This window comes from Saccopteryx bilineata, chromosome 2, assembly GCF_036850765.1.
Source record: "Saccopteryx bilineata isolate mSacBil1 chromosome 2, mSacBil1_pri_phased_curated, whole genome shotgun sequence".
NCBI classification, from domain to species: Eukaryota; Metazoa; Chordata; class Mammalia; order Chiroptera; family Emballonuridae; genus Saccopteryx; species Saccopteryx bilineata.
Window position 1 is genome coordinate 386,859,363 of NC_089491.1, and position 276,873 is coordinate 387,136,235.

General features: G+C 46.5%; 4 protein-coding genes, 2 non-coding genes and 1 pseudogene across 14 annotated transcripts; 2 read left to right on the forward strand and 5 right to left on the reverse strand.

The window, feature by feature from the left end:
* Positions 1-6,310: 6,310 nt before the first annotated feature.
* On the reverse strand, positions 6,311-11,580 carry RPL26 (ribosomal protein L26). 2 transcript variants are annotated; one of them, XM_066255537.1, is made up of 4 exons: positions 11,500-11,580; positions 10,497-10,669; positions 9,392-9,532; positions 6,311-6,485 (listed from the first exon to the last, which is right to left on the reverse strand). In XM_066255537.1, exons 2-4 carry the CDS (start codon positions 10,662-10,664, stop codon positions 6,357-6,359), a joined length of 438 nt encoding a protein of 145 aa, XP_066111634.1. In that variant the 5' UTR covers positions 10,665-10,669; positions 11,500-11,580; the 3' UTR covers positions 6,311-6,356. The 2 variants fall into 2 exon arrangements, with proteins under 2 accessions (XP_066111634.1, XP_066111633.1); XM_066255536.1 differs by having other exon boundaries at positions 11,383-11,510.
* A 5,091-nt stretch (positions 11,581-16,671) lies between these two features.
* RNF222 (ring finger protein 222) lies at positions 16,672-25,108 on the reverse strand. Of its 2 annotated transcripts, XM_066264227.1 has the most exons (4): positions 24,991-25,101; positions 23,679-23,841; positions 19,859-20,028; positions 16,672-19,208 (listed from the first exon to the last, which is right to left on the reverse strand). In XM_066264227.1, the coding sequence occupies exons 3-4, from the start codon at positions 19,860-19,862 to the stop codon at positions 18,547-18,549; spliced, it is 666 nt and encodes a 221-aa protein (XP_066120324.1). In that variant the 5' UTR covers positions 19,863-20,028; positions 23,679-23,841; positions 24,991-25,101; the 3' UTR covers positions 16,672-18,546. The 2 variants fall into 2 exon arrangements, with proteins under 2 accessions (XP_066120324.1, XP_066120323.1); XM_066264226.1 differs by lacking the exon at positions 23,679-23,841 and having other exon boundaries at positions 24,991-25,108.
* Positions 25,109-51,181: 26,073 nt separating this feature from the next.
* Positions 51,182-80,922, forward strand: NDEL1 (nudE neurodevelopment protein 1 like 1). 3 transcript variants are annotated; one of them, XM_066264229.1, is made up of 10 exons: positions 54,714-55,459; positions 60,182-60,279; positions 61,502-61,655; positions 62,722-62,870; positions 64,527-64,663; positions 67,747-67,920; positions 70,476-70,567; positions 73,424-73,575; positions 76,544-76,578; positions 79,827-80,922. In XM_066264229.1, exons 1-10 carry the CDS (start codon positions 55,421-55,423, stop codon positions 79,832-79,834), a joined length of 1,038 nt encoding a protein of 345 aa, XP_066120326.1. In that variant the 5' UTR covers positions 54,714-55,420; the 3' UTR covers positions 79,835-80,922. The 3 variants fall into 3 exon arrangements, with proteins under 3 accessions (XP_066120328.1, XP_066120326.1, XP_066120325.1); XM_066264231.1 differs by lacking the exons at positions 54,714-55,459; positions 76,544-76,578 and adding an exon at positions 51,182-51,340; XM_066264228.1 differs by lacking the exon at positions 76,544-76,578 and having other exon boundaries at positions 55,282-55,459.
* A 4,860-nt stretch (positions 80,923-85,782) lies between these two features.
* Positions 85,783-205,246, reverse strand: MYH10 (myosin heavy chain 10). Of its 5 annotated transcripts, none has more exons than XM_066264236.1 (42): positions 205,100-205,246; positions 196,162-196,537; positions 180,923-181,079; positions 172,897-172,924; positions 169,071-169,173; positions 168,007-168,036; positions 164,030-164,122; positions 155,009-155,072; positions 152,836-152,934; positions 149,905-150,048; positions 149,576-149,671; positions 146,325-146,443; positions 144,404-144,556; positions 143,061-143,234; positions 135,503-135,676; positions 135,150-135,264; positions 122,700-122,893; positions 122,483-122,604; positions 120,948-121,017; positions 120,701-120,861; positions 120,129-120,237; positions 119,912-120,043; positions 119,148-119,354; positions 116,106-116,243; positions 115,475-115,598; positions 114,421-114,592; positions 112,795-113,007; positions 111,316-111,460; positions 109,970-110,176; positions 106,180-106,284; positions 103,981-104,133; positions 103,018-103,266; positions 102,514-102,726; positions 100,722-100,934; positions 99,534-99,695; positions 95,890-96,018; positions 93,169-93,257; positions 92,134-92,257; positions 91,831-92,039; positions 89,687-89,795; positions 88,217-88,389; positions 85,783-87,384 (listed from the first exon to the last, which is right to left on the reverse strand). In XM_066264236.1, the coding sequence occupies exons 2-42, from the start codon at positions 196,504-196,506 to the stop codon at positions 87,240-87,242; spliced, it is 5,961 nt and encodes a 1,986-aa protein (XP_066120333.1). In that variant the 5' UTR covers positions 196,507-196,537; positions 205,100-205,246; the 3' UTR covers positions 85,783-87,239. The 5 variants fall into 5 exon arrangements, with proteins under 5 accessions (XP_066120333.1, XP_066120329.1, XP_066120331.1 ...); XM_066264232.1 differs by lacking the exon at positions 205,100-205,246 and adding an exon at positions 204,624-205,029; XM_066264234.1 differs by lacking the exon at positions 205,100-205,246 and adding an exon at positions 204,358-204,524.
* Positions 151,170-151,273, reverse strand: LOC136327612 (small nucleolar RNA U13). Its single transcript, XR_010729796.1, has one exon. It is a non-coding gene; the product is annotated as a small nucleolar RNA U13 (small nucleolar RNA).
* Positions 197,997-198,140, forward strand: LOC136327567 (small nucleolar RNA SNORA48). The gene has a single exon (XR_010729757.1). It is a non-coding gene; the product is annotated as a small nucleolar RNA SNORA48 (small nucleolar RNA).
* Positions 202,123-202,220, reverse strand: LOC136327766 (small nucleolar RNA U3; annotated as a pseudogene).
* Positions 205,247-276,873: the final 71,627 nt, after the last annotated feature.

The following is a 276,873-nucleotide window of genomic DNA, read 5'->3' on the forward strand; positions in this document are numbered from 1 at the left end:
TTCTCCATTCCTGTCTCTGTCCCTATCTATCCCTCTCTCTGACTCTCTCTCTCTGTCTCTGAAAAAGAGAGAGAGAGAAACCCAGTTACCTCACGTTTTAGATGCTGCAAATATTTTCTCCCAATGTGTCATTTATCTTCCATTTTTTTAGAGGTATTGTTTTCCAGATACTTTACATTTTAATGTTAACTAAATATATAAATTTGAATTTTATGTATTACTTCGAAGATTGCAAAAATCTATTTTCTTTCCCCAATATTTTTATATTCTTGTTTCTTTTTTTATATTTTATTTTTTTTCTTAAGGTTTTGTTTTATTTTATTTTATTTTATTTTATTTTACAGAGACAGAGAGAGAGTTAGAGAGAGGGATAGATAGGGATAGACAGACAGGAACAAAGAGAAATGAGAAGCATCAATCATTAGTTTTTCATTGTGGCACTTTAGTTGTTCATTGATTGCTTTCTCATATGTGCCTTGACCGTGGGCCTTCAGCAGACCCAGTAACCCCTTGCTCGAGCCAGCGACCTTAGGTCCAAGCCAGATGAGCCCGCACTCAAGCTGACGACCTCAGGGTCTTGAACCTGGGTCCTTCCACATCCCAGTCCGATGTTCTATCCACTGCACCACTGCACCACTGCCTGGTCAGGCATATTCTTGTTTCTTAAGTTTAGGGATCAGACTTCATTTTTTTTCCAGATGGACAGCTAATTGACCCAGCAGCATTAATTTACTATAACCCTCCCACTGATGTGAAATGCTACTTTTATCATAAATCCCCAGACTTTTTAATTTTATTTATTCATTTTAGAGAGAGGAGAGAAAGAGATAGAGAGAGAGAGAAAGGGGGGAGGAGCAGGAAGCATCAACTCCCATATGTGCCTTGACTGGGCAAGCCCAGGTTTCGAACCGGCAACCTCAGCATTCCAGGCCAACACTTTTATCCACTGCACCACCACAGGTCAGGTTAAATCCCCAGACTTTTGGGTCTGTTTCTGGCCTTTATTCACATTCTGACTTCACTTGTCTTTGTTTAGCAATGGGTCACAGAAACACATATGCATATATTTTAAGTGGCCCAGATGGTGGTCGACTAAAGAATGTAAGCGTGGGCTGCCTTCTGGGGGGTTCCAGTTAATTCTAGTCATTTGCAGCCATGCAGAAATGTGGGCCGCGTGTGGCCAGGTCTTTCAAGTCTTTAGAAGCTACTAGACATCCAGGTTTTTATATGAAATCTATGATTTTAGAAGGGCTGGCAATTTTTTAAATATAAAAAATGACAGACAAAATATATTTGCATGCTGAAAGCAGCCTGTGGCACACCACTTGGTGACCTCTGTTCCAGGTGCTGAAATGTGATAATGCAGCGTAAGACCAGACTGGACCTAGGAGTTCACCTCCTACTTTCTTTTACTGTCAACATTAAGAAGAGAGGAAGAGTGATGTAGCAGCTCCGGAAACCAAGGTTATTTGTAGCCATCCCCTGAGAGACAATAGTGTTGTACCTCATTTCACCTCACCCACGTGAGCTGAGGCTGTTGTTCCCGGCTTGCCCGCCACGCCTCCGCCACCGGGAGGTAGTAGGTCAGCCCTGGGGAAGGAATGGCGGCATTAGCTAAGTTTGGCCTCCCAGACGCAGCAAGGCTGAGTGGCAAAGGAGGAATGGAAAGTGAGGTGCTGGCCAAAGATTAAGCAAGATTCTGGCTCTCTAAAACAAGCTGGACAGTGATGTCATCTCCCTTCTAATAATACAGCTTCCCTGGACGCCCAGCTTAACCCTGCTTAACGGCAATGGACAGAAGAATCCAATCCTCACAGGGAAGTCAGGATCTGCTTCAAGCAAGGACAACTCACCCGGCAGAACTCAGCGTTTATGGAGAAAGCCCCTTCACAGACACGATCACACGACAACCCTGAGTTAGGCACAGGGAGGAGGAAGCTGGCACTAAGGGACAATTAGAGTGGCTTTTAGATCACTCTGGGATATGCAGTTAAGATCCATGAAAAGAATGAAGGACTGCAGCCCCCTTCTCCTGTCCTGTGTACATTTCTGTAGAATCATTTATTCATTCAACGAATCTGTCAAGATTCGTACTGACAACCTCCGATGGGCAAGGCATTCTTCTAGGCCTTGGGATTATAGCAGTACACGAATCCTTTGGCTGAGTCAGTTACCCTTACTCTGAACCATGACCCAGACTGGACTTTGCTCTATTCTCTGGATGGAGCAGTGACCTCAGGTCAACTTTTGCATTTTGCTCCAGAGTCCTTAGTGGTTTGCCTGCCTATTGGTCACTTTCTGGAATGCACCGATCCATTCCAGGACGACAACATGCTTTTCTACGTCCAAGGCATAGACAAGTGGGTAGACTCAGACCAACTCCCAGCCATGTCTCAGTTCTGATCTACTTTCAACATGTTTCAGGCTGGTCACACCATTCCTGAGGGCAGAGATGGCATGTCCAGTTTCTCTTGAAGCAGGAAATAGAACTGAGCAACAGAGGTGACCCCTCTCTAGGATGTGGTGTCAACCTCCTTTCTTCTCAAGACTTGTCCACCTACATCTTCTCCTTTGATGCCCCCTTCTGTTGGGGCAGGTGTCTGAGGAGCAGCAATAAGTGAGGGAAGGAATAGAGGTCAGTCAGGTCACCATGCCAAAAAAAGAGAGAGCTCAAATGGAGTCCGCACTCCACGAAAATTGAAGAATTCCTCAGGGAGAGAACTTCATACTCAGGTGTCTAAACCGAGACTCCTTAGAAGAACAACAACCAGATATGGGATGATGATGAGACAGGGGGGACAGTTTGTATGCTGATCACAGGATCCCAACAATCTTAGGAAAACAGATCCCTGGGATCCCAGCCATCCCACGCAGAGCTGAGGGGCAGGGCAGAATCTTGAGAAACAGAGAAAGACAGAAACGTTTCAAAGATGGAAGCAGGAATACTAGTTAAACTGAGCCTGTTTCCAAGGTCCTGAAGGTTCTCCAGTAAAAACCCTTCCAATTCCCTGTTAATCATGGGACGTTCCTGATCCTGACATTATTACTTGTAAAACCACTAACTTAATGACAACATTCTTTTGAGAGAAAAAACAAACAAACCTAGATTAACATCCAAATTTTAATATGTGAAAAATACATACATGTCATAACTGAAGAAATAATACTTGCACCATGTGCTTTATTCTAAACCTGAGCTCAAGGTCTTTAGTGCAAACTGACACTTTACAGGCTCTAAGACAGGGGTCCCCAAACTTTTTACACAGGGCGTTGGAGGGCTGGACTATAAAAAAAACTATGAAAAATCCCTATGCACACTGTACATATCTTTTTTTTTTTTTTTTTTTTTTTTTTTTGCATTTTTCTGAAGCTGGAAACAGGGAGAGACAGTCAGACAGACTCCCGCATGCGCCCGACCGGGATCCACCCGGCACGCCCACCATGGGGCGATGCTCTGCCCATCCTGGGGGTCGCCATGTTGCGACCAGAGCCACTCTAGCGCCTGGGGGAGAGGCCACAGAGCCATCCCCAGCGCCCGGGCCATCTTTGCTCCAATGGAGCCTTGGCTGCGGGAGGGGAAGAGAGAGACAGAGAGGAAAGCGCGGCGGAGGGGTGGAGAAGCAAATGGGCGCTTCTCCTGTGTGCCCTGGCCGGGAATCAAACCCGGGTCCTCCGCACGCTAGGCCGACGCTCTACCGCTGAGCCAACCGGCCAGGGCTACATATCTTATTTTAAAGTAAAAAAACAAAATGGGAACAAATACAATATTTAAAATAAAGAACAAGTAAATTTAAATCAACAAACTGACCAGTATTTCAATGGGAACTATGGGCCCGCTTTTGGCTAATGAGATGGTCAATGTCCAGTTCCATATTTGTCACTGCTAGCCGTAACAAGTGATATGATGCGCTTCCGGAGCCGTGAGTGTCCTGTGTCACCGGAAGTAGTCCTGTACGTGAGTGACACGGCGCTTTGCGGCGCCACCACATACAGTACTCCAGGAGCGCAGGATGCGGATGCATTCTGTGCTCCTCTCACTGACCACCAATGAAAGAGGTGCCCCTTCCAGAAGTGCGGCGAGGGCCGGATAAATAGCCTCAGGGGGCCGTAGTTTGGGGACCCCTGCTCTAAGAAGTCCTGCAGTGAAAAAACCCCAAACCCAAGCCCTCCAAAACCCAGAAAAGTGTTTCATCCACAGTGCCATTTAATCACTGACAGGGGACCTTGTTTCTGAAGAACTATCTATTATCATCTCACAGTCCCAGTGGTCAAGAGATGTGAAACCACAATGTATTCAATAGGATCCAGGAAAGCACCTCCCAGAGTCCTCATTAAAACTAGCATTTCGCAGAAACGAGTGCTGCACTGGCCCACACTGCAGAGGAAATAAAAGCCTCACCTCTATCCTACAACAGAATTTAGAAGACAGGCTGGAAATAATTTATAAGCAAAAGATGCATATTCTCAGTCTTTTAAGTTAGGATCTACCATGAAATCCTGAAGCACGGTCCAAGAGCCACATTTGGCTAATAGGCCTATTTTGTTTGGTCCATCCAGTGGTTTTAGAAAAAATGGAATGGTTTATCTATATTTATAGATCTGGAGATTTCACTTAAAAATCTAGATTTTGGACTTCCTTGAGAAATGGGAAGATCTGGCCACACTGGGAGCTCTGCTGCCTGGCTGGAGTAGAGGTAGCAGCACCCTTTCAATAGGGACCACACGGTTTCCCACAGTCCCCAAGCCACCTACTGTCATATTCACCTCCCCTGTCCACCCCTGTGGGTATCTGAATGTTTAATGCCTGTTCTAGAGCAGCACGGCCGGCTTCCTGGCGTGACCTGTGCTGGTGGGGTAATTGATAACTGAGTTTGGAGAAAACTGGGGACATTTCGCTTCCTCCCCACCTGGGATTCTCTGCTGTGGCTGTGCCCAGCCACACACGTATTCCTGCTGATCTTCGAAACCACACGTGGCTCACTCTCCTTCCTAGTGCGTTCAGCAGCCCCCGCTGATGGCCACTTCTGCTGGCTCCGAACAGCACGGCTCCCGGAGCACTTGGGTTTGAGGCTTCAGCAGACTGGTTCAAGTGTGCATTACCTGGAAGGCAGGGCTGAGCCTTCTGCCCCACGTGTCCCCTCAGAGGGCAGGAGTATCGACTGGAGGCAAAATACGTCCAAAGGGCATTTGTCAAATACTTGGCAGTGCAGTGCTGGGAATTCACTTGGTTCTAGCATTGACTGTGAGACTGCGGGCTTCCCTCGCTCCGACTACAAAATGGGCACAGGAGGGCGGTAACACTGACTCGTGAGAATGCAGATCGAGCATGTAGCGTTGTGCTCCCACACTCCCCACATCACACAAACTCCCGCTTATTTCTGAAGACCTGGTTCGGGCATCACCCTGAGTGCTGCCTTCGTCCGGCTCCCACTGGGCCACCCACCAGGGGCTGAAGGAGCGGGTGCGCAGGGGGAGGAGGTTCCGAAGCAGAATGGGAGGCGCCAGGGGCCAGTCAGGAGCCCCCTCCACCTACAGGTCAGCCAAGGCGAACAGCCAGCCTGGCGCCACCCGAGTCACGGCCCGCATTTACCAGGGTTCCGCTCGGCAGGTAGGCAGCTCCCATGCTTTGCAGAAGCTGTTAGGGATGCAGGGGCCGGTGAGAACTGGTGACCTACTTCCCTGCGTGGTTGCAAAGCCTTTGTAGTACATGCCTCCAGCCTGGAAGAAGCTGCATACTTCAACCTGTTTAGATTCTCAATTTAGAGTTAAGGGCAGGGGCACGTGCTGTCAACAAAGGATACCATTTCACTCCATCCTTTGATATCCCACATTTCAGACAAACGTTGCTAAGATTTGTTTGAAGTCCCGGCCTAGTGGCGCCTGCCCAGCACCAGTCACAGAAGGAGACAGTAAGGGGCCCTCAGGTACTCCACGGGGCGGGGCTTCTCTGGATGGAGAACAATTCAGTCTGGGTGCTCCTGGGAAGTCATAGCAGCCTCTGAAGCTTTCGATACAATGGCAATATCAAAACTTTTATGCAAAACTTCTTTTAATATGCTATGTTCAAATTAGGAAAGGTTGGAGGGGCAGTGATCCCAACCAGTATTCCATCTGGGACTTCTCCTTAATGAGCCACGATGCACTCCTAAATGTTTTCTGACTGCTGTAAAAATATCACTATCTTGAGTTCAGAAAACTGTTAGAAGGTTGCAAAGTAGGGTGGCCTGTCCAGTCAGCAAATGTCGCCTGAACTTCCCTGAAAACCAACCCACTGGGAACTAAGTAGTAACCCAAATCACCACACATAATACATGCTCTCCACTGAACATTTTTATTGAAAGGTGTACGTAAGATGACTATTCCTGCATCTTCTCAATGGTTTCTTCCTTGTATTTGCCCTTTTCCTTTCCTACTTGGCGAGATTTGGCTTTGCGTTCGAGGATCTTTTTGCGGTCTTTGTCCAGCTTTAACCTTGTGATAACCACCTGCAGAAAACAAACACTTCTAACAATTAACAATATAGAACACGCAGGAAGGTCCAACATTCAATCTACTTATCAAACTGAGGTGATAAACACCTAAACATGAAACCATTAGCTCAAACAGGAAGAAATGATTCTTTAGCTCCCAAATAAAATCCAGTCAACGTTCACTAATGCTATTCCAACAACGGGGCAATGAGATGCCAGTGGTTTTTCTCATATCCTCTTCTGTAGATTTCTTCTAGAAAAATTGCCTTCTTTTTCTGTTGTAAAATACACAAACCACTCCACTCCTTTCTTCCTAGTTTTACAAGCTAAGCAAGTCATATATTTTTGTTTCTATACTAACTTTAGAATCATAATATTGGAAAGCCTCTACTTATGCTTCAACTTGCAAAACCTTTTATGAAGTCACAGTACAGACCTTACGTTAACTAATGCTCAAGACATCTACACTACACTAACTTTCAGTCTTATGAAGAAAGGGGAAGTAAGAGGAAGAACACCGAACTAGTTCTGGAAATAGAACATGGTGTCAGAGAAAATCTCCACCATAATGGGATTCCTATTCTGGTATGGGGAGGTGGAAGGAAGGGGAACAAGAGCTCTATCATGTAGGGTAACTGAGTGAGACACCACTGATAGGGCTACATTTGAACAAGACATCTGTACAAGGGGAAAAAGTAGTCACCTGGGTAGAAGCATCCCTAAGAGAACAAATACAAAGGTCCAGAGGCAGGAAAGCTTAAGTTTCATGGGCGTGTGTTTCTCAAACTTGAGTGTGGTGGAACTGGGAACAGAATTTGCAATTCTATTGTTTTCCAGGTCACCCTGCTAACCAGTGAAGCAGTGAATGTTTCCGAACAAACATGGCTATAGGAACAGCAAGGAGGCCAGGAGACACATGGAGAGGGAAGACGATAACATGAAGAGACAGGCCACTCTGATAGTTTACAAGCAGCCAGAATTCCGTATATAACAAGGCAGGAGTCAACAGGTCTTACTGACTGATGTCGGGCATATAATGATGACATTCTGATCTAATCATAAGCAGAGAGCTGCTATTTACCATGATGGTGGCAATTGTGACAGGTTTCAAGGATAAAAATCAGGACTTTGAATATGTCAGGTTTGTGTTAAGAATTAGATATCCAAGTCAAAAACAGACGACTGGATTGGAGGTCTAAGTTGGAGCCATCTGCTTCTAGATCTGCAAGCCCTAAGACTGAAACAAAAAATGATGACTAAGCCACAAACTGAGGCCAAATATCACGATACTTGTATTCTAATCCATGGGTAAAAATACGTGGTGAATTGTAGGTGAAAGATGTGCAGGTGTTTTACCGCACTAGTCCTTCGACTTTTCCATAGTATGAAATTAGATTTGTAGTGCCAACTTAAAATCTTAAAAATTATTCATTATGCCATTACCTTTATATTAAATGTAATTAAAATTTTCTTATTTAAAAAATTAATGGGTGGGCCCTGGCCGATTGGCTCAGGGGTAGAGTGTCGGCCTGGCATGCAGAAGTCCCGGGTTCAATTCCCGGCCAGGGCACACAGGAGAAGCGCCCATCTGCTTCTCCACCCCTCCCCCTCTCCTTCCTCTCTGTCTCTCTCTTCCCCTCCCGCAGCCAGGCTCCATTGGAGCCAAGATGGCCCGGGCGCTGGGGATGGCTCCTTGGCCTCTGCCCCAGGCGCTGGAGTGGCCCTGGTCGCAACAGAGCAACGCCCCGGAGAGGCAGAGCATTGCCCCCTGGTGGGCAGAGCGTAGCCCCCTGGTGGGTGTGCCGGGTGGATTCCGTCGGGCGCATGCGGGAGTCTGTCTGACTGTCTCTCCCCGTTTCCAGCTTCAGAAAAATACAAAAAATAAATAAATAAATAAATAAAAAATGGGTGAAACTAATCAGTAAGAGTACATAGGCTTGCCTGACCAGGCGGTGGCGCAGTGGATAGAGTGTTGGACTGGGATGCCGCGGACAAGGTTTTGAGACCCCGAGGTCGCCAGCTTGGGTGTAGGCTCACTTGGTTTGAGCAAAGCTCACCAGCTTGGACCCAAGGTTGCTGGCTCGGGCAAGGGGTTACTTGGTCTGCTGAAGACCCACGGTCAAGGCACATATGAGAAAGCAATCAATGAACAACTAAGGTGTTGCAACGAAAAACTGATGATTGATGCTTCTCATCTCTCTCTGTTCCTGCCTGTCTGTCCCCGTCTATCCCTCTCTCTGTCTCTGTAAAAAAAAGAAAAAGAGTACATAGGCTCCAAGTAAACATATCTATAGTATTTGAATTGTTGATTGCGTTGTGTGCCTATCACCCAAAGTCAGGTCATTTTCTGTCACAATATATATTAAATGTAATTTTTAAAAATTGGGAGAAATTAGACAGCAACGTTGGAAAATTCAGTCACATCCAGGACAGGAACTTGCTATGGGAATCAAATCAGATTTTCTATCATGGCTAAGATATCACTCATTATTAATGGGATCTAGCCTCTGAGCCTCAGGGTCCCCCCATTAGTAAAGGGCTTAACACCTACTTCTCAGGGTTGTAAAGCTACCTTATGGCTCACTTCTGTTTAATACGTAAAAGCAAACAAGGTATGAGCTCCATGTCATCTAAGAATTACTCCATTCAATTTTAAGATCAGTTCGTTGTGAGATTACTGCCTACTCAGTAGCTTTTGAGGAAAAAGTACTTGATTTCACAGAGAATGACTGTTAAAGACACCTTGATTTCATACAAATCTGAAGTGTTATTAAAATATTCCTTCGCAGTATTTGCTCAGAGACTGGCCTGTAACACATCTAAAATCTATCTCTATGGGACTGTTCTGCAAACAAGCAATCACATTTGGCTGCAACTGCTTTTAGTCTCATCCCCTCTCACACGTTCTCGGAAACACCTGCCTTGCTGGGGTGAATGCCCACGTGGACGGTCGTGCCATTCGCTTTCTCCCGCTGCACTCGTTCGATGTAGATGACGTATTTCTTCCTGTAGACCTGGACTACTTTGCCAATTTGCTGCCCCTTGTAATGTCCTCGCACAACCTATATGCAAATTTAAAAATCACAGAAAAATGTTGATTAGAAAAAGATTAACCTTGTAAATCAGAAAAACTGTAAATCTTGTAAACCTCACTCTGATTACAGGACTGCTCAATTTTGATTTAGCTGTTAATGGAAATGGGCCAATAATTCTAACTCTGGCTTTAATTAACTTGCAAACAAATAAACCACGGCCCCACAGAACTCTACAATAGACAGCGGTGGGCTTTTTGCAGCAAGTAGAGAACAAGGAATTGTGGCAACAGGCCACAAGTATTTACCTCACAACCAATTCAAGTGTTCACCCTTGAGCCAAACAAAAAGTGGTCAGTAGAAAACATGAAGGGAACAAACCACTTCTTTCCCAAAGGTTAACCAGCGTCGTTTTCCACCCAGAAATCCCAGCGGCCCCCAGCCTGAGGAGGTGAGGTACCCAGAGTACTTCTGGACTGACGGTTCTTTCCACCTGCAGCCTCTGTCTTACAGTAAGAGATCCTGAAAGCAGAAAAGACTGCCTTCGAAATCTACTGGCAATTTTAGCACCAAGAGAGCAGCAGCCCACGGCTGTTCTAATCTGCACCTCTCTCTGGGAACTGGTTTCACTTACTTCATTTATTGGAGTGACACGTTCTGGATTTTGATTCAGACAGTTTACTAGTCTTCAAATACCTCTTCAATGACCAAACATACAGAAAAAGATAAACCCAAAAGAGTATTCTGGCTCTGAACGATCTTTCCTGTGTTTGTTTAATTACGGCTGCATCTAATAATGCTTGGGACAACTGATTTTCACCAGAGAATAAAAAAGTGAAGTTAAAACTGAAAAGCACATTTTTTTTTTTTTTCTAGTCCCTGGCTCAACTCCTTCTGGAAGCCACCGTCTCAGATACAGGACTCTTAGAATGCAATCCCTTTCTATGCCACGAGTGCAGGGTATTTACCAAGACGCCCAGAACACAGTGCATACCTGGACCTCATCATCCTTTCGGATGGGCATGGACCGAACGTTGTACTTCTGTCTCAGCTCTTTGGAAAGAGGAGAAGACATAATCTTCCTGCGAACGTGGGAAGGGGCATTGAAGTGCCTTTTGCGGTTCTTGCTCCGGTCAGAAGTCACAAAGGGATTGAACTTCATCTTGACTAAATAAAAAGTTGAAAAAAAAAAAAAAAGTTGAAAAGGGAATAAACGACCAAAATCTCATTCACGTTCCAAACCAGTCAAAACAGTTTCATCCTGAGCTCAGAATGCCCACGGAAACTGTCACGTTTAAAAACTGTCACTCTATCAAAGTTACTTGTACTCAATAGTCTATCAACTGAAGCATGTAAATATTCACTTATGCAATAAAATACTTCCCATTAGCAACACAATTTTAGTTATGAAACTTTTTGTTTACACTCTCCAAAGCCCTTAAGTCCCACAACAGAGGGGAAAACACTAATGAATTAGGGCATAACTGACCAACAACTCAGTTCTTCAAAACTAACTCTTCACCTATATCACGTCTGCGAGACCAACCAACGTCAACCTTTTGCGAAGCGGAGTGTGCACACATCTGGACCCGTTCAAAATGAATCAGGCCACCCACCCCGAACCTAGATAAGGTTGCAGAGATCTCAGGTCCAAACAAAACATTCCAATGGGCGAGCGCGGCTTGGAGGTACCGTGGCTTTAACAACAGTTACGTCGAGAGCATCCTTTGAGAATGACACCGCCCAGACCTGACTCCATATCCACAGGCCCCCTCCCCGCCAGCTCCCGTTTCCGAGTCCCCAGATCCTCCTTTCTCTTTCCCTCCCCTAGCCCGACGGCCCTTGAACTAGTGGGAAAACGGATCGAGACCATCTCGGACCCTTTCCCTGGCTGTTAGCCGGCCGCTGAAAGAAGATCGGGGACCGGGAGGTCGAGAGCATCCTAGCCCGTGAGCCGATGGCTGCGGATTACACGCGCCTTTCCAACAAATCCTCACCCGCTGACGCTCCTACGATGGCCGCAGAGGGGAAAGAGACCCACACGCTACTTCCGGTCCTGTACGTTCACGAGAGCTCTCGCGAGACCGACGTCTCGCGCGAGAGAGGCGCGAAGTTTGAACGGGAAGAGGAAACTGGGAAAGAAATTGATGACTAGTGCCACCTTACGGCTAGGAGGGGAACTGCGAAGAACTGCAAAACCCCTTTTTCAGTTCGTGGTTGCTTTCTTCGGAGCTCTGGGTTCCGCAGCTGCGTCCTCTGCGAAGGGTCGTTCCCAGGCGAGTGGCGGGCACTGCTCAGGGTCTGACTGCCCTGGTGGCTGCTAAGAAAGCAAGCGGCCCCAGGGGAATCCCTGCCTCTTAACTCTTAAGCGTCCGGGCAGCGGACACGCCAAGATTCTAGAAAGGGCAGGGTCTATATTTGACCACCAGGTGACGCTGGGACTCTAGCAGGTCGGTCATCCCGGTTACCTGTACACCGGCATCCCCGCCCCAGCCAATGGCGTGGGCGTGTCGAGCGTGCTGGTCCTAACCAGCCCCGTGCGGGCGCTGGCCGCTGCTCACTCGCCGCGGCACGTGCTGGATGTGACTTCACATCCGCGTGAGTTTTCTCCTCGGCCGGCAGGTGCCCTTCTGAGGACGGGGGCCCCAGATCGGTACCCCCACCCGGCTCAAGTAGGTCAGAGCCAGCGTTTCTAACAAGGTCCCAGGTGATGGTCGAAGGTGCTGGTCTAGATAGACCACACTTTGAAGGAGCCTGGGGTGAGGAAGACTTTCGTGCGGAGAGCTGTTCCCCTTTCTGCAGTTTACCGCCTGCTGTCCTTCAGTTCAGGGTCTGCAGGAGGCAGGGCAAGGGCGGGGCGCGGGGGGCGCGCCCCTAGAAGCAAATGGATCGCAGGGCGCAGGGACCTTCAAAAGCGTGCCCCGCTGCGCGCCTGGTAGGGGCTCTGATTCTGTTCAATGAATAATACAAGTGTCACACGGAGGGAAGACAGATTTCATATTACATAAGAGCATAAGGAACTTGCTGAGTGCTAGAGACATTCTTCTACTCACTTTACATTTTTTAGATCCTTTAATCCACTTAATAGCCTAGTGATGCTGGTTTTTCCCCCATTTTACAGATGGGGACACTGAGCCACGGAAAAGTGAAAGAAACCTTTTCAAGGTTATATAGAATCCATCTGGTATAGGTAAACCATTGCAGGCTGGCTTCCTAGCCCCATCTGGTAACTGTGTATGGTTCCAGTTTATGGGAACCCATTAGGTCAAGTCAAAGAGTGAGAAACTTGGCCCTGGCCGGTTGGCTCAGCGGTAGAGCGTCGGCCTGGCGTGCGGGGGACCTGGGTTCGATTCCCGGCCAGGGCACATAGGAGAAGCGCCCATTTGCTCCCCCCCTCCTTCCTCTCTGTCTCTCTCTTCTCCTCCCGCAGCCAAGGCTCCATTGGAACAAAGATGGCCCGGGCGCTGGGGATGGCTCCTTGGCCTCTGACCCAAGCGCCAAGCGCTAGAGTGGCTCTGGTCTCGGCAGAGCGACCCCTGGAGGGGCAGAGCATCCCCCCTGATGGGCGTGCTGGGTGGATCTCGGTCGGGCGCATGTGGGAGTCTAACTGTCTCTCCCCGTTTCCAGCTTCAGAAAAATACAAAAAAAAACAAAAAAAAGTGAGAAACCATACCCTTGAGGGCCCCGAGGAGAGTCAGTACAGAACATGTGTTTTCATGATTTAAAATAGTCGCAAATTTTATTTTATTTGTTTTATTATTTTATTTTATTTTTCTGAAGTTGGAGGCAGTCAGCCAGACTCCCGTCATGCGCCCAACCAGGATCCACCTAGCATGCCCACCAGGGGGCGATGCTCTGCCCATCTGGGGCATTGCTCCGTTGCAACCAGAGCCATTCTAGCGCCTGAGGCAGAGGCCATAGAGCCATCCTCAGCGCCCAGGCCAACTTTGCTCCAATGGAGCCTTGGCTGCAGGAGGAGAAGAGAGAAACAGAGAGGAAGGAGAGGGGGAGGGGTGGAGAAGCAGATGGTTGCTTCTCCTGTGTACCCTGGCTGGGAATCGAACCCGGGACTGCTGCACGGCAGGCTGACGCTCTACCACTGAGCCAACCAGCCAGGGCAGATTTTATTTTTTTAATTCAAAAATTCAGTGAGAATTCCTCTGCAACTTGTTTCAACAAATGTTTATGGAGCATCTATCTTTCATGGATTAGCCTGGAACAAGCTACACAATGAAATTAGTAGATGTTTCTGCCTGTAGGAAGCTCATTGTCTAAGATGAGAGAAAAACTATGAAATCAACAATCCCAGGATCCCAGGAAGACAGTTGGCTGAGCCCAGGTGCCCTTAGGTGCTTCTGTGCTTGTGTTTGGGAACAGCAGAGAGCTCTGGGGTCAGGGAAGACTTCTGGGTGAGGTCATCCTTGACTAAGTTTTGAAGAATGTAAAAGGAGCTCCATGAGGCAGTGGGAGTAGCTTGAGGGAAGGTATGGAGGTGTGAACAACATGCTACATTGTCTCCAGGGGCTGGTCCTTACGGCTGGTCTGGCTGAGTTTGATTTGGATGCTACAAACCATAGAGAGCCGATGAAGGTTCCTGCCTTTCTACCTTGGCTTCCTTTCTGGTTTTCATAGTCTTACCCCCTCTTCTTATTTATTTACTGCGACAGACAGAGAGACAGAGAGAGAAACAGATAGGGACAGACAGATAGGAAGGGAGAGAGATGAGAATGCGGCACCTTAGTTGTTCATTGATTGCTTTCTCATATGTGCCTTGGTCGGGGGGCTACAGCGGTCCGAGTAACCCCTTGCTCAAGCCAGTGACCTTGGGTCCAAGCTGGTGAGCTTTTGCTCAAACTAAATGAGCCCGTGCTCAAGCTGGTGACCATGGGGTCTCGAACCTGGGTCCTCCGTGTCCCAGTCCGATGCTGTATCCACTTGGTCAGCTGCTCCCCCCCTTCTTATTGTCCTTATTAGTTTCTTTAACCCTGTCTTCTTAGGTCTCCCCATCTTCTTCCTCTCTTCTCACAAGGGCCCTCCATGTTTCTTCGGCATCCCCATCATTTCTGCAGTCGCCCTTTCCTCTCACACTTCCTTCCCTCCCTCCCTTCATCTAACACTAAGTCATCACAATTACCCTTCAGCTCACCGTTTGTTCATCATAACCACCTCATACAGTGAGGATTGCTGGGGTACAAATTGTACACACAGATGCAGATTAAGATTATTGGTAACCTGGCTATAGGGTCTGTTTATCATCTATCTATCTATCTATTTATCTATCTATCTATCTATCTATCTATCACCTATCTATATTTTCCTATTGTACCCTGACCCCAGAGTGGTTGCTTAAAGCAAAAGATTTTATTTGAGAAAGGGGAGGAAGGGTAGAGAAGAATCAAAACAAGCACATTAAATGGTAAGGCCCAAAGAAAGCCATAGGGACTTAGGGACACTGAGAATACTGAACTTGTCACCATCCTTCCTGGGGTGCCTGTTAAGCATAAGATGTCACACCTCTAGCTAGATAAACCAGCCCTATGGAGCCAGTAGCTGACACTCTGGGGCCAAAGGACAAGCAGTCTGGCAGCTTTCAAGTGTTCTTGGGGCCAGCTCCTCACCAGGCCATGGGCGTGTACACTGAAGATATCTCTACCTTCTAATACAATTTTTCAGTTTAATTTTTGAATAAGTGATATGTTTACTTGGTTCAAAAGTTAAGAAAGTACTAAAGGTAAGGGAAAATTCCTCCTATTCCCCCTCTTATTTTATTTTCTCATTCCCTTCCATCATAATCACTGTAATTAGATTTTGGTGTATTTTCCCAATTTCTTTATGCATCAATAAGCAGATAGGAATGTAAATTCTTTTTTTTAAAGCGAGAGAGACTGAGAGAGGGACAGATAGGCAGGAAGGGAGAGAGATGAGAAGCATCAATTCTTTGTTGTGCCTCCTTAGTTGTTCATTGATTACTTTCTCATATGTGCCTTGACTGGGGGGCAGGGGTGTGTGTGGGGGGGTGAATGGTAGGCTGCAGCCCACGGGGCAATGTCTATGATCTCACGTTCAAGCTGGCGACCTCGGGGTTTCGAGCCTGGGTCCTTTGCGTCCCAGGTCGACACTCTATCCACCGATCCACCCCCTGGTCAGGTAAGAATGTAAATTCTTATTTCTTTCTTCCTTTTTTTTTTTTACAGAGGCAGAGATAGACAGGGACAGACAGGAACGGAGAGAGATGAGAAGCATCAATCATCAGTTTCTCGTTGCGCGTTGCGACTTCTTAGTTGTTCATTGATTGCTTTCTCACATGTGCCTTGACCGTGGGTCTTCAGCAGACCAAGTAACCCCCTGCTGGAGCCAGCGACCTTGGGTCCAAGCTGGTGAGCTCTTTGCTCAAGCCAGATGAGCCCGCGCTCAAGCTGGCGACCAAGGGGTCTCGAACCTGGGTCCTTCCGCATCCCAGTCCGACGCTCTATGCACTGTGCCACCACCTGGTCAGGCGTAAATTCTTATTTCTTTACTTTCTACACAGTTTGCAGTTTCTGATACCAGCGTTCCACACCTTGCCTTTTTCCATCGGCCATTGAATCTTGAAGACTTTCCATGTCAGCTCATAGACTTCTCCTTTGTTCTTTTTATAGCTGTGTAATAGTCCCTGCACCTTAAGTTTTATAACCAGTCCCCATTGTTTGGCATGTCGGGTTACCCCAATCCTTTGTTATTGTGAACAATGCTGCAAGTACGCCATATTGTACATGTGATATGTCATTGCTCATCTAGGCAAGTGTATCTGTAGGAGACATTTCTAGAGCAGGAATTGCTGGCTCAAAGTGGACATTTTAATAGGTAATGTCACATTTCTCTTCCTAGGGGCTTTACCAATACACAGTCCCACCACCTCACCGGCTTCCCCTTAGTAGAGTAGGTTTTGAAACTTTCAGGGTTTGACAAACTACTAGGTGAAAAGTGGCATGCCAGCAGAATTTTAATTTGCATTTCCTTCACAAGTATGGCTGAATAAATGTTTAAGAGCTCTTTGTGTTTGTACTTTCAAATTGTCATTTCTGTCTCACATGAATTATCTTCAAAGTCCGAGCTCGGGTCATCTCCCCCTCTTGGGTTTGCAACGTCGCTGGAGTCTTTGAGAAAATATATATGTTTATTTAAAAAATAAGCTTTTGACATTCTATGAAAATAAAAGAAGCGCCATCTACAAGTCACTGCTGAACAATATGAAAACACTGCAGGTATTTTGAAATTAATTTTTGGCAAACAACAGAATCTGAAGAGACGAAAATCAGGTCCCCAGAAATTCATGACACTGTGTAAAGTAGTCTGGCTGAGGTTAAAACAGACTCGTTAGAGTCTTTGTAAATTTGACATTTTTATTCCTATAATAAATATGTTCCCCGTGAATCCAACTATCCCCCAAATAGCACCGTCGGCTCTTCTCTAGCCTTGAAAAGAGCATAAGGAAATCCGTACGTGCTTTAAATCAACCTTCCCTGTGTCCCGAGTGGTCTCTGTAGCGGAACCTGGGAACTCGCTCGGAGGCAGAGTGCTATTTCTTTCCCACAGACACAAACCGCTCAGAGGTACAGACTGGAGGGCTCGGCTGTCGGCACACCTGCACTGCAGATCGCCACCTACCTACGGAGAGAACAGCTGGAAAAGTTTTTGTTGTTTGTAACCCTAAAATTAATGTAAAATAAAAGGTCCAGTGATTTATGGGCCTTACGCAACAGAAAATAGTTACTTCCACCTCACTTCCTCCCTAGGGGTCTTCCTCAAGGGACCCCAGCACAGTCCAGGGTGGGGGCCCCAGGTGAAGAGGCCTTGCCCAGTGGCTGACGGCCTGTTTCAGGATTTGTTGAGACTGTCGTGTCCCTGACAAGCACAGCTGTTTTTCTCCCCACCCTTCCTTACCCAGCCCAGCCTGGGAATACACCTCAGAAACTGGCTGGGCTGGTGTGGCCTCTAATGAGGGGTTGGGTCATGAGGAGGAGGAGGATGAGGAGGAGGAGGAGGACTTGGGCTGGGAGAGAGGTGGGAGCCCCCAGGGGTTAATTTGCTCACATAGTTCTCAGCTGATTCAAGTCTTGGCTATCAGCCTTCTGCACTCTCCACCTTCCAGCCCATCCTTGACCACTCAAGTCTCAAAATTTGGGCCATTGGGCTTGCGAGGCTTGGGGAGAACTCGGGCTGTGTCTATGGGCCATCCTGTTGGCTTCAGCCTCTATCAACAGACCCGTGTCCTGGTTTGGCCTCAGCTTCCCAGGAAGATGCTTTTCTGTTACTTCCCCCGGAAACCGAGGGCCACAGCCTTGAGATCAGCTGCTTCCTTGGGGAAGTACAGCTTCCAGACTCGAGATCTGGGGGCAGGGAGGATGTGGGGGTGGGATGGTGCCCAGTGGCGCAGCCGCGAGGGTCGTGAATGAGCGCTGAGATTCTGGGGAGCGCCTGTGGTTTCCGGCAGTGCCTCCCCTTCCCTTCTGTTTGTGAGAACAAACTAGAGAACCCGGGTGGGTATTCTGACCTGGAGGGGTCCTGCCATTGGGCCCCCACGCAGAATTCCTTGTCCCCACAGAGGAGCCCCACCTGACTTCAGGTAGGTCGCGTGGCAGGTAAGGACCACACCTGAGGGCCGGCAGCGCTCAGGAAGGGGCCGCCACGCATCCTCCCACCTAGCTCAGCTCTAGCCGAGAGGAAAGGGAGGTGTCTGCCGAGCCTACACGGGGATGGGGGGGGGCACAGCTCTTCCGAGGAGAGGCTTCGATCGCGTTTTTTGACCCTGGCCTAGAACCTGGGGTTTCCATTTCAGTCCGGAGCTCAGGTGCTCAGCTCGGCGCTGGCCTCGGAGACCACGGCCCTAGCTGCCCCGTCACGCCTGCACGCCTGCTGGGAGCAAGGAGCTGGGGGCCTGGAGACGCACCCCCTCTGCAGGTGGCCGCATCCTAGAGGGGGCCTCTGCCCCACGTCTCCCCTCTGCCCGCCCCATAGGGCGCAGAGGGGCCGGGCCTCGCCGGGGGGCCCGCAGGGGCCGCCCCTCACGCCTGCTTCCTCACCAGCAGCACCCAGGGCAAGATGGCGGCCACCACGGCCACCACGGCGATGAGGGTGATGAGCAGCAGGGCCCGGGAGCGGCAGCAGAAAGAGCGGCTGGAGCTGGGCGCTGGGGAAGCCTCGGAGAGCTCCGCCAGGCCGCGCCGCGGCAGGACGCTGTCCTGCTCCCCCAGGGGCATCCCGTGGCGGCTGATGATGAAGATCTGCGGCTCCCGGGGCAGGCTGGGCAGTAGGTCCAAGGGGAGCTGGCTGCTCTGACCTGGGGATGCTCTCCAGACGGGCTGGGAGATGGCCAAGGGGTTTGTGTGGCCCAGGGGGCTGGATGGTGTCGCAGACGGCAGGCCCATGGGCACAGCCAGGGTCTGGGAGCTCTTGTCCAGCATGGAGGGCCAGCGCGAGCTCTTCCTGCTGAGGAAGGTGACGTAGCGGCAGATGGGGCAGACGATGGTCCTCTGGACCTGCCCGTCCACGCGGGTGGAGAGCAGGTACTTGACCAGACAGTCATGGCAGAACACGTGGCCGCAGCTCAGCGTCCGGCTGGCGCCCTCCAGATCACGGAACTTCTCGTAGCAGACGGGGCACTCACTGCCCGAGCTGTCCTTGCTCTCTCCTTCGGACATGGCCGCTGGGGAGGGCAGGGCCTCAGCTGTGGGTGGAAAGAGCTGTGACCATCAGTGTTGCTTTCCTCCTTTACTCCCCTCCTTAACTCCCTTCCACACCCCTGCGTCCACCGCCTCCTTCCCTTTCTCCTCCTCGCCGGTCCTCTGTTTTCCCCTCTTCCCCTTTCCTCTTCTGCGGCTTCTCTTCAGGGGCCTGAATTCAACTCAGACCCAGAGGCAAAGACCCCTAGGAGGAGGTGAGGGGGTGCTTCCGGAAGGGGGGATGGGGAGACAGATAATGAGAGATCCCAGCCCAGCCACACTGGACCTCGAAAGGAGTCCTTGGAGTGTGATGAAGGTGCGGCCTCCCTGATACCTCACTTCAACCATCACACACACACTTGGTGAGCTCACCGCCTCACCTCTGCCAGGTTCCTTGCTGGAAGTGAAGGCAGGAAGACCCAGCTCCCAGGGGAAGCGGGAGGCTGAGTAGATGCTCTCTAGCCTCTGTCCTAGCCCCCATGTGGGCCTGTGCCCAGAGTGGCTATTTTCCAAAAAAGCCTCTGCTGTCTCTCCGTCTCCCGACTCAGGGATTGCCTGATCCATTGGTTTGTATCCCGCCCCTGGTTGCATTCCTCTGTGCTATGTGTGGCTAGAAAGCAATAGGACTGCTTTGAAAATAAAGTACGGAACTTACACATCCAGCTGCCGGCTGGCCCTCTGCATAGTCACATCAGGGAGCTGTAGGCTCATTCTCCACCTGTGACAGCTCAGTCATTCTTCAGATTCTCCTTAGAGCGCTGCTCGAGAACCTTCTGATTAATCCCGGTAAGGGCAGATTTTCATCCTTTGAGGATATGCCTGGTACTGTGAAAATGACTGAAAGTCACTGGGAGCCAAGCCTGGTGGGGAATTGCACGCTCAAGTGGGACAATTTTGTTTTAAATGGAGTTTAAACATTTAAAGATAGGGAGTCACCATGAAGTTACAATGTAGGTTTTAAATACTGAAAGCAAAGGAGAGGCTCCAAAAATGTTTGCTTCAATGGCGGAACTGTTGGATTAAGTACACAACTTCCCGAGATGATGACCTCGAAGGGAAACACCCATTTGGGTATGTGGTGAGGCCTTGGTGTCCTCGTTTAAAAGTCTCCAGTATCAAAAGAATGTGGTCTAATCTCACTTAGAACAACTTCTTGAGAGGGAACCTTGACCGCCTGTTATAGTTCCCTGATATATTGTTTCATCAAAGCCCCTTGGGGGACACTGGTCTGGGAACAAACAGAACTGAGAGATGATATAATGGGAACAGGATTAGTTAATAGGAGGACAACTATAATTTGACAAAGCACAAATCTTTTGGAATCTTTCCCCTCTCTTGGTTTGGTTTCAAATCCATTTTTCCCAAGTTGAAAATATCCCATAACTAAGAAGGAGCAAAAAAATATGTAAAGGTAATTTCTCAAAAAAAAAACTCCAACAGGCCCTGGCCGGTTGGCTCAGTGGTTGGTCTGGCATGCAGGAGTCCTGGGTTCGATTCCTGGCCAGGGCACACATGAGAAGCACCCATCTGCTTCTCCACCCCTCCCCCTCTCCTTCCTCTCTCTCTCTTCCCCTCCCGCAGCCAAGGCTCCATTGGAGCAAAGTTGGCCCGGGCGCTGAGGATGGCTCCATGGCCTCTGCCTCAGGTGCTAGAATGGCTCTGGTTGCAACAGAGCGATGCCCCAAATGGGCAGAGCATCGCTCCCTGGTGGGCATGCTGGGTGGATCCCGGTCGGGCACATGTGGGAGTCTGTCTGACTGCCTTCCCATTTCCAACTTCAGAAAAATACAAAAAAAAAAAACCCAACAAAATAAGAACATGAAATTTTGGATCGAGGGCCAGGACCCTGCAGGCAGCCCCAAAACCTTTGCAGTGGTTGCCAAGCTTCAGTTTCTGAGGTTGTCAGTGTGAACCCTGGACGGGGGTTGGGGGTTGTAACTGCTCAGACTGGGGAGCTGGGTTCAAAGCCTTGATATACCCATTACTGTCTATATAACCTCAGGCAAGTTGTTTAATCGAGCTGAGCCTCAGTTTTCCATCTGTAAGATGGGGTTGATAATAATGGTACTACTTCCTCTCAGAGTTGTCAGAGTATTAAGTGAACTGAGATGAGGGAGGAGTCTGGCACGCTGTAAGCACTCAGTTGTTAAGGCACACCAAATCCTCTTCCCTCCTAGCATCTGCCTTCCCTTCCTTCCCTCTTCTCCCTACATCTTCCTTCTGTAACTGACTAAAAGCGTTCCACAGTCCTGCCAGAGGGCCGCTCCCCTCAAGTTCGAATAACTGAACAGGATGGCAATAGATGAGGTAGGTGATGGACAACAGATAAAAATGAAGATGGTGATGCCAGTGTTTCTCAGTCACTTTTGTTTAATAATGTTTGTAAATGTCTAAGCTAAACTGGAGCTATTCTCAGAATAACCATGATTTTCTTTCTTTCTTTTTTTTCCTTCCTTCCTTCTCCCCTCCTCTCTCCCTCCCTCCCTCCCTCCCTTCTTTCCTTCCTTGCAGCACCTTAGTTCATTGATTGCTTTCTCTTATGTGCCTTGATGAGGGGGGGGGCTACAGGAGAGTGAGTGACCCCTTGCTCAAGCCAGCGACCTTAGGCTCAAGCTATTGACTATGGGGTCATGTCTATGATCCCACGCTCAAGCCAGAGACCCTGTACTCAAGCTGGTGAGCCTACGCTTAAGCCAGTGACCTCGGGGTCTTGAACCTCCATGTCCCAGTCCAACGCTCTATCCATTGCACCATCGCCTGGTCAGGCTAACCATGATTTTCTTAAGTCAACCAAATGCTAACATGACCTCCTGCATTTCATAACTCCTCACAGGCATATGGTGGCAATGCCTTCCTCCCTCCCTCTCTCCCTCCCTCTCTCCCTCCCTCCTTCCCTCCCTCCCTTCCTTCCTCCCTCCCTTCCTTTCTTCCTTCCTTCCTTCCTTCTTTCCTCCCTCCCTCCTTTCCTTTCCTTTCCTTTCCTTTCCTTTCCTTTCCTTTCCTTTCCTTCTTTCCTTCCTTCCTTCCTTCTTCTCTCCCTCCCTCCTTTCCTTCCTTCCTTCCTTCCTTCCTTCCTTCCTTCCTTCCTTCCTTCCATCCATCTGTCCATCTATTCATCTGTCCATCCATCCATTCACCCATCCAGTTATTCCACAGACATGAGTGCTTGCGGCATGCTAGGTATTGAGCTAGACATTGGAGATGAGCAGTGATCCTCCGTGAAAATCCTCTGTGAAACTGTAGAGCAGGGGTCCCCAAACTACGGCCCGCGGGCCGCATGCGGCCCCCTGAGGCCATTTATCCGGCCCCCACTGCACTTCCAGAAGAGGCATCTCAATCATTGGTGGTCAGTGAGAGGAGCATAGTTCCCATTGAAATACTGGTCAGTTTGTTGATTTAAATTTACTTGTTTTTTATTTTAAATATTGTATTTGTTCCCATTTTGTTTTTTTACTTTAAAATAAGGTATGTGCAGTGTGCATAGGGATTTGTTCATAGTTTTTTTTATAGTCCGGCCCTCCAACAGTCTGAGGGACAGTGAACTGGCCCCCTGTGTAAAAAGTTTGGGGACCCCTGCTGTAGAGCCTAGTGGACATTTATACATTTTCTTGAAAATGATTTTTTTTTTAAAAAAAGGAGGAATGATGATTGATATCCCAGATTATTTGGTTAACCGAAAGGAAGGCATAGCCTGACCTGTGGTGGCGCAGTGGATAGAGTGCTGACCTGGAACGCTGTTGGTCACCAGTTCAAATCCTGGGCTTGCCTGGTCAAGGCACATACAAGAAGCAATCAATGAACAACTAAAGTGAAGCAATTATGATTTCTCTTCCTCTCTATTGATAAATAAAATCTTTTTTAAAAATGGAAAGGAAGCTATCAAGACAGGCAAGAGAATTAAAGCAGATAGATAAGAGAATGGTAGGGGAAGAAAGGACTTTTGAGGTCATTTAGTTAAATCTAGTTTTAGAGGTGAGCAGACTCAGGTCCAGAGAGGGGACAGTGATTTGTCTGAGGTCACCTGGAAAGGTGATGGGGAGGGAGATGTTAGAGAAGAGAAGAGAGAGAGAGAAAGAAAGAAAGAGAGAGAGAGAAAGAAAGTTCCATAGATGATATAGAGAATGTTATTAGAATCAATGAATAGATTGGGTGAATAGCTTATTCCCAAGCCAGGAGGCACTATCCTCCTTGGGATGAGCAGGAGAGGGAGAAGAGACTATCTTTTCATGTGAGTTTGTGCAAACGTAAAAGGATTCAAGAATGCAAAAGACATCCCAGCTCCCACTGATGACCTCTGTGGGTGGTCCTTTCTCCTTCCTGTGCTTCAGAAGAGGCTGTCATTCATTCCCAGACAATGGCACCCTCCTTCCCCACATTCTTACCTCCCTTTCCTCGTCTTTCCCTGACCACTCCCTCCGTGTGCCCCTCCCTTTCTCTTCATTCCATTTCGTTCTTTATCCCTGAGTTCCTCTTACCGGCAACTCTGTCTTGGGTATGGGGCAGAGGGCAGCCGAAGAATTGCGAGGGGTGTGTTCTGCTTTGGGCACAAACCAGCTAGATAACAATGTGAGACGTCTGTGCCACGATGCCTTCCCATTGGCACTTTAGGAAACTATGAGGAGAGGAGGGCTGGACCGTCTTCCTAGGAGAGGTGGGACCAGTGTTGAGCTAGTAATAAATAATTACAGCAGCGACTATTTATTGAACACTAATTACGTGCTTGGCATTGTGTCATTCCTTCCTCACTTAGTCCTGACAACTCTGGGAGGTAGGGATTATCTCCATTTTACAGCTGAGGGAACTGAGGCTCGGGACTTAGGTTAAGTAATTTATTCAAAGTCATATTGACAGTACAGGGTGGACACAGGGCAGGCAGCTCATGAAGGCAGTACGTCTGCCTTCAGCACCAGTGCAGATAGATGTGCCTCCCTGGAGGGCATCCCAGACCTTGGTCCAGGGAGCAGTGGAAGACTCGAGAGCAAGATGGCAGAATAGGATGTCCCAGCCCTCAGACTTCTACAGATACACTGGTTTAACAGATATGCATGGATAGCAGTTACCTCATAAGAGCCCCAGAATCCAGTTGTATACATTACCTATGTACAGTTCTTTGTATGTCTGCAGATCTCACCCATAAAGTGTTTTAAAAAAATTTTTTTTTATTTATTCATTTTTTTTAGAGAGGAGAGGGAGAGACAGAGAGAGAAAGGAGAGACAAAGAGAGAAGGGGGGGAGGAGCTGGAAGCATCAACTCCCATATGTGCCTTGACCAGGCAAACCCAGGGTTTCGAACTGGCGACCTCAGCATTTCCAGGTTGACGCTTTATCCACTGCGCCACCACAGGTCAGGCCATAAAGTGTTTTTAAAGAAAGGACTAGAGGAAGAAGCATCAGTGTATACCCCGAACTTCCTTCTCGGAGTGACTAAACACAGCCACCCGTCCAGCCACCTGTGGGGCCAGGGAGGACGGTCTTGGCCCCGTGAGAGCTGGACCAAGGGAGCTGACCGCAGGAAACCTCAGCGCTGGTTTCACCCACAGCCACAGCCCTGTGAAAACTGGCTAGGGCTGTCGCCAACCCAGGGACCCCTCCTCCGCACTGTGGGCCAGCGAGACTGTGAGGCAGAGGCCCCGGGGTTTCGGCTGGGACTGCTTCCCCACCCCAGGACACCGCGCACGCGCATGCGCAATCCCTCTGCCCTGCATCCCTCCAGCTGTGGTCCAGAACCTGGCCAGCCTCCACCAGAGTCCCGCTCCTTGCCACCCCCAGCTGGGCCCCCAGACTCACTCGGGCCGAGGCCAGGAAGAGCAGTATCCCCCGGCACAGGCGCCGGGGCCTCTTGGGGCAGAGCAGAGCCACCCCGAGGGGCTGGGCATGTAGCTTGTCCTGCTGCTGCTGTTGCTGTGACAGCTGCCGCTGAGGCATTTCCTAGTGACTGAGCAGGTTGGGAGGACAGCGCCAGGAAGTGAATGTCACCCAACCCGTTTGAGGCCAGGAGGCTGTTGGCATTGCCCAGGGGTTTGGCAGCTGCTGGAGTCATGTGGTCTGGGGCTGCTGGGAGAGTGCCCCTAGCCTGAAGAGTCCAGGGATGGGTCTTCCCATCCCTCAGGGAGCAAGTCATGTTCCCAACCTCCCACTCTCCTGACGCCGCCCCCACCCTGCTCCCCTGCCGTGCCCGGGTGAAGGGGTCAGATCAACCTCAGGAAGCCTGCGACACCCAAAGCCGTATACAGATGTTTGGGTGCTGTGCCTATGTGTATTCATCATTCAAACACTCAAAGGGCTCAGTGCTCCGAAGGACCAAACACCACTGGGATGAAGAATGAGCAGAGTAAAATCGATGAGTTAGAAACACACACCCGCAGGGCGAGATGTCCCTGCTCTCCTGTGAAATGGATGCAGGTTTCCCAATGGTCTGTGTAATAAGATGCTATTTATAGAAATGACCATACATGATCATTTTTATAGAGAAAAATCTGGAAGAAGGCACATTAAACCTGATAGTAGTTATCTCTACAATGATGTTCTAACTTAAATGTTCCTGTGATATTTGAAATTTTGCCCTGAATGTGTGTTTTCTCATGATTAGAAAAGAATAATCACGTATAAGGCAGGAGCAAAGCCAGGAGGCATAGAAACCATTTTGGGGGATTCTCTCCCAGTTCTCTGAGGACTGGAGGCCAAGTCATCAGGAATTGGTTTTACAATACAGAGTACAGAGATGTGTTATAGAATTGGGCAACTGAAACCGGGGTAATTACGTTAATCAATGTTACCCAGTAAAGTTCATTTTAAAAATTAACTAAAAAAAAGGGGGGGGGGATTGGTTTTCTTCTAAAAAGAAAAAAAAAGGAGGCCTGGCAGATAGCTCGGTTGGTTAGACTATCATCCCCTGGGTTCAGTCCCCGGTCAGGGCACATACAGCTTACTCCAGGGCCAACGCTTTAATAATGGTAAAGGGAGTTACCCAAATATCGAAGGCCAGGGGACCGCGTGTGGAGCAGAAACTGCAGGCTGGGCCCGGGGCAGTGGAGGGAAGCAGAGGCCGGAAGGGAGAGAGAATGTGGTGACAGGTTAATGGCAACCTGCGCCAGGGCAGGGGCTCCCGGTCCCTCTGTATCGCTGCTGTCTGCGAAGACATGGCGGTGGTCTTCCCACCTGCCCGTGCTCCTGCCGAGGCCTGGGTCGCTGACCACGCCCAAGCAAGGACGCTAAGCGCTGTGTGTGGTCTGAAGACAGGAAGCCGTTGTGCTGACTGCCCATATTCGGCCAGTGGAGGCTCAGTCAGTCCTGGCTCAGGATGAGTCGGGCAAGGCAGTCAGGGAGGGAGGTTGGGGAGGCAAGCTGACTGTGCCCCTGTGGGCACTCCTGGTGGTTGCAATGAAATGATGTCCATGGGACGGGAGGTGGGCGTCTCCCTGCCACAAGTGTGTATGTGTGACCCCTGCCCCCCCATCTACTCCTCAGTGTCTTGATTGACCTGAGGAGTGTGGGCAGATGGGAGGGCCTAACCGGTTAGGGCAGAGAGACCCCAAAGTGTGGAGTGGAGAATCTTCTGGTCCCCAGAGAAGCCCACACATAGGCTGAGCTTCAGTGAGTCCTCCAGCTGCCCTGCTCACCTCTGCCAACAGCCAGCCAGCACGGTCCAGTCGGTCAGGCCTCCCAGGTGAGGCCGGGGAGTCCTCCCGAGTCTCCCCTGAGTTGGGTGCGATCCTGGCCATCTCCCCACCGGTTTGCAACCTTACGGCCCTGGCCTGGTTCTCACCAAGCCAGAGGCCTGCTGTGGGCTGTCCGCTCTCTCACGCCCCTGGGAATTGTTCAGATTTGCCGCCTCACCCCAAGGCTGTACAAGCCTCTGAAGTGTCTCTCTGTCCTACTGTTCCCGTCTCTCTCCGTCTGGCCTGTCCCCTTGGTCCCATTCCCTGGGATTCCCCCCATTTTACCTAGTCTGAGGCTGCCGGCAGTACAGGCAAAGAGCCGGAGCCTCTGAACAGAAAACAAAGAGGCCGTCTTCCAGATGGATGCAGGCCCCACCAGGGCACACAGCTTGGGAGGTGCAATAGGGCTCCTTGTTCCCAGCTTGTTGTCCCTCGGCCACCAGCCCCCTCAGAACCCAGAAGCCGTAAGAATCTTCACAGACTCCCCCCCCCCCCCCCCCGGCTCCCATGGTCCCCTATGGCCCTCAGGACAGAGCCCACGCTCAGCCAGTGCACGAGGCCCTCAGGACAGAGCCCACGCTCAGCCAGGGCACGAGGCCCTCAGGACAGAGCCCACGCTCAACCGGTGCACGAGGCCCTCAGGACAGAGCCCACGCTCAGCCGGTGCACGAGGCCCTCAGGACAGAGCCCACGCTCAGCCGGTGCACGAGGCCCTCAGGACAGAGCCCACGCTCAGCCGGTGCACGAGGCCCTCAGGACAGAGCCCACGCTCAGCCGGTGCACGGGGCCCTCAGGACAGAGCCCACGCTCAGCCGGTGCACGGGGCCCTCGCTGCCTTTCCAGGGCTTGTTGCGGATGTCCCCTGCCCCTCGGCTGTTCTTGTGACACGTGATGGCCACAGCGGTGGCTTGTGGTTCAGATCTGTTGAGGCCTTCAATTCTTGGGGCTTTGAAATTTTTCTTCATGCTTCCTTTTATTTTTTACTTCTATTTTTCTGGCTGGAATGCCTTTTTACCTGGTCACCTCCCCCGAGCATCTTTATCTGTTAGGATCTGGAGGGAAGGGGTCCTAACTTATCTCTGTAGACTCCAGCACATTAGACCTGGAATGATTAGAGCTCAATAAGTCAATACTTGTTAAATGAATAACTCTGCTTACGCCAGCCCAGCTCCAGTGTGGGGAGCCTGGGGAAGGGGTGGTGTGCAAGAGAAGTTTGGGGAACACAGCCATTCTACTTCCCGTTCTGATTCTTTCAGACTCCAAGCCCAAATCCCCAATCAAAGTCGCAATAGACTGAAACCTCTGGTCTGGCTGAGACAGGAGAACGAGCCCACCCAGGTTAGAGCCTATCTTGAGCCGCTGGAGGCCGATGTTGTTTTTGAGAAAACATGGTGTTGGGCACTTCCGGAGAGGAGTCTGGGAAGGGGAGGGAAGACGGGCTGAGAAAGAGGGAGGGACTTGTGAAAGACTCTGCAGCTTGGTTGGCTCAATGGATAGAGCGCCAGCCCAGTGTGTGATGTCGCAGGTTTGATCCCCATTCAGGGCACACATGAGAAGTGACCATCTGCTTCTCTTCCCCTCCCTCTCCCCCTTCTCTCTCTCTCTTTCCCTCCCACAGCCAGTGGCTTGGCATTGGCCCCAGGTGATAAGGATAGCTCAGTTAATTTGAGCATCGGACCCAGACAGGGGTTGTTGGGTGGATCCCAGTCGGGACACATGCAGGAGTCTGTCTCTCTCTCCCTCCTCCTCTCACTTAAAAAAAAAAAACACACAAAAAACTTATTCTAGTAGTTTGTCTTGGTAATTTTTACTATATCATGGTATTACATGTACAATTATTTACTTGATTTTTAAAAATTGAGCTGCAGTTTAAACTTAAATACAAGGTGAGGCAAAAGTAGGCTTACAGCTGTGAGTACGCGAAAAGCAGAGTTTATTCTTGAATTATTATTTATTGTATTATTTTTACTGTATCATTTTCCATTTGAACAACTGTTATATTTAGTCTCATCTCACTCTAAGTATCCATACCTGTGAAATCATTAGTCTGATGTTCTACTTATATTTTTAGTAAACAGAGAAATTAATACATACTGTTAAGTTAAAAATAAAAGGTTCACCTGCGTACCACCTGAAGTCATGCTTAGAGACCTTAGCACACACTGCCTGGCCCGTCCGAAGGGTGACGGCGGGGGGAGCGGATGTCTGGAAGCGTGGGGTGTCAGGGCCAGGATGGGGCACCGTGGGATGTTCGCGGTTGAGCCCAAGGCTGGGTATACATGCTTCGGAACCCTGTGGATAGCAAGTCACAGAGTGGGATCAACCACAAGAGTCCGACAGAAGGAGACAAATAGCTCAGACTTGAGGATGAAACTGGCAGGGACAGATAGTGACGGTGACCCGGAGGTGAAGGCTTGGGCTCTGGGAGGAGAGAGGGGTGTGGCACCAGGCGAACAGGAAGGCTCTGAGTCACACCCCAAGCCCTTACGAGCCAGCGTGGGGCTGTGTCCCTGCAACTCAACTGGTCTGCTCAGTCCCAGACCTTATTTCCTCTCAATGTCGTAAAACACACCTTTAAAATCGCCAATGCCAGGTCCACAGAGGCTCTGAGACAGGTAGGGGAAAGGATGGTAAAGAAGAGAGCAGGGAGATTTGTTCTCAGGGTGGTATGTGGAAGGGAAACCTCTCCTTCTTCCTATGGGTGGTGGTAGCCACAGGATAAACAATGCTTGAAATAAGTCTTTGATGGAATTACCAAGTCTTCACTCTTCATCCCAAAACCCAAAACCTCTCTGAATGCTGAATCCTCAATGCTTGAAATAGGTAAGAGTTAGGAGTGAAAAATGTTCATATCGTTTCTGATATAAAAATAGCGCTACTGTTGAACAAACATGGAAAATTCATAAAAACAAAAACATAAGCTCTACACCACTTCTGTTAGTGTAGGTAGCTAGATATTAATAAGAGAGAGGAGCAAAGGGAATCAGACAAGAAAAAGTCTGCTCGCTTTACTAGAAAGGTATAACCTTGCACACTCCCCACGTCATCATTTGCTGCATCAGCACCGAATCCCCCCAAGTGGGCAAAACCTTTATGGGTCATGACTGGGTCATCACCAGGAAAGGAATAACCACAGCAGAAGAAATTCCTCTTCTGGGCGCATGTGCAGCAGAAGTCAAGACTTGGACTTCGAGGCCTGCCAGGAGGAACCAAAATGGCGGCCACACCGACTTGTCTGTCTAACCGGGGAAAAGGATCCGGTTGGAGAAGGAACACAGACTCTGCTAACCGGACAAGGACAACAGCTGGACTGGACTGAGCTTTGATAAGGATTGAATCATGGCACGGAATACCTAGACACTTTGTATTGGGCCCGATGAAGGCCAGGCTGGACTTTTTCCGGGGCGGGATAGATGGAGATGAGACAGGAACCCGGGGATGGGGGGGGGGGGGGGGGGCGGGCAGGTTAATTTCCACCAGTGACGGCAATCAGGCAATATGTTTACAAGTTCCATTCTGAACAAGGCATTTTCAGAAAAGAGATGTGTGTTTAAATTGTGACATCCCCCCCCCCCCCGCCTGCCCAAATATAAATAAATAAATGAAAAGAAAGATATCCATGTGAATGTTGCAAATATCTTCTTGCAAGAATCAATTTTAAATCTTTATGTCTTGGTTAGAACACTAAGGGCCTGGTTTGACCACTAAGGGCCTTGCTTAGACGTAGTGAGAAGAAGTCCGCTGAGTCTTATGTTTTGCAAGCCGTGGGAGTTAAACAAATTCCTAATTGAAATGAACTGAGAAGGTCAACATGCTGGTAAGCAAACTCGGGATGCTACATTATTGTCATTTAGAAAATAAGGAGTTTCCCAACTCGTGACAGTAGCGAACTGTGAATGTTTTAAGGCCAAAAAAGGAGCAGAAATAAACCGGGCTGCGAAGGACCATAGGAATCCCCGAGATCCAGTTCAGCGTTGCCGCTCGGGGTGGGGATGCCAAAGGCAGAAAAGTGTGATGCATACCTAATCACGACCAGCAGGTGGCGCTCTAAACGCGTCCCATTGCTATTCAGACTGCCTGAGCCAAGCTTGACCACTGAGGAAGTGGAAACTGATGGAGGCCTGGGGAGAGTGTGAACCCTAACGTTTTGGCTCTGTGCTTCCTCCAGAGGTAAAATCCCAAAGATCAAGAGCCCTGTGGCCCTGCCGGTTAGCTCAGTTAAGCATTAAGGGTTCCAGCCCAGTCAGGGCACAAATGGGAAGCGACCAATGAATGTATAATTAAGTGGAGCAACAGATGAATGCTTCTCTCTTTTTCTCTCTCTCTTCCTCTCTCTGTCTCTCTAAAATCAATTTAAAAAGGAGCTCTGTGTGTTCTTTATTTTTCCATGCGTGCTTTGCCCATGAGTGCCTTTATAGCAACATCCCTTCATTCAATTTAGACCAGTGTGGCCCACACTTTGATGAGCAAATCAATCACCCGATTCTCTTGGGAACATGTAAGTGATGATGCATTAGGACTGAGGTGGGGCCTGAGGTTCTGCGTGTGTAACAAGCTCCCTGGTTGATGACTTCCACTTAGTCGTTCTAACATTGATAACACGCTGCCTATAAGGTCCCCCATCTCTGTGCAACATGGGAGGTGGGTAAGCAGACCTGGGCTCTGCCCTCAGAGAGTTTACAGCTTCCTAGAGTAAAATCCCACTGTAACGTTTGTAATACAAGTTAGAGTGTGAATCCACTTACTGTGAGATCTCAGGCAAGTTGGACGACCTCTTTGGGTCTTTGTTTCCTCATCTGTAAAATGGGAATAGTAACAGCCTCTACCTTGTAAAGTTATTTGAAGGTTAAAGCAGGATATTGTATGCAAAGCACTCAGTGCAGTGCCTGGCACATACTAAGCCTCAACAAGGCTAGGGGCACACTAAGAGAGTGTGGAGCGAGGCGGTAGTCCTGGTGGCATGGTAAACTGGAGGAGGTGAGGTGAGGGACCATCTTAAGAAGGAGCCATCATCTGAAAAGAAGGACCTTAGGGAGGTGAGGACAGAGAGCCAGGAGGAGGGTAGATCACCTGATGAGGTGGCGAACTTAAGGGTTGCTTTTCAGGGAGATTTAAGCATGCTGCAGGCTAGGCAGGCTTGCTTCTGGAAATGGATAGAGTGAGTGGGAGCAGGACTTCCCCATTTCACATCTTTAGAGGTCTTAGGGGATCGTGGGAGGAGCTCAGAGGAGCCAAGGATCCCCCCAGCCCTGCCCGCGTGCAAGGCTTTGCCGCAGCCTGTACCTCAGCGCCCCTGCTGTGGCGTCCTCAGCCCAGGTACCTAAGTTTGCCTCTGTGCTGTATAGATGGTCGTGTTTCCACAGCATCTCGAAGGTCCTCATTTATAGACTAACTTCCACTGTTCTGCGGAGTGCTCCTGGGGACAGGGTCAAATCCATGCAGCCCCCTACCTTCACTCGGTGACCTTGGGGAGATACCACATCACCACGGGAAAGAAATAATCCACAAAGGGCCTCAGTAGCAGTTCTTTACAGGGGTGCTTCTCCTATATGGTGAGACTAAATAATACAGGACACCTGTAGCCACGATGGTGGCAACAGATAATCAGGGTGATGCTTCAGACCAGGGTGATCAAGTTTGAAGAAATGGGTCAGATTCGGAGAGGCAGACAGGAAGGGACATTGCCAATTAGTAAATGGACATATTGGACCGTACGAAGCCAGTTAGTTACACACAGTATCTTTTTTTTTTTTTTTTGAAGTGTTTTTTTATTGTTTTTTTCTAAGGTTTTCAATTTATTCATTTTAGAGAGGAGAGAGAAAGGGGGAGAGAGAGACAGAGACAGAGAGAGAAGGTGGGGAGGAGCAGGAAGCATCAACTCCCATATGTGCCTTGACCAGGTAAGCCCAGGGTTTTGAACCGGCAACCTCAGCATCTCCAGGTTGATGCTTTATCCACTGCGCCACCACAGGTCAGGCTACACACAGTATCTTATTCAAGCCTAAACAACGCTCTGAAGGCAGTACCGGCCTCACCTCCATTTCAGAGCTGAGGAGATGCAGATTGCAAGCAGTTCCTCCAGGGTCTCACAGCTAAAAGTGGCAGGTGGAGTCTATCTGACTTGGTTTATTCTCTCAAGTACGCGCTATGCCAGGGTCTGAGCCTCTCCTCCCCTGTAGGAGAGCTCTTTCTCTCACCCTTCCCCTCCAAGTACAGGCTCAGAGGCGTCCTCTCCTGCCGTGGAAATGGGGACGCTGGGAGGCCGGCTAAAGAGCTGGGATTTGGATTTCTTTTCTCCCTTCCCCAACATGGAGGTCTTGCTCAAGCCCAGCTGAGCAGCGAGGCTGGCAGGGTTGCCTCACTTCTTAGAAGGCAAGCCCCCGTCTTCCTGGCCCGAACCCACTTCCTGTCCTTGTACCTCTTTTTGTCAGAAGGTTTTCTCCTGCTTCCTGTTGACTTCTACTTTGTTTCAGCTGGCCCCGTGTGGTGTGCTGCTGTTGATCTTGATCAGCGAGGCCGGACACGGCACCAGGTACATTGAAATGGTGGTGGGGGTGGGGTCTTCTGGGAGAAGATCTGGGACAAGTGAGGACCCACCTGGGACACACCAGAGTGGAGGGGCTCCTGGTGGCCTGAGGACCCTCTATGTCTGTGAGGTGGGGACTGTCAAAGGCTAAGGTTCATTTGTGAAGTTGGTTATGCTCCTGTGGGGGTGACACCGGGGGTTTGCTTTGGTGGCTTCCTAAAAATCACATTGTCCTCATTCCCCCAAGATCTCATCACCTTGATGTCGTTTCTATTTCCTGGGCTGCCCAGGTAGCGTGGTTCGGGGCTGCGGAGAGAGTTCCTGGGGTTCAGACAGGTTTATCAGAGACGGACTGAGACATATTGTAGTTGGTGTGATGCTTGAAATGTGCGGAGCTGAGCAAGTTAGGGCCAAACAGAAACACTGCCATTTAAACAATAACGCCCCTTGCCCTCTCTGCCAGACCCTGGGGACTATGGTCATTTTTCCGTCTCTATATTTGACCTCTCTAATACCTCGTTTATGTGGAATCATACAGTATTTGTCTTTTTGTGACTGCTTATTTCACTTAGCATAATGTCTTTAAGGTTTATCTCTGTTGTAGCGTGTGTCAGAGTTTTCTTTCTTTTTATGGCTGAATAATATCCCACTGTGTGTATACAATATTCTGTTCATCCATTAATTTGTTGACAGACATTTGGGTTATTTCTACCTTTTGACTATTGTGAATAATGCTGCTATGAACATGGGTGTGCAAATATCTGTTTGAGTTTTTTGAATTATTTTGTGTATACACTCACAAGTGGGTTTGCCGGGTCATATGGTAATTATATGTTTAGTTTTTTGAGGAACCTTCATATCGTACCATTTTACATTCTTACCAGCACTGCACAAAGGTTCCAACTGCTCCACATCCTTGCCAACACTTGTTACTTTCTGCTATTACTGCTTTTTAATTGTAGCCATTGTAATAGTTATGCAGTGGTATCTCATTGTAGTTTTGGTTTGCATTTCCCTAATGATGAGTGATGTGGAGCATCTTTTCATGTGCTTGTTAGCCATTTGTATATCTTCTTTGGCAAAATTTTCATTGTAGTCCTTTGCCTCTTTTTTAACCCCCCCCCCTTTTTTTTTTCTGATGCTGGAAACGGGGAAAGACAGTCAGACAGACTCTCGCATGCGCCCGACCGGGATCCACCCGGCACGCCCACCAGGGGGCGATGCTCTGCCCCTCCGGGGCGTTGCTCTGTCCGACCAGAGCCACTCTAGCGCCTGGGGCAGAGGCCAAGGAGCCATCCCCAGCGCCTGGGCCATCTTTGCTCCAATGGAGCCTCGGCTGCGGGAGGGGAAGAGAGAGACAGAGAGGAAGGAGGGGGGGAGGGGTGGAGAAGCAGATGGGCGCTTCTCCTGTGTGCCCTGGCCGGGAATCGAACCCGGGACTTTGGCAAGCCAGGCCGACGCTCTACCACTGAGCCAACCGGCCAGGGCCAAACCCCTTTTTTTGTTGTTCAGTTTGCCATGAGTTCTTTACATATTTTGGAAATTAACCAGATGTCTAGACTTTTAAAACATTTTTATGTCAAACTCTACTTTCTACCCTGTAACCTTTTTCATTTAATAATATCTTTTGTGTATCAGCTCATGTTAATTTATAAACATCTATCCACTGAGCCACTGGCCAGGCATGGCATTTAGGTTCTTAATGGGCTAAATTTTTAATTTACAAGTTTCTTTTGATCATGAACCCATCTAATCTTGTTTCCACCATGTATCTGCTTAGCAATCTTTTTTTTTTAGGAGGAAAGGATCAAGGTAAACTTTAATGCCTTTCTGGTTAAATTATTACCAATTTCAAATTAATGAATACAGACTCATGGAGATTTTTCTAGCACTTTGTCTTTTTTTTTTCCTGTGGGTCAGAGGGAGAGAGGGAGAAGGATCATTCTGAGATTCTCATTAAATTCCTCTACAGATTTGATTAGAGTGAACGTGATGAGGGCAAAAGCACCAGTGAGGAGTCATGTATGGAATGATGAGAAAATGAAGGCCGTGGCCAGTTGGCTCAGTGGATAGAGCATTGGCCCTGCATGTGGAAGTCCTGGGCTTGATCCCCAGTCACAGCACACATGAAAAGTGACTATTTGCTTCTCTTCCCCTCCCTCTCTCCCCCTTCTCTCTCTCTTCTTCTCTCATAGCCAGTGGCTCAGTTGGTTAGAGCATCGGCCTCAGGTGCTGAGGATAGCTCAGGTGATTCAAACATCAGCCCCAAACAGAGGTTGCCAAGTGGATCTTGGTCAGGACGCATGCAGGAGTTTATCGCTCTGTTTCCCCTCCTTTCACTTAAAAAGAAAGAAAGAAAGAAAGAAAGAAAGAAAGAAAGAAAGAAAGAAAGAAAGAAAAAGAAGCAGGTCAGGTAGGCATCTGAAAAAATTATCCAAGAAATTATAGCTTAAAAGAGAGTAAATCTGAAAGAGTGAACTGGTCTAAGCATTGAATATCTGAATTCTGTCCCTGAGCCTGCCACTAAATATGTCGTTGGGCAGGTTGCTCAGCCTCTCTGGTTGTCATTGTCCTTCCTCATCGTTAAGTGGATTTCTAATTCTCTTGAATCTTCTGAGGTTCTATGAATACAGACATTGTCACACCAGCTGTGTGATCCTGGGCGAGTTGCTTAACTCTCAGAGACTTTGCTTTCTTGTTTGTAAAGCAGGAGCACTTGCAGCCACTTCATGAGGTTGTTGTGATTGGCAATGTGGAAAGCACTTGTCACAGGGCTTGTCTCATACTATGTGTCCAAGGAATGAAGGCTATTTTTTTAATTGCATGCCAGTTGTTATGTAAGAGAACAATGCTGTCATCCCGCACTCTGTGCAGTAACTCTGTCTCCTCACAGTGCTTTTCAAAGGTCACTTTGCAGGTGGGAAAGAAGCCAAGGGCATGGTACAAAGTCACCATCAGCCAAGGACCTCACCTCCCTTCTCAGTTCATCCTTCCCCAGGGCTTGGACGCTGTCCAGATGTAGGTCAAGTAAACAGACAACTGTTTAACAGGGATCAGGAGGATGCCTGAGTTTTGATCAACAGGGGAAGCAATGGGAAACCCGCTTTTCAAATATAAAGTATCTGCGAGTGTAACATAAGAGGCACTGAGCCTCCAATGATATGAATCACCACGTAGGGATGATGTTAAGAAAAGGAAAAGCTGACGTACTTTGAGGTTGAGCATGGCGATGGGAGGAAGTTGTTGTGGGGGTAGCTGAAATTTTGCTCTTTGCTGCAGTGTATTCTTGGACAAATTGCCCTTTTCTGTAAAATCAGGAGGCTGAATTCTAGTTTTGCTTCCCACAGGTGGTCTGTATACTACTGGTGGAATGGAAAGTGATCTTATGTGGTGCAGGGATAAACATTTGACATTTTAATTTTAATTTTAAAAATTTATTTATTTATTCATTTTAGAGAGGAGAGAGAATTAGAATGAGAGAGAGAGAGAGAGAGAGAGAGAGAGAAAGAAAGGGGGGAGGAGCAGGAAGCATCAACTCCCATATATGCCTTGACCAGGCAAGCCCAGGGTTTTGAACCAGTGACCTCAGTGTTCCAGGTCAATGCTTTATCCACTGTGCCACCACAGGTCAGGCAATTTAATTTTATTTTTTTACAGAGACAGAGAGAGAGTCAGAGTGAGGGATAGACAGGGACAGACAGACAGGAATGGAGAGACGAGAAGCATCAATCATTAGTTTTTCATTGCGCATTGCAACACCTTGGTTGTTCATTGATTGCTTTCTCATATGTGCCTTGACCGTGGGCCTTCAGCAGACTGAGTAACCCCTTGCTTGAGCCAGCAACCTTGGGTCCAAGCTGGTGAATTTTTGCTCAAACCAGATGAGCCCACGCTCAAGCTGGCGAGCTCGGGGTCTCAAACCTGGGTCTTCGGCATCCCAGTCCGACGCTCTATCTACTGCACCACCGCCTGGTCAGGCAACATTTGACATTTTAATGGTCATGTATTTGATGTATGGAGTACTAGGGAAAATGACTAGCAATCACTTTCATGATTTCATAAATATGATTGTTGAGGATAATAAGGCTGGTGTAAGATTTAGTTCATTTTTGAAAAAGTGAGTAAATTCAAATAAAATAAAGATGGTATGCAGAAATGGCAAATACTGTGAAGGTAGTAAGTTGGAACATCAGATGTGGTAGGTGTAAGGTATTTTTCCCCACCGAGAAGGAAGAAAGGGGTCGGAGCCACAAAGTGTGGAATAACAAAAGGCTTTATTGAGTACAGAGCATCCAGCCCCGCCCTGTGAGGTTCCCTGGCCCAGAGGTAAGATGGAGACCAAGGAAGTCGGGAGTGGTGACCCCCCGTGGGGGATATTTAAAGGGTCCCTAGGGTGGTTGAGCTAATATGACGTGGTGAAATCTCACTGGCTGGCAGATGGTAGCTTTTTTCCAAAGGGTTCCTGCGAAGCCTCTTTTGGCATGCTTGGTTGTGGGCGGTCCTAGCCAAAGTTCACGGGCCTGACCTTTCCCATTATCCAGCGACCTTACAGTAGGCAGAGTAACAGCCCCCCCCCCCAAAAAAAGGTCCATGTCCTAAGGATTTTGATATGGGGAGATTATTCTGTTGAGAAAAAACTCTGACCTCCTGCCTAGAAGGCACAGGCCAGGCTGTAGGCATTTGGGGAGGCCATCAGGGAGAGGAAGCTGGTGTTTCATCATTTATTTATTTAAGGTTTTTTTTTTTAAAGATTTATTGATTTTAGAGCAAGAAGAGAGAGCGAGAAAAAGCAGGGGAGGAGTGAGAAGCATCGATTCATAGTAGTTGCCTCTCATATGTGTCTTAACCGGGCCAGCCCAGGGTTTTGAACTGGCGACCTCATCATTCCAGGTTGATGCTTTATCCACTGCACCACCACAGGTCAGGCTGGTGTCTCATCATTTAATATGTGGCCTTTGAAGAATTCCCCCTCCCTCTACCCTGCTTCTCTTTGTAATGTAGTGACTTAGTCTTGCCCTTCATTGTGCCCAGTGTCCCCAGGTCTAGAGCTTCTCTGGTTTAGTTTTTCCAGAGAATAAACCTATTTATTGTAGCCTGCAGGGCTGGATTATCTGGGTGGGCCCAGTGTAATCAAGAGGGTCTTTATATGAGAGGGCAGGAGAACCCGAGTCAGAGAAGGCAGTGTGGTAACAGAAGCAGTTATTGGAGTGATGCAGCCATGAGCGAAGGAACAGCACAGACTGCAGAGGCTGGAAACAGCAAGGAATAGGCAGGCTTCCTACGAGCTTCCAGATGTGAACAGCTAACACCTTGACGTTCGCCCTGTCTCGTTGTGGACATCTGACACCGAGCTTGTGGCGAGGTGTGATGGCAGCCACGGGAAATGAATACACCAGACGCTAGAGGTACTCGAAGTTGGTGCATGCAGCGTACTCAGCAAATCCCCAGGGCACAGGGAAGGAACCCTGGCATGAATAAGACTGTCCTTGGTCACCTACCCCCACCTATCTAGGAGAGGGCTGACTCAGCCGCCATCGCGTCCTTGAGCAAACTGGCCTAGCCGAGGCACAGCCTTTAGGGCCCCCAGGGTGCTTGGCATCTAGATGACAGCATGGGTCCTGACTGATGGGAACTGGTTCAACCTGCTCATTTTACAGTTGAAGAAACTGAGGCTCAGAGAAGGGAAGTAATGAACAAAATCGCCTGTGCCTCAGGGCTGACTTGGCCGGGAACAATAAACAGCTGAGTTCCTAAGGTGGTGGGAGGAGGCGGAGCAGGCACAGGCAGGAGGGGGTTCTCACACTGGGGCGGGGCGCCCTGCGGAGGGGCGGGGCCTGCACCTCTGCTGGGGCGAAGGGCAGGTCTTGCCAGCCTTGGATTACCTTCTCTGTGTCTCTCGCTTTCACACTGCTTCCTAATATCTCGTATCAGGGCCATAATAACCGGCCTGATCACACCTGGCTTTGGAAAACTGTTGAAATGGCAACCTGCGTGGAGGAAGGGACCCTCGCTGCCCCCCTATCCTGACTTCAGCACTTGAGTGGTCTTCTCTACCGCCTGGCCTGCTCTCCGAAGGGACACACATACATATTTTCTTTTCACAGAAGGGACGTTTCTTCTGAGATGATCAGGGAACCCAGATGTTTCATTCCTGCATTTCAGCCTTTATGAATCAGAATTGGCCTCTGTGGGATGGACACTCCTGACTAAAGCCCAATCTCCAGATTTTATGCAAAAAACATTTTCCATATAAAGGCTACAAGACCTCCTTGTTGTGATTTTTTTGTAGTGGACCTCAAGACCTGTGTTTTATTATACAGGAATTTATTTATTTATTTATTTATTTATTTATTTATATTTTTTTGACAGGGACATAGAGACAGAGAAGGACAGATAAGGACAGACAGACAGGAAGGGAGAGAGATGAGAAGCGTTGATTCTTTGCGGCACCTTAGTTGTTCATTGATTGCTTTCTCAGGTGCCTTGACGAGCGGGGGGGGGGACTACAGCAGAGCTTATGACCCCTTGCTTAAGCCAGCGACCTTGGGCTCAAGCCAGTGACCATGGGGTCATGTCTATGATCCCACACCCAAAGCAGCGACCCCACACTCAAGCTGGTGACCCCGTACTCAGGCCGGATGAGCCCACGCTCAAGCCGGTGACCTCGGGGTTTCGAACCTGGGTCCTCCACATCCCAATCCAACGCTCTATCCACTGCGCCACCATCTGATTGGGCTTATGCAGAAATTGATAACAACTAGAATGACGCTTCCTCTGAGATCCTATGGACTGTTCTTTACCATATTAGGATGTAATTATAGATGGTCATAGTATTGTTCCCCTAGAGATAATGGTCACCAGATAAGTCACCTCCCAGAGAAGCAATCCTTCCATTCCAGGTTACCTATAGTTGATATTCCAGGTAGCTCTACCAAAGTCTCAAATAGCCTTCCATTGTCAGTTAACAGGTATTTAGAGAGTGTGAAGTTGAGAAAACGGCAGGGTGGAAATGTCACATCTGTAGAACTAGCACATACAGGGTGGGGCAAACGTAGGTTTATAGTTGTGAGTACCTGAAACACAGAGTCTACGTTTGTATTATTATTATTATTATTATTTCTTTTTAACAGAGACAGAGAGAAAGAGAGTCAGAGAGAGGGATAGATAGGGACAGACAGACAGGAACGGAGATGAGAGGCATCAATCATCAGTTTCTCGTTGTGGCACTTTAGTTGTTCATTGATTGCTTTCTCATATGTGCCTTGACCGTGGGCCTTCAGCAGACCGAGTAACCACTTGCTTGAGCCAGTGACCTTGGGTCCAAGCTGGTGAGCTTTGTTCAAACCAGATGAGCCCGCGCTCAAGCTGGCGACCTCGGGGTCTTGTACCTGGGTCCTCTGCATCCCAGTCTGACGCTCTATCCACTGTGCCACTGCCTGGTCAGTCTGTATTATTATTTATTCATTTTTGTATTATTTTCCATATGAACAACTGTAGACCTATTTTTGCTCCACCCTGTATATGTTTATAGGAGGACATAGCATCAGATTGGGCTAATTAGGGAGTGAACACATAAGGAATTAATTCCACGGAACTGGGAACCCTCCTGTCGAAGCTCACTGATAACCAGAGTGTCTGTGTCGCCCCTGTGCCTTCTGGAGTGACACTTGGCTGAGTGTCCATGTCACCCCTGTGCCTTCTGGAGTGACACTTGGCTGAAAGCCTGCATTTCAAAAAGATCCAGAAGCCACAGAAAGTATTTTGCAAAAAATTTGGAGGAAATCATCTTGTTTTGTTCAATTTGGGTGCATTCCTGTTTCTTCAGGTAAATTCCTTGGGGAGGCTGAGTCACAGGGGCTGCGCATGTTCAGGGTGTGAGTTTGCGCAGCTACACTATCAGGAAAACTCACACCTCGTGCCACCCCCTTGGTGCCATTATAGGACTGTGCTGGTTTCTCCGTGGCTGGGCTTCGAGGCAGGAAAGAAAAAGCAGCAGCAGCCGAGGGGAGCAATGAAACCATGTATATACTTGTTGGCCAAAATACTAATGTTTCTATATTTTCTGTTTCCCTTCTATTTCCTCTCTTTTCTGTAAGCTTATTTCGTTAACAGTTCTATCTCTGTGGCTGAGAACAGTGTAAGACACTCAGTCGTATTTGCTGAATGGTTGAATACATGGCCTTTCAGTCCTGGTAACTGACTCATTGGCTTACCTGGTGGTGGGAATTGGGCTGAAACTGCCTGATACAATCAGCTCAGGTTGGTGAGAGACATTCCATGTCCGTGGAGCCCTGTCATTTCATGCAAGTGGTTTGGGAGTAGCTAAAACCGGTGCCGCCTTGTCTGCGTGAAGGTAGTGAGCAGACACTGCTTTTGTTCAGAGATAGTCACACTGTTTATGTAGGTGTGATGTCAACAGCCCGTGGGGTTGCCAGGTGTGAACCAAATTAGCAATTAAGAGTGTGGTGCCATCCTTTTTTGTGGAGGTAGCTGTCACTCTGCGGGGTGGGTAGTGACTGTCAAGGGGCTGGGGCTGACAGTGGAGACTGAAGTTTGGGGGAGTGGAGGCCCGGAAGCCAGGAAGACCTCCCACGGCGTGCGGACACTTCCCGAGCAGGACGTCCACAGTTCAGGTAGGCTGCTGGGGATGGAACTGGGGCAGCCCCAAGAGCTGCACAGGAGCAAGGCAGGATATCCTGCTCCATCAGGAGGGAGCAGATGGCTAAGCAGAGACTCTTAAAGCCTCAGTTTACCCCCCTGCATGAGGAGGAGGGACTTTTCTTTCCATGTACCAGCAACCAGGGCACGGCCCTAACTGGGGAGGTCTGTTAAAAGCCTTAATCTAAAGTGTCCTCACTTTTCTCACTTGCAAGAGCCACTTTATAGAAAGCCACACCCGGCGACAGGAGTGAGGGAAGCATCCTGCTCAAAGGTGGTGCTAGGGCCAGGGGCAGGCTGCACTCTCAGACACAGTGGGGATGGGAAGGAACAGCAAGGAGGTTTGGAACCTAACATTCCTTGCCGCAAATCCGCCATACCCAATCCTTGCCTTTCTGTTGGCTTATAGCCACTGGAGTCTAAAATTTAGGGGACGAGTTCTGACAGAAGAGCTGAGGTTGGGAGTCTGAGTTGCTTTGAGTAGTTGGTGAGCACTGTTTATCCGAGGAGCAACTGAGGATGCGATAAAGAAAACAAATGGAACTTTCTCTTCCTTTCAAGGGGGGCAGGGATACCCTACGCTGGGCAGTTCATGGCTGGCTAGGCCAGAGTCAGGGACCAACCAGAAGTGAGCATTTCTGTATCTAACAGGAATTGGTTACCATTCCTTATTCTGCAGGAGAAACTGACCATCTGGATGAAGGCTGTGGCATTCTGTAAGCCACCTAGCAAGTCACTCACTCAATATTGAGTGCCCACTGTGTGCCATGATGGAGAGTATGGTGAACTTCTCCATTTAAGGCATCTGCACACATTTTTACATTCTTAATTTCACATCTCTGATGTATTTCTAGAGCAGCTCTGCATGGGCATACCTCAGAGAGTGTGGGTTCAGTTTCCAACCATCGCAATAAAACATGTCAATCTTTTTGCTGGTGGAGGGTCTAGCCTTTGATTGGTAGGTAATGCAACGCCTGTGAGGTCAACAGAGCAAAGCACAGTGAAATGCAGTGTACCTGTATTTTAAGAGCTTGAACAATTTTATGGAGGAAAGGAATGCCATGAACACGAAGCTTCATTTTTACTCAGGGAGCAGTCCCTGCCACACCTGATCTTCTTAACTTGGTTGTATTTCTTTATAGCACTTGTTATGACCTGGTAAGACCTGATGTGTCTATTTGCTTGTTGTCTGTCTTCCCCATTACAGTATAAGCTCCACTGGAAAGGGGCCAGGGTGGTATGCCTTTTATAGTTATGTGATTGAATCCCGAAGGCCTAGAACAGAGCAACATTAAACTCACAGCTGATGAATAAGACTCTTCTCACTTTGTAAAACCACTTATCATTTCTAGGTCCCAGTGTATACTTTTTAAAAATAAAAACCCTATTATTAATGTTTTTTCCTTCTTTTCCAAGTGAAGAAGGGAGATAGAGAGACAGACTTCCGCATGCGCTCTGACTGGAATCCAGCTGGCAACCCCTGTCTGGGGCCGATTCTCAGTCCATCTGGGGCCATGCTTGCAACTGAGCTATTTTTAGTGCCTGAGATAGAGGTTCCTTGAAGCCATCCTCAGTGCCCAAGGCCGATGTGCTCGAACCAATGGAGACATGGCTGTGGGAGAAGAAGCAGAAGAAGAGAGAGAGAGAGAGAGAGAGAGAGAGAGAAGGGGAGGGGGAGGGGTGGGGAAGTAGATGGTTGCTTCTCCACTGTGCCCTGACTAGGAATCAAACCTGGGACATCCACATGCTGGGTCAATACTCTACCACTGAGCAAACAGGCCAGGGTCTAATATTACTTTTTTTATTATTACAAAAGTAAAAGATATTGCTTTGGGGATTGGAGGAGCTATAAACTAGTTTAAAATTTGGACTAGAAAAAAGTCATAATTTCCCACAACCAAAATCCCAGTTCCTCTGTCACCTGGCCTTACCTAAGTTCAGCTTTTAATACCAGTGAAAATCTTATTTCTCTATGGTAATTTTTCTCAGAATTTGGGGAGTGCCAGAAAGTGCTGTCAGTCTTGCATTTGGAGTTATAGCCACGAGATCACTGATTAATTCTTTCATTTTTATTGAAGCATATTACAAAAAAAAGTGTTTAGTAAGTCCCTCTTGCTGGGGGATATTAAGACAATCAACATCGTCTCTGCATTCAACAAGCTTTGGTTCCTTGGGGGAGCTCAGGCACCTCCGTGACCAAAAGACTGTGCTCGGTGAGTCTCCTGTGAACTATGCAGAGCTCTACTGAGCTCAGAGGAAGGAGCACTTACTTTAGGGCTCTAGGTATCAGGGAAGGCTTCCTGGAGGAGGTAGCATATGAATGGGACTTCAAAAGGCAGAAAGGCAGGTTGACCAAACTTAGGGAGCAACTGTAGTGCACAAGACATTGGAAGTCAGTAAAAAGCCCAGAGAGGAAGGGGACTGTCTATTTGGGGCAGGTGGTGGAGGCTCTGTTCAGACCCAGATGAGTGAACTATAAGAAGGAGACTATAGAAGTGGCTTGGAGTTGCTTTGAGCGGGCCTTGAATGCCAGACTCTGCGGTTTTACTTGACCACAAAGGCAACAGCATGCCAAAACAAGTCTTAGGGCCAGTGAGGCTCTGTACAGTGGGGTATCAGAAAGATTACTTTGATGGCTCTGTGGACTGCTGGGATGGAACAAAAATTTGAGGAAGATGTGTTTGGGAAGGGAGGAACAGATAGGAGACTTTGAACTGGGAGGAATAGGGGGAAAGTACTGGGAAACAGGTTTATTTGAGAACATTTATGAAGGGAAAGTCTTGGGTTTGATGACCACGTGAGTGAAACGTTAGCTGGGGAAGGGGATAATTATGGTGATTTCATGCCTTTGTGATGAGGGGAGTGATAATGCTATTTGCAGAAACATAAAAATTGTTTGGAAATTCCAACTGGAGAAAAATGAGCATCGGTTTGGGGGGTTAGACATGAAGAGCTGGAGTGGTGGTGTGACATCTGGTGGACACACCAGAAGGCCATTAGCAACCAACCAGCGATTGGGAGTCCCTTGCCCTGCCTTATCTATGCTCCTAAAGCTTAGCAGAAAATACTGGCCAAAAAAATATGGAGAGATTAGATTGAACTAAATGTTTGATTTCAAGGTGTATGCTCATCTGGTTCAATAGAAGGACATATGCCCCATTTCTCAGGGTGTTCACGGCAGGCCTGTGTGCACTGTATCACCTTGTGTGAGTACACAATGTGGCTGGAGCCCAGCTCCTCATTAGGCAGCTGGTTAACCCCCACCTCCCCCAGTGGTGGAACCTGGCCTCTGTTTCTCAAGTCTCAGTTTGTGACAGGAATAGTTGCGTGTGCTCTCAGGGACTGTGACGCTGACCTCTTGGCTCTATCCAAGAAAGACCCAATACTGGGACTCATGCCTCAGCAAACCCCTTCCTAATGGTTTATGAAGGCAGAGGGTGGGACAACCATCATTCACCTTTTCTACCTTCACGAAGCTGATTTTGTAACCCCTGTTCCCCTTAGAGCAGGGGTTGGGAACCTATGGCTCGTGAGCCAGATGTGGCTCTTTTGATGGCTGCATCTGGCTCGCAGACAAATCTTTAATAAAAAAAATAATAACGTTAAAAATATAAAACATTCTCATGTATTACAATCCATTCATTTTCTACCGCTCATGTTCATGGCTGTGGGTGGCTGGAACCAATCACAGCTGTCCTCCGGGAAAACACCAAATTTTTATTGGATAATGCCTAAGGTACATGGGTCGTTGTGAGGTCAGGAAGTAAATTTCCCTCCTTTTAATCAAGTAGTCAGCTAGCTAATTGCAGAAACCCTTTTGACGAAGAAGATGGCTAAAAGAAAAAAAGATGAGGAGTATCGTACTTTTCAGCAGGAATGGACAGAGGAATTCGCCTTTGTGGAGAGAGCAGGTTCTGCAGTGTGTCTAATATGCAAAGATAAAATTGCATGGATGAAACGGTTAAATATAAAGCGGCACTTCGACACACGCCATACTACATTTGCATCGAAATATCTAGCGGGAGACAGCAGGAAGAAAGCATGTCAAGAGCTACTGTGCAGAGTGCAAGCTAGTCAGCAGCAACTCCATGTTTGGACCCAACAAGGGGAATGGAATTCGGCTAGCTTTACTGGTGCTTTAGCAATTGTGAGAAACAGAAAGCCATTCACAGATGGAGCGTATGCCAAAAATTCATGCTTGATGTTGCCAATGAACTTTGATGACTTTTTGGATAAAGACAAGATAATCAAACAAATAAAAGACATGCCTCTGTCAGCAGGAACTGTTCATGATCGTACCGTCATGATGGCAAATCAAATTGAGGCAACACAAGTGAAGGACATAAATGCAGCACCATTCTTTTCTTTCGCTTTGGATGAGTCAACAGATGTAAGCCATTTATCCCAGTTCAGTGTAATTGCAAGGTATGCTGTCGGTGACACACTACGTGAGAAAAGTCTTGCTGTTTTGCCTATGAAAGAGACAACAAGTGGGGAGGATTTATTCAAGTCTTTCACTGAGTTTGCTAAAGAAAAAAATCTGATGGATAAACTTATTTCAGTGTGTACTGATGGTGCTCCGTGCATGGTGGGCAAAAACAGAGGATTCGTAGCGCTTCTTTTTTTTTTTTTAATTAGTTTTTTCACAATTTTTAAATTTTTATTTTATTTTATTTTTTTACAGAGGCAGAGAGAAAGTTAGAGTGAGGGATAGACAGGGACAGACAGACAGGAACGGAGAAATGAGAAGCCTCAATCATTAGTTTTTCATTGGCATTGCGACACCTTAGTTCATTGATTGCTTTCTCATATGTGCCTTGACCATGGGCCTTCAGCAGACCGAGTAACCCCTTGCTTGAGCCAGCGACCTTGGGTCCAAGCTGGTGAATTTTTGCTCAAACCAGATGAGCCCACGCTCAAGCTGGTGACCTCGGGGTCTCGAACCTGGGTCCTCTGCATCCCAGTCCGATGCTCTATCTACTGTGCCACCGCCTGGTCAGGCTGTAGCGTTTCTTTGTGAACATGAAAAGAGACCCATCCTAAGTTTTCACTGCATCCTACATCAGGAGGCGCTTTGTGCTCAGATGTGTGGTGAGCAGCTTAGTGAGGTGATGTCGCTGGTCATTCAGGTGGTTAACTTTATTGTTTCCCGAGCTTTAAATGATTGCCAGTTTAAAACACTGCTGGATGAAGTTGGGAATAATGATCCTGGTCTGCTTCTGCACAGCAATGTGCGTTGGTTATAAAGAGAGAAGGTGCTCAGCCGTTTTGCGGCTTGTCTGAGCAAAATCTGGACTTTTCTTGAAATGGAAAACATTGAGCATCCTGAGTGGCTTCTGAAGTTCTACTATCTCGTGGACATGACTGAACATCTGAACCAGCTCAATGTGAAAATGCAAGGCGTTGGAAATACAGTCTTATCCCTTCAACAAGCAGTGTTTGTATTTGAAAACAAGCTGGAACTCTTCATCACTGACATTGAAACAGGTCGTTTACTACACTTCGAAAAACTGGGAGAGTTTAAAGATACATGCACAGCAAGTGACCCTGCCCAACATCTTGATCTCCAGCAGCTGGCGGGCTTCACATCTAATCTCCTGCAGTCATTCAAAGCGCGCTTTGGAGAATTTCGTGAGCGCACTCGTCTTTTTAAGTTCATCACCCATCCACGAGTGTGCAGTGGACAGCACCAACCTGAGTTACATCCCCGGTGTCTCCATCAGAGATTTTTGAGCTACAAGCTGCTGACCCAAGGCCTCAGACATGTGGGTGAATAAGTTCAAGTCACTGAATGAAGATTTGGAAAGACCTGCACGACAGCAAGTAGAGTTTGCGAGCAAACACAAGTGGGGAGAAATGAAAAAACTTCAACCCGCGGACCAGCTGATTGTCAAAACTTGGAATGTGCTCCTGTCAAATACCACACACTGAAGCATGTGAGTATTGCTGTACTGATGATGTTTGGCTCTATGTATGCATGTGAGCAGGCTTTCTCACATCTAAAGAACGATAAGACCAACCTACGATCACGTTTAACGGATGGAAGTCTCAACGCCTGCATGAAGCTTAACCTTACCACGTATCAACCAGACTACAAAGCCATCAGCAAAACCCTGCAGTGGCCCTGGCCGGTTGGCTCAGTGGTAGAGCGTCAGCCTGGCGTGCAGGAGTCCCGGGTTCAATTCCCGGCCAGGGCACACAGGAGAAGTGTCCATCTGCTTCTCCACTCCTCCCCCTCTCCTTCCTCTCTGTCTCTCTCTTCCCCTCCCGCAGCCGAGGCTCCATTGGAGCAAAGTTGGCCCAGGTGCTGAGGATAGTTCTGTGGCCTCTGCCTCAGGTGCTAGAATGGCTCTGGTTGCAACAGAGCAACGCCCCAGATGGGCAGAGCATCGCCCCCTGGTGGGTGTGCCGGGTGGATCCCGGTTGGGGGCATGCGGGAGTCTGACTGCCTTCCCATTTCCAACTTCAGAAAAATATGAAAAAACCCCCAAAAAACAAAAACAACAACAACCCTGCAGCACCAGAAGTTGCATTAATGGTAAGAAGTACTTTATTCATCATTGGTTAACAACAGCATAACAATGTTATTAAAAAGAATTCAGAGACTTACTGTACTTTAGAAGTGTTGGGCTTACATAAAATGCACACATTTACTTGTATTTAGTGTTAAACATATTGTATGGCTCTCACGGAATTACATTTTAAAATATGTGGTGTTCATGACTCTCTCAGCCAAAAAGGTTCCCGACCCCTGCCTTAGAGGCTGCCTTCAGTCTTCTCTTCCATTTTATCTTCCCTGGGTGGACGTACCTACCGGAAGCAGGGGGTGGGGCAAAGAGTGCTGAGAAAGCTCAACCAATGCAGAGGAAGGATGGGGCTTTGGTATGTCGCAGAGCGCTGCTGGTAAGGGTGGCAGACTGGAAGATGATGCTAACATTTTCTGCAACACTTGGCCTGCCTGTAGATGACTCAGTCTGTTTCCCAGGACTTCAGCCAGGAGGCAGCAACAAGAGGTGCAGCCTTTATTTTCTTCCTCTTGGGATGGGACTGTCCTGTCTTGGCACTAGGCCCGCAGAAAGGCCTCCCTGCCTAATTACCTCTCTGCCTGTGATCTCATGAGCCAGAACACAGCTTCAGTATAGGAAGCAGAGCCCTGGAACCTCAAAGAGCATCCATAATGTCCCAGGTCACCAGGCTTGGTCTATGACCTTGCTTGGGGTTTAAAACCCCACCTCCTCAGTTTTTCAACATAAAAAAATGAAGAAAATAATTTCAGCCTCACAAGTTGCTTGTGAGATTGGGGGAGGTAACTTATATAAAGCACTTAGTACTATGCTCTAGCCAGGTAATTGCTCGTTATTACTAATAGTCCTCCTTCTTGAGCAGCAGTAAAGTAGTGATTAATAGTGTGTCTTCTGGCGTTAGACAGTCCAAACTAGGTAAGTTTGAATCTTGGGTCCTCTTTTTTTTCTCGTTGAGTGACCCTGGGCAACTTTATCTTGTTGAGTCTCAGTTTTCTCATTTATAAAATGGGAATAATAACAGGACCTATCTCACAGGGTCACTGTGAGGACGAAATTATGCAAACCAAGCATTTAGCACAATTGCCAGTACATACAGATGACACAACAAAAGTGAACCACTCATTATTCTTATCGTGATCTTTTCAACCCTATATCCTTCAGAGGTGCCACCCTGAAGGTGAAGCTCAAGGTGCCACCCTGCCCACAAACCCCATTAATGACTTCTCTGATCTCCACTGATTTGGATATCTCTTACAATCCATTTTGCCTCATTTCTGTTTATGACCATGTCTTCAAAAAGACAACTGGACCTCCCAGACTTACCTTGCTCTCACCCTGAGGCCTGTCTTATACATCATCATCGTGTCCAAAAACACCACAAATCCAATCCCAAGAGAACTGACATCAGAGAAGTGCATTGCACATTCCACGGCAAAAGTTGCTAAAAATGTTTTAAAAACAGCTCTATTACTTCCAGTTTCCACTTCCCTTTCTGAGCTACCCACCCCCTTTTTTTTCTCTAAGCCCCGCAGGAGGAATATGTATAGTATATCAAATAGATTTCATTCCTTGAGGGCTCCAGGGGGCTGAACAAACACACATTTATATAAATAAATAGCCTGACCAAGCGGTGGCACAGTGGACAGAGTGTCAGACTGGGATGCGGAAGACCCAGGTTTGAGACCCCAAGGTCGCCAGCTTGAGCGCGGGCTCATCTGGTTTGAACAAAGCTCACCAGCTTGGACCCAAGGTCACTGGCTCAAGCAAGGGGTTACTCGGTCTGCTGAAGGCCCATAGTCAAGGCACATATGAGAAAGCAATCAATGAACAACTAAGGTGACGCAGTGTGCAACGAAAAACTAATGATTGATGCTTCTCATCTCTCCGTTCCGTCTGTCTGTCCCTGTCTATCCCTCACTGACTCTGTAAAAAGATAAAAGTAAATAAAAAACATATATTCGCTTATAAATGTGTAAAAAGTATATATATATATATATATATTTATTTATTTATTTATATTCCCATTGTGCTCTCAAGGAATCCATTCATTCGACAAATAGCTGACTGCCCACTTTTTTCCGGACCAAGATATGTTTGGATAAGAAAAGTATTAAGAGGTTCTAACTCTCATGAAACTTAATCTTAATTGAGGAACACAAGAAGAAATATGAGATTTCAGCCATAGGAAGTGCCCTAAAAACAACGTCGGTCTCGGTGAGAGTGATGAGGGGGGCCCAGAATACCCCCGGTTTCTACTCCGTGGTCGGGGCGGACAGGGAGGTGAGATCTGAGCCAATATTCACTGTATAAACGGGAACAGTAGACACTTTAAGGACCCTGGTGGCTGAAAAACTGGGAGGCTGTTTCTCACCCTTGGTACGACATTCCCCGAACAGCAGAGCGTTTTGGGGGGGGGGACACCGAATGCCGAATCCTTGCACACCACGGTGTCGGGGGCTCGCCTCCAGGCTGACGTCAGTACGTCGGCCCGCCCGGTCCCCTGTGACGCTATCCTTCCCACAGTCCCGCCCCGGCGGCCCGCACGCCGGCGCGCGCGCATGCGCGGAACCCTGTCCCCGTGCGTCACAGAATGGCCTCGGACACCTGGGCGGCCCCTGACGTGTCGGGGAGGAGCCGAGCGCGGAGGGACGCGGAGTGGAGCTCAAGGCTGCGGAGGGGACCGGAGCCGAGCTGTGGGGCGGGCTGGTCAGGCCGGCGGAGTGGAGACGTCGGTCGGGTGGTGGCGAACATGCGCTTTTGAGACATTGGAGGTGAGCGTGCGGTGCCGGGCCGCTCCGAGGGGGCCGGGCTGGGCCGGGCCGGCAGCGCCCACCGAGGCCTGCCCCTGGGGAGGCTGCGGGGCCCTAGAGCTGTCTGCGGGCCCCCGGGCCGAACCTGGGCCGGGTTCTGGGGCGGTCAGCCTCGGGGCAACTGTTCCAACCGTTCTAACTGTCCCCCCTCCCGCTGGCCGCCCTGGTCCGAGGTGTGGTCCACTAGGGCCGCCTGCACGGGAGCGAGCCCGGTGGCCTTCGGAAGATGTGCCCGCGGTCGGGGGTGGGGTGAGGGGTGGCGTGGATGGAGGCCGGGACGTGGCACCGTGGGCCTGGGCGCTGGTGGCGCAAGGAGTGGCTCTTTTGGAGTGGCAGCCCGACCGAGCGTGCCCGACCTTCTCCCCGCCCCTTCCCCCTGAAAGCCCTGCGGCTGGAGGGGCTGCTCGGCGCCGGCTTGCATTGGAGCTCGCTTCGCTTCACCCGTGGAGGCGAGATCGGAAGCGGTCACCCCTTCTGGACTTCAGAGAAGTGTCACCAGACGGGTTTGGGTTGCTTGTGCTCGCCTTTTTTTTTTTTTTTTTACTAGTAAGCAGTGAAGTAACCTTTAAGTTCTGCGAAGCAAGGGAAGAAGGACGGTCCTTTCACGACAGCCTCTTCCCACGCTTTAGAATACTTGTCTCTTCTGAACCTCATCCTCGAGTGGCTGTTCCCGATCGTTATCGCCATGTGACGGATCGGGAAATTGAGCCTGGGTGGGGTGGAAGTTATTGAGGGATTTATACTATGGATTCTACCAACTTGTGATTGGGTTCACTTGGGTCAGAATTTATATCTCTAGGCTCGGAGTTAAGGGATTTTTGGGGGTGGGATTTTTATACTCTTCTTAGCTACAAAGCAAAGGAGAAAATTTGACTTGCCAAAAATATACCAGAAGCTAGTAGAAGACTTATTCAAATATATGTATTTGAGCAGACACACCAAGGATAAGAAATGCTACGTAGTTCCAAGAAGGATCCTTCTCTGAAACATGTTTACTGGTTGCTGGTTAATTGATGACAAATTGTGTTCTTAATCCATTACGAAATAGGGTAATGACTCTACTGAATCGTGAACTTGTTGGTATCATATTAAATCATGGGTTAAAGAGAAGAAGTAAAGGGGAACCGAATAAGATATCGCTACTGAATTTTTATTAGTACTGTACTTAAAATTGGAGAGCATAAGGAACAGAGAAAACTTGGCTAGCCCTGGTTAGAGGTTGACCTCGTCCAGACAGAAGTTGCTAAATCGAACAAAGCTGTTTTAAAAAATTTTTGTTTTGACTCTTAAATTGAAGTTGGATAAAGAAGACTTAAAATATGTAGAAACCTCAATGGAAACTTAGAGCTTGCTTTCATGACATCCGTAAAACTTTTATTTTCATTTTAAACTATGTTGAGGTAAATTTGGTTACTTAAAGCTTAAAATTACTTCTGAGATACATTTCTGAGCACTTCATAAGGCAGACAGAAGAAGTTTGATAGTCAGGATCAAATGAGAGTTCTTATTTATGATTGACTTTGTAAAGTTAAACATTCTGTAAATGTCACCTTTGGGAGAGGTGGAAGAATTTTGGTAAAAAGGCATGTATTACCTACAGCAGCGATTTTTAACCTGTGTGCTACAAGAATTTTTAAAACATGCAATACCTGACTATTTAGTAAGCGGCACTGACCTCTTTTCCTTTAGAGTGTCAAATAAAAAAATGACAGCAGTCAACACAACCATAGCTATTGGTATGAATGAATCAAAATACCTATTTTATTTTGTCAAATAGGCAAAAAGTGTATTTTCTGGTGCTGTAGAATTTTAGTAAACAGTTTATATATGCCATGAGATGAAAAAGGTTGAAAATTGCTGACCTACAGTGAGGTCCAAAAGAACTTACAACTTCATTAGTGAATTCTACAACTACTAACAAGACAATATCATATAAAATGGATTTTCTTACCATTGCACAAAGAGAAGTTTCTTGTAAATACAGTATTTTGGACAGGCCATTTTATACCCAAATGAGTTGATCTGTCAGTTGCTAGATACCTGAAGGTCATATACAGTATGATAATGCCCCATGTAAAAGTTGTTATACTTTAGAGATTCATAACTCTATGCATATGAGAAATGGTACTGAGGGAGGTTTTGGGTAGCAGAGGGGAGAACGTAATTACCTGCCTTTACCTGCCTTCGTTTCAGCTACAGAAGATTACGGATGTATCATGAAAACGTTTTTTAAAGCAGTCTAGTTTTCCACTTGATTTAACTTTTATAGCCTTAAAGGCTCTAGTTACATGGTTTCGAATAACACAGTGTTTACCCACTGTAACTTGAAGCAAACTGAACAGACTGTCTTTGCAGCCCCTGAAAAGGTCTTTTGAATATCCACAGCTGTAGCAAACTTTTGTCATTTGTAAAAAATTAAATTTTTAGAAAATGTAAGTCTGGTGAATAAAATTGGAGTAATAAAGCTGAATACTATCAGTTAAAGAAGCCATAAAAATGAGGTGGGACCGCATAACTTTTTGTTTAGTTTTTAATCTGGCTGTTCAAGACTTCCAAAAAAGGTTGAGAAGTGTTTTCAGCAATGGTGGTATCACTGGAATATGCATATAATTTCTGGAAGTGATTGATTTTAAGGGATTATTTATATGTTATAAAATTTGAAATGTTTTTTTCCTCTTAGAAGTGTTTTATTAAAAAATAACCCCAAAAGGTTTGGACCCTAAAGTGAGTATCAACTCTTATTGGAATAGCACTTGAATGCAAGCCTAGAAAAGGCAAAGTCATAACTAAATTGATCTGTCAAAGTAAGCAGCCATTCTCAATGTGACAGTGTCCCCCATGTTAATAACTAGGTTAATGGCTTCTCTAATGGCTAGATTACAGGACCCAGCATGATAGTGCACGTTCCCTGGTGAGGTACTGCAGACCTGTGTATGCAAACATCCACCATTCAAACGTTCAGTAATTACAAAGCATCGTTTAAAACCATGTCAGCAGAATAAATGAAAAATACTGCATTTCTGTTGGCCTGTTTTGCCTCGGACTGGCTTGGAGTACTGTTCGTGACACAGAGAACCTAATAGTTAATTAGGTGCCACTACGAGCTCCTTAGAATTCCGTATTCCCCATCTTCAAGCCTCAGCACCTTTGCGGCAGCAGTAATGGGATTCTTCATTATCATCACCGCTGTCATGGGATCAGCGCCGCCAGGGACTGGAGTGATGTAACCAGCTTTCTTCTGGACTCTGTCAAAATCCATGTCTCTGACCAACTTCAGTTTAGCAGTGACGGGATCTTGACTTTTTATTCCCACATCAAGGATGATTGCTCCTTCCTTGATCATTTCTGCAGTGGTCAGATTTGGAATGCCTTCATTGGAGACCACAATATCTGTAAGAATTGTGTTTCTTCAGCTGCTCTTTGGGAGTGTGTGGACATATTGAAACAATGATACCAGGACATTCCCTCTGCCTCATTCATATGCAGTAACATCGCAACTGGCATTCCAACATTTTTTGACCTTCTAACTACAACTGCATTCTTCCCTAGGGTTGGCACGCTAGTTCTCTTAATTTCCCACATACCCCTCCGGTAGCTGGTAGCACGGAATAAATACTGGGCCAGACACATTCGCCCTGCCTTAATTCCATGAACGCCAGCAACCTCCTTGTCTAGGTAAGCAGCAGGGAAGATTTTCCATCGGTGTGCTCCGGAAGCAGCCGCTGAACCAGGAGGCCGTCTACATTATCATCATCACTGTTTATTGATCAAACTCAGCAGTGGTTATGTTACTCTGCCATTGAAGCTGCTTTCACAGGGGTCTCCCTGTGGATTCCCACGTCAGCAGCGGCCGTGCTTCTGGAGGGGATGTAGGAGGGACTTGAAGGATGCTCACCCAGCAGCACTGTGCTCAGGCGTGGCTGTTTGTTGCTTGATGCCACCCCCTCTTCCACCTCCTGCCACACTTCCAGCTTGATCTGCTTGGCAAGTCTCCTTCCAGAGTGACAGCGGCTTCATTTCGAATTGCTGAGAGGTGGAAGGATGGTGGTGGAGGTGGCAGTTCTGTGCAGGCCTGGGCAGGTAGGTGGCTGGCATGGACACGAGGGAGGCAGTAGTCCTTGGCCACGCTGATGCTGGCGCTGGGAGAGCCCAAAGCATGTTGATTTTGGGTTCAGATCTGAAAGGTCCACTACTGAACTGCCAGTTTTTTATGATTTAATGAAGTTTATCTGCTTATACTATGTGCCAAGCCCTGTACTGAGTACTTTACAAATATTAACTCACGTAAATCTTCATAGCCACCCTATTTTAGTTACTAGCCTCATTGTACAGGTGAGCAAGGAGGGCACTGAGTGGTTAAGTAACGTGCCCAAGGTCAAGTAGTGAGGAGGGCAGTCACGCCGAGTCAAGCCCAGGCCGTCGGGCTTCAGGGTCCTGGTTCTTTTTTTTTTTTTTTTTTAATTTTTTTTTATTTATTCATTTTAGAGAGGAGAGGGAGGGACAGAGGGAGAGAGAGAGGAGAGACAGAAGCTGGAAGCATCAACTCCCATATGTGCCTTGACCAGGCAAGCCCAGGGTTTCGGACTGGCGACCTCAGCATTTCCAGGCCGACGCTTTATCCACTGCGCCACCACAGGTCAGGCAGGGTCCTGGTTCTTAACCACTGTGTTGTGCTGCTTCTACCACTTGTTCCCTGGTTAAATGTTTTTAATTTGTTTATTCTGGAAAAGAGGATGGTCATTTTAGTGAAAGGTTTCTGGCGTAGGTTATAATACTGTTTCAGGGACCAGTAAGCAAGTTGTAAAAGTAGCCTGCTAACTAGAAAAACTGTCAACATTTCGTCCACATAAGATTTGGCAAGAAAATAAGAGAAGTGTGTATGAAAAAAACATTTAAATAATTTAGCTAGAGTTTGACACTGCAGTAAATAGTTAATAAAGAGGATACAAGAAATAGAACCGGATTTGTACATAAAAGGATATTTAAAATCTGAGTCACTAGGGCACTCTGATGGAAAAGTTGGTAGTGGTATTAAGAATATGGCCCTATTCAAGAACCAGAAATCAGGGACAAATGGATACTTTATAGTACAGCAAGACGTGTGAACAATGAGATTCCTCAGGGAACAATACTTAGCTAAACTCTCTTCAGAGTAATATCTGCTGGTTGGTCCTCTGATACTGTAATAATGGATCAATAACAACAGCAGAAATCAGCCTCACACAGAAACGTTTCAAACTGGGCATGAGAATGATAACATTTATAGATAAAAACAACCCTAACTCTATTTGTAGAAAGATTGACTCCATATTGAAATATATTCAAATAAATGTTAAATGCCACAAAGGGATCTAAGTAGTCATTATGGCCTTCCATAAGGACACTGGCCTACGAACCACACAATCACTAATAATAACAGAAGGGTACTGAAATCCTAAGAGGAAAAGTCCCCTACCCATAAATAAAATGTTTAAATACTGACATATCACCACTCAACTCCAGAAAGGTACATATGTAATCGAGAGCAGGTCCAAAGCATGATTGTGAAAATATTGAAGGGACTGAGATGGCTGCTAAGTGAATATAAGCTAAAAAGATACATATGCACTTTAAGAAGATCAAGGCTGAGCAGTATTATCATCAGAGTCTACAAAATTAGAAAGGCATAAAAAATAATACAGGCTTGTTCAAAAATCCTAGACCCTTACTGGGCAGCAACACACAAAACTTATGGTATATTTAAACCAAAAGTAGGATATTCACTGATGGCTGTAACATGGAACTTACCTCAGTTGCATTCAGTAATATAAAATCAGTAATTTAAAAAATGGTTTATAGCCTGACCAGGCTGTGGCGCAGTGGGTAGAGCTTCAGACTGGGATGTGGAGGACCCAGGTTCGAGACCCCAAAGGTCGCCAGCTTGAGCACAGGCCCATCTGGTTTGAGCAAGGCTCACCAGCTTGAGTCCAAGGTCGCTGGCTTGAGCAAGGGGTCACTCGGTCTGCTGTAATCCCCCTTGCCCCCGTCAAGGCACATGTGAGAAATCAATCAATGAACAACTAAGGAGCTGCAACACAGAATTGATGTTTCTCATCTCTCTCCCTTCCTGTCTGTCTGTCCCTGTCTGTCCCTCTCTCTAACTCTCTCTGTCTCTGCCACACACACACACACACACACACACACACACACACACACAGGTTTATATAAGTATTACTGAACTCAAGGGATTCCCTGCGTGGGTGCTTTATTCAAGAATGAGATGTGGTCGTCACAAGGTAGTTTTATTTACTTGCAGCAAGTGAAGGAGATGAGACTCACAGCCAAAGCTCTGTCTCCCTGTCCCCCCAGAAAAGTGGCTTAGCCATTGCTTATATATGTACACTGTATGGTCAGTGACATGTTGATTTCTTCTTTGCAGTTGGCCCCACCTATCAGGTTGGATTCCCATCAAATTTATCCTGTTTACAGCTGCAACTGCAAAATACTATGCTTTATTTTAGCATTTAACAAGAAGTAACATTTAGAACTGCCTAGACCTTGAGACCCTTGTCCTGTTTAACGTAAAGGTTAGGATTTTCTTCTACTGCATTTTGATTTCTCTAGAGCTTCTGCTGCTGTTTTACTTATCGACACAAGAGTGATGTACTTTTCCACAACCTCAGATTTATCTGGTTCCCAGTCATGCTATCATCTACATATTATGTAGGATTCCTCATTTTTCCTGGAGCCATCCGTCTGGCTGAGTTACTCTGGGTCTGCTGAATGAGGCTTCATCATTGGGACCTTTCTTCTTTGTAGTCCTGGGTTGGAGCCATTATTTCTTGTACTCTGTGCTGTCCTGGTCTTGGTTTTCTCTTTTTTTGTAACTGTCTCAGGAAGTGTTTAGGAAGTAACTCTCCTGAGTTCTTATATGAGAAAAAAATTCATTTCCTGAATTATCTGTTTCCTCTCTGTTCAGTAGGTCCTAGGATTTTCTTCCTTTGTTTTCTTTTTTTAGTGGGATAGACAGACAGATAGGGAGGGAGAGATGAGAAGTATCAGTTCATAGTTGTGGCACTTTTAGTTGTTCATTGATTGCTTTCACATATTGCTTTGACCTGGGAGCTCCAGCCTAGCTAGTGGCCACTTGCTCAAGCCTGTCACCTTGGTCTCTAGCCAGTGACCTTGGGCTTCAAGCCAGTGACCATGGGGTTGTGTCTGTGATCCCATGCTCAAGCTGGTGACTTTGGGGTTTCAAACCTGGGTCCTCAGCTTCCCAGGTCAACACTATCCACTGTGCTACTGCTTGGTCAGGTGGTCCTAGGACTTGCTTATTCGTACTACTGGGTTTTCTCATTTGTCTGATGGTTCTTAGTTGTCCATATTTAAGATTGAAATGTTAGGTAGCAATTGTGCTGTGATATCTCCAAGGCTCTCCCCAGCAAGTCCCATCAGCTCTCTAGTCTTTATTGTGGAACCTATACTGAACTTTATAAGTAACTGTGAATATGGCTTGGTATACATCAGGCTGATAATTTTGTCTAGCTGAGAACGATGTTTTATAATCCTCATTTAATACATAGTGGTACATTGTGAAGTAGAAAAAAACTACTCACAAACCTTTTTGCTTACTTCATTCTGAAATAAGCATTTAGATCAGCTGTATACCAAGCTGGTGACCCACAGGCTGAGAACAGCTGATCTAAATGTTAATGAAGTAAAGTGATATTTTGAAAGTAAAGAGGGAATAATGAAAGATTATAAGTCAGTTCAAATATTTGTTGGATTTCTGGATTTCTGGTGTGTTCCATGTTTCTAGTGATGCATTTATAAATAAGACACAGGTCCTGCCCTCCAAGAACTAGCTGGAGAGACTTAACCTTTCATTTTTCTCTGTTTCCTGAGGGCGGAAAAGGCTTTCTGGAACAGATGGCAACTATGTTTTAAAGTATAAGCAGGACCTTTTCAAATAAATGTACAAGGAAGGGAGAGTCATTCCAGGTAGAGAAAACATTTAGAACTGAACCAGAATGGTGTATTAAGACAATTTTGAATAATATAGCCTGTGGAGGGGGTTGTAGAAGGTAAGACTCCTACAGAACTTTGTTTCTTGAAGTTAGGCATGAATCTAGAGGGAGCTCAGTGTCTTTGGTATTTCATTTGTCCTTGACAATCAATTGTGAGTTTTAGGGAGTCAGTCCAAATGCAAGGTTAATTCAATAAGTATTTTTTTCTCCCCTCTCTGAATGCCGTGGGAGATGAACCAAGGAGAAAGGCTCTGGTGTTAGAGGATTAGTGGATTTAATGGTGGAAGCTTTGGACTAGAAAGATAACAGGAAGGTTTTAGAAATGTAATAATAGTAAATTATTGGGAATGTGGTTCTGATGTCCCAGTATGATCACTTGGCATGAGTTTTCAAGCAGGTATTTTGAAGCAGTTATACAACAGAGAAGGGCATGAAGTAGCATCAGCTCTGACAATAAGTTTATTTCTGTCAACTGATTCCCAGAATCAGGCTGGAACCCTGTGTGCAGGATGATTCTATAGAGCCAATTCACCAGAACCTAGGGCTGTGACCAAAAGTGCTTTATACCAGAGAACTTTGTTGATCACCTGTCATGACCTCATCCATGGTATTGGTGGTTCCCAGGAGTGGTGCAGTGACGTGATTCATGTGCCTCAGTTACAATAAAGAGTTAACCACTCTTAGAAGCTTTCACATTTAACTCCTGCCAAAATGTTGCAGGTTGGTGTTATCCCAGATTTTATACTTAGATTCCCATGTTCTCTGATAATTTATGTTTGTTTTTAATATTTTACAGGCTTTCTTAATCATGGATGGTAAAGATATACCAGATTTTTCAAATTTGAAGGAGGAAACTGCTTATTGGAAGGAACTGTCCTTAAAGTATAAACAAAGGTAACATTGAACAGCATTCTAAACATAGGGGAGGGATTTGGCATACACCTTTTCTAGCATGTGCATTTATTTTTAACATAAAGCTAAAATTAGAGTTTCAGTTTTTGGATAGGGATTTTAGAAATAGTCATATTGCTTGTATTTAAATAGTACAAAAATGCTATAAATCCTTCTATTACTGAAATTATTAAAGTAGTAAGAAAACGTAGTGTCATTTGTGATTTTCCCCTGGTAGCCTACCTCCTCTTCGCTTGTCGCTCCATTGGCCGTCCTTGGCCTGCTGCGTGTGCGCTGGTCCTGCCTCAGCCCCTCGGTCTTGTGAGGGTTCCGATAGGCTGTCTGGGGCTTCCTGTCCGCAGACGGGGATTCTCCTCAGGCAAGCGTCCCCATGTCTGGAGCCAGGAAAGTGTTGAGGAAGAGGGGAAGAGCGTTTGACAAAAATCTCAATTATCTTAATTAGCAGGGGAACTTTTACATTATCTTTGAGCACCAAAACTTGTCTTAAATTTCTTTTAATGGAATTTTTCTAAAATATATATACATTTTCCTGCTTTGGTTAATAATTTTCTAAGCCTTTTATTGCTGGTTCATTGTTATTATGGAAGCCGGTTATAGAAGGTTTGTGTCTGAGAGGTTCTTCCTTGTATTTCCATAGATGCCTGAGTAGGCTGGGGAGGCCGACAGCCCCTTCTCAGAATAATGCTTTTAAATGTGTAGAATTAAATAATAGAATTGCAAAGGACACCAATTATACTGAAAAACTTATCTACATATTAAACTAATGTATGGTAGAGTATAGTACGTGCTTCTTTATTAACACATTAAATGAGGAAGAGCCGGCATGCATGTATAAAATATGCATCTTTTTGGGGCCTAGAATCATTTATTTATTTTTTTGGATCTGTCATTTTTTGTTTTCTAATTTTTAAACTTTATATAGAAATTTAAATGTAATGCAGTGACATTGATCACTAAGAGTACATAGGTTTCAGGTAAATATTTCTATAGCATTTGAACTGTTGATTGTGTTGTGGGTGTAACTCATTCTCCTTGAGGTTCGAATACAGAGTAAGAGATGTAAAACAGATGGTCGTTACTGTTCAGCGTATCTTATTATAACATAGCATCTCGGCAGAAATTCTTGAATTGCTATAGAACTATCGCCAAGATGATCCTTATGGTTGCTACTACAACTCCTTTTTCCCACTTTGTTTCTGATCAGCTTCCAGGAGGCTCGGGATGAGCTAGTTGAATTTCAGGAGGGAAGCAGAGAATTAGAAGCCGAGTTGGAGGCACAATTAGTACAAGCTGAACAAAGGAATAGAGACTTGCAAGCTGATAACCAAAGACTAAAGTATGAGGTGGAGGCATTAAAGGTAATTGTGGTGGTGGTAGCTCTGCTGTCTAATGAACTGGGTCTCACTGAAATGAGAAATGTATTTTCTTTAAGAGGAGCTTAAGAGCAGCAGCTAGCAAAATAATGTAAAAAGAGTCTTAAAGTCTATTTTTGACAAACTTTTCTTTCCTGGAACAGAGGGAGAGGTAATTTAGAGTTTAGGAGTTCACTTAGCAATTCTGTGCTGTCAGTTTTTAACTAACATGTTTCTAGCTATAATTTTGTAGTTCCTATAATTTTCAGAAGCTGCCTGATTACTTGTTTTGACACATTGCTTCATTCTGTGGCACTTTAAAATTATATCTATATGAAATATACACATTTATTTTATTATTGTTCATAGTCCCTTTAGTTTTGGAGTTTAGTTTGGATTTTAAAATTGCCTTCTCAAATTTTAGCCCTGGTCAGATAGCTCGGTAGAGCATCGTCTCCAAGCGCAGGGGTTGCGGTTCAATTCCTGGTAGGGCACATACGGAGCATATCGATGTTCCTCTCTCTCCACCTTGCTCTCTCGCTAAAATCAACAAATAAAAATAAAAAGACATTTTCAGGAGTAAAAGGATTAGCTGTTTGGCTGCTCTTAACCCCTGCTTAGCCGAATGCTTTGAGACTTCAGCAGTTGGGTTGGGGAAGGTGGGGTGGGCCAGGTAGGGGCGGGACTCGGAACTGTCAGTCTCCTTCCTTGTGCCCACCCGGAGCTGCCTCAGCCCGAGAACCCAGAGGTTCTCCTGCCACGCTTGGGGCTTTTGAGGCAACGGTTTCATTATTTTACTTCTTTTCCGAGAGATTATTACTAGTTTTCTGAGAGGAGTATGGTTGACCATTTAAACTTTATATGAGTGAAGGCACTTGGAATGAATGTGTAATTGTTTTTAAATTCTGTAAAGAGGAGGGTACCATCAACTTGGACTGTGAGTGACTTCCTTAGATTTTTCCAACCCTACCTTGGGTTGCATCTTTTATTAAAGAAAACTCTATTAATTTCTTAAATTATAGAGATATACATGTCAATGACGATTCCTTTCTCTCTGTCCGCGCGCCTCCAGGAGAAACTGGAGCAGCAGTACGCACAGAGCTACAAGCAGGTCTCCGTGTTGGAAGACGACCTGAGTCAGACGCGGGCCATTAAGGAGCAGCTGCACAAGTATGTGAGGGAGCTGGAGCAGGCCAACGACGACCTGGAGCGGGCCAAGAGGTGACTGCTGGCGTCTGTCACAGGACCCCGTGGGCGGTCGGTGGTTGAAGTGTGTGTCTCCATTCAGCCTGCTACCTAGTTTGCAGTCCTAGGACCCTTCCTTTTGGGGCTTATTATATTGAAATGAACCAAAACCCTTACCTCCTTCTGGAATGCCCTTTCCAAGCTTTTCTTTCCATTATGCCCTCCTTTCACGGACCACACTCACCCTCTGTCTTTCCCTCTCTGTCCTCGGTGCCCATGCTTTCGGTAGGTCCTCGCATCTTATACCTGAATTCTGTTATCTCCTAGCTAACCTGTCTACGTTTCACTCCTTTTATTCTCTTTTGTTTTAGTACTGACGAATTTTCTCAAAATTGTTGCTTTCATTATGACTTGGCTGAATATTACTGATTTGGGCTGGCTATTACTACTGCCAAACTTTCATATATCTATAACTTAGCTGTTTCTTAACCATTCCAAGTTTAATTCCTCTTACTTTATTTCTATTGCTTAATTATCTGGTAGTTCTTTCATTAATATTTGAGTGACTCTTAAATGTCTGCCATGATGCTAGACTTGAGGATACAAAGATAAACAAGTTACTGCCCTTGGGTGTGACAGGTATGGACATTCCATATGATAAATACTTTAGTGAAAAGAATGTACACGTTGCTCCAGGGTGCAGAGCAGGGAGCGGCTAAAGTACCCTGGGAGGATTGAGGAAGCCTAACCTACCAGGAACAATTGAAGTTGGCCAGGTGAAGAGAGATGCAGCGGTACAGAGGCGGGAAAGGGTGTGAGGTCGTAATACTGCACGTTGACTGCGATATACAGCTACCTGGCTGAACTAGATGAGACTGGAAGCTGGTGAAGGCCAGGTTGTGAACAGCCTGTGTGCAGTGTTTGATAGTCCATAGGCAGTGGAGGCCTAAGAACTATTTTAAACAAAGGAGTAATATCAGATTGTGATTTGAGAACATAATACTGAAGAATTGGAATAGAGAGGAAGAGATATTAAAGACCATTTGGGATAATCCAGGTGATGGGTGGAGAATTGAGCCAGGAGGGAAGATTGAAGGAGAGCAAATGGAATCGAGAGGCATTTAGACAGTTGACACGGCTTGGTAATACTGGACCTGGCATGACAAGCCCTGACTTGGGGTTGGGGAATTTCCTACCTGTAGCCGATAGCATCTAGCAAGTACATTGTGATGTTTGTTGAATAAAGGAGTAAGATAAGAAATGCAGGGAGAAGAAAAGGGTTGGTAGCAAGAAAGTAAATAAAGTGGGACCTGGGCCTTTGTGTTTTAAACAAATTTTTAGTTAATTTTTACATGCTCTAAAACTACTGAAAAGTTATCCTGAAGATATGTAAACTTGATTGTATTGTGTTTAAAGTCCAGTGGGGAGATAGATATACATTGTACAATAAGTGGCCTTTCTTTAAGGAACTTGAAAGAATTTAGGTGGGAATTTAAGAGAAAAGAATATATTTAGTGGCCCTACATGATAGGAGCGACACTAAAAGCCACCAGAGATCAGAGGGAGTGAGATCATTCTCTTTCAACTGGGCCAGGCTTTCTAGGTCAGAAAATGATGAGATAAACTGACACTTTCCTTCTGTATTATCTATTTGCACAGTATTTAATTCATGGATTCTAATTTATTTTTTAGGGCAACAATAGTTTCACTGGAAGACTTTGAACAAAGGCTAAATCAGGCCATTGAACGAAATGCATTTTTAGAAAGTGAACTTGATGAAAAGGAATCTTTGTTGGTCTCTGTACAGAGGTTAAAGGATGAAGCAAGAGGTAAAAGTTATAACCTACGCTAAACCTTCCTGTCCCTAAGCCAGAGTTCTAAGCTAGCTTCAGGGTCAGTTTGTTCAAGTTATGCATTTCTATACTTTGTCAGATTCTATTCTAAGTGCTTTTATTCTGTCAATTTACTACCTACATCATCAATTCTAAGACGGTAGGTATTATTATCCCTATTTTCTAGGTCATAAAACTGAGGCACAGAGAATTTGCATTTTGTCCAAAGTCTTACAGCTTGGCAGTTGGGATTTAAGTCCTGGCCTGTTTTCCAAAGCCTTACCGCTATCACTGTGCATATACTGCTTGCTTAATTTGGGTTTCCTTTTTGCTTCTACCAGAATAATTTTGTTATGCACATAATAATATATGTGCACATATGCTGTCTACATACTATGCATCTAGTGAATGCATATAGTGAATAGATTCTTAGAAGTGGCAAAGGATATGAATGTTTTTAAGGGTCATAAAAGACACTGATAAATTACTTTTTTGATAAATTGGTGTATTTACATTCTCTGTGACAATTGAGAATGTCCTCCTCACACTTTTCTTTACAATTCTCCTTCCCTCTTTATGAAAAATAAATGGTAGAATATAGAATATTGCAAAGAAGAAAATGAAAATCAATGCCAATTCCTTTATCTTGAGAAAATACACTAAATTTGGTGTGTTTCTTTCCAGTTTTTCCCATGAGAATACACACCTGGATATTTGTATATGTATATATAGTTGGGACCACACTCTGTGAACACATATATATCTTTTGTGTCCTCCCTTTTTTTACTTCTTAATATAGTGATTGTAATTCATGTCATTAAAGTCTTTTAAAACAGAGTTTTAAAAATTTTGTATAATATTTATTATATATATATTTATTTGATAAGTCCTTTATTGTTGGTGGCTAATTTTTTGCTATCAATAGTGCTATGAATAGGATTCTTGTACTTAATATATAGGAATTCCTTTGATAATTTCTTTAGAATAGATTCTTAGAAGTGGCAAAGGATATGAATGTTTTTAAGGGTCATAAAAGACACTGATAAATTACTTTTTTGATAAATTGATATATTTACACTCCCTGTGGCAATGATTGAGAATGTCCTCCTTACACTATGAATTAAGCATTGTGAATAATAAAGATAGATTTAAAAATTATTTAAAAATCCATTTGAGCCTGACTGACCTGGGATGCTGAGGTTCCAGATTCAAAACCCCAAGGTCTCCGGCTTGAGTGGCTCATCCGGCTTGAGCACGTGGTTGCCAGCTTGAGTGTGGGATTATGGATGTGATCCCATTGTTGCTGGCTTGAGCAAGGGGTCACTGGCTCAGTTGGAGCCTCCCAGTCAAGGCATGTATAAGAAACAATCAATGAACAACTAAAGTGCCACAACTATGAGTTGCTGTAGCTTTTCTCTCTCTCTTCCTGTTTCTGTCTCTCATTAAAACAATAAAAAATCCATTTGAAAGTTGGTATCTCATTTTTTAAAAACTTGTAGTTCTTTGATTACTGCTTGTAAAACTTTCAGTCCAGTGTTTAAAAATATTATTTTCATGCCTTTTTTTATTTTTTATTTTTTTGTATTTTTCTGAAGCTGGAAACAGGGAGGCAGTCAGACAGACTCCCGCATGCGCCCGACTGGGATCCACCCGGCATGCCCACCAGGGGGCGATGCTCTGCCCATCTTGGGGCATCGCTCTGCTGCAGTCAGAGCCATTCTAGTACCTGAGGCAGAGGCCACAGAGCCATCCTCAGCGTCCGGGCAAACTTTGCTCCAGTGGAGCCTTGGCTGCGGAAGGGGAAGAGAGAGACAGAGAGGAAGGAGAGGGGGAGGGATGGAGAAGCAGATGGGCGCTTCTCCTGTATGCCCTGGCCGGGAATCGAACCCGGGACTCCTGCACGCTCTACCACTGAGCCAACTGGCCAGGGCCATTCACGCCTTTTTTTTAAAAGAACTTCATCTGAAGAACTTCTTATCATTTATATAATGTATAAAATATTATTTCTGTATTTTATTTATTCATTTATTTACAATTGTGGTCAAAACACAGAATTTACCATCTTAACAATTTTTAAGTATACAGTTCAGTAGTGTTAACTATATTCACATTGTTATGGAACATCTCTAGAATTATATATTGAAAAATTGAAACCATACCCGTTGAACGACTCCCCACTCCCCCCTTTCCTCAGCCCTGGCAACCACAATTCTTTCTGTTGCTATGAGTGTGACTATAGATACTTCATATAAGTGAAATCATACAGTGTTTATCTTTTTGTGACTTGCTTATTTCACTTAGCATAATATCCAAAAGGTTCATCCTTATTGTGGTATGTGACAGAACTTCCTTCCATTATAAGGCTGAGTAATATTCCCTTGTATACCTTGACCATATATTTTGATTCATTTATCTGTGGATGAACACGTGGGTTGCTTCCACCTCTTGGTTGTTGTGAATAATGCTGCACTGAACATGGATGAGCAGATAGATATCTGAGATCTTTGAGTTCTCTTGGCTATATACTCAGAAGTGGGATAACTTTGTATCCATTTTTAAAAATAAGCAAGTATTCTATAGGTCATTTGCATAACTGGAAAAGAAGATGTAATTTTTGGGTTGAAAATTCAACTTTGAAAGTAAGAAAAAATTTATAACTATTCTGACTTTCTGAAGCAAAATATTTCATAGAGACAATCAATTTAAAAAACCCTAACCCATTTAAAATGATAAAAATGCACTTTATTGGTTTGCAGCGATCCCCAAACTACATCATTTCAAATAAAAGCAAATGAGTTGGTAAAGAATACTTTTGTGTCGTACATGCTCACTCTGGACTCGGCTCTGTTTCTTTTTGCATATGGGCGTAGATAACGGTTCTCTTAGTTTATAGCATTTTTAAATTCTAAAAGATCATTTAGACAGTTGGGTTCTTGTTTACTCCCCTAGAAATAAAAATATTGTTAATATTTAAGAAATAGTAATTTAGGAAGACTGTCTTTATGGCATTTTAGATGTGACTTTGCTTTATGTATTTGCTTCCTCTAGTGAGTAATTACTACCTTTGCAACATTTTACAGATTTAAGACAAGAACTAGCAGTTCGGGAAAGACAACAGGAAGTCACCAGGAAGTCGGCTCCCAGTTCCCCCACGCTGGACTGTGAAAAGATGGATTCTGCTGTCCAAGCCTCGCTTTCTTTGCCAGCCACTCCTGTTGGCAAAGGAACAGAGAATAGTTTTCCGTCACCAAAAGGTTTGTAATGTCTTTTCTCTTTAAACCTATGGTAGATTACCAACGTAAGAGGGTTTGCTGATGAAGCAGGCATTGCTAAGATTTAAGCAATAATTTCTGTTTAGAAGCTGGTTAAATCTAGCAGTGTTGAAGGAGGAATCGCGCTCCTAGGCCACACACACAGAGGAAACAGTGAGAATGATGGCTGCATGTAAGACACGAGCAGCTTACAAAGGTTTTACAAAATTGAAGGTTTTTAAGAAAAGTTTATTTTTTATTATAGCAGTAATACATATTCATGTAGAAAAATTTAAAAACAGAAAAGGAAAAAATAAAAAACCATGTGTAACTTTACCACTTAAAGAGAATGACTTTTAAGACTTCACATTTTTTTCTGTTGTATGTGCTTATCAGTGTTGCGCCTACTTCCTGTTACACACAAGTTTGGGATCATATTTAAATAGTTTTATTTCTTGCTTTTGCCACTTAACATATCATGGGGAGACTAGAGGCCTTTATACATGGGACATAGAGAAACTCAAGTTAACAGACACAAGTAAGGTCGGCTTGGATAGGCACATCCATTCTGTAGCTGCTGTTTTCCCAAGTGACGCTTCGAGTAAGTGTTGAGAAGTACATACCCCTTTGCCATTAGCCAGTAGGCTTTTTAATGTGATCAGCAGAAAAACCATTTAGTAGCCACTCAGTAGAACCTTAGAATGGAACCCTGAAGCTCTTAGTTCAGATTTACTTAGTGTTTGTAGTTTGCAGATCATATTTCAGCTATTTCCACTCCCATATATATATATTTTTCTCCAAATGGAAGCATCTTCCTACCCCTTTTTAAAACACAGGATTTTAGCTTTCCAACATTTTGCATAGTGATGGGATCTTTGTAGTAATATGGTTAAGATATTCTGTCGGGCAGTCAGTGCAGTAAGTGCTGTGTATCCCCGCTGTCCAGTACAGTAGCCACTAGCCACATGGGACTACTTACATTTTTGCTAACCTAGTATTAATTAAAATTTTAAAATCAATTTTTGGTTGCATTAGTCACATTTCAGATGCTCAGTAGCCCTTGACTATATAATTCATCCTGTCTTCCCCTTGTTATGAGGTGAAATGAGGGAAGGCATGTGAAAACGCTGTGTAGTCAAAAGATGCCTACTTACTATGCTAGGCATTTTACAAGTCTGTTAACTGATTTCAAGTTCACAACAACCTTATGAGGTTAGTTATTTGCTTCTATTACAAATGGGTAACTTACTCAAGGTAACAGAGTTATTAAATGGCAGGGATGGATTTGCATCTAGCAGTTCAAGAGCTCTTAACCATTATGCTGTATTATCTCAAAGATAAATTGGAAAATGCAGAATTGAAAACCTTTGCTGAGGGGCATGGAAGAAGAGCATGAATAAGTATTATGCTCAAAACCATGATTCTGAGTGGGAAGACTTAATTTTGTTTAATATCCATTCTCCCCAAATCAATTGATAATTTAAATTTTTAATAAAAATCTTAACAGGATATTTTAAGTTGTCGAGTTGATTTTAAAGTTAATCTGGAAGAGTAAATATGCAAGAATAGCCAGGAAAAGTTTGAAATTGGTCAGTAGCAAGAAGAGGCTTTGCCCTTCAAGTACCAAAATTTATTTTAATACTATAGTAACTAAAGCCGCATCTTTCTGGCAGAGTGGACTAGTAATTGAATGGAACTTGAAATATATAGGGAACCCAGTATATGGTTTTAATGCCATTTCAGGTGAGATAAATCTTTTTTACTAAGTGGTATTTGGACAATTGGCTCTCCATCCATTTGGAGGGAAATAAAGTAAATTTTTGATGAGTTAAATTATCTAAGTGTAAAAAAATTTTAAGGAAACCATTAGGAGAAAATATGGGAACCATTTTTAATAATTCTGAGGGAAGGGAGCCTTTGGCTTCCTCCCCAAAGTTTATAAGATAAATGTCACGCGGAGAAGTACAACATATATAAGAGAAAGGGTGAACATCTATAATAATGTATTGTGCCCTTGTGAGTTGATGAAAGGGAAGACAACCCAGTAGAAAAAAGTGCATAGGAGAAACATAATTTCTAGAGGAGATTCAAATGAATAGTTATTGAGGAGAAAAAACACAATGACTATCAAATTGACAAAGAAAAAAAAGTCTAGTATTACTGAGGATTCCACCATATAAGTTGCTGATATTGACATAACCTTTTTTAGAGAGCATTTTGGTGGTCAGTATCTGTTAAGGTGAAAAAAATGGGCATATCATATCCTCTGACCCAGCAGTTCTATTTATAGGAATCTGTTCTTCAGAAATGCTCCTCTGGATGTTTTAAGGATATATGTCCTTTTAGCATTATTTGTAATGATGCAAAATTGGATATAATCTAAATATCCACCAGTTGGAGAATGGTTCAGCATATTTATGGTACCTCCACTTTATACTTTATCTGTAGTTTAGAATACTAACTATATTGATTTTTTTTTCACATTGCGTGTATATGCTTTGTAATAACAGCAAAACCCAAAATGCATGTATAATTACTCCTGTTTAATTTTTCTCTAGCGATACCAAACGGTTTTGGAACCAGTCCACTAACTCCTTCAGCTAGGATATCAGCACTAAACATTGTGGGGGATCTCTTACGGAAAGTAGGGGTAAGCATTCAATCATTTATCACTAGGTGTTTCAGTTGCCAAGGTACTGAATTATTTCTTAATTAGGAACGAGGAAAGAAAAAGGGGTCCCTTCCTGTGGTAAGGGCTATAACTAAGCACGTTATAGGGTGCTGCCCCCCTGCCCCCCTCGGATTTCTCTTCCTTTTGTATTCTTGGACGAGTGCTGCCTTGTTCCTGGACCCCAAGTTGTCATTTCTTTGCTCTTTATACGTTTTCTTTAGTACATAAGTCAGTTATTCAGAAATGGTGCATGAAAGTTGAATTTGGAGTCCTTGCATGGTCTACTTATTTAGCTGGCAGTCTGTCTCCCAGGACATCATCAAACTCGGGTCTGCTTATCTGCCATCTCCTGCGTGCTTTTATGAATACTTTGTTTCCTACTTCTTGGCGTGACTCTGTCTGCCGACTAGAGCTACTTGGAAGCCTCGTCCCCGCTCTTGTGTCCTCGTCCACTGAGAAGTCAAGGCCATCTGATTTAATGTTTTGTCCCTTTCCTTCTTTTAGTATTCTCTCTTTATTCTATTTGTAGCTAGTCTTTTTTTCTGTTTCAGTGATAAAGGTATCATATTCCTGCCACGGCTAATTTTGTCCCTCCTGCTTTGGGTCCCGTCCCTTCCCGCCTTCTCATCTTCGTGTCTCCTGTGTCTCAGACCTTGACTCTGTGTATCTTAATATTTGTGTGTAATATTTATATATTACATATTATATACATTTTTAATCTTAGAAAGCAAAAATAAAAGCTGTTTTCTTTTATCCTTCATCTTTTGTTAGCCATCATCCTATTTTCTTCCCTTTATAGCCAAGCTTTTTGAAAGCATGTCTTCATATATTATTAGCATTTTTGACTGCATACATATTGCCTTGACAGTCTGGTCTGGTCTCTGTCCCTGGTCACTCCATTGACATTGTTCATTGATGATTTCAGTGCTGTCAAACACAGTGGGTGCTGTTTTGCTGTCATTTTGCTTGCAGCATTCACCAGCAGCCTCTTTTTCTAGAACGCGTTCTTTCCTCTGCTCCGATGCTGTGTCGTGTCTGCTTCCTGTCTTCCTGCCCATTCCTCTTTGTCCTCTGTTGGGTCTAATCTGCTCACCCTTTCACTGTGGGCTTTATTTGGAGCTGTGTCCTTAATTTCCTGATCTTATTCACAACTATGATTTTGTCTACTACCTGGTATAGGTATTTTCTAAGTCTTGGTTTCTAGACCACTTCATTCCCAGTTCTGGCCTTCGATGTCTCACTGACGTCACAAACACTACTTCTGCCCACTATGTGATAGATGCTCAGCACATATTTGAATGAATGAATGTCTTGAACATAATGAAATTAATGGCTCTCAGTTTTTACTATGTGTGTGTACATTTAACAAGTTGCAGTGCTTATTTAAAGCTTTTCTGGCAAGGTCATTACCTCCCTTCTGTCTGTCATTTTATGAGGTTGTTGAACTTTTGCTGTAGGAAATGAGAAGGGAAAGAAGCGTGTCTGTTTTCACTGCTGTTTCTTTCTTTTTTTTTTTTTTTTTTTTTGTATTTTTCTGAAGCTGGACACGGGGAGAGACAGTCAGACAGACTCCCACATGTGCCCGACCGGGATCCACCCGGCACGCCCACCAGGGGTGATGCTCTGCCCACCAGAGGGCGATGCTCTGCCCCTCTGGGGCGTTGCTCTGCTGCAACCAGAGCCACTCTAGCGCCTGGGGCAGAGGCCAAGGAGCCATCCCCAGCGCCCGGGCCATCTTTGCTCCAATGGAGCCTTGGCTGCAGGAGGGGAAGAGAGAGACAGAGAGGAAGGGGGGGGGTGGAGAAGCAGATGGGCACTTCTCCTATGTGCCCTGGCCGGGAATCGAACCCGGGTCCCCCGCACGCCAGGCCGACGCTCTACCGCTGAGCCAACCGGCCAGGGCTTCACTGCTGTTTCTTAACAGATTGTATTGAAATTATAGGGGGAGGATTTTCAGAATGCATATGTTATCTGGATTTCATTTATGCGTTCCTAATCCCTTAGTGTCATGGATAATAGGAATGGACCGGTTTTTGCCTTTTTTTCTTTTTCTGGGTGTGTAGAGTGGTTGGAGTTGGTCCGAGAGTTTGTGGGAAAGAAGGAATTGGTGATACATGTGTGTGATAGAAATAGACAAGGCCCTCTTGTTCTCTTCATGTCATCTGTAGAGCCTGTCCCTGGCCAGGTGTTGTGACAGGTGCTTAAGGAGGGCCCAGGTTAGAGGTACATGCTGAAGGCCTGGTGTCATTTTCAAGTGAATTATTTAATTACAGAGGGCATCAGGCATTTACACTGTTCTGGGACATAGAATAGTCTTTAACTTCATATGAGGTGTTGTAAATACTCTTTTCCATTTAGATGCATTAGAATGAACTCAGCTGAAATGCTGTGGAAAGAATTGGCTGCTTTAAAAAATTCTTCAGTGATTTTATAGAGTTTAAACTTTAGAGAGTTTGCTTCCAAAACAGCCCTCCTCCACACACGCTAACCCACACCCACCTCTAACTAATCAACAGACAAAACAGTCCACCACTCAGAAAGACTGAGGATGGGGTCCCGGGGCCGTCTCTGCGTGGGCACGGTTTTCTGTGTGACGACTACATTTGTGTTCCTCAGTAACACTGAGAGGAACCAGCCAGCTATTCTGAGCTCACTGGGAAGGGCGCCAGTGTAAACATTTTCTTTGTGTACTAGAAAGGTGAGTGGTTCTGGCTCCAGTAAGCCACTGCTATCAGCTGAAAGAGATGTGAATCTTGAATTAGAAATGGTTTGAATGCAGATTTCTATGTGCAGCTGCTGTTTTGACAACCAAATCATTCCTTTCTTCTTTTGTAGGCTTTAGAGTCCAAGTTAGCAGCTTGCAGGAACTTTGCAAAGGACCAAGCGTCACGAAAATCCTATATTTCAGGGAATGTTAACTGTGGGGTGATGAATAGCAACGGCACAAAGTTCTCTAGATCAGGGCACACATCTTTCTTCGACAAAGGGTAAGTCTTCGACATTTTAAATGATTTTTTGAGTAGTAAAGTTACACATTGTTAAGGGAGCTTGTTCAAGCTTTGAAAAGGTAAACTTTGATAAACTTACCTGAACCCTGTTAACATTCAAATCTCAGGGGACATGAAACCTGTTGTCTTCTAGTCCCCATGGTGACTGTTGCCCTGGGAACCACGACTCTGAAGCTTCTGTCCTGGGAAGCAGGCTCTTGACAAGCAGCAGTGCTGGGCTCTGGAATTAAAGGTGTCGGTGATACAGTCCTTGTTCTCAAGGAGCTTACCGGCTAGTCACCTTTCCTAGCAAACGCAGGGTGGGCAAAAGGAGGGTTACAGTTATTTGTATGGAAAATAATACAGTAATAAGTAATACAAGGATAAGCCCTGTGTTTCATGTGCTCACAACTAGAGGTCTACTTTTGCCCCACTTGTCTGTGTTAAGGGTAGAAAAGAGCACTGTAGTCACATATATATGCAAACTCTGCAGTATACCTTCTGTCTGAAGGTTTTAGAAAAACACTAAACCACTGGTTCAGGTATAATTTAGGAGATACAACTTTTGTGTAATGTGAAGATGGTTTTTGGGGAGTTGAGAATTAAATTGTTTTAAGATTGAAGCAGTGATCCATCTTTTATGCAAAGAAATTTGAGTTGGTACAGCAGTACATAAAATAACAAGTAAATATTTTCTGTTCTCACGCTGTTTCTGCATCCTTCTGATTATGTCTAGGCATGTAAAATATTTCTGTGTATCTTCTGTGTGCTTTTAAAACTTTATGGGATTATCAAATCTGCAACAGGACTGTCATGCTTTATATTGCCAGTGTCATTTCATGTCAGTAGATACTGTTGTACCTCAGTTTTAAAAAATAAAACATTGCGTAGTTATTCTCTCTTACCGGTCTGCCTTAATTTGGGTAACCAGTTCCGAGACCTGTGTTTTGGGGTGCTGGCCCTGGTACCTACGGCAGCCATTACTATAACAGCAGGCGAGACCCTGTTTGGAGCTGTAGAGGCTGCTTATTCTTGTTCCGTGAGGGCAGTGCAGATCCAACTCCGGCAGTTCTGGTTCTGAAAGGAGCCGTGTCCTGCTTTCCTCAGTGCCCGGCATCCTTACGGGGGACCCACCTCGGTGCCCAGTCCGCTCTGCAGAGCGCCCTGTGTCCACCTGGCAGAGTGGAGAGTTCTGCTTTCTCTCTTTCTTTGGAGACTTCTACATTGAGGTGCAGATATTTTATTAAGGAGCACATTCTAAAATATCAGTAGATAAATCAGAGCTTTAGTCTAACCATTGCATTCCTCAGGGGGAATGAATATAAAATTAACTTTCCTCAGGTTTAGGAGTGTCAGGCAACCTTGAGGAATGCTCATTTTTATGCTCTAATGGAAATGGAATAAATAGGTATTTGACATTAAAATTGCCACAAACACCAAACAATACAGGCAAAGTTTAGGGTCATTTTCCTGAGAGTTGGAAACTGCCAAGTTCTATTTCCTGCAGCTGTAATTCCCTCCAGCAGAGTAGCCACGAGCCCCCCTCTAGACCTGTATTTTGCCGGGGGCGCCTTAGGTTGTGGGAGCAGACACGAACCAGAAGTGGGCTGGGGACAGACCAGCTTTGTATGCGGAAGTCCTGCGGACAGTCCCGATGAAGGACTAGTGCCGTCAGCCAGGCCCACTGCTCCTGTTCCGTCGGACCCTGGCTTGCACTTGTCCCCTGAGCCGGGGCCCCAGTGTCGGGCAGATGCGGAGGACTCCAGATGACCTGGGAGTAGGAGTGGGGCTGCCCCGGAGCCCGGCCCCGCCCCTTGTGAAGCCTCGGTGGTGCAGGCGGGGTGGTGCAGGCGGAGGCCTTGTTTCCTGAACTGCACCCACAGTGTACTTCCCCATAGAAAGTTACAGATGGTACTTAGTTTTGGTTTAAACAGTACAAAATTTTAATTGTATTGTTTCTCTTAAGAATTAAATACACTTTTGGGGGTGGTCTTTCCTCCAGTGTTTAGTTGATGTGATAAATGGATTGTCTGCACTCAGTTCTGACCCATTGCTGGAGCTGTATCTATCTGGCAGCCCTGCTCCTAGGGTGGCTCTCTTGTGGGGTTTGCAGTGTTCTTGCTGCTTGACTTGACTCGGGCTCCCCTCTGGCCTACCTGGCTTTCTGCCTCTGGTCTTCCTGCAGACCTAGTGACTAGATAAAAACCATGGTGGAACTTACAGCTGCAGAAGGAAGGGCAGTATCCCAGATTCCAACTCCATTGTTAAATCTGTCTGGTTAAAAGACGGGCTGGTTTTTATAGATTCAGTGTGAGAAAAAACTGCATTTGAGCATCTGTGGCTCTAGACTGGGCCTGCCCTGTGTGTCACCCTGAGGGTGTGCCTGTGGCCTGTCACTGGTTTTACTGGCGCTTGTAGAGACCCGGAGGGGCATTGTTTGGGGCAAGGTCAGTCAGAGTGGTCTGTGCTTGTGCGTGTGTGTGCATGTGAGTGTGTGTACACACCCTGTCCCCCTTCCTCAGAACCTCCACGTGCAGTGAGGCCTGACTACATAAAGCAAAGACCTTGTTAGCATATAGTACTTTATGGGATTTGAAGATATTCTGTCCATTCTGGTTATTTGAGGGCTTTTTGGAGTCAGGATATTATTTAGTCCATGGGTCATCTCTGTGAGTTCCTAAATTTGCTGGACCTACTTCCCAAGTGTTTCTTCCAACCATGACCAGCCCTTAATGTCACTCATCTGAGGTGGTACCAATTCTTGTGTTGTCACTTGAGTTTTCTCTAAAACATTCTTTTTTCCCCGTATCTTTTATTTAGCTTCTATGTTAGTCACTGACCCTAATTGTGTAAGCCGGTCATTTCTTATGGGCTGTGTAGGTAGGTGGGCATATGCTAATTTTAGGGGACAGTGTGAAAATACTATTTGTATTGCTGTTTAATGTTTTTTTTTCCTTTTTTTTATTAGGCAAGAAAAGGTCATATTTCCCACGTTGTTCATGGGTAACTGAACTTGTTTGCTGTGCTCTTGTTCATTTTTTTTCAATCACGGTGTGCGGTGGAAGACCTATTAACAAATTGGTTTACTAACTGCATGGGGCTGACTGCTTTAACCAACTTACAGCCCATGAGTGAGCTTTCAGGTTCCTGTCTGACTTGACCATGTGCCACTATTATTGGTCCAGTGGTGCCGAACAGAGCGAATGTAGTGCTCCGGGCAGTGGTGACTCGCAGGCCTGGTGGCGCTCGTGCCGTGTGGGCCACTGCTGTTGTGAGGGTGCTAGGGGCCTGGGGGTGGTGGCCCTGCGCCCACATTCGACAGTCTTCCCGGGTCTGGGCTTCTTCCTATTACCCGATGTGTTTTCCGAGCAGGTACTGATGACCTCGGAGCCTTGCTGTGTGGGGACGCCCCCTCTGCGCTCACTCTGGTCTCCCTAGTGCGTGGGGCTGGGGGTTGGGGGCTGGGGTGTGTGTACGGTCTACCTTGCTTCTCAGTTTTCGGGAAGGCGTATCACAGTTTGTAGAGCCTGGGCGAGGATTCTAGCTGGTTCCACTTCCCCGTCAGGCGGGAGAGCCGGGGGTCTGGCCTGTCTGCCTGCATCCCTGGGATAGCTCCAGGACACACATGCCGTCCACTGCCCTCTCGGGTGCTCTGGACCCTGCTGCTTTCAGGGACCTAGTGTCCCTCCTCGATCTCTGCTGGGCTCGGTTCATTCCTCTCCAGGCTAGCTTCTGAATGTACCTGGGTTCCTCCCCGTTTCACTTCTGTTGCCATTTTCCAGTTGGCCTTAGTTCCTTTTCTCAGCTGGGCTATTTTTCAGATTCTTTTAAGTGGGTTTTGATGATAAGACCATGACATTTTGTAGCTTCTGTAACCTTTCTTACGTAGATGAGTCCCCGCTCTGTGTCTCCATTCCTGCCTGCTCTCTGTCCATCTGTTCCTGTCCGTCTGCCGGGATGTTTCCCTTCTGCTCTTTGCTCCCTGGAGGCAGATGTGCTGAGCAGGCAGGTTCTGCTTCTCTCGGGACCTTTCCTGTTTCCCCGCGCAGTCCCTGAAGGTGCCTCACAGGCTGACAGTCCGACCCCTGAGGTCAGCCTTCTCCTCCCTTTGGGGTTTTACTTCCCACTTCTCAACTTAGGGAAGAAGTGCCAGGTGAGGCCTCAGCAGATTGTTATTCCTTCTGTTCCACCCAACCTGCAAATCAGAACTCCATCCCTTCACGCAGAGAAATGGCTTATCTTTGTATTCCGATTGCACTGCAGCTTTTCCCCATCCGAGCTGACCTGCGTTGGGGGCAGGTCACACAGACACGGAGTGGTTGCTCAGGTGCTCTCTGGCCAGGAGGATGCTGGGCAGGGCTCATGCCGGGACATCTGGCGGCAGGTTATGAGCCCTGCTTCCCCACTGATGGGTTCTCAGGAAAATGGCTGAACATTCTTCTGCTTTGGTTTTCTTAGCAGCACAACACTGGGGATGAACTTTATGTTCTTTAAAGATCCATCTAACTGGAAAATAGTGCTGCTTTTGTACCCACCCCTGTGGGCAGGTGCCAGCCTCTTGGCACCCAGCAGCGCCACCTTCCTGCTGAACTCCAGGGTATGGGGTACAGTGGGCCCCCTGTGTGGGTCACGTGTCCGAAGCTGAGGTCTGTGAGGCCTGCCATGTCCTCTGCGGGGTTTAGGGAAAGCAGGCCCCGGGGCTCTGGGCTGGTCAGATGACAGATGGGCTCGTGTCAGGGCTGCAGTGGCGTAGAGGGTGGGCTGCCCCCAGGGGAGGCGCAGGCCTCCTTGAGAGTGGGAAGAAGTGGTTGAAAGTCCTCAACTGTGGTGAGACTCAAAGGTCAGACTGCCCTTGGCCCCTGAAAGGGAAGAATCCTGGCCGTTCGTCGCTGAGGTGGGAAATGCACAGCAGGGAGGGGTCCGTGTCAGAGCCCCTCTGCTGCTCCTGCCTGTGGGTCGGGAGCTTGCTGTCACCCTCGACAGCTGGACTCAGTTTCCTCGGCGTTAACTGTCTGCAGGGTCATTCCATCTCTGCGTGGCTGCTTCTCTGAGATTCACCACCTCCTCAGTGTGCGGGAGGCTTCCCTGTGGGGAATGTGTGTGTGCGTGGGCATTTTTTTTTATAAGAGAACCTCTCTCCATGAGTCTATTTCAACTCCCCCGGCCCCTAAAGCGTGGAGGGGGGACAGTGATGGGCAAGGCGGGTCCTCGCAATTGTCTGCATCTCCCAAGCGGCTAAAGGGTCAGATTTTCCTAGGAAGTGTTTCAGGAGGGAAGGGCAGAGTGGCTTCCTGAGAGAGATTCCAGGCCTTGCACTCACTCCCGCACTGCTTCCCACGCTGCCTGCCGGGCCAGGTGGGCGGGGCGGGGCAGGGCAGGGCGGGGTGCTTCAGCTGCAGCGCCAGGTGGGTGGGGCGGGGACGGGGCCCTCCCCGTCTTGGGATGATGCTGGGGCGGGGTCCTTGTCAGCACCTGTGCTGGGCTGGAGTTCATGGGTCTGCAGGGAAACCTACCCACCTGGCTGCTTGCTTAATGATTGGAAAAAGTTACTTTTTCCCCTTCAGTAAGATAGTCATGTGTATTATAGGGGATTTAGAAAACAAAAAAGTATAAAGTAGTAAACAAAATTTGCCCCTAACCCAGAGGGAAGAAAAGTAACTATTTTAAAGTTTTCCTTCTACAGTCTATGTGATTTTATGTCCATATATACACGTGTGTGTATGTGTGAGTATCCCCACACATTCTAGGTTTAGCTACATGCCTGTCTATATAAGGGGCTGTAGTCCATAGTATCTAGAAGACTATATACTTTTTTTTTCATTGAACATATACAGTTTGGTAACCTTTTTCTACTTACTATTAATTGCATTCTGAATACTTTCCATGCTATTAAAGAACTCTGGAATGTTTTAATGGCTATAATACTATTTTATCATTTAATTGTACCATTATTTATGTAGCCAGCTTCCTGTCGGCAGACATTTGGACCTGTTCTGTGGGAATAGGGCTGTGGCTGCTGTGGCTGGTGTGGTGACTTTGCCGAGAAGGGAGCCCCTAGCCTGGTGACTCCAGGACCCCTGCAGACCGGCTCTGGAGGGGCGCTGTGGTGGCGGCCTCTCTCCAGCGGGCAGCAGGCTCTCTTGTGAGCCAGCCAGGGCGAGGGGGAGTTTTAGAGAGCAGATGACTTTCTTGCTGTGTGTGGAATGATTTTAAATGACAGTCTCTCTTTCTCCACCCCCCTCCCCCTGCAGGGCAGTGAACGGCTTTGACCCCGCGCCTCCTCCTGGGCTGGGCTCCTCACGCCCCTCTTCCGCACCTGGAATGCTGCCTCTCAGTGTGTGAGTGCCCAGCCTGCAGGTGGGGCGCCCTCCTGCCCCCGGCCCCCAGGACGCCCACGCCTCGCCCTGCCCGTTGGTGCCTGGGCCCAGCGGGCGCCACGGAGGGCAGGCTGCATGCGGTGGGGCCGCGGCCCGCCGGCCCCAGGACCCTGCGCGGCGTCAGTGCCGGCCCTCCCCTCCTCTCGCCGTAGTGCCCTTGGTCTCACATGATTGCACTTTGTGGGTCACGGAGTGATACAGACGTGTAGTGTTCGGTCACTGGACGCAGAAGTCCCCATTCATCACACCTGCCTCACGGCCCCACCCTGCTCTGCTGGTAGGACTTAGTTGTATTTAGGACAGTGCAAATCTTCTAGAAGTTCTCTCCCAAATCAGGTCAACGTGTGCCCTCCTGAGCCCCCCTGAGCCCCCCAGGCGTCTCTAGTGCTCATGATCATGTGTCCCAGCCTGTCCCACAGTCCGGGCCTGCAGCCGGCGGAATCAGGATGGCCACTGTCGGGGGTGTTTCCGCACTTCCGGCTTCACCTTAGCAGTCAGCGTGCTGCGGGCGTGCTGCCCGGACCGGGGCCTCGGGCGGTACAGGCCGGACCAGGCCTCTGCGTTCTCCCTCCGTGTGCCTCGGACTGGGGTGGAGACGTGCAGCCTCCTTGCCAGCTTTCTGGCCCTTCAGTTGAATGACAGTGTCACAGCTTCTTCCCTTTGTCTCCAGAGGGCGTCTGCAGCTGTCGGGGCGGATGGAGGGGCCGGGTCCACGCGCTGGCCTGCGCCTGCTCCCGGGGGCAGGCTGGCTGCCCGTGGTTGTCCCTGTGCACCCGTGAATACTCTCATGCTGCATCTACTGTTTACATTTGTTTTATTGTACATAGGTTTGTAAACATTAATGCCTGAGGTATTTGTATATAACTTGGGCTTTGTAGCTTTAATTTATTCAGAACTCATGCGGCATGTTAATGACTTCTGATGGTGCCCCTCTCTGGGCAGCTGTATAGGATCATCATGTGGTTAAAAAGATACTTCCCCTCAAAAAATCTTTTAATGTCGAAACAATAAATTTCACACACAAAAAATGTGCTGAGGTTGCTTTGTTGGGTCCCTGCTGTCCTGTGAGAGAAGAGTTCCAGAGCCAGGTTCTGATGTCATTCTGCCCTGACATGGGAGGTAGGACGCGTGGTGGACAGCGGCCGTAGGGGACAGCTCAGGCGGCCTCGAGATGTCTGACCCCCAAGCGGGCTGTCGGTCTCAGGCTGGGTCTCCCTGGCTTCTCTTGAGCCTGAGCTGCGGGGCAGGGTCTGGGGTGGGGTCTGGAGCGGGGTCTGGAGCAGCCTGGTAATGGCCAGGCCCTCCTGGGCCGCTGGGAGGAAGGGCCGGCACCGGCGGGGCGCGTGCTAGGCCACGGGGCGGCCGTGCTGATTTGGGCCGAGCCTGCAGCGGCGCTGCCTCTCCTGGCTGGGGTCGGGGTTCTGGGATAGAGGTCACTCGGGTCTGGGCTTCTCTCCTCCTTCCTCAGGTTGGTGTGGGCAGGGGAGAGAAGGGGCCAGGTGTTGGGTAGCGGGGCATCAGGTGACTGGGCTTAGGGCTGCACCAGTGGGGCTGTACGGCTGTTTCAGAGTCTGAACGTTGCTGATAGCAAAGGGCAGAAACAGTATAGTGTGCAGTTTCCAGACTAAGTGAATGGAAAGTCAGTGGGTCCAGTTCCCAAGTGAGTAAGGAACTTGAAGCAGGAGACAGTTAAGAATTTTCTTCTGTTAAAATGCGGGTGGGAGCACCTCCCAGTAGCTGTTCCGGAGTGTGGGAGCCTGGGAGCCGGCGTGCCGAGAGGCTGCAGCGCCGTGTGTGCCTGTGGTGCCGGCCGGGCTGCTGTCAGGGAACCTCGGGCTCCTCCCGGCTGGCAGTAGCGTCCGGCGTCTAGACCAGGTTGATCCAGGAACAGATCCCCGTTTGCGCAGGGACCCCAGATCCGGGACAGCACGGGCAGGGCTGCTCTAGGTAAAGCCCAGATGTGTGCCGGAGCCCCAAGCCCTTGTTCCCGGTTCCCCCGTGGTTTCCCAGCTCCTTCCTGGCTGACCGTCCCTGGGGTCGTCTCATCTGGACAGTCCTGTCAGTTGTTCAGGCAGCTGAGGGTGGGGGGGACTGGCTGCGGGCCGTGTCATTCACCAGACATCGCCACTGCTTTGGGTCCAGGAGGGCACGGCCAGGTCCATGGAAGGGCGGAAGCGTGCTGTGCCGCTGGGCTGTGTCTAGTCCCTGCAGGAGAAGACCCCCACATTTTTGTGGCGTTTTTTTTGTAGCTACAGCTGCCCTTGGCATAGGACGCCAGGAGGAAGCTGGTTGATTTGCTTGGCCTCATATTCAGCGGTTTGGATGATTTGGTTTGAGACACTTCTTTGTCTTTGCTCAGTTCGAGTGTTTGCTCTGGCATGAAAGCCACTGCAGGGTTTGTCCATCTGGCTCGAGATCGCCCCTGAGGGGGTCCTCTCGCCAGGGCTGCCCAAGCCCAGGTGTGCCTGGCTCTCACTGAAATGTCAGGAATGACCCCTCCCCTGAGCTGGGTCCACATGGTGGTCCCCCTCGGTGGCAGGGGCTGTCTTCTAGGTGCTGAGTCCTCCTGCCTTCAGGTATGTTTATCTCACCAGGGGACCAGGAGTCAGCGCTCCACTTCCTTTCAGCGCACAGGGGTAGAAACTCCCCAACCCACTCCAGTAAGACCCAGAAGCGGAAGTTGGGATGCTGACTCACAAGTGAGGCCTTAGAGGGATTAGACACAGGTAACCCGAGAGAGAGAGAGAGAGAGAGAGAGAGAGAGAGAGAGAGAGAGAGAGGGGGGGGGGGGGGAAGAGCAGGACGATCTGGTTTGTCCTCAGTGTCTGGGAGGGAAGGTGGGCCCAGGGCTGAAGCAACGGGTCTGAGCTCACAAAGCCAGTACACGGAAAAGCCAGGGTCAGCAGTGAGCTCAGTACCCTTTCCTGCCATGTGCTCTGCCTTTCCAAACTGGAGGCCTTGCGGGCCTGGACGCCGCGGTGTGCTGCAGGCTGCAGGTGAGCTGATTCTGAACTCTGGAACACGAGCTGTGGGGCGGGCAGAGCCTTGCAGCAGGGGGGCGTGGATCTTCCACCCCCTTCCGATCCTGCCTGCGTTTGGGAGCGTCGACTGCTTCTCTCAGCGGTGCCAGGAGCATCTCCTGAGAGCCAAGCTGTGGAAGCTGGTACCGCTGGGGAAGGGGAGGGGAGCCCCAGCTTAGAGAGCATCTTATTACAGCTGGTGTCCTGCGTGAGAACAGCCAGGCTGGCCGCTGTGGGAAGAAGGCCAGAGAGGGGGATGGGCCCAAGCAGTCAGGTCGGTCTTGTTTACCTGGAAGATACTAAGGTCAGCTTTTTCCTCATTCCAGGGTTTACGTCAAGGATTGCCTTTCTCTATATTTGCTCCAAGGGTTGAAACAAATTGAGAACAGTAGCTTGGCCTTTAAAATTTAGATGCTACTTGATTCTTTTCTAAAAATGGGAGCGGGGAGGAGGCATCTTTGTAAATAGCCTTCCTATAACTTAAAGCAGCGGTTCTCAACCTGTGGGTCGCGACCCCGGTGGGGGTCGAATGACCAAAACACAGGGGTCGCCTAAAGCCATCAGAAAATACATATTTATCATACAGTACATCTTTAAATAAAATATGTATTTCCCGATGGCTTTAGGCGACCCGTGTTTTGGTCATTCGACCCCCACCGGGGTCGTGACCCACAGGTTGAGAACCGCTGACTTAAAGCATCTTATCTGAAAACTGATCCCGTGATTACCAAACACACGACCTATGGGAATACAGTAGCTTTTTTTTAATGTTAAGGAAAAACAATCTCGAGTTTTTATTTAACAGACTTCCTTAATAAGTATTAAGTATTAATACTTTATTAATTAGTTAAAGTATTAATTTAACAGACTTCCTTTATAAGACAGCATGTGAAAAGGCAAATAGGAAAACTATGTTTTTATTGAAAGAGCTCTTTTAGACATTTGATATCACTTGTAATTCACATAGAAAAAGGAAAACGTGAGACTCTCCTGAAACTCGACATTGATTCTGACACTCAGGACGTTTGACCCATTGTTGTCCGTGCCTGTGTTTTCCCAAGCAGCGTTGTCCTCTGTGCCACGGGGAGCGTTGGTGACACAGCATTGCCGAGAAGCATATTCTGTTGATGGCTCCAGAATTTTCTTCCAAGCTGCTGATTCCCATTCTGCAAGCTCTGAGGCTGGGCTTTCCTGACCTCACCCTTGACAACCACATCACAGCCGCCACCTGCTGGCGGCAGTTGTGCTGCATGAGTTTACCCGGGTGGGAACGTGGGTGTCTCAGAACCTATGCAGTGCGCACCTGGAAGGAGGCAGTGCTCTGCTTGTCAGACCCCGGGTTTCGTGGTCGGAGTATGTAATGAACAGTGTCCGTTAGCACGACAGCTCCACGTCAGAGCCCATCTCATCCAAACTTCATCTCAACAAAAGCTAGGGCTTCCTGAGTTGTGTCGGGCTGCCTGCTCCCGGGGCACCACGCTCGCTGGCCAGCTTCTGGCCAGCGTGTCCTCCTTGTGCTTGAAAGGCCCAGCCGCGGCTCGTACACGACCTCTCCCTTGGACCGTGAAGCGGTGTTTGTTTTAGTGAAGCCGGCATTTCTGGAATCTGGAACTGGCACCGGTCCACGTAGACTGTGTTTCTCCTGATAGGCTGAGTGGTTGGGAAACAGTGACTCTAAAGCATCCTCACTTTCTGAGAAAGACCAGGCTCTGAATTCCGCAAACACCTGGATGAAGATACCGCATGCACCGTGAGGACACATGAAACATGGAAACGGCAACTTGCCCTTGATTCCTCCCCTGGCAGTGACACAGGAGAAGAACTCTGCCCATTTTTTCCATTCTCATCACAGCTGAGAAGCCTGGATCTATACACACCTCACACCGGCAGGCCCAGCCTAACCTAAGGATACTGGGGAAGAAAAGTGCATTCCCTTAGTTGCTTTTCTCCAGCACGTCCTAACCGGCCCACCCTGGCGAGGCTGTCCTTGGAGCTTTTACAACCAATCCCCCCTGCCGGGAACACAGCTGTGTTGGGCTGCTCGCTGGTTTCCCGGCTGCAAGCACTTTGCCTGGTTAGCGCCAAGTGCGCGTAGCCGCCTACGTAAGGCTAAGGGTGCTTGCACTCCGGGAGATGGTGATGGCTTGCCCGCACCGCGAGGGGTCATCTTGCTGTTTCTTTGCCTGAGAAGCAGCTTCCTCTGCCTGTGTGCTCGTCCTGCACCCTTGCGAGACTGTTCAATGGGAATGGCCCCATGCTTCCGGCTCTGCAGTTCCTCTGGTCTGCCTGAACCCCATGTGGACCTGCCTGGCCGAGGCCACCGGCATTACGCTCCCCAAAGCGTGTCCAGGGTGTATGCCGCCTGGTCATGCAGCCTGGAACCTCTTGGATCTCTCAGAACACGCTAAGCCAGGAAGTAGTTTCTCGGTCGGCTGAAGCCCTCCTAAAGGCTCCACCCTGCGGCCTTTGGTTGCCGCCTTTACTCTGAACAGTGGGGTTTCGAGCTCCAGTGGTCCTGCCCTTCCCAGTGCATCTGTGCGGAGGCCTCTGGCCGGGGTGAGACTCGCAGCCACGCCTGCGCAGAGGATTGGCCTGTCGCCCTATGCTCAGGGAGCGCAGCGCCCTCAGGGACAGTGGGTCTGGTCGTCAGCATGTCGTCTGTGGGACTCCCAGCTTCAGATCATAGAGAGGAAACTGAGAACAGAGGTGAGAAAACAGATTCCAAGTTCACATGATTATTCTTGTTTATTGAGGTCTCTTTATTCTCAACGGGTGCTTTTTCCTCCAAGTAAACAGAGCAGGCGTAAATATCTATAATGAATAAATTTATTGTCTTACAAAAATCATTGTCTAGAAATATGGAATACAAGAAAGATATTTGCAGTCAGGTGTCTGGTGGTCAACAGCCAGTACAATTCATAAAGGGGTAAAATCAAAGATTCCAAACCCACGTGACAAATTCTTCCTAACAGATGTTAAAGCTTTTAACCCAAAAGGTTTGTGTTTTCAAGCACATTGCAGAGGATCAGGGATTTATAATTAACACTGATTCATTGTCACTGAATGTTTGTTATACCACTTTGACTAGAGAGGTACATGATATGAAGCACAAACTTAATACATTAAATTGTTACAGAGGCAAATAATATATTTAACATTGTCTTAGTACTGTAGTGTCTAAGGCACTTTCTGTAATGTCAGTTTGCTGAACTATCAACCAAAACCAGAATGCTCAATGTTCACTGTAACACTGTCCGAGGGCAGGGAAAGGAGCATGGACAGGCTCACACCCACTGGCAGGGCAACACGCAGGCAGGGGCATCTGTTCCCAAGGTCCTGTCAACCTCATCGATGCTTGGAACGAGTCTCAGACACAAAACCAACATTCCCATTTTGGGCTCAAAGCAGCGGCTGGATCTGTAAGGTCAGCATGAGAGCCTGGCTGGCAGGGGGTCCTCCCACCAGCTCCTGCTGGGGGCCCGCGGACGTGAGGGTCAGCACGCTGGCCGGGCCAGGCTTAAGCAGGCCACCTGCAAGTCACCACGACGGCTGTCACTGGGGGCTTCAGCTGCCCCGTGGCCACTATCCTTCTTATGCACAGACCAGCCCTGGCCGAGGACAGTTAACATAAAAGATGTGGGGACACCCCCAACTCGAGGGAGATGGGCGTGGTAACCCCAAATGAACGCTGCTTCCCCCACCCCACCCCACCCTCCTAATCTTTCTTTCCACAGTCCCTTTCACAGTTTGCTCACTGAAATCGTGTTGATCAGTGTCTGGAGGAAATGAGAAACACAAGTGCAGTTTAGCTTCCACAAGGTTCTAGGAGACTGGCTGTGCGGAGGAGTCGTGGCCACGGGACACAGCTACGTTACCGTCCGTACGACCGCGCATGCAGAGCGACCGCCCAGTCACCACGGGTGGCCCCGGGCCCGGCGGCTGGCCACGGAGGTCTGGAGTTTGTCTGAAAGGGTTCTCTCCTTAACACGTATTATAAAATGGTCTCTTGATGGCTATATGGAAAATAGATACAATGAGGAGACGATCTGGTTAACATGTGCAGGTTCTGTGGAGCATATATATAAAAAGGGAGCGGTAACACCTAGTTCCGGAGCAGGACACAGAATGTGGAGGCCGGGAGCCTTAAGACACAGTTGACCTTTCAGTCAGGAGTCCCACAGCTCGCTAACACTGGACCGTCAGTGGCCAGGGCGGGCCGGCGCTCCTGCGTGACCCGCTGGGCCACCTCCACTGGCTCCAGGGGGCTCTACTCTGCCTGGGGCGGCTGCGTCTCGTTGACGTCACTGGTCTTACTCTCGGTGTCGTCGTCCGACAGCTCCAGGGAAGCCCCTTCGATGTGCAGCGGGCGCCGGCCAGAGCGGCTGGAGGAGAAGCTGATGGGGCCGCCTCGCCTGGAGGGGACGGAGAGCAGACACCCGTGGGTCAACACGAGAACGTGTGGCCTGTTGAGGCGTCTGTCACCTGGTGACTCACACCTCCGCCTCCTCTGCAGGACGCAGGGCATGGGGTGCGTGGGCACGGTCAGGCTGTCGCCTCTCGTACAACCATGCCTGCACGAATTCACCGTGGCCCACACGCTGCGGACACCAAGCAGGTCCTGAGCACGGGATGGCTCGATCACCTACATGGTCTGTGACAGAGGCAGTGCGGGCGTCCACGGCCGGAGGCCAAGCTCTACCTCTGGCCAAGGGCCAGTGCTTCTATGAAGGACGGAGAGGAATGACTGACTTAGGCTTTGGGGCCACATAAGAGTTCTGTTGCACATTCTTGCTAGTTTTGTTTTCATAGCTCTGTCAACTCCTAAGTGGTGCTCTGGGAGGGAGGAAGGAGTTTGGCTCCATGTTCTGCCTCTCCTGGTGCCCACCAGGCCCAGTGGTGATGAGGCCGGAGTGGCTGCCCAGCCCAGGGCCGGCAGGCTCTGGCGCCTGCTCTCTCGGGAGCCCAGGACCTCCCCTCATGTGGATGCTGGAATGCGGAGGGACACCTGACCTGGCCTCGAGCTGTGTCTTGTGTCTTCGTGTGGCCTGCTGGTGAATGGCAACTTAACAAAACAAGTGGGACTATGGAAGGGCAAAGCTTGAATGAGTAAATGGGAAGTGATTTAAGAGCAAAGACAAGGAACTGTAAAAGTCTAAGAACACCCCTTCAGGAAACCCAAGCCTCAGGTTTGGCTGCTGCTGCGAAGCCCGGGCCCAGCCTGCCCCGGGGCCCCAGGCCGCTCACCTCAGCCGGTTCTTCAGGGTGCTGACCTCCCGGCTCAGGCCCTCGTTGGCCTCGGTGGCGTCGTCCAGCTCCCGCTGCAATTTGCGCCGAGACGCGTTGGCACGTGTCGCTTCCTCTTCCGCCTCCTCCAGCTGCCGTTTCAGCTGCTTCATCCTGGCATTGGCCTTCTCCATCTGGGGCGGGCACACAGGGTGAGTCAAACTGAACTGGGCACCCCGATGAGTCACCACATCCTGGGTGTGAGCACAGCTTCCTGCCCCTGCGGCCACGTGTGTGCATGTGTGCATGTGTGCGCATGCCTATATCCACGTGTGTACACTTACAAGAGGGCCTGGGCTCAAAGCCCTGAGGTCGCCAGCTGAGTGTGGGGTAGGTCTATGGTTAGAGCGCAAAGGTCGCTGGCTCAGCCCAAGGTCACTGGCTCGACTTGAGCGCCCCCTTCCCTCTCCCTTCAAGGCATGCGGTGTGAGAAGCAATCAATAAAACTAAAGCGAAGCCACTACAGGTCGATGCCTCTTATCTCTCTCCTCCCCACCCCTTTCTCAGAAAAAAGGTGGGCAGCTCGCAGGCCTGACTGGCCCGCCCTTCTTGGCCAAGCCAGCGTCGACGGCGCAAACTACGCTAAAGGATGTTTAAAAAAACAACCCTATTTTCACCCTTGAGTTTGTTTTTTTACAGAAAAGGAGTTCTGTACCTTCACACGAGTGACCTATGGGCAGTGAGAGGGACTGTTATTCCTGCACATCCAGAAGCGCAGGCAGTGTGACAGTCCCCAGCCCCAGGACATGGGCACATTTGTTTTTTACAGAGACAGAGAGTCAGAGAGAGGGATAGACAGGGTCAGACAGACATGAACGGAGAGAGATGAGAAGCATCAATTATTAGTTTTTCATTGCGTGCTGCGACACCTTAGTTGTTCATTGATTGCTTTCTCATATGTGCCTTGACCACGGGCCTTCAACAGACCGAGTAACCCCTTGTTGGAGCCAGCGACCTTGAGTCCAAGCTACTGAGCTTCACTCAAGCCAGATGAGCCCGTGCTCAAGCTGGCGACCTCGGGGTCTTGTACCTGGGTCCTCCGCATCCCAGTCCGACGCTCTATCCACTGCGCCACCGCCTGGTCAGGTGGGCACATTCATTTTTATGCCTCCCTTCAACATGGTGTTTGAGAGGTTAGATTCTGATGGAAGGACGAAGCCCCTCCAGAGGACCTGACGTGACCACAGACCACCACGAGCCATGTGGAGACGGGCAGCCCCTAGTCCTAGAGGAACATTCTCCATACGTAAACACGGCCGATGCAGACAAGGGAGAGCGCAGTCCCCATCAGTGCACTGTTTCCCCTCCGCTCTCTGTGAAGTCCCAGCGCACCTTCTTAACTCAGCCAGGCGCACGCGATAGCTGGCTCGGCCGCCCCCCCGGGAAGCGTCTCTGAGGTGGCACTGTGGTGGCCGGCCCACTTCCCCCTACCTGCTCTTTATACTGATCGGCGTGGCGACGCTCGTCTTCAACCTGCATGAAGATCTCTTTCAGTTTCTTCTCGGTGCGGCGGACCAGTTTGTTGGCTGCTGCTCGCTCCCTATGAAGAGGATCAACCCCATTAATTAGTCTTTGTAATGGAAATGATAGTCTGAATGGGGAAAAAAATATTTTTAAAGACTTTATTTACTGCCTGACCATCACTTCTCGGCCTTTTAGCTAAGATCATGTGTATTTACTGCCTGACCAGGTGGTGGTGCAGAGGATAGAGCGTCGGACTGGGATGCAGAGGACCCAGGTTCGAGACCCCGAGGTCGCCAGCTTGAGCGCGGGCTCATCTGGTTTGAGCAAAGCTCACCAGCTTGGACCCAAGGTCGCTGGCTCAAGCAAGGGGTTACTCGGTCTACTGAAGGCCTGCAGTCAAGGCACATATGAGAAAGCAATCAATGAACTAAGGTGTTGCAACGAAAAACTGATGATTGATGCTTCTCATCTCTCCGTTCCTGTCTGTCTGTCCTTGTCTATCCCTCTCTCTGACTCTCTCTGTGTCTCTGTAAAAAAACCCAAAACTTTATTGATTTTACAGAGACAGGGGAATGAGAGGTATTGCTTCATTCTCACTTTTCACTAGTTGCTCACAGGAGCCTTGGCAGGGCAAGCCCAGGGTTTCAAAGCAGAGACCTCGGCATTCCAGGTCAATGCTCTGTGCCCTGCACCACCATAGGCCAAACAGGGAAACATTTCTTTAAAGTCCTATTTCTCTGGAAGATGACATGTACTGGAGCACTTTCCAAGACCTCTCTGACCAGAATATTATCACTATTAATAACAGCCCAGAGACCTGCGGTGGCACAGTGGACAGAGCATTGACCTGGGGCACAGAGGCCCCAGGTTTGAAACCCCAAGGCTGCTGGCTTGAGTGTGAGATTTCTGACATGATCCCAAGGTCTCTGGCTTGAGCAAGGGGTCACTGGCTCAGCTTGAGCGCCCCCGTCAATGCACATGAGAAACAATGAACAACTAAAGTGCTGCAAGTAGGAGCTTCTCATCTCTTTCCGTTCCTGTCTCTCTCTCTTTTCTTTCTCTCTCTAAAACAAAAATACCCAATGAACCAGCCAACCAACCAACCAAAAAGCCCAGAAATTTTCCCCTCTGGTCACAATATGAATGGTCTTTACTGTATTCTCATGGTGACAGGCAAAAACAGTGTATTCCTTCACACGCAGATATTAATCTCTTTAGTGATTTTCTAAAGATCAAATGTTATATACAAGCAACCTGTCACTTATACAGGGTGCAGACTTTTTTGAAAACAAAAACCTTAGTTGGTTACTCTAATCATCTACTTGTTAGCCTGGAAAACAAAAGACCCATTATGATGCTAGGGACTCCACAGCTAACACAGAGGGCACCTCCCACACTCAGTCTTCACTTAGGAGTCAAATCACCATGTTTCCAGCAGGCCAACACTGTTCCTTATGAAGGGACCTATTTGGTGAACTTCACTGAAAACAGAAAAAGTCCTTTTGTTCCTTGACAACTGTTATGCAGAAATGGACAGTGATGGACTTAGCTGAAAGGGGAGTCATGCTAATTACTGCAGACATAAACCCTGCGCTGTGTGATCTGAGCTCAGTGGGGTGGGAAGAGTGGAGTGGGAGGGGGTGCTGGCTGGGGCGATGCTGGGCTTTGGTCTGAGGGGCTGACAGCTTTGCAAAGCCCGCCAAAGGCTACTGGGAAGGTCCTCATAAATTGCAGAATGATTCACAACCACCCAGAAACTGTCAAGCAGTCCCTATGGGTCAAGAAAAGCTTTTACTTTTCTGCCAACAAATTACAGCATTTCATGTGATGCCACCAACTTGGAAAGTCAAGTTTGGGTTGAGATGTGAGCTGTGGCCCCTAGAAAATCACATCAGGGGCACCTGATCAGCTGAGGCCTGGAGGAGCGCATGGGCGGGGCCAGCCTTCCTGGAAGGTCCGCCCCGTCTCTCTCTGGTTCCGTGTCCTTGTCACCTCTCCCTGCCCCAGGAGCCCCCACAGGGAACGTCTGCTTGGTCTCGGGCTCCCAGGCTGCCCCTGGACCTGGTTTCTGGCAGACAGCGAGTGGGTTTACTGTATGAAAAGCCTCTTACTTGGCTTCCTGCTCGAGCTGCTCCTCCAGCTGCCCGATCTTGGCTTCCAGGGCCGAGATGGTGGCCTTGAACTTGGACTTGACAGCGCCCTCTAGCTCCTGCAGCTTGGCCTTCAGCTCCTTGTTCTGCCGCTCCAGCTGCTGGCGCGCGTTGTCGCTCTTCTGGGCGGCACTGCGCTCGGCTGCCAGCTCCGCGTTCAGTGTGTCCACCTGGAGAGGAAGCCGGCTCAGTCCTGCGCCAGGAAACTGCTCAGCCCCCCCCCCGCCCCACGTCCCTAGGACGCGGTGTGCCGCAGCTGCGCACCTGCAACGTGGTCTTGCGGAAGCGGTCGTTGAGCAGCTCCATGTTGCTCTGCTCCTCCTCGAGCTCCTCTTCCAGCTGCGCGATCCGGGCCTCCAAACGCCGCTTCTCGTCCAGCAGAGCGGACCTGGTGGCGCAGGGAGGCCGCTCAGCGCCCGCGCCGCAGTGCGGGGCCCCTGCTGCTGGAGACTCAGCGCCTCCCTGGTCTGTCTCTCCAGCACGCACCCCAGTCTGTGCAGTCACATGGATGGATCTTCCAAACATGCGCCCCCCTGGTCTGGGCCCGTCACTGCCCCTGGCCTCTGCAGGAGCCTCCCTGCGGCGCCCCCGCTGCCTCCAGCCAGCAGCTCAGCTCCCTATAGTGCGCGCTGACCCGGGCATCCCTTTTAAACCCAACTGGTTTCCAGGGCACTGAGGTGATGCCGACTCCTCATCACGGGTTAGCAGCGGCCGTGAGGAGCCCTCAGTTGCTAATGGAATAGAGGAGGCAGCTTGCTAATGGGAAAGATGTCTTTTAATGAAAAATCATTTGGGGAAAGGTAAGTCAAAGGGGTCTACCTGCCAAGCCTAACGAATTTGCGAGTGAAGACGTGCACCGTGAGGCCGTGCAGTCTGCGGGACCAGGTGGTTCTGAATACTTCTCACACCACTGTGGGCACCACTGGCACAGAGGGGCGAGCCGCGGGAGCCGGGCAGCGGAGGCAGTCTGGAGGCGCGGCAGCATGTGCGCATCTTCCCAGAGTTGGGACAGAGGAGCAAACCAACCGCTGCCTCCTGTGCGCCGCAGCACACCCTGGCCTTCTCAGCGTGCGGCCAGCCGCAGGGACGGGCTGGCCGCAGGGACGGGCCAGCCGCAGGGACGGGCCAGCCGCAGCACACCCTGGCCTTCTCAGCGTGCGGCCAGCCGCAGGGACGGGCCGGCCGCAGGGACGGGCCAGCCGCAGCACACCCTGGCCTTCTCAGCGTGCGGCCAGCCGCAGGGACGGGCCGGCACGCAGGTCCCAGGCGCCGCTCCTCCCACCAGCCCGGGGAACTCACTTGCCGGAGGCGCTGTTGGCAATCTCATCAGCCAGCTCATCTCTCTCCTGCTCGGCATGCCGGCGAGCTCGCTCCGAGGACGCAAGTTCCTGAATGGGTTCAGACCAGGAGTTAGGCTCTGGCTGTGACAGTCCCCAGGTGTGAGATCCGGCAGAGCCCCCCGGCTGCAGCCATCTTCTTCCAGGCGCTGTGTGCCTCACACTGCTGTCAGCTTTGAGAAGCTAGATTGGCAATTTGCTGAAGAGAAGGGACTGTTAGGGTGCAGGCCAGCGGGGTGATGTGCTGTGACATCCTCATACAAAACTGTCCACAGGGCAGGTCCTAGTCTGTGTGGGGGCTGAGCTGTCCCAGTGTAGGAGGTTCTTGCTCTCCTTAGAAAGCTAGTGTTTCTCAATCGTAAACTGCGCACAAACTATGCAAACCCAGAACTGGACCAAGTCCTGGTCCTGAAGCAATCTCACATAGACAATACAATGTGGAGATCAAGTGCACTAACCAGACAGACCAGTGACTCTCAGGGCACCAGAAAATAAGGTACTCCTGCAGTACAGCGAGGGTCACAGCTCCCACAGGGAGAAGGTGGGTGGCATGTGACCTCAGGCTCAGAGCAGGGCCTCTGCCGTGAGCAGGGCCTTATGGGGCAGGGCAGGACCAGCCTGTGCTGACGGCCCTCGGGAGGAACAGCTGGCTGATGGCTGCCTCCCCACGAATCTCTAGAGGATTTTCCGCAGGCAGATGTCAGGGTGCAGTTCTCACCCCGACTGGGTCAAGACCAAGACCGTAATGTAGAATTTGAGAGCTGCACCATTGCCCTTATTTTCTGTATGACACTGAGGCCCACCTAGATGAAAGGACCTGCACCAAGTCTCAAGGTTGGTCGATGGCAGAAACTCAGGGTTCTGGCTCCCTCCCTGTCCAGAGCCTCTTGCCACCAGCTGTCTCTTCCCAAAGGTGCCGTACTGGGCAAGAGCACATCTCAGGAGGCCCGTGGAGCAGGACCGCACAGGCGTGCACCGTGTGCTCGGCACGCGCACCTGCCTGTCATGTGCATGCACAGGAGGCGGGCCCTCCCGCGGGCCAGAGTGCTGGCACACAGAACCCCCCCGGGGCCGGGCGCGAGTCCGGGATGTGCTGACAGCAGGCAGAGTGCGCGGGCCGGCCCCAGGCCTGATGCACACACTCTGTAAGTGCTGACCCTACCATCTGGCCTCTGGTGTCCCAGTTTCTGGGCCCAGCAAGGCCGAGGGAGCCACGGGAGAAAGGAGAGCACCTCAGGGCCTATAACGCAGAGAAATGAAGGTGTCTGTCTGAGGTGAGGAAGAACAGACACGGAGGGCAGGGCAGCTTCCGGTCAGTCTCTTCTCCCCAGTGCAGCGATCCCTTGCCTGAAGGTCCAAAATAAGTACCCGCGTTGTCTGCAAAGACAGGCTGGCTGCGGGCGGGGATGCCTAGTGCCTTTGGCTCCAGGAGCCCCGCCCCTCTGGGGACACCACTGATCAACTGTGTGGTAACTGTACACAGATCTTGAGGTCCTCCTTCACTGACGAATACACGCTCTCTTCAAGCACACAGGAATATTGTTAAAGACTGACTGTGCTAGGCCCTAGAGCTGCTCGACTCTCAACATTCTCTAACCACGAGCAATAGAACTAGAAATCAACTAAGGAAAAATAAATGCATACCACACATTTGGAAGTTTAAACCACACTTCTAAATTATTCATGGGATAAAGAAACTATCACAGAGATTAGAAGAAGGAAGCTTGAAAATTAATGAGTGTCCAACTCAATAAAGTCAGAAACAGAAAAAATCCGGAGGAAATCAAGGCACAAGCAAAAATTAATAAAAAGGAGGACTAAAACCCAAAAGCTGGCTGTCAGGGTAACCTCAGCATCGCTGGTGTTGCTCACTGGGTTCCCGCTCCCTCTACAGCCGACGCCGGCAGAGACCCCTTTCTTTTTTTGCAGGCGCAACTCTGCACTTACTCGTCTTTGGTGACACGTCATCTGGTGTTTCTAGGTGTCTGTGTTGGGAGTTTTTTCATATTAACTGACATTTCAATTTAAGCTGCTCTTGTCTTTCTAGGTTTGAATACATTTGGTTCTTCATTCATAGGGAAGTTTATAAACACATTAAACATGTACAGCGCTTTGTGTGTCATTTACGCCTTAGTAAGCTTTAAAATGTTTTCCTGTGTGCCTAGCAGTGACATACTCAGTCCCATACTGCATGTAACCCTTCACCGGTCCCTCTCCATGAAAACTTACAAAAGAGAAACGTGAGAATTCTTAGAGTACAGATGAGTCGCTTAGAATTTCAGTGGAATGTAACTTCTCTCCCTTTTTAAGTATCACACATAGTGCTCCTATAAAACAAGGATCTTCTGTCACTTAGGCCAGAGTTCAGAGTTAAGTGATCGTGACGCCTGCCAACACTAAATACACAAACATCACTCCTTTCTCTTACACGTGGAACAAGCCTGGAGAGTGGAAAAGTCACTGGTCGGCTCCTCTGCCCTCAGCCAGGTAGAGGAGTGTATATGAGCTGTATCCAAGTGTGACCACTTCGCCAAACTTAAGCAATAAGGCGGCCCAGTAACCTACTAAAAATCGGTAGTGAGATTACACAAGGCTATAGAGATATTAAGACACATTTATCTGGTCTTGGAGAACTGGCAAGGGTGAATATTTGCTGAACAAATGGATGAACAAGCAGACCAACCTCCTGCAATTGAAGGATTTCTGCTTCCAGGCTCTTCAACTTCTTTTCACTCTCTTTGGATTGTGCAAAAATCTCATCCCGGGATGCGCGCGCTTCCTCCAATTCACGCTGGTAATCCTTCATCTGAGCCTAAAGGGTAACGGGAAGGCTTTGGGGTAGTTTTCATTCTTAGCTTTTACACATATTTCTCCCAGATTGTAAAAGTAATATACATTCATTATGAATATAAAAGTATACGGAAGTGACATATCACAAGAAAACATTCAGACCAGTATCCCTTATGAATATATCCACAGAAATCTTCAAGAAACCAGTAGCAAACTGAACCCATCACCATATAAGACACTATACACCATGCACATTCATACACCACTACATCCCACCATCCAAAGCAGCCAGGCCAAGAGAAAGACACAAAAGGCACCCAGAACGGAAAGGAAGAAATAAAACTAGCTCAACCTGTAGATGATATGATCTTGAATATGAAAAATCTTAGGGAATTAATTAAAACCCCCCACCAGAATGAATAAATGAGTTCAGGGAGGCTGCAGAATAGCAGAGCAATATCCAAGAACCATCTGTATTATTGTACACTAATTATAAATGTTTAAAAATTAAGAAAGCAATTGTATTTAAAATAGCATCAGAAAGAGTAAAATACTTAAGTATCAGTTTAGCTAAAGAAGTATAAGACTTGTACACTACAAACTACAGAACATCATTAGAAAAATGAAAAGAATAGCTAAATAAATGGGAAGAGGCCCTGCTCACGGCCCGGAGACAGTCCTGGTAAGACGGCAGCACTCCAGGTCGAACTAGCGGGTTAACTAGCAAAACCCGAGCTGGCCCGTCTTCCTTTTTTTTTTTTGCAGAAATTGACAAGTTGATCCTAAAATTCATATGGAATTGCAAAGAATCTGTATAGCTAAACAATCTTGAAAAAGAACAAAGTTGGAGAAATTACAGTTCCCAATTTTAAAATTTACAAAGCTATAGTAATCAAGACTGTGATATTTGCATAAGGACAGACTTACAAATCAATGGAACAGAATTACTTTAATGAGGGAAAGAATAGTCTTTTTAACAACTGGTTCTGGGACAATGGGCAATCCATACTGAAAAAAATACGGTTGAGTTTATATATAAAACCATATAACAAATATTAACTCAATAAAGTTTAGAAGTGTAAAGTATAAAACTCTTCGGAGAAAATAGCAATAAATCTTCATGACCTTGGATTAGGCAGTGATTTCATAAATATAATTTAAGAAAGCATAAGGAACAAAAGAAAAATAAAATGGACTCCATCAAAATTAAAAACTTTTGTGCTATAAATAATACCACAGAGTGAGTGAATAGACAATCCAGACAATGGAAGAAGATATTCGGAAGTCAGAATACAGATAAAAATGTTACAACTCAATTATTAAAGACCACTCAGAGATGAGGGTCAAAGACTGAAAAACATTTTCCAAATAAGATAATGGGCAGTAAGTACATGAAAAGATGGTCAGCATCATGAGTTATTAAGGAAATGCAAATCAAAACCACCACGAGGAACCACTTCCCACCCGCTGGGATGGCGGTAATTAGAAGATTGACTATAGAAGGTGGTGGTGAAGATGTAGAAAAATAGCAGCCCTCATACACAGGTGGCAGGAATGTAAAATGGTACAGTCACTGTGGAAAGGTTTGGTGGTTCCTTAAAATTAAAGTTACCATATAACTTAGCAATTCCGCTCCTAGGGATATACCTAAGAAAACTGAAGCACAGTGTACACAAATATTTGTGAATGCTCATAGCAGCATTATCACGGCAGCCAAAAGTTGAAGCAACCCAAATGTCCATCAATTGATGAGTGGTAAATAAAATGTGGTACGAGTAACTATACAATGGAATAATGATTTGGTAGTAAAAAGGCAGGAAGCACTTACTAATGCTAGAACAAGGGTGAACCTTGAAAACATGCTAATGAAAGACACCAGTCACAAAAAGCCTCGTATTGTATGATTCCACTTTTGTCAAATGCCCAGCATAGGCCCAAATGAGGAGACCAAAATGTTCAAAATTAGATAGTGGTGATGGTTGCCCAGCACTATGAATTTACTAAAAAAATTAAAACATTTTAAATAGCTAAACTGTAAGGTACATGAATTACTGTATCTCAACAGAGCTATTAAATAAATGATATCATAATGTTATTGGTAGTCTGTTGGGTTTTTTTGTATTTTTCTGAAGCGAGAAGCAGGGAGGCAAACAGACTCCCACATGCTCCAGATGGGACTCACAGGTACGCCCACCAGGGGGCGATGCTCTGCCCATCTGGGGCTGTTGCTCTGTTGCAACCAGAGCCATTCTAGCACCTGAGGCAGAGGCTGTGGAGCCATCCTCAGCGCCTGGGCCAACTTTTGCTCCAATGGAGCCTTGGCTGCCCGAAGAGAAGAGAGACATAGAAAGAAAGGAGAGGGGGACGCGTAGAGAAGTAGATGGGCACTTCTCCTGTGTGCCCTGGCCGGGAACTGAATCTGTATTGACAGTCTTTGTAATGAGCCTAATGACCTTTGTAATTAGCTAGGAAAAATAACCTTTGTATTTAGCTTTTTAAAAAAACCACAAGGAAGCAAATAAGTTACATATAAACCTATTATCCAGGGATGACTCTTCCTTCTAAACATTTTTCTAAGTATGTATATCTACATGTCTGTATGCAAAAAACTATGCACATGCGTGTGCAGGATTATAAACTAAATTGCCCTGCCTGACCTGTGGTGGTGCAGTGGATAAAGTGTGGATCTGGGGCGCTGAGGTTGCTGGTTTGAAACCCTGGGCTTGCCTGGTCAAGGCACGTACAAGCACCACCTCCTGCAAGTTGATGCTTCCTGCCCTCCCCTCTAAAATCAACAAATACAATCTCTAGACTGCCCCACGCTGTCCCTTCCTTTGCTCCCGTGAGCCCTGCGCTCATTGCACACGCAGCCTAGCATTTAAATGGCCGTCAGACCACTTACGCTGAGGTTGCTTCCATATCTGCTCGGTCATCTTGGTAAATATTTCTTCTCATCTTTATATTTCGTTAGAATAAATTCTCAAGATGTGGACTCACCGAAGCCAAAGGGATGGAAGTTTTCCAAAGATTTGTCACAACTGACAAATATCCCCCTGAGAGGTTGGGCCTATTCACGAGGGCCCATGACATCCTGCCAGTGCTGTGTTGCTGCAGAAATTATTTTTATCACTGAGAGGGACAGCATGGCATCTGAGTAGCAGAGTGATGATTAAACTGGACTGTGAAGGTTGCTGATGCTCACAGCACCAGGAGGGGTGGACACGCTGTGTAGCTCAGCGTCATCAGAAGCTGTCCAGAGCCCGAGAGCACGTCCCTGCCGGTGGGCGCTCCGCCTGCCCCCCCCCCCCCCCGGCTCTGTCCATCTCACTAAGTGCGGCATGCCACCTTTGTGGCTGCTGCCACCACCCCCCCCCCCCCCGGCTCTGTCCATCTCACTAAGTGCGGCGTGCCACCTTGGTGGCTGCTGCCACCACCGCAGCAGAGTGCGCACGGCTCTCCCCCAGCCAAACGGGTTGCGCCTTGTCTGACCTCTGCAGAGCCAGAGGACGGCGAAGGCCGATGCTCAGCGGTCCGTACCTGAAGCTTACGAAGCTGCTTAATCACTTCATCCCTGGCTTTGTTTGCCGCCTCAATCTGGGCTTCGAGGTCCTTCAAGTCTATCTCCATCTTCTTCTTTGAAGCCACGGCCAGCGCCCGCTGCTTCCGCTCGTCCTCGAGCTCCGCCTCGAGCTCCCGCACCTAAGAGAGGCCGTGGGCTTATGGGGTCAGACCCAAGTCCCCCTCGGGGCACACACGGCAGCTGCCCTGCAGAGGCACTCTGCTGCTAAGCAGTCGTTAACACAAAACCAGAGGAGCTGACGTCTGTTCAGACAGATCTTCAAAAAACAACAGCTGGGCACACCATCTCCACCGACACTGCGAGGCCCCTAAGAGGCAGCTTCTGCGGAGACGTGATGCAGCCACACTGCAGGGCAGCGGCTCCTCGGGGAGCCCCCGGACACTCAGGCAGCCTGTGGGGAGGCCCTCGCAGGGGGGCCGAGGCCTTGGCCAGCACCGCGGGGGCGCCCGGGGGCCAGCCGCAAGACGAGCGTCCCCCCGCCAGGCCTTCGGGAGACACACCTGCCGGGCCACTCGGAACTCCTGCCTTGCAGGGCTGCGGGTCAGTGTTTATTTTCAGTCACTAACCTTGAGGTAATTCGCTATTTAACAATAAGTGATTAAAAATTAGTAGAATAATTAAGAAATGTAAATAATCTAAGTTTTGATAATACTATGAACTCCAAGGGAGTGTCACAATTGCCACTTTTAGAAGTTTAACACACATTGAGAGGAGAATACAAGTGGTTAAGTGCCTGGTAACTTTTTAAGATAAAAAAATGCAAGTATCTGTTTTTTTCTCCTGTAAAGAGTGGCTTCGTGAGCACACGGGAGCTAAACTCCAGAAATGCTGAGTCACCTGTCGCCTGCTCTGCCCCCCCCCCCCCGCCCCTCGCTAAGGCTCACAGAGCTGGAGTCGAACTACATACTCTCTGCAGACCTCACTAAGGGCTTTCAACTGATGACAAGTGACCTGGTGTGTAAGCAGCAGCAATACCATCTGAGAAATAATTATCTAAACCAGTAACACTAAATTGTAAAGAATAAAAATTAAAAAATAAAAACCATCAAGTGACCAGATACATTAATTTTACTCAGCTCCTGAGATCTAACGTGAATGAACGGGCACTGCCCAGTCCTGCCCGGGGCCACGCCTCCTTCACCTACCTGCTTAATCAGCAGCCTCTTTTTCTCTTCGTTCTGCTCGTCCCTGGTCTGCAGGTCCCTCTCGAACTGCGCCTTCATGGCCTGCATGTTGACCTCCAGGCGGAGCTTGGCGTCTTCTGTCGCCTGGAGCTCATCCTCCAGCTCCTCCAGCTGGGTCCTCATTTCTTCCACCTGCTGCTCTAGGGCCCGCTTGGATTTTTCCAGTTCATGAACCTGCAGCACAGGAAGCGCCCAGAGAGGGGACCGTCAGCACAGGCACAGTGAGGACAGCAGGTGTTCCCGACTTTACGGCCCCCCCACGGCATGGGCGCTGCTGGCCTGTGGGCCCGCGGCCCGACAGGCCCCTCACACCTTCCTGTCCCTCCACGGCCGCGCGTCCTCCTGTTGGGGGATGTCGCTCCAAGGACAGTGCCGACCTCTGTATTCACAGGTGTTCTGTAACCAGCACACAAGTCTCACCTTGACACTGAGAGGTCTTTGGAAAGGAGTATGGTGCCAGAGGACCTTGCCTGCTGACTGGCCACTGGCCTGCTGTCTGTGACAGGGACTACCGTTCACCCTTTCTCGCTGCGGAAAAGGTGCTTGTACTGCAGACGCATGTGTGCAAACTTACACATTAGGGGGTGCTTGGCCTGTGAAACGGCATGGTTACAAAGAGGCCGGCTCGTCTGGACAGGGATGCCCGCCGTCAACAAGCACCTAGCTCTCCGTGCCTGTCTGCCGCACGTGCCCTGGCGCCCAGACTACCGTGGGACCGGCACGCGTGGAGCCGCGGGGCATCCCCTCTAGGGCCGTGACTTCTGCTCTCGGGCGGGCAGAACCAGGACGGAGGGGCCCCTGTCTCTCGGCTGTGTCTGGCACTTCATAGGCACAAAAGAAGTGCTGGTGAGATAAACGGATGACTGACCGTCAGTTATTCTAGAGCAAGCTGTTAGGAAACAAGGAATGGTCAACTGGGAGTTCCTGCTGCATTCTACTGTGTTGTCACAGCACTTCTCCTCGGGTGGCCTGTGCTTGTCCACGGCTGTGCCCCTGGGCATTACTGGGGTGTAGGGAGACACAGGAGAAAGGTAGGACAGTCTCCCCACCCCCGTGTGTGGCCAGAGAGCCCACATCCCACGAGGTTTCCCTTCACTGAGGACTATGCTTCCTAAGCACGTCGGCCGCCGTTTCAGGAAGTCGGGCAAGTGTAACGCGCACTTGACAGACGAGGGAACTCGGGCTTAGAGGGGCTAAGTGGCTCCTCCTGGTCGGAACAAAAAAGCCAAGGCCTGAGCCTGTTTCCGATTCCTAGGCCTGGGCTCTGCCCACCACCCTCAATACATTATACACTGAGGACGGGGTGCAGGGCGAATAAACATCCCACAGAAGCTTCCAAGTAAACCCCCAAAGTATTTGAAGTCTTCAGAGAAGACCAGGGGACCGACTGGGAAGCCCCAGGTCAGTGCGAGCCGCGGGGGTCACTCCTGCCGGGCCCCTCCGTGCTGGAGCCAGATGCCGCCGCCCTGTCGCGGAGGGGCCCTCCGGGCCTTGGGTTTGGTCCCTGTCGCCTGCCAGCGTGCAGGGCGGGGCAGGGGCCCCTGCAGGGACAAGGAGGAGCAGTTTCTCCGTGTGTCGGCCCTGCTATGGGAGTGCCGCCTGAGAACAGACCGCAGAGCCTCGCCCGGCTTGTTCCGGAAAACTCCGACCCACCCCCCACACAAGCCAGCTCTCCCAGACGGTGTCCCCAGGTCCTGAGGCACTCCTGCAGAGCGCCGGCCCTGCCGGAGGGGCCGGAGCCCGGGGCACTCACGTTCTTCCCCACGTCGTCCTTGGAGCTCATCAGGTCCTCCATGTCCGCCCGCAGCTGCTTGTTCTGTCGCTCGAACTCCTCCTTGGCCTCCAGGGCCTCCTCCAGGGCCCGGGCCAGCGACAGGGCTTTGGTTTCCTTCTCCCGGGCCTCGGCCTCGGCACGGTCTCGCTCTTCGGCGTAGCGAGCGGAGACGTTCTTCTCCTCCGCCAGCAGCTGTGCGGACGGCATCAGGAGAGACGCGGGGCCGTTGGGAAAGCAACCCGGACCCCTCCCTGCATCCTGTCGGGCGTACTGCTAAGCATACCACTACGAGCTTATGGGGGCTCTCTTAGCTCCTTTCGCTTTTCTACATTGGCCAATTCTGCTATAAATGTGCGTTGCTTTAAAATAAGTATGAAAACATTATTTTAAACTAAAACAAAACCGCTCACGCTGCTCGGGAGGACAGCACGTGCGGCCCCGACCCTGGAAGCTGGGAGACAAGAACGCAGGTGAAGAGCCCACCTGGTCGAACTTCTTCTGCTTCTTCTCCAGGTTGGAGACGATCTGGCGCTGGTGGTCCAGGTCCACCATCAGGTCGTCCAGCTCCTGCTGCAGCCGGTTCTTGGTCTTTTCCAGCTTGTCGAAGGCCAGGGCCTTCTCCTCCAGCCGCTGGCCCAGCACCTCCGCGTCTTTCAGGAGCTTCTTCTTGGCTTCCTCCAGACCCTCGATCGCGCCCAGGTCGTCATCGACTCTCTTCTTCGTGTCGCTCAGCTAGGTGTTTATGTAAAGAACAAAAACGATTGCCCCTGGCTGGTTGGCTCAGTGGTAGAGCATCGGCCCAGCGCGTGGATGTCCGGGTTTGATTCCCGGCCAGGGCACATAGGAGAAGCGCCCATCTGCTTCTCCATCCTCCCCCTCCCCCTTCTCTCTCTCTCTCTCTCTCTCTCTCTCCTCTTCTCCCACAGCCATGGCTCACTGGAGTGAGTAGGCCCCAGTTATAATGGAGCAAGCACCCCAAAGGCACAGACCATCACCCCCTAGTGGGCTTGCTGGGTGGATCCTGTCGGGTGCATGAGAGAGTCTGTTTCTGCCCCTCCTCTCACTTAAAAAAAATCAATAGTAAAGAATTCAACTGGTTTTTGTATTTGAAGAAAAAAGAAAAAAACTTCAATATTTTGTGAGAAGAATTAACATGACTCAGTACTATGTGATTTTGAGCAAATTAATCTTAGCCTGTAACTTAATTTCTTAGCTAATAATCAAAATAATGACTGGATTTACCTGTAACCTAGTTTCTGACTGGATTGAGAGCGGGCCCAGTTGATACAGTTCTGCGCTTGGTTTTAAGTGCTTCCCACAGTGGAGCCGGCAGAGGACCGTGGGGTGGGTCACAGAGAATCACTCAGTGGACCTGATTTAGCACGACCTAATTGGCTGTCCCAGATTGAGCTGCAGCGGCCCAGCCCGCGGCGAGGGGACACCCACCTGGGACTGCAGGGCCAGCACCTGCTTCTCCAGGTTCCTCCTGGCCTCCTCCTCCTCCTCCTGCTGCTCCTGCAGGCTGTTCCTCTCCTCCTCCAGCTGCCGGATGCGGCTGCTGAGGTTCAGCTTCTGCCGTGTCTCCTCCTGCAGAAGCTCCTGTGCGTGTTTACAACAGGTCAGCCCTCGGTATGGTCAGCCCCGAAAGGAAACACCGCTACTAAGAACGCTCCATGTCATAAAGGACAGAGGACCTCAGTGTAAGAGAAACACCGAGGGCAGTAACTAACAGAAATGGTTTGCAAGCACACGATGATGTTATAAACACTCAACACAAACCCTGCTGCCATGCCCTCGGGAGGAACGCAGCGCCGACTTCCTGCAGCCCTCACGTCGAGAATGGCTGTGGCCTGCACCCCGTCCCCAGCCCAGGCCCTCAGCGCTCAAGACCACCTCCGTTTCTCCTTTACAGACTTCCTGCAGCCCTCACGTCTAGAATGGCTGTGGCCTGCACCCATCCCCAGCCCAGGTCCTCAGCGCTCAAGACCACCTCCGTTTCTCCTTTATAGACTTCCTGCAGCCCTCACGTCGAGAATGGCTGTGGCCTGCACCCATCCCCAGCCCAGGCCCTCAGCGCTCAAGACCACCTCCGTTTCTCCTTTATACAGACTTCCTGCAGCCCTCACGTCTAGAATGGCTGCGGCTGCACCCGTCCCCAGCCCAGGCCCTCAGCGCTCAAGACCACCTCCGTTTCTCCTTTATAGACTCCCTGCAGCCCTCACATCTAGAATGGCTGCGGCCTGCACCCCGTCCCCAGCCCAGGTCCTCAGCGCTCAAGACCACCTCCGTTTCTCCTTTATACAGACTTCCTGCAGCCCTCACGTCTAGAATGGCTGCGGCTGCACCCATCCCCAGCCCAGGTCCTCAGCGCTCAAGACCACCTCTGTTTCTCCTTTATAGACTCCCTGCAGCCCTCACATCTAGAATGGCTGCGGCCTGCACCCCGTCCCCAGCCCAGGCCCTCAGCGCTCAAGACCACCTCCGTTTCTCCTTTATAGACTCCCTGCAGCCCTCACATCTAGAATGGCTGCGGCCTGCACCCCGTCCCCAGCCCAGGTCCTCAGCGCTCAAGACCACCTCCGTTTCTCCTTTATACAGGCTTCCTGCAGCCCTCACGTCTAGAATGGCTGCGGCTGCACCCGTCCCCAGCCCAGGCCCTCAGCGCTCAAGACCACCTCCGTTTCTCCTTTATACAGGCTTCCTGCAGCCCTCACGTCTAGAATGGCTGTGGCCTGCACCCCGTCCCCAGCCCAGGCCCTCAGCGCTCAAGACCACCTCCGTTTCTCCTTTATACAGACTTCCTGCAGCCCTCACGTCGAGAATGGCTGCGGCTGCACCTGTCCCCAGCCCAGGCCCTCAGTGCTCAAAGACCACCTCCGTTTCTCCTTTATAGACTTCCTGCCAGAGTGACTTCTCTAAAAGGTGATGCAAACATGTCTTCCCCATGCCATTCAGACTGGGATTTCCAAAGGCACATGGAGAGCGTTCCAAGATCGAGTCCTTAGTCTCTCCTTTATTCTCACTGAACAGGATGGGCCTTGAACTTGTCCCCAGGTACCTACTTACTCCATTTCCTGTTTGTCTGAGATTTTAACCCCAGCTCTGGCCTAGAACCTGGCAAATACACACTCATATAAAGTTTACAAATTTACTAAAAATAAGATGTATAACTCTAAGAAAGCTGCTACATTATTTTCATATTATCATAGTCATTAACCTAACTTCCATCCTATTTAAAAAGAGCCCTAACAAAGAATTGATCTTAAAAAAGTATGATAAGTAAGCTTCAACCCACCCCTCTATAAAATGGACTGTTTCTCCCAGGTCAGCATAAGGAAATTTCAACTGTAATAGGACGGTATTTTTTACGACGGCCAGCAGTGCCGTGTGTGCCGTGGGACCTCTGCCGGGTGAACCACACCCCGGGCAGGCGCCACCTAAGACCCACACGCCCGAGACACAGGACCCAGGGCCACATGGAGACGCTGAGCTCTGAGATTTCCTAGCATCACGGCTGTTCCGAGTGCAGGCTCCAAATGAAAGTACACCACAAAACCAGAAAGGGGCGCTAAGAAGGTGGGTCCGACACGCCGGTCACGGAAATGGCCGCGTCCCTAGGAAAGGCCTTTCACGCCCCTGGAATACCTGTGTGTCCTGTAGTTGAGACTCCAGACTGGCTGCATCCTTAGCAAATTTAATACCCTTCTTCTCTGCTTCTTCCAGAAGAGCTGACACATTATCCAGTTCATTCTGCAAGAGGAGTAAAAGATTAAATTCAATTAACCAGTAAGCAGATAGAAAGGTCCAGAATCACCACTCTTAAATGGACATAAAAGCAGTACTGGGACAAGGACAGCATGGACTTGAAACTGCCCAACTCGATTTTGAGGAAGACTGCGTCACTGAGCCTGTCACTGCCCAGTAGTGCCCAGTGAGCAGGCCTGTACTGGCGGCCAGATGATGAACTAGTCTACCCACTGAAATGACTGTGACTTGAAAACTGTAGAGACTACATCTGGAAGTTTTTGTTTTTTTAAAGTGAGAGGAGGGGAGATAGATTCCTGCATGTGCCTAGACTGGAATCCACCTGGCAACCCCTGCCTGGGGCTGATGCTTGAATCAACAGAGCTATCCTCAGTGCCTGAGGCTGACACTCAAACTATTCGAGTCACTGGCTGTGGGAGGGGAAGAGAGAGAAAGAGGAGGGGGAGGAAAAGAGAAGCAGATGGTCACTTCTCATGTGTGCCCTGGCTGGGGATTGAACCCAGGACATTCGCATGCTGGGCTGACCCAACACACTATGCACTGACCCAACTGGCCAGAGCCTTACAGTGGGCATAAGAAAAAATCAGAGGGGCTCAGAGAGGCTCAGAGGGAGAGGAGGGCCCTTTTGCTCTTGCTTGTCCTCTTGTCACATTAGCAAAGGGAAGGCGTAGAGGACAGATCTAAACACGTTACTCAAGTTAATGACATTTCTATTTTTACTCAGTTCAGCCACATCCTTCAGAGAGCTCACACTTCATCAATCCTGGGAACAGTGTGGTGGAGGAGGGCTCTGGTCTCATCCCAGCGCCTGCCTTCATCTCCAGCCCCGGACACTGCGAGGGGCGCCCCAGAGGGGGTGGGCTCCGTAGCTCCTTTGGGCCTCACCTCCCCCTCTACTAGGCTCACCTGGGAGCCACGTGAGGATTCAGTGGGAAGGACACAGGTGCCCCCTGCACGCCTGGCACAGCTGTGGTGCCCGTGAGCGCCCCTCACCCCCCCCACCATGCACGCCTGGCACAGCTGTGGTGCCCGAGAGCGCCCCTCGCCTCGCCCTCCACCATGCACGTCTGGCACAGCTCTGATGCCTGTGAGTGTGATGCCCCCTGCACGCTTGGCACAGCTGTGGTGCCGGAGAGCACCCCTCGCCTCGCCCCCCCACCATGCACGCCTGGCACAGCTCTGGTGCCCGAGAGCGCCCCTCGCCTCGCCCTCCCACCATGCACGCCTGGCACAGCTCTGGTGCCCGAGAGCGCTCCTCGCCTCGCCCTCCACCATGCACGCCTGGCACAGCTGTGGTGCCCGAGAGCGCCCCTCGCCTCGCCCCCCCACCATGCCCGCCTGGCACAGCTCTGGTGCCCGAGAGCACCCCTCGCCTCGCCCCCCCCACCATGCCCGCCTGGCACAGCTCTGGTGCCCGAGAGCGCCCCTCGCCTCGCCCCCCCACCATGCCCGCCTGGCACAGCTCTGGTGCCCGAGAGCGCCCCTCGCCTCGCCCCCCCACCATGCCCGCCTGGCACAGCTCTGGTGCCCGAGAGCGCCCCTCGCCTCGCCCCCCCCATGCGCGCCTGGCACAGCTGTGGTGCCCGAGCGCGCCCCTCGCCTCGCCCCCCCCATGCGCGCAGTCACGGCGCTGTTGCTAACCCTTCTCTTTCAGGAAAACCGTGGGGACCTGTGAGCACCCGCACACACACTGATCCACTAAGGAGAGAGTTCGCAGAGGAGGCCGGGGTCTCCTCAGAAAGGCCTGCTGGCCCTGTGCTGGCGTCAGGGAGCTTCGGTTTTGGGAGGGCGCCTCCCACCCCTGGAATAGATTTCTCACTGTGCCTAACCCAGGAGCAGGCGCGCACGCTGAGTCCTGGAGGTTTTCCCAGCGCATCACTGGATCGCGAGGTGGTCCTGGCTCTCCCACCTAACGCGTCTGTGTGAACACTGGTGTATGTCCAACACCTGCTCTCCTTCTGGGTCCTGGAACCTTGGTCTGGGTCAGGCAGAGGCCCACGGGACCCACAACCCTGGGGCCTGAGGCTCTGAGCTTCCCCGGTAATGGCCGCTGTCACAGCTCACTGCGGAGGGGACCCGGCGTGGCTTTGTGCCTGCTCTGGGTAGGGGCACTGCTGGAAGCTTCTGCTGGTCTCCCAGGGCCTCGCCGGTACCCTTTCCCTTGTCTGTGCCCTTGCACCGCAACCACTCACTGCTGCAAGCAGGACTGCACACCGAGTCCTGGGCCCTGGCACAACAGTGCCATCGTCTCTGCTCAGGGTAGCAGTGCCTAATGTGTCTTCTCACCAACTAATACCACCTACTCTACTGTTTTTACTGTGTGCAGAAGTGCATTCTTAGACATTAAGTTATCTCTAATTCTGTTCTTTTATACGCACTTCTGCAGTGAACATTCTTTTTTTTCCCAGAGACAGTGAGAGTCAGAGAGAGGGATAGACAGGGACAGACAGACAGGAACACAGAGAGATGAGAAGCATCAACCATCAGTTTTTCGTTGTGACACCTAGTTGTTCACTGACTGCTTTCTCCTATGTGCCTGACTGGGGGCTACCGCAGACTGAGTGACCCCTTGCTCGAGCCAGCGACCTTGGGCTCAAGCTGGTGAACTTTGCTCAAACCAGATGAGCCTGCGCTCAAGCTGGCAACCTCGGGGTCTCGAACCTGGGTCCTCCGCATCCCAGTCCGACGCTCTATCCACTGCGCCACCGCCCCGTCAGGCTGCAGTGAACGTTCTTACAGCTGAAACAGAGTGCACATCTATTTACATCCCTAGGATTAACCACTAGGCATGAACTTACTGGGCCCATGAATATTCCTAGTTTTAGGTCTATGACACCAGGACTGCCCAACTGTCTCTAGAAAGTTTGTGTTAACTTACCCTTTACCACAGTGTATGAAAACCCAGCTCTCACAAGTCTTCACCGATACTAGGTCTAACATTTTTGCCTATTGTTCCTGTTCTCTTATGACTAGATTGATGGAGAGGCTGAAGTTGTACTTTTTTTTTTTTTTTTTTAATATTTTATTTATTGATTTTTAGAGAGAGAGAGAGAAGGGGGGAGGAGCAGGAAGCATCAACTTCCATATGTGCCTTGACCAGGCAAGCCCAGGGTTTCGAACCAGCAACCTCAGTGTTCCAGGTCGACGCTTTATCCCACTACGCCACCACAGGTCAGGCTGAAGTTGTACTTAAAACCATTCAAAAAGCTATTGCTACAATTCACTGTGGAACTTACTAGGTTTATTTAAGGCCAATCGATGCTTCCTTATTCTTAAGTATTATTCAACTTAGCCATAGTGACATACACTGGGGACCTAAGACTGAACATACTGACTTGAGACGGCAACTGTCAGCCACTTAACAGCCACTGCCGTGGGCCTCTCAGGCCGCAGAGGGCCACGTCCGGAGTGCCGGCGGTGACGGCAACTGTCAGCCACTTAACAGCCACGAGCCGTGGGCCTCTCAGGCCGCAGAGGGCCACGTTCGGAGTGCCGGCGGTGACGGCAACTGTCAGCCACTTAACAGCCACGAGCCGTGGGCCTCGCAGGCTGCAGAGGGCCACGTCCGGAGTGCCGGTGGTGATGGCAACTGTCAGCCACTTAACAGCCACAAGCCGTGGGCCTCGCAGGCTGCAGAGGGCCACATCCAGAGTGCCAGCGGCCGGCTCACCTGCAGTTTACTTGCTTTCTCGGCCAGTTCCACCCGGAGCCTGTCTCCTTCCGAGACCTTGGCGTGCAGCTCCTGGACCTGGGCGTCGAGCTTCTTCCTCTTGTGCTCGGACTCGGCCTTGACCTGCTGCAGCGCCTTCACCTCGCACGCCAGCTCCTTGTTGTCCGTCTCCAGGCCCTGCTTGTTCTTCTCCAGGTTGGCCTTGAACTAGGAGGGAAGGGAACAGTGTTTCTGGGCCGCTCCGCGAGAGGCACTGCTCCTCTGTGGGACTGTCTGCCACACAGTGAGCCCGCCGTCCACGTGTGCTGAATGAATGGGAACATCTGTGTCCTGTGTGTGACGGGTCTACAGAAGGGCCACACTGCAGGCTGCGAGGGTAGCAGACAGGGACTGGGGGCCACCGTTCTGCGTACCTGCAGGCTGCGGCGGCACACCGGGCACGTCCTGTCCGGAGAGAAACATTCATGCACGTCACCCTGGTCTGAAATGTGCTCTGTCCGTTTGAGGTGACTACAGGAGGCTGGGGGCCGGCAGGAGCCAGCTCGGTGGTGACGCGGGGCTCTGCAGCCACCTGCCTGGCTTCAGGCTGCCTCTCCGCTTAGTACCTGTGATCCTGCCCTAATTTCCTCACTGCCGGCCTCGGTGTCCTCACCATTTACATGACAATGACAGAGACTAACCTATAGGACTGTAACGTTAAAGAAGGCAACTCATGCGACAGATGTGAATTGAGACAGTACTCTGCAGTGACTGACACATACGAGTGTAAATGTTCAATAAATGTTCCTGTTGTCATAGAAACTAAGAGGAGGCACGTGCACGGGCAGAGATGAGAGACGGGAGGCCCGAGCAGGGGCAAAGGGCATGACGGCAGGGGCGCCTGGGAACTGGGGCGACAGACGCCAGTCCACCCAGGACGGGCTGCGTTAGAGGATGAGTGACACCCAGTGTCTTCTGGTAGAAAGCCCTCACTGGGGCGCAGAGAGGGACAGTGAAATGAGTGGCAGCAACGTGTATGGTGGCTTGGGTCGAGGCAGAGAGGGACGGGGAGAGGAGGACAAGGAAGACTAGAAGTAGTGCTGGGACTTGGGACCTGCCGGCGGCCGATGAGGGAGACAAGGGCCTCACTCTGTTCGGGGTGTCTGAGCCGAGGCGTCAGAAGGCTGGGACTGGTGGAGGGAGACATGTGGGGTACGTGGTTTGCGACGGCAGCGGACCCCCCAGTTCCTAGAGACAGCAGGGCGCTCTCCGGGAGCAGCCCCGAGCGCTGGCTCTCCCGCGGCCCGACGGGGCGGGGCGGAGGCCTGACCGCCGTGGGGCCTCCGGCCAAGGCGGGGCGTGCTCACCCGCTTGGCCTGCTCCAGCTGCTCCGATAGCTCCTCCAGCGCAGTGCCGTGTCTCTGTCTCATGTCCTGGATCTGAGCTTCGTGATTCTTGGTTTCTTCCTCCAGAGCCTTCTTTAGCTCTGCCACTTCTTGCTCACGCTTTGTACTAGAGAACCGTATTTTTACAAAAAGCAGCTCAGAATTAGTTGATTAAATAAAAACAAAACAAAACACATTTTTTTAAAAAAGTGTTGCTTAAAAAAAAATAGTACATCAATTCATTTGCCGTGCTATTTCCCAATAGGCTGGTGCGTCCACTACTGTGGTAGCTGGGAATCCCTCCAGGGCCAGGGCCAGCGTCACTCCCATGCCACAGCTGACTTACAACCGAGACACAGCGTAACAGCCCGAAGGGACTTTGGACTCTTCTGGGCAGTGTTGTTGCATTTACAGGTCAGGGATTTGGCTAATGCAGATGCCAAACTGCTTGCTATAGCTCAGAGACATCTCAATAAAACCGGGGATTCAGAGGCTGGGGAGGGGCGGTTAGAGAGGCCCAATCAATCAGGACGCTGCGCCCTGACCAAAAGCACGAGTCCCTCTTACCATCATGGGAACCGCTGTAGGTAACTAACAGCCTCCCAAACTCGGCCAGGAGATGACTGGCGGTGGGGAGGAGGGACAGGAAAGCCAGGAGGCAGGCTGAAGGGTTGCGTGCCTGGTTCAGAAAGGGTCTCTAGAATTTGATATGAGAGCACAGCAGGTACAAGACCATAGACTTCCAACGTCCTGAGATAAACTGAGGTCTTATCTAACCCACACTTAGGGTATGAAGATCATTGTGGCATCAGATGACTTTACCTGGCTGTCTAAACTTTTAAAACTTGTTATAACACATATAAGGTAACTTAAACCAAACTTATTTCACTAACTAGAAGAGACTGCACCCCTGTAGATCTGTCCATCCAAGCACCGTCTTTAAGTATACAGTTTGACAAAGACTGAACCTGGTAAGGTGAGGAGCACTGCTGCTAAGAGCTAGATTAACGTCAAGAATTTAAACAGCTGTAACTTTACAATGATCCTGAAGCACAACTCTGGCAAACTTGCTCTATCCTTTAAAACCATTTAACTCTGTCCTTTAACCAGTAGCCAGTTAGAACAGTGACCCCTGTGTAGATGCAATCTCCTGTCTTCACTAGTGGAGTGGTGAGGTCTGGAGGTGCCAATGGAGAAGGGCCTGGGAGCTGCGAGCTCCGGGGTCACATGTCACCGACGAGAGGAGTCAGCAAGGGTTCTCTGAGGCCCCGCTCCGCCCCGCTCAGCTCCGCCTACCGAAGGGGAAGCCGGCGCACGGGCCTGGCCCTGTCCTCCACACTCGTCATCCTCATGGTCAAGTGCTAACGAGCTGACCAGTGAGTGTCTGACTTGCTCAGGGCTGTACCTCCCATACCCATCATGAGACGCTCGGGAAGCCAGCAGAGCGGCGCCCCCACTCACCGGAGCTCCTGCTGTGCGGCGGTGGTGTCCAGGGTGTCCTCCAGCTCTGTCTTCAGGGCCTCCAGCTCCTCGCTCAGGTCCCGCTTCTGCTTCTCCGCCTTGTTCCGCGAAGCCTTCTCGGACTCGAAGTCCTCCTGCAGCTCCGCAATCTGTGCCTGCAGCTCCCGCACGACTTTTAGCGCATTGTTCTTGTGGAGAGTTTCGTCGTCACCCCTGTTCAAACACACGGGCACGGGGAGCGCTCAAAGCCGGCGTGGACGGACTGCTTCGCAGTGACCCAGCCTGTGGGCACCTCTCCACAAGGACACTGGTCACACACCCTCTGCCCGTGGACCGAGGTGGGCGTGGCAGCACAGGGCCTGCCAGGTGGGCGTGGAGGCACACAGGCAGTGACTCGAAGGCCAGGCAGCTGGTTGGCAAAGCTCCAGTCGAGCCCAGCCCCCTTGCCAAAGGCCCAATATCTCCATTAAAAGGTAGGACAATCTTACTTTATTGATTAGAAATAGTAGTAGGCAAACTGATTAGTCAACAGAGTCAAATATCAACAGTATAACGACTGAAATTTCTTTTGAGAGCCAAACTTTTTAAACTTAAACTATATAGGTAGGTACATTATCGAGGTCGCGCCCGCACGTGGTAGTTTGTGGAAGAGCCACACTCAAGGGGCCAAAGAGCCACATGTGGCTCGTGAGCCACAGTTTGCCGATCACTGGATTAGAACATAAAAGAAATTCCCTCTCAAGTAAACTGTTATTATAACTAGACCACTGCTCAAGGTGGCAGTCTGGTCTGTCAAACTGGTACCATCCTACAATGAATCAGCAAATTCAAAGACAGTAGAAGAAACAGACACACCAGCCTCTAACCTGCTACCTTACACTATCTTCCCTATAGCACATCTCTTCACTAGTGTGTGGGCTCAGGCTGGTCGGGTTTCTAACGGGGAACAGTCGGAGTGTTTGCGATGAGGAGGGGAAGTAGACCGACACGACAGTGCGTGGTGGAGAACTTTCATTTCAGATTCTAGCTCCCACCTCTGTAAGGGGAAAAGCAGAAATCTGGCAACAGAATAACTAACAGTGATCAAGGACAGAAAATTTTCTGTTACAAGATTTCAATTGTAATCAACGATAAACTCTAAGTCCTATGACCATGTAGCCAAGCAGTTATTCTTTATAAAGAAATGAAAATATTAGATATTAACATATTTACTACATATTATTGCCATTCTAAAATCGAATGGTGGAGAAGAGCAAACAATGCTTTAGATGTTGGGGGTGGATACCACTTCTGAAAAGTGATTTCCTTTAAACTCCTAAAACATACTTTCATCTGAAATGTACAGAAACTAAAACATTTAATGTGGCAAAATCACTTTTCATGTTGTGAATTTCCAAAGATTTCACTGTATGGATTATGTTCTGTAAGTGTAAATACTGAGAACGGGCTATGAGCTTCTCTTGCTGCCCTGATAGAAACTATGTGCCCTTGGGTTTTTTGGGATCTTATGTGACACCGACAACCAGGAAATGACGTGTCACCTCCCAGGGCTCTGGCCCGCACCCAGACAGGGACAGCTTTTCTAGAGCCGAGCCCACAGCACACCGCCCCGCGCCCGCAGCGGACCTGGCCAGGGCCCCCTGCAGCTCCTCCTCCTTCTTGGCCAGCTGCAGCTTGAGCTCGTCGATCTGGGCCTGGAGCTCAGCGATCTGGTCCTGCAGGTCAGTGGTTTCACCATCCAGCTTCCTTTTGGCCTTTTCCAGTTCCTGACGAGTTTTCTCTTCCTTTTTCAAGCGTTCTTTAAGGCAAGACACGAGATCTTCAATATACTAAATGACACACCATATGAACAGGCTCCAAATGTAAATTGATTCAAGTTGAAAAGAGGCCATTTTATTCAAAAGCATGCCACTGCCCTGGTAACACTGTACCAATAACTCAAGTCATTAAAAACCCATTAAGACTGAGCTGCAGGAAAGGTAAACTGGTGGGAGGAGGGTATTTTGAGAAGAAATGGGATGGAGTCTAAGGATGTCCCTCCATGGGCAGTGAGCCCACACAACCAGAGCAGCAAAACCCTAAATATTTTTTGAAAAGCCAAACTCACTATCTCCCCACTACAAAAGCACTGCCTTGGAGACAGTGACCAGGGCCCTGCACGTCCCCACGCAGGCCGCTAGCCACCTGTGTTAGTGTGCCTTCCTCCCCCGGGGGCGTGCCCTCTGCTGCCGCCAATCAAAAGGGATGGCTTCTGTGCCCTTTCCAACGCCCACTCTCCTTCCTCTTTCTTTTGCAAAATCAATGACTGATTCTGCAGACATTCCTAGGGCTTCCTGACATCACTGTTGCCACTGCGGGGTGGGGCACTCTACCCTCAGCGGTGTCTCCTGACCCTGCCAGGTTTTATGTGGGAAGCAGTCCTATTATGAAGCACAGCCTAGATACACTTTCTAGATTAAACTAGATCCACAAAGGGCAACGCATTTTACCACAGGACCGAATTTGAAAACCTAAACGTTTAAAAAATAACTTATTGCTTTCTATCACAAATACATGCTGACTACGGCTATTTTGTTAATTGTACTCAAACCACAGGCTCTTATTAATAGGAATCAGCATGCACGCTGTGTCTGACTCAAGTAAAATGTAAACACTCACGTGCCCAGCCCCACACACTAACCTTCTAAGTCGGAGATCATCACTTCTTGCTTATTCCTGATTTTGGCCAGGTTCTTGGCCTTCTCCTCCTCTTCGGCCAGTTGAGAGGAGCACTCGGCAATGCGGTCCTCCACGAGTTTCTTTTCCTGGACAGGACAAGTGCTTCAGAAAAGCCATTCAGGTAACAAGGAGGGTTCCATGTCACTTAGAAACAGGTACAGGCCCCCCCCCCCCCACGGTCACATGCTCCGAAAGGCAGGAGGGCTAGCTCTCATCTTGGTATTGACCCCTAACGTTTGTCCCAGCTGCCGGTCTTCAGAATCCCACAGCCAGTGCTGAATTACTTAATGCTTGGACAGATGGGAACAAGTCATCAATGAATGATCACTGTGCACAAACTGTGCAAGTTAAAAGTCTAAAGGGTTATAAGGATATTTAGTGTATTTAAAAAATTAAATTGTTACAGTGTCTTCAGAAATCTATACAGTAGACTGAGTTGTTCGCTGACTGCTTGCCATATGTGCCTTAACCAGGCAAGCCCGGGGCTTCGAACCAGTGGCCGTGGCGTTCCAGCTCGGCACTCTAGCCAAGGTGACGGGCCGGGCGTATTCCCATATTCTAAAACCAGCGTGTTAATGGCGATATTGCCTTACTTTGATAAACTTGGAATTCTGGTCCTCGAGAAGCAGAATCTCCTCCTCCATCTTCTTGATCTTGGCCTCGGCAGTCACCTTTTCCAGCTGCAGCTTCTGCCGAGCCCCTTCCTCCTCGTCCAGCTGCTCCTCCAGGTCCTGGGGGGGACACACAGTCAGTCTCCCCCTTCTCCACAGAATTCTGCCGCACATTACTGACCAAAGGAATGCATACTGAAATGCCCATTTGTGATTTTCGGAATAGCAAGGACATGAAATGCAGTTATGTGAAACACATTCGTACGAACTATAGGTTAAAATACCAGCTGGGTCAACCCTTCTGGAAGCCAACATGAGAAAGTGCAGCAAGCTTTGAAAACAAGCACTGCGTTAAGCCAGCAATTCCAGGAAACAGTCACAGATGTGATTCATGTAAAAAAGGTGAAATACATATAATATTGAGGAACTATGAACATGCTACATAAAAGTTTTGGTAATTAAAAGTTGGCATATTTATAAAATGGGGAAACACATAATAATTAAAATTCACATCTGGGGATAATCAGTGACACAGGAAATATGAATAATATAGTAGGACTACATCAAACACATACTTAATTTATCTGTATTCTCCTATACATGTTCAGCCCAAAGATCACAACTGAAAGAGTAGAGGTCACTGAGAAACAGCTGTCTCAGTTTCAGGGTTCCTTTCACAACATGAGATGCCACCAAAGTGGGTGGGATCCCAGTGTCTACACTTATCAGAGAGAGAGAGAGAGAGAGAGAGAGAAGCATCAAGTTGTGTTCCACTTAGTTGTGCCATTGATTGCTTCTCTACACATATTTTATTTTAACATACTTCTCTTTATTTCCACTGTAATATTATTGTATACAATAATATATACATTATTAAACAGGGTTGTAATACAAATCAATTTAAGAAACTTTCAAGGATAGCTCTGGCTTAAATAATTTACTCAAGGCTGATTCCGAAATGAAACACTTGCAAAAGATGACCTTTTTATTGTGCAAACTTCTAACACTTATACTCGGTACACAGTGGCATACAAAGCCCCACACAGATGCATCAGCCCAACCCTGACACGCACCAGCTCATGGCTGACCTCATTTCCTCTCCATCTCTGCCTTCTCCCTTTTCCTTAGCATTATTTGAAACAAATCCCAAACATATTTCATCTGTAAAGCCGGACAGCAATATCTCTAAAAGATAAAGACCACCTAAACATACATTTGCTTGCTTGACCCGAAATCCAAATGAGGTGCACACATCATGATCAAACCTCATAATAAAAAAAAAATCAATATTTAATACTGATAATATCAACATAAATATTTTTAGAATGTTTGAATTTAAATGTCACAAAGAGGGATAATAAATTAAGATAACAGTGCAAAAACTAGAAATATAAGAAAGTCTGGTAAAGAATGTGAAGGTAAAAAGCCTTAAAAAACCAAACCAAAATAAATATACACTGTTTCTACAGGACACACTTGTTTTCTAAACAGAGCAGAGAAATGCAAGTATTTCATTTGAAGTTGTTAATATTTAGGGTTTATATAAAAAATAGCTTGAGGAGATTAGAGATGATTTTGGGTATCCTTCCCCTATGTGAGTAAAACGCATTCCTGAAATGAACACATGTTCTTAAACAAAGAGAAGAGAGAATCCGAACTGTCAGTAATGCCACCAGGGAAAATTCACTGTTGTTGGTGGTTATTATTCTAGATCTTCTGTACACTCCCCTAGAAAACCATACATATAAATTTGTAAGTAATATAAATATCTTAAATTAGATCTGATTGTGTATACTCTTTTGCAACTATCTCTATCAAGATATTATACATGCCCAGGAAAATGAACAACTTTGTAACACTATAGCATTACCATGGTTTAATAATCCCCCAATGTTAATGTTAGATAATTAGATGGCTTCCATAGATTTATTCTTTAAGTATAAAGTCTAGAATTAGAATTTCTAGATTAAAGGTTATACATTTTTACAGTTTTAATGATATTCTGCTAACTTCTTATAGGATATTTGAAATCCGTTTATGTAGAAGAATGGAAAAGGTCCAGATGATTCACTATATGAGGTATTTGCATGCCAAGGAAATAATACAACCTTTGTGGTTTTGATAGACATCTGAATTGTCTGTGTTTTGCAATAAGTTAATTGGGTAAGAAAAAATTAAGGGAGACATGGAAGAGTGAAAGTTAGTTTGAAGCACTGGTGGGAGACACAGATGCCCTGACCCTCAAGAGCACACAGACAGGCTGAGGGAGGCAGATGGAGACAAGAAGAGGGGTGTGTCCAGGGTGCGGGGGATAGTACCGTATCCTTCATCTGGGCCTTCAACCACAGAGGTAGCTGTGCTTCCTGTGAGCACCGTTCGCAGCTCCATAAGAGAGTAACTACCAGGAAGGGCTGAGCATCCTATGCTGATTGCTGGCCACCTCCGACATCAGTGCTGAGCATTTCTTACGAACCAAACGACCTACTAGATGCTACGTAATGAGTGAAGTGAGCAGCGGAATTAGAGTCACAACACAAAGAGCAAATGAGGTCCCCTACAAAAGGCTACAAACCTGGGAAGTGTCAACTTTGAGTTGCTTTGTGTGCGTAAGATGCCACGTCAGATCATAAAAAAGATTCCTATTCAAAATAATAAATCTATGTTTGAAGAAAATCTATTACTTGTGTGCTTTGAAAGGTGGTCATTTTTAAAAAACGTTTTCACTGATTTTGAGGGAGAGGTCAACTTGTTCACTTAACCGTTCTATTTAGTTGTGCACTTGCAGATTGCGTCTTATACGTGCCTGACCAGGGACTAAACCATGACCTCAGCGCACAGGGATGATGCTCTATCCAATGGACAACGTGGCCAGGGCCAATGGTCATCTTTTAAGAGTAGGCACTTATAACCTAGCCTCCTTTTGTCTCTACATGCACACTAGGAATCTAAAACTATAGCTTCTATTCATTCAATAGATCCACTTGGAAAACCCCAAATATAATTCCAAATAAAAACGATCATCACCTGAATATGTGCTTGCATTTTTTTCTTTTCATTTTGGAGGATTTGGTTTCTCTCTTCTTCCTCTTCGACCCTGGACTCCAAGTCGTGTAGAATCTCTTCCAATTCCTGCTTTTTAGCGGCTAGTCTCGCTCTCATCTCCTCTGCCTCAGCAAAGAGCTCGGTCTCTGCTTGGAGCTGCTCTGCAAGGATGTTCTTCTCTTCTAAGAGCTGCAATCACAACGAAGTGTCCGGACTGTGACTGCCCCGCACACACAACGAAGTGTCTGGACTGTGACTGCCCCGCACACACAAGACACAGTCACTATGACTTCAGCAGTCAACGCATCCCACCAGACACTGGAAGTTAAAGATACAGTAACATCACCGGCAAACTTTCAAACATGTCTTTGGCTGTAGCAAAATAAGGTAGGTGCAAACACCTTGTTTGTTTCTGTTGTCTCTAGTTACCCTAAGTAATACATAGTAAATTTATGCTGAATTTACGAAGGGACAGAAATCAGGAGAGGGAAAATGTTCAAGTGCAATAATGCTTACGGTGACTACTAAGGCTGTTTGCTATCAAATGATGTTTTTGGGAAAAATGCAAGAAGTACAGTTGATTTTGGTTTATATAAAATCAAATACATGGCATAATGTGTCTGTTGCTCTGTTCTCGAGTGTCTGTGCTTCAGAAAGGGGAGAGAAATCCACACACAATGAGAGGATTAGGGAGGCCCAGCTATTCGCCACGGAGCGAGCGTGGGGCTGGGAGTCCGTGCACGGACCTGCTGGTGCTTCCGCTCCATCTCCTCCAGCTCCCCCTCCACCTTCGTCTGCTTCTCTTTCACCTTCAGCAGCTCCTCATCTTTGGCCTGAAGTTCTTCCTCTTGGCGAGTAACTTGCAGAAGCGGTTTAACCTACGGCAACATAAGCGGTTCATCCCCAAGTGCCCTCCCGCCGGGCCTCACCGCGCAGGCGCGCTGGGGAAGGGCGTGGGCCCACCTTCGTGAAGACGCGCCACCACTGCCAGTGCCGCAGCTTCAGGTAGGCGGCGCAGTTCCGCTGCAGGACCTTCAGGGCGCTCAGCTGCTGCTGCTTCTTGGCAAAGGCCCTGGGGACCGGCAAGAAAAACTTAGTATGGAGAGAAAAATGTGTCTTAGCTGTTGTCACCAGACCCCTTCCTAAAGGTAAATGTTATCAGCTGGCTAAGACGGGGTGTGGGTACATGGATCCCGTCTGCAGGTGACATGCACGGGAAACGGGACAGCCACTGCTCAGCCCACGTCGGCTCCTGAGCCTGCCCAGCCCAGCCGTCCACAAGCCCGTGCTGTGTCACTCACACCCTCCACTCCGCTCACAGAACCGCCCTAGGAGTTGCTGTCATCACCCACAGATGCACACGTGTGCGTGCTCTTGGGTACAAATAAATTCCTTTCCTTCCGAGGCAATCAAGACAGTGACAGAAGGCTCCTCACATTCCCTGCGCTGGTATTCTTTTTCTCCTTTAGTAGCTTTGTTCTTTTTCCTTTCGTCCATCACAGAAGAACCCACCCCCTTTATGATTACCCACTTACTTTCTGGCAAGGTAACCTCTGCAAACAGCCTGGAAGAAGATAATGATATCAGTAATTTTCAAATCTCTTTCTTCCTCTAAATGTGCCAAAACTCCAGCGCGGAAAAATATCTTGCTCTGTCCAATTCTGTACAAGTTTGGGTCCAATTCTAATGCCCGGATCTAAAAGAGAAAGTTCGTTAAATTTATTGCTACAGGAAAAGATTTTATCAATAGTCCTCAACCCAGAAAAATCAAGAAAAGCTTACCATTCGTTCACAAGCCTGTTTGCCATCCATGAAGCCTTTAGGAATAGCATTTGGAGTCAGGATCTCATATCTGTAAGAAAAGCAGCCAAAACATTTTTTGTAAAAATCTGTGAAAATGCTTACTTACTGTGAATTCTGCTTTCTCTTATGATAGGTAATCATTAAGAGTAAAGAACTGACCAGGCGATAATCAGAATTTCCTATTTCTTAAAATAAGAAACAAAATGATTATGAGGCTGATTCTCCCACATTGAAGACTAGGTACAAAAATTGTGGCAGAGAAGAATAAAAGCATGGTGTCTAAAAACAACTTTGTTTTTTTACTTCCCCCCAAATATTCACATCCTTAAGATGCAAGGAGATTCTGGCTGGTTGTGCACTGACTTGTAGGCATTTATGAGATAACAGAAAAGGCTGTGACAGCAACGCTCAGAGGCCTCCATTTGGAATAATAAAAAGCACCAGGGTGAGAGTCAGGATAGCACTGGTTTGGGTGTGGATTCACTAAGCTGCACAATTAAGGTTTACTCTCTCTATGCTAATGATGCATGGTGTGGTGGGTACTGGAAATATTGCGGGAACACTTTGCAAAGCATACGATTACCTAATCACTATGCTCAACACCTGAAACTGATACAAATATTGAATGTAAAATGTAATTGGGAAATAAATTTGTGCACTTTTGTAGATAACACCTCAATAAAAATAGAGTAGATAGTCGGCTGTATTAAAGGATGGATCCTGAATACGTCAATCAACTCTGTACTCGGGGTGCCACTTAGGATTCTTTTCCTCCTGGCCACAGAAGTGAGAACCCACCAGACTGGTTATCACATACTGAGGCCGCAACCCGGGCTTCCCCAGAGCCCAGAAGGACTGCGGTCATTTCTCAACTGCATTCCGTCTGGGACGGTGGGAAAAGGGCCATTCTCTGATGCACAGCCTTGTTTATTTAATGGAACAAATGCTGTCATAACTGAAAATCTGATTTCCAGGAGGAAAAGATTAAAAAAGGAAACTACTAAATATTAAAGAAAAGTATACAATACATAAAAAGGATAAAATTTCCCTTCATGTTTTCATCTCTTTCTACTGCATGCATTTCTACCGATCTTTTCCCTTCTGTTTTTGTCTTCATACTTCTAATCTATCCCGTTCTCCACTCTGTATTAGAAGGACTACTATATACATATGTGCATATACGCACATGTGTGCACACACTACAGAAAAAAATATACATTTGCATATCAACACAGACATAGTCATTGAAAGATGGAAAGAAATATCCCACAAAGGTCTCAAGAGTCACTCCTGAATGGTTTTATTTACTTTTTACCTTTCTTGTATTTTCAAATATTCCTAAAAGGAACCTGCATTACTTATATAGTCCTACACCACTGAACGACAGATTCTTCCCTGTATGAACAGAAAACTGAACCTACCCGGGGAACAGGAAAATAATGTCCTCCTCTCACCGATTTGATGCATATGAGATAAGCTCGGATACCTACGAAGAAAGGTCACGTCAGCAGTACCTCTGTCTGAACTCCTGGAAGACGATGCGGTTGGGGAAGCCCTGGCGACAGATCCGGATCCCCTCCAGGACCCCGTTGCAGCGGAGCTGGTCCAGCACGAGGTGTGGGTCCAGTTTCCCAGCCTGATCAAGCAAAGGAGGGTTTTACACTGTGATCGTGATAACCTGACTTAGAGCCGTTCGCTTCCAAGTACCAGCACACGTCGCTCAACACACACCCGCTTCTCATGGTTCGGGATGATGCAGCGAACGAAGTTCGGGTTGGTGTTGCGGAGTGTGGCCATCAGCTTGGTGAGGGACTCCTTGTAGAGCTGTCCCACGGTACGAAACATGCCCTTTTTGGTTTTATACGCAGAGCCGAAAGCTGTCTCAGTCATACCAGTAACTTGATCCAGACCCACGATGCGGTCCACTGGTTAAAATGAAAAGGACAAGGACAAGACATCAAACCTAACTCTTGAGCAGCACAAGCAAAGACACAGCGAGGGTGCAGCAGCACAAGCTTGTGGAACAAATGACAGGGTGCCGTGTGGGTAGGGCGGTCAGCGTACTGAGACACCGTGCAAGCCGTGGGACCGACAGCCACACGCGTCCAGGGCAGGACGCCACAGCGCCCGGGCAGCCGCGCACCGCATAGACCAGTAGACGCCTGCCGCTGCGCCCCTTTCAGGAGCCCCTGTCTCCCTCCAGTGACGCTCTGCGTGTCACATACACAACTCTTCGGTAAATGAGAGGTCACTGGCTGGCGTTACTGATTCACGAACTGACACTGTGACAGGCCTCAAAGTAGGAAATGGCGTATACAGATATACATAAAAATGTGCACAGAGCAAATCCACTTACTAAATACAGCTCAGGGATCAGGGATCAGTCACCTCTTACTAGTCAGTAGAATTTCAGTAAAAAAAAAGTCATTCAAGTTGCAGGAAGGCTAGATTACAGCAGTTCTGCTTTTTAGGAATGAGTCAACTTCAGCTCTCTCCTTAAAGCATGAATAATGCTTAGTGAAGGGCAAGAACACAAAATAGGAAGGAGCCTCCTAAAAAGCATCAGTACCTAAGCTAAGTTCAAGGGTGCGCGAACTTCTCAGATGCGGCGCTATGATGAGAGCAGCCGACAGCGCATCATGCAGACCCCACGCTGCTGCGGACAGGACATAAACAGAGGTCCTCACCGTGCACCGGCCACGAGCAGAGCGCGGTGCACGATATGCTCTTGTTTTAAAAAAATTGTTAAATGAATAAAACACACTATGGAAATCTTTTAATCAAAATATGACTGAACTACCCTATCAACACCCTTTTCAATCTAAACAGCCACCGCTGTTTTTTCCATCTGTCCCCCAGAACTGAAAGTACCCGGGCACCTGGTACTCTGTGACGAGCTCTACGATCAACACCTCACTCAAGTCTTGATTTCCCATGAGGTTTTGAGACGAGAAAACCATGACCCAGAGGTAAGGTCACTTCAGCTTATGCAGGCCTTAAATGGAAGTTGCGAGACGAGACGGGGAGAACACCGAATCGGTTTCCAGGCCCGTGCACCACACTATCACGCCACTTCTCCTGTGCGAAGCCACCGGACTCGGGGTGTAGGTCAGAGCTCGTCCTCCGGCCTGTGCTCTGGAGCCGTCTGCCACCCCTCAGAGATAGCCTGTCCTTCCTGTGCCTTCAACCTGTCCCTCTTCACTTGCTCTGGCAAAAACAGCACCAAACCCGACCACACAGATGCCACGAAACCATGCGCGTCCTCTGACCTGAGCCTGCCTCCTTCTTTCTGACTCCTCAGAGCCCGGCTTCTTCCTCAAGCAGGTCACATGTGGGCTCCTCCTCGTCCTCGCCACTAACTCCCCACTACCGCTAACTGGCTTCTAGCCCGCCCTCCCTAGCGGCTGCTACTCAGGGAGGGCGGGTCCATTGCTAACAGCAGGCTTTCAGCGTTTATTTCACTTGGCCTCGGCATATCTACCTGCTGACCAGCAAAGCCGCGCGTTCTAACACCTCTCCACTCCTGGCTTCCTTTACGATCTCCATCTTCCCTTGACCTCCATCCACCTCCCTAGTGACTCCAGTCTCCGTGATGGCTTCTCTCCTGCTTTTCCTGCACATGACAGCACTCCCAGGGGTCCACACCCAACTCGGCTGAAATCCTTTCTAGAAGAAGGCAAGGTGCAAGTACAGGCACACGCTGTCTGACCTGCTCTTCGCAGGCACAGCCTCATCCTGCGTGACCGCATTTGTGACTTTCATTAGCTATACGTGACTCCCCAGCACCTGTCACCAACACCTATATCCTCCTCTCCACTCAGACGTCACAGAGGTACCTCTGCCTTCCACGGGTTCTTGTTAAGGGCCTACTATGTCCGCTTTTACTCATCACTGTACCCCTCGCACCAACATGTCCGATATTGATACATAGACGTTAGTGGGTAAATAAAATACACTGAAAATTACAAAGTGAGGAATACATGGAGGGGAACAGGATGCTCAGAGAGGGATGGGTAGTTAGAGACCTCTCTGGAGAAACTACACTTAATGCCCAACAGGAAAAAATGAGCCAGCAGAGAGAATATTCCGGATGGTGAGAACAACATGTGAGAAGGACCAGGGGCAGGAAGACCGGGGGCAGCGAAGCACTATGAGGGACATGCACTCTGGCTCCTGCACACGGAACGGGCCGGGGAAGCGGTCGGGGAGGCCAGGCAGGTGACCACTGTGGCAGCCCCGCTTCTGAGAGACGACAGCAGCTGGAGCTAGTGAGGCTCTGGAGGAGACGGAGAGAGAGGGAAAGGTCCGTGCCCTGCTGCAGTTCTATAAACTGCTGTGCACACAGGTGACAGTGGTCACACAATGCGGTCCCCAGCAGGAACTGCTTTCACAACAATAACAAAAAATAGTAACAAAAATATCATCATAGCCCTGGCCGGTTGGCTCAGTGGTAGAGCATCGGCCTGGCGTGTGGGAGTCCCAGGTTCGATTCCCGGCCAGGGCACACAGGAGAAGCGCCCATCTGCTTCTCCACCCCTCCCCCTCTCCTTCCTCTCTGTCTCTCTCTTCCCCTCCCGCAGCTGAGGCTCCATTGGAGCAAAGTTGGCCCAGGTGCTGAGGATGGCTCCATGGCCTCTGCCTCAGGCGCTAGAATGGCTCTGGTCGCAGCAGAGCGACGCCTCAGAGGGGCAGAGCATCTGGGCATGCTGGGTGGATCCCAGTTGGGTGCATGCGGGAGTCTGTCTGACTGCCTCCCCGTTTCCAGCTTCGGAAAAATGCAAAAAAAAAAAATCATCATAATGAACCTGATTTTCAAATTTACTTTTAATAAACGCAGTCCAAAGCTAAGCATTTGACATGCTTTAAAAAAAAATTTTTTTTTTTTTGTATTTTTCTGAAGCTGGAAACGGGGAGAGACAGTCAGACAGACTCCTGCATGCACCCGACCGGGATCCACCCAGTACACCCACCAGGGGGCGACGCTCTGCCCACCAGGGGGCAATGCTCTGTCCCTCCGGGGCGTCGCTCTGTTGCGACCAGAGCCACTCTAGCGCCTGCGGCAGAGGCCAAGGAGCCATCCCCAGCGCCCGGGCCATCTTTGCTCCAATGGAGCCTCACTGTGGGAAGGAAAGAGAAAGACAGAGAGGAAGGAGAGGGGGAGGGGTGGAGAAGCAGATGGGCGCTTCTCCTGTGTGCCCTGGCCGGGAATCGAACCCGGGACTTCTGCACGCCAGGCCGACGCTCTACCACTGAGCCAACCGGCCAGGGCCTGAAATTTTTTTAATTCAAAAATTTAAACTCAGGGTTAGCTGCTGCCAACGAGCAAAACTATCTTGTGGGTAAAAGAGGGACACTTTGGGAACTGCATTAAATGGTTCGGCCCACACTAAGAATATATGATTTCACTAAAACATCAAGACCTAGACAAACCAACCTCTATTTTACAAAAAACATTTTTTTTTGCCAAAAGAGGTTACAGCAGGAGGCAGAGAAGGCTAAGATGGAGCTCCAGCAGCTCCTCGAAATGAGCATCATGCTTCTAAGACCTCAAGCTGCTACTAAGCCCTCCAAGTGTCTTCTACAGCCCACGGTTTCTGAGCAAACAATCGCTCTGCTGATCCTCCTGCTACAAACTCTCCCACCTAACGTGTCCGTGTCCGTGTCCAGAGGGCCTGGTTCGGGCTGCCGGTGGGCACTGTACTTCATTATCTGGTCGCCCCGTAGCCTGACAGGATTTCAAAGTATTTTACACAAACAATTTATTAATCTATAAAAACTTGTTTGGACAGGAAAAAATTAGATGAGCTCCACAGACCTGCAATGTGTAAGGACATATTTATAGTTTAAGAGAAGAAAAAAGCAATTTGCAATCATCTATCCTATAAAACTGTTGTCAATAAGTTTTTTTAAAATAAGGGACGATACTGTCTAGAGCCAGAGTGCTAAGGGGACAGCCTCAGGGGACGAGAGGCACAGGAGATTTTCATGTTCTTCAAACTACGCACGGCCCAGACACCAGTGCTACTAGGTTTAACTTGATGTATTTAAGCCAGCTCTTCTCAAACTCACTGTGGTTAACATAGCTAAAAGCCAAAAAACGGGGGAGATACTTATTTAGTGTTCATTTCAATGGTCAGATGGTGAGGAAGAGCTCCACTTCTAGGCCTGGCCCTGCGTGAGGCACGGGCGTGTTCTCAATACTCGTCTCAGGGAATCAAGACAATGCAGCTACTCTAATGCACACTAAAATGTTACTGTTAAAAACATTCATAAACAAACACTTAACTGCTATGATTCTCAGAAACAATCTTAACATCAAATAGTCTATCTCCACAATATCCCTATTACACAGTAATAACACATTTATAGTGTTTATATAACTATTAACTGTTCTACGGTATTTGGACATTTTTAGAAAAACTATGTAGGAGGTCCAGAGGCTGACGGCAACAGTCCTTCTCCGGGCACTGGCGCAGGCTGAGCCTGAATGTCTCCTTCACTGCCCTCACCTTCACTTTCCCACCCGCAGAAGCCCAGGCTCTGGGCAGGCAGGGAGCCCCGTGCGTCCCCCAGTTTCTGCCTCGCTCCGCTGTTGTCGTCTCCCATTGGCAGGTCCCCAGCACATAGGTCACACTGGCACAGGACAGCGCAGCGTGACTGCTGACCAGCCTGGCCTCAGGGCTCTCTGAATAGAAGTGGACTTGCACTAAATGGCAGCCACAGAGAGAAACATTCATTAATGTGCTGTTTCCACAGCGCCAACTGCAGCAGCAGCAGGGGGCACCGGCAGCGGCTGCAGAGGCCGCGGCACGTGCAACGCCGGACGCCATGGCCTGAGCACTGCCCACGTGCGGGGTGGACAGGAACCCCGAGAACTAAGTGTCCCTGTCCCTGTCTGAGCTCAGGAACTCCAGTCCAGTACCCAAAAGCTGCTTCTCCTGGAGCTTCCAATGCCTATTAAGAGTCCAAATAAAATATGAAGAAACAGACTACATTGCAACAACAAAAACCTTCATCCTCTGAAAATAATGACAAGTGAACCTAGCACGTGCACTATCAGACCCAAACCACAGGTCCCAGAGCAGCACTAACGACTGAGGCTCAGGACCAATTGACATCATAATCTACAAAGAGAGGAAATGATACCACTTTATCAGTCATGCTGCTTGAATCCAACAACTTCCTTTAATGACTCACCAGGACAAAAAGACTGGTTCAAAGTCTTAGAAGTCAGAACATTGTCATTTTTTAGTTTGAAGCATGGGTAAGGTAAAGGCTTTCCCCTAAATTATAACAAGGAGGTAGGCAAGAATTCAGGGGAGGCCCTGGACGGTTAGCTCAGTGGTAGAGCATTGGCCAGGTGTGTGGAAATCCTGGGTTCAATTCCCAGCCAGGGCACACAGAAGAAGCACCTGTCTGCTTCTCCACCCCTCCCCCTCTCCTTCCTCTCTGTCTCTCTCTTCCCCTCCTGCAGCCAAGGCTCCATTGGAGCAAAGTTGGCCCGGGCGCTGAAGATGGCTCTATGACCTCTGTCTCAGGCACTAGAATGGCTCCGGTTGCAACAGAGCAACGCCCCAGATGGGCAGAGCATCGCCCCCTGGTGGGCGTGCCGGGTGGATCCTGCTCAGGTGCATGCGGGAGTCCGTCTCTCTGCCTCCCCGCTTCTCACTTCAGAAAAACACCAAAAAAATAAAAAAAGGATTCAGTGGATATTAGAAGATAAAGGAAGGTCCAAAAGAGCCGTGACAACTGGGGAAGCCCCGCTAGAGCAGTAACCAGCCTCTTGTGGTAATTCTCAGGCTCCAGTTAATTGCTGCTACCCTATTTCAAGTACTGGGGTGCAGGACTTTGCTGTCAATAAATTTTGCTTCATGTACTTCTCATGCTTTCTCTGGTGGTACCATTTCGGATGCCAGGAGCCATCCAGCACTCGTGGAGGTGCAGAAAACCTCAGGAGGCACTACTCCGTGAAGGAGACTGCAGGCATACATTAGCGTTGGGGCAGACTGTACCTACCTGTTTCTCCGACACGGTCTGGGTCAGAACTAAAGCTAGACAGCCCTGTCACAGACCCTGTGAATCTAAAAACCCTGCCTATAACTTTGAAGTCACAATCTCTCTCTGCTGGTTCACTGTGCTGGCATCTTCCATCATTAGCTATCTCTGAAGTCCTGATTTTCAAAATGTTTTATATTTGGAAGAAAGGAGTCCCCTTCGGTGTGTAACACAAACCTGCATGCCCTCCTTATCTTCCGCTAGGAATTTTAATTCTTTCTCTTTGGCACTAGTCCTTCGATGCTTTCGGAAATCTCTCTTGATCCTAGTCTCGTTTTTATCCTTAAAGGCCTTCCCCATCTTCATAATGCCATTTTCCTACCATTATGAATGTACTTAGAAGCGCAGGGTCCGTACCAGCTCTGTGTTCCCCTTTAGAGGGGTGCTCATGTTAACAGGGCCAAGGCAACGCCGAGGTGGACACCTGGGGACTCCTGCAACCAGTCTTCTGAGGAATCACTGAAAACACTAAAGGCGTTTAAGTCGGTAAACACATCTCCAGGAGAAAAACATTTTGCTGTGGAAACCCTATATACAATCTCGAAGACCACATTTAGCCATGACGGATGGAAGGCCTCCTAAGCAGAGGGAGAAATGGAGACCCCCGATACTTAAGAGTTCAGCTGAGTAATTCAACCAAAGGACACCTCGCCGACAGAACCAAGCACGTTTAGTCCAGGGAGAATATGGCGAGGTGAATGAGCTTCTTCCCTGCCGAAATCCTGCCGTCTCAGAGTAGCTCTGTCCTTGATCCTGTTGGCACAGAAACACCTGGGCCACACTCCCCGAAGATCATGGTCCCACAAGAAAGCACCTACGCTGTAGGAGGGGAAGGCCCCAGGGGGCATGGCAGGCAAAGCTGCGTGTCAAAAGTGGACGTGAAATACCCACCCACATGCCAATCCCCTCACTCGACAACTTCTTCGTGGCGTGCCCACTTTGTGCCAGCTGCTGAGGAAATGAGGGGGAGCAAAAACGGGTGCTGCCCCAGCTCTCAAAGAGCTCACAACCTGGAATTCTCTTAAAAATCAGAAATCCAAGTGTTAAAAGGAATTAACTTAAAGAGAGCACTCTAATTCTCTCTTCCGGTCAGACTCCCCCCGCCCCCCCCCCCAGGCCACAGATGCCCACGGGAAGATTTCTCCCTGCGGAGTTCTTCTGCTACACGTCCGTCCCAGCTTATCGAGCAATCTCTCTGCCCCACCCCAACGCTTACAATCGACTTTGTGCACAGTCTGTGAACTAGAATTAATGGGAGGTACTTGACTTAAATGAAAGTGGGCACATTACTTCGACATATTTAAAAAGAAAATTTTTTTGAGATGTATACAGACCTCAGTATTATCATGTTCCAAAAATTATAAAGGAAATTTCATAAGATGGATTTGACTATATTTTTGATTTTCACTATATAACTTAACTAATTAACTGGAAGGCTAGGTGATATTCATTTTATATTGGGTTTCTGGGGGACCTCTGGTCATGGTTAGGCTATATTTTAAAACAGAGCTATCTATGGCTCACATGTTTGGAGCACAATTTCACGTTCAATGTATAAATGCTAACAGCAATCCATTCTATCTTAGTCTCTCTTGCAAATATGAAGCCTTGTCAACAGTTTAATTATCTCCAGTTCAAAAGAAAAAGTCAAGTAGCTAGATATGGCCATGAATTCCAAACAAAAGGTATAACGATGAGAAGAACACGTGTGAGGTAAATATGTACTATTTGTTCACAAAATGTTCATGACTCAAAGTAAAAAACTCCTCTTTGGGATTTCTTAGAGTTGACAATTTAAAAGTTAATTCAAAGATAAAGAAGACATTACTTAGTAGATCGATCCCTAATAACCCCCTTCAAGGACTGTATCTAAACGGCACTACTGGAAAAGGTAGCGACGTACCTTTTACTATGCAGTGCTGTGAGTGCTGTGCGTAGAGAAAGAAGCAATGTGTAGGCGGTAGCAATCACATCATGTATGCACTCAAACAGTTGCCTTGAATAAGACTGAGCGTGAAATGAAAGGTCATGCAGGTCTATGAGCAAAACAAACAGAAACCCAGAGACCAGCCCCACCCGCTCTGCCCGGCCCCCCAGCCCTCCTGCCAGCCCCCCGAGTTCTTCCTGAGGGCTGAAAACCCCTCTGGGTCGGAAGACCTACAGGCTTTATACATTCACCTGGTGGCTCATGAAGACCAGAAACACTGTCATAGAAAGAAGCTCTCTGAATATTCTGAATCTCTAAAGCAGAGAAACAGTGGAAACAGGACAGAAGAGCAAATATACAAACACTCGGGTTAGTGTGAGAGACATTCAACATCACAGTCAACTTTGAAATTGGGCTACGAAAGGAGCTAGTCCAGGGAAGATCACATGCAAACATTACTATTTAGAGAATTTGTGTATGTGAACTAAGTTCTTTATAAAATGAAATAATCTGAATAAAGAATGCATATTACCAATTCCAGATGTGTGCATTCCATCACAACGTTAAAGGATTACCCCACGTAAATGCAGGATGAACTTTTTAAGAGTAATAAGGTACTGAGTTGTCCTTCATAAAATTACCTTGCAATTAGCAAGTTAGGACAAGGTTGCAGTAGGTCACGGCACTCTGCTAATGTATATGTTAGCAGCTCTGACTGTCAGAAATTTACTTTGCTATGTAATTTTACTTCCAGTACAGATTTTGGAAATAAAATATACTTCAAATACAAATTAACAGGGAACTAGCATTAAGGAAAACAAAATTCAAGTTCTGTTATAGCAAAATGTTAAAATAACTTCAAATCATGAGTAAGACGATATTTGATCACACATCACTCCTGAAAACATCCTGAGGCATGTTAACATGAAAATGCAATCTTTAGGTTTTTCTGTATATAAGCCACAAGAAGTGGCAATAAGTCCTGTGCAGCTGGTAGCGAGATCCCAAACATATTTTAGCAAAAAGTAAGGCACTATGAATCTCTAGGGCAGGGCTGCCACCAAAAATCTTATTTCTCCTGGTTCGGCCTTGAGAGAACCCTATGAAGCCCTAACACAAAGTCCATTTCAACTCACAATGTTTTATATTTGAGGTTCTGCACCTTCATAGGCAAACAAGCTCATTCATTATATATTCATTTTCACGGTCCACTCATTGTTTTCTGGTTCTGCATTTATGTGGTTATAAAAATAGAAAAATAACAACATGTTTTTCCAGGGCTGTTTTCTTTTCCTGGAGAAAAAGCTACCCTTTACCCCAAGAGCTGTCCACGTGCAGGGTGCGCAGTGACGAGCTCCCTGCCTCAGCACCCTCCTTACTCCCTGTGCCCACCCGACTGTGTGTCTGAAACCCAGTCCTCAAAACTGGACAAACCCCTCGGCTGCTCCGCCTGCCTCCCCGAGACTGAACGACCTCTGAGATCCCATCACTGATTATACCAAACAACTGTCCACCTAAGCTGGTGAGCAACAGGACTTCCATCAGTAGCATTATCAGGAGAGCGGACAAATCAAACTTGGGGTAAGTTAAGATTTCTATCAGCCTACTTGGACAAAAGTGGCCAAACATGGTCCCCATCGCCCATCTGTAGAAAGGCGAGGGTGACAACAGGGCTGTGCCGTCTGTGGGGTCCAAGCTGGGACTAAACACGGAAGGACAGAGCTCGGGCCAGGACCAAAGCTCAGCAAGGCTGCAAAAGCGTCCTCTCAGTGTTTCTGTAATCAGACGTGTGCCTCTCCGCAGCTGCGGCGAGCACAGAAGGGCAGGGGGTCTTCTCCAGACGCAGTCCTGCCTGCACGGCACATCTGCAGCATGCTCCCTGCCCCTACCTCCACCCTCGCCGGCCAAACCTTCTATTCTAGAACCTTCTGACCCACTGCAGCAAAGGCTCTCCCACAGCTGGGGAAGCAAGACACGAAGAGCGAGGAGGAGAGCGGAAGGCGGAAGGCGGAAGCCCCCTGCCCGTGACTGCGCTGTGCACGCCCTGGGCTGTCAAATGGATGACAGGCTCTCGGAGGGCAGGGCCATGCCCTCCTCTACCCCAAGTAGAGCTCACAGTACAACCACGGCGCACGTGGTCACACATGTATTGGTACAGGAACGGGTCAGGTACTCAATGGGCATGTCCCACAATGTCATTTTTGGTTAAGAAATTAAAGAATTATGAGTCGAAGTGGTTCACAACCTCAGAACCAGTATGTAAGCTCAGGGCCCGCTTTCTTTTATTGGCCCAAAGGGAACACTTATCCTGAGCTGTGACTTCCCCCTTCCACACTGTGATCCCTCACTCCATCTGCTCAACCCCTCCTTCTCCCACGCCAGCCCCACTTCTAAAATGCTCCTCATCCCGGGATGAGCTAGCTCACGCTAGCCTCCTCCTCATCAACGTTTCAGGCATGGCCAGGAGATGGATGCTCACAAATTAGTGCTGGAAACTGCCTAGCACTTACTAAATATCAGTAAATGTCAGTTTTCCTTATTTATTTAACACATCACTGTCCTGCAAGGACAAGGAAAACGACCTCCTCCTTCATGCCCTTTGACCTTGGCACCTTGAGAGAGAGGCAGTCCCTCCCTGCTGTACATGGCCACCAGCCCATTCCGTACCATTCGCACAGCATCCACCAGACAGCTTCGGGGCTCGAACCTCGGTCCACACGTCTCAGTCCCTGTCCTGTGCACTGAGAGCCTAGCGGGGGCCGGGGGCGGGCACCGGGGGTGCCCTAACTCACTCCGTGCCCACACAGTCCCAGCGGAACTGACTCCTACTGCAATGCAAGTCTCATGACGGCAGCATGGCTCCCCTTCTCGTCTGTGACAGTTCCCACGTGCGCTTCTGACGCCCCAGTGCCGGGGGTTCCAGCCCCTGCAGAGGCTTCATGGCAACTGGAGCGCCAGTGGTTTTCTGCTCTGGTTCCAGTTTCTCGTGCTCCATCTGAACATTTCTACAACAGTGCTAGGAGTCCCTCAGCAATGAAGACACTGCAAATGCCCCGTTAGGGTACAGCCTCTCTCCTCAGTCCTCAGCCAGCAGCCCCGGACCGACTGGGTCACTGCAAGTGACAGTGAACACTCAGCATCGGCTGAAGACTTTCCTCCAAAGGCACAAAGATGGCAGACTTCCGTTTCACTTGCTGGATGCCTGGCTCCCAAACCTCTTTACACAGCCCGGGCACAGTTGCTCCTCAGGACACGGGCCCGCCTGTGCAGTGCACCCGCTGTGCAGCTCCCTGACACTTCCGCCAGCTGATGTACATCATTCCTGACTGGGTCATCTGATAGGGCTACCTTCCCCTACTCGTTTCTCTGCGTTCATTCTTCGCTTTCTAGCTCCTTTTTGCTCCAAATGCCTAAACCCTTCTTTTCTGTATTTTTTTCCTACCTGAGAAGACAGCTAGATTATAAGCTTTTGATGTGTTACAGACAAAGTAGAAGTGAGCTAGGTTACTGACCAGGCCTGGCCTCGGGCTGAGGCCAAGCGCAGAGGCGGGACGCGATCAGGATGAAACGCAGTAGGGGCAGCTGAGCCCTGAATGCTTCTGCTTCCCACTGAGCGTGCGTCTCAGACTCAGAGAGGCCGTTTTTCTGGGCACTAGTAAGACTTTCTAGTTGCTGATAAAACATCGCCATGTTCGTGGGTAATCCTAACCCACTGAGGTTCATGTAAACAGAAGACTTCTGAGAACTGATGAGAATAAAAACTGATCGACATGCAGTGTATCTAAGTGTGGTCACCTGTACTTTGTGTGTGCACGTGGAAGGCTGCCGTTGTTACAGACATGGCTCAGCTGGCCGGCACGTGACAGAGAAAACGCACAGGCCTTCTCAGGTCTTATGTCTCAACATCCTTGGACTGGAACCCAACTGGGACCAGGGTGGCCAGGGGCACACCTGTAGTTCTCTATGGCTCTGAGCCGAGAACGTTCCCACACTCCCCACAGCATCTGAAAGCAGATGTCTTCGTACCCAACTATTCTTAGAGTGGGTAGATTCCGATATAACGGCAGCCCTGCTCTAGGGACAGTTTTAAAGTAAAACAACTATATATACGCATGTATCTATGTAAGAGAACCAATATATAATCCTTCATTGTAAATAATTCTGGCCAATATTAATTACAAACGTAAGCACATTCTTACCATCCTTCCAAAGCTCTGCAACGAATCTGTCTGATGACTGGTGCAGGAGCGTGGCCACGTTGTCGTTCAGAGGGTCCATGTTCTTCATCAGCCACTCGTCCGCCTTGTAGTCCACCTGACCACACCCGGGCCACACGTGGCGACATGGAAAAAAGGAACAAACAGGGACACCAGGAACACTCAACACCTGACCCACAAATGTTCACAGAGCAGTCGAAACAGTGCGTTGTCTCAATGGCATGGCATTTGTAACGTACACTATACTTAAGGAGTGACAAGTGTTCATCGGCGCATTTCTTACAAACTTCATCAAATGTCACAGTACACTTTTAATGAAATTATTCAACTCTTACCTTCCCCGCATAATGTATAATGCAAAAATCAGCTTTGTCTTTCAGCTGCCGAGGTTTCTGGAACTTGGAGTGGGAGCCTTGCTCTTGAACTAGTTTCTCAACGAAGGTTTTATCTGTGGCTTTAGGGAACCAGCACTCCTCATCCAGAAGGGCCAGGACACCGGGAGGGTTCGCCTGGCAACGAGAGGCAACAAGAACCGACAAGCTGTGCAAGTCACTTTAAACACCCATTGGGTCTGGCAGTTTAACTTCCCAGCACAGAGTTTTGTGAAGAGCTACGGGAAACAAAACGCTAAGACAGAGGCTAACGTCCAGATCACACTTATCATCCAAACTCTGAGGTGTCCACCTGCTAAGTAAGAACTGTTGAGATAATAGACGAGTAACTTATCTCAGAAACACACGTATGTAAATTGTAGGTAAGCTAATTCTAAGTAGATGGTCCCAAATATGCAGCAAACAAGACACCGCAAAGGAACTAGGTGGTAGAGAGATGAAACCAAGTATTTATATTCAGTGATTAGATGGATAAATTACACTGGGGAACAAAATTTTGGTTGCATCCACAAAAAACACTTGTTCTTACCTAATTCGAGTGTGCTAATCTCAAATCTGACAGTTTTTCTCTGTAAGCTACAGTTTTTTTGCAATTCAAGATTTTAGGTTTTCATCTTATTGTAAAATTTTCAACATTTAGTTTAACATAATGAAGTAGAATGTCTTCTTGGGCATCATCTTTGTGAAAATATAATAATTTATATAATGCAGTAAATACACTAATACACTAAAAGATATGATTGCATCAGAATTTGTCTATAATTTCGAAACAGAACATATTAAAACACTTATTTTAATCATAAAATTTGTGCAAAACTTATTTAAATTCTATTCAGGCAAAAAATTTGCGTTTGTAGCTCTTGCGTTTGTGTACTTGTTGAGGACAATCTCGTTTGATGCTCCAGCAGTAGTCTCCTCATTACTAACAGTTCCAAGATTTTTGGGAAACTTATCAAGGTGACCATTCAGAAAGTGAATCTTAACGCTCATGTTACATCCAGTGTCACGAAAAGCCAGCAGCATCTTTTGAACCAGAAGTTCATAGTTTTCTGCTTTTTTGTTGCCAAGAAAGTTCTCTGTAACTGCCACAAAAGACTGCCATGCTGCTTTCTCCTTATTTATCTTCCTGGCAAATGCTTCGTCATGTTTGAGGGTTCGAATTTGAGGTCCATCGAATACACCTGCTTTTATCTTCTCAAAAGACAAAGCAGGAAAAGCAGAAATATGTTGAAAGCAGTCACTTTCTCTATTCAAAGCCTGAACAGACTGCTTCATTAAGCCAAGTTTGATGTGAAGTGGGGGAAAAATGATCCTGTCTTGATTAACTGCAGGTTCATTCACAGTATTTTGCATCCCTACTTCCAGAGCTTCACGTTTTGGCCACTCCTTCTGTGTCCAATGTTTCTCCCTAGCTCGGCTGTCCCACCAACACAGAAAGCAAGGATACTTTGTGAAACCTCTTTGTTGTCCTAGCAGGAAATTTACCATTTTAAGATCCATACAAATGATCCAGTTATGCTCCTCATACTTCAGAAAGTCGAGGACAATTTTTATGTCATTATAATCTTCTCACAGATGAGTTGAATAACCAATTGGAACCGCTGCATAAACATTACCGTTGTGTAGGAGAACACATTTCAGACTCCGTTTAGAGCTGTCAAGAAATAGCTGCCATTCTGTTGGACTGTAAGTGGTAACACCTAGCTGGCTGAGAAGACTACTGATATCATGACAGTAAACAAAGTGTTTTTCTTCAGAAAAAAATTCCACAAAAATTTGTTCACACTTCCTGAAATGGGATACTTTAGTTGACTGGTAAAGTACATTCTTTTCTTGAAGCCTGGAGGCTAATAACTCAGCTGCTTTCTTTGATAGGCCCAAATCTCTTACTAAGTCATTCAATTCGGGTTGGCTAAACTGCTGAGGGGTTAATGACTGCTTGGCATCAGAAGAAGACCCTTCAGATTCCACAACCATTTCCTCATGCATCTTATCAAAATATACTTGATCACCATGTTCACTTTCTTGGTCCTTAGGAGAAATAAAACCATTGAAAACTGGAATCAGGAGTGTCTCAGAGTGTGGGATAGGTCGTATTGCTGGAGGAATATTAGGATATGCGATCATATGCCGTTTTCTCTTGCCGATGCCCTTTGTATGGATCAGACAGAAATAACAGTCACTGCTGTGGTCCTTAGGTTCACACCAAACCATGGGAATCCCAAAAGGCATTCCTTTGCATTTTCCTTCTGTCTAGTCACAAAGCATTTCCTCACAATTACAACACACAATATGAGGAGCCCAATTCTTGTCTTGATCGCCAAGGGGAACTTGAAAATAGGCAATATATGCTCGTATCACAAATGATAAAATATTGCGCCTTTGACGTTAAAGTGTGCAACAGCCACATATATAACAGAAGGTGTCAGGACTATTCTTACATTTACGCCTACTCGAAGAAGCCATGATTCAATCTTAAAACAAAATAAGAGGGTGTTTTTATCAGATAATAATTTTTTACATTTTAAAACAACTACAATTATGTAAAAGTGATGTTTGTAAAACATTAATTGCCTTGTGGTTATGTTCAATCCAAGAGTCGTTGCCCTTTAACTCCAATTTAAAACCAATGTATGCCATTAACTGTAACAAAAAGAAATTAAAATTGCATAAGAACTAGAGCATGCACCAAAAAAACAGATTTCAGATTTGGAATCAGCGATGCAGAAATATATAGAAACAGTTCTAAAACCTCATGCAACAGAAAATGAAAAAAAATTGTTCCCCAGTGTTACTGAAAAACCTCCACTAGGTAGAATGCTTCCGACATTTTATATCCTAATCAATTTAAGTTTCTGGTTAAGTAACAATGAAATAAAATGTACTGTTTCACATGTAGGGAAATATTTTAAACTATTACTAAGTAGAATATATATGGAAGGTGATGAAATAATTCATCAGTTACTTTATAGATCTGTTTCAACAAGCACATGGGAGACCGTTCTATTTCACTCAACCCCCTCCCTGGAAAACGACCTAGGGACATGAAGTGGCCGAGGACAGCCAGGGACTGGGTGGCGGGAAGCAGAGCAGGGAGCACCTGCTGAGGGGTCAAGTGTCTTCTGGGGCGACGAGAATGCAGAATTAGTGCTTCTGGCTCATGGTTCACCACCATGCTGCAAATATGGCGATTTGTGATATAAGATCGAGCATACCAATTTTAGGGCCTATTGAGTGTTTTGAATAAATATCCAGGATCAGTTTTCTTCAATTCACAAGGCCTTTATATTTACCGGGGAAGAGAAGGCTCTATACAAATAGTGCTTAAAAAGCAACTGGAGGTTACAGTTAAATACAAATGAAATAATGTGATAATATGGTCAGAGGAAGGTGGCAAGACCACGTGCCAGCAGGCAGAAGCTGAGCAGCCTTGTGCACTGAGCCCCAGCAACGAGCCCCGTCCTCCACGGCCACTTAGCTGTGGCTCCATTCCCCAGACTGCGGGGCTCAGAACAGCTGGAATACTATTATCAAGGGCAACGGGACTTTGGTTAGGAAACGCTAGAAAAACAAAGGCTAAGAGTGGCTGGTAACTCAACGTGCCGCACTCATCTGACAAGCTGGGGAATGAAGTACCCTGTGAATATGAAGATAAGTGGAACAGCCACCTTTCTACCATAATTTTTACATTTTTAATTTCCTTGAATGAAAATATTTCTAACTTCTGAAATAGAATCCTGAATATAATTTAATCTGTTCTAAATGACTCAGTGACAGCATAATTATGAATATCCACTGTTTCTTTTATTTTCCCTGCTTCATCCTTCAATGTCAAGCTCACTGTTAACACTTCCTGTAACTGGGGGATTCTAAAAGAGCTAAAAACACGAGAGACTATTTTCTGTCCATGGCCAGAGGCACCATTAAGGGTTTGGTAAGCAGCGGTCTGAGCTTAGAGGCCTACCCTCCCCAAACCGGGCAGGGCCTAGGTTTGTGACAGAGGAGGTTAAGCCTGGCAAGTAGCACCGGACCTGTGGTTGCACAGTGGGTAGAGCCTCAACCTGGAATGCTGAGGTCACTGGTTCAAAACCCTGGGCTTACCTGGTTAAGGTACACATGAGGAGCAACTACTACAGGTTGATGCTTCCCGTTCCTCCCACACTTTTCTCTCTCTCTCTTTCTAAAGTCAATTAAAAAACAAAACAAAACATATATATATATATATTTATTTTAAAGACCAGCAAGTAGCTTTTTAGGTATTTAGTTTCCTTCTGGAAAATGTTCTCTCTCCACCCAGAATCATTATCCCAGGTCAATTTATATTATAGTTAAATTTCCTCCTATTATAAACTCTGTTACTATGGCTAAGCAGAATCCTAAAGGACAACTGACTTGAAGGGTGAGTCAGCATTCCATTCTGAATTCCCTCTCCCCCTTTCTGAGCATCTAGCCTCTAAGTTAGGACTACTCAGGCAAGAAATCAAAGCGTACATTCTCAAGTTCTTGGGGAAAGCCTAGAAGTGCCAGTACAAGAAGTATAGGAATAAGAGAGGGAAGGAGGAGGGAAGGTGAAAGGGAGAAAGGGAGGGAGGAAGAGCAGCATGGAGCTCCTTCTGCTCACTGTCCTTGGTATCTAGACCCAGCTGGCATGTCCTCCCCATCCCAATACTTTCTGAACACCTTGACTGAATTCTTTTCCTAAAATCCCACTCTCCATGTATTGCTCACCTGCGGACTCCTGGAATGTAGCTCTGGAATGCTTTCCTACTGCTTTAGCGACATCTACACGTGAAACGCACTGTGATTCCGCCAGCCAACTGTGGCCTTTATTCACCAAGCTCAGAACATCATTTAGATCCGGGACCACGGACCAATGAACTGACCTCATGTTTGTTCTGCTCTCTGGCTTCAAGGTCAGGTCCCTATGGATCAGGGCCATGCTATCTACTCCCCACATCCCCACGGTGCCTCCAGGCTGTAACTAAGGATTTAATATATTTTTGCTGTCTTGATCTTGTCCTACTCCAACAATACCCAACAAAACAACTGAAATCCAACAAAACAATTAAAAATGTGACCATCAAACCCTTTCTGCCTCATCTATTTCCTTGTGAGCTAATCATTCAAGTTGAAATGTTTACTCTCCCCTATTGATCTTACTTTTAGAATAAAAGTATCATGTCAGAGTGAAGAGAAACAGTAATATAAAGTATTTTGTCCTAGAGCAGGGGTCGGGAAACTTTTTGGCTGAGAGAGCCGTGAACGCCACATATTTTAAAATGTAATTCTGTGAGAGCCATACAACGACCTGTGTACGTTACGCATTATCCAATAAAAAATTTGGTGTTGTCCCGGAGGACAGCTGTGATTGGCTCCAGCAACCATGAACATAAGCGGTAGGAAACTAATGGATTGTAATACATGAGAATGTTTTCTATTTTTAACATTATTTTTTTTTTATTAAAGATTTGTCTGCAAGCCAGATGTAGCCATCAAAAGAGCCACATCTGGCTTGCAAGCCAGAGGTTCCCGACCCCTGTCCTAGAGGATAAAGCAAAAGAAATGCAGTTGGGCAACATTAAGAAAACATCTTCCTAAGAATCATTTAAAGCTCACAAACCATCACATTTTAAAACCCTCTAAAATATTTTTAAAAATAGGGTTGATATTTTTCCATTTGGAAGAGTTTTGGTACAATTATTCCAGCAAAGAGATGGATTTAGCAACTCTTATGAGGTCTCTTCCATCCTAAATTAGAAGTGCAGACACACAGTAAAACTTTCTTAAAACATAGAGCTCCAAGCGTTATATAGATAAATGTATCTCAAACAGATCATATGATCATTGATAACACTAGTATCAAATATTCCTTCCCCTTATTTTATTTTATTTAAAAGTCTTGTGGACTTTTTTTTTTTAATTTTTTTTTAAATTTTATTTATTCATTTTAGAGAGGAGAGAGAAAGGGAGAAAGAGAGACAGAGAGGGAGAGAGAGAGGAGAGAGAGACAGAGAGAGAAGGTGGGGAGGAGCTAGAAGCATCAACTCCCTCCCCTTATTTTTTTTAAAGATTTCATTTATTGATCTTAGAGAAAGAAGAGTGAGAAAGGCGGGGGTTGTCGGGGAATGCAGGAAGAAGCAGGAAGCATCCACTTGGCTTCTCCTATGTGCTTTGACTGGGCAATCCCAGGGTTTTGAACCAGCGACCTCAGCATTCCAGGTCGATGCTCTATCCGCTGCGCCACCACAGGTCAGGCTATTCCTTCCTCTTATTTACATAAATTCCCAAACAACTTTTTTTGGGCAACAAAGCAGCAAGAAAACACGTTCACATATTTGTGCATGCGTGAGCGTTCACTAGGAGTTTCCTTCTAAATAATGCCGCAGGGTTCGCAGAAGCAGGCTCCTCCTTTGAGGGCTCTGCTCTGAACAAGTAGCCACAGTGCCTTGAATGGTAAAATGATCGCTTACGCATAAGACAAATAAAAATTATGTTACTTCCCTTAAAATACAATCTCTAATGTGCTAGAACTATGTCCCTAACAGGGTGGATGTCCTCTAGGCTCGGCCCCCCCCCCATTCTGACGTCAGGTCCTGTACTGCCCAGGCTATAGGCATCAGCCCCCAGCCCCTTCGCACGTGGGGAGCACAGGTGACAGAGACCGAACAGCACACGACAGAACTGCATCCAAGCGGAGAGCACCTCATGGGAGACCCATGACCACATGCCTACTCATGTAAATTGCCAGTACCAGAGCTTGATTCTGTTTCAGTTTTCCTGTATTTCCGTAGTCAACAAAATAAAATAAGCACAGTCACTATCTTGTTGAACAGAAGTTACCTGCTGCCAGGGAGTACAAAGCCAACTCCTCAGTATTTGTGGAGCTCATTTTGTTTCATGAGTGAATATTATACACGTTCCATGTATTTCTACATGACACTGAACCAAAAGAAAATAATCTCTGATGCTTGCTATGATTCTTATAAAACATATCGGCATCAACCTTAAAAAGTGTTTTTAAATAAAATAAGAAAATCTGCCAAAATAAAAACATCTTTGCACCTACAAGGATAAGCTTTGGTTATCTGAAAAATGAATTTCCATGCCCTGTCTTAGTTTTAGCTAAAGGTAGTATCCCTACATTGCCTAGGAGCTGAGTCAGGGGGAGCCCTGCTCTCTGACAGGTGTGACGGTGGCGGCAGATGTGACTGCTGCGACCACCGTGGTCTGTGCAGTCTGTGAAGAACCAGGGACCTGGGCCAACAGTCACACATGCAGGCACAGGAATAAGGATGTGAGATGAGAGCCAAAGAAGGGTCCTGTTGGCATGCTGCTTACTTTTTAAACAGGTATTTTATCAAACTATCACCTTCCTAGAAAATTTAGATTAGAAAATTAACACTAATTAAACAGGATCATTTGTCTCAGATTACGCCAAGAAAATGCTCAAGGCTCTGCCTGCATATCAACTGAAAGCCAGAGGGCCGGTGAGCGGTCTTACGGGCCTCTCGATGAGGTCGATGCAGGGCTGCAGGTCGAGGCCGAAGTCGATGAAGTTCCACTCGATGCCCTCGCGCTGGTACTCCTCCTGCTCCAGGATGAACATGGTGTGGTTGAACAGCTGCTGCAGCTTCTCGTTGGTGTAGTTGATGCACAGCTGCTCAAAGGAGTTCAGCTATGTATGTTGAAGGAGTCATTTTCCACACGTGGGGAGGAGAAGGAAGAACAAAAATAGTTTCACAAAAAATTCATTAAAATTTAATTAGATATCAACTACACTATTGCTTCTATCTAATGACCGTGACTGAACCAGGGGTGGGGGATCCTCTCTCAATCTCTCCATCACACACACACACACACACACACACCATATATATATATACGGCCATATCACATTACTGAACTGCTAAAGTGAGGAAATAATAAACTCAGTATGCTAACTAAATAATCTACAAATAAAACAGTTTTTTTAGGGAATGGTTAATAAACAGGAATTGAGAAATAAAGTGATAAAAACAAAGAGACTTGGGAAGGCCAGAGGCAAAGCACAGCAAGCACCCCTCTGGCAGCGGAGAGGGCCAGAGGCAGAGGTGGCGCTGTCCTGGTCCCCTTACTTAGGCTCCCGGTCCCGAGTGAGTGAAGGAAAAGTAACGGGGCTCACAGGGCTGTTGTTGAGATCCCAGGCAGGCTGACAAATCGCACTCAACTAGGAGTGCGGCTCCATGCTGCTTCTCGACGCTTCCCTTCTCCGGTCACGTGTTTGACCTTTGCCAGCGTCACAAGGGAGACTGCATGGCTCTCATAAAGCTAACAGCAGCTTTTCTGTTTCCTTCTCTGTGAACTTGCCCATACCACCCCCTGCCCCCCCACCTTTCATTTCTCAAGCTATTTTCAAATTAATCACATTAAAGTCAATTCATATTGTAGCAGTTATAGTTCAGATTTTATGAAAATAGACTTATAATTTTAAAGTGGTTCATTTAAAAAAAAAGACAATTCATGTCTCTGGCTGGTTGGCTCAGAGGTAGAGCGCCAGATCGGCATATGGAAGTCCCGGGTTCAATTCCCAAGCAGGGCACACAGGAGAAGCTGCCATCTCCTTCTCCACCCCTCCCCCTGTCCTTTCTCTATCTCTCTTCCTCCTGCAGCCATGGCTACATTGGAGCAAGTTGGTCCCAGGCACTGAGGATGGCTCCATGGCCTTGGCTCAGGCACTAAAATAGTTTAGTTGCCAAGCAACAGAGCAATGGTGTCAGATGGGCAGAGCATCGCCCCATAAGGGGCTTGCTGGGTAGATAGATCCCAGTTAACAAGCCAAAGGAAGAGCAGGAGGGAGAGACATACCTCAAAAATTTCAAATCCAGCAATATCCAGGATTCCAATGAAAGACGCTCCCTGACGTTTGGTCCTATCCAGAGCCTTATTGATGCGGTGAACCAGCCAGCGGAAGAGCCGCTCATAGGTAGCTTTTGCCAATGCTTCGACTGCAAAGTCTGCCTGTAATCACACAACACCATCCTCTCACTCCGGAAATGGCCTCAACTAAGCACTAAATGGCTGTTACGTGAAGTTTAATGTTTAATGTTCTTCAGCGCTCAAAGAACCTTAAGAAGCATTTACTGCTGAATCATGTTTCCATTTTACATATCAACAAAAGGTGTTAGCACAATAAATGTAAACTAGAGATAATCAATGTAAGGGAAGGACGAAGTGCCCAGTAAAAATAAACCCCTCCCTATGTCCCTGGGGTTCTGTGTAGCATATCTGCTTGGAGTCTTAAATGAGCCCACCAGGAAATGGGTGACTAGCTCCTGTATCAGGCATGGCCAACATGTGACCCGTGGGCCGGATGTGGCCCCCGTAATGAGTGTATGTGGCCTGCGATTAAATTTTTAATATTCTCTGCTACTTTAAAATCTCAGCTACTCAGAAATGGAAGCGTCTTTGATGATTGGAAATCGAGATTTAAGAAGATAGTGATACGCGGAAAAGAATTCCACCTGTGACTAATCTAGGGTTAACTTCCAATAATTGGTCAAATGGATTCGCGATACTTCTTTATTTTTAAAAAAAATTCCATTATAAAGATTTACAACTTTTGTACTCGTCTGTACTCGATATGAATTCATTGACATTTAGTGGCGATGTGAAACCCACATTCTTTTAGGCGGAGTTTGCCAGTGCGCACCCAAGGTCAAACAATTCGTTATTTTTGTGGTCAAGTGTGCCGAATCAAGTGGCATTGTAGCATAGACAACAGCTGCAGTTGATAACTGAAAATGTGTCCAGGCTGTTTGTAAAACGAAATAATTGTTTTATTTGTGATATAACCCCTTCAAGCTCATTCTCAAAAATTTATTTTTTTATTTTATTTTATTTTTTTACAGGGACAGAGAGAGAGTCAGATAGAGGGATAGATAGGGGCAGACAGGCAGGAACGGAGAGAGATGAGAAGCATAAATCATCAGTTTTTCGTTGCGACACCGTAGTTGTTCATTGATTGCTTTCTCATATGTGCCATGACCGCGGACCTTCAGCAGACTGAGTAACCCCTCGCTCGAGCCAGTGACCTTGGGTCCATGCTAGTGAGCTTTTTTGCTCAAGCCAGATGAGCCCATGCTCAAGCTGGCTATCCTGGGGTCTCGAACCTGGGTCCTTCCGCATCCCAGTCCGATGCTCTATCCACTGTGCCACCGCCTGGTCAGGCCAAGCTCATTCTATTAATTAAATATTTTGATTGATTGTGATAGTTTGGATATTTATATGGTATGTATATTTTTATTAAAATAATATTGTATATTAGATTTTTTCACTCACATTTATTCATAAACAAATTACATAATAAAATTTTGTTTACTTAAATGAATCGTTTTTGTATTTAACATTTTTTAATTTTAATATTTCAGCCGGCCCGTGAAAAAAAGTTTTCTTTTTAATCTGGCCCCGAGGCAAAAACTGTTGGCCACGCCTGTCCTATATTCTTGGTGAGTGGACACTAGAAGTATACAGCTTTGTCCTCCTGGATAATCTGTCTACCTTAGGAAGACTCAAGGTGATATTTCAGATTTGCTTTCTTAAAAGAGATACCTTTAGAATTTTTCTTAAAAAATAAAAAACTACACAAGAGAAAAAAAAAAACCTCGGTTGGTACCAAGAAACATCCGTATCATAGCTTTGCTACATTCAGTGTGTCATGCCAGTCAGAAGGTCTCGTGACCACGATTTACCATTCAGACAAACGCACAGTAATTCATGGTGCGCGCACCTGTTCTTTGGTCTGGGCTTTCTGCACGTAGTCCCGGCCGACCTTGATCCGGGGGGTGAGGATAGCCCGCGTGAACTCCATCACGTTCATCCCCAGGAGATGGCAGAGTTTCTGTGCAACTGCAATGGGAAAAATCGCCTAAATCCTCTACTTCTGCTCACTATCCCGTCGTAATCTAGTCAACAAGCACCTGAGAAACCTTAGCAATCATTAAATTATATTAAGAAATAGATGAAATAAATGTCTCCGAGTTAGACAAGTTTTAGAGCTGATAAAAAATACCTTCATCCTTTCAAATTACTAATACTCATCCTTAGGCTGTAAGAGATGGTTAGCCAGCAATTACTTGTTATAGCTAATAATGCAGGCACTGAGTCTTAGACCCATGGACAACACAGAATGAGAAAAATGGTGTTTACAATGATTTATATCATCATGTTACCAAGACAACTGGTCGTGCTCCTATAATGATCCTAGTGATATTTTAGTAGGCAAAAAAATCCAAGTTTCTAAAAAGTCATTATTTAATTAAGTGGCTAACATGAAGCACTCAGTACACAGCTGCTACTTTGTTATTGTTGCTTCTCATCAGCATCAGGGCGCCTGCTCACCAGAGTTCACTGTCTAATATCCCTCTGCAAGGTCCAACAAGTGTACAAATTACTACAATCAATTCTAAATTAAGTGTTAAAATAAGGATAAAATTCTCTAAGGGTAAGACCATCTTGAATTATATTGCAAGTATAACCTATCCCAGTTATCTCAAAGACCTGCAGCCACCCCCTGCCCCAGGCTATTGCTGGCACCCCGTCCCGAGCCCTGTCTGGGCAGGGCAGGCAGGGCAGTCCTCCGGGAGGACTTCCTGCGCTCCAGGACTCTTCTCACAGGCTTTTACCAAGTGCTCCGCCTCAGCTGCTAGGCCTTGGCTCCTTCCAGTTAATGTGTGAATGCATCTGTGTGTGTACTGGACAGGAAGTTAATAAACACAAAGAAGTTCAAAAGGCACACTGCCCGCATTCCTTTGCTTCATATCGAGGTATCATTTTAGCCGCTAAAAATACACTTCCCGGTGCAGTTATATCTTGTTTTACTTCATTCCAGTGGATACTTTAAGGTAGTTTCCGTTTTGCCAATAAAATGCTGCGGTCTGCATCTTTCTGCATGTCACGTGCTTGCCTGTCTGCCTCTACTCTCCTTCCTGAGACCACCTACTTCGAAGAGCCAAGCTTAGTAAAAGAGAGAGTTCCAGGAGTAAAATGAAACACAATTACTTAAAGCCTAGGAAGCAGGAAACTTGTTGGTCACCTGGCCATGGCACGCGCCACTGTGGCTTCAGGATGTTATGACAGAGGAATGTGGCCAAATGTTTAAACTGACACATCGAACTTACTCATCTTATGGAGAGCTGGGACCTGGGAGGCTAGACACTCACTGTAGGGCTGGAAACACTGCTCACGGGAGAGTAAGTCAGAAACAAGCAAGAATGACTTCTGTTTCCGACGGGGGGCAGGTGGAAACAGGGCAGAAACAATGGGGGCAGGGAACAGAGTGGAAGAGAGGGGGGTAGGTGGGAACAAATCATAGAGAAGTACATATATTTCTATAGTTCTGACTTTTAGATGTATATACGGTATACATACCAAAAAATTAAGTGAAAAAGGATGGCAAAAACGCAATGCACAGAGAAATGAATGAAGCTGCCGACATTACAGTGAGGACAGAGCCACGCGAAGGCAGCGGAGAGGAAGAGTAACAGTATTTGACTATGTACTCTAAGGCTAAAGAGATGTTCACAGATACTATACACTAAGTAGCAGATTAGTAGTTCTGAAGCTATTTTGTGGATATTCTAGGATCGAATAAATAAGCCAATATACTGTAGAAAAGCCAGATTTCTTACTGTCTGGGAAAGGAGTTTCAAATATAGGAGATGGCTAGAATAAACCTTGTAGTGTTGGGTCAAAATTGGAGGTATCAGCGCAAATCTATGGTTTTTAATAGCTATACACAGAAATGAAAATAGGCGTGAGAATATGAGTGTGTGTGTTTCCCTTCTGTCCTCTGAGAGAAGTTAAAACCAATGAGACCCCAGAACCAGTACCCAGATATCAGTAGCTAACCACCATTCTTCAATATGAAGAAACTAGAGAAATGGTCAATCCCTGGGCTGGGGCCAGAAAAATACAAAATGAGCCTGGAACATTTTGTGGTGCTATAAATAAGAAATTGCTTTAAAAAAAGTGACAGTCATGTCAAAATAACCTAAGTAAGAGATAACCAGAAGGGGCTCCAACTCTTAACAGCCAAATCAAGAACAAGAATGAATAAAATAATTACAGACTGGATTATAAACCCATAGAATTATTTAAATAAGAATCTATGTGTCTATACTGATATAAATAATTGAATGAGAAAGTGAAAAAGCTCTTCCCTACAGCAGAATTCCAGGGAATAAGTATAAAAGAATGATGTAAATAGAAAGTCAGCACTGGACATATACCACAAGTAATACCTGTTTCAGGTAAGAATCATACATGGATGCTAAAACTAGTTGGTCAGAGAGTCCAATGAGAAACTGAAATTATTTCCTTAAAATATCTCCCTCTCTAGCCCCACCTCTCCCAAACACTGATTATAAAGGGAAAACAGTAATCCGATAGTAGAGAAACCGGGCAGACACTACCTTAACCAAGGGGTCAAAGTCAGCGTCACCAATAACGAGACAAATTCACACAATAAGCCTCCTCATACAATGTACCAAGACGGACACAACATCGCTTCTGTGATATTCTTACCAAAAACGCATAACCTGTTGTAACCAGGAACACCAGCAAACCCAAACAGAGGGCCATTCTCCAATGTAACGGGTCAGTGTTCTTTAAGTGTCAAGGCCACTCAGGACAAAGACTGGGCCAGTACTCCTGGGAAGGCCAGCGCCGGCTGGAGCTCAGGGGCTGCAGCTCCCTCCTGGCTGAGCTGTGTGCTCCCTGCACCTGTGTCTCCTCACGCCCCCAGTCCCGAATGCCACCCAGGGCTCCGGCAGTCTCCAGAGCCACCTTTTGTCCCACACGCCTCTCTGCCCTCGTTTATGACATTGGATTGGCCTTGCGCAGGCACGAACAGCTGCCACTCTACTCCTGAGTCCCTGGGAAGGCTTCCAGAGCGCTTTCCACGTCTACACTGAAACGCGCTCTTGGGGACATGACGACAAACCATCCACACGGAAATAAAACTCGTGCTCGTCGGCGTACCTGTATTTTCCGGCATGGAAGCTTGGTCAGTGTTTCGCTCCTTCTTGAAAGAAATATTTCCAAACTGAAGCACTGAAGACACTACTTTAAGCATTGCTTTATTGAAAAGAAAAAAATTAATAGAAATATTGTGTCAACATATGGCAGAAACACATTCTAATTTATTTTGACTAAAAATTAGTATAAAATTTTTCAGTAAGATGTGTCTCAGGATTTCATAAAATTACAGGCAGTTCTAAATCCTCAATCATTCCCTAGTTTAGGGGTGCCGCCCCTCCCATTTATGCCTTATTGAATGAGTGTCAAAATCTTAGAGAAATACCACGTACACAGAATCTCTTCATGAGAGAAGCCCATTATATGCATTGCTTCCATCGTCTCCTGAAAGTTATCTTTGTCTTGCTGTCCCGGGATGGGAATGTAACCATTGGAGAGGAATCTGTAGTTATTAAATCCTTCAAGAAGCAAATCAGCTAAAAAAGTAACAAAGAATGGAATTAAGTAAACACTCAGCAACAGACTGATGCGTGCCCACATTCAGATGGCACTGAAAACCAGGAGAACAGTGGCTCATCACCCAACTGTCACCCACATACTTTACACCCTCATACTTTCTTTGTATATTCTTGTTAAATACATAAACACGGAGTTTCCCGCCATCTGCATCAAGGAAGGAAAATGATCATGTAAACTGCAAAATTCTCAACTGAAGCTTGGGAGACAGTGGTTTATATAATATTATATTTGAAATCGGATTGTGGAAAAATGATATAACTCTTCCGGAGAACTAAGATCTTATTCTTTTCAGATTTAAATATTTTAGAAAGTTTTTAAACCCCTATTCTATATTCCTATTTTAGCAAGTGTTTAGAGCAAACACTGTGGGATCAATATAAAGATTACGTGGACAGGCCTGACCAGGCAGTGGCGCAGTGGATAGAGCGTCGGACTGGGATGCGGAAGGACCCAGGTTCGAGACCCTGAGGTCGCCAGCTTGAGCGCGGGCTCATCCAGTTTGAGCGCGGGCTCATCCAGTTTGAGCAGAGCTCACCAGCTTGAGCCCAAGGTCGCTGGCTCGAGCAAGGGGTTACTCGATCCGCTGAAGGCCCACGGTCAAGGCACATCTGAGAAAGCAATCAATGAACAACTAAGGTGTTGCAATGAAAAGCTGTTGACTGATGCTTCTCATCTTTCTCTGTTCCTGTCTGTCTGTCCCTATCTATCCCTCTCTCTGACTCTCTGTCTCTGAAAAAAAAAAAGATTATGTGGACATTAACACCCAGGCGCAGAAGGTAGACCAGGCACACCCTCAGCCCAGCCAATGCCCTGAAACCCTTTCTCCAAGCCAATCTGTTTAGTGGTAAATTTGCTTTTGAGAGCGATGTGCAACTCATATTATGACGATATTATAATAGATACCCCACTGCCTATTTGTACTTTAGGGGCCATGAGTTACAGAGAACTTAACTTCTCTTTGGATATTCATGTCCCTTGAGAGCAGACGGATGTGTCTCAGGAGGGATCAAAATAGGGCTATCTATCCCTCTAATGGATTCGTGATCACATGCTCCCAGCTTTCTTTTTTTCTTTTTCATGTCAGACGGGTAATGTGCCGACATTGTTACTAGGTTTGAGAGAGGCACATGTCACACAGGAGCGTGAACACCCAATCACCATACTTATGAACCAAAAAAGGATCTCCCAGCTTTCTCTACAACGCTCGCCTGCAGAGAATTTCTGATCACTCCTACCCCTTCATTCTCATCTACATCACACTTCACTTCTCCTGGGTACTGATTTCTTTCTTTTCCTAACCCTTCACACTCTGAGCTTATGTCTTTGACCCTTACTATTGCAGTTATCTCACCAGTCTGAAAGCCTAAAGGTTTTCTTCTCTTCAGCACACACTGGATGTATAATCTTGAATTTTTAAATATCTTGTTGATGTATTTGTTGCTTATTTTTTTTCCTTGCATGCCATTTTCTAATCAATTTCTCAGGTCGCCTGACCTGTGGTGGAGCAGTGGATAAAAGCATCGACCTGGAACACTGAGGTCGCCGGTTCGAAACCCTGGACTTTCTTGGTCAAGGCACATGTGGGAGTTGATGCTTTCTGTTCTTGCCTCCCTTCTCTCTCTCTCTCTCTCTGTTTCCTCTCTCTAAAATTAATAAATAAAATCTAAAAATAAATAAATAAAAATAATAAAATCCTTTAATAAAAAAAATTTCTCAGGTCAACGCTTTGACAGCAAAAGCATTTCATTGCAAAAGCCTGTCCCTCCAACGAGAACAGTGTTGCTGCGCATGCGTCTGGTTGTGAGCTCTAGGTAATATGTGTAACAGTCACAGAGAAGCAGCGAACTGAGACTCAGGAGAAACTGGAGGGTGCGCATCTTCTCCCCCAGACACCCGCGAGTTTCTGACCCTGGACAGTCCCGGCTTCCAGTCCTTGTGATTCACGACACAAAGAAAAAAATATCCAACACAGGCTCCTCCTGGTACTAGTGGAAGTGGCTCCTCCTGGTACTAGTGGAAGCGTAACATATGTATCTAGTTGTTTTTCTAGGAATAAAAATGCTTATTTAGCTTAATTTTGTTAAGTAAATTTACTTTTTCTTCCCTTTATAAAATGTTAAAATAGAACTTCATAAAAATGCATCATTTGTCGTCTAATTTAAAATTTTTAAGAAAGAAATAAAAGGATAAGAGATAATATAATCATACCCATATACCTGCCACTTAAAAAGTATTTATCCCATGGCATGAAAATTCAATTTCATAATATAACCAGCTAGAATTCTGAGACATTTGTTTCCCCAAATGACTCTCTCTCTCAAAAAATAATATATATTGCCTGACCAAGCGGTAGCGCAGTAGATAGTGTCGGACTGGGATGCAGAGAACCCAGGTTAGAGACCCCGAGGTCGCCAGCTTGAGCACCGGCTCATCTGGTTTGAGCAAAGCTCACCAGCTTGGACCCAAGGTCGCTGGCTTGAGCAAGGGGTTACTCGGTCTGCTGAAGGCCCGCAGTCAAGGCACATATGAGAAAGCAATCAATGAACAACTAAGGTGTTGCAACGAAAAACTAATAATTGATGCTTCTCATCTCTCTCTCCGTTCCTGTCTGTCCCTATCTATCCCTCTCTCTGACTCTGTGTCTCTGTAAAAAAAATAAAAATAAAATAAAATATATGTATATATATATTATTATTAATAGATATTCAGATGATTGTGAAAGAGTAAAATACTTTGTAACTTACACTTCAGGTGCTCTCCCGCTCCAGATAACAGCTGGTAAAAGATATGAAAAGTACGTTCATCTTTTGCTTGACGAACGGCACGAGATTTTTCCAAAAGGTCTGAGCAAAGTCGGTTAAGGATTACATTGAAAAGGTGGTCCTCTTCCCATGTCTACTTAATTTATAATGAATTAGTTCATCTGATATATGTCAACTATCCTGCAATTAACCATGCGAAATGGTTAAACTCTGTGAGTGAAAAACGAAAACGCATGTGACTTGTTTCCTACGATTCTCCCAGGTCCACTGGACTGGCAGGAGCAATGCTCAGAGTGCTTCCTGACTCCACTCCACACCACCCTACGCTTACCTTGACCCTACTCGAAGAACACAGCACCATGCAAGGACCCGTAAGACCTATAAAAAATGGTTTTGAGTTATTTAAGGCAGGAAAAGCCTTATAATATCAGAATTATCACATTTTACAAATAAGGAAACCAAGCGACAAAGAAATTACTTAAAGTAACAAAGCTAGTAAGTAAGTGGCAGGGCTAAGAGTCAAAACTTGACTGGACTCCAACAAAACATACGTGCTTAGCTACTATGCTACCCGTGAGAACCCCCTTTAAAGGAAAGCCTCATATAAAAATATGAAAGCCACTTGGCATCCATCACCTCAGTGAATTCTGTAAATAATGCCTTGAGGTATCTACGACGAGAGAAACACTGCTACCTGCTCTGCCTGGCTTCCCACGTGCAAGCAGCCCAGGCCCCAGCCGGCTCCTCCATTCAGAGCACCGCACCCCTGCCTGTGTATTCCAAGCACAGATCCGAGACCTGGTTGGGTTTTCTCTACACTGTGTCTCGCTGCTCCAGCGTGTATCCGGGTCCACAGTCACACTGGGCTCGCAGAAAACCCCAACTTCACTGCTTTGGAAGATGACTGCCCCTGCTGAAGTGAACCTGCCCCGGGCTCACCACCTGCACCAATTCTGCATGGGCATCCAGCCTGAACTGTAGATCACACTGTGTCAAACATGTCCTCCACATTTGGTAAAAAACATATTCATACGAATGATGCCATAGCAGACCCCTGTGAAGAAGCTCTAGGTCAGGGGTCGGGAACCTATGGCTTGCGAGCCAGATGTGGCTCTTTTGATGGCTGCATCTGGCTCACAGACAAATCTTTAATAAAAAAAAATGTTAAAAATATAAAACATTCTCATGTATTACAATCCATTTCCTACCGCTCATGTTCATGGTTGCGGCTGGCTGGAGCCAATCACAGCTGTCCTCCGGGACAACACCAAATTTTTATTGAATAATGCGTAACGTACACGGGTCGTTGTATGGCTCTCACGGAATTACATTTAAAAATATGTGGCGTTCATGGCTCTCTCAGCCAAAAAGGTTCCCGACCCTGCTCTAGGTCTACTCCCCTGTCATTGTCAAGTGCTTTCTGGCCGAGTGTATTTAGAGACATGAACTATAGTTCTCAATTTACAATAAAAATTTCATCTGCCCTTTAACTGAGGGATAGAAACAATGTACTTCTATCCCTAGAGATGATTCCACCAAATGCCAGAGAACTGTCATTTGTAGCCTTCCTAACTGGCACACTACCAATTCAGAATCATTTCTATTTTATTATCTCTTTACTCAGATTAATTCTATACAGACTTATCATTTCTTTGGACTATTCCATGTATTTGACATTTTTTCCCTCCAATTTTATTTTGCGTAACACTAACTGAAATTGCTTTAATTCTGTACTTTCATAAGACCTGTTTCAATGGGTACATGCCCATTCTAGGAATGTCAGAGCAGATGGCAAAGAACAAGCCAACACGATAATAACTGAAGAGTAGTTCAATAGAACTATATTCACCCAAAGGTCTTATACCACACAAGCATTCTGGGTTGATGATATACAGCTAATCCTCACCACAGAGGAACTCTCCACCTCCCCAGCTATGTGATTATGTTATGACCTGGTCTTAAAAACAAACAACAATAACAAAACACCACTTTGGAGTTAATATTTGGTAGTTAAAAGTATTTGACCAAGTCACCATCTCTCTAGGTTTAGGTTTTATCATCTTGATAATGGAGATGATATCATAAAGGGTTGCTTTGAGGCCTTAGGAAGATTAAAATGATTCTTTATTTTGGATATTATTCTGGAAAAGGATACATGTTTCAATGTTGGCCCCAACGATATAGCCAGTTACATCAAAGTTGATCCGAATAAACTTGCCCTGAAAATAAATTACAAAGAGGGAACTGAAAATGAATAATGACATTGAGGATCTGAACACTATTATAAAATAATAAGCTTGCCTGACCAGGCAGTGGCACAGTGGATAGAGCATCAGACTGGGATGCGGAGGACTCAGGTTCGAGACCCCAAGGGTGACAGTTTGAGCACGGGCTCATCTGGCTTGAGCAAAAAGCTCGCCAGCTTGGACCCAAGGTCACTGGCTTGAGCAAGGGGTTACTCTGTCTGCTGAAGGCCCGCAGTCAAGGCACATATGAGAAAGCAATCAATTAACAACTAAGGTGTTGCAACGAAAAACTAATGATTGATGCTTCTCATCTCTCTCTGTTCCTGTCTGTCCCTATCTATTCCTCTCTCTGACTCTCTCTCTCTGTCCCTGTAAAAAAATAAAAAAATTAAAAAAATAAAATAATAAGCTAACACACTCTGCCAAGTATCTATGAATTCATTTAAAAAATGGATCTTAAATATTGTTTCAAATAAAAAGAAACAAAGATAACAAAAGCGGGAACAAATTGTAAAACAAGAACAATAGGACAGGCTACTTCCTGGACTATAAAAATGAAACACTAATCATTTAGAACTTTTAAAAAGCTCTTCTAAATAATCTGAGATAAGACAAATTTTAATAGTGTAAAAGAAACAATATATCCAGCCCTATAATGCTTTGAAAAACTGAGTAATAGAGATAATTTCCTAGAAAAACAGAAATCTATTCAAGGGAAAAAAACAAAACAAAAAACCAAGAGAAAACTTGAACAGACCATAACCATAAAAGCAAAATAGTTTAGCGAATTCCTAAGGAATATTTAATTGCCTTAGTACATAACCTTTTTATGGAAACAGAAAACAATGATTATTTCATAATTCATTTTATAAAATTATCATAACACCAAATACCCAAACAGGTAAAGACATCACTAAATGAGTATCTTACTTAGTTTTTATTTTTATTTTTTGGTGGGCCATTACCTTTAATCCTAGCTTGCACCTGGCAGGCAAGTAAAACACACACTGGGCTCCAAAACCCACTCCTTCAGTGCTCACAAAGCCACGGACTTATCCGAGTTTCCTAGAATCAAAGGTTTCTAGCTCACCAGATTTATTCACCTCTGTTCCCCATCTCCTTCCTTCTCCCTGCACAAACTCTGCACAAACTGGCTTCTCCCTCAGCACTCCACCATCTTGGCTGCTTCTCCTGGCCTCCTCCATGTGGCCTTTCTCTGCTCTCCTCTCTGCTCTCTCCTCTAATGCTAATCTCAGGAACCAAGAGGTGAACATCTTACTTATAAATATAGATATGAAAGGCCAAATTAAACACTTTCAAAACAAAGAAACAACAATGATCAAGAATGGTTTTTCCACAATAGCTAAGGACTAACACTAGTAAATGTACTATTATTCATCATATGAATAGTTAAGAGATTGGAGGACTTTAAGGAAATGAACAAACTGATTCTAAAATTTATAGGAAAATGGAACAGTCACAACAATTTTGAGAAAGAGAACAAGAACCAGAGCTCAAGGACTCAAACAACTCAATTCCAAAATACTATATATTTATACTGAGACAGTGTGGTGTTGGTGTGAGAATGGAGCTACACTGGAACAGAACTGAGTCAAGATACAGACCACACACGGACAATTCATCCTCAGCAAAGGTGCCAGGGTAATTTAACAGCGAAAGAACCTATCTTTTCAACAAATGGGGCTTAAAAAATATGTAAAATGGAAAAAAATAACCTAGACCCTTACCTCACATTATATACAAAAATTAACTCAAAGTAGATCATAGACTTACATGTATGGGCTAAAACCATAAAGCTTCTATAAATAACCAGGAAAAAATCTTTACAACCTTAAGTTAGACCAAGATTTCTTAAATAGAATGCAAAAAGTAGGAACTATAGAATTAAACAATGCTACATTTTATCAGAATGTAAACCTTCTTTGCTCCAAAAGACAAAGAAATAAACAGAAACTTCAAACTAGCAGAGAGTAATTACAAAACAAATTATCTGATAAAGGACTTGTCCCAGAATATATAAAGAAGTCTTACAAATCATTAATAAGACAAACAACCCAATTTTAAAAACTAGATAAAAGATTTAAACAGATATTTCAAAGATATGTATGGCTAAAATTTTTAAGAAAGACCAGCAAGGATATAGAACAACTTGAACTCTCATACAACACTTGTAAGAATGCAAAACTGGTACAGCCACTTTGGAAGACAGATTGTTAGTTTCTTATCAAGTTACCATGACTCAGCAATTCCACTCTTAGGTAGTCACCTAAGAGAAACAAAAGCATGTGTCCATACAAAAACTTGCACATGAATGTTCATAGTCCCTTTATTCTTAATAGAACTCAATGGAAACAAACCGAAACTGTTTTTAGTGTCTGCTTGCTAAAAAATATGTGTGAAGGTATAGAATTCTGGCTTGCGTTCACTGTAATCTGGCAGCCAAGCAGTAGGGAATATACCTAAAGCCTTCAACTATAACTATTGGAGGCTAATTACCAAAAGGTATATAAACTTGGAAACCGCCAAACTAGCTTAAGTAAATTTGGCCAAAAAACAAAACAAAAACGAAATTTTGCGTGAAGATATAAAGTGATTCCTACTAAAACTCTTTGAGGGAAGATGTAGCTGCTGATAGAATCATTTCAAAATTGAAATCCCTGTTTTTAAAGGTTCATTACAAGAGATTCATTTTACATAAAATTTCCTCCATCTGGAATGCATTTTACTTCTCCATAAACAGAGCTGGAGTTAACTGTGAATGGTTATTTTCATAAGGGGAATGCTCTCCTAAAGAATCCCCTTTAATACACACCATATGTCAGCATCTTTGAAAGACAAGATATTCTTCAGGAAATTACTTGTCTATTTCAGATCAAAGGAATGGAAACAAATGGATTCTAAAGCTTACGGAGTTTACAGTTTCAAATATTCTTCACTGCAAGCATTGTGGTTTGTAAATACTGACTACATGAAATTCCACTGTTCACCCAACTCATTTTTTTTTTAGTATCACATTACTCTTCCAGTCTGAGGTATAACACCAATCCCAACGCACGGCCTGGCCTGTTCAAGGAGCCACTGCCTCCCACAATCTTCTTCTTATCCTTTAAATACTGGGGCATGAGCACTCTCAAAGGATCTAGCACATGTCCATACATCACCTGAGCTCAACTGTACATTATGGCACGTCATTGAAAGTATGGGGGGCGGTGTCCTTGAGTTACGACAGTCTTGACATACGACGTTTCGAGTTTATGACACTCAGTCCCATAAAAACTTAAAAAAAATTGAGATGCGACTGTTCCAGCATAAGCCGTTAGCATTGTACTTACGGACCACGTGGGCGAACTAGTATGTTTGTGCACAGTGGAAGAATACGTAGTACAGTGTATAGTACAATGTCCTTTTCCTTTTTCTGTGGCTTAGTTGTGTTTTATATTCTAGATTATGATTTCACAACTGTGTTAGGATAGGTAAGTGACTTAGGCTAGGGTATGTTTCGACTTCCACCAAAATTCGGGTTACGTCACTGTTGTAGGAACAGAACTGTGTCAAAACCCGAGGACCCCTCATATAGTAAAGTTAAAATCCAAGTGAAGGTGAGCTCTATGAGGCTAGGGACTTCAGTTTTGCCCAGTGATCTATTCCCAGGGCTTAGAAGAGTGTCTAGCACTTAGTAGGCAACTGCCTTTCAACAAATTCCCCAGCTACTATGTACTTCCATGTGAGCAGCAGAGCCAGGGCCTAAGGGTCTGGAGAACAAGACAGACGAGGTCCTTCCTGCCACAGACCCTACATTCTAGCAGGAGAGACCATATATAAGCAGAGCAAGTAACTACAGGTTGTGGTTAAGGGCTCGGAGGGAAATCAGTAAGACACTGTGATAGAGAACAGAGGAAGAAAAAAGCTATATCAAGGGTGATTCTCAGTTAGGATTGTTTTTCTAGGTTTTTGTTGTTTTTATTTTATGCTTAAGCAACTGGGTGATCTGATGGCACATATATTGACATAAGACAAGAAACAAATTTTGAACAGAAAAAATCAAGTTCCATCTGGAATATATTAAATTGGAGAAATCAATTAAGACATCCAAATGGAGATAACAAGCAGCACAGGCTTGGCAAAGAATAGGTGCTTAATAATGAACTAAACTGCACAACAAAAAAAATATAAATTATATAAAATTTAACTTAAAAATCAGCCAATACTGGCTACTCGCTAAACCCCTGAGAACCAAACTGTTGGCAACACCCCCAGACAATTGCCTAAGGGATGTTTTAACTGAATATTTAGTCAGTCAGTGGAACTAATAACTTTTGTTATTTTTTACGGAATCACTAAAATCTACTTGTAATCTTGTGTAGTTAATGCCTTACAATAATAGCAGCTAGCTACTAAACCACACCTATCAATGGAAAGTTGACTTTCCAAAAATTAAAGCCCAAAGCCAACAATTTATTTTTTATTCTTTTTTAAAATTGTACCTTAAATTTTTTTTTAAATTCATTGATTTTGAGATAGAGGCGAAATATCGATTTGTTATTCAGCGCATCCATACGTGCATGGGTTGATTTCCACATGTGCCCGAGTTACTCGGCCAAGGCTTCAATTTAAATCAACAACTTAAAGACACCTTTGTTTCCTGGTGGAATGAAGAGTTGTGTCTAAGAACATTGCTACTCAAAACTATATTTTTCTAAAACAATTAGCTTTTAGTATATTAGACGGAACATACATAACGAGTATTATACAGAGCACAGCACTTTGGTAGGTGGAACATTAGCTGGAACAGGGTTTGCTGAGAACTTAGATCAGATGAGGGATCCTTGCTAGAAACAATCTGGCTAGAAAACAATCCAAGGAATTCTTCCTACCAGCAGAACATACAAGTACCTACCAGAATTATTCATCACTGAACTAGGATGTGTAAATAACAAGCATCAAGAAGACTCATATATATTATAGTAATTACTTTGCCAATAAATTTCAAAAAGTAACTATCTTAATGTATACTATAACTTAAAGGAACAAGGCTAGCTCAGGGTTTCTGAACCGTGATATAACTGACATTTTGGGCTGGACAGTTCCTTGCCATGGGGCCTGTCCTATACACTGCAGGATGTTCAACAGCCTCCCTGGCTCTGCCAGGGGCACACCTCTACCCATTGCCAAACTGAACAAGCAAAACTGCCTCCAGACACTACCAAGTGTCCCCTGGGGGGGAGGTCCCCCAATTAAGAAGCACTGATCTAAAATAATGCAAATTATAGATTATAACCTACATGTATCAATATATAAAGCTTGCTAATGATTTGTAATAGCTCATTTCCAAGATAAGTTCATCCACCTTCTGACACTCACATCATTATGGTGTCCCCTCCCCCACTTTATCAGGATTGGACTGTGTGACCAATAAAATACATCAAAAGGATGGTATGTGACTTCCAAAGTGGGGTCACGAAAAACACTGTGTGGCTTCTGTCATGCTCTTTCTTGGATCATTTGCTCGGGGGGATGCCAGCTGCCATGTCAGGAGAAAGCACCTGTAAGGTGAGGCCTTACAGGTGAGGAACAAAGACCTCCATGCACCCAGCATGAGGAACCCAGGCCTCTTGCCACAAGCCACCTCTGTAAGCTTGGAAGAGCCTCCAGCCTAATCAGGTCTTCGGAGGGCTGCAGTACCAGCCAACATCATCCCAGAGAGCCTCAAGCGAGGTTCTGAGCCAGGACCGCCACAACACAGAAACTCCGAAATAAAACTGCTTCAAGTCTTTAGGTCTCAGGGCAATGTGTTACACAGCAGGTCACTAACGCAGAACTGTACTTCTGTCTGTCTCAACCACAAAAACTCTGGCAGTATATGAACCCTTACCACTTAGTAACAGAATCACTACATTATCAAAGACAAAAATGACTAATTAGTAGCAATTTATCTTTTCTGAGCAACAATGAGACAAATGAGCTCAAAACCGTTTCTCCTGAATTTAAAGCGTGGTTTTAGGGGGAGAAAATCAAAACAGGCTGGTAACTTGATTTATGTGGTCAAATGAAAGATTTTCCACCAAGACATCCTTGAAAATCTCCACGAAGACTCGCATACCGAAGCTGGTAGCTCACTGTGTCTTCTAGCCCACGATGCAGCCACTAAACACAGGGCTTTCCACGGCAGAATCTGAGATTCAGCTGGGACTCAGGCTCGGTGGCTATGATCTGTGGAATGACAGAAACTCTAAGCTTCAGCTGGGACCCAGGCTCGTGGTTATGATCTGTGGAATGACAGAAACTCTAAGCTTCAGCTGGGACTCAGGCTCGGGGGTTATGATCTGTGGAATGACAGAAACTCTAAGCTTCAGCTGGGACTCAGGCTCGGTGGCTATGATCTGTGGAATGACAGAAACTCTAAGCTTCAGCTGGGACTCAGGCTCGGGGGTTATGATCTGTGGAATGACAGAAACTCTAAGCTTCAGCTGGGACCCAGGCTCGTGGTTATGATCTGTGGAATGACAGAAACTCTAAGCTTCAGCTGGGACTCAGGCTCGGGGGTTATGATCTGTGGAATGACAGAAACTATAAGCTTCAGCTGGGACCCAGGCTCGTGGTTATGATCTGTGGAATGACAGAAACTCTAAGCTTCAGCTGGGACTCAGGCTTGGGGGTTATGATCTGTGGAATGACAGAAACTCTAAGCTTCAGCTGGGACTCAGGCTTGGGGGTTATGATCTGTGGAATGACAGAAACTCTAAGCTTCAGCTGGGACTCAGGCTCGGGGGTTATGATCTGTGGAATGACAGAAACTCTAAGCTTCAGCTGGGACTCAGGCTCGGGGGTTATGATCTGTGGAATGACAGAAACTCTAAGATTCAGCTGGGACTCAGGCTCGGTGGCTATGATCTGTGGAATGACAGAAACTCTAAGCTTCAGCTGGGACTCAGGCTCGTGGTTATGATCTGTGGAATGACAGAAACTCTAAGCTTCAGCTGGGACTCAGGCTCGGGGGCTATGATCTGTGGAATGACAGAAACTCTAAGCTTCAGCTGGGACTCAGGCTTGGGGGTTATGATCTGTGGAATGACAGAAACTCTAAGCTTCAGCTGGGACTCAGGCTCGGGGGTTATGATCTATGGAATGACAGAAACTCTAAGCTTCAGCTGGGACTCAGGCTCGGGGGTTATGATCTATGGAATGACAGAAACTCTAAGCTTCAGCTGGGACTCAGGCTCGGTGGCTATGATCTGTGGAATGACAGAAACTCTACAAAGGTTGCTTCCCCAGATGTATTGTCAATCCACAAGTCACAGCCAGGCTTCTTCTTGCCACCGGCACGTTTGTTTTCCCACTTTGTGCATAAAGAAAATAATTACTAAATGAATGTGAATTAAGTGAATCTTCAAATTTTATCTACTAGGAATAAACAATATTCTAAACAAATAGACTGCTATTTATGACACAACTTGGAAAGCCTCTTGCACTTAAACTGTCTCTGATGGTGTTATGGGCTAAGCTGTGCCCTGCCTCAAATCCGTATGTTGAAGTCCTAACCCCAGCACCTCAGAACACGACAATATTTGGAGACTGGGTCTTTACAGAGGTAATTAAGTTAAAGTGGCATCATTAGGGAGGATGGTGTCCTTGTAAGAGAAAAACAGGCCACAGAGACACACCGAGGGAAGGCCATGTGAAGACACAGGGAGTAGAGGCCATCTACAAGCCAAGGAAGAGAGGCCACAGAAGAAACCAGCCCTGCCAACACCTTAGTCTTAGACTTCTAACCTTCAACTGTGTGAAAATTAATTTCTGTGGTTAAAGCCTCCCAGTCTGGGGTACTCAAACATGGCAGCCCCACAAACTCCAAGGGTCATCTGGCTACCTTTGTGTTTACCAGGTCCTCTGTGATCCCAGATTTGGTCACTTCCATTGATTGCAGAGACCATGTCACAAGAAGGTTAACATGCAGACTATGACCTTATATTCCCAGAAGAAAAAAGTATGAGACAATGAGTTTAGACTCCCCAGATTTAGCCACTGAACTGAAGCCTCTTATTCGGGCCTTCCTGACTTTTACCAATACTTCTAATATCAGAAGAGGGAGAAAAAAACCCCAACAAAACAACTCAAACAACAGAAGTAGAAAGGACTGAAATAGAAGACCCTATCCAAAATGACTGTGGAAAGGGTCATCGAATATTGAGGACTATGAAAGATTTACTGAAGCAATGCCTGCTTTGTTGACTACGGGTTTAGAGACTATTTGCCATTAAAGTGTGGATGCTGAGCAGGTGGAGTGGGGGGCAGGCAGAGTACTCTCCTACTAATTCAGCTATCACTTAGGTTAATATCCTCAGGCAAACTGTTATGGTTGATCAAATTGAGAGAATAAAGCTCTCAATGAATTAAGACAGTTGAACAGAAGTGTTTTTAAAGAGAAGTAATAGTAAGGCTATTCTGAAGTCCACATGCCGTAGAAACAGCAAGGCATGAAAAGAACAATGTACTACCTCGAAGACCAACCTTGCTGGTTGAGCATTTATGTTCAGTGCTCTGGTACCCAGCAAACATGCAGCTTTACGTTCCACACCAACCCAACAGGCGTTACAGATCATCCTCAGTCAAAGATAAAAAGAAGTTCAGAGGTTATGTAATTATGTATCCATACAATATATAATTATATATTTATGTAGAATGAATATATGATTACAATTACTTCCACATTTTTCTTTTATTTTTTAAAATGTGCCTACCAGAAAGTTTTAAATGATAGATAATGGCATTATATTTCTACTCAATAGGACAGTCCTATACTACATTGATGAGCCTCTTCTGAAAATCTAGGAAGTACCGTATTTAATTAATCACAGTAGACATGACTTAGAATCAGAGGAACTAAAAGTTTCTGATACTTTTCAACTTACGAAACGAGATGAGTTATCATTTTTCACAGTCTTCGCATTTCCAAATGATTCCAGAATTGGATTGGCTTGCAAAAGCTGCCGTTCAAGTTCCCCCTAAAAGACATCACACACACACACACACACACACACACACGCACACACACGCACACACACGCACACACACATGTTAATGCAATGTTTTTACTCTAGTCCTCAGAGGAAAAAAATCAAAAGTAAAACAAAGAACTGCCCTCTCCCCCCAGTCCTTTCCTCTGGCTGCCACCCAGTACCCTTCGTTGGCTTCTTATTCTTGGTCATAAGAAGCTCTGCTGAAGGAAAAAGTTAGCGTCGACAAAGTGGTCACAAGAAGAAAATGTCACATTGATCAAAGAAGATAAATTTAAGCACAGGGTACATAAATTAGGCAGAGTTCTGAAAAATCAAACAAAGAAACAGGCTTTCACGAAATGAAATTTGGCATGACACTTCAATTTAGAACCTATTACAACTTCCATGCTATAATTACTGGTATAAAGCTTGCCTTTCCCCCCAGGGTTCCACATAGTATCTTAATAATGTAGTCCAAGCAATGTCCTCATCCATCTCCATGATTCGAGATGACAAAGATGGCAACACTACTGACTTCTTGCTCAAATTTAAAAGGTTAAATATAGAGTATTTGATATAAGTTTTACTCACTGTCTCATGTATGCAAATTAGGCTATACAACAGATTTTACAAAAAAGATGTGAATCTATTAATATGCACTTTATGAACCAAAACAGAAAGCTGTAGGAGAAAGCATGATGTCATCTCTGGCCATAAAAGCACTAGAAAGTAATGCTGTGTTCCTGGAATGTAATTTCAGAATTACATTGTAGGATTTCAGTAAAGCAGTTTTTCCGAACACAAATCTTACCCCTATATTTTAAAACACCACAGTAGTCTGTACCTAACAAAAGAAAGGAATAAAAATCACCAACAAATGTGATTCTCTAGGGAATAAAAGAAGTTAAAGAACCTCACATAATTCAGTTGCTATGTGATTACTGATACTATAATCAAATGCAAAAACAGAAACAAATATATGCCATATGTGTCCTGTCGGCATCCGTCCCTGGTTCGGACTCCTGCATTCAGCTGAAAGGTAAGCAAGTGCCCTGCAGCACACAACACGGTGAGATCTGCCCCTTACACGTCTCCTCCACGCACTGATCGGGCTGCCCAGACTCCCACAGGTCTCCATTCCAGCCGACCACTGTGTTCTGCTGAGACCAGTCATGACTCTCACACTACAAAGTACTGAATCACTTTCCTGGCATTAGATGATATGCTCCCTGTCCAGTGGATCTTCAATTTACTAACTTCAAAACACCCAATTATTTCTGATGTAAATCTTTCAAAATATTATATGCTACCAAAATTTCTTACACATGGTCAACTTACCAAACCAATTTTACTAACTGAGGGTCATCATTAACAATGTTAGGTATTATTTTGTGATATAACAGAGGATTTCCCTTGAGGTCATTTCCATTAGTGAGTCTATGTTTCACCTCATGCAAAAGCCCTTGATGGACTGGCTCCCTCAGAATACATAATCAGAATGTGAAAGCTATCAGAGAACACCAGCTTCAGGTAGTGGGGCATTCCCTTTACAGCACTGAATATCTTCTGAACTGTATACTTTAAATGAGTGAATTTTACTGTACATGAATTACATCTCAATAAATAAAGCTCAATTTTAAGACTAAGCAAATAGACAAATAAGTAAATAAAAGACCCCAAATCAGGAGACTTTCTTATTATTTTTATAATTCATACTACAGTCTAATGATAAAATGCTAGGAGTTCATTTTATGGGAACCTGAAGAAGTTTTATAGGAAGTTCAATGTAAATTCACAAACTGGTGGTATCAAGCCAAACCCCACAGACCTGCAAAGTATACACTTTCAACATTATAATTACTACTCTGGTAGTCATCCTCAAATTGGGGTATGGTAGTCATGAAGAGAGGCACCCCAGGAGGGAGAAGGAAGTATATAATTTCTTGATAGGACCCTCTCTCCAGGGTGTATCCACTTCTTGCTACTCATGAATATCTCATGTTCCTTAAGTGTGCTGGGGAAGAAAATTAATTGAGAATCACTGTTATTCTTATGTTTCTAAAAACACAAGCATAGCTCCGCCTCAACAAGACTGTCATTAACATAAACATGGGAAGAGCAGCACTGACAATTCTGTGCACAGGAAACACATGCAGTAAGACATGCAAATAACAAGGACAGTGACGCGTGGCCAGCAAAGGTGTTGCCTTCTTTGAGAGAACTTGCTACCGAGGAATGGATGTGACCCAAAGTGAAATCTAGGGGTTGGCATGCTACACACGTTCAACAGGGATCCACACACACACAGCAGTTTAAAATGACATCGAAACCAAATGTTAACAATAATGTACTCCACAGAGGACTGGAAAACCTAAATCTGTACTTGACTCAAGTGGTGCTCTAAGGACATAGTCACAGGTCATGGAGCATGTACCTGGGAAGCATGAAGGAAAGCTGCTTTCTGGCCTAGCATTCCTTCTTTTTTTTTAATTTATTTTTTAAATTTTTCTTAAGTTGGAAATGGGGAGGCAGTCAGACAGACTCCTGCATATGCCCGACCGGGATCCACCCAGCATGCCCACCAGGGGGTGATGCTCTGCCCATCTGGGGCATTGCTCTGTTGCAACCAGAGCCATTCTAGCGCCTGAAGCAGAGGCCATAGAGCCATCCTCAGCGCCCGGTCCAGCTTGGCTCCAGTGGAGCCTTGGCTGTGGGAGGGGAAGAGAGAGACAGAGAGGAAGGAGAGGGGGAGGGGTGGAGAAGCAGATGGGCGCTTCTCCTGTGTGCCCTGGCCAGGAATCGAACCTGGGGCTCCTGCACACCAGGCCGACACTCTACCACTGAGCCAACGGGCCAGGGCCTAGCATTCCTTCTTCAAGGGGCACAGAAGCCTTCAAATACCCTAGGGGATAATTCTGATCTCATTAACCCTTCCAGTCCGTCTGCACGAATGGCCGGGTCTGCAGCTAAACGAGCAGAACACCACAGGCCTTCAGAGGCACAGTACAGCTTTACAGTCTGAGAATGTCTTACAGTTTTAAGAAAGATACTGAAAAAGTTTAGTATCTGTGACTATTTATTTCTATTCAGAATAGAAACTTATGGTAGTTTCTTTACAGTAAGACATTATTTCCATAACCCAACATCCTTTCATGCTTAATGTTAGCTTTGGACGGTTATGTTTGGGAAGACAAACCAAGGCTAGTCCAATGCTGGGAAAGGGTTGAGTCCGAGTACAGACGTCCCTTCTGCCTGAGGCACTGGCTCCGCTGCCTTCCCTCTCCTCCCGGGAAGCAGCGAGCGCTCCAGTCTGTGGTGGGCTCACTGCTCTGCTCTGCAGAGCTAAAAAGGTGGGTACCCACTAATCAGGAAGAACAGCATTCCTCTACTACTTGCTGTGGATAAAAAATTCTAACTTTATCAAATACACTGAAACCATTAGATGAAAACACACATGACCATTAAACTGTAACAGATTAGAAATGTGTTAATACAAAAGATACCACCTTTAAAACTGCAGCCCCAAATTCAAAATTTAATATAAGGCACAAGGCCAGGCTTCCAAGTGATTAAGAAATATTAAAACAATTCCACCTAGGATTTGGCATATGAAAACTTGAATTTGTAGGCTTCATAACCATGCAATTCAATGTCATGATAAAAGGGTACATAATTATTAAAATTCATCAAGAAAACAAATTCAAAGCAAACGGCATGCTGCTTCTCACAGAAAGAATAAGCCTCTAAAGCAACAAATGTTCAAAATGAAAATTGTTTTCATAATAAATCTTGCTCAGAACTAACAGTATTTGTTTGTAGTAGAAATTCAATTGAAAGATGAAAATTAGTGCAAACACTCAAGACTAAGAAGCAGAAAGAAAAGCACTTGCCTGGTGTTTTACTGGTTTAGGCGATTCCTGCTGTTTGTTACAAACAGATAAATGCGGAGTTATTAGCAAGACTGGGTCTTTCCCTAGCAGAGAGCCACATTCAACGCCCCAGTCGCTGCCCAGTTTAGACCTGGGAGAGCTGGGGGGGGGGGGGGTTGGCCTTCTTTCAGGCCATATGAGCTAATGCTTCTGCACATCTACAAATTAAGGATGTGACATTTATATTCTTAGCCTTTTTTTATCTTTAATTCTCCCCAAATTTCTACCCTCCTGCAAGCTGCTATGGGCAGTAGCAACAGGCTGTTCTGCAAAGTTCAGAAAGAACTGCTAAAAATATTTGAAGATCTTCTTTTGATAAAAAATAGTCTTCACAGGCACTGCTCATCAAATTTTAACCAGTCTTACCAGATCTTTGCAAGAAATTAGGCTTCAAGCCACAACCACAATTCCAGTTTTCCCTGTTAGAATAACTAGTTGAGGCCCTGGCCGGTTGGCTCAGCGGTAGAGCGTCGGCCTAGCGTGCGGAGGACCCGGGTTCGATTCCCGGCCAGGGCACACAGGAGAAGCGCCCATTTGCTTCTCCACCCCTCCGCCGCGCTTTCCTCTCTGTCTCTCTCTTCCCTTCCCGCAGCCAAGGCTCCATTGGAGCAAAGATGGCCCGGGCGCTGGGGATGGCTCTGTGGCCTCTGCCTCAGGCGCTAGAGTGGCTCTGGTTGCAATATGGCGACACCCAGGATGGGCAGAGCATCGCCCCCTGGTGGGCAGAGCGTCGCCCCTGGTGGGCGTGCCGGGTGGATCCCGGTCGGGCGCATGCGGGAGTCTGTCTGACTGTCTCTCCCTGTTTCCAGCTTCAGAAAAATGGAAAAAAAAAAAAAAAAAGAATAACTAGTTGATGGCAATTTTCCTGATCAACATCCTCTCTTTTAAGTGAAAAAAGAGCTGTTGGGCAGGGAGTAGTAGAGACAAGGGAGCTGTCAATCACAGCAGCACACAGGGGAGATCTGCTTCCTTGTTTCTGAAATTATAAAGGTATAAATCGAAGATTTAAAATGACCAAAACTTACAGGAATATTATGGTCCTTTCGTCCTTTATGTGAAGAAGCAACATGAGCAAGGTACTGAATGACTTTCTTCGTATTTTCTGTCTTCCCAGCACCTGATTCACCCCTGCAGGAAATATCAACACAGGCCACCTTCAAGAAGTGTAGCGCACACAGACCAAAACGATACTTGACAGAATAAAACTGAGTTGAAACAAGAATTACCATATTTCTCCACGTATAAGATGCATATGTTTTCGAAAAATTTGGGGTCTAAAAACTAAGTGCATCTTATACAGTGGGTGTAGATTTTTTTACTTGAATTTCCCGCCTTTTCACACAGATGAGGAGTTGTATGAATTTTTATGATGAATAACACTTGAGTGCAATAATCTTATGCAATACACTTTTTTTCAAATTTCAGGCCCCAAAGTTAAGGTGTGTTTTATACATGGGAGCATCTTACACATGAGGAAATATGGTAGTAGAAAATAAAAAGAAAATAAGAAAAACAAACTATCAGCAGTCATTAGAACAGGCGTCCCCAAACTACGGCCCACGGGCCGCAATGCGGCCCCCTGAGGCCATTTATCCAGCCCCCACTGCACTTCTGGAAGGGGCACCTCTTTCATTGGTGGTCAGTGAGAGGACCACTGTATTTGGCAGCCCTCCAATGGTCTGAGGGACAGTGAACTGGCCCCCTGTGTAAAAAGTTTGGAGACCCCTGCATTAGAAAATTGTTATTTTTAAATGGTATTAAATTAACCCAAATATTTTTCTGGTAGATGTCAGTAAGAGTGCCTTGGCTGGTTGGCTCAGTAGTAGAGTGTTGACCCGGCGTGTGGATGTCCCGGGTTTGATTCCTGGTCAGGGCACATAGGAGAAGCGCCCATCTGCTTCTCCTCCCCTCCGCCCCCCCTCGTTCTCCTGCAGCCATGGCTCAACTGGAGCAAGTTGGCCCCGGGTGCTAATGATGGTACCATGGCCTCCACCTCAGATGCTAAAACAGCTCAGTTGCTGAGCAACAGAGCAGCGCCCCAAATGGGCAGAGCATCTCCCAGTAGGGGGCTTGCCAGGTGGATCCTGGTTGGGGCACATGCAGAAATCTGTCTCTGCCTCCTCTCCTCTCACTGAATAACAACAACAACAAAAGGTGTCAGTAAGAGGTGGCAGGATCAAAGGAATAAAATTCTTGGAAAAAGATTTTTTTAAAAAGGCAACGGCACATCTGTCCCAGATGGAAGTGAAGAAAATAAAGCAGTTTGAACAAAAGTAACAGGGAAAGGGAACCAAAAAGAGAGCTCAGCAGACTTCTCTTGAAAAAAATTAGAACAGGACAAGATCTCAGAGAGCAGGAGGACAAAGGGAATCTGTCCTCATTTCCACCAACAACACACAATCTACTGATCCAGGAGTTCTAGACTGTGAGCGGCTGCTTGTCTCACCGCTGTTCTCCACGCTGCAAGGGCAAGGTTAACCGCTCAACAAAGCAAGGAGCCAGCTGGGTGGGGTGCCCCGTGTCTGTTGCAACACTTCCCAGACATAAAAGATCAGGAGTTTCTAATCTGAAGGCATTTGTGTTTTCTAAAGAGGTCTATGGCTTCTACGGCTTTTATTAGCTTCTCAAAGGGACGTACAATCCAATAAAAAACAAGTGGTCAGAAGCAGTAAGGCAGATCATTAATAAGTGATCAATTCTGGGATCTTCCTCTGAGTATTTCTGGACCGTAGGTGTTTCCCCAACAAGAAACCTTTTTCTTGGATCTTAGTTACTTTTGTTTTTATTCTTTCTGGCTACTTGTAACATCAAGTTCAGCCTAGCTTCAAAAACACCCTTTGCTTGAAGTTCTTGCTTTAGATAACCTCAATTTGAAAAACAACATACTACTTTTAAGATTTTCTCTGTCTTTAACCTTTTGCATTTTAATTCTGATGTGTCTTGGTGTGGGCCTCTTCGGGTTCACCTTCTTTGAGACCCTCTGGACTAACTGGACTTTGATGTCTATTTCCTTCACCAGGTTGGGGAAGTTGTCTGTCATTTTTTCACATAGGTTTTAAATTTCTTGCTCTCTCTCTTTTCCTTCCGGCACCCCCATGATGTGAATGTTGGTATGTTTGAAGTTGTCCCAGAGGCTCCTTACACTATCTTTGTTTTTTGGATTCTTTTTTTCTTTTTGTTGCTCTGATTGGTGTTCTTTGTTTCCTTATATTCCAAATCACTGATCTGATTTTCAGCTTCATCTACTCTACTATTGATTCTCTGTCAATTACTCTTCATTTCAGTTAGTGTATCTTTCATTTCTGACTGGTTCTTTTTCATGGTTTCTATATCTTCACTAAGTTCCTTGAGAATCCTTATAACCATTGTTTTGGACCCTGTATCTGATAGTTTGCTTGCCTCCATTTCATTCAGTTCTGGAGAGTTCTCCTGTTCGTTTATTTGGGACATGTTTCTCTGCCCCCACGTTTTGGCTGCTTCCCTATGTTTGTTTCTATATACTGGGTAGACTGCCACCCCGATTTAGTCGAGTGGCCTTATGCAGTAGGTGTCCTGTAGGGCCCAGGAGTACGGCCGCCCTAGCCACCTGAATGGGGCGCTCCAGGTGCGCCCCGTGTGGGCTTGTGCACTGTCCTGTTGTACTCGAGCCTGGATTGCTGATGGTGTTACTGGGAGGGACTGACCCCCAGGCTATCAGCTTCAAGGGTCAGCTGTGACTACAGTGGAGGAGCGGCTGTGCAGGAGTTGACCCTACAGAGCAGGACTGGCCACAGTGGGGCTTCGGGGCTCACTGGGTCGGCCCCGTGAGTGTGTCCCTGATGCAGGTGGTAGGGCTGTAATACAGCACGGACTGAAGCTATCTACTGGGTGCAAGGGCTCTGTAGCCTCCTCAGCCGGACCCTTAAATGTCACCTTTCCCCAGGACTGCACACCCTGCCTTCTGTCTCAACACGTCTTCTGAGGCAACTTCAGCCCTGGCATGGCTTCCATTACCGTCCGGCTGGTGATGCATCAGACAAGCCTTCTGGCGCAGCTCTCCTTCTCCTGGGCCCCATGTCCACATGTCCAGGAGCCCAGGGGACAGCTCCACTCAGATTAGACATGGGCACCTCAAAGTCAAGGTGTCAGCATCCCAAACTCCTTATCCTCTGCTCCAAATCTGCTCTCCTCCCCACCTTTGCACATCAGGAAACACCCTGACATCACCGTAACTCCACCTTCTCTCTCTGCTCCTCTTTCCTCAGCATATCAATCACCAAGTCCTAGTGGGTCCGTCTCCCAAACTGCAACCCACTTAAATTCAGCCACTCTTCTCTAGGTTCCAGGCCACTGCTCTAACTGAAGTTGCTACCAACTCTTGCCTAGATAGCGGACAGCCAGCTCCTTACTGGTTTTCCCACTTTAACCCTTTCTCCAATCCATTTTTCATACTACAACCAGAGTGGTCTTTCTAAGGTGCAAATCTAATCATCTTTCCTTTGGATCTTGTTTTATTCAATCTTAAGTCTCTAGTACTCAGCACACAGTACACGAGGCACATAATAATAATGGCTATTAGGTAACATGAATAAATTACTGAAACTTCTAGTAGGTCAACATTTGGACATACAAACTAAAGATGTAAATTTCACAGATGAACATTATGAAATGTGTGAAAATCCCAGTTTGACAACCAAACTGTAATACCAAATTTAAGTAACTTATATAATCTTAGTCTCAAAATGAAAACTACAATGTTTACATCAAACTCTTAAAAAGTTATTGCTCTACTTTACCCTTTCTCCATACAAAAAAATTCCTTCACTTGCCAACAGAATCAAAAACAAATCTAAAAAGTCAACATTTACTTACGTGCAAAGAATTGACTGGTCCTCACGATCTACAAAACAAAACAAAACAAAACAAAAAGAAGGTGACCATTTTTTCCAATTTTTAAAAGATTTGATATAATGACATTACAGTAATAGCCTATAAAATATTAGAAACTCTACACCTCTCAGGTCAAGTTAACTCTTCCCCAACCCTATTATAGTCCTAAATCCAGTTCACTCACTGTGTTATGCTCTTTTCATGGAACATTAGTAAAGTAAGCCAATCATTCATATATTCTATGTATAAACTGAGTTATACTACTGACTGGCCGCTCAAGCCTAATTTAATTCCTAATATAGGCACTCCTTGGAGAGACTGTGGTTTGGTCCCAGACTACCACACAAAAGTGAGTGTTGCAATTAAGCAAGCTGTAATCTTCTTTGCTAGTGGAGGTTCTTGCTTTCAATCTTTAAGAAAATGCAACATTATTTGAAGTGCAACAAAACCAAGCATGCATGTGGCTCCTATTCAGTGTTATGTTCCCTCTGGTCCCCGCAGCCCTCACTGGCCGCAGCTGATGTCTGCCTCCTCTGTTCGTTTGCGGCCCGAGGTCAGATCACACCCTCTCTTTGACCCGTTCCTCCCAGGTCCAGCTACGTGAATATTTCCACGTGTCCCTTCCTGCTCAGCCCAGCGGAATCTCCTCCAGCACACCTTCCCAAACCCTTTCCCTCCAACTACTGGTTCCTCCTCTGAACCGCATTTTGGAGTCAAACACCACCACCATTGCCTGCCCAGTGGGATGTATTGCCCAAGGTCAGAAACTGTCTTATTTCTTTATTCCTAGAATTAACAGTTGGCCTTTGGTCTGCTGATTCAGTGCAAGGTACCACGCTGGGCTCTGGCAAAATCGTAGGAACTGGAATCTTTTGTTCTCGTTCCAGCTCTGCAGTAAACTGACGGATGTATCTACAAATGAGGCTTTGCTTCCTTGCTGATTTCAACTTCTTTACCTACAACACTAGGTTTTAACAAGTCTCTGCTTATTCATTCTAAATAAGAACCATCAGATCCCAAAACCCTTCTGGTCAGGGCAATTTCTACAAAACTCCACTATACCAAGTTTTCTTTTTTCTGGCTTTTGTGAACTGGTTTACAGTTCTAAAGAAACTGAAATACAAAAGAATTAACAAAAATTAATCTATCTCTTAATTCATTTAGAATGGCGTTCTCTCTGTTGCTGTACATGCTGGTATCACTGTCTGAAATTTGAGACCTACACAACCAAAATCAGGCCCTCGAATCTGCTCCACATCCCTCATGCTTCTTACTCTCCCACCCAACCCAAAACAGAACAAACAACTTTCTCCTAATGAGACTTGTCTATTCTCCTTGAATGTCTGCCTGGTCTTGCACTGACTTTGGGCCTCAGTGTCACTAACAGCACAATAGGGCACAGGCTTCATAACCTCCAAGATTCTCTCCAGCTATGGACGGACCACTCCCGCGCCTCCTTTCTGCTTCATTCCATCCTCTACATTTTCAAGGACAAATGCAGCACTCCAGCAGTTTATACTATGACCTTTAACAACCTACAAATGTGACCAGACCCAGCCTCAATTTGATATTTAAGGGAAATCATTTAATTTTAAAAATGCAACTAGCTTTTTGAAGACTCATCTGATAACTATTTTCCAAAGCACCTCCCCCAGATCACATAGCATTTATGGAGATACTCAATGAATCCATGACAAATTCTTATTTTCAACAGTTTCAAATCAATGACTTTAGCTCCTACTTAAAAAAAACTAGACAAGAGCAAACACAACCCACAAAAAATAGAAGAGAGAAATCAATGAAATAGGAAACAGAAAGAAGGGAAAAAAGCAAAGCAAAACAAAAACAGTGAAAGCAAATGCTGGTTCTTTGAGAAGAGTCAATGAAATTAATAAACTTCTAGCCAAACTGATCAGGAAAAAGACATAAATTACCAATATCTGCAATATGAAAGGCAACACTATTACAGATACTAAAAGGATAATAAGAAAATATTATGAACCACTTTATGTCAAAAAATTTGACAGCTAAGATGAAAGGAACAATTTCTTGAAAGACATAAACTATTACAGCTCACTCAAGAAGGAATAATAAAAAAAAATCTGATCCCATTATCAATTAGAAATAAAATTTTGGGCAAATTGTTTGCCTCACTGGAAAAAAAAAAGAAGGAATAATCCAAATAGCCTTATATACAGAAAATGAATTTGTAAAACTAATGATATTATGTCAATTATACCTCAATAAAAAAATTAAATTTGTAATTAAAACCTTCCTACCAAGAAAACATAGTTTCACTCGTAAATTCTACAAAAGATTTAAGAAAAAAAAAGAATAATACCAATTCTATATAAACTCTTCAGAAAAACGGAAGAGGAAGAAACATTTCCCAACACATTCTAAAATGACAGTCTCTGAAAATGACACACAAATATCTCTTATAAACAAGGACACAAAAATTCTTAACAAGAAGTTGGCAAATCAAATCCAACAATGTATAAAAGGATAATGCACACGATGAGCAAGTGGTGTTTATCCTGGAAATTCAAGGTTAGCTCAACAAGCAAAAGGCAAACAATCTAATTCTCCATATCAACAGATGAAGAGTAAAACCATATAATCACTTGAATAGATGCAGAAAAAAGCATTTGAGAAAACTCAACATTCATTCACAATTAAGCAAACAGAAAAAACACCTCAGCAAACTAGGAATACAGGGAATTTCATCGACCTCATAAAAGGTGTCTACAAAAAACACTTTTGTTGACATCATCCTCAATGTGAACAGATCACAAACAGGCAAGGATGTCTGTTCTCACCATACCTATTCAACATCACAAGGCAAGAAAATAAAGCACAGAATTGGAAAGGAAGAAATAACAATGTCTCTATTTACAGAGGACATGATTGTCTATACAGAAAATACCCAACAGCCTGACCAGTGTTGGCGCAGTGGATAGATCATTGACCTGGGACGCTTAGGTCCCAGGTTCAAAACCCCCAGGTCACTGGCTTGAGCTCAGGCTTATCAGGCTAGATAGAGCGTGGGATTGCGGGCTCAGCTGGAATCCCCCAGTCAAGGCATGTTGAGAAGCAATCAATGAACAACTACAGTGTCACAACTGTGAGTTGATGCTCCTCTTCACTTTCCCCCCCTGTCTCTGTCTCCCTCTCTCCCTCTCTGTTCCCTTCTTCTTAAAAAAGAAAAAAAAAAAAAATCCAAACCGTCTACAAAAAACCTTCCAGAATAAGTGAGTTTTGCAAGGTCACAAAATACAATGTCAATATACTGTACATTTTAAAAAGAGTATTTCTATACATTAACAGTGAACAACTGGAAATTAAAAATTTAAGTCCCACTTAGTATTAAAACATGAAATGCTTAGCTATTATTATTAAGGTATATAATATATATAGGTATAATAAATATAACAAAAACTAAATTTGTAGTTTTTGCCATAAAGTTTATGTCTAAGAACTTTACTTCAACAAATTATTTGTTGAGCATTTTATTGATACAATATCCCCTAGAATCCAAACTCAAGAAAAGAATTAAACTTTCTTCTGTTTTGTTTTTGCACTAAACAAGCTGTTCGGTGGGACCACATGCCGTGAACCCTCTGCATGGCACCCTCGCTAGCTCCATGTCCTCCTGATAGGCCCAGTTATATTTAGCTACTTGCTTACATTTGTAATTGAAAACCTGGATTGGTCAGCACTGGAAGACACTGTGAGCTTCCTCAGCCACTGCACGTGCAACTGGCCACCCTGGCCGACGTCCCAGCCCAGTTGTGCTGTGTGTACAGCATCAGCCCCTGCTTACAGAATGGGATACCACACAACTGCCAGGTATGTGGACTTTTTAAATTTTCTGTATCAATTTATAATTATTGTGTAATCAAAACTATCAATTACTTTAATTCTTTGAAACTTTCACATGTAAGTTTATATTTGTGGGTAGGAATATGTCACATTGCCTTGATTTTGAATCCTAGCTCATACTTCTATTTACATGTTCTTTGTCAAGTGTTAAACATTTTTGTGCCTCATAAAATAGGGAGAAGTGATCCTATTTACTTTATAGGATTGTTGGGGATTAAATAATACACATAAAGCAATTAGCCCAGTGCCTGACACACAGTAATAGTCAATAAATGTTCATTCTCGTATTAACAATGGTATCAATAGTAGTATAAGCCACATCTTCCTCATTTTTGTTTTTTACACCAACAGCTTTATGAAAGATGAGTACAGCTCCCCCCCCACCCCCAGGATCCTGGCATTCTGACTTGGGGTTTCTGGGCATCCTGCAGCCAGACAGACACATCTTTTTTTTTTTTTTTTACAGAGACAGAGAATTCAAGAGAGAGAGACAGATAGACAGGAATGGTGAGATGAGAAGCGGAAATTCTTCATTGTGGCTCCTTAGTTGTTCATTGATTGCTTTCTCACATGTGCCTTGATCTGGGGTCTACAGAAGAGTGAGTGACCCCTTGCTCAAGCCAGCAAACTCTGGGCTCAAGTCAATGGGGGTCATGTCTATGATCCCATGCTCAAGCCAGTGACCCTGTGCTCAAACCAGTGACCCCACACTCAAGCCGGATGAACCTGTGCTCAGCCAGAGACCTCTGGGCTCAAGCCAGTGACCCTGTGCTCAAACCAGCAACCCCATGCTCAAGCTGGATGAGTCCATGCTCAAGCCGGCGACCTCGGGGTTTTGAACCTGGGTCCTCTGCATCCCAGTCCAACGCTCTATCCACTGTGCCACTGCCTGGTCAGGCACAACCACATCTTGTTCATTCCGTATTGGAACATTAACAGTTACCCCTGTTAACTATTTTGTTAGATCTAATTCCCCATTCAACCTGACAAGATATTTTAAATTTTTGTTTATTTTCATCAACTGTATTTCTTTTCCTCCCAGTTTTATGACACCTAAAAGTTTTTTTTTTTAATTTTTTTATTTTTTAGAGAGGAGAGGGAGAGAGGGAGAGAGAGAGAGAGGAGAGACAGAGAGAGAGAAGGGGGAGGAGCTGGAAGCATCAACTCCCATATGTGCCTTGACCAGGCAAGCCCAGGGTTTCGAACCGGCGACCTCAGCATTTCCAGGTGGATGCTTTATCCACTGCGCCATCACTGGTCAGGCGACACCTAAAAGTTTTATGGGCATGCTCCCCACATCTTGAAGTATATTGATAAAGATTTTGGAAAGGGTAGCAGTCCCCTGCACACACCTTGACAAACCTGGCCAACCTCAATCATTAACAGCACTTCAAGTGCAACTTTTTAGCACAGAGCCACAAGGACACCCTAGCAGACTAGAGAATGCCATGCAGAAGTCCTAATTCTCTGTTTATGTTGCCTTCTGTATTTCCCTTCCTACTAAGCTAAAATGATGTCGCGAATGTTTTCATTTTGTTTTTAGACTGTTAACAATAGATTCTAGAAACTTTCCTGGCACATACACATTAAGCTCAGCAGTCTGGAGCTTCTTCCATTTTAAAAATTGGAATTATATAAGGTCTACCGGAAAGTTCTGTTTGTTTTTGGAATAAAACAAAATATAAATTTTTCTTACCATCAATAAACTTTATTAATATATTTCCACACTAATCCTATCTTCCAAATATGGTCCGAAATGGTTTGCTGAGCTGAATTAAGCCTTTCTGCAATCTCTGATGTTGTCAGAAAAGGATCTTGCTCCAACATGGTCTAACAACATCATCATCGATCAAAGATGGTCGCCCAGAACGTGGCTTATCAGAAAGGTCGAAATCACCTGTTTCGAATTTTTTGAACCATCTTCTGCATGTCCTGTCAGAAACTGTACCTTCACCAAACACTTTCAATAAATTTCTACATGCTTCTGTAGCATTTCTTCCTTGTTGAAATTCGTATACAATACAGTGGCGTAAATGAACTTTATCAGTAGCCACGGGTACACTATCACTTCACACATAAGACTAACGTGAATCAACTTAGTTTTAGTTAATTTGCTACGTCAGTATGTATACATTAAGTGATAAAAACAGAGAGGCACACATGCGCCAAATAAACATGTGCTTACGTGTTGAAACTTGTTGTGATAGAAACGGAAGAACTTTCCTGTAGACCTTATATATGTGAGCCAATCCCAGCCTTCCGAAACTCCCTTCTATAAACTTCAAAGACCAGACAGTCAGCTATCTCCATTGTTGAGATGAGAAACTATGGATTCAATTTCAGAAGGACTGCACTTTCTCCAATTTCTTCTCCCATATAAGGCCAAGTTTGCTCATTCATACAAATGTTTTCTGCACATAAAGATTATTTTTAACAGACACACAAAACCAAAAACAAAGAAGTTGACAATTCTTCTTTCTCCATTATCTAACAGCAACTTGGTTGCCATAGTCATCCTTAGTCTTCTCTGGTTCTGAACTTAAGAACTGTTATTAAATACAGTCTTTTGTTAAGCCTAAATTGATTTTGGATACTGAACCTGTCCTTACCAATCTATGACACTATTCTAGTCTTGAAGTACTTTCTATTTGCCTCAGAGGACCTGGTATATAAAAGTATCCAAATACAGCTTGAAGGAGGAAACGGTATTGTACTTTATTAACTCCCTCACACCACCCTTCAGACCTAGTCACCAAGACAACCTTGTCATGACTTATAAAATTTGATGATAGGTGGATACAGTATATCCTGTTTTCTTATGATCATGGCACTACTTTATAAGAAGTGCATAGATTTTAATATACCTTACAGAAGTTATATTTTAAAAAATAAAAAGAGATAGAGGAGTTATTATAGGCGACTTCACATAGCACTAGGAAGTCCCATATATAATGTAGTATTTTCGAGCAGTGTTAAATGTATTAAAACTGCTACATTTTGGGTTTTAAAAAACATGTCCCTCCATAAACCATCGTGTCTAAAGCTATGATTCAAATAAATGAGTTTTCAAATTTATATTTCATTCTGAATCCAAAAGAAAACAATCAAAATCAACCACTTCAACAAATATTTTTTAATTTTGTTGTCTCTTTTACATGCATTAAATCAGAAATATTTTATAATCTTTCTTTCCCCAACGAAGCATTCACTTTTTCTACTATTCTTCATGTTGGCTATTCCTGTTGGTTTTAAAACCTAATGCAGGCTCTGGCCGAGTGGCTCAGTGGACAGAGTCATTCCAGTACACTGAGGTCATGGGTTTGATCCCAAGTCAGGCACATACAAAAAGCAATCAGTGGGTGCACAAAATAAGTAGAACAATGAGTTGATGCTTCTTCCTTTCTCCCTTCCCCCTATCCTTCAAATCAGTGGAAAAACTAAAAAACAAAATAAAAAACAAACAAACCAACAAAACCCGTAACATAACAGAGTTCTGATTATACTGGCTTGTGGAGATCAAATCCATATAAAAACTAGATGCTTTTTAACATAAAGAGTGACATGGAGTATTTATGAAGCAACAAACATGCCATCCTCCTATAAAAAAAAACACGAGAGCTATTTTTCCCATTCTAATCTTAAGAATTCATATCTTTTTTTAGAAAGAGAAAGAAAGGGAGAGAGAAAGACAGGAAAAAAGAGAGGAATAGAAGCACCAACTCAGAGTTGCTTTCACTTTAGTTGTACACTGAGCTTCCAGTGCATGCCTTGTCCCCTTGCTCACGCCAGTGACCTTGGGCTTCTCATGCAAGCGACCTTTGGGCTCAAGCTGGCAAGCTTTGAGACTGTGTGGACAATTCCCCTGCTGAAGCCAGTGATCCCATGCTGATGAGCCTGCACTATGAGCCAGTGACCCCAGCTTCCCAAGTAGATACTTTATCCACTGCGCCACCACTGGTCAGGCAAGAATTAGTAAGTTTTTTACAATAAACATTTATTAACTTAATTTTTAATTACAAAAAAAGTCTTAAATTTCTAATACTTTTTGAAAAGATTGTAGCATCTAATAAAATACCTAATCCATTTAAAAATTGCAAGTAGTGAGTATTCTAACATTTCCAGTTACCTTGAAGCATGCATCTATAAGCAGATTCAGAGATAGCATAAATGTGTGGAGGCATCTCGTGACGTTTCTTCCCTCTGTACATCTCAATGATATTCTCAGAGTAAATCGGAAGATTCTTGTAAGGATTTATGACTACACAGAAGAGTCCAGAATAAGTCTAGAATAAAAATAAAATACAGTGTTTTTTAAAAATGCATATATCAGACAAATCACACAGTAATTTGAACAGAGGGACTTTATTCTTTGGATAATTAATCTATTCCCAATATTAATCTAGTTCTCACGATAGGCAATTTCAAACCACAAGCAGTTCTGTCACAGAGATTCCTAAGTGGCTCTCTCCGAGATTCAATCCCTTCATCTGTAAAATAAAAATCATTCCCTGGCTGGATAGCTTGATTGGTTAGAGCAGAGGTAGTCAACCTTTTTATACCTACCGCCCACTTTTATATCTGTTAGTAGTAAAATTTTCTAAATGCCCACCAGTTCCACAGTAATGGTGATTAATAAAGTAGGGAAGTAACTTTACTTTATAAAATTTATAAAGCAGTTATAGCAAGTTAAAGTATATAATAATAATTACTTACCAAGTACTTTACGTCAGATTTTCACTAAGTTTGGCAGAATAAATCTTTATAAAACAACTTACTATAGTTAAATCTATCTTTTTATTTATACTTTGGTTGCTCCACTACCGCCTACCATGAAAGCTGGAACGCCCACTAGTGGGCAGTAGGGACCAGGTTGACTACCACTAGGTTAGAGCATCATCCCAAAGCCCAGAGATTGCCTGTTAGATCCCCAGTCAGGGCACATACAGGAGCAGATAGATGTTCCTGTCTCTCTCTCTCTCTCTCACTGAAATCAATAAATAAAAATATTTTTAAAAGAGAAAATAATAATATATACTTATAAAATAACAACATCTGCTATAAAATAATAATATATGCTTCATGACTTTACAGGATTACTATAAAGGTCAAACGTTATTTGTCTCTTCAGTCATTCTTTCCTAAGAGTAGAAGATATGAAAAGTTCATTAATGTAGTTTCAGATTCCATATTGCAACTAATCCTTAAGAAAACACCATTTGGCCCTGGCCGGTTGGCTCAGCGGTAGAGCGTTGGCCTGGCGTGCGGGGGACCCGGGTTCGATTCCCGGCCAGGGCACCCCCCCCTTCCTCTCTGTCTCTCTCTTCCCCTCTCGCAGCCAGGGCTCCATTGGAGCAAGGATGGCCCAGGCGCTGGGGATGGCTCCTTGGCCTCTACCCCAGGCGCTAGAGTGGCTCTGGTCGTGGCAGAGCTCTGGTCGTGGCAGAGCAACGCCCTGGAGGGGCAGAGCATCGCCCTTGGTGGGCGTGCCGGGTGGATCCCGGTCAGGCGCATGCGGGAGTCTGTCTGACTGTCTCTCCCCGTTTCCAGCTTCAGAAAAAAAAAAAAAAAGAAAGAAAACACCATTTAAGTTTGGGTATACTATCAAAGAAGAATATCCACAGTTATCTGAAAAGGTAATTATTAAAGAGATATAAAAATGTGAACTTTTCACTCTTCTAATTTTTCTTTTTTAGAAAACAGTCTTTTTCATAACAAATAATTTACCTTATATGTTTAAGTGAATTCATTTAAATATATGGTTTATTATTTTTAAATGAATTGATAAATATTTTAAAATTTTGCTTTAATTTCTAATACTGTAAATATCCATAAACATAGCTTACATAAACAACAGCTCTTTGGGGTCCTCAATCATTTTTAAGAGCCACTAGTCTAGAAGATACAAACTTTTCCTTATCAGTGCAGTAACCAGCATTCGGAACTGATGCTATGAACACTTCTGACTTGTGGGTTTTTAAATTCACATGGAATGATTTCTGAGAGCAATCTACAAAACTGACCCCGGGGATTCCAGAAAAACAGGAGCAGCTAGGACTGCTCCAGTCCTCGGAGGAACTGACGGTATTTGGAAAGGACACTCCGTCATATTATAATGCAGACCTTTTATTTAAGGCAAGGGGACGTGCCAGACCTAAGGGCAAGTGGACACTAAACAAGGCTGAGGGCTGACATTTCAGCCCACAGCCTGGCTCCCCAGGGAGCACTAAGGGGGCTTCTAACCAACAGCTGTGCTTGCTAGCTGAAACCCTTGGCAGTTGCCACCAGAAGGCACTCTAGAGACCACTTATTTTGAATACTGCAGTTACTAATGCTAAAACAAGAGAATGAAAGGCTGCCAATAAAGGTTGTTAAGTGCTCCAAACCATCTCTGCAGCCGTTCTCCGTCCTTCCGTAATGCTCAATTGCAGGCTCTAACATGAGCTGCTCTTCCTTACCTAGACAGAGCTATGGAAGAGGACAGAGGCAAAGGGCCCCTGCCCTGAGGTCACTGATTTGGGCTGTCTGCCTTAGATCTGAGCTGACCAGATGTCCCCATCTGCCTGGGCCAGAGTAATGACTGGCCCCTCCCGTGCTGACCACATAGGTCTTCAGGCTGCTGGCTTTCTGAGCAAAGCACCAGCTCAGATAACCCTGGCTAACTCTTGGGCTTCTCACACCACCGACTTGGCTCTTCCTCCCAAATCAAGTCTCTCATCTAACTAATCTACCCTCTCTCTGCTATCCATATGACAAAAGAGCATTCAGAGATAAAAACAAAGATTGTATTAAGGGTGAGAAAGCTGAGGAGAGGCAATCTGAATATTTTAATTTATTATTGAGTTTTATTTATATACATTAAAGTCAAAGAATCATAACTATACATCTTAATGAATTTTTATATATATCACCTCACTTTTTCATTCAAAAATTAGATCACAGTCTATCATGAAGTTACAGATTCTGTACTTTTACAAGAGACAAATAATTACAGAGACCCAATTACAGACTAGTGCCAAAAAAAGAAAAGAAAGAAAGCTCCCAGAAACATACATCCTATATGTATGACACGGTAACAAATCATAACAATGACACTTTTTTATCAGAAATAATTCCAACATATGTCTACCACATGTTGGGTACTCTGAGGACTAGGATTACAAAAATGAGTAAACTCTCAAGAATATAAATAAGTCATCAAAAAACAAGGTTAAATAATCATCGGTAGCTTGTGCTTGTCAAAGAGGGGCAATAATAAATGTCTAAGTGGAAATATTAAATTTCAGTGCTTAAAGAGGTAACTTTTATCTAAAACAATTAGCTCAAATGTTGGGCTCCTGCATAACTGGTAACTAAACTGATACTGTATCCTGTCGGTCCTTCCCCAAGGCACATGGTAGGACCACAGTTGGTGAAAATAATTTAAGACTTAAAGTTCAAATTAAACTCCATTGAAGTATTTAAATACATTCACAAGGTATTAAGTACCTTGAAGAAACATACACTCTAGACATGAAGACAATAAACATACAAATAATACATGAGACCCAATATATGGCACTAAAAAGAGAGTAGTACAAAAAGAGAGAAAGATTTATAGAAATTACAAACAGCCTGACCAGGTGGTGGCACAGTGGATAGAGCGTCAGACTGGGACGCAGAGGACCTAAGTTTGAAAACTCAAGGTTGCCAGCTTGAGCGCAGGCTCATCTGGCTTGAGCACATGCTCACCAGCTTGAGTGCGGGATCATAGACATGACCCCAAGGTCGCTGGCTTGAGCAAGGGGTCACTCGCTCTGCTGTAGCCCCAGTCAAGGCACATATGAGAAAGAAATCAATGAACAATTAAGGAGCTGCAACGAAGAACTGATGCTTCTCATCTCTCTGTCTCCCTGCCTGTCTGTCCCTATCTGTCCCTCTCTCTGTCTGTCTGTCTCTGTCACAGAAAAAAGAAAAAAGAAATTACAAATAGTATAAAACTCTACTGAAGCAGAACTCACAAGCCCCAGGCACTGAAAGTCATGGTCATCTTGTCAGAAATTTTGTAAGACTAGGTACAAAACTTCAGACCTAGATGGCTTTTGAGGTTCTTTTTAAAGACTATTAGGTCAAAAGGAGGGATAAAGGAGTCCCTATTAAAACAGTAAGAGCATGAAGCTCGGTGGCAGGGTGTATCCAAGGCAGAGTGAGAAGTCCCGTCAGCTGACATGGTCTGTACTGTGGATTGTGAGAGGTATTAGCCTACAGGGTCACACTGAACACCTTCGATGTTGTCCTCCAGAGGCGATTAGGTGTTAGAGGTTCAGAAGAAGGGTGATGGAAAGAAAGAAGCATTTCTGAAAGAGTAGAAATCTGGCAGCCATGTGGAAACAGAGTGGGGGGCAAGAGGTGAGAAGCAGGAAATGGAGACGGCAGGCAGCCCCGGCACAGGGCCAGCCTGGACGCGGGGAAAGGCGGGGACAGGTGGGGACAGGCAACGCAGGACGAGAGTGGGACGGGACTGAGCAGCCTCAGTCACTCTGAGCAGAGGAAAGCCACTGAAGATACGAGTTCAAGTCTCTAAGGTTTGCAAGCAGTAGAGACTGGAAAAGCTACTGTTGGACAAGAAAAATAACTTGCTTTGTGGGGAAAACAATGAATCCCTTTTAACATTTTGGGATTGCAAGATGTTAAATGGGGATTTGTTATAATAGGTGAGGCTAGTAGAATGCCTAGTGAGCAGCTGGAATACTGAATGGCTAAAGCCATGAGAAAAATCTGAAGGAATGCAAAGGCTGGAGAGATACATTGCATAGCCTTTAAGATACTGAGTAACATTATATACATAAGAGAAATACAAAAATATTTGTGCAGCCTGACTGGTGGTGGTATAGTGGAGAGAGCGTCGACTTGGGATGCGTAGGTCCTAGGTTCGAAACCCCAAGGTCGCCAGTTTGAATGATGAATCGTAGACATGATCCCATGGTCACTGGCTTGAGTAAGGGGTCACTGGCTCAGCTGGAACCCCTGGGTCAAGGCACTTATTGTTCAGAGAAGCAATCACTGAACAGCTAAAGTGATGCAATTATGAGCTGATGCTTCTCATCTCTTTCCCTTCCTATCTGTCTCTTGTGCTTAAAAAAAAAAATTTGTACAAGAAACTTACAAATTTTAAAAAAGAAATTACCTGTGGGAATTATATATAAAAATAAGCTAAAAGAAAACTTTAGGAAATAGATTTATAGCTACCAACAGAATTTAATATAATATGGATTCTACATATTGGAGCAGCAATGCATAAGGAAAAAAGAAGTAACTGAGGGAAGGAAAGACTGTAAGGAATAATCTGAAATCCACAATGGAGGAAAAAGGGCCGAACGGATATCAGGAAATCAAATGACAGAATGGACACATTTTGAGAGAGCACCCTTCTTCTTCTTCTTCTTTTTTGATAGAGAGAGACAGACAGGAAGGGAGAGAGATGAGAAGCATCAACTCATAGTTGTAGCACTTTAGCTGTTTACTGATTGCTTCTCATACGTGCCTTGAGCCAGATGAGCCCCTGCTCAAGCTGGCAACCTTGGGGTTTCAAACCGGGTTATCTGCGTCCTAGGTTGATGCTCTATCCACTGTGCCACCACCTGGTCAAGTGAGAGAGCATCCTTCTTAAAGAAAAACAGAACAAATATAAAATAATAAAAAGAGGTATATAGGTAAAACCAATAAAAAATACTTGGACAGATGAATATGGAGAGAAGAGAAATGATAACTAAGATATTAATTATTACTGTTGCTTTGTGGGGGGAGGAGGCTAAAACTCTGTAAGTATAACCAACCCCCCCAAAAAACCCCAAACAAAACCTCGAAAACTTCATGTGCGTGTGGAAGGGGGGAGATGAGTTAAAAAGAATTCACCAGCCAATAAGCGCAGAAGGAGTCATGGTGCTAGGCTGTCACCATCTGGATGACAGTGAAAGGCCGCCTGGCACCTGTGCCTCCCGGGTCTGAGCCTGCTCGAGCCTCTGCCACTAATGACCACCTTACAAGAAGCACCTCAGGGGTGCCATCAACAGAGCCCCCAATATGGGAAATGCTACAGCACAACTGACTGTGTGCCTTCAAATAAAAAAAAAAGAAGAGAAACAGAGATTAGAAGAGACACAACCACCAATTACAATACACTGTCCCTGTCCCTGTCTGAATCCTGAATGGAATGGATCGACTGCAATCCACGTTTATGAGATAGAAGAAAATTCTGAAAAATGACTGAATCTTTGATGATACCTAAGTGTTGTTCTTCCTTTTTTAGGTGGACAATAGTCACAAATCCCAGCAAGAGGCCGAGCAGAGCTCTCAACAGAAGGCAAGGCTAGGAGAACATCAGGAAGGTGGGCCACTCAGCAGGGAGGCACACACCTTGGGTTCGCAGGTGGGACGCTGACAGCTACATCCTAAGACAAAAGTCGACAGAACTAAAAAGAGAAATGTTTTCACAGTAACTGATGGAACAAGCAGATAAATAGAAAGACCTGTAAGAACATGTAAGATTGAACAGGGCTGCACTGGAGACACTGCATCCGTAACAGTAGTGGGTGTGGTTTTCCAGTGGGCAACGACCTCTTATCCAAACTGACCATAAAGCAAGTCTAACAAACTTCAAAGGACTAAAATCATTCAGGGTATGTTCTCTGACCAAGGGGGGATTACATTAGAAATAACAAAATAAACCCCCAAACCCCCGTATGTTTGGAAATGAAGCAATTTGCTTCTAAATAACCTGTGGAAGCAATGAAGATATCCTCATTACTCCGAAGTGAATGGCAATAAAAACACAACATATTAAAATTTGTAAAATACCGCTGAAGCTTATTACTTAGAATGAAATGTATAGCCTTTAAAACACACGTTAGGAAACGATTAGCTGAAAAAAACTCAGTGATGTAAATACCCATCTCAAAAATTAGAGCGTGAACAAGTTAAATCCCTAGACAGTATTGTAAAAAGTAATAGAAACAGAGCCACTGCAAAGTGGGGGTCGGAGCTGCACCCCAGAGGGGCTGCCTTGCAGATCTTATGCCTCAAACCTTCTAAATGTTAAAACAGAGCAAAATGACTTAATTTATATATTTTTTAGCAAGAGAGACAGAAAGAGAGAAAGAGAGAGACAGACAGGGACAGAGATGAGAAACATTAACTCATAGTTGGGGCACCTTAGTTGTTCATTGATTGCTTTCTCATATGTGCCTGGACCCAGGGGCTCTAGCTGAGTCAGTGACCCCTTGCTCAAGCCAGTGACTTTGGGCTCAAGCCAATGATCTTGGGCTTCAAGCCAGTGACCTCTGGCTTCAAGCCAACAACCTTGGGGTCATGTCTATGATCCAAGCCTCAATACAGAGACTTCAGGGCTTCGAACCTGAGTTTTCAGCATCCCAGGCTGACACTCTATTTACTGTGCCACCTGGTCAAGCAGGGCAAAATGACTTTTAGACAGGACCTAAACCAGCTCTGTATCTCAACTGTTTGCAAAGATAACAAGAAATCGGGTATTATGACTACTAGACTAATGACTATGAGACTGAAAATTAGAAACCATTGTTTAGAATTAGAGGCACTCTGTTAGCTTATCTGCCCCTATACAAATGTCTACTGATGCAACTGTCCCTTCCCTTTCTCATAAACGTCCCTTGCCTTTGTCTCCTAACGGGAATACTGTTTGGCCTTCAGCTTGAACCAGTGCTTTCCAAATAGCTATTCTTTTTTCATCTCAAAATAAATGCTTATTGTCTCTGACTTTGACCTTTTATTTTTAGGTTAACAGAAAAGTCATGGTCACATAACAAGAAGGACACAGCTGAGAAATGTGTTGTCAGGCGATCACATCCTTGTGCAAACATCACAGAGTGTAATTACACAAACCTAGAAGGTAGAGCACACCTACTACACACCCAGGCTTGATGGTATAGCCCACTGCTCTGTACAGGAGGAAAAATAACTTCCCTTTTACTGGGTGCCTGGCTGAGACATCCCTGTGAAAAAAGATCAACAGGAGAAAAACATATAAACGTGTAATGTAATAATAAGTATACCTCCGGCATACATAGGAGAGACTCAGGAAAACTAAGTAAGTTGTCAAAATAGCTGAAGCCACTATCTTGAAGATCACCTTCCCACTGAAGACAAAAGATGTTGGGGGTAGGGGAGGGTCAGTTATGGGAGTTTACCAGGAAAAGCGCAGTAAACAGCGCAAGGCCGTTATGCAGACAGAAATCTTCCGCATTGATAAGAGTTTCTAGAAATAAGGCCATTCCCCTCTTCCAGGTGCAGGAGGGAGGCACCCTTACAAAGCGAGATTTCCCTTATAAATTTAAGTTAAATTTACAAAGAGTAACTTCTGTTTGGTTTTCAGAGCTTCTCCCATGTCTGCTGTTTCTTCAAATTAACTAGCCTAAAATAATCCTTAAGCCAGACATATTTGGGGAGACAAATTCTGTTCCCTTATAAGCTCCTAGGCCACAAACCTGTGCAGCCTGTACTGAATACCACAGGTAATGGTAACGCAATGGTAAGTATCCGTGCAATAAATACATTGTGCTATGACATTACCACCTCACTAGGTGATAGGACTTTTTCAGTTCCATTATAATCTTATGAGACCACTGTCATATATATATATATATACACACACACACACAGTCCATCACTGATCAAAATACCATGCGGTAACTAACTATTCTACTTCTATTCAAGATACATTTACTGAAGGTCCTGGTGGGGCAATACAGCAAGTTTAGTGTGAGTGAAAAAGAGGCTTTGGAGCAAGGCTGACAAGCTCAGTGACCATGTAATCATACAGGATAATCTGATCGTAAATTTCCCAGCTGGGCAGGTCATGGGCATAGTCATGTGGCCATATAGATTCCTTAATACAAGCTCAGTATTTGCCATAAAGGAGCCCCATCCACTGCTTTTGTGCCTCTAAGATAACATGCTCTTGGAATGTCAGCAGCTTTTCCAGACCTCCCAAAGCCATAACTACCTACCTTTGCAGGACAACTTCAAAACTCATCTTCTGTTGCCCTATCCCATCTCTATTAACTGTAAAAGTTAATGTTAACTATCCTCTATCCACCAATGTACAAGTATGTATCTCTCCATTTTGCCTTTTTCTAAATTATTATTTTTCTGAAGTGAGAAGTGGGGAGGCAGAGACAGACTGCCGCATGCGCCCGACCGGGATCCACCCGGCATGCCCACCAGGGGGCGACGTTCTGCCCATCTGGGGCATTGCTCAGTTGCAATCAGAGCCATTCTAGCGCTTGAGGTGGAGGCCATGGAGCCATCCTCAGCATTTGAGTCAACTTTGCTCCAAAGGGGCCTTGGCTGTGAGAAGGGAAGAGAGAGACAGAGAGGAAGGAGAGGGGGAAGGATGGAGAAGCAGATGGGTGCTTCTCCTGTGTGCCCTGGCCAGGAACAGAACCTGGGACTTCCACACGCTGGGCTGATGCTCTATCACTGAGCCAAACAGCCACCAACTGGCCAGGGCCTCTCCATTTTGCTTTTTATCCAATCTTACAGACAAACCCTTTTGCTTTCTCCCGCCTCCTTAATCTACCGCTAATAGATTTCATGTAACATTCTCTTTTGACTCTAAATGTAAAAAGGAACTGCAAAGTGCCATTTTTCCAGAGCATTTTCTCAATCCTCTAAGATTTTGCTTCTAGGTCTGTCCTGTTTCTTGGATCAAACTCTCAAAAAATTTCATCTATACGTTTGGACTTACTTTTATCAACAAAAGAAACATGTAAGAATTGAAAATGAAACTCATTTGCAGAAATTGACTATATTCATAGAAAATCCAAAAGAATTATCCAGTTGATCTATTATAATCAATAACTAAACTTAGTAAAGTCAGTGAATACAAAGTCAATATACAAAAATTGTACAAAACATAGAAACTGTATTTGTACATAATGGTAACAATTAAAAAGCAGTATTTAGAACACAATTGTTAAAATAGCATCCAAAAATCAAACACCCAAAAATAAATTCAACAAAAGATGTTCCTGGTCTCTACAAAGGAAACCATAAAACACATTGAGAAAAATTCAGAATAAATGGATATACCCATAAACTACAAGACCAAATATTGTAAAGATCTTATTTCTCCCCCAAACTGATCTACAGAATCAACAAAATCCCAATGAAATTTCCAATAAGGTTTTTGAGAGGGGTGTGTGTGTGTGTGTGTGTGTGTGTACACACGCTCAAAGCTATAATCAGTAAGAGGTCTACTGGCCCAAAGACAGGTACACAGCCCATAAGTCAGGGGTCCCCAAACTAAGGCCCGCAGACCGCATGCGGCCCCCTGAGGCCATTTATCCGGCCCCCGCCGCACTTCTGGAAGGGGCACCTCTTTCATTGGTGGTCAGTGAGAGGAGCATAGTTCCTATTGAAATACTGGTCAGTTTGTTGATTTAAATTTACTTGTTCTTTATTTTAAATATTGTATTTGTTCTTGCTTTGTTTTTTTACTTTAAAATAAGATATATGCAGTGTGCATAGGGATTTGTTCATAGTTTTTTTTATAGTCCGGCCCTCCAACGGTCTTAGGGACAGTGAACTGGCCCCCTGTGTAAAAAGTTTGGGGACCCCTAACATAAGACACACTACGGAGTCAACAGATTTATGAACACTTGGTTCATAGTAACAGTGGCATTTCAGGGCAGTGGAGATCGGACTGTTGCAGTAAACAGCACAGGGTCAAACTGGAGAGCAATTTAGGAAAGAAATTAATCTTATGCTCTACACAAAATTCAATTCCAAATGAAACTGAGGCTGACTTAAATAATATGTCATCAAATCCCCTTCTCTTCTGGCTTCAAGCTGAGCTCAACCAGTGGAGGCCATGTGCAGAAGGCTGAGGCCGGGAGGAGACAACGTCAGGATAGTTACTCCCTAGGATCCTCCCTGCCAGCTGTCCCAGCTGTGGGCACCCCTCTGTAGAGGCCACACTGCTATCAGGAAGTCCTTCCACACAGCGGTCCTCTCATGGCTCCTTTAAAGACCAAATCACATCAAGGCCTCTCAGCCCTCACTAGTACTGGACACTGGACAACTAGCATTTGTTTTCTAAACCCACGTTTGTAAATCATCCTCTTAGTAAGCTCTCAAAATACCTAGTTTGAGAGCCTTGTTTCCTGCTAGACTCTGACTAAATCAATATTATCTAAAAAAGCTCAAGATGAGTTAAAAATATGCAAATTTTCTCATCCAGGAATTCCAGCCCTAGCTCTACACCTTACAGAAAGGCATGCTTACATGCACAAGGTACGTCCAATGCTGTTCAATGAAGCAATCAACATTCATAACGTTCCAGTTTCCAAACGGGAAAAAACAGTGTACAAAAACATTTGAATAAAAAAATGAGTTGAAAATCTTATAATGTAATATTATGTTCAAACAAAAATGAACAAAATACTCAAGCTTGTTTATTTTAAAGGGCTTTTTGCACTCTTAGAAAAAGACTCCAAAGACCTCTTGTTTTATATAACTGAGCTTTAAAAATGTATATGGCCTGACCAGGCGGTGGAGCAGTGGATAGAGCGTCAGACTGGGATGCCAAGGACCCAGGTTTGGGACCCCGAGGTCGCCAGCTTGAGGGCGGGCTCATCTGGTTTGAGCAGAAAGCTCACCAGCTTGAACCCAAGGTCACTGACTTGAGCAAGGGGTTACTCAGTCTGCTGAAGGCCTGCGGTCAAGGCACATATGAGAAGGCAATCAATGAACAACTAAGGTGTCACAATGCGCAACGAAAAACTAATGATTGATGCTTCTCACCTCTCTGTCCCTGTCTATCCCTCTCTCTGACTCTGTAAAAAAAAAATGTATATGTATTATTTTAAATAATAACAAATACAAGTTAACATAAGTAGCATTTCTAAAACAAAAGTAAGAAGAGTAGCACTGTTTTATATTTTTGCAAATCTTTTACTATCTGGAAAACAGCACAATTTTCATGTTTCTACATTCACACTGTTATGATATTTTGTTTTGGTTGAACCATCTGAAGAAAATCAGACTTACACAGATATATAGCTAGAAAGAGGGAAGCAGTTTAACAGTCTTTTCAAGTAATTGTGGATATTCTCTGATAGTACACCAAAACTCAGTAAGTAATCATTTCTTAAAGACCAGAGGCAATGTAGCTTCTGAAACCTTATCAATGAATTTTTCACACTATGTTCATCAAAACAAACTGTCTAATCTTGCATGTTGGATGAAACCTTTTACCCATGTATGATTCTGTAACATCTATACACATCACTTGGAATACATTGGTTTAGTGATTTTTGCAAGCCTTCCAAATGGTGACAATGCACTGTATGTCATAATCACATTCATCTAGCACATTAGAAAGGTTTTTCATTATTGATATCAAGTTCATGGTGGCAGATACAAGTTTCTCCAAATTTTAATTTTCATGTGAAAACTCAAATTCTATCACGGACCGTCAGTTGTTTTCTTTGATGTGACAGGCTCACTTTATTTTCAAGAAAATGAGTGCTAAATACTGCAGTGTAAGTAGCCATAATTTATCAATCAGTTATTATATAAAATAAAAATGGTATTCTATTTAAAAAGTAGCAAATTTAGTTTGCAACTTAAATAACTACATGCTTTTCCTCAGGGAACCAACCAATGACCAAAAGGAGCCGTGCTTTGAAAGGAAACTCAGAAATTCACTGGGGTTGTACGTGAGTGAAGTTGGAAAAACACAAACTCGACAAACAAACGACACTTGCTAAGCGGAAAAAGTTTCACGAAGCATGGCTACAAGTAAAATGTATTCTCTTTCACCCCTTCTTTAATCCACAGTCTCCACTTCCTGTTTGCCTTCTCTCTTCCGGTTGCAGGAACCTCCAGGGGCCAGAGTGGAGACAACAGTGTGGGGACAAAGCAAAGACTCGGGCAGAGAGAGAGCCTGGGCGTCCCCACCGTCCCGGTCTCCTCCACTGCTGGGCTGTGCCATCACATCTCCCAGCTTTTCCCAAGTCACACCTCACCGGCAGCATCCAAAACTGCCTGGCAGCTCAAATCTTTGCCATCAACATTACGATCTGACCGCCATCTTTTTTTTTTTTTTAATTAAAAAAATTTTTTAAATTAATTTATTTATTTATTTATTTTACAGAGACAGAGAGTGAGTCAGAGAGAGGGATAGGCAGGGACAGACAGGAACGAAGAGAGATGAGAAGCATCAATCATTAGTTTTTCATTGCGTGTTGCAACACCTTAGTTGTTCATTGATTGCTTTCTCATATGTGCCTTGACCGCGGGCCTTCAGCAGACCGAGTAACCCCTTGCTCAAGCCAGCAACCTTGGGTCTGAGCTGGTGAGCTTTGCTCAAACATGCAGGCGACCTCGGGGTCTCGAACCTGGGTCCTCTGCATCCCAGTCTGACACTCTATCCACTGCGCTACCGCCTGGTCAGGCTGACTGCCATCTCTTAATTTCCCAGTTTTCTCACGCCTTCCTTCCCACCCCCCTCACTCTAGACCCCTCCAACTTGCTTTTTTTTTTTTTTTTTTTTTTTTTTTTGTATTTTTCTGAAGCTGGAAACGGGGAGAGACAGTCAGACAGACTCCCGCATGCGCCCGACCGGGCTCCACCCGGCACGCCCACCAGGGGCGACACTCTGCCCACCAGGGGGTGATGCTCTGTCCCTCCAGGGCGTCGCTCTGCCGAGACCAGAGCCACTCTAGTGCCTGGGGCAGAGGCCAAGGAGCCATCCCCAGCGCCCGGGCCATCTTTGCTCCAATGGAGCCTTGGCTGCGGGAGGGGAAGAAAGAGACAGAGAGGAAGGAGGGGGGGGGAGAAGCAGATGGGCGCTTTTCCTATGTGCCCTGGCTGGGAATCGAACCCGGGTCCCCTGCACGCCAGGCCGACGCTCTACCGCTGAGCCAACCGGCCAGGGCCCCTCCAACTTGTTTGACGGGGGACAGAAGAGAAAGGTCCCAGGCTGGCAGTGGAGACCCAACAGTGGATGGGTTCCCTGCCCGCATGGACCTGCAGTGAGCCTACAAATCTAGCAAAACCACACAGCCAGACAGAAACAGGGCCACTCCACCCACTCTGTTGTTCAGCCAGCTGGATGCTCAACCGACTCTCCCATCGTTTTCTGATCTTTAGCTTTTCTTCCTTTCCAAACCTTTCCCCTTCTCCCCCAGCCACCTCCCCAACCTGGTGCCTCTGACTCTCTTAGTTTACATCCCACCTCACAGCAGGAAAACCAAACAAACAAACAAACAAACAAACAAGACCTGGGGCTTGAATGAAACTTCTCTGGCAAAGGTCATGAATGAACTATTCATTTCTCAGATTTTCCCACGGCCGGCTCTGTCCTATCAGTCAGATTCCAGCTCAAATGCTACCTTCTTCAAGAGCCCTTCTCTGACCTGCTGAGAAAAGTCGTTCCTCTACTTACTCTACCCCGTTCATTTCCTCACAGGGTGCACTATGAAGGCAGGGACCCGACCTGTCCGCCACTGTCACAGTAGCAGGCGCTTGGTAAACGGTCACTAAATAAACTAATCTTATGATAAAGCTAGTTCTGACTTGATGTTTTGAATCATGCATGAGCTTCATAAAATTCTTTTCCAAATTCAGACCACTACAAAGTCAATGTCTCTCTTCATTCTAAATCTAATTTCCAGCTATACCGCCTTCTCTAAATCTTTGCCAACTGCATCTACCATCTCTTCAAACCTGTTTTGTCATTCTAGATTTTTTTTGGTATCTGGCTTGTGTTATCCCTTATTATTTTTAATAACTTTTATACGGTTGGTGACACGGTCAGTGACTACAACACACGCATGTGTCACGTACTGACCACAGGACCTCAGCCTCAATCTCACCCTGAACTTGTTCCCTCTTAAAGACCTCAGTCTCATCTTTCCCACTCCCCTGCACCCAGTGAGCGTCACTGAAATCTCTAGGCTCGCAGCCCCTGCACTCTCCACTTCCGGACACACTGCATTTCCTGCAGTCTGCTCTCTCCGCCCTACTCTTCATGCAGCTCTCGGGCCCACGCTACCCTCCCGGTCTTTCTGCCATATGCTGTCCCTCATCCCATGATACTCCGGAGCACAACCGCAAGTCTTACCATACCATTCGGAGTATTTAATTTCAGACTGGAGTATTTTAAATTATGTGTTAAAATTGAAAGCAAAGCCAGATTTGGGGTAGGCAAGAGGCTATCTTGAATAGAAGTAATAGTGTTAAACAGCGAGGGTAGGTAGTCCACATTCTTATTTGCTTATGACAGTGCGTATCATTTAAACTAACTCCCAGTCATCACACTTTACAGGATTATTTAGAGGGAATACTTACATAGATAAGTCCTGAATAGTAGCGGTCCTTCAGATTATGTAAAACGGAAGCTTCGTTCAAGCACGTCAATTCTGCCATATCCTCCACCTTGGAAAACTTAGGTGGGTTCATCTTCTGAATGTCGTCTTTGTTGACCATGGCTTTCTTCCCGTTCTCTGCCAACTCCACCATAACTTCATCTCCCCGCTCTTCTTTGATGCTAGCTGCCTCAAAGCCATGGCGTTCTGATGGAATCCACACGAGCTTTTTAGCCGTCCAATCAGCCTGGGTGGCAGGGTTGTAGATGACAGCCCTGTCCACAAAGAGATACCGCTCCGGATCTTCAAGTCCACTTCTCTGCGCCATTGTAAACAGAAGGATCCAAGAGCAACTGCCCCTAGGAAAAGAGGAGGGTGAGAAAGTTAGATACCTACAAATATAAAATGATTTACAAATTTTACTCTTCTAAGGAACTTAAAACAAAACCTTTGGTAAACAGAAAGCATCAACTTTGAGTTAATGAGCTGAGGTATCCCTCTTTACAGCCCTATGAACCAAGTTTCCAAGGTAAATTTCAGGGGTGATCACAAATTATGACTCTGGTTGCCTGAAGACCACTCAAGACATGTCCTCAGTTAATGAGGGCTGAAAAACAAGCAGAGGAAAAAGCGAAGTTCCAATTTGACTTTTTCCCTTCTCCATCTCCTCTTTCAGCCTCACTACAAATTAAATAAGAGTTAAGAAGGGAAAGGAGAATGAAGAAAATGAAAACAAAAATTCATCACCAAAGGCCTGTGGAGCGGTGCCAGCCTGAGTTTGACTACCAGGAGAAAGCCACAAAACAGAAGCGCAAAGCATCAGATCTGAAACGAACATCCCATTCTACCCTCAGACAACAGACTCAAAGTTCACCCTGACAAATACCCCAAGGCAATCCCCCTGTAGCTTATCTATGGCCAATGTGGTCTTAATGTGATCAAATAATGCCAGAGGACAAGCGTAACTGGGCTTCACATGACAGACAGTCTTTCAAGTATGTAATGGTATCTGCTCAGGTCCCGACTCCCATTCCGGCAGCTGCTCCTACTCCCTCTGTCTTCCCTTTGACATTCCATCATTCACCAAGACTCATTCCACTGCCCCGAGCTCTTGCCTCTAAACAGACTCCATGTGCTGATGCCCCTTGTGTGAGACCCAGAACCAAACGTGATATTCCGGATATAGTCTTACCGGTACAGAAGAAAAAAGAACCGTTAACAACCATAGTGCCACACTAGGCAAAGCTATTTCAGTGACTTTTACAATTAATATATCTCAAGACCTGACTGGTGCATGTGGCCCTCGGTCACTGTTGGCTCGTAACGAGCCGTCAGCCAAAGCTCCAGACGCGCTGCTGGGCTGCCTCCCCTCTTATACTTGTGCGATTGGCTTTGGGATCAAATGACAAGATGTTACATTCATCATTCACCTTTCTGTTGTGACTCACCATTCCTGTTTGACAACATCTTATTGGAATCCAATAACACCATTAAACACTTCTGTTATTACTCCAAATTCCAAGTTATTACAAATTTCATAAGCATGAATTCCATCCATGACTTCATCCAAATCAATGCAAGAAGCCAACTGAGTACCTACTCTTGCTCTATCAAACCCTCCCAATGTCTCCTGTCCCCCCAAAATGATGGGGAGTCTTTGTAGGCAAGATAGAAGGCTGCAAGGTTAACCATAAAGTAGTCCAAAGTTGTGAAGAGGTAGTTAACCTTGAGCCCATAGATAAATTTCAAGCTGATGTGGTATAAAAATGGTGTACACTTACTTTATACATGTGTGTACTTCTAAAAGGGGAGTACTAGAGCCCCTGGCAATGGGCAAAGAGGCACCTGATTGGTGGTGCTGTTCTTATATCAGTCAGGGGCAAAGCAGATGTTCAGCCCTAGTTCATCCTAGCTTGATGCCTGTATTGGTGGCCAGAGCTGTTTCATGCCTAAGGCATATAAAATAAATAAATAAATAAAAAATTAAAAGGGGAACACTAATAACTTTCTTTAGATTTTTTTTTTCCCCTGAAGTTGGAAACAGGGGTGGGGGGGGTGGGGGGCAGTCAGATAGACTCCTGCATGCACCCGACCAGGATCTACCCGGCATGCCCACCAGGGGGTGATGCTCCGCCCCAGATGGGTGTTGCTCTGCTGCAATCAGAGCCATTCTAGCACCTGAGGCAGAGGTCAGAGCCATCCTCAGCACCCGGGCCAACTTTGCTCCAATGGAGCCTTGGCTGCGGGAGAGGAAGAGAGAGACAGAGAAGAAGGAGAGGGGGAGGGGTGGAGAAGCAGATGGGTGCTTCTCTTGTGTGCCCTGGCCCGGTAATCGAACTCGGGACTCCCGCACGCCAGGCTGACACTCTACCACTGAGCTAACCGGCCAGGGCCAACTTTCTTTAGATTTTTAAAGGGGTTTATCTGTGTCACAAAGAATTAATCACTGATAGTGGGGTAGCCCATAGAACCCGTTTCACTGCTAGTAAGAATTTATGTACTGGAGGCAAATAGCTAAGATTCTTCAGAAACTGTTACAATGTAATGCATTACAAATGTCCTTGTTCTAGAACACAAACTTTAGCATGGGCTTTAGCAGCACCTACCTATAAGGTTAATTAAAATACAGACTGTGGGCCCTGGTCAGTCGGCTTAGTGCAGTGGTCGGCAAACTGCAGCTTGCAAGCCACATGCGGCTCTTTGGCTCCCTGAGTGTGGCTCTTCCACAAAATACCACGTGCGGCGCAACCTTGATAAGGAATGTATCTACCTGTATAGTTTAAGTTTAAAAAATTTGGCTCTCAAAAGAAATTTCAATCATTGTACTGTTGATATTTGGCTCTGTTGACTAATGAGTTTACCAACCACTGGCTTAGTGGATAGAGCGTCAGACCAATGTGTGGAAGTCCCAGGTTCGAGCCCCAGTCAGGGCACACATGAGAAGTGACCATCTGCTTCTCTGCCCCTCCTTCTCCCCCTCCTCTCTGTTCCCCTCTAACAGCCATTGGTTCAATTGGTTCAATCAGCCCTGGGTACTAAAGATAGCTGGGTTGGTCTGAGCATTGGCCTCAGTCGGGTGCAAGTGGGAGTATGTCTATCTCCTCTCATCTCACTTAAAAAACAAAAAATACGGGTTGCAGGGGCCCCATCCCCGGAGTTTCTGATTTAGCTAAATCTGAGTGGAGCCCAGTAATTGGCATTTCTAACAAATTCCCAGATGAGGCCAATGCTGCAGGTCCTGGGACCACACTTTGAGAACCACTGCTCCCTAGTTCTCTGGCTGCCGTGGTGAGCCACTGTTACTAACTGGTATTTGAGGTCGAAAGAGAGGTTAAAAATCAATGTTCTAGGTAGAGCGTCGGCCTAGCGTGTGGAGGACCCGGGTTCGATTCCCGGCCAGGGCACACAGGAGAAGCGCCCATTTGCTTCTCCACCCCTCCGCCGCGCTTTCCTCTCTGTCTCTCTATTCCCCTCCCGCAGCCAAGGCTCCATTGGAGCAAAGATGGCCCGGGCTCTGGGGATGGCTCCTTGGCCTCTGCCCCAGGCGCTAGAGTGGCTCTGATCGCGGCAGAGCGACGCCCTGGAGGGGCAGAGCATCGCCCCCTGGTGGGCAGAGCGTTGCCTCATGGTGGGCGTGCCGGGTGGATCCCGGTCGGGCGCATGTGGGAGTCTGTCTGACTGTCTCTCCCTGTTTCCAGCTTCAGAAAATAAAATAAAATAAAATAAAATAAAAATAAAAAAAATCAATGTTCTAGACTAATTCACACCAAGATTTAAAGACTATGCCAATGTTTTAAGGATAACAGATTTGGATAAAACAAAAATCACAAAACATGTAACATGAGGAGTTCTACAAATAAAATTGCTAATACGTTTTTTTAAAAACTAAACTTGCATTTGCCTTCTTACAGAAAATATTCATGGACACATATACAGTCTAAAAAATCTTTTCAAAACCCCATTACTTCTAGCGACTACTCTATAATATTATTAACAAGTTTTCTGTCTTTTGAACTTATAAACTAAATACTAAGGAGGATGCATGGCTTTGAAGTAGGACTTATCCTAGCTGAATTCGGAGACAATCAGACACACACATTGCCCAAAGGACAGTCTATCAGAAGTGGAAATATCCAACTATAATAAAATATAATAGCTAATAAGAATAATAAGAGTAACCTGTTATTAGCTGTAGATCCCACACGACAGGAGATTGTCCTGCTGCCAGGAGGCACACACACATTTCTTTAATTTTACGTTGGGTGTGCTTAAATTTAGTAGGTGACTATAAATTAGAATAACATAGGTCATTTCTAGAGAAGGCCTTTAAAAAAAAATGTTATGTATTTTAAAATTATTTTATCAAATCAGTACATTTAAAATTTTCCTTATAATTAAAAAATTTTTACTTATTGATTTTAGGGAGAGAAAGGGGAAGAGAGGGAGAGAGAGAGAAACATAGATCTGTTCCTGTATGTGCCCTGACCAGGTATCGAACTGTCAACCTCTGCGCTTCGGGATGATGCTCTAGTCTAACCAACTGAACTATCCGGCCAGGGCAGTATGTTTTAAATTTTATTAGTACGTTTTTGGTGGGGAAATGCTTATGAATCCAACAGATCTCAAAAGCGTAATTAAAAAATGTTCCCAGTTTTGCGAATGGAAATTACATATACACACTTAAAAAAAAGGAATAAATATTCAAAAGGTCTTCACTCTCCCAGAGTTTTATACAACTAATTAAACACTGTGAGGATGCTTTCCTGTACCTTGCTATCTGGTAAGCACTCAGCCTAGTCCCTGGTCCAAGGAGGGATGGACCTATACCCACTGATCAAATATTACGAGTGGTCTCTACCCTCATAGTAAGCTCTCCTCCACAACCAAAACCCTACCATTCCTTCCAATCCTGACCCAAATGACACCCTTTCAGAAGTTCTTTTCAGGTCAATCTGGCAATTTAATCCTTATCCTTCTCTTAACATTATGTGCTGCTCTTCCGGCATTTTTATTTCCCTGCCTTGCATTATCCCAGAATGCTGAGCAGGTAGTGGGCGTTCAAATTGTTTAACTGATAGTGTTGATGAGGCCAATCAGATTTTTTTGTTCATTTTAACTCTTCACTTGTGATTGCCAAATATATTGTATTTTTTTTTCCCATTCCTTTGTACATTTGGGACCCAATCTTGATAATACTGGTATTTAACAGTGAACCACTCCCAAATGCTCTGCCTTGTGGAAAGGATAACACCACAATTTTTAAAATAGCAAATAAGTGTTGTTATATATCACTAATGATGGCTAGACACTATTCTAAGCAGTTTACATAGATCAACTCTTAATCCTCACAACAGCCCCATGAGGTGGGAACTATTTATATCTTCATTCTACAGATGAGGAACCTGAGGTAACAGTGAAAGCCAAAAGCCAGCGCAAGGTCACAGAGCTAGCAAGTGGCAGGGCTGGGATTCAACTCTGGGTTCAGCTCCTGAGTTCATTCAATGACAATGGACGGTGAGAGGGAGGAAATTCTGAAGGGCGCGATGCACACTGCATCCTGCTTCTCTTCTAAATAAAAACCCTATTGATTATGGCTTCAGGAGTACAGGCTCAGCCAATGAACACACCTGCATCCTTGGGGAAATGCTTTCTATTTTCTAGAAAAAACAACCTATACTTCGGGGGTGGGGGCAGAGAATAAATAGGAACCTCTTTGCTGGAGACATAAAGATAACCCAAAGTATCTTGGTATCATTTGAAATAACTGCCTAATGATAGTTAAGTCATTTATCTGTGTATGAATCAGCCCCTACAGAGTCAAGGCCTCATGCCCTGCCCTTTCACTAGTTTTTAGGGGCACACGCTCCTGGGCTCCCTCCTGCTAGACCATTATTTGACTTCCCATGAAATGCCACCCAGAAAATTTCTCAACTGCCTCCCAGCACCCACTGCTAGGTATGGATATAGGGAAACAACTCAATTTTATGAATATCTTGCATAAAAGTAACAAACTATAGAAATGATCCCTGAAAGTATAGTCTTTATCTTGCATAAAAAGCCAAACAAAAATGATGGCTAAATTTTCCACAATACAGCATCCCTAATAAGACACAGTAAACCAGAGTTGTCCCAATTTGTGTACTGCTACCGTTGAGGTCACTTGCACTAGAGACGAGCAAGTCTGTGCATTTATTAATATTCTGCTTAATCAAATGAACACAAACACGAACCAAATGAGAAAGGGCAGTACGGCTACTCATGGCCTGCACCACCTCTCAGTTAATACTTGTATTCCATATTTCTGAAATGGGAACCCAGCACGGGGAATTTTAATTCATACATGAGAAAGTCCATAAACCGCAGCCTCATAGTCTTTCACCCTACAACGTGCCCTTCAAAATTTCCTCCATCTCACCTCCCATCCAGCTTGTCTTCACGGCAATGATCTCCCCAAGGAGCCCAAATAAAGAGCCAGGCTTTCGGGTCACATCCCTTTGCTGCAAAAGCTCGTGCTGTATCGCACAATTACACCATATGCTTTCTCCAGATAAGAAGGGGGAAAAACGGAATTTAAGATGCTGAAGTATGGAGATGCATAAAATGGCCACTTTTCCAGAATCTGAGACAGACAGGGCAGACGTAAACACCAGAAAGCACGGGACTAAAAGAATAATTAACAAGAACAGATCGCTGAAGGAAATAAAACAATAAATAGATTAAAGTTTTCCAGAGTGAGATACTATCAGGAATAATTAAGCCTGACTCAAAGAATCCTCAGTTTCCATGTTAAAAAACAAAAATCTCAGCAAAAGCAAAGTATTATATTTAGTATTATATTATTCAGCGAAAACAGCAGTCTTTGTTTCATTTGCAGTCTGGATCTACCCCGCCCGCTTTCCCCTACCCCACCCCACCCCACCCCCTTCCACCGACCGCAGAGATCTTGAAGGGAGCTGCAGAGGCCCTAAGAAACAGATAACGGTCATAGGCAGAGGCCACGTTACTCAAACCTCCCCGGCTGAGCTCAGACCCACCGAGTCGCCAAGCTCCTGCCCAAGGCCCTGGCTCTCCGGCAGGCCAGGCTGGGGGCCTCTCGGGTCCCCGGGCCGCATCCGCCCACCGCAGGCCCACAAAGCCCCGCACACGCCAGGACTCCGCGGCTTCAACTTCCCTCCGACCCCGTTGCAGTTTGATTTTCTGGGATCCGGGTGTGACCCCAGCTGCAGAAGGCCAGGAAGACTGCGGCGAGCCATTCCCAGATCACTCACACAATAAAGGGATCCCGAAGCGAGCGCGGACCCTCCCCCCGGCCGCCCTGCCGCAGCGCGCCCCCGCCACATTTCCCGCCTCGCCCCCCACCCCGCGGGGCCTCGCCGGGCGCCCACCCCGGTCGCTGCGGGCCACGGGGCGCGTTCCGGGACGCCCCTACCGGGAACCCGCGCAGCCCGACCTGCCCTCACGCCGCCGGCCGGCTGTTTGGACCCTCACCCGCGCGCGCCTTCCCGGCACTGCGGAGCCCCTTCCCTCTGGTCCCTCCAGGCCACGGGGCCCGGGCGCGACGCCTGCCTTCCAACCCCTCGGTGAGCCCCTTAACGGACACGGGGGGCCCGACCCGGCCTAAGCCCCAGGACCCCACCGGACGCCTTCCTGTCCAGCGTCTCCCCACCCCCAATCAGAGTCGCGCTTTCCAGTCGGTCCAGGACCCCCCCTCCCCTCCTGGGAGGCAGACACAGACTGGCAGGACCCCGCGGGACCCCCACCAGGGCACCAGGCCCCCCAACTCTGGGGCGCTCGGACCCCACACACCGAGTACCAGCCTTCCACATTCTCGCCCCGGATCTCCATCCCCAGCCCCCCAGGGGCCGTCCTCTCGCACACCCAGGCCCTGATCCCCGCAGCGGTCTCAGTCTCCAGGACCGCAGTACCCGCCCTCTCAGGGGTCTCCCCACCCACGGGGCCCCGTGCCCCACTCCCCAGGACCTTCCCCGGATGAGTCCAGGGCCCCCGCAGCACAAATCCTCTGCCCAGAGCCCGTTTAGCTTCGTCCCTGCTCCAGTTTCGGCTTCGTTCCTGCCCTCCAGAGCCAACGGGTCCACCGGCCCGGGATCCTTCCCTCCTCCACTAACCGTCCCTCGGCGCTCGGCCGCCGCACTCGGACCGGGACAGGCGCACCTCTCACCTTCAGCCGAAGATGGTGGCGTCGGCGCACGTTCCGAGCCGCGACCGCAGATACGGCGCCTCAGTCCCAAACCCACCGCTGCCTCCGCCGGGCTCGCTTAGCACTGCTGCTTGGGGCTGCCCCACCCACCCCCTCCCTCATTGGGCCAGCTCTACGCCCGTCACTGCCGCCCCCAGACCCACTGGCCCGTTTGCGCGCCCATCTCCAAGGGAAGACGTTAGCAACCCGAACGAAGCTACCTTCCCAAGTCCGCTCCCTCCACCCACCTGAAATGATGCTCATTGGCTCCCGCTCCCAGCCCTGACCGCCGAGATCCCAATATCATAGGCTGCTCTGCAAGCCCGTCATAGATTCCGGGAGGTGCGGCCGGAGCGGTCGCGGGCGATTGGCTGGCTCGGGCAGAGATGGACAGCTGAGGCTGGCTGGGCGCCAGGCGATCCGCGGGGCAGCGGGTGCTGACTCTGCTGGGGCCGCCGCAGTGTAGACAGAGGGGCAGGTGTGCCGCGGCCGGGGCACGCAGCTCCGCCTGGACGCGCCTCGCCTTGGCGTCGGGCCCCCGCGGCGGCCCACCCTAAGCGCCTTGCCGCCGGCTCTGCTTGCCGCAGTCCGCGTGTCCCGCAGCGGGACGGGCTTCCACCGTGGAATCGCGAGCCCCTAGCGCTGCCGGCAGGGGCCGGGCGGGAGCGCGGTCCAGAGGCCTTACGTCACCCCGGGGCTGCGGGGGGTGGGGACCGCGGCTCACCTGCAGTGGGGGAGGGGAGGCAGGGCTCCGGGTGCCGCTCTGCCCTGGCGCACCGGCTCTGAGGTGGGCCCCACTGCGTTCCGCGCTCCGGCCACTGTCGCCAGCCTGGGATCCCGGGTACACCCTTCCCAGATCTGCTGAGCGCCGGACGCGGGACAGCTTCCTCCGCTGCGGCGGTTCCAGTGTTCGCGAGGGGAGGGGCCTTCCTACCCAGCCTCCAGGCTAGGCTTGGATTCCAGAAGAATATGAAACCAACCGGCCTTGAAGAGAACACTGAGGAAGAAGACTCCATTCACCTCCCTCATTCGTTCGTTCATTCATTCGTTCATTGATCAAATAGAGTTCCCTACGTGAGAGGGGCTATAAGAAGGTTCTGCTGAGCTGTCATATCCCCTTAAAGACGATAGCTTTTCAAAAAGCCTTAGAAACATTTGAGACCTGGGGGGGGGGGGGGAGGCTCCAAAATAAGGAAACTGAAAAAATCAAAGTTAATAACTATTTAATGGAATGTCTGCAGAACCTAGTCAACTGCAACACAACTCAAATAATTGTATATAAATATAATAAAATTTAAGTCGGAAGAGTAAAGTGGGCGATTTTTTACAAAAGTTATTACTAAAATTATCAAAATTCTTTCATAAACATTTACAGCAAGATATAGTTACTTCATGTTGAATATGTGTGATATGTACATGGTTAAGCCTAGAAAACTTCCAGTTTGCTAAAAAAAAATAAAAAAGAATAAAGCAAAAAAAAAAAAACCAAAACCCCAAAAACAAAACAAGGTAGGAAATAATAAGGAAGGGTTGGTGGAATTCATAGAAGGTTCCAAGGCAGCCAGGTGCAGAGTCCTTCCTGGGGAAATCTACATCAAGTCCTGTATTGTCCTTTGTCCTAGTGAATTTGGCCCCCTACCCCCCAACTGCCTGCTGGGTAAGCTGCCCCTTGTCCAGGTGTCTTGCTACTCACTTCTAAAAAGAGGTCTACCCTCTTAATGCAGCCTGCACATGGAATAGAAGTGGGCTGTACCAAATATGTGCATGGTGTTCCTGTTCTGAATTTTAAAACATTTCTTAGAGAAGATCAAAGACTCCATCTCTAAGGCCTGTCTCTCAGCTTGGCAAGTCACCAACATCATTTCTGAACGTAGTGTTCCATACTTAGAGCATCCACCTACAAATAGTCCTATTAGCCACCAAGTCTGTGGTTTCTAATAATTTTTGAAACAAACTCAGTGGATCATCAGAAGAGGAGAGCAGGAAACTCATCAGAATAAACATCACAAAGATATTAGGCTTGATGAGAAATCAGTAAGCAAGAGAATGTCCCCAAATGTCTCACTAGCCCTGGCACGTCTCCAGTGCTTGGGCCGCTACATTCAACTGTCTACTCAACATCTCTACCTAGACGAGAGGGAACCTACAAGAGCAGTAAGCCCCAAACCTAGTTTCTTCTTGCTTCCACTTCATCCTACCACCCAAAAACTTTTTCTTCCCAACTTCCTTTGTCTTGGAACCAGTCTTGAAACTTCCTTGATTCCTTCCTCTCTCTTGCTCCTACATCTGATGTCTCCCTCCACTCCTATCATCTGTCCCACCTGGCTCTTCTAACTCCAGCCTCACCTCGTGCAGCTACTTCCCAGAATCTGTTGTCATTCTGATGAGGAAAAACAAGATTTAAAACCAGACAGACCTGGCTTTAATCCATCTCTGCCACTTATTAAATCTTTGACCATTGAAAAATTTCTTAACCTCATCTCTAACAGGGAGGATACAAATATATATATGTAAAGGACTCATTTAAAAAAAAATAGGATGATTTACTGGGGATGATTCGCATTATGAATCTATAGATTGAGAATTGTCTTTTTTGTCTAGTCTACAAGATTGTTACAAAAGAGTGAGAAAAATTTTCCCTAGCTTCATAATAATTTTTGCTGACATTCTAGGCTGCTTTGACCCTCACAAGGAAAAAGTCACAGACCATTGCTTTTCAGAGTTAGGTCAGAAGTCCAAACTCATTCTGTTAGGGCAGGTCCTGTCCGTGAACCTGTTTTGTTCTCAACAGTTTTGTTCCATCTATACAGGGCCAATATGCAGCATTTTTTAAAAATTTGAATGAATTGCAACATTTAAAAATCAAGATCCATCCATAATCATTAGCCAGTAAGGAGATGCACTTCAGTACCATAGTGTGATACCACTAAAAGCTGCTCCTTTTGAAACGAAGCATGCGTTCTCCAGCATGCCTCAGTCACCACTGCTCCCTGTTGTCTCTTAAAGCTGACTTGCTTTATTCATTAACATTCCTTGCCTAGTCTTTTTAGGCATTTGTTGTTGTTTTCAGTCCCTATCACGCCTGCTGAAAGATTTCATGTCAGATTATTCCAAAGAGATAAGAAGGTGGTATTTCTGAGTTGAAGGGCTGTTCCCCTGATAGTGGTGAAAGAGTAGGAGGTTTGGAGTGTCCTTGAGAAAGAAGTTCAGACAGGGCCCCTCCTTTCAACTTGATTCCTGGATGTGGTAGGATCTCGGGACACAGACTATGATAACCAGCTCACAGCGCACCTGACCTATGTGACTAATTGTGCTCATTTGTGGCATCTTAATATAGAAGGAGTAATAATAAAAACAGTCTCCAATGAGTTGAAAAAGATGGGACCTTACAGAATTTTCTTGGGCCCCTTAAGCTCTGGAGTTCTAGGGAAAAAAAACCATGAGAAGAAGTTTCTGAATTTAAGACCTCTTACCAACCATGTAGGATAAGGCTAAATCAGATTTAATTTGATTTAGAAATTTTAAGGTGTGATAGTCTTTGCGTCCTAATGTCTGAGAGCAAGTCATACCTGTGGCAAATGCTTATTGAGTGCTTTATGTCTAGGGGTCATGCCAAGTGCTGAGTAAATACCTATATCGACAGAGGCATGGTTCCTACCCTCAAAATGCAGACAGAATAAAGGGAAATATAAGCAAATAGGCAGATAATTATAACAAAGCAGGGGGTTTAAATGTGGAGTCTATGGAAACCTAAAGGCTTCTATGGGTTCTATAAAACACCTGAAATTGTATGTAGAATTTATCGTGTGTTCTTCTTCTCTGGAAGATCTACAACTTTTAGCAGATTCTCATAGAGACCGCTGATCCAAAAAGGTTAAGAGAATGCAATATGGTATGGTAAGTACTACATTTATGGGAAGTACAGTAAGGTCCAGGGACATATAAGAGAGACACAGCCCTGGATGTGGCAGGAGTGGAGGGAAGGGAAGTCCTGGAAAGTCTTCCTAGAAAAAGTTATGTTGAAAATATAATGTGAAGAGTAAGACAGTAACCAGTCAAACAGGAGGAAAAACATCTTTCAGGAAAAGCGGCACATGGAGGGAAGAGTGAGGGCCTTTCAGAGCTCAGAAAGGAGGTCGGAGTAGCCAGATCAGAGAGCAATCATGGAGATCGGGGCTGCGGACAGAGGGAGGACGGACTCTGCGTATAAGCCCTGAGGCAGAATCTAGATTCTATCCAGAGGGCAATGAGGAACTATGGAAGAGTTTCAATTTGAAGAGTAACATGATGAGGTTTGTGTTTTAGAAGAATCACAAGGTAGAGAGTGGATTGAAGTGGGGTCAGGAGAGATATGTCAGGCTGCTGTAGCAAGCAGTTCAGGTGAGAGATGATGGTGACATCGTCTGAGAAGGGGATAGCACGGCCATGGAAAGGCATGGTCAGGTTGTGCTGAGTGCTGTTGCAAAGATTAAGGGAGGATTTAAGATACCAAGCCAAGCCCGACCTGTGGTGGCGCAGTGGGATAAAGTGTCGACCTGGAACACTGAGGTTGCCGGTTTGAAACCTTGGGCTTGCCTGGTCAAGGCACATATGGGAGTTGATGCTTCCTGCTCCTCCCCCTTCTCTATCTCTCTCTCTCTTTCCCCTCTCTAAAAATCAATAAATAAAATAAGATACCAAGCCAATGCATGAAGATAGGAAAGTGCCTAGCAGAGCGCAGAAGGGCATTTATAATGCCTGGCACAGTGCTTGACACATTACAAATCGATCCCCTTCCTCCTTCTTCTCACGGCCTTCTGAATTAAAAACAAGTCCTCACTGTGTCCTGTACATACTTTTATAAAAGCAGCTCTAAAAAATTCCTTGCACATTTTCAAATCCATCTCTGTATCCTAGTCAGCTGAGTGCAAACGAATCAGGAGGCTTTGACCAGAATTGAATGATAAAGATTTATTCAGGGCTCTTGATTTTCAAACCAAAAACACAACTGGGCAATACCCAGAGTGTTCTGAAGAGAAAGAAAAGTTAAGAGTTCTTATAGTAAAAAAGTTCGTTCTTGAGAAGAATCCAGCGGGCGTTTTTAACTTCTGGATTTGTCTAAGATGATAATCTTCCAGATCCCTGATGTTCAGGATAATGGACGTCAGGTGGTCTGGATACACAGACATTTTTCACTAAGTCCTTCAGGGGGTAACCAGAGGGTTATCCATAGGATTTGTGTGTGTGTGTGTGTGTGTGTGTGTGTGTACACATCTTCAGGCATGACTGGAGAGTTCAAAAGCTTAAGTTCCAAGGCTTGTTAATACAAGAGTGGACTCATTTTCCCATGCCTCAGGCTACTTGATTTTAGTAACTCAGCAGTTTGACTGAAGTGACTCCACTTTATTTTTTCACTCTTTTCTTACCTCCTTTCAGACGATTGCTATCCAATAGAAGGAGAAGGTGACCTACCAAAGCAAGCCACGTATGTCAGTTTCAACTTTCCAGGAGCTACCTTTAACAAACTATAGAAATGACCCCTGAAAGTATAGTCTTCTAGGAGCTACCTTTAAAAAGTAAAGAAAAAGAATTCAAATTCATTTTAGAAACATGTTAACTCAATATAAAAAGAATATTACAAGCCCTGGCCGGTTGGCTCAGCGGTAGAGCGTCGGCCTAGCGTGCGGAGGACCCGGGTTCGATTCCCGGCCAGGGCACACAGGAGAAGCGCCCATTTGCTTCTCCACCCCTCCGCCGCGCCTTCCTCTCTGTCTCTCTCTTCCCCTCCCGTAGCCAAGGCTCCATTGGAGCAAAGATGGCCTGGGCGCTGGGGATGGCTCTGTGGCCTCTGCCTCAGGAGCTAGAGTGGCTCTGGTTGCAACATGGCGACGCCCAGGATGGGCAGAGCATCGCCCCCTGGTGGGCAGAGCATCGCCCCCTGGTGGGCGTGCCGGGTGGATGCCGGTCTGGCGCATGTGGGAATCTGTCTGTCTCTCCCTGTTTCCAGCTTCAGAAAAATGCAAAAAAAAAAAAGGAGAGAGAGAGAAAAAAAGAATATTACATTTCAACATGTCACCACTTAAAAATCACGATTGGGATGTTCCACATTCTTTTTCTTATGCTAAGTGTTAAAGAGCAAAGGTGTGTATTAGACCGATGGCCCATCTCATTGAGACTGGCCCCATTTTAAGTGCTCAACAAGTCTGTGTAGCTAGCTGGTGGCCACCATATAGAACAGCACAGTGCTAGACTGGAAGCTCCTTCCAGGCAAGGCCGGTGTGCTCACCTGGTATCCAAAGGAACTATCTCAGTGCCTGATACGGAGCAGCTGCTCACTAAATGTTTATCAGATGGAAAGGTGGATGGATGGGTGGCTGGAATGGAGATTTCCTTCCAGATTTCCAGGTATCGTTTTAGCTGAGCCTGAAAAGTGAGCATGATTACAACCTAGATGATGAGAGAGACTGGTGGGCTGCCAGGGACCAAGTCAGGGGCAAAGGCAAGGAAAAGGGATACCAAGAAACAGAGGGAAGTCATAGCATTCGGTTCAAGTACGGATTCCATGCTGTGGACACAAAGGTGGGATATGACCCTGGAGGTTCCTAAAACAAACACCAAACTCTATGATTCATCTGAGGATTTCAAAGCTTCTGGTATAATTTCCATCAGCAAATATTTAGAAAACAAGTGAAAAGAGAAGAGGAGAGGAAGCGGTAACAGAAGAGGGAGAAGGGTTACAACAAGGGAGGAAAATGCTAGCAAAGTGGGTAACGAGCGCTGGTGTTAATGTTGGCAAATCACAAGCAACAGGAAAGTGGACCCAAGGGTCCAGGGCGTCATCGTCATGGCGGCCGATGGAGAGGAACAGGTTACTGGCGGCAAACAGTCAGAGAAGTCTGAAGTCTGGTCAGGGGTTGGAAGTGAAAACAGGTTGTCTGTCTCAGAATGTCTGCGGGGCCCTGGTAGATTAAGGCTAGTGGCGGCGCGGAGAGCCATGTTTTGTCGTAGAGGGCCCGAGCTTCAGATCAAGCATGACTGTTGTCACAGGGCACAGCACTGTTGCCACTCGGTCTAGAAGGAATCGTGGCTGGTTTGCTTTTCTTCCCATCAGTCCTACTTACCAGATGGAGAGAAAAATCAAGAAATTGCTCTAGATTTGCTGAAAATAAATATAACTCATCAGGCAAAAAAGTGTGTAGGCATCTCATTGGTTTGGTGTTTTTTCTTTTTTAAAGATTTTATTTATTGATTTTAGAGGGAGGAAAGAGAGAGAGAGAAATGTAGGGGGTGGGGGACCAGAAGCATCAACTCGTAGTTGCTCCTTGTATGTGCCTTGACCCGGCAATTTCAGGGTTTCGAACCAGTGACCTCAGCGTTCCGGATGGGTGCTCTGTCCACTGCGCCACCACAGGCCAGGCATCTCACTGTTTTGAAAATCCAAATTACTTTATTCTTGAAAGACATTTTTTATCAAAGGCTCTTCTAGTTTAAAACATCCTGCATGACATTGAGCAAGTCCTTAACCTCTCTGAGCCTTAATTGAATTGTGTTCAAAACAGGAATAACAATAACACAAGTTAACAGTAAGTATGTGTTACTCTTTATTTTTTTTATTAATTTATTAATTTATATTAATCATCGGTCTCATTACCTTTTCTTTATATATATGTGTGTATATATATATATATATATGAATAAATATAAGCAAATATCCATTTTTCCAAAATTGATGGTTCTTCCTCATTCTCAGTAGCAGTAACTGTAAGGACACATGAACAAGTTAAGGGACACACTGCTTATGTGAGTTGATGGTGACATTGTTAAAACATATATCACTTGAACAGTCTAAAGGAGCACACAGAAGCCCTGCTGACGTGTGGGTGGAGCAATTTCCCAGGAAGGCTGACAGCTGGTGTGAATGAGTTTCTTCACTGAGTTCTTGGGGTTTTTTTTACATTTTTTATCATCACCTTTTAAAAAGGACTTATAGGTCCTGGCTGGTTGGCTTAGTGGTAGAGCACTGGCCTGGCATATGGATGTTCTGGGTTTGATTCCCAGTCAGGGCACACAGGAGAAATGTCCATCTGCTTCTCCTCTTGCTTCTCTTTCTCTCTCTCTCTCTCTCTCTTCCCTCCCATAGCCATGCCTCCATTGGAGCAAGTAGGCCCTGGGTGCTGAGGATGGCTCCATGGCCTCTACGCCTCAGGCACTAAGTAGAGCTCAGTTGCTGGGCAATGGAGCAATGCCCCAGATGGGCAGAGCATCGCCCCCTAGGAGGCTTGCTGGGTGGATCCCCATCTGTCTATGCCTCCCCTCCTCTCAATGAATAATAAAAAAAAGGACTTCTACATAGTCTTTCACAGAAAATTTATAGTGCTTTTCTATTATTTTCTATAGCTGTATATTAATAAGAGTGTTGTTCCTGGTTCAATGTTTTAAATGATAAGTGAAAAACACCTAACCAGTAGGAGAAATCACCTATGGCCATCAAAGTTCTTATAAAAGTAAAGAGAAGTATAAGATAGAAAAACATCTCCAACTGGAAGTTATATACAGGTGAAACTGCACAAAATAAGTCTTCATAGAAAGGTCCACTCTGAAAGACAAAGAGATACCTCTGTGAACTTAGGAGTATTTCTTTCTATATCTAAGCAAGAGAAATGTGAAGGGACGAGGGGAAAGCCCAATATTCACAATGCGCCCTGTCTGCCTACAGAGCCCTCTGCAGTAGGTAGAATGATACAGTCAGTAAATGTCTGGACTTGGCTGTCAGTTAAATTGGCTCTACCGCTTACAGCGTTGTGACCTTGACCGAGTTTTTTCATCTATAAAATGGTGAAGATCATAGCCCACACTGAATGGGATTGTTTTAAGAATTAAATAAGACAATGTTTGCAAAGGCAAATTGCATCATCACCTAAGGGGGAAGGAAGCTCTTCGGGGTCTCCTTTATAAAGACACCAATCCCATTCACGCGGGCTCCACCCTCATAACATCATCACCCCCCAGAGGCTCAGCCTAAATCTGGGAGGACAGAAACAGTCGCTCCATGGCATCACTATTCTCTCCACTTTTGCATATATTTGAAATTCTGTATGACAGAAAATTTAAAAACTGTTTTTGTTGAGAATGATCTCTGGTGGGAGCGCTGGATTCTAGGGAAAAGAAAATGAGATCAAAGAGAAAATAAGAAATTCCTCATCTTGATTCTCACAGTCCTGCATCATCTGTTCTCAACCTACCTGCTCGAATTCCTGTTTCCTGCCTCTTCCACACACCTGTTTCTCACAGTCCTCTCTCCTCTGTCTTCTCCCTCTGCCTGTGTCTTTCTGGCCACCTTCCTCCCTTAGTCTGTGCTATTTCCGGTTAGAAGGCCCTTTCTTCACAAATTCACTTGGCCAAGTCCTCGCCACCTGTCAAGACTGAGCTCCAAGGTCACCTCCCTGAAGCTTCTCTGAACACTGTAGCCAAAATTTCTGTAAATTCCCGCTATACGTAAAATGGCTTTGTTTCCTGCCTGTGCATACTTTCCCCTCTGGATGAAAATATAAAGGATCATTCAGCCCCAAGGCAGGCACCTAACAAATATCTAATCAATAGGAAATATTGGTTCAGCTTGTGATCCCTAATCCACCTGCCAGGCGCTTCCCGAGGTCTCCACTTCCTGAAACTCTCCCCACTCTTAGAGACTCAGCTTGTGTGCCTCTTCCTCCAAAGGCCTCCTCCCTACACCACCCTCCATCTCACCTCCAGCCCAACCAAATGGAATTCTTTTCTTCCTGGAAGTTCTTAAACAAGGGGTTTAAATTCAAACACAGTTTTGGCAAGAAAAATCTCTGACCACTTTGAGAATCTCGCAGAAGCTGTGGATCATGGATGGTCTCTCCCCTCCCCATAGGCACACACACGGCACAGTTGATTTTGTGGCAGAGGCTTATGGACCCAGGTTATCTTCCTGCCCGGATAAATAAAAAAAAAAACTTTTTTTTTGTATTTTTCTGAAGTTGGAAACAGGGAGGCAGTCAGACAGACTCCCGCATGCGCCCGACCGGGATCCACCCGGCACACTCACCAGGGAGCGATGCTCTGCCCACCTGGGGCGTTGCTCTGTTGTATTCAGAGCCATTCTAGCGCCTGAGGCAGAGTCCACAGAGCCATCCTCAGTGCCCGGGCCATCTTTGCTCCAATGGAGCCTCGGCTGTGGGAGGGGAAGAGAGAGACAGAGAGGAAGGAGAGGGGGAGGGGTGGAGAAGCAGATGGGTGCCTCTCCTGTGTGCTCTGGCCGGGAATCGAACCCAGGACTCCTGCACACCAGGCCGACGCTCTACCACTGAGCCAACCGGCCAGGGCTGGGGTCCCTTTTTTTGGGGGGGGGGGTCCCTTTTTTATAACGGCCACAGACCAGCACGGCTGGTAATTGTCCAGGTCCTGAATGAGAACGGTGCAGAATGAAGAAATAAACTCAGAGAGAAAAAGGATGGGAGCAGAAGGTCTCTGCAACACCCACAGCTTGCAAGAGTGGAGTCTCCACCCCCAAACCACCTTATTTATAGGGCAGAGCGAAGTTATTAGCAAATCAGAGATCTGTGGTACAAAGTCACATTTCCCAGGCAACCCAAGAATTCTCCCAAGTGCAGAAAACCCTCCACTCTGCATAACATCTTAACTTCACAAAACAAAGGATAAAAAGAAAATTGCCTCCAGTCTCTCCGAGGGACATAGGGGACAGGACGAATAAAACAATCCAGCATCACAGCTAACATGGAGGCGTGGGGAAGAATTTAGCCCTTAACAACTTAACCAAGCAAGTGAGGTGGGGCGTTGGGCAGACTGTCAGCTTCCTGCCAGTCCCCCACACCTCTGTCCCCCAAAATCTAAACCGCAAGGACCCTGTCAGCTTGCAGTTTCCAACATTTAACACCAATCATATCTTTCTGGTGCTCACATGGTTTGTAAACAAGACATGTTTTTCTTCTAGACTTACGAGGATCTTAAAGGAAAAACCATGCCTTGCTTAACTTGTATCCCCCACGGCACCTGCAGAGGATGTTGTCCGCTCTGTAGGTTCCTGGAAAACATTTGATGCAGAGTCAAGCTTGACTGATTAGACGATGGTTGTGGATTCCTGTTTAATAATCATATAATAAATCAACCACATGCATTCTAATCGCTGTTCTGGCTTATGTTAGCTTTCTGATTTGTTTCTTCTTTTCTACTGGGAACTTAAACTGTGGCCTTGGCCAAAGAACAGAATCGAACGGTGGTTTTCAGATTCGTGCAGTTGCCGAAAATCTTCGGGTAATTGTGAGGCATCTGTGGCAAAGGCTGGAACACCACTTGGATTTTTTTTTTTTATTAGACTGGGATAAGTCCTTGATATTCTCCAGCCCTCACTCTTCTTGACCCAACAGTGCAGCAAACATTAGACCTGCCAGACCTCACTCTGGAATGCTGGCTGGGCTCTCCACAGTATTTCATATGAGAATGGGTCAGTTGTCTTGGCAAAGCACGTGACCTCTTCCATCATGGGGCTCAGGGGCCATTGGAAGGCTCTACTTTCTTGGAAACCCTTCCCTATGAGAATGCCACGGTGCCGCCCATCTATCTGTCCCAAACTTCCCACTATCCAGAGGCCTCTTCTGGCATGGACCATGGCAATACAGTGTCTCCATACGATGCACATGTCCCCTGAGAGTGAGACGGCGATTCTCTCCAGGATGTAATTTGTATATGAGCATGAATATTCCAGTCAAGTTGCCTAACTCTTTTCTTGGAAGGAGTCTGGCCACAGGTGGTTGAGAGCCAACAAAGGGGCTGCTGGCCGGGCTGCGGCAGGAAACCCCTCTGTACGCCCCTCAACCTGAGAAACTCAAGTTTTCTGGTTAGCTGTACAGTATTTTTGGGGACACATTAGAAAATGGTAATTCTTGCTCTGTCCTTAGATGTGCTAAAAAAAAAAAAATCTCCTAATGTTCTCCTATTGAAAACATTGATGACTGTGAGCCCACTGATAGTGACCCTACTTCCCATACCCAGGCCCACCCAGCTCGGCTTGCAGAAGGGAGACACGGAGGCCCGCCCAGGAACTCAGCTGTCTCGACAGAGTCTAGACTCCGTGCCTGCCCTTCATATGGGCATTGGGGGAATCACAGAATCCAGACCCCCCACAGACAGACAGAGAGGCTGGGGAGCCACTAGACGAGGTTCCAAGTCGGACACTTGCCTGGGAGCACACAGCCAATCAGTGCAGAGCTCGAACTCAGCCCTAAATCACCTGCCCACTCTCCATCCAAGGTTTGCTGTGCGCCATCATCGTCAGCCACGGCAACTTTGTGGTGCTCCTACTGCGGGCAGAGCTCCTACTGTTTGTAGAGAAAGATAGCACAGATCATCTCAGGAGGAGTCACTAGAATTCCGAAGATGCCGGCATGTTCAGGTGAAGGGTTGGGGAGGGATGAGACAGGACTTGTGGAAACGGGGCTTGTGCTCAGCTCGGACAGAGTGTGGAGGGCAGGCACAGGGCACCAAGATGATGGGGTGCTCGATCTAGAAGCCAGAGGGAGATTTAAGTAGAAGGATGCTCACTCTTCCCCAAAGTGTCTATATACAAATCTCAGAAGCCTCCAGTTACCTTCTCTCCCCCACAATGCTTGAAAGCCTGTGAAAATGCCTAAAACTTTTTCCAGGCCCCCAACTGAATGGTCAGAGACTCTTGGCTTGTGCTATATAAGCAGGTAATCTTTGGAGCTAGGTGGCCCGAGTTCAAATTCCAGCTCAGTAGTGACTTGACTTAGGACTAGTCACCGAACCTCTCTGGGTCTCCAATTTCCTTCCTACATGCTCAGGGTCACCATGTGGGTTTAGGAGCCACTGTACATAAAGTGGTCAGCGCCATGCATGGCACACCAGTAAATCCTCAGTAACGATGGCTGTGATCACTCTGGTACTTTTCTCCTCTGTCTCCATTTGTAGTCCTTGCTCCTGAGTCAATAAGAAGTTGGCCTAAAGACAGATGAGATTCCCCGGAATATACCTGGAGTCAAGAACTATTAAAAGTTTCTCTTTCCTCGTGGCCGCATCTTTCATTTCGGGGAGAATTTGGAAGAGCTATACTGGGAACGGAAAATTTGCATCTGACAAGAGGTATGTGCGGACACATGTTTGCAAATGAGGTCAAGGTTTCAAAATACTCCTTTTCTGACAGATGAGTCAAGCCCCACACAGAGGTCTTACTATTTGCCACGCATGACGGCACCTTCTCTCAGCGACTGATAGGGTCGTTTGCCAGGAGTTATATTGGAGGAAGTTACTCATTGGAAAATGTGGTTGCATCGCCCAGACTGAGATCTGAACTTGGACTTCCAGGGATTTCACCCAAAATAAGCTGAATTCCTCAGCTATAATTGTCAAAGAAACACAGCCAAGCAATCTGTGTACCAGACCAGCACCGGTTCCTGCCAGGGAAAGTGTGGGTTCAGGCAGGAGATGCTCATGGCTTTCAGTGGGATAGCACAGGACACTGGCTTGTCTGACCCTCGTGGCATTTATTGTTGCCATCAAAGACTACTGCCAGTTGGTCAGCCATTCATCCTCTGATCTCATTATTTACTCACTCCATCAGCAACTGTTTTGTGATCACCTGGTAATAATCGTTCACCCTGGTGTAGTACTTAAGCGCTGAGCGCCTTCTATGGGCTATCTCATGCCATCCTTCCCACAGCCCTGTGAGACAGGGATTACAATACAGCAGGGTCAAAAATGTTAGGTCAACTGCAACGGAGATGTGCAGAGAAAATGTCAATGTGTCACTGTGTCTGTAGCCAATCAGGCCTCCTTTCTGAGTCCCCTGGCCCCTCCGCTCACATGTGATGGGAGTGGAATGGAAACTGTTGTCTCATTACTTAATAGTCCTTTTAGATAATGCTCAGTCTCTCAGACAGCCCCTCCACCTTGTTGCGCTCTCTCTCTCTCTCTCTCTCTCTCTCTCTCTCTCTCTCTCTCTCGGTGTTGGAGTGTGTGGAGGAGGGTGCGGGGCTCACTCCGTCTTGTGGTTGAGGGGACGTTTTTGACTTTCTGGCGTGATAAAGTCTGGCCTCTGAGACAATGTCCCGTATTTTCTCATTTGCTATCTTAGCCCGTGTCATTCTCTCTTCTACCGCTTACCCAAGACTGCCACCCTCCCGGACCTGGTTTTCAAGCTCTTCCCACTGGGAGATGGATTCTCACCTTCTAATTTTCTCTTCTGTGCTTCCAGTTTGCTCCTGAAGATCCAACTTCTACCCAACTAAGGCCTTTTGGGCGCCAGAACCTGATCATTCCCTTTCTCTGAACCCCTTTGACATATTTCCTTGTTGTTTTATAAAAGTTACATATATCTCTTGTTGTTATTTAAGTATTCAGCTTCTTTAGGGCATGGATGATGCCTTATAGAACTCAGCAAATCTAATCCAGAGTCTAGTAGAGAGAAGGATTGCCGGTATTCACAGACAAAAGGTTCATGTCCCTCGTATGTGAGGAGCTTCTAAAAATGGAGAAGAAAATAACCAGCAGCCCCACAGAAAAATGGGCTAAAGATACGAATAGATAATTCACAGAAAAGGAAACGAAAATGGTCCTTAGTCATATGAAAAAATGCTCAAACTTGCTCATAGTAAGAACAGCAAAAGTTAAACCTACACAGATACTGTTTCTAACCAATCGGATTGACCCAAACCCAAAAGTTTTCCAGCACACTCCTGGCAAGACGGTGGAGACACAGGCACACGCAGTGTTGCTGGAGAGCTACAACTCTTATGCAGGAATCTATCACATTTGTGCCGGGAGGAAGGATGTGACACAGCAGTTTGTCTTAGCTCTAACCTGGGCACTTTCCTTGCTCGAATCCTCCCCTACCTCAAAGCTGTGTCCATCTCCAGTGTTGGCAGCAGCACAATCCACACATTCATGGCATTCGACGTTCAGGCTATACTACGAGAGACGAGAAACATTTCCCTGAATGGTGTTATTTATGAGAGAGGGAGTTTAGGGCCTTGCATCCCGCCGTGCCGGTGCTTTGTGCTGGCGACTTGGTGTCCAAGGCACCCATATTTACACTTTAGTAAGTGTACTGTTGTGTTTGTGCGATGTGAGGTCTCTAACGTGCAGGGTCCAGAGCGGGGACCCAGGGTGGCCCTTTGCCAAGTTCAAAGGGAAGTTCTGCTTCCACGTCAGCTCCAGCGAAGAGCAAGGTGAAGAAAAGTACGAATGGAACAATAAGAAAGGATGTATCTTTCTTTTATTCCACAAAAGGTAAGCCATACATTATTTTTAAAAGTATCTGTAAGAGAATAAGAAGGGCTCTTATCAGAGAGTTCAGTTGGTTAGAGCGTCATCCCGAAGTGCAGAGGTTGTTGGTTTGATCCCCAGTCAGGGCGCCTACAGGAAAAGATCTGGGTTCTTGTCTCTCTTTCTCTCACCTTTTCTCTCTCACTAAAATAAATAAATAAAAATTAAGAGAGAGAGAGAGAGAGAGAGAGAGAGAGAGAGTAAGAAGGAATAGGGTAGAGAGACAAGGATAGAAAATGGACTTCTTGGAGTATATCTTGTTGTTCAGATGTGACTTTGGAACCACGATAATGTTTTATAAGCCATACAAAATCAAGGTTTTTTTTTAAAAAAGGGTCGTCATTAGAAGTCTAAAGTAAATTTAAAAAATGAGCTTAACTCTTTGTCCAATTTGAGGCATAATCGTACAGAGAAAAACTGTTCTCCGTGTCTGTAAAGCATGGGAAGTAGAGTGTATATGTCTAGCGGGACACACCCTAAGAGCAAAAAGAACTGTTGGGAGAGGAAAAAGACAAAAGAAACAATTATTGTCTACAAATAACCATTTCCCACTAATGAAACCAGGGTTCTCTGGAGAAACTGCTGAGTCCAGGTCTGAGGCAGGAAATATACAAGATGAACTCAGAATATCTTGTCAAAACAGAAAGCAAGGGAAACACTACAGTGTGTCTGTAAAGTCATGGTGCACATTTGACCGGTCACAGGAAAGCAACAAAAGACGATAGAAATGTGAAATCTGGGCCCTGGCCGGTTGGCTCAGTGGTAGAGCGTCGGCCTGGCGTGCAGAAGTCCTGGGTTCGATTCCCGGCCAGGGCACACAGGAGAGGCGCCCATCTGCTTCTCCACCTCTTCCCCTCTCCTTCCTCTCTGTCTCTCTCTTCCCCTCCCGCAGCGAGGCTCCATTGGAGCAAAGATGGCCCGGGCGCTGGGGATGGCTCCTTGGCCTCTGCCCCAGGCACTAGAGTGGCTCTGGTCGCAGCAGAGTGATGCCCCCGAGGGGCAGAGCATCGCCCACTGGTGGGCAGAGCATTGCCCCCTGGTGGGCGTGCCGGGTGGATCCCGGTCGGGCGCATGCTGGAGTCTGTCTGACTGTCTCTCCCCGTTTCCAGCTTCAGAAAAATACAAAAAAAAAAAAAAAAAAAAAAAGAAATGTGAAATCTGCACCAAATAAAAGGAAAACTCTCCCAGTTTCATACCTATTCAGTGCAGTTCGATGTGGGCTCATGCACAGATTTTTTAGAGCTCCTTAGGTAGCTATCCCGTATAGCCTCTACAGATTCGTCACTGGCTGATGGCCTACCAGAACGGGGTTTCTCCACCAAACTGCCGGTTTCCTTCAACTGCTTATCCCACCGAGTAATGTTATTCCTATGTGGTGGCGCTTCGTTATAAACACGCTGATATTCACATTGCACTTTGAATGTTTGATAGAATTCACTAGTATAACCATCTGGGCCTGGACTTTTACTTTTGGGGAGGTTTTTAATAGTTTTTTCTATTTCCTCCCTGCTGATTGGTCTGTTTAGGCTTTCTGCTTCTTCATGACTCAGTTTAGGAAGGTTGTAATGTTCTAGGAACACATTGCACTTTGGTCACGGATTCAAATTTAGCGAGCCACAGAACACACTGAACATTCCTCTGTACCGTCCACATCTCGACTGGCATGGCTGTGGGCTGCTCCGCTGTATACAGGGTGTTAAGTCATCATCTGCACATGCGCACATGCTGCCACATCATTCTGCAGAAACTGGGACGGTTTTCCTTTTATTTGGTGCAGATTTCACATTTCTGTTGTCTTTTGTTGCTTTCCTGTGACCGGTCAAAAGTGCACCATGACTTTACGGCCACACTGTATATCAAAAACTGCTAAGTTGTGACAAAAGACCTCAGTAACTAACCTGAAGAGGCTCCCTCTGGCCAAAGATGGGAAGCACAATGTGACTATCATAACGATAAGAATGGCAATGAGTCCCTGGCTAATTGGCTCAGTGGTAGAGCGTCGGCCTGGCGTGCAGGAGTCCCAGGTTCGATTCCCGGCCAGGGCACACAGGAGAGGCGCCCATCTGCTTCTCCACCCCTCCCCCTCTCCTTCCTCTCTGCCTTTCTCTTCCCCTCCCGCAGCCAAGGCTCCATTGGAGCAAAGATGGCCCGGCCGCTGAGGTTGGCTCTGTGGCCTCTGCCTCAGGCACTAGAATGGCTCTGGATGCAGCAGAGCAACGCCCCAGATGAGCAGAGCATCGCCCCCTGGTGGGCATGCCGGGTGGATCCCAGTCAGTCGCATGTGGGAGTCTGTCTGACTGCCTTCCCGTTTCCAGCTTTGGAAAAATACAAAAAAACAAACAAACAAAAAAAGAATGACTATGAATTGAAACATGTTAAATATATTTTAAAGCATGAGATCATAATGATTAAAATGAAAATGTGAATTTATTAGTTAACTTTGAAGAGGGCAAGAGAACAATCTCATGATTTTGAAAACAAGTAAATAGAGGTAATAAAATAAATCAAGCATCTATTTTGCTTTTTCTATACAAACTGTACATTATAATAGCCAAATAATTGATAAAGGAAAAATTTTCTCTTTATAGTAGGATTGCAGTTACCAAATGACAAAAAGAATGGTAGAATTAAGATGTCATCATTTCACAACCCCTGAAAATACTGAGTTAGGCAATACTGATTCATAGATGCTAGCATCACAAAAAGTAAACTAACCTGACATGTGTCTCCTGGTGGAAGTATAAGGTCTACCGGAAAGTTCTGTCCGTTTCTATCACAACAAGTTTTGACAAGTAAGCACATGTTTATTTGGCGTATGTGTGCCTCTCTATTTTTATCGCTTAATGTATATATACTGACATAGCAAATTAACTAAAACAAAGTTGATTCACATTAGTCTTATGTGTGAAGCGATAGTGTACCCATGACTACTGATAAAGTTCATTTACGCCACTGTAAGTTTTACGAATTTCAACAAGGAAGAAATGCTACAGAAGCATGTCTGCCGCATCCACCATATTCCTCGGACTTAGCATCCTCTGACTATCACTTGTTTTTGTCCTTACAAAATTTTTTGAAAAGCAAAAAATTCAAAAATGAAGAAGATATCAAACAAGCACTGGTTCAATTTTTTGCATCAAAAGGTAAAACATTTTTCAAAAATGGGATATACAGCCTGACCTGTGGTGGCACAGTGGGATAAAGCGTCGACCTGGAAGTGCTGAGGTCGCCGGTTCAAAACCCTGGACTTGCCTGGTCAAGGCACATATGGGAGTTGATGCTTCCAGCTCCTCCCCCCCCTTCTCTCTCTCTGTCTCTCCTCTCTCTCTCTCTCTCTGTCTCTCCCTCTCCTCTCTAAATGAATAAAAATAAAAAAAAATTTAAAAAAAAAGGGATATACAAATTGCCCTCATGCTGGCAAGAAATCATTAATAATAATGGCAATTATATTATTTAATAAAGTTTATAGACGGTAAGAAAAATTTGTATTTTGTTTTATTCCAAAAACAGACAGAACTTTCCGGTAGACCTTATACATATCCAACCTCTGAGCTGTTCTTGTCAAAAAAAAAAAAAAGTCAAACCTAAATCTGATTGAGCCCTTATACCTCACTATCAACTGACCAGAAAAGAACAAGACAGAGAACACATTAAACTTCACTATAAGAAAGCAACCTGAAAAATTCATACTGTGAGACGTTTTATAGGACAGATAACCTGCTTTCTTAACAATAGATTGCAAGGACATTTCAAAGAAAGGGGAAAAGAGAGATAAGAGACCTGTATAGATCAAGATCAAGGGACAAAATACTTATCAGCAAACATAATGTATGAACCTTATCTGGAACTTTATTCAAACAAACTGGTAAAATATATATACCTTGTCTGACCAGTGGTGGTGCAGTGGATAGAGTGTTGACATGGACCACCAAGGTCGCTGGTTCGAAACCCGAGGTCCCAGGTTCAGCTCAGTGTTGCGTCTTTGATCATGGGGTGGCTAACAAGGTCCCAAGATCACCAGGATGAGCCTGAGCTCACTAGTCCAACTGCAGTTCAAGGCATATACAAGAAACAACCAATGCACAACTAAGTGGGACAAGTTGAAGCTTCTCTCTTTCTCTTTCTTTACCTTCTCTCTCACTCTCTCTCAAAAAAATCTATATAAATATAGATGTGTGTATATATATAATAATTTGAAAATTTGAACACTGTACATTTGATAATATTAAGAAATTATTGGGGTTTTTTGGTGATAGTTTTATTTTGGTTATTTTTCAAAAGAATTCCTATCTGGAGATGCATACTGATGTATTTAAGACAAAATAATATGATGTTGGTACTTACTCAAGATAATCTGGGAGAGGTGGATAGAGTTACTGTTGAAACAAAATTCTCTATGAGTTAAGAATTGTTGGAAGCTGGGTGACAGGTTGTGTGTGTGGGTTATCAAAATATCCTCTCTTTCGCTTACGTTTGAATTTTCCATACTAAAAAGTTAAAAATAAATAATATCTAAAAGGTATTTGCAGTTATAAAAAATAGTGCATGCCTTTTGAAAAACATGAAAATAATACAGAAGTGCAGAAAGTGAGAGGTAGAATCTCCTCTACCCACCCCCACCCCACCCCACCCATTGTAATTACTACAGAAGGTTCAGTAGATTCTGTGGGAATGTTTTACATTCCTGCTCAGCCATTGTCATGATGCTGCTCGCTCTCCGCTCAGCCACGTGACTTGTTTGACCAAGAAGCTACAAGCAGAAGTGATTAGAGCCAGTTCTGAGGAAATAGCCAGTTCTGAGGAAACTCTTCCTTTTCTCTGTTATGATGTTTCAGAAAATTGGATCCTGGAGTGAAGACAACAGAGCCACAACCAGCTGATTACCTGCTAGTGTATATGACTAATAAACTCTTATTGTGGTGCACACTAGATTTATGCAGCTGTTTACCACTGGGACATAAACTTACCCATCCTGATTGATACAATACACCCCCTTTTTAATTAAGTAAGAGGTGGGGAAGCAGAGACAGACTCCTGCATGAGCCCCAACCAGGATCCACCTTGCTGGGCTGCAGCTCCATTGCTTGGCAACTGAGCTATTTTAGTGCCTGAGGCTGAGGCCACAGAACCATCCTCAGCACCCAGGGCCAATTTTGCTGGAACCATTCAAGCTATGGCTGTAGGAGTGGAAGAGAGAGAGAAAGAGAGAAAGAGAGAGATGGGAGAAGGGTGGAGAAGTAGATGGTCACTTTTCCTGTGTGCCCTGACCAGGAATCAAACCTGGGACTTCCACACACTGGGCTGACGTTCTGCCGCTGAGCCAACCAGCCAGGGCTGATACAATACCCTTCTATACCTTCTGCTGTGCATCTATAAACAGTTTCCCCCCACAAATGTTCTACATGCTACTCTTCAATTTGCTATTTTTTTTTAAAACTTAATAATGTATTGTGTGCATTTGAGCTGACTTTGAAACAAAACCAATCAGAGTTTCCAAAGGCACCAAAGTAGTTTCTTACAGCCAGAACGTCTGTTTTTTTTTTTTTTTTTTTTTTTTTTTTTTAAATAGGGGTCAATGGTGAGGTTCTCCAGAAAAAACTCATGTAGGAAGTGAGCTCAGTGTCAGCGTGTGAATTCCAACACCAGAGCCTTCCTCGTAACTGGAGTATAATTGGCAGTAACCGGTGGGTTTTTGTGTGATTCCACGGGCTTTTCCTGCTTAAGGAAGGCAGGAAGTCTGTGAGGATGTGAAAGTTCCCGCCTTTCTCTTTGTAACCTTGCAGGCATTGCCTCCGGTTGAAAGTGAAATCCTAGATTTCTTCAACAGCTCATCATTAGGGGGCTGTTAACTGTGGTTATGATCACAGCTGAAGGAAACCTGAGCACTTAGTTTCTTGGTTATGTTATCAAACCTGAGTTCACATTGGCCTCCTGGGCTCCCTACTCTGAAAACGGCACCGCCATGGTGCGGGATGCACGCTGCTAACCTTCGTGCGTCTTCCCCTCTCTGATCCACCAGCACGGGCACTCTATGGGGACAGAAATCTTTATCTGTTGGTTTACTGTCGTGTTCCCAGTGTCTGTCACATTGCCTGACACATAGTAGATGCTCAATAAATAGTTTATGAATGACTGAATCTAAACAGTTGTCAAGTCCTGTGACTTTTCCCCTCTATGTTTTATCATTGATCTGTCAGCCTCTCATTCTCACTGTTACCACCTATGGTGGAAGAGAGATGACCATGAATTTTTGATAGTGCTCCCACGGTGATGCAGTGTGTATGTCCCTGACTCTTGAATTGGGGTGGACTCTGTACCTCCTTGACCAATAGAATACAGTAGAAATGATGTCTGCAGGCTGAGGATTTAAGAGCTTGGCTGTTTCTACTCCTTGTCTCTTGAAACTCTCAATCTTAGGGACACGGGCTGCAGGATAAGCCCTGAGACTAGCCTTCCGGCCGTTTCTGCCAAGGAGCCAGACATAAGAGTGGAGTATCTTGGACCCTCCTGACTACCTCAGCCTCCAGCTGAGTGCCACTGAGCAACTCCAGCTGGGTGTCATGTGGGACAGAAGAACCATTCAGCTGAGCTCTGGGCTGATCTGCATGATTGTAGCTGAGCCCGAATTCCTGAGCTGCACAGTGGTAAGATGTGATAAAATTGTTGGGATTAAGTTTTGGGGGTTGTTTGTTAATGCCAGAACATTACCATACTCAAGAGCTTCTAATTTCTTCTTCCTCCTCCTCCTCCCCCTCCTCTTCCCCCCTCCTCCTCCTCCTTCCCCTTCTCCTCCTCTTCCTCCTCCTCCTCTTCCTCCTCCTCCTCCTCCTCCTTTTCTTCTTCTTCTTCTTCTTCTTCTTCTTCTTCTTCTTCTTCTTCTTCTTCTTCTTCTTCTTGCAAGAGAGAGAGGTGGGGGGACAGACAGGGGTAGACAAAGACAAAACATGATGAAAAGCATCAACTCATAGTTGTGACACCTTAGTTGCTCACTGATTGCTTTTTCATAGGTGCCTTGATGGGGGGGGGGTTATAGCATAGTGACCCCTTGCTCAAGCCAGTGACCTTTGGGCTCAAGCTGGCGACCTTTGGGCTCAAACAGGACCTTATAACTTCTTACCTGGAAAACTGATTGGTACATTTAGTTTCCTGACATTCCAACAGTGCTCTACGCTGTCCAGTTTGTTTTCATGAAGAAACTATGTGGGGCTCCTGGTTTTTATTTTATTTTTTTAAAGTAACTGTCAACAGACTAGAGTATAATCCCCATTCGCCTTCCAAGGTCTGTGTCTGAATTCAACTTTCCAAGCTCCCCTCTTCTTCCCTCACATTTCTTACGTTCCAGCCAAATCCAACTTTTGGTTTATCGCCTTGACGCACCATGATCACGTAGCTCCTCCTCTTGGAAGGAAGGCCCTCTACTTCATCTAGGTAGGTCCTCATCCCACTTGCCTTCCAAACATTTCCGGGAATGTCAAGCCAACTCCTGGAAATAATTTCTCTCTTCTGAATTTCCAAAGCATTTTATTTGGACCTTTCAAAAAAATTTTTTTTACCCTTTCCTATTTTTCTAACATTATGATTTGGGAAGATGTCTTTACCATTCCTCGTAGACCAAGGGGTCCTTGAAGGCAGAGTTCACATCTTATTGTTTTAAACTCATTACCAAGTATTTATTGGACCAACAGGTGGATAAATGAATGAAGGGGGCCCAGTCTCACTCCTTTGTTGTCAGAGGTCAGCAGTAATAACATTACACTTGCACATCTTTATAAAGTACCATTTGGTTTCCTCAATATGGCCCTGCCAGACACGTTTGCTTGCACCATGCTTCCTGGCCTCAGGTTCTCTCTCTCCATTTCTCAGCTCTGTTTTCATCTGCCTTGGTTTCTTTCAGAGACAAGCTTCCCCAGGTGGTGGCACAGATGGTCCGTCGCTGCTTCACACTGAATGTCCTACCAGTTTAGCAACCCCTGCGGTAGAGAGCATTTTTCTTTCCCAGTAGTTTCAAAAGGAGTGTAGGAAGTAGGCATCACTAGACAGACAGAAGGCCTTTCTCCGTGGCCAAGGGGCTAGCTTGAATTGATTGCCCAGTTCTCGGTTTTCAGGAGACCCCAGGGGCTGGAGCTGGAGGTGGCGGTAGCAGGAATTAGCCTGAAGGAAAATGATGGCACTGTTCCCAAAGGAATGCGGAGTGGAACTTGGATAGGAAAACAACGGATTCCATCCTACCCATCCTGGAACAAGATACCGAGCTCTGCATAAAACAACTGCTCTTCCTCAAGACTGGTGTTGGAGGACACACCTGCCTGTTCTGTACTGGACCCTTTAAAAAGAACTGTCTCAACCAGGTGACAGGGTGAGGTGTCCAGGGACCGTGATGGCTCCACTCCCCTGGCACTGTCTGCCCCTGTCACTGTCCCTTACCCAAACTGTTTTCAACTTGCCTCTGATTTGCTCTTCTTCACCAATCACATCTTGCTCTCACATTTCCTGGCCCACTACCCCTCTTAGTACCCTAAGCGTGAAACGCAAGGGCTTTGTACTGCCAGTCCCCCGCCCCATCCTCATGGACCATCCCCATGCACGTACATCCCTCAGCTTCTAGCAGCCGCCGGGCAAAGAGCCTGTCTGAACAGTAAAGACAGACACCTGACAATATTGCTTGAGCTCCTGAGGCCAGCCATACCTGAAGCCAGATCTCCTTCTGTTGTAGGTGGAATTGTGTCCTCCAAAAGATATCTTGAAGCCCCAACCCCTGGTACCTGTGAATGTGATTTTATTTAGACACAAGGTCTTTGCAGATGTCATTAAGTGAAGATGGAGTTATATGGGTGTCCTTCTAAAAAGACACCAGTCCTTGCCTGACCAGGCAGTGGCGCAGTGGACAGAGCATCAGACTGGGATGCAGAGGACCCAGGTTCGAGACCCTGAGGTCGCCAGCTTGAGCGCGGGCTCATCTGGTTTGAGCAAAAAAAAAAAAAAAAAAAGCTCACCAGCTTGGACCCAAGGTCGCTGGCTCGAGCAAAGGGTTACTCGGTCTGCTGAAGGCCTACAGTCAAGGCACATATGAGAAAGCAATCAATGAACAACTAAGGTGTTGCAACATGCATGCTTCTCATCTCTCCATTCCTATCTATCTGTCTCTGTCTATCCCTCTCTCTGGCTCTCTCTCTGTCTCTGTAAAATAAATAAATAAATAAATAAATAAATAAACAAACAAACACCAGTCCTTACAGAAAAAGACAAGAGACATAGAAACAATTGGAGGGATGTGCCTACAAGCCAAGGAATGTCAAGGATTTCTCGTAACACCAGAAGCTCAGGAAGGCATCAAACAGAATCTCTTCTAGAGTGGGGTAGGGGAGAAGAGAGGGTGAGGGTGAAGGAGACGAAGAGGAAAAGGGAGGAGACCTTCCAGAAGGAAGCAACCTTGCTGACACCTTGACTTCAGACTTCCAGCTTCCAGAACTGTGAGAGAGTAAGTCTCTGTTGTTTTATGCCACCCAATTTGTTAGGACAGCTGCGAAGGAAACCTACTCTACTTCTGTCTCTCCTTTACTCTCGATCTCCTATTAAACTCACACTTCTGATACCAGATGTGTGAGGTTTTCGCACACTAAGCAGTTCTTTGACACCAGCTGATATCTTACAACTCAACTTGATTTCAACACTCTTTACCTGGAGCTAGCTTCAGGTTCTACAGGTTATGGGCCCAGTCCTACAAGACTGTCCCTCCTGCCACATCAGAGCCAATCACGAATCCAGGACCTGCTGCAGAGTGGAAGTTCCAACGACACCCTCCTGGGTTGTTTTCTTTTTTTGTGTGTGTTTTTTTTTACAGAGACAGAGAGAGAGTCAGAGAGAGGGATAGACAGGGACAGACAGACAGGAACGGAGAGAGATGAGAAGCATCAATCATCAGTTTTTTGTTGCGGCACCTTAGTTGTTTATTGATTGCTTTCTCATATGTGCCTTGACCACGGGCCTTCAGCAGACCGAGTAACCCCTTGCTCGAGCCAGCGACCTTGGGTCCAAGCTGGTGAGCTTTGCTCAAACCAGCTGAGCCCGTGCTCAAGCTGGCCACCTTGGGGGTCTTAAGCCTGGGTCCTCCGCATCCCAGTCCGATGCTCTATCCACTGCGCCACCACCCTGTCAGGCCCCTCCTGGGGTTTAATTTGCTGGAGTGGCTTACAAAACCCAGAGAAACATTCTACTTACCAGATTGTCAGTTTACTATAAAAAGATTTAACTCAGGAACAGAGAGATGGAAGAGTTGCGTAGGGCAAGGTGTGGGGAAAGGGCACGGAGCCCCCACGCCCTCTCGGGCACGCCGTTCTCCCAGAACCTCTGCATGTTAACCGGTCCGAAGCTCTTGGAACCCTGTCTTTTCGGGTTTTTACGGGGGTTTCATTCCATAGGCATGACTGATGGAGTCATCAACAATTCATGTTTGAAATCAATCTCTAGCCCCTCTCCCCTCCCTGGAAGAGGTTGGTCCCCCTGGCAACCACGCCCCATCCTAAGTAACCTAGGGGGCTTTCCAAAAGTCACCTCATCAATGTAACAAGACACCTTTTCTGGCTCCCATCACTCAGGAAATTCCAAGGCTTTTAGGAGCTCTGTGCGCCAGGAACTAGGACAAAGACTAAATATATATTTCTTATTATAAATCACAATATCACAGCAGCCCTAGGAAACTAAGACACTCTCTCATCCCCCACCCCCTCGTTTTGTGAGCCAATGAATTCCCTGGTTGCTTAAGCAAAATTATTTCTTTTAGCTGAAGTCCTTTAATAATACAACATGGTACCTAGTCTACATGCTTAGGATACAAAGACAAATGAAACCCTGTCCTTACCTTTGAGTTGCCCATCCTGTGGCACAAAGCCCAGCATCATCTAACATCACTGGGGCCCAAACCCCCAAACCAGTGAGAAGGATGAGAAGAAACCCAAGGAAGGCAATTTCACACCCCTGATTAATGAAAGTGATTTATCTCAAGCACAGTTCAGATGCCAATCAAAAACACTAACGACTTTCCATCCCATAAAAGATGAAGGTCAAGCCTGACCAGGCGGTGGCGCAGTGGATAGAGCATTGGACTGGGATGCCGAGGACCCAGGTTCAAGACCCTGAGGTCGCCAGCTTGAGTGTGGGCTTATCTGGTTTGAGCAAAAAAAAAAAAGCTCACCAGCTTGGACCCAAGGTCGCTGGTTCGAGCAAGGGGTTACTTGGTCTGCTGAAGGCCCACAGTCAAGGCACATATGGGAAAGCAATCAATGAACACCTAAGGTGTCTCAATGCGCAACGAAAAACTAATGATTGATGCTTCTCATCTCTCCGTTCCTGTCTGTCTGTCCCTGACTATCCGTCTCTCTGTCTCTGTAAAAAAAAAAAAAAAAAAAGATGAAGGCCAAACTTCTTAGCCTGGCACTGGAGGCCACGGCCTATGTTTCCATCATCGCCCACTATACTTGGCCCCTTTCCTCCATCTCCTTTGCTCCGCCACACCAAAATACTGGTTATTCCCCGAGGACACCGTGTGCTTTCAAAAGTTCCTGCACTCACTCATAGTAGCTCCGCGGACACATGGTCCTTTCTTCTGTCTCCAAGTCCTACCCTCTCTATTGGGTTCCTAGGGTTGTCATAGTAAATGGCCACAGGCCAGGCTGCTTTAGCTGACAGAAGTTTATTCCCTCAAGGTTCTGGAGGCTGTACACCTGAAATCCAGGTGTCCGCAGCGCCATGTTTCTCTGGAGGCTCTAGCAGAGGATCCTTTCTTGCCTCTCTTTGGCTGCTGGTAGTCTCGGGCATTTGCTGGTTTGTGGACACATCACTCCAATCCCTGCCTCTGCTGTCACACGGCATTCTCCTTGCATCTGTGTCTGTGTTCAGATTTCTCTTTTATAAAGACACCAGTCTCTGGATGGGGACCACCCTAATTCAGTATGACCCCAGATCTTAACTTGACCACATCTGCAAAGACCCAATTTTCAAATGGGTATTGGGGGTTAGAGCTTGAATACATCATTTGGGGGAATGTCATTCCTTCAAAGAACAGCTCAAGTCCTACTTCCTGCAAGAAACCCTCGTCACCCGCCAATGGCATGAATGTCTAGTGCTCCTGACCTTGTCGTGGGCTCATCACGTTTGGCCGGGCAGTGTAGACACTGTTGAACTTAGACTCGTGAACAACAGGACTAGGAGTCAAACATTGTCTGTACGGTCTAGATCCCGAGGTCAAGACCTGTCTTACTAGTCAGAAAATAATCTGTGTTTGTCATTTTGAATTAAACTGCTGAGGAGAAAAGCGATACAATGAGTAGGTACACGGCACTTGCTGGAAGGGCTTTTAAGCCCTTAGAAGACAGAGAATAAGACTAAAGCTGTCCTGATAGGAACCGAAAGGTGACAGTGGTTTTTCTACCCCTCTTCCTCAGCTCAGCCTCCACAGTTCCCCACTTGCAACAGTCTGGGTCTCTTGCCTCCTCTAGATGGGAGGGCTTTGAAATGCTCTGAGGGCCCAGAGAGTCCAGGAGACCAAGCATGGCCCGGGGGCAGTAGCTGCACTGGCTTCAAGCCTTGACATTGAGAAGTCTCCCCTCCCTGCGATGGCCTCCAGCCCCAGGCTCAGACTGCCAGTCGAGGACCTCCAACCAAAATGCGCTGGGAAGATCCGTCTGTGCCCTCCCCCACGGGACGGGGCAGTCTGGGCCCCCAGTGGCTCTTTGCGGAAAGTTGCCGGCCAGTGTCTGGGCCCAGATAATGCGGATCCCAGCACTAAAAGTAAGCAGTGTGGCTGGCCCCGAGCCCCGGCCCCCTGGCTCTGTGGTCTACGCATTTGACAGGACGAGGGCGATTGCAGTCTGCTTTGAGAAGACGAGAATAACGCTGCAGCACTAGTCACCCTGAAATAGCTGAGAAACCTTTGCCCAGCACCTCGACGCCTGTCTCTCAGGGAGAGGCTTTCAGAGGACGGCACAGAAAAGCACAGCTCTGTTTATTCCTCTTCGTTAGAGTGTGTCAATTAGACCTCAAATCAGGCTCTGGGGCTCAGGGTCCAGCAACCCTTTAGTTAGGGTTCCTCTCAGGTGTTTTAATAGCTCTTGCTGCATTTTGGGCATTTGGGAAACCCAGACTGTTTCCAAATCAGGGTCTGAGAATAACTGGCCTCCTTAGGAAAACTGCCAAAAATTCAAGAGGAAAAGGAAGTATTAAAACCAGTCCTTATATAGCACTTACACGGCCTTATCAAGACCCGTTTTAAGCACTTTACATAGTTAGATAGGGCAATAGACTGTATTATTGTCCCAAATATTCTCTGCCCCTCCTTATGGGAGAATTATTTCTGCCTTACAATGTTTACATTAAGCTTAGCCAAGGAAATTTACACAGAAGTGACACATGTCATTTTAAAGAACAAACCTTAAGAGCCCCTACATGGATCTACAGTCAACCACTTCTTTCTTTCTTTCTTTCTTTCTTTCTTTCTTTCTTTCTTTCTTCCTTCCTTCCTTCCTTCCTTCCTTCCTTCCTTCCTTCCTTCCTTCCTTCCTTTCTTTCTTTTTTTTTATTAAGTGAGAGGAGGGGAGGCAGAGAGAAGGACTCCTGCATGTGCCCCACAAGCTCCCTAAGGGCAATGTTCTGCCCATCTGGATCGTTGCTCACCAACGAAGCTATGTTTTAGTGCCTGAGGCTGGAGGCCACAGGAGCCATCCTCAACAACTGGGGCCAACTTGCTTGAACCATGGAGCCATGGCTGCAGAAGCAGGAGGGGTGGGGGGGGGTGTAAAGCCAGTAGCCATGGCCACCATCACAGCCACCTGGCCCGTGCAGGTTCTCATTTGATTCAGACAGATGGTAATGAAACAATGGAGGCAAAAACTGGTGGGCCATTACTTTTAATCCTAGCTTGTACCCAGCAGGCAAGTAAAAACACACACTGGGCTCCAAAACCCACTCATTCAGTGCTCACAAAGCTACTGACTTATCCGAGTTTCCTAGAATCAAAGGTTTCTAGCTCACTAGCCTTATTCACTTCTGTTCCCCATCTCCTTCTCTCTGCACAAACTGGCTTCTCCTTCAACACTCTGCCATCTTGGCTGCTTCTCCTGGCCTCCTCCATGTGGCCTTCCTCTGCTCTCCTCTAGCATGGACTTCTCCTAGAACGTAATCACTCTTCTCCCGGAACAACGTGATCTCTCTTCCTTTTAAAACCTTTTGGTGTGAAAGCCCTCCCCAACATACATTAATATAATCACGCCCATCCCAAGTAAGAAGGGCAACTAATATCATTACCTGGGCGACAGGCTTCCACGTGGGCAGCGCTATCTTTAACAAAGTGAGCATAATATATTTTATCTGCCCAACAGGGTGGGAGTGGGGAAGAAGCAGATGGTCACTTCTGTGTGCCCTGACTGAGAATTGAACCTGGGACATCCACACACTGGGCCAACACTCTACCACTGAGCCAACCACCAGAGCCCTACAGTCAACTGTTCTTTTCCTGCTACTCTAACACCAGCGATGTTCCAGATACGGGCTGCTCCTTTGGTTTGGTTCCAGGGGGAAGAGCCAAAGCCAACCTGTAATGAACACGTGATATGCACAAGAAACAAACCCGTGTTGTTGTTAGCCACTAAGTTTCTGGAACTGTTTGTTATTGCAGCTTAGCTTAGCTTAAGCTGACTATTATCATCCTCCCCATTTCACAAATGAGGTAATAAAGGCACACAGAGATTGTGCCACTTGACTGAGGTCACACAGTCAGGATGCAAATGCAGCCTATACTGCCTTCAAAAATGTCTATGTTTTTTCGTTTCCAAACTCCTTTATCTGGCAAGATTCCCACGTCTGCTCTGTTTTTCTTCATTTCCCATGGAAATGGCAATTGAGAATAATCAGCAGATTATTTGATCCTCAGTAGGTAGAATACACGAGGTAGATAGACCCTGTGTACTAAAACATCACTGGGTGTTGAGTAAGCCGGCCTCACTGGTATGCAAAGCCGTTAACAACTTAATTTTTGCCATACCACAGTCTTTTAGGAATTAACACAGTTTTATCATTAGAGATTGAAAAACAGAAATCAAATTTGCTCTCAGAATTCCAATTCCTCAACCATTTGAAAGCTCCTCTCCCGCCCCTGGTTTGGAAATCTGCAACTGAGCAGAGGGTCACAGTAGCTTCCTCCTGATTTTCCTCTTCCACGCCTCCCTCCCTCACCGCACCGCCCGCCCAGGGCTCTCACAGAATTAGGGTTGGCGGTGGCTAGGGGGATAAGAAGCAGGAGAAGTCCTACTTGGCTTTAGTGTCCTCTGGCTGTGGCAGGTGGTCAACGCTGGCTCTTTGTGACAAGGGCCTCTTTTATGGACAGGAAAGGGCAGAATTCCTAGAGTTTCTTAATGGGTACACTGCACAATGCCACTTTCTGGCCCCGGTAATGTACCACCTGGCTAACCACCTGGGCCAGAACCCCTCTCCTCACTAGCTTCTGCCTCTAACCTCTTTCTTCCGTGGTAACCTGGCTCCCGGCACAAGGCCCTCTTACGTGAAGTCCTTTTTTGGTGAAGCAGCTATAATATATTGAGAATAGTTGGCACGCTATATGCTGTTCATATTTAAAGTGTACTACTTGACAAGTTTTGACTTTTCAAGGGGCCCAATGAACCAGAATCAAGATAATAAACATTCCATCATTCCCAAAAGTTTCCTTCTGGCTCTTATGAGATTCCTCTCCCCCGTTCTCCCCCCACCCCCAGGCAACTCTAGGTAACTGTGCATTCTCCAGAATTTTATGTAAATGATGTCACATGGTATGCATTCTTTCTTTATGAGGCTTCTTTCCTTCAACCTAATTCTTCACTGGTTCATCATGGAGTCACTTTTCAAGAGAACCAAAGCCTGGCCGCCTTCCATGGGTGCACAGGACCCGTGGGAAAGTCCACTCAGCCGCGTCTTGTCTCACAATGCGAGTGCAGCCTGTGCTCAGTCCGCGGCCCCAACTGGCCCACCTCTGTTTCTCGGGCGTGGCAGCTCCAGGACAAGAACGCCCCAGGGGACACAGGCCAGGATCTCTGAGCACTTGAAGGTCTGTTGCCCTTGCCCCAAGGAAGGGAACGGCAGGCACCCCCTCCAGTCCTTCGCACCTGTAAAGCCAGAAGTCAGGCCCAGGGCCACCATCACAGCAGCCGCCCAGCCCATGCAGGTTCGCATTGGATTCGGACAGTCGGTGTAAAGCCAGAAGCCAGGGCCAGGGCCACCATCACAGCCTCCGCCCGGCTCTTGCAGGTTCGCATTGGATTCGGACAGTCGGTAAAGAAACAACGGAGCCAAGAACTGATGGGCCATAGTCTTTAATCCTAGCTTGCACCCGGCAGGCAAGTAAAAACACACACTGGGCTCCAAAACCCAATCACATTCAGTGCTCACAAAGCCACTGACTTATCCGAGTTTCCTAGAATCAAAGGTTTCTAGCTCACCAGCCTTATTCTCCTCAGTTCCCCATCTCCTTCCTTATCCCAGATACAAACTCTACACAAACTGGCATCTCACTCAGCACTCTGCCATCTTGGCTGCTTCTCCTGGCCTCCTCCACGTGGCCTTTCTCTGCTCTCCTCTGCTCTCTCTTCTAATGATAATCTCAGGAACCAAGAGCCCAAGCTCCCATTCAGCCCCTATTTTATATTGTAGTTTCACAACCTCTAATCCAATATACAAAATAGGGAAGTCTCTAATACAAAGTCACTTCTCTGAGGCATGATTGGATTGTACCACCCCACATCAAAAAGGGTGGGAAAGGCTTAATCCCAAAACCAAGCCCCAGGCTACAAGGATTCTCAACACACATTAATATCACCTGGGCGACGGCCTCCATCTTTAACAAAGTGAGCATAATACATTTTATCTGCCCAACAGTCGGTAAAGAAACAACGGAGCCAAGAACTGATAGGCCATTTTCTTTAATTCTAGCTTGCACCCGGCAGGCAAGTAAAAATACACACTGGGCTCCAAAACCCACTCACATTCAGTGCTCACAAAGCCACTGACTTATCCGAGTTTCCTAGAATCAAAGGTTTCTAGCTCACCAGCCTTATTCTCCTCAGTTCCCCATCTCCTTCCTTATCCCAAACTCTGCACAAACTGGCATCTCACTCAGCACTCCGCCATCTTGGCTGCTTCTCCTGGCCTCCTCCACGTGGCCTTTCTCTGCTCTCTGCTGTGATCTCTCTGCTCTCCCATGCTAATCATCTCAGGAACCAAGAGCAAGCTCCTGTTCTGCCCCCATTTTATAGTGTAGATTCACAAGCCTTAATCCAATATACAAAACAGGGAAGTCTCTAATACAAAGTCACTTCTCTGAGGCATGATGGGATTGTACTACCCCACATCAAAAAGGGTGGGAAAGGCTTAATCCCAAAACCAAGCCCCAGGCTACAACGATCCTGCCTGCCCCCCAACACACATTAATATCACCTGGGCAACGGCCTCCACATGGGCAGTATTATCTTTTACAAAGTGAGCATAATACATTTTATCTGCCCAACAGCACCCCATCCTGATGACTTGGGGTGTATCTTCCCTTTTCAGTCTCCACGCGGATGCTTCAGCTGCCTTTGCCCTATCTCCAGGGGCTGATGCCACGAGAGTCTCCAGATGGGTTCTTTGGATCACTTCGCTGAGTTCTGTCTGCCTAGATAGTCTGGAGTCTTTCTTTAGAATACGTCGGTATCTAATATACTATGTTCTCAGGGGAAACAGAGACAACAGGAAAAGTTGCATGCTAATAATCTAGATCCTAACTTGGAGGTTAAAAGACGCTCCTGTGTAGAAATGTCCCTCCAAGGGTTCTGCACCCAAATCCAACACGAGTGTGTACGCGGGATGGGGAGGAACAAGAAGTTCCCCACACCACCAAGCACACCTTGAAACCAGCTGAGTGGCCTACAATTCAGCTCAATTCTGCCACTCTGTACTCAGAGGTCTCAGTAGCTTCAGGTTCCACAGGTTAAGGGCTCAGTCCCACAAGACTCCCGCCTCTCCCCCAAACACCAGTCACAAGCCCGGTCACTTCCATGCTTCTGCTTGAGCAGCTACCGTTCGGAGGTCCAATAACCCGAGCCCGGGTTTGATTAGTTTGCTAGAGCAGCTCACAGAGCTCAGAAACATTTTATCTCCTAGATTACTAGCTTATTATAAAAGGATGTCACTCAGGAGTAGTCAGATGAAAGAGATGGATAGAGTGTGACATAGGGAAAGGACGCAGAGCTTCGCTGTCCCCTGAGAGCTCGCCCCTGTCCCCAAATGTCCATGTGTCCACCAACCGGGAAGCTCTCTGCGCTCCTGCTTTTGGGTTTTTGTGGAGGTTTCATTACTTAGTCGTAATTAATTAAACCATTGGCCACTGGTGATTGATTCAGCCTCCAGCCTCTCTCCCCTTTCTGGAAGTCAGGTAAGGGGGGCGGCAAGTTCCAATTCTCTAATAGCAAGATTGATTCTCTTGGCCACCGGCCCCCATGATAATAAGGTCAAGATTTACCGGCCCTGGACGGTTGGCTCAGTGGTAGAGCATCGGCCTGGCGTGTAGAAGTCCCGGGTTCAATTCCTGGCCAGGGCACACAGGAGAAGCGCCCATTTGCTTCTCCACCCCTCCCCCTCTCCTTCCTCTCTGTCTCTCTCTTCCCCTCCTGCAGCCGAGGCTCCATTGGAGCAAAGATAATCCGGGCGCTGGGGATGGCTCCTTGGCCTCTGCCCCAGGCGCTAGAGTGGCTCTGGTCCCGGCAGAGCGACGCCCCTCAGGGGCAGAGCATAGCCCCCTGGTGGGCAGAGCGTTGCCCCCTGGTGGGCGTGCCGGGTGGGTCCCGGTCAGGCGCATGCGGGAGTCTGTCTGACTGTCTCTCCCGGTTTCTAGCTTCAGAAAAAAAAAAAAAAAGATTTACCTCATTGACATAAAAGAAAAACACATCTTGATGGCTCTCCTCACCTGGGATATTCCAAGGGTTTTAGGAGCTCTAAGCCAGAAATGGAGTTGAAGACCGAATATATTATACATTCTATTATGAATCACAACATCCCAGTCCTTAACCCTGATGCCTCAAGTTGGACTTGTAACCCAAGTAGCTCAGGCTTCGTCAGCTTATGAGGTCATGCTGCCCTTTAACTTCCAGAGCACATCAACCCAGGGCCCCAGTCTTCTTGCCCAGAATCTCCTTATGCAAGATTTCTAGGACTTCAGGAGAAATGTTCACGAGAGCTAAAAATCTGCCCTGACCTCCACTTCTACCCCACTCAGCCCTGGGATTCCAGACCACTCCATGCCTCTCTTCTCCCCAAGGACCCCTCCTCAGTGCAGCATCTGACTCCTCTGGCCACGGCTACCCCTCCCACCAAGATGGCTTCGCCCCAAGCATGACACAGACCGCGAGGCCGAGCCAGCCTTATTTCATATTTAATACCAAACACTCGGAGGTAACAGAAGGCTGGTCTGGATGGGCTTCCCAGGGGCTCCCTTCTTAGGGTTGCCAGATTTAGCAAATAAAAATAAAGGAAGCCTAGTTAAATTAGAATTTCAGAAAAACAACAAATAATTTTTGAGATGTAAGCATGTTCTGTGCAATAGTAGAAATGAGACATTATTTGAGATACACTTACGTTAAAATATTATGTGCTGTTTATCTGAGATTGAAATTTAATTGGGCGCCAGCGTTTTATCTGGCAACCCTACCCTTTGTAGTGTCTTTCTGTGGCCCTTGCTTGGCGTGTCCCCCACTGTGGAATCCAGCTTGCTTTCCCATGTGGAAGTCTCCCCGAGAACCCCTCCCTTCTCCTCAGGACTCTGAGAACGAGAAGCAGCTCCTCCCCTCGAAGAGCCGGAAGCTCCTTCCCAGTCCCTGTTTCGGGGCCCCAGGATGACTGATCTTGGGAACATACATTCCTTTCAGGGGAACCCCGCCCAGACCCAGAATAATGTGGTCGTAGCCCCCAAAGGCCTCAGGATAATATTCTCAGCACATTTCCCAAAGTCTAGGCTGCACAGTTGTTCTAGAATCAGCCGGCCTGCGGGGTGTCGGTGGGGGCCAGGCGGCCCCAAGCCGCTCCAGTCAGGCTGTCTCTGGGGGACCTCGGTCAGCCCACAGTGAAGATACAGTGCCGGCATCTCTCCTGAACCTTCAGGTGACTGCTCCCGTCTTGGCCAAGACTGTATCATACATCTGCCCAGAAGAAACTATCATTTCAGATTGTTTTTTTTTAGAATTTTTAAAATTGACTTTTGAGAATGAGAGAGACAGACAGACAGACAGACAGGAAGAGGGGGAGAGAAAAAGAGAAGAGGGGAGTAGTAAGAGTGAGAAGCATCAACTTAGTGTTGCTTCACTTTAGTTGTTCATTGATTGCTTCCCGTATGTGCCTTCAGGGCGGGGGGGGGGGGGGCGGCGGCTCCACCTGATGAGTCCACGCTCAAGCTGGAGAGCCCTCTCGCAAGCCAGAGACCTTGGGGTTTCGAACCTGGGATGCCAGCATTCCACTGCGCCATCACTGGTCAGGCGAAACCATAATTTTAGAAAGGAACGAGATGTAGCCCTGCTCACAAGAAAGACACTAGTTTACATTATCATACAGAGAAGTGAACCACAGCATTTTGTAACAGGGCAGCATGTTTACCTTTACAAACCAAAGGCCTATTAAAGGATTTTCCCTAAATCAAACTTTAAGCTGTCCTGATAGAAGTGGCTAACATCCCCACTTCTACCTAATTGAAAGAACTGCCTCTGCATTTAAGAAGGTCATTTTTCTTACTCAGAACCATCAAACTTCCAAAAATCTAGGGGTTCAGTCTCAGCCAAGACCTCCCCCATTCTCCTCCATTGTACATACCACTAGTGATTTATCCAATTGATAGATTTTAAATCTTTGAATGCCTCACTAGCTTTATTTATTCTTTTTTTTTTTAAATTTAATGAGAGGAGGGGAGGCAGAGACAGATTCCTGCATGCACCCTGACTGGGATCCACCTGGCAAACCTTCTAGGGGGTGATGCTGTGCCCATCTGGGGCATTGCTCTGTTGCTCAGCAACCAAGCTCTTCTTAGAGCCTGAGGTGGAGGCCATGGAGCCATCCTTAGCGCCTGTAATCAACTTGCTCCAACTGAGCCATGGCTGCAGGAGGGGAAGAGAGAGAGGGGGGGGGGGAGAAGGGGAGGAGTAGAGAAGCAGATAGGAACTTCTCCTGTGTGCCCTGACCAGGAATCGAACCTGGGACAACTACACTCAGGACTGATTATCTACCACTGAGCCAAACCGGCCAGAGCCAGCTTTATTTAGTCAAAACACAGTGATGTTTCAATTATGTAGCTCTGCTGACACCAAATTCTTCCAAAGCCAATGAGTTTTCCATATAACTGAAGCTTTAGTTCAGCCATTTTGGTTGGAATCCATCAAAAATGTCATAGCTACATCTGCTTTTCAATATTTTTAGTTCTCTGTCTCCTTTGTTCTCAGGCTACCAGATGGTTTAACATGGCTGCTAACTTGTCTGTCTGTAACAGCCCCTTCGTGTTTTTTCACTCACGGTTGAGAAAGATGTGTTAAAGAAGAGTCAGTGGAATTTCTGGATCTAAAGACTTTCTCAAAAATAAAGCTCCTGTTTTCAGTGTGGGACCCTATGAGGGTTATTCCAGAGGCTCAAAGGGTTGTGTTTTGCTTTGTGGCTTAATTTGAGATTTCCATCATTCGGAAAGGTTAAGATTTTTTTCCCCCCTTCTGGATTACTGCGATGTCATTATCATGAAATCTGCAAGTTCCTTTAGAGCGAGCTCCCGGCAAGCTATAAAAGTTAGAGCTGTTGCTAAGGGAACCAGGCAAAGCTTGCTTAAATGTATAAACCTGGTTATTATATTTAAAATTCAAGTAGCCACCAGAGATTCCTGATGGGAAAGAAAGTGCCTGCTTTTGAAGAGGAAAGTGGAAAATTACTTCTCTTTTGAGAAAGGGTAGCTCCTGAGAGTGATCTGTGTGACCTGGAGACAAAGTTATGTGACTTCTCTTTCTTTGCTGCTTCTGAGGGCGGAGGAGAAGGAAAGCCTCTCTTTCACCAGGAAAATGGAAGAGGAAACACAAGCAGCCCTCACTTCTCCTCTAGCTCTTGGCTGATTGAGGTGGGAGAGACCAAAAGAGCAGAGGAAGTTGACAGCAGCTCTGGGGACCTGAAGGTCAACTCTGAGATAGAGAGAACTAGCCAGGAAGTGTTTGGATCCTGAAACGTGAAGGTGAGGAAAGAGCGAACTTGTTTTCCCCTACACAAGAAAATAGGTTAAACAATTGTGAATGTTGAGATTGAAGGACAGAGACATTACATGGTCCCTAGTTGCATGCCAGTATGCCCCCCCCCCCCCGCCCCAACCCTCACTTTTCACTCTTCATCCTGATGTCCCATCATGGGGGAGGGGATCATATCGGGTCCTCTAGTTGTCATACTTAATGAACTGCTGCGGACATGAAGGTCCACAGAGATCCTCATCAGATAGAAATGTTAGTTCTAACTCCTAACCCAGGATGTTTTCTCACTGCGCCGATTAAGGCAAGAAGATCGCTGGGAAACTCAGGAATTTTCCCACGTCTTGTGCTCCCTCAGAGCTACTAAGAACAGTGTTTCTGAACTGTGTTCCCAGAACACTAGCCCAAGAGATGCTCCAGCAAGCTTACTTCCGGGTATATACCTACACTAATTGACAGCAGGGACTCAGACAGACGTCTGTATGCCCATGTTCCTGGCATTATTCACCATTGCCCAAAGGTGGAACAATGCCAGTGTCCATGGATGAATGAACGGATGAACAAAATGGGATCTCTACACCCAATGGAATGTTTACTATTCGGCCTTAAAAGGAGGTAAAATTCCGACACAGGCTATAACATGGATGAACCCTAGGACCTTATGTTAAATGAACTAAGCCAGTGACAAAAGGCCAAGAGCTTATATGATTCCACTTACATGAGGTACCTGGAATGGTCATATTTATAGAGACAGGAAGTAGAAGGTGGTTGCTAAGGACTGAGGGAGGGAGAAATGGGGAGTTATCATTTAATGGGTAAGGTTTCAGGTTTAGGGAGACAAAGAAATTTCTGATGATGGAGGGTAGGGATTGTTAAGTAACAATGTGAATGTATTAACGCGATTAAGTGGTAAATTCTGTGTTCGTTATATGGGTGGGGCAAAAGGGGGTTTACAGTTGTGAATACACAAAACATAGTTTATTCTTATATGATTATTTAATAATTATTGTATTATTCTCCAAACGGACAACTGTAAACCTCCTTTTGCCCAAATCTCTCTCTCTCTCTCTTTCTCTCTCTCTCTCTCTCTCTCACACACACCCACACACACCCACACACACACTCACACTCACACACACACGAGATGCTCTGCTAATTAGCAATGTCACCAAGCAGACCAGGCTCAGGAGGTCTGAGTACAAACCCCTCCACGCCTCACACACAGCTTCAGCCCTGGCAGTCACAGTCCACATTCAGTAACAGGCTCAGAGAAGTCCTAAATCAAAGGCTGTTTAATTCGATTAAATCAAGCATTTCCTCAACTGAATACAGACCCTTTTTATTTTCATGGGACACTATTAATAGCCCACGTCCGTGGTGTACACTTCTGGAAATGCGGATAAAGGGCTTCATCCTGCTCAAAGTACTCTATCAATACTTGACTGGATGCTGCCCGCAAGCCTCAAAGACAGTCCCTGCGAGTGGGACCTCAGTTATATGTATGGACTACTGAATAATCAGTGAGCTTATTATTGTTCTAGTTTACTGACGAAGAAGCCGGAGACCAGAGAAGCGAAGCGTTGGCTCCACACCACCCAAAGCTACTCAGCTGTGATCAGTGCAGAGACAGACAGAATCCCCGTGCCCTGAACCCTGGTTTAGAATGTGTCCCTCAACCCCTGTGTTATCTCCTGCTGCCCCTTTCTGGGTGCCTAGATGTGTGAGCAAGTTCAATGAAGACCCTCAGAGTCCCAGGGCTGCTGAACAGCAAGCCAGGGCACCAGAGGTGACAGGGCTCAGGGAATGCAGGCTCTGGTCCCTGCTGTCTGAGTTCTTACAGGCCATGCCCCCAACCTCTTCATTTTCTTTTCCTTTCTCCAAAGGAGGGCCAGGGAAGTTTAGAGATGCGCCATCCCCTACTGCAGTTTCTGAGATTTCCTGATGTGAGGATCATCTGGGATGCTGGTTAAAACACAGATTCTAGTCAAATAAGTCAGGCAGAGAAAGACAAATACTGGATGATCTCACTTATATGTGGAATCTAACAGGAAGGGACTCACGGAAACAGAGAACAGATTGGTAGTTGCCAGAGACAGGGGGTGGGGGTGGGGGAAATGGGTGAGGCAAGTCAAAAGTACAAACTTCCAGTTGTAAGATCAGTCAAGTCCTGGGGATGTAACGCACAGCAGGATGACTATAGTTCGCAAGACTATGTAGTCTATTTTAAAGTTGTTAGGAGAGCTGGTCCTAAAAGTTCTCATCACAAGGGAAAGAAAGATTTTGTAAGATGATGGACATTTACTGAACTTACTGTGGCAATCATTCTGCAACATATAGGTAAGTCAAGTCATTACCTTGTGCAACTTAAACATACAGTGCGGCATGTCAATTATATAGTAGCAAAACCATAAAAATAACCAAGTAGATAAATTGTGCTTCAGTATCCTCATCAATAAAACAATAAAGTGAAAATAGACGACAGGTTCTCCGGTCCCTTCCTCCAGAGGTTCTGACTGAGCAGGTCCGGGGCAGAGCTTAGAAATGTTTTAAACAAGTGTCCTAGATCATCTCATTTTGGAGGAAGTTTGAGTAGCCTTGACCTTACACTAGAAGGGACCCTTACAGAACACCCTCTGGTTTAGTTCCCCAAACCACGACACTGAGGCTGAGGCTCAACGGAGCTGAAGTGACTGTTGAAATTCACCTTGCTACTTTTTCTAACCGCCTTTAAGACAGATACAAACTCAAACACTCCTTTCCTCCGGGAAAGATGTGGGTCTGTTAGTTGTAAAACAGTGGTCTGTTTCTCCCCTCTATTCATCCCAGCAAGCCCTACCCTGCTCTAACTCTCCCTGCCCGGTGGGGACCATCCTTCTCCAGATTCCCCCGCACCCCTGCCCTGTTCCTGTTCTTCGGGCAGGTCCAGCCACCCGGACAAATGTCCCAGTTGCCATGTCCCTTGTCACACTGAACTTGAACGGCAGTGTTGTTGACCCACATTGTTTTGCGAGCATTGACGGGGACCAAATGGCGTTTGGCTTCGCTGGCCCGCCCCATTTCCTTCCGAGCAGAATCTATCTCAGGCTCTAACTATGCTGCGAGAAGGAGCGGGCAGCCTCCGAGTCTGCCCTCTGCCAGGGGCTCGCCCCCACCTACTGGCTGCAGAACCCGGGTCTCTGGCCCAACGAGGGAGATGGATGACCCGCGGAGACGAGGCTGGGCGCACACACAGCATTCCGGCGTCACCGGGCAGAGCCTTGTCAAAGAGCAGATGGAAAAGTCTGAGGACACTCAATTCCCCAGATTCCTTTGCTGCGAGCCCTACTCCATCTCAGCCTGGACAAGCTCGTCTTTTCTAAGGAGTGAGACCCAGCTCCTCCCCACCCACGCGCACACCAGATTTCTTCCCTGCTGGCCCCAGGCGGGGGTGGCTGAGAGACTGGTAGATCAGCGCGCGCGTGTGGCGCAGGGAGCTGTCTGCCTGCCTTCACTGCTGAGGCTGCGGCTCCTGAGCCCCAGGGCCCGGCGTTGAAGTTTCTCCCTTTGCAGGGTCTTACTGGCCACAGGTCCTCTCCCAGGGGCCCTCAATGCTGCAGGGGGCCCTGGAGTCCTTCCTAGCCAGCAACAGGCGCATGGCTCAGAGTCATAGACCCGGCTTCACATTCTGGCTTTTTGATGAGTGAGGTTAACACTAAGCCTGTCGGGGCTCTGTCTGTACCTATAAAGTGGGATAATAGCATCTTCTTCACGGGGCTGCGGTGGAAATGAGATCACACGCTGTGTGTCCAGGGCGTGGGGCTCACATACATGCTCAGTGGGTGACAGTGACTATTATTTCCTGAGATCACAGGACACCGTTTCACCTTCCCATGGCTCCCCTTTGCCACAGGGAATGCCACCAAGTCCAACCAGGTGGGACCAGGACAGAGGCCATCATAGAGTCTAAATACTGGCTATCCAGGAATATCTGACTCAATTAAATACAAATTTATTATGCACACACATACACAGACACACTCATGGTAGTAATGGCCATCTGGGGGTGTATTTTATTTATTTATTTATTTACTCATTTTAGAGGAGAGAGACAGAGATTGAGAGAGAGAGAGAGAGAGAGAGAGAGAGAAGGGGGGAGGAGCAGAAAGCTTCAACTCCCATATGTGCCTTGACAGGGCAAGCCCAGGGTTTTGAACCGGCAACCTCAGCATTCCATGTCAACGCTTTATCCACTGCTCCACCACAGTGTCTTAATGTGTGGGTTTTCACAGAAAACACAGGGGATAAAAGAATGTGCAATTTGATCTATATTGCTAAATTGTTTTCTGGAGAGGTTGCATTAATTTACACCTGCACTTACAAGGTAAGAAAGTGCCTGCTTCCCTAACCCCCTCCTCAACAATGTCTATAGCAATGTTTTTTAAAGACATGGTCAGTTGGATAAGTTAACTCATTCTGATTGGTCAATCTGTGATTATTGGTGAAGTTGAACCTTATTCTATTTGTTGGCTATCTGTATCTCTTCTCTTGTGATTTTCTATTTTATGGCCTTTGCTTATTTTTCTAAGTCTTCTTCATTTTTTAATTAAATTACAATATTAACTTACAATTGATTTATAGTTTAAAATTTATAATCATATATCAAAAATATAACTCCTTTATCTGTCATCTATGAGGTAAATTTTGTCTGACTTTGTATTTTAATTTATTTTATTGTATTACATGTATTCTAAACTAAAACATTTTTACGTAGTCAAAACCATCTTTTTGTTTTTATTGAATGTATTGGGGTGGCAGTGGTTAATAAAATTACACAGGTTTCAGGTGTACAATTCTGTAACACCTCACCTGTACACGGCACTGCGTGTTCACCACCCCGAGTGAAGTCTCCTTCCGTCATCATTTATCCCCATTTACCCTCCTCTACCTCTCTCACCCCTCTTTCCCTCTGGTAATCATCATACTGGTGTCCGTGTCTCTGCGTTTTTTGGTTATTTTCCCTTAATCCCTTCATCTTTTTTCACCCAACCCCCCAACTCCGCTCCCTCCGACAGCTGTCAGTCTGCTCTCTGTATCTGAGTCAAAACCCTCTTTTCTTTTATGATTTCTCCTTTTGATAAAACACCAGAGAAGACCTTCTTTACTCCAAGGTTATATTTTTACTTCCATTTTATTCTAGTACTTTCGTATTCCCTACGTTTACCCATTTAGTCCATCCAGAACTGTGCAGTTCAACATGGTAGCCACCAGCCACAGATGGCTATTAAAATTTCAATAAATTAAAATAAAAATTTCAGTTGTTCGGTGCACCGTCCCCATTGACCACATGTGGCCAGTGACTACCATATTGCAGGGCACAGGTATAGAACATTTCCATCATCACAGAAAACTCTATTGGATAACACTGATCTAAAATTCATTTTGTGAATGATGGGGAAGGATAGGGAATCTGACATTTTTTTCAAAATAGTTTATATAGTTGTTCCAACAATATCTTTTGAATAATCTGATTTATCCTGATTCGAGATGCCACATGTGTACTTGTAAGTCTAGCGTTACATACTTAGACATGCATCTGTTCTTTCTATTCTATTCCTTGTCTATCTTTCTAATTTTCACCAGGACTGCACAATTCTAACCATTATGATCTTATAACACATTTGCATATTTAGTAGAGCAGTATTGTTTCTTTCCTCATCATTCTTTTTGAAAACTTCTTGGCAATTAATCATACTTATTTTTACAGACAAACTTTAAATTCATTTCACAGTCTGGATTTATACCCTCACAACAGCTCAACTTATGAAGGGCCTTTATGGGGTCCCTGTTGTCTCAACTTCCTCCACTTCCCATCAGCCTCTAGGCTTCCCCCAGACTCAGCCACTTGCCTTTCCAGTGTCACAGTGCCCTGCGTCCTCCTCTAGAAACTCACTCTCTTGGTCCACTGGGACTTTGGCTCTTTCTCTCAGCTCAAAGCTTTCTCTCTCCTGAAGCCCTATATTTCTTTTTTAAGTGAGAGGAGGGGAGATAGTGAGAATAGACTCCTGCATGCGCCCTGACCGGGATCCACCCAGCAACCCCTGTCTGGAGCCAATACTCTGCCCATCTGGGGCTGATGCTTGCAACTGAGCTATTTTTAGCACCTGAGACGGAGGTTCCAGGGAGCCATCCTCAGTGCCTGGGGCCAACATGCTTGAATCAATCGAGCCATGGTTGCAGGAGGGGAAGAGGGAGAGAGAGAGAGGGGAGAGGGGGAGGGGAAGAGAAGAGAAGCAGATGATCGTTTCTCTTGTGTGCCCTGACTAGGAATTGAACTCAGGACTTCCACATGCCTGGTTGATGCTCTACCACCGACCCAACCAGCCAGGTCCTCTTGAAGCCCTTTCTGATGCTCCTGGGCTGATGTAGGTGCTTCCTCTCCTGCGGTCTTTTGTGGAATCCATGTTGAAACAGTTAACTTAGGATCTTGCACTTGTTTACAAATCTCTCTTCTCACTGTGAAAAACAATTTAAGGATGAGGACTATGATCTTTCAAATTTGAATTTCCATAACCTGCCATAGTCCTTGGATAGAGGTCATCACTCGATAAAAATGTAATGAGTCAAAGAGCGTAATGCAGGCAATGCTGGAAACATCGGCTGAGGCAGGCCACGAAAGGCCTTGACCATAGATGTCGGTGGGCTCTGGGCTGGCCAGGGCTCGGACAGAGCTGTTCTGTGTTCATGTAATCTGGCAGTGATGCAATAACTGAGTTGGAGTGGTGAAACAACAGAAAGAAAGCCAGGACACTCGGTAAGGGGTCATTAGAAGAGTTCAAGGCAGACAGAGTGAAGGCCTGAATAAGGCTGGTCGCAGGGGTTTAGAAAGGAACGGATGTTGTTGGGGGATGACGCAGGGTTAGAATTGTTCAGGACACTAAGGGCCAGCAGAGCCAAGTCTAGGAACAGCAGCCTAACAGGCTCTTTCCACAATCCACTCTCATGGAATTATCAATACCTGTAAATGTGTTGTGTCATTCACAAACATTACAATGAGATTTTATTATAAAAATCTAAACAAATCATTCTAATGACAGCCACAATTGTTCTAGAACTAGCTGAGTTACCTCAGCCAAGCCACTTGACCTCTTTGCATCTGTAAAATCGGTACTGACACGGTGCCTCCCTCAGAGGGCTTTGGTGTGTTTATACTTGGGACATACTTAGGCAATGCCTTGCACATAGGAAGTTCTCAGTAATTGTTGGCTATTCTAAAAATTATTATTCATACACTTCCATCCAGAGAAGCACCCATTTATCTCTCTGCACCTAAGGTAGCTCCCAACTTGTGACAAAAAGTGACCAGTCATTTGTCCCATGACTCATGGAGCCTTATGTGGGGCAATTCGTCGAAGGTTTTTTAAAGGCTAAAATCTATACATAGATGTATATATGCAGTTGGGAAAGAAGCTAGCCTTTACCTATCAAGTAAAGATTGATCTCTCTGTCTCCTTCGAGAGGTAAAGTAGATCAGCTAAGCAATACCTATGTAAAGTGTAATTGAGGCTCTGGAGAAAGGGCTGTGCACATGGAGAGTGAGGAAAGGCACCCTAAGTGAGACCCACTCATGTCCCCAAAGCAGGACAGGATGCCATTTTCCACATGGCTCCCATTGTCTGTAGGGAGAATGTGAGTTGAGAAGGAGGAAATGGAGGCTGAAGCTAGCTTGTTTCTTCTACCTCCAGAGAACGGTATGTGAGGGGTTATGATATGCCTGTTAGCCAGAAGCTACTTCTGTCAGCAGATTTTTAAGTCATAAGAGTTCAAGTTATACCTGACCAGTGGTGGCACAGTGGATAGAGCACCAACCTGGTACACTGAGGACCCACGTTTGAAACCCTGATGTCGCCGGCTTGAGCGTGGGTTCACTAGCTTGAGTGTAGGCTCACTGGCTTCAGCGTGGGTTCACCAGCTTGACTGTGGGATCATTGACATGATCTTATGGCCACTGAATTGAGTCCAAAGGTCTCTGGCTTGAAGCCCAAGGTCACTGGCTTGAGCAAGAGGTCACTGGTTCAGCTTGAGACCCCAGGCAAGGCATGTATGAGAAGTGATCAGTGAACAACCAAGATAATGCAACTATGAGTTGATGCTTCTCATTTCTCTTCTTTTCTCTCTGCCTCTCTCTGTCTCTCTCTCTCTCTGTCTCTCTCTCTCTCTCTCTCACACACACACACACACACACACACTTTAACAAACAAACAAACAAACAAACCAACAAACAAAGTTCAGGTCAAGGGCATCTTTTCCTGGACATTGCTTTGTGGAATCTTTGGAATCTATGGCCCAGTGCAAGTATTAGCTGTGTTGCTTTTATCTCATCCAGTTTGACCATTAATCCTAACATCTTGCCCATAAAGAAACATGTGCCAGTGTGTTTATTATAGCTCTTACCATTTTTAGAGGAAAAAAGTGAACTATTCCAGGATGTCTGTTACAGATGTTATTATCTTACTCACAATGAAAGTGAACACAGCCTGGTGTTTATATGTGATTCTGTCATCTTCCCCAGAATGAGGGCGAGAGGCACCATTGTCTTTGCCCAGGCTCCTATCGAGTCCTCCTTGTGAATGGAGGTCAACATGGTGCGGCCCGAAGCCGGGTCTGTTCCGGAACTCTCTCCATCCATTCTGCCCTTGCCCTCGGACTTGCCTGTCAGTCCTCCAGGACACGATTCTGGTGCTCGGAAGTCTTTGGTTAGCACTGCCATGTTGGCGAGGGGTCACACTAACAGTTCATGCCTTTGTGCTGGAACAAGGTCTCCACTGTGCCTCTCTGGGTGAAAACAGAATCCCCGAGACGCAGCACTGACTTCCAGAAAAGGTTCCCGTGCTAAGCCAGCCAACAGACTCCAGAGCTAATCGGAACCAGATGTGAGTTCTTCCACCGAAATATATTGCAGGTCACAGCCTTAGTTTTTGAGAGCACCTAGAATAACAATTAAAATAAAAAAATGTGTTTTCCCTAGATATTTTCTCCTAGTCAACCAAGCAATATAGTCTGATAAGTTGGGGCTAAACCCGGGCCAAAACCAACATACTCGCTTTGTTAGAAATCCGCAGAATGTGTCTGTCTGCGGAGGTGCGCTCTGGTCAGGGCAGGGACAGCTGCCAACGTCCAAACAGTTTCCTAAAATATCCCATGCACGCAGGAATGATAAACGGACTCCGTGACGGAGAGGTGGAGAGAGGAAAGCCTGGGGAAAAGGCGCAGAATGAGTGGCATTAGGCATAAGTCATGTAATGTGGCAGACACTTCCTGTGTTTAAAAAAAATGGAATGTACAAAAGTTCAGCCACTGCCTACGACTTTCTCCACACCAGCATCGGTGCCAAAGGCCAAGTGCTGGGCTGAGGGCCGCCTCTGGGAAGCGGACTAGAAGATTCCCGGGTTGTTCTTTCATCTAGAGCAGGGGTCCCCAAACTACGGCCCGCGGGCCACATGTGGCCCCCTGAGGCCATTTATCCGGTCCCTGCCGCACTTCCGGAAGGGCACCTCTTTCATTGGTGATCAGTGAGAGGAGCATAGTTCCCATTGAAATATTGGTCAGTTTGTTGATTTAAATTTACTTGTTCTTTATTTTAAATATTGTATTTGTTCCCGTTTTGTTTTTTTACTTTAAAATAAGATATGTGCAGTGTGCATAGGAATTTGTTCATAGTTTTTTTTATAGTCCGGCCCTCCAATGGTCTGAGGGACAGTGAACTGGCCCCCTGTGTAAAAAGTTTGGGGACCCCTGATCTAGCGTCTTCTCTCAAGACGCATCTAATTCTTGTGGAGATGTTGTCAGGCCTTCCTATGAGCTGATTCTGTGCCTCCAAATGACCCCCTCTGATAGATTGTACCAACTATCTCCCGTTGGCACCCAACTGCATGGAAAGTGGCTTGGCGTTCAAGGTGAAAGGTCAGGGCACAGGGACTCACCACCCCAGGAGCCCTTTCTGGCCCCGGGTTTGTTTCTTTACTTGTTAGCGCTATTTCCATTCCAGTGCATCCCTTATTTCCCAAGGCTGAACGCCCCTTGCCCTCCGGTCCTCACCCTTTTCCTGTGCTTTGTGGTGTTTGTATCCACTCTTATCTTTGATGACCAGTGTCATTCTCTTTGTTTTTGGTAGCAGCCACCATTTCCAGGTGGGGGACTGCCCCTCTCCACCCTCAGTCCTGAGTTCCCCTGCGGTTGATAATCCCCTAACCCTCACCATACACACACACCCAGGCACCTTGGGTGGTACAAGCCCTAAACCTGGCCGAAGGATGAGGATGAATTCAGCGAAGGCTTATGACCTCTGGAGGTTTTAGACTTTAGACCTTTCTTTAAATAAATTAGGTGTTTAAGATAGTTAATCCATTCACAGGGTTCCAAAAGAGGTAAAGTCTAAGAAGCTAAATAGTAATAAAATATGAACCTGTGTGTTTGTAAATTAAAAAAAATGAATAAATGGAAACTTTGAGCAGGCACAGGACATTTGCATAGTCTCAGAATAGCTCGCCACAAAATATTCTCATTCATTACGAAGGAGGAAAAATGTAACTTTAAAGGGAGAATCCTGGCATTTGCTACCAGGTGATTAATATTAATGTCGACAGCAATGGGACAAATCAAAATCATGTGCTCCTGGACAGAACCCAGTGAGATCATGTATCATGTCTGTGATATTCCTGCCCAAGGTTCAGAACCTGAGCTAATCATGAGGAAACACCCGGCAAATCCGAACTGAAGGACGTTCAGTAAGATGCTCGTGAGGCCGAGGAAGGCCTCAGGAACGAGTCCAGGCTGGAGGAGTCTAACCACATGACAATGAAAGGCGACATGTGATCGTAAACGGGCCCTCTTTGTTTTCATAAAGGATGTTATTGGGACGTTTGGTGAAACTTGAATGATGGAATGATATCGATGTGACTGTTTCTATGTTTACAATTGTGGTTATGTCCAGGAAGGTCTCTGTTGTAAGAAATCCACACTGAAGTCCTCAGGGGTGACATCATGTCAGCAACTTACTCTCAAGTAGTTCAGAAAAAAAGGTAATCAGTTGCAGCTTTCATGTAACTTTGCAGTTGTTTTTAAAATCAGTTGTTTTAAGTTATCTAAGAAAAATTTTGCCTCTGATTCCTGACCCCCCATCTCCAATAATAAATAACCATATATCCTAATGTATTCTTTAGAGGTTTTCTTTCTAATGTATATGTAAGAATAAGCCTGTGTCACAATTTAAGAGGCACTCTTTTAATACAAGGTCTCTGAACCACAATCTCAAGGCTCCTGAGACTTCACCGAGGTGCAAGACTCAGCTCTCAGTGCTCGGCCCCCCCTCTCAGAGCTCTAGGGGCTTTCCAGTCTGGGGGTGTGGAGCACCTGGCTCACAGCTGACCTTATTCCGGTCGGGGACTCATATTCTCATCAGAGGCTCTGCAGAAATAAAAGGTTTTCCTGATCAAAGAGCTCATCTACCCAAGGCCACCAACCCAGGGGAAGCACTTCCCGTGCCCAAAGTTCCTCCCAAAGACATCATGTTATTTTTAGTGCACGGCTCCTCCTTGTGGCTCTGATCAGCCTCTGGCTCCGACCACCCTCTGGGGCCGACTCTGTCTGTTCACGCTGCTGTCATCTCCTGGCTCGGAATGAATCTGGCCCTTCTGGGACTCACTCCTTAGGGAGGCATGGCTTCTTTCGTTCAATTATTCCTTCAACAGATGTGTTCGGGATACCCTCTTTGTACCCGGCTAAATGCTGAGGGTGCTTGGGGACAACGAGATGACATCCATGTCTGTTCTCCTTTCATGGAACTTGTTGAAGGGTGTGGGAGACAAAGATTCAAATTGTATGTTTAAATGTTTAATTACATGGTAGCAAATGTCATGAAGTGAATGTCCAGGGTGCTGTGAGGAAGTATCTTATACCAGAGGTTCCTGACTTAGTCTGAAGAAGGGACACCTGAGCCAGGGAAGGCTAACTAACATGGGGTTCACCTAGAGAAGAGGAGGTGGCAGTAAATGTGGCATCATTCAAAGGTCTTCAACAAAGCAGGTGAGCTGACCCAGTGTATGTTTGTAACAGGTCGTTCTTCTTCTTCTTTTATTTTTTGAGACAGAGACAGAGACAAAGACAGAGAGAGGGACAGATAGGGATAGATAGACCAGAAGGGAGAGAGATGAGAAGCATCAATTCTTCATTGCGGCACCTTAGTTTCTCATTGATTGTTTTCTCGTATGTGCCTTGACCGGGGGGTTACAGCAGACCGAGTGACCCCTTGCTCAAGTCAGTGACCTTAAGCTCAAGCTGGTGAGCTTTGCTCAAACCAGATGAGCCTGTGCTCAAGCTGGTGACCTTGGGATTTTGAACCTGGGTCCTCTGTATCCCAGTCCAATGTTCTATCCACTGCGCAACTGCCTGGTCAGGCTAATAGGTCATTCTTAATACAAGAGAAATTCTAAAGTGAGCAAAAGATTTAAACAGACACTTCCTGAAGAAGTCATTTGTATGGCAAATAACCACATGAAAGGATGCTCAACATCACCAGGTATGAGAAAAAACAAATTTGCATAACAATGAAAAACCCACTAGAATGGCAATAATCAAAAAAACTGACAACCTCAAATGGAGTCAGGGATGAAGAGGCTGGATCCCTCTGTCAGTGCTGGTGGGAATTTAAATGATGCAACTTAAATTTTTTTTTTTTTATAGAGACAAAGAGAGAGTCAAAGAGAGGGATAGACAGACAGGAACAGAGAGATGAGAAGCATCAATCATTAGTTTTTTGTTGCGCATTGCGACACCTTAGTTGTTCATTGATTGCTTTCTCATATGTGCCTTGACTGTGGGCCTTCAGCAGACCGAGTAACCTCTTGCTCGAGCCAGCGACCTTAGGTCCAAGCTGGTGAGCTTTTGCTCAAACCAGATGAGCCTGCGCTCAAGCTGGTGACCTCGGGGTCTTGAACCTGAGTCCTTGGCATCCCAGGCCAACGCTCTATCCACTGTGCCACCGCCTGGTCAGGCAACTTTTAAAAAATTTTAACCTAAACTTGTCATGTGACTCAGCAATTCCACTCAGGTATATACACTTACGAGACATAAAACATATGTCCATTTAAAAACTTGTTGCAAATGCCCAAAGGAACATTTTTTCACAAGGGCCAAAAACTGGAAACAACTAGAGGGTCCGTCAACTGATGAATGGATAAACAAATGTGGTATATCCATGCAATGTATACTATACAGTAGCAGTTTGAATAGGTATCAGTGTCAAGTACTGATACATTCTACAGCATGGTTCAACCTCAAAGATGTTGTGCTAAGTGAAAGAAGCTGGACTACAAAAGACTGCATATTATACGTTTATATTTGTAAGAAATTTCTAGAGAAGACAAAATTAGAGACAGAAAGCAAATCAGTGGTTACCTGGGGGTTGGGGTGGGAGCAAAGATTGACTGCAAATAGGCACAGGGAAAAATCTTGGAGGTGATGGGAATATTCTAAAACTGGATTCTGGTGATGGTTGCACAACTGTATAAATTGCTCAAACTTTTATTTTTTTTTAAAAATTTTTTAGGTGAGAAGAGGGGAGATAGTGAGGCAGACTCCCACATGTGCCCCAGCAGGGATCCAGCTGGCAACCCCATCTGGGGCTGATGATTGGATACCGAGCTATTTTTAGCTCCTGAAGCTGATGCTTGACCAATCAAGCCACTGGCTGTGAGAGGAAAAGAGGGAGAGAAGGGTAGGAGGGATGAGGGGAGAAGCAGAAGGTTGCTTCTTCTATGTGCCCTGACCTGAATTAAACTGGGACACCAGCATGCCAGGTATATACACTGCCAATGCTTAAACTTTCGTAACTGTACCTTTACAGAGGTGAATTTTATGATATGTTAATTATGCCTTAATAAAGCTACTTAAAGATAAGATCATTTTGCGAGGCAGGGCAAGGTTAAATATAGAAGACCATTTATAAATCCCAGAGTGCCTTCTCTTGTGTTTTGTTTCTTGGATTCTCATCTCCAGAAATCAGTCTCCTTTAAAAAAAAATGCAAACCACATCCCCATAAAAAAAAGTCAGAATAGTGGCACATTCTTATATACTGATTCAACACACACTTAGAAAACCACAATTAACAAATGCATTCAGGTTATGTTGGCTTCACAGTTTGTTTAAGAAGCAGAGATCAGAAGCTGCCTTCTATTTGTTCAATAAAGCCTGACTGGTGGTGGCACAGTGGGCCTACTTGGGATGCTGAGGTCCCAGGTTTGAACCCTGAGGTTGCTAGCTTGAGTGCGGTCTCATCCATCTTGAGTACGGGGTCACTGGCTTGAGTGTAGGATCATCAACATGATCCCATGGTTGCTGGCTTGAGCCCAAAGATCATTGGTTTGAAGCCCAAGGTGGCTGGCTTGAGCCCAGGGTCACTGGCTTGAGAAAGGAGTCACTGGCTTGTCTGGAGCCCTCTGTCAAGGCACATATGAGAAGCAATCAATGAACAATTAAAGTGCTTCAACTGCCTGACCTGTGGTGGCGCAGTGGATAAAGCGTCGACCTGGAACGCTTGAGGTCGCCGGTTCGAAACCCTGCACTTGTCTGGTCAAGGCACATATGGGAGTTGATGCTTCGTGCTCCTCCCCCCTTCTCTTTCTCTGTCTCTCTCTCTCTCACTCTCACTCCTATCTAAAATGAATAAATTAAAAAAAATTAAAGTGCCACAACTATGAGTTGATGCTTCTCATCTCTCTCTCTTCCTGTCTCTCTCTTTCTCTCACTAAAATATATGTGTATGTGTGTGTGTGTGTGTATGTGTGTGTTTGTTCAATAAAGAGTCAAGCTTAGTCTTTTTCCAAAACAGACAGGATAAGACACAGTTGTCCTTAAAGATAAGTTGAAAACTCCATCTATGCATAGTGATAGAAAATTATTCCCAACTTTTAAATTACAGACCCCACTTTCAGCCCCTCAAAGTTTCAAAACTCATGGGTCTCCTCTCCGCCCCTCCGCATGCTGATGTCCCTCACCCCACCCAGCAGAGGGAAGGTGTCGACAAGCACATGTTAAGGACAAAGTGAATTGAATTTTATGTTTCCATTTCCATCTTCTCTCTCACTGTCTTTTCTTCCTCTCAATTCGTCTTTCCAATGCCTTTATTATTTTTAGTATCACGTGTTTTTTTTCCCCTCCTGTGTTCTATTATTGTTGGGCTGCTCTTAACAATTGTGGGGCTGGGGCCAAAAGTACAAATGGAGGCCTGGCCTGTTATATTTCTAAATATTTAGGAATCGCAACCCAAAATGTCAAAGTGTTAAGTAAAATATGTTCTTGTTTCTTACCTTGACATTTACCTTCATAACAGCCTGGGAGGCCAAGTTTGCAATTCTCACGCTCCTTGGAACATGGCATCGTTCCATGTTCCCATCCCCACCCCAGCATCCCCACCATCTTTCTCCTGTCTCACACCAGGAGACATCTCATATACCCAGCTGTGGGCACCCCAGGCCCCAGATCCGGCTTCACCCTCCTACCTTGCTGCCCCCCACAAACAGCTCTGCCTTTGCCATCGTTCAGGCCTCTGGTGGTAAGGTTGACCCTGGAGGGGATGGAACCAGGGAAGAGGCCAATGTAGCTCTTGGAAATGGGCTGAGGCTATCTGGAAAGGCAATTCTGGAGTCCTGGTAGCAAAAAAATGTGATCCCATATGGAGGAGGAACACAAGAGAAGTCATCTTGGTCCAAAGGAATTCTTTACCCTTTGGGAGAAGCGGGCTTGGAAGGCGGCCAGGGTGAGGAGCCCTGTTGCGCAGGCCCAGGGCAGTACTGATTGTCCTGATAAATAGTAATTGATTTCCTGATATTCATTCATCCTTGTGATTCTGGAATAAGCCCTGCTTAGTCATGGTTTTTTTTATATACTGCGGGATTCCATTTGCTAATGTTCTGCACTGGAATTTTCCATTCATATGCCTAAGCAACATTATTCACCTCTGATCTTCTTTACCTGGGCTAACATCAAGTTTTCTTTTCTTTTTTTTACAGAGACAGAGAGAGAGAGTCAGAGAGAGGAATAGATAGGGACAGACAGACAGGAACGGAGAGAGATGAGAAGCATCAATCATTAGTTTTTCGTTGCAACACCTTAGTTGTTTATTGATTGCTTTCTCACATGTGCCTTGACCTTGGGCCTTCAGCAGACCGAGTAACCCCTTGCTCAAGCTAGCGACCTTGGGTCCAAACTGGTGAGCTTTGCTCAAACCAGATGAGCCCTCACTCAAGCTGGCGACCTCGGGGTCTCGAACCTGGGTCCTCCGCATCCCAGTCCGATGCTCTATCCGCTGTGCCACCGCCTGGTCAGGTTTTGATATCAGGTCTATGCTAGTTTTGTAAATTGAATTGTGAAGCATTCCATCTTTTCCTATATCTTATAACTGTTATTTTATCCCTTTTCACCTGTGAGGCATTTATAAAAACATTCTTATTGTAAAAAATTCAAACCATACAGAAAAAGCAAGTATTCCACTTGCCTCTCCCTTCAGATCCTAATCCCCTGCCTAGAAAAGAGCGCACTGTCCATTTCCTGTGTATTCTTCTAGACTTTTTCATTCCCATACATACATGTGCATATATATAATTTGCTACTTTTCTTCTTTACATGAACGGGATTAAATTCTTCATACTGAATTGCAAGATTTTGTGTATTTTTGCTTTGATTTGGTTTTACTTAACTAATTTATGTCTTGGAGAACTCACCATGTCAGTACATACAGAACTAGCTCATCCTTTTTAAATGCTACATAATAGTCCATAGTATGGCTATATTTATTTAATACTATTTCCCAGTTGAGGGACATTTAAGTGGGTTACAAATTTTCTTCATTATTATGCTGAATTAAATATTTTCTATAGCACGTATTACCGTCTGATTTTATCCTATTTTGATATTTGTTTGTTAGACTGTTCATTTGTTTATTTTTCTGTCTGCCAGCACTAGAATTTCAACTTCTTCGAAGAGAAGTCTTTGCTGCCCTGCTCCTCCTGTGCCTAACACTGCAGCTGGTACTCAACAACCACTCGATAAATATTCATTAAGTACATGGATGCGTGAAACATCATCTCTGTAAATGGCTCTTCAGATGCACACGCTATCGTTTCTTCAGATTTAGGGGCCTAGAAGGAGAGCTGTCAGTCAAAAGGTGCAGGCAATTTGAAATTTCAGTAGATGCAGTCAAACTGACCTCCAGTCCGACCAATTTACACTTCACAAGCAATACAAGGGAATGCACTTCTTTACACTCTTGCCAACATTCACCACTAACAAACAACTTTTGATCCAATTTAAGAAGGAAAATGTCTCTTACTGCTTTTCTAATCTGCAGTTTTTTGCTGACAGTTGCAGTTTGACCATATTTTGTTTTCTGGCCATGTGGAGGTCCTTATTTGTGTATTACTTCTTTTTATTCTTTGTCCCATTGCCTACCTAGTTACCTGTATTTTTCTTATTTATTTGTAGAAGATATTTATTTACTTTGAAAAAAAGTGTTAAATATGTGGCTGTGATTTCTCCTAACATGTTGATTTTGACTTAACTTTATGGTATCATTCTAGTTTGCATGAAATATATTTTTAAAGATGCTATTTATTCATTTTACAGAAAGAGGAGAAAGAGAGGCTGGAGGACCAAGAAGTATCAACTCATAGTTGATCAACGAACAACTATGTTCATTGATCAGTTGTGGTATGTGCTTTGACCGGGCAAGCCCAGGATTTCCAACCGGAGACCTCAGCATTCCAGGTTGATGCTCTATCCACTGCGCCACCACAGGCCAGGCCAAATATGTTATATTTTAATGAATCAAACTTATTCTTTTATGCTTTATTCAATTTGAATCTTTAATATTTATTGACTCATCTCTGTGAATAAGAAGAAATTGATTATGCTCAATCATAAAAAGTAGTACCCTTTCAAATTGATAGTCTTTTTTTAAAAAAAAAAAATGAGAGGAGGGGAGATAGTGAGACAGACTCCTTCATGCGCTCCAACTGGGATCCACTCAGCAACTCCTGTCTAGGGCCGATGCTTGAATCAACTGAGCTATTTTTAGTGCCTGAAGCTGATGTGCTCAGACCAACCAAGCTATCCTCAGTGCCCGGGCCACTGGCTATAGAGGGGAAGAGGGAGAGAATGGGGAGAGAAAGGGGGTGGGGGAGGGAGAGAGAAGTGATGGTTGCTTCTTTTGTGTGCCTGATCGGGAATCGAACCCAAGACATCCATACACCAGGCCAACACTCTATCCACTGAGCCAACCTGCCAGGGCTCAAATTGATATTCGTTTTTTGTTGTTGTTTTTTTTACAGAGACAAAGCAAGAGTCAGAGAGAGGGATAGATAGGGACAGACAGACAGGAATGGAGAGAGATGAGAAACATCTCTCTCTTTAGTTTTTCGTTGCGACATCTTAGTTGTTCATTGATTGCTTTCTCACATGTGCCTTGACCTTGGGCCTTCAGCAGACCAAGTAACCCCTTGCTCAAGTCAGTGACCTTGGGTCCAAGCTGGTGAGCTTTTTGCTCACATCAGATGAGCCCGCGCTCAAGCTGGAGACCTCGAGGTCTCGAACCTGGGTCTTCCACATCCCAGTTCAACGCTCTATCCACTGTGCACTGCCTGGTCAGGCTCAAATTGATAGATATTCTTAAAATTTTTGCTAGACTTTTATTTTTAAAATATTTGTTAAACTTTTATTTAAGAAGATAGAAAAAAAGCTATTTTAAATATTTTAGTGGACTATGGTTCTGTTATGTGCCAAAGAAGGCATTGATTCCATGCACTGCAATTTCATGCAAAACATTTTAACATATTGGCATTAAATTTTATTTCAGAATTTTCCTTATTCACAGTAGACCCACAAGGGATGAAAATGAGCTGTAGTACTAAATGAAAGTCAGCTTCAAGGTTGGGTTTCTAGATTACAGAAAAAGTTGGGTGCCCACAGGGGCCTGGAGGAAGACAGGCTCCCATTCCGGTGCAGGGTCTGATTTCTACCACTTTCTTCATTCCCATCACTTCCTTCCTTCATTCCCACCCTAACCTGTTGTCGCCCAACTACGTTTGCTTCGTGGGGGGACAGAGAGTAAAAATATGGACTAGGTCTTGGACTTGATGTTCGTTGCATTTTTATAGTTAGAGATTTGGTTCCCTGGTCTCAGACCCTTTTTTTTAAGAAATTAAATTTACTGGGGTGACATTGGTCAATCCTGGTCTAAGCTTTTAAACTAGTACGTTAAACCTCTTCTATTTCTCTCTCGGCAGTGCCATGCCCTCTAAATCATGCTCGGTGCTCTGTATTCGTCGAGTTCTCTTCCCCCTCCTCTCCTCTGTCTCTGTCCTCTTCCTTCTGGATAACAAGCAGCCTTTTTGAAAAAACGCCAACCAGCAGGGTGAGTGGTTCTCAACTGAAAGACACACATCAGAACCATTTGGGCAGCTTTAAAAAATAGACTCCTGGATTCTACTCTAGATTTGTTGAATCGGAATCACCAGGGGTTCTTTTTTTAAAAAAATGTTTTATTTATAAATATTTACTGATTTTAGAGAACGAGAAAGAAAGAGAAACATCTATTAGTTGTACTTATCTATGCACTCATTGGCTGATTTTTGTATGTATCCTGGCCGGGGCTGAACCCTCAACTTTGATGTATTGGGATGATGCTTTAACCAACCGAGATACCCAGTCAGGGCAGGGAGTCTGACATGTTTAAAAATTTCCCCCGGTGATATTGATGTGCAGACTGGGCTGAGAACACCCAGGTCTTAATACTTAACATATAGTGTCATCCTTGAGGAACAATTAAACGATCCAATAAAGATACAGTCAGCCACTGTCATGAATTCTTAGGACAAATGACCCAATTTCTTCAACAAATAAATGTCATGAGCCTGACCAGCGGTGGAGAAGTGGAAAAAGCATTGACCTGGGATATTGAGGTCCCAGGTTCGAAGACCCGAGTTTGTCAGCTTGAGCGCAGGCTTATCAGCTTGAGTGTGGGATCATTAACATGATCTCATGGTTACTGGCTCGAGCCCGAGGTCGCTGGCTTGAGCAAAGGGTCATTGGCTCAGCTTGAGCCCCCTGGTCAAGGCACATATGAAAAACAAGCAGTGAAAACTAGTGATACAACTACGAGTTGATGCTTCCCATTACTTTCCCTTCTTGTTTCTCCCTCTCTTGCCAAAAAAAAAAAAAAGTCATGACAAACAGCAGGAGAGTAGAAAATGTACATGAAAAGACTCAAAGCATGTCAAACAGATGCAATGTGTAGACTATTAGGGTCCTGATTTAAACAAACTAAAAATAGGCATTTTGAGGCAATTAGAGAAAGCTGAATACAGATTATTTTATATTAAGGGGTGATTATCAATTTTGTTGGATGCAATTAGGGAAGAGGAAGGAACTTTCCTTTACCCTACTCGGTTTTTCCAGGTGGCCTAATACCCAAATCAATATGAGATAGATCAACAAGAGAAAAATAACCAAATTTAATTACATAGGTATGTTTGGGAATCCCACATACACAGGAGGCTCAGAGACTGAGAGTTAAACTGAGATGTGTATGACATTTTGAGTTTAGGATGAAGTTAGGCACATTAGGAGGAAGGACAGGAAGGTCATTTGCAGGATAAGAAGAGCAGATGTTTAGTAATTAGATGTTTGCCCTGCCCTATAGGATAGGTCATAAAAGTTATTTCTGGTGATAACTCTTTTCATGGGCAAGGTCCCTAATTTAAATTCTTTAAGTGGGAGGCAAAGTTTCTCTGAGCCCTCAGGATCTAATTGCCTTCAGCTCAAAATTACTCATATACCAAAGTAGCACATTTTAGGGAGCCTTATTTTAAATCCTTTTATGATATTGGTGTGATGGTTGTGTCAGAAAAAGAAAGTCCTGGCCCTGGCCGGTTGGCTCAGTGGTGGAGCGTCAGCCTGGCGTGCAGGAGTCCCGGGTTTGATTCCTGGCCAGGGCACACAGGAGAAGTGCCCATCTGCTTCTCTACCCCTCCCCCTCTCCTTCCTCTCTGTCTCTCTCTTCCCCTCCCACAGCCAAGGCTCCATTGGAGCAAAGTTGGCCCAGGCACTGAGGATGGCTCCGTGGCCTCTGCCTCAGGTGCTAGAAAGGTCTGGTTGCAACAGAGCAACGCCCCATGGGCAGAGCATCGCCCCCTGGTGGGCATGCCGGGCAGATCCCGGTCGGGCGCATGTGGGAGTCTGTCTCACTGCCTCCCCGTTTCCAACTTCAGAAAAATAAAAATAAAAATAAAAAAGAAAAAGAAAGTCTTTACCTTTATCTTTAGTCCTTACCATTAGAGATAAATACTAACTTGTTTAAAGGGGAAATAATATACCTGAAATTTGCTTTTCAATATTTCTGGGGGGGAAAATGTGGGCAGAAAAAAATGAAGCAGGAATGGCAGAGCGTTGTTAGGCATCGGGACTGGGTGATAGGTGCAAGGGGTTCTTTGTATTATTTTCTCTGCTTTTGCATGTTTGAAAATTTCAATAAGGAAGACATATTTTAAAGAACGTCTGGCCTGTGGTGGCACCATGGATGGAGCATCAACCTGGAATGCTGAGATTGCAGGTTGAAAACCCCAGGCTTGGCCCTGGTCGGTTGGCTCAATGGTAGAGCCTCAGCCTGGCGTGTGGAATTCCTAGTTCAATTCCCGATCAGGGCACACAGAAGAAGCTCCACTCCTCCTCTCACTTATCCACCCCCCCCCCCATCCTGCACCCATAGCTCAATTAGAGCGAGTTGGCCCCAGGTGCTGAGGATGACTCCATGGCCTCCAGCGCTAAAGAATGACTCCAGTTGCAACGAAACAAGGGCCCCAGTGGGCAGAGCATCACCACCTAGTGGGCTTTCCCGGTGGATCCCAGTTGGGGTGTATGAGGGAGTCTGACTCTGCCTCCCCTCCTCTCACTGAAAAAAAAAGAAGATTGCCTGGCCTGTGGTGGTGCAGTGGATAAAGCGTCAACTTGAAACACTGAGGTCGCTAGTTCAAAACCCTGTGCTTGCCCTGCCAAGGCACATATGGGAGTTGATGCTTCCTGCTCCTCCCCCTTCTCTCTCTCTCTCTCTCTCTCCTCTCTAAAATTAATAAAGTCTAAGAAGAAGAAGGAGGAGGAGGAGGAGGAGGAGGAGGAGGAGGAGGAGGAGGGGGAGGAGGGGGAAGAGAAGAAGAAGAAGAAGGAGAAGAAGAAGAGGAATAGAAAACCCTGGGCTTGCCTGGTCAAGACACTTACTGGAACCAACTATGAGTTTGTGCTTCCTGGTCCTCCTCTCTGTCTGTCTGTCCTCTCTCTAAAATCAATAAATAAAATCTTAAAAGAAAGGAAAAACGAAAGAAAGAAAAAAAGAAAGGAAAGAGACTGACGCTCCCTGTAAGGAACTGAAGAGCCCAGCTCCACCCCAGCCTGGTCCGCACCTCCCTTGGTGGTCTCGTTTCCTCTGGGGTGTACTTGACAGGGTCGAGAAGCTGTCTACAAGCTTTTCCTGTGGTTCCCTTACCAGCTTCTTCCCCTCAGAGGAAGTGGGTAACTAAAACCAGAGGGGCACTTGGCTGCTGAGGGTTCACCTCTCTGACGGAGTGGAGCCCGTGTTCGTGCTGGAGGAAGGGCTCTCGTCATCAGAGTGTGAGAGACTGGCTCCCCTCTTTGACCCTCACACCTGGCCTACCTCGCCCCCTCCAGCAACCCCGTCATCGCTGCAGCAGACAGAGCAACAGCAAGAAGAGGGAGTACCTAACCTTGCTACAGAAACAATCTCACTGATCTTCATGAACCTTCTTTAACTTCTGATTTTGTGTTTGAAGAAACTGGGATTTGAAGCAATTGGGAGCTTTAAGTAGGGGACTTTGGTAAGTCAGGGCAGAGCCAGGTGGGAGCCAAGATTCTGCTCCCAGGTCCGGGCGTATCCCTACCAGCCAGCTAGAGCTCGCAGCCTCCTCCTCAGTGGCTTTAGTTGGGGGGGGGGGTCGAGGTTGCCCCCAGGCTGAGGAATCAGGAGCCGGTGGGTCAGATTCCCCAGAAAGACCTCACCTGATCTGCAGCTGTGCACACGTCAGATCACCTGGGGAGCGTGGGGGAATAGAAACACATCACATCACATGCCTGAGACTTATCCCAGATCATCACATCAGAATGTACTGGGCACAGACACCAGCAGTTTGGAAAGCCATTCCTGTGTTTTGCACATGTAGCGGGGTTGAACTTCCCCGGAGTATGTCCTTAAGCAGAAGGTGCTCAAGGTTCAGCCACAGGTACAGAGGGTACCACGCTGGATGAACCAGTCCCTGTTATTTGGGGCAAATTAGAAGACAGGGACAACCAAAGATACATGTTGTCCGTTGTCCTTTCTCTAAGGACAGCTTCTAGACTACACTTTGTGAGAAGCTGGCCACCTTCCCTGCCTTGGACGTCACACATTTACCTGCTCCTGTGAACATGCCCAAGCTTGTGCCCGCCACTCAAGAGTGGGTCTAACACTGCCCCATCTGTCTTTGCTTTAGGCTAACGCCACCACCCAGGGTTAAACAGTGCCCCCTTTGACCTGTGGATCTGGGGTTCAGGAGAACTGAACTGGAGGTGTAAACCTAGGAGACCCGCTTTTCTTTTCTTTTCTTTTCTTTTTTTCTGAAGCTAGAAACCGGGAGAGACTGTCAGACAGACTCCCGCATGCGCCCAACCGGGATCCACCCGGCACGCCCACCAGGGGGCGATGCTCTGCCCACCAGGGGGCTATGCTCTGCCCCTGAGGGGCGTCGCTCTGCCGCAACCAGAGCCACTCTAGCGCCTGGGGCAGAGGCCCAGGAGCCATCCCCAGCGCCCGGGCCATCTTTGCTCCAATGGAGCCTTGGCTGTGGGAGGGGAAGAGAGAGACAGAGAGGAAGGAGGGGGGAGGGGTGGAGAAGCAGATGGGCGCTTCTCCTGTGTGCCCTGGCCGGAATCGAACCCGGGACCTCCGCATGCCAGGCCGACGCTCTACCACTGAGCCAACTGGCCAGGGCAAGACCCGCTTTTCTTTTCTTGATCACACCACAGTCCTTTATTATTTTATTTATAAAATATATTTGACATTATAACATTGTGTAAATACAAGGTGCATGTGTTAACTTGATATAGTTATACATTGTAATATTACTATTATAGTGATACTTATACCTCCATCACATTATATAATTGTAGTTCAATATTGTCTCTATTCATTTTCCTGTGCATTAGATCTCTATGGCTTATTTACTACTACCCCTTAAATGACATCGATCTTATCCCCACTCCCATCTACTGGTAACCACCATTTTATTCTGGGTTTTTTTATATATATAAGTTTGTTTTACTTAGATTCCACATATAAGTGATATCATAAAATAATTGTCTTTCTCTATCTGACTTCTTTCATGTAACACAATGAACTCAAGGTCTACCCATGTCATCCCTTTCTCGTGGCTGAGTAATATTCCAGTGCATAGATATACTATATTTTTCACTACCAGTGACAGCCAGGCATAGCCTGATGCTCTAGAGTCTAGAGTCATCCACGTTCAGGGCTCCTTGATTTGGCAGGTGATAAGTCTTGGAAACCTTGATTGCCTCAGGCTGGGGTAGAAAGTGAGGTTCCGACAGTGGCTTTGGGGGTCATCAATATGTATTCAAGTCTCTTGGAATCTCTGGATCGGTTTCCTGCGCTGCTAGGTTTGCAGCCCTCAGGCCCCTGGGCAGCCTGGGGAAGCACCTTTAGTTTGCTGAGGCCAGGTGGGGAGGGGCAGGCTCCAACATTTGCAAAGACAGGTTCTGGGAGCTGGGGGCCTTATCTACTGTGCCTTCGCACCTCTCTGAATCCTGGCCGACTTCAGCGGTCATCGGCACCTGGCCAGCTCCGCTTGGGCGGGAGGTGTGCAGGGAAGAAGGAGACCCGGGCAAGGGGAGGACAGAGGAGAGTCAGAGAGGAGGTCCTTGGAGGCGGCCAGCATTGGGAAGACTTCAGGGGCAACTAGGGAAGGGGTGGGGGTGGGGAACCAAGGCAGGGCAATGACAGCCAGCAGATCTCTTCCCCCACATTCCTCCTGGAATTGTTCTCATTCCCTTGGTTATAGAAGAACAACAATTAGCAAATTCAGTAAAAGGAGCCAGATAGGGAGATTGTTTGTGCATCTGGGGGCCAACATGCATTAGTGAAGGAATGTGACCAGAACTATATATAACCCTCTCTTGGCCCACCCACCTGTCCAAGCCGAGTGAGCGATGGTCTGTTTGTTCTGGGCTGGCATGTAGTTCGCTGCACTTCGGGAGCTCACCATCTGGGCCGGAGCCTCGCTGCCAGTAGCTCTCAGTGACCATATATGGCAAAATGATATATGTAATCAAAAGAAGCCAAATTCTCCAGTTGCATCAGCCCCCAGAGCATGCAGCCAACCTGGGTCGAAACCCCTCGAAGTCCTACTCTCTTCCTCCCGCCCCTCCCCCACCTTTGCTCCGAAACCAAAGGTGCTTAGCGATTGGCTGGGGGAGCAGGGGCGGGGCCTCCCCCCTTCAAAGTCTCCCCCGGGAGCTCTGAGTCTGGACTGATTAAGGTTTGTTTGGGGTGGGGAAATGATCAGCGAGGGTCAGAGCTGCGAGTGTGTTTGCATGTGGCTTTCAACCAGAAAGCTGATGAGAATGACAACATATTCTTTCCAGAAAGCAGCCTGGTGGAGTGTCAGTACGTATGTGGATAGCGTGGTAGCGGCACAGGCCGCTGCGTTTCCAAGGATAACGTGAACCCACGTTCCCCAACATACCTGCCATTCCCTGGGGCCTTAACCTCCTAGGAGAAAGATGCAGTGTAGGTTGCTTAGCTACGGTGGGGGAGATAAATGATTAGGGTTAGCCCCTCTCCAATTTTGTCTTTCTTCTCCTCTGCCCTGCGCCCAGCTGCCAGACCCCATGGCTGCACTGACCCCCTTCAGAGAGCCCCCACTCTGGGACAGGCACTGTGCTGGAAGCTGGGGGAAGGTGACCGCCATGGGCAAGATCGTGGTCCTTGTGCAGCCGGCCCTGCCTGGGGGAGGGAAAGGGCCGTGGCCATTGCTGGAGGGGGTATCCAGCCCAGACACAGGGGCTCCAGGTGGCTTCCGGGAGGAGGCGGCACTGGAGCCAGGTTTAAAGGACCAGCAGGAGTTTGCCTAATACTGGTTGGAGGCTAGGAACAGAAAGTCCAGGCTGAGGAGAGAGTGGGTTATTTCCCTGGCGGTGTGCGGAGACGTGGGGCAGGGGCCAGAGCAGCCATGCCTTTTCCAGGAGGTGCTGAAGGGTCTGCACCTCTGCCTATGTCCCCAGTCTCTGTCACGCCCGAGCCCACGACCCCAGAGGGTGTGCCAGGTCTGGGACACACCCCAGTACCCTGTGATGTACCCAGACACACACACACACACACACAGGAATGTGGGCAGAGATGCCTATTCATGTCCACCCGTTGTCACACCACATAAGCGAGGACATTAAGTAAAAGAAAAGAGGAACAATGAAGTATGGATGAGCACCAGGGAGAGAAGGTAGACTGGGGAAGGCACCCTACCGGGAAGGGATGGGCTGTGGGAGTGGAAAGTGAGTGGGAGGGAGAGCCAGGAGGCGTTGTCGGAAACGGAGGGACATTCTAGCGTGTTCTGGGCTCCCTTTTTGGGGAAAGAACGACAGGAATGAAGACAATTGGTCAGCAGAAGTGGGGTGGGATGGGGCCCAGCCTCCCCCCTCTGACAGTTCAGCTCAGGGTGTGCTGTGTCTTTGCTGGGGGGAGGGGTCAACGCCCCTGACACCTTCCTCTTCGCCTGTGGGAATTGTGGCCCCTTTAGGTCCGCTCCTCTGAGCTCAGCACAGAGGCTGGGGCACTGGCTGCAGGAGGTCCCTGAGAATACTCTCTGGTGTGGCCCAGCAGAGAAATAGAGTCCGGGGTCTTCTTGGGCTTTCTCCCCAGCAGAGTGCATGTATTGACCAGATGTGTCCCTTGACATCTTGGAAGCCTGAGAACCTGTCCCGAAAGAGGTGCAGTGTCATCAGTGACCGTGCCTTCAGAGACCTGCGTCTACTGAGCATTCAGAGGGAAGAACAGATTTAAGGACTCAGTTTAGTCATTGCTTCCACCAGGAGGCCTCCATGGCTCCCCAGAGCAAGCGAGGTACCCTCCAGGGCTCACCTGGACAGCAGAATGCAAGGAACAAAGTATAAATTCTTCTGACCTAGCCTGAAAGCCACACATCATCCCCTCCAGCATGTTCTGTTTGTCTCACAGAGTAAGGCAAGTAGGAGACTTCACTGGGCACGAAAAGCAGGAGGTGGAGACCTACAAGGGCCATCTTGGAGGCTGGTTACCATAGTTACTAAATTTTGGGTTATGCCGCCAAAAATAACAGTGTGGATGCCCTTGAAGGGAGACTTGGGCTCAGAGTGACAGGCAGATAATGTTGGGCAGGACTTAACTCTATAGTCTCTTTATTAGAGAGATTCTTTTATGTCTCTATATTTTTCCCTCCCCGTTATCAAATTCACTTCAAATTGAAGTGTAGAAAGGAATTTATTTTCACATAACAGAAAAGCCTGGGAATAGTGCTGGTTTTAAGAGTAGCTGAAATTGAGATTTCATGAGAAAGTCCATGAGTAATTGCCCAATGGGAGGCATGGACAAGTTAGAGGTGTTTGGAGGAGGAAGAGTCAGTAGAAGTGAGAATAATGGGCCATGGAGGTTCACTGTACTTTTCTATTCATTTTTATATGCTTTCAAATTTCTACAAAAGAAAGTAAACAAACAAACATAAAAACCTCAAGAACAAAATCAATGAAAAACCAGGATGGGGGCCCTGGCCGGTTGGCTCAGTGGTAGAGCGTTGGCCTGGCGTGCGGAAGTCCCGGGTTTGATTCCCGGCCAGGGCACAAAGGAGAAGTGCCCATCTGCTTCTCCACCCCTCCCCCTCTCCTTCCCTCTGTCTCTCTCTTCCCCTCCTGCAGCGAGGCTCCATTGGAGCGAAGATGGCCCGGGCGCTGGGGATGGCTCCTTGGCCTCTGCCCCAGGCGCTAGAGTGACTCTGGTGGCAACAGAGCGATGCCCTGGAGGGGCAGAGCATCGCCCCTGGTGGGTGTGCCGGGTGGATCCCGGTCGGGCGCATGCGGGAGTCTGTCTGTCTCTCCCCGTTTCCAGCTTCAGAAAAATACAAAAAAACAAAAAAAAAAACACAAAAAAAAAACACAACAAAACCAGAATGGGCATACTTCCTAAGGAGGTGTCACTTTGTTGCTCTATTTCTCCTTCTTCACACAATTATAGTGTCAGCCACAACCATGGGCACATCACCATATCCTCAAGTCACGGAGTTGCCTTACGATCCTCTGCAGCGAGTTGCTCCAGAGACATATCTGGACACCCCTCCCAAAGTCCCTAAGGCCTTCTAGGTGACACACCCTGTCCAACAGCTCCTTCCTCTCTTGGGAAGTCCACTTTGCTCTGACGCCCGTGTCTGTTGTGTCTGTTTGTTGCTATTCAATAAATCAGCCCAAATTGAAGGCACCTGCTCTGCCAAAGAGGTTGGGCTACTCGGCTTCCTTGGATGAAGGAATAGATTCTGAGGACAAGAATGGTCTCTGTCATGCTCTATCTACGCAGTGCTCAGGACCGGGCTTGGCACATAGCAGATGCTCCATAAATACTTGTTAAATGAATGAAAGGCTTTCTAGAAAAAGGGAGCTGCTGTAAGGATACAGAAGGCCCAGAACTAGAGTGGGAGTCCGAAGGGAAGCAGCCGATGGACCAGCCACACCGCTGCAGATTTCCTTCCTCCCCAGAGGTGCTGCAGCTGGCACAGAGGCGGCCTCTCAGGCCATTTCCAACGGGGGATGAAAACAGAGCCTTTGGAATATGGGCTCTAGATTCCAATCACAGCCGCTTAACTTCCAAACTGCAGGACTCGGGGCAAGTCACTTCACCTCTCTGAGACTCACTTTTTCATTTGTAAAATGGAAATAGCAAAATGGCAAAAACAAAGGCTGTGGTGAAGAGCAAGCAGAGTGTCTGCAGTAATGGTTCTAAGTTCAAGCAAATTAGGCTGTTAAAGGCTCTGAGAAATCGTGCAGTAAAGAAACCCAGCTTTGTTCACTGGCTTGAGCGCAGGGTGCTGGCTGGAGCGTGGGATCATAGACATGACCCCATGGTTGCTGGCTTGAGCCCAAAGGTCCCTGGCTTGGAGCCCAAGGTCGCTGGCTTGGCTGTAGCCCCCTGGTCAAGGCACGTATGAGAAAGCAATCAATGAACAATTAGAGTGCCACAACGATGAGTTGATGCTTCTCATCTCTCTCCCTTCCTCTCTGTCCCTCGCTAAATAATAAAGAAAAAAGAAACAACAACAAAGAAACCCAGCTTTCCTCAACTTACTGGACAACAGGTTAGCAAAGCCCAGGCACACATGGGATCGTGAGGTTCTACGGAAAGCAATTCTGAAAATACTGCTCTAAGATTTTAGCTTCTTCGAGTACTGTGGACCTTTAAAAAGATCGCAGATGAGATCCAGGTGGCCTTGGCCTTCTGTGAGGTCGTTCTGATTTGAGTTTGGGGGTTGTGTCTCTGGACTTCACCGAGGGGTGCCGGAGCTCTCTAAGGCGCCCCATGACTGCCGTTCTTCAGGGATGTTGTGCATAGCTTGTGTGATGCTCCTCTCTTTATTGCTGAAAGGACCCCTTCTCTAGCAAAAATGAGGCATAGTCATAGAGGCCTGGAATGTTTTAAGTGGGGTGGACCCTAAGGTTAGGTGTTCGCTCATTCCACAATTCATTTTACAGATGGGAAAACAGGCCCAGCTAGAAAGTCAGGTGACTTACCCAGAGACATGCAGAAGTGAGGGGAGGGGCGGGGCCCCTGACTCAGAACCGGCTGTTGGCTGCACACTGGGTGGTTGATGCTGGGCTCTGAGGGAGCTGATGTCTCCTTGGTATGTCAAGAACCACCCGGTGGGGACTGGCAGGCCCCTTGGCTCCCCGCTCCTTCCCGTGACAGAGGTCATGTGGAAGGAGGCGAGGGGAAGGATCATGGCCGCAGGTCAGGGGTTAACAGGCCTGAGTCCAGATGGCCAGCAGCTGGGCCGAGGCAGACACCAAGCACAGCTTCTTCCCCTTCCTGGTGATTCCAGGGATGAGACAGCAGGGAAGGAACTTGCAACAGATGGAAGGGAGACCAGAGGAATTTGGAATGGGCCCAAGGGGTCCAGCTCTTAGAAAAGGAGGGGAAACATATTCTGCTCCGAGAGAACATTATCTACAAGCGAAGGGCTGGGGAGACTGGTGGACTCTGGCTTACATTTTTTTGCCTGTAATCAATCATACCGATTCATGTTTCTAAGACAACTGAAGAACCAAATAGGAACAACGTTCACGGCGATAAGCGGTGGCTGTTCGCTGCAGGCTGGGCCAAGCCAGACAAGTTGAGCTCAAAGATCAGGAGTTTTGAGGCCAGTTCTAAATTTAGAGTCCAATTTTTTTGTGGGAGCCAGAAGGAGCCCTCCCTGCATGAAGTGTGTCAGAAGAATGGAAGATACAAATCCCACAGGGCAGCTAGTACCAGGGCTCAGAGGGGAGGCCCTTTCAGCCAGAGATGCTAAGAATGAGCTCAACCAGGCTCTTATTTAAAAACAAAAACACACACAAACCCAAACAACTCAGTGTCTTTTCAAACTAAGAGCTTTGAAAGAACTGCATATCACATCCCCTCTTTTCTCTCCCCTGCTGCTTCAAAAAGAATTATTACTCCGAAAGATCCTCAAAGCAACTCAGGATGCATGTGGAGGGTGCAACATTCAAGCCTTCAGAGTGCAGGGCTCCCCCAGAGCTCAAGCCTCTCTCCCTGACAAGTCACGGAATTGAATTGACGTGAGCCCCATGCCAAGCTGATGCCAGCGTGCCCCCAGAACAGTCATCGGAGCCGACTCTTCCGGCTCCCCGCATTAATGCTCCCCTTGTACTTGAAGAACTAGGGTTCCCAGGGCCTGGGCTTGTGGGCTCTACCCTCCACCTATTCTCTTGCCCACTGACCTCTTGCCCTCGGCCTCTGGCATCTGCTTTGCTAAGAGATCCGGAGCGGGTACCTCTCGGAACCCTCATTTCCCCATCTGGCAAAAACCAAGTTGTCAAGTTGTGTTGGATCCACCCTTGAAGTGGTTCTTGCATTCAGACCCACCCTGCTGTTCCCGCATCTGCTGTGTAGGCCGGGTCTTCAGCAGTCTGAAGGAGTCTCCTCGTTTGCTGCGCTGCTTCCGCTCAGCCAGGGCACACAGGGGTCCCTTAACCAACCCGATCAAGTCCCTCTCCTGCTCCAAACCTTCCCGTGGCTTCCCATCGCCTGCGGAATTAAGTCCAAATCGTTTAGCTCGGTGTTCCAGGTCATCCACCTGTGACTAGAAGTGGCCCACCCCACCCTGGTTTGCCTCATTCTCGTAGACCTACTTCTGCAGCAAAGTGAACGATGACACTCCAGGTGCCGTGTCTCTGGGCCCTCACTCACAGGTGTCGTTTTATCTGAAATGCCCTTCTCCGCCTTTCTGCATGTCTGACCTTTACCCTGCTGACCCCCTGCCCAAAGCCTAATTATTAACTGTATGACTTTGAGCAAATGATTCAAACCCCATGTCCGACTGAGATTGCTTCCAAAGATGGCCACGGCAGTTGCTTTCATTCTGCGCGTCTCCTTTGCCATGTGACTTTGCCCCCCTCCCGTGTCAACGTCAGGGCTGGCCAGACGACATTCATCGACCAGTTGAATGTGGTGCACTTGATGCTGTCACTTGTAGCTTCCGTGTTTGCTCTCTGGGAAGCCAGCTGCTGTGTAGAGAAGTCCCAGTTCTCCTGCCGAAGAGGAGAGAGAAAGGTCACAGGAAGGAGAGCCCAAGTGCCCAGCGGGCAACCAACCCCAAGGGCCCAGGCATGTGCAAGGCCATCTTGATCCTTAAGCTCCAGCCAAAAGCCCGGCTGACCCTGTGGAACAGAGAGGAGCTGTCCCTGCTGAGCTCGACCTGAAGTCGGCCCACCGACTGTGACCAAAGGAAATCACTGCTGTTGTAAGCCGCTCACGGTGAGGTGGATTTCTGTGCAGCAGTAGATAAATGACACGGTCTCCTCATCTACAGCATGGGCCTCTCCGTGGTCTCCCGCCTCGCAGAAGGGCTGGGAGGATTAAACACGTCAACCTATGTAAAGCGCTTAGAACAGTGCCAGCATGTTATAATATAAGGCCTCAATAAATATTAGATCCTTATAACCGGAAATTACTTTAATTCTTTTTTCTTACCCATCCTCAGTCCCCTTCCCCAACAGTGCCTGGCATGTGGTAGGTACCCAGGAAACACAGTTGAATGTCAACTGTCCTCTCCTTCATTGAGACCTCTGATTACCTTCGGCCAGAGGGCGGTTACTCTCCCTCCCCTGACCCCATAGTACTTCATCCGTGTCCTTCCCAGTGCAGATGACCGTTCAGTCCTGAATTCTGGTTAGTAGTCTCCTTTGTAGAACGTCAACTCTCAGTGGGTTCTCCCCTCCCAGGGACAGAGAAGCTGCTTGGGGCGGGGCCGGGGGGCGCTGGTGCTGAGCACGTGCTACGCACGCGCGCGCACGCACGCACCCACGCACGCACGCGCTTCTCCGAGATATTTCTGTATTGAAAGTCCCACCGAGAGGCAGCTTGCTCAAGTGCATGAATGAGCAACCCTGAGATGGCTTGAAATGAGAAGAGGAAGATTCCAGAGTCCCTCCAGCTGGCTGAAAACCTTGTCTATACGATGTGGGACTCCAGCCTGCAGTCTGGGAAGGAGGCTATGAGGGTCAAGTCATGAGAGAGAAAGGAGTCTGATCCTTTCTCAGAAGCATGGGCCACTTAGTTACTGCAGAGTGACAGAGATCACTCTGAAAAGCTTTCAACATTTTGTTCCAATCCCGTTCTCACTAGCAGCTTTGGGACATCAGCTGCTGTTTGGGGGCTGTGTCTCTGACATGGCGGATGTGCCAGACACGAAAATGTCTGTCATCTGGCTGCTTGCAGGCTGAGCTTTTTCACACCTCGGGGCTGTCTTCCTCTCTTTTCCTTTCCTTCTTTCTATCAGGAAGAGCTAACAGGTCTGTGGGGGGATGGAGTGTTCTAGCATCGGGAGTGAGTTCCTGAAGGTCTTGCCCCCTTCTACCCATAAAACACTCAGGGTCCTGCTTCCTGCCTTCGGTGATAAGAACCATTCATTTCTGGAACCAATCAGTTATTTCTGCTTTAATGAGCGGGTGTCTTTTCTGTCTGGGAAAACTCCAATCGGCTCTTAATCTATTCTGTTATTGGAACGTGATCTCATGTGTCTGGAGCCTACGTCTCTCGTCTGGACAGCCTTGGGCTTCTCTTTCTGTGGGCTCAGGACGCAGGGTGGACATGCCGAGGGACTGGGGGGAGTGAGGGTCTGTCTGTGACTGCTGTCCGCCCCCACTCCTGACGGGAAGCCCTCTCTCCCAGGCTTATAAAAAGCCCTGGACCTTCTGGGTTTGCTCTGCTCTCTTCTGTGGGCTGGGGAATGAGTTTGTGGATGTGTGCCTTTGCTTGTAATCAAGAAATCTGCCTAGATCCGCAGAATTTTTTCTGTCCCAGGTCTGGGCTCCTTTTTTAAACCTGAAAAATGCAGTAATATCAGAATGCATTATACGTTTGTAAACATATGTGCCTTAAGATAAGCTTGTGTGTTACCACAGGAATTATAAGTGTGACTCTTCACAACACCTTTTTTTTTTTTTTAAGAGAGAGAGAGAGAAAGAAGGGAAGGAAAGGAGAGAGATGAGAAGCATCAACTCATAGTTGAGTCACGTTAGCTGTTCACTGATTGCTTCTCATATGTGCCTTGACAAAGGGGGAGGAGCTCAAGCCATACCAGTGACTCCTTGCTCATGCCAACGACCTTGGGCTCAAGCCAGCGACCTTGGGCTCAAGCCAGCGACCTTTGGGTTCAAGCCAGCAACCATGGGAGCATGTTGATGATCCCAAGCTCAAGCCAGCCAACTGATACAGGTTATTACTGCACATGGTGGAGAGGAAAGGAGCCAGGTCCTGCTTCCCTATAAAGCGGTGGGTCTCAAACGTGAGCATGCGTCTGTCTGACCCGGAGGGCTTGTTACAGCCCCGATGGGTGCGGCCCACCCAGACTTTCTGATTCCCAGGTCTGGGGTGGCGCCTGAGAATTTGCATTTCTAATACATTTCCAAATGAAGCTGCTGCTGGCCCGGGAGCTGACCTGAGAACCATTGCTGAATGGTGGCGCGTACAAAGGATCCCAGAAGGCGGGGCTGCGCGCCCAGAAGGCGGGGCTGCGCGCCCAGAAGGTGGGGCTGCGCGCCCAGAAGGCGGGCTGCAGCGCTGCCTGGAGGTAACAGGGACCCCCAAGCCCTCTGGGATAACAGGGTTAGGGGGCAAACAGGGAGCCGTGTTCAGGCCCGCTTCTCAGCCTTTTCTGCAGGGGACAGCAGCCTGGCTGAGGGAGCCCAGGTTCAGGGCACGCGAACCCAAGGCGAATCCCCACCCTGTCATCTGTCCCCGTGCCCTTGGGCAAGTAGCCTGTTAGGAAAGATAGGGACAGCGGAGCCCCACGGAGCTTTCCCCGGGATGATGGACACGAAATGTACGTTCAGTGAATGCTGCTTCCTCTGTCCATCTCCGACCTGACTTTTGCCACTGAGGATTTAGACACGCGCAGTGGAGTTTCTGACCCTCAGGGTCAGGCTCCCATTTCCCTGCTCTCGGGGTAGTTTTGCTGGTTTGCAGCCATCCTTCCAGGATGCTCGGATGCTGTCGTTCGGCGGCCTGCCTGCCGTTCCTGCTAGTGTTGCTCATACCCTATT

Coding starts and splice junctions, on each gene's coding strand:
- RPL26 (XM_066255536.1), bottom strand. CDS start 11,443: ATGCTCTCGACCTCCCGGTCCCCGATCTTCTTTCAGCGGCCGGCTAAC. Junction 10,670..11,382: donor GGCTAACAGCCAGGGAAAGG/GTCCGAGATGGT, acceptor CTTTTTATTTAG/TCAAGATGAAGTTCAATCCC. Junction 9,533..10,496: donor GAAAGGATGATGAGGTCCAG/GTATGCACTGTG, acceptor ATTTGCATATAG/GTTGTGCGAGGACATTACAA.
- NDEL1 (XM_066264228.1), top strand. CDS start 55,421: ATGGTGGTGGAGGTGGCAGTTCTGTGCAGGCCTGGGCAG. Junction 62,871..64,526: donor GACCTGGAGCGGGCCAAGAG/GTGACTGCTGGC, acceptor TTTATTTTTTAG/GGCAACAATAGTTTCACTGG. Junction 67,921..70,475: donor TAGTTTTCCGTCACCAAAAG/GTTTGTAATGTC, acceptor ATTTTTCTCTAG/CGATACCAAACGGTTTTGGA.
- MYH10 (XM_066264232.1), bottom strand. CDS start 204,682: ATGATATTGGGATCTCGGCGGTCAGGGCTGGGAGCGGGAGCCAATGAG. Junction 172,925..180,922: donor TTATAGATGCATGCTTCAAG/GTAACTGGAAAT, acceptor TTTGTTTTGTAG/ATCGTGAGGACCAGTCAATT. Junction 88,390..89,686: donor CCGATCAGTATAAAGAGCAG/GTAGGGGGAAGT, acceptor TGCCCGCCCCAG/ATGGAGAAGGCCAATGCCAG.